This window comes from Artibeus jamaicensis, unplaced genomic scaffold (genome assembly GCF_021234435.1).
Source record: "Artibeus jamaicensis isolate MK-2021 breed Jamaican fruit bat unplaced genomic scaffold, CSHL_Jam_final scaffold_1019, whole genome shotgun sequence".
In the NCBI taxonomy this organism is placed as follows: Eukaryota; Metazoa; Chordata; class Mammalia; order Chiroptera; family Phyllostomidae; genus Artibeus; species Artibeus jamaicensis.
The window spans coordinates 36,625,699-36,867,903 of record NW_026522025.1 but is presented as its reverse complement, the minus strand read 5'-3'; the positions used below and the strand labels follow the sequence as shown (position 1 = coordinate 36,867,903).

Sequence of the window (242,205 nt, the reverse complement as noted above, 5' to 3'; positions counted from 1 at the left end):
TGTGCCACGAAACAATGTTTCAGTCAACAACAGACTGAATATATGACAGTGGTCCCGTAAGATTATAATGAAGCTGAAAAATTATTATCACCTGGTAACCATCCTTTAGCTTTTCAACCATAGTGCAAAGGCTGCAAAAATCAACAAGACTGCGGTTGAGATGGCAAACAACTTCAACCTGGGTGTGGATGAGGATGACACTGAGGAGCTCCCAGAGGTGGTTACCGAGGGACTCACGAGAAATTGCCCAGACAGGAACAGAAACATGTCGCTAAAAAAGATGCGAGAAGAAAGGAAACTACAGGAGAAGAAAAAGAAGAATCTCCAGAAAATTCAGTGAAATGTTTAGCAGAACTTTTACAGATCTTGACAAGCCCCCAAAAAGTTTAAAAATAGGGACCCCAACACCAAAAGGTTTTGAATAATAGAGAAGAATGTTTATGGTGCAGTATTGCTTTATAAACAAATCTGTGATGAAAAAAGAGAAAAACTAAGAAACCACCATGGGTGTATTTCTGAAAAGAGTGACATTTCCTCAAGAAGAACCTCGGGCAGGTCCTTTAGGAGGTGTTCCAGAAGAAGGCACTGTTACCATAGGAGATAATAGCTTCATGCATGTTATTGCCCTTGAAGATCTTACAGTGGAACAAGATATGGAGATGGAAGAAGGTAACACTGGTGATCCTGACTCTGTGTAGGCCGATGCTAATGTCCATCTGTGATACTGAGATTTATAATAAGAAATATATTTGACCTTAGTTCCATTTCTGACATGGAGCTCCCCAAGTCCTTGGAATTTCTTAAGCATTGAGGGTAATTGTAAAGGTATCTTTTGTTATATTAATAAAGTAACTTTTACAAAGCTCCTGAAGATGGGGGCTGATGATCAGAAGACCCAATCATGTGATAAGAGGGTTGGAACTTTCATTCCTCACTTGCCTCCACCTTTAGGGAGAAGGCTGAAGGTTGAATGAATTACCAATGACCAATGTTTTAACCAACCATGGTTATGTAATAAAGCCTCTATGAAAACCTAAAAAAAAGAGGGTTCGAAGAGCTTCGTGGTTGGTAAACACTTGGAGGTGCTGGGAGAATGGCATACTGGGAGAGGGAATGGAAGCTCCATTCCCTCTTCCACATAACTTGCCCTGTACATCTCTTTCACCTGGCGGTTCCTGAGTTATATCCTTTAACAATAAACCAGTACTCTCATAAGTAAAATGTTTCTCTGAGTTCTGTGAGCTGCCCTAGCAAATTAATTGAACCTCTGATTTATAGCCAGTCAGAAGTACAAGTAATAGCCTAGGCTTGTGACTGGCATCTTTGAAGGGTGGGGCCAATCTTACAGGACTTCTCCCCAGGTAGACAGTGTCTGAATTGAGCTGCATTCTCAGACACCCTGATGGTGTTGGGTCTGAGAACTGCTTGGTGGTATGTGGGAAACTATGCCCCGCCATATACACACGCACTGGAAACTGGATCTCAGAACACCCTTCTGTGTGTTTTTGTTTTTTAACAAAAAGGTTTAAAAAGTAAAAAAAAAAATTAATTTAAAAACATAAAAAGCTCATAGAAGAAGGATATAAAGAAAATATTTTTGTACAGCTATAAAATGTGTTTGTACTTTAAGCCAAATTATTGTGAGAGTCAAAAAGTTTTTATAACTTTATTTTTATTGTTTACACTATTACAGGTACCACTCCTGCCCCACTGCCTTCCCTCAGACTATCCCCACACTGCTGTCTGTGTCTGTGGGTCATGCACATATGTTCTTTGGCTAATCTCTTCACCTTCTTTCATCCAGTCCACACCCCGCTCTCCAATAGCTGGATCCAGGCCTCTGTTTCTATTTTGTTCACCAGATTCCATATATAAGTGAGATCATATGGAATTTATCTTTCACTGGCTGGCTTATTTCACTTAGTATAATAATTTCCAGGTTAAAAAAAAAGACTCAAAATTTTAAAAATTAAAAAGTTTTTATGGTAAAGTAAAAAGTTACAGCATGCTAAGGTGATTGAAGAAAGAAAAAAAATTAAAATAAATTCAGGGTAACCTAAGCACACAGCAATGTGCAATAAGGTCGTAGGCCCACACGTTCACTCACCACTCAATCACTGACTGACTCACCAGAGCAACTTTCAGTCCCGCAAGCTCTAGTCATGGTAAGTGCCCTATACAGGCGGCACCATTTTAAATCTTTTATTCTGTGTTTTTATTGTATCTTTTCTATGTTTAGTCTTCCACTCAGTATTCCTCCATATTAACACAACCAACTATGTGTGCATCCATCTAGATCACTTGTGTTATTCCCACACATCTAACCTCCTGAGGAGGGTGGGCAGGGGAGCCAACAGGAACCTGAAACTTTAGCTAATGCTTTGCCTGAATTTTCAAAAAGCCTTTGTTTCTAATCCAGTATCTCTGCTAATATCAATAAAACATTAACAGGCTAGTTTGCTAACTTGCAAGTTGGGTAAAATCTCAGACTTTTCATAGTTTCTGACAGATACTGTCTACTCAACTAAAGATAGACATAAACTATAACCAAGCAATTCCACTCCTAAATTGATGAGAAGAAATGCATGCAATGTGTACTAGGAGACTTGTACAAGAATGTCTATGACAACAATTTTTTTTACTTTATTCTTCATACTTTTGTTTCCATTTTTTTTAATCCTACCTTTCAAGGTTAGAATGATCCATGTGGTAATGAAATAGAGCTAGCAACATTGATTGGTATGAACTCATTGCTAGCCTGATATAGATACATAAATACATACAGAACTACTTACAGATATGTGTGTAAATAGGGATTACTATGCACTAGTATACATGCATTTATTTCTTTGCTTTGTCAGTTGAGAGGAGCCTAAAAGAAATGATACTCTAGCTGGACTTTGGTTTCTAATACCTTTACCCAATAAAAGTAATGATGGCTCCTTGGAGAAATAGTTGATTCTAGAAGGGGGACAGGAAATATACAAGATGAGCCTAGAGCATTTTGTAGTGCCAGAAAGTAAGGAAGTGATTAAAAACAAAAACAAACACAAAAAAAACCTGCACTGAGAGTGGAATGTCAAAAGAGCGGAGGAGCCCTGGCCAGCGTGGCTCAGTTGCTTGGAGCGCTGTGCCCTTAACCAACGATTACAGATTCGGTCACCGGAAAGGGTGAGAGCGTGCGAGGCAACTGACTCTCTCTTATCGATGTTTCTTTCCCTCTCTCTCTCCCTCCCTTCCTTTCTACCTGAAAGGAATAAAAAAAATGTCCTCAGATGAGGATTTAAAAAAAAAAAAGTAGAGGAATCAACTGAAAGAGATCCTAATGGCCAAAGCTGGAACAATCTGAGTAACAAAATAAAATACTATTACCTTGTAATTCAAAGTACAAATAAATACCCATAAGTCCATACTGATGAAAAGGATTAAATTAATAAATAGGAGTAAGCGATCAATCTGACATACTCAATGAAACACTGGAGAAGCCGGACAAACATTAGCTCAGCCAGGTGGTCCAAGTCGACATCCCCATTCATAAATATGTTTATAGTATATACCCTTGATGTGACATATTCTTCTTTTCAATAACCTCTAACCCCAGTCCTGTCTTTAGAAAAACACCAAACAAATTCCAATAGTGGGGCATCCTACAAAATATCTAACCAGCACTCCTCAAAACTGTCAGTCATTAAAAACATAAGGTCTGAGAAACGGCCACAGCCAAGAGGAACCTAGGAAAACATTGTAACTCCTGGTATACTAGTTGGAATTCTGGAACAGAAAAAAAAGGACCTTAGCCAAAAAAACCCAAAACACGAAACTAAGGAAATCTGAATAAACTATGGATTTAAGTTAATAATAATGTAGTAATACTAGTTTGTTCATTGTAACAAAAGTACCATACTAATGTAAGATGTTATTTAATAGAAAAAACCACTTATAGAGTATATGAGAATACACTGTACTATTGCCTCATTTTTTTCTATAAATCTAAACTGTTCTAAAAAAATTAAGTCTATTCAAAAGAAATCCTACCTCTCCTTCAAGACCCATTAGAAATCCTGCCTCCTGCAAGAAACTACCCCGGTCCCCTCAAACTAATGTCCTCCTCAGAACCCACCTTGCAACACCTCTGTTGAGCACTTCTCATACTTCAGCTAACAAAATTATTTTAAAACACTTCATTTCCCCTAATTCGTAAGCTTCTAATATCAACCAAATTTATAGTCTCCATGTTACTGAATACAAAATTAGGTCGAAGCAATATTTAGAAACCAACTCGTCCAAATGAAAGTCACTTTCATGATAGTGAGTTAGTATCTCCTAAGGCAGTTTCATGCTCCTTTGGAACAACTCTGATAATTAGAAAGTTCTTCCTGCTGGGTTGAAATCAGAGGCTCTATAATTTCCCCATGTATTGCATGAATGAATGAATGACAATTTAACTAGCTCTATGAGAGGAAGAACACCCGTTTTATAACTCCAACACCTGGCACACCGTCGACATTCAAAAATATCTGTTTCTTAATATTTTGCGGGCTGGCTGGGGGAAGGGCTGTGACTTCTATTCCCCCCCCCAATACAATTTAATACAGTCTAGCTGACGACAATCCACCTGAAAATACACTCCTATAATATATATTGATTTAAATCTTTACATTCTTACATGTAGGTTTCATAAATAATCTTAACTAATTTAACTAAACTAAGAGATGTTAAGCGATTCTGTGCATTTATAATCGAGAAAGGAACTGGGATTAGTAGCTCTCCAAAAGTGCGTGAATCAGAAAAACAGGGCTGAGGCAGCACGGTTCCCTCCGTAAGTCCGGGGAACCGCACAGGTGCACAGGTGCACAGGTGCCCAGGTGCCCAGGTGCCCAGCCCGCAGGCACTCACGCCCCAGAGCCACGTGACCCCGGGCACGCCCCCTCCTCCAGTCGGCGGCCATCTCACCGGAAACCAGAAAGCTTAGGCCTCACGGCCTTCTGGCCTTCGCCGTTCCAAAGCCCTAGCATTATGGGCTTTTGTTGTTATGGTTTTGTTTGCTTTTCCCAAGTTTTCAAATTTAAATAAATGCAATACTCCAAAGTAATCTCTGTAAGTCGTCCTCCCCCCCATCCCCAATCTCCTCAATTCTCAAATGTGAGAGGTTGGCCCACAAAGACTTTCACGGCCTCTTCCATTCTTTACTTTTTATTTCTTTTTCTGAAGGGTGGAAGAGGCAAAAGATTACAAACAACCCCTATATTAAATAAAAATATAATATAAAATCACTGGATAGATGACCAGGCTTCTGAAAAGGAAGTAGTTTCTACAACCCTAGAAACAGGTCTGGAAAAGAAAGAAAAAGGTCGGGAGGGTCCGCCCTCACTCACCCGAGCCCTGCGGTAAAGATTCAACCTTGGCAAGTCAGACGGGAAACGCGCCAGAAGACCAAAGAATTAAGAACGGAAAGTGCCCGGCCCTCAGAAGCCTTACTCGGGTCCAAGGCTATAAATGTACCCGGTCAGCAGGTCCTTGGGGCCACCTACACGGCTTCCAAGCTTCCAGAACCTTCCCTTAGAGCAAGCAGCACTGCTGGCAGTGCAGAGAGGCCCAAGTGTTTTCTCTGGCCGCTCTAGTCCACCGAGCACCTTCTCTACTCCCTGGGCTTCTGCGCAGCCGCAGATGCAGCCACCGCTCACGCTGTGTGGCCCCGCTCACGCTGCGGGGCCCTGCCTCACGTCTTTTGCGCTTTATGTTGTACATTTGCTTTGCATGAGCTGTTAAGTGGTTTGAAAAGCAGAGTTTTTGTTTGGGGGTGGGGTGGTGGTGGTGGTGTGTGTGTGTGGGTGTGTGTGTGTTTGGGGGGTGGGGTGTGTGTGTGTGTGTGTATATATGTGTGTGTGTGTCTCTCTTAATTGCCTGGAATTGATTTTTCAGTTTTCTAAATTCTTGGCCTACTATTATGAACAACATAAAACCAAAGTGTCCTTTGGTTTATCCAAATAGTGAGAAAATAAAGACTAACATGTTCATTACTGCTTTTTGGTACAACATATAGAAGCCTATGTATTTGCAATTTGGGACTCCATTGTTTTCAGACCTAACTGAAGCTCAGCAAGTTATTAGGCGCTGGGGCTCACAATGGTAAACATTTAACAAGAAAAAAATCCACCACTTGGCTGGAGCCTAATGGTTAGGGTACAAAACTGTTTATGTGTCTTACTTTATAAAACATGTATTCCTGGGGTGGGGTGGGGGGAGGTGCAAAAAAGAAACAGCGCTCCAGGAAAAACCCTTTGCAGAACACTCGTAATATGGATTAATTATTCCCTGGGATAATAATTTTGTAAACTTGGAATCTGATATAACTGATACTATTAAAATTAAGTGCACTCTTTTGCCGCTCCAGTTGCATAGTTTGTTAAGGACAGTTCAGAGGAGACCTGGCTCCAGCCACACCTCAAGGAATTGACTGAATGACTGGTGAAGGCAGAAGTTTGGTGTTACCAGAGGACCCTCCTTGGAAGTCTTCGCTGTTTCAGAGCAGGCTGATAGCAGAGGAGTAGGAGAGCCATCCAAGATTAGGCAGCAGAGGGTCTCAATGAGTAGAGTGTAAGACAGCATTCCTTCTCCACCTGTGACTACAGGAGACTAAGCTGTGTTGACAGCAGAGACTACAGCTCTGGTAGTGAAATGGGCAAGTGCAAAGAAGGATCCGTTCTTGGGAGGGGAATGAAGTTTTGGGCAACTCACCAGAATAGGGAGGAAGAACAAAACTTACTTATTGAGAACCTACTTTGTACTACCAGATACTTAACATACATGATTCTATTAATCTCCATAAATGCTGTAAGTACATGCTATTCTCATTTTAAAGAAGAGAAAACTGGGATTCAGAGAGATTAAGTTACTTGGCCAAGATAACATAGCTAGTGAGAAAAGAACTGGGATTCAAACCTAAGTCTATCAGATGTCTAGGCCATATCCCTACCTGTACAGCTCCTCCTTCACGCATGGATCCAGTTACAAGATTTGGAACACAGCACTTAGGGTCACATGAGTAGCAAAAATGACAACAGAAATCCACAAATCATAGAGACAACATTGTTTTTTCCTTCCTCTTTTAAAATTTATCCTTCATTCATTCAATCAACAAATATTTAATTGTATAGAAGAAAGAGCCTAGTATCTGGATTCAAAAAGCCTGATATAAAAGCTATGATTAAATGCCAAAAGACTTTATATGATATCTCCACCATTCAGTTAGGTATGTGACTATAGGTATGTAACAACTGTTTTCTTATCCTAAAATAAGGATAAAAATTGTACCAGTTCATAGGTCAATATATGTAAATCTTTTAAAAACAATGCATAAAACAAAAGCACTCAATGTTTATCTGCTATTGTTATTATTCAAATGTTTCTTAAATATTACCTGTCAATTGTACTATTATCTGGCAAGTCCATTCATTCTTCCACTCTCCTAGATAACTCTTTCATACTTTCTTTTCAAATCTTTGGCATTACCTCTTCCTTACCCTCACTTTCAGCTGAAGGTCTTGCTTACTTTTTAAATGAGATAGAAATATCCAAAAGTGAACTTCCACTGATGCTCACAAGCACATTTATCTATATACTATCGTTTGTACCCACTGTTTGCTTTTTCTCCAATCAGTAGATGACCCGTGCAGGCTCATATAAGGCCAACCTTCCAGGTGGAAACCTGATCCCGCCTCTTCCTGTTTACTCAGCAATACAGTTCTAACAGTTCTCTCCTGTCTCTCTAACAACACCAATTTTCTTGTCTCCACTGACCATTCTCATAAGCAAATAAATATTTTGTTGTTTCTCCAAATCTAAAATATCTTGATTCTGCTTCTCACTCCAGCTATCCCCTTTATTTGCTTTACTTTACAGTAAAACTCAAAAGGATTGTCTAAAATTTCTATTTCTAGTGCCTCTTCTCCCATTCTTTCTTAAACTTATTCCATTCAGGCTTTTTCATCATCACCATGTTACTAAACAAGAGGTCCGAGGGGAGGGGCAATATTTGGCCCACCTAGGGATGCCAAAAACTGCTACAGAACAGGGGTCCCTCCCAAGGATGGAATATTAATATCTACTGGGCTCTTCTGTCTGCCACCAATTGGAAAGACATCTCTCAATGCCAGAGATTTGTGAAAAGGAAACGAAATGTTTATTTAATGCTATTCAGGCCTAATTCCTCCACTAAAATATCAGTCCTTTAGGGTATACACCTACACCCACACAGCACTCCCTTCTCCCACTGTCCCAACTCCGGGTACTGTAAATCAGGAAAAGAGCACACATCTGTGTTTCAGGCCATTGGCACTGTCAACTGTGTCACCATGCAGGCAGGATCTCTCTCTAGTTAATCCAAAGTACTGTGGCACCCTCTCACGGTCCACTGGCAAGAGTTCTTTGTACCAAGTTCCAGTCAAAGTCTCTCCTGCTTTCCAGGCCACACAGCCAAAGGGGGCACCCCAAAGCCCCGTGGGCCTCTTCTACCAAAACTGCAGGGGTCCTCATTCCACCAAAGCGCGTGTCTTTCTTCTTCACCTGGCTGCAGGGATCTCCATTCTGGCAAAGCTGCATGGTTTTCCCTTTCACCTGGGAAAGAGGGGGTCTGCACTCTGCCAAAACCACATGGCACCTTCTTTCACCTCACCTAGAGGGGGTCCTCACTCTGCCCCAAACCTCATGGCTCTCCCTCGTGGCCAAGAGGGGACCCTTACTTTGCTGAAACCGCATGGCTCTCTTTCATCTGGCTGCAGGGATCTCTATTCTGGCAAAGCCGAGTGATACTCTTTCACTCTGCTGAAAACCCACATTGCTCCCCCTTCTACCTGGCCAAAAACTTGGCCACAGCTATTTAACATATCTATGAAAACAGTTAAAGGTTATAGATATATTAAATAATCATTCCAGAGGTTAGCTGCCAAACTGTTGCTATGCAAAACAACTCTCAATGGCCCTGCTCCATTTGTTCCTTCCCCCAACTCACACCTGTGGGGGAAGGGGTGAGGACATCTTATATGTCTCTCCTATATTCCTATACACTTTGAATTCTGAATACCATTCCAAATCTTTTGGGGGGGGCTCCCCTTGGCTGCACCCTGTATCAACCACACCACAGACATTGTTCTTGTTGATAAGCAATTTGCTAAATTCAGCAGATAATTTTTAATACTAATTTTACTTGGTCAGTCAGCAGAATTTGTTGCTGGTCACGCCCTCATTTTGGAAACACTTCCTCCCCTTGGCTTTCCTGTACTATGCTCTCATGGTTTTCCTCTGAACTCACTGGCCACTTCTCAACATCCTCTACTGTTTTTCCCCAATACCCAACCTCTTGTGCGTGTCCCAAATGGAGTTCTTGGGCCTCTTCTCTGGCTGTGTTCACTCCCTTGGTCCTCATCAACTCATGGCTTTAAACATAATCCATATGCTGATAAATCCCAAATTTCCATCTCTAGCTTTAGCCTTTGCCATGAACTCCAGATTGGTGTAAGCAACTGCTTATTTAATTTCCACTAGCAGACATCTGAAATTTCACATGTCCAAAACAACTTCTAATTTTCCCCTGTAACTTTGCACCACCCACAGACTTACTCATCTCAGTTAATAACTCACATTTTTTTCTGTTCTTAAATTTAAATATTTTGCCTGTCTCTTATATGCCCCATCTCACCTATCAGAAAATCTTGTTGCCTGTACCTTCAAAATATATCCACCGCATGACCACCTGCCTTGTCTAAACCACCATCAACTCTCACCTGGATTTTTGTAATAGCCTCCTAACTGGTATCCCTGTTTGTGTCTTTCGCACCTAAAGTCCTTTTTCAAGATGTGAAACAAGGTAATCCTGTTAAAATAGAAGTCAGAATTAAAGCTAAAGTCTTTATGATGACTTACAAGGACCCAACTGATCCAATTCTCCTATTACCTATCTAACTTCCTCTACTATTATCTCTCTTATTTCCTATGTTTCAGCCACAGTTGCTCCCTCATTGTCTCATACATGCTAGGCATGCTCTTGCCATAGGGCTTTGAACCAGCTTTTTGGTCTAAAGTGCTCTCCTCCCAAATATATTCATAGTTCGTTTTCTCTCAATCTTAGCTCAGCTATCGTCTTTCCAATAAAGCCCAGCTTGGCTTCCTAATTTAAAATACTGGAACCACTCCTAATCCCTCTTAGCCTAGGTTGTTTTTTTTTTTAAAGCACTAATCACCTTCTAACATACTATATAGTGTTGGTACTTACAATTTTTATCATTTATAGAAAATCATTTATAAGAAAACTTGCTAACAAGTTTTCAGTCAGGAGGCTTATTGTGTATTACCATGATTCATTCATTACCAGGACAAATAAGGCTGTTTGAGTCTGCTTTTAAACGTGTCTATATGATTCAGGCTTGTGGTGGTGACTTCCTCGAAAGTCCCCAAGTGCCACGGATGAAGAGTAAATATGACTGAGACATGATGTGATCTGTTTAGGGAGGAGAAATGAGCAGTGGCCAGTTTCTCAGGGGGGAAAAGGCCAGCTGTGGCTAGTTTCTCCAAGGAGAAAAAGGCCCTGAGCCCCATTCTCCAGGGGTTTTATTGGGTTTTAATACACAGGGATACAGGGCAGCAAGGATCAAACAGTAGGTAACATTTCAAAGAAATCTGAGGGCTTACTATGAGTCCAAGTCTGTCAGGAACAGAGTTTTAGGATTTCCTGCTCAAACCCTTAACATATGAAAGCACTCTTAGCAGAGCAGATTTCACAGGTTTATCAGCAAGTCTTTGTGATGCCAGATTTTCCCCCAGGACACGCTCTAGCAAGGCAAGGAGCTGCACCTCTCCCCAACAGGTATTCAGCTTAAGGGGATTAGAGCCAGGAAGCACTTATTCCAGAGAACATGGGGACCTGGGCTTTGACAAGGTGATCGAGTCTGGCTTAGGTTGCCCCCACGCTGTGAGGGGTCTTAACCGTCATTGACTTCCAACCAAGCTTTGGGTGCAGGGAGAGGAAACTGAGGCAATGTCTGCTACCAGAGACAAGCTTTGTCTCCTGTGGCTGGCATTCCAAAGGTCATCCCTCACCCTTAGCCACAAGGGATCGAGATACAATTCCTAGAACCAGGCAGAGTGGTCTAGAGCACAGGCTCACATATATCAAAACTGAATACCCATATATCTGGCAATTCTGTAGCAGCCCCACTTCCTGATTCACTAACCCCCTAGAATTTCTACACAAAAATATTTTCAATTTACATTCTTGCTTAGCATCAGAACATTCCTAATCCAGCAACTGTGAGAAAGTTATAATGAAAAATTAATTCCATAAATTACTGATTCCTGGATTGAATATGTAAACCTCAACTTAAAAGTATAGAATCAATAAAAATATATATTTTATAAACCTCACAGTGTCATATTTCCAAATTTTTTTGCAGAATGACAAGCTGTTATAAGATTGTAAAGAATAGCTTAATGTTTTCTGTGAGACGCTTTGGTTTTTTAAACAGCAGCCAACCCCTTAATATATTCAGTGGATTAAATGCTTTCATAGAGCTACAATAATGAATGTATTTCAATATTTTCCCTTTTCAGTCAGTTAAAATGTTGAACAAGCATTTTCTTTTGAGGTTCTGTGGCATGTTCTTTTTGTTATCTGCTTTATTCCTGATGTCCTGACCTTGATGTTGTAACCTGTCAAAAGGAAATACAAAAGATGGCGGCATAGGTAAACATGGCTCGCCTCCTCATACAACCACATAAAAATTACAACTAAACTATAGAACAACCATCATTCAGAATCATCAGAAAGTGAGCTGAATGGAAGTCCTAAAACTAGGGAATAGAAGAAAAAACTACATCAAGACATGGATTGGGCTGGTCCCACACCCACATGTGATGAATACAAATTTGGGAGGAACATCTCAACAGTGAGGGGTACCATCCTCACACCAGGCCTTGCAGCCTAGGGTTCCAGAGCCACGAAGATAAGTCTTCATTACTTGCAGTTGCAAAAACCAGTGGGGATTGAGGCTGTGGAAGACAGAAACTGCTCAGAGTCTCAGGCAGTTCATCTTAAAGGGTATACACACAGACTTACTTGGACTCACTCCATCTGAGCTCTGTCACTGTCTCTGAGTTCCAGTGTAGGGGCAGCAGGTGGAAAGGCATCAGAGACCTTCAGGGAGGAACTGAACCATCTGGCATCAGGGCAAAAGCTGCCCTGGGCAGCATTCTCACAGACAAAAGTACTGGCAGAGGCTATTGTTTCTTTTCTGCGCACACAGAGCCACGGAGCTGGTAGATGGGTGCCATATCTGAGACTCCATCAATCTGGCGCAGTTTGCCCCACCCTGGTGATTTCAAGAGGCTCTGCCCCTCCCAACTTTCAGGCCCACCCAGACTGTTCCAGCAAATGGTTTAGCTTGGCTCATGCTTCACATTTTCCTGAATTCTCTCAAACAAACAGCATCTGGCCTCAGTGTTCCCTATGCCTATTGCTAACTGGCCCCAGGCCCAGCACTAGCAGCAAGGCAGCTGGCCTTGATTTACAGATTAGATCCACTTGGGCACTTCTAAACCCAGCACAGTTGCAGCCAACTGCAGATTGCTTTGCAGCTTATTTGAGTGGCCCTGGATAGAATACAGGATGGCTGACCTTGACCTTCATCTCCTGGGAGGCCCCAGAGCCTGCTCACCCAGTGGACAGCTACAGAACAAGTTGGAACACCACCACCTAACCACCTCCACAAGTGACATACTTACTGTACGTAATTTATAAATTAAGCTTTATCATAGTTATATGTGTATGGGAAAAACCATAGTATGTATAGCGTTCAGTATTATCCGTGGTTTCAGGTACCCACTGGGGGTCTTGGAACATATCACCTGTGGATTACTGTACCACTTAGCACTTTTATTTATGTCATTGGTCAGAACCTAGTCACATGCTTACAACTAACTATCTGCAAGAAGGGTAGGGTAATACAGTATTCACTCCAAGTAGCCAATGGCCCAGCTATAAAATTCAGGGTTCTATTTGGAAGGAAAAGGAGGATAATTACTAAGTTCGGCTATTAGTATTTGTACCAGTCAGGGATTTCCAGAGAAACAATACCAATAGAAGATATACACTGGATTGTGAAGACTGGAAAGTCTGAAATTTGTAGGGCATCCAGGAAACTGGAGCAGGTATTGACGCTTTAGTCTTGAGGCAGAATATTTTCTTCTCTGGGAAGCCTCAGTTTGTACTCTTCAGGCCTTCCACTGAACGAGGCCTACTCAATTTATCAAGGATAATTTCCTTTACTTAAAGTCAAGTGATTGTAGAGGCTAAATACATTTACAAAATGTCTCCACAGCAACTCCTAGATTAGTGTTTGATTAAATCACTAGGTACTGTGGTCTGGCCAATTAGACACAGAGGACTATTACAGCAATCTTTATCATTAATAGATTATACTGCATATATGCATTAATACCTAACTTCTTCACTTTATGGTGAGCATTCCCCAAATCATATTCTAGCAGACATAATGTATTTATTAAGGTGGCTTACTAGCCCAACATGTCAAAATAACTTATTTATCCATTCCTATATTTCAGGACTTTAAAAGTATTATATACAAATGTATATTTTTAACTTTCTGATTATTCATTAAACTTCTACAGGTGAGATCATCAAGCTGATGGTTATGAAGGTTTTTAAGGCCCTTATTCCTATTGCCAAAGTGCTTTCCAGGAAGTTGGCACTAATTTATGCTTAAACTAACCCACACAAATTCAATGCCCAACTCACTGTACTCCAGGAAACTTTCATTTATAATTTTATCTATTAAATAGATACATGTTTTGTTTTACCTCTTTACCAATGAGTATATTAAACATTTTATTATTCTTGACCATTCCTATTTCTACTTTTGTTAATTTTGTTTTTAATTCTTGCCTATGTTTTTACTGGGTTGTTGGCATACTTCTGATTCATTTAGAAGAGGTATTTATGTATTAAGAATGTCTTTGTCAAATTTCTTGCAAATATGATCCTAATTTGCTTTCCTACATTTTCCTTATTGTAACAAACTGAACAAACAAGGAAAATGGGGACAGACTCATAGAAAGAGAGCAGGATGACTGTAGTGGGGGTGGTGGGAGGTTGGGGGTGGAGGGTTTGAGCAAAAAGGAAAAAAGACTCATGAACATGGACAAGAGTGAGGTGATTGCTGGGGGGAAGGGGAATATAAGGGGACTAAATGGTAATGGAAAAAATACAATAAAAATTAAATTTTAAATAAGGAAACTAATGCACAAAAAGTTAGATAATTTTCCAAAAGTCATTTAGTAGTTGGAATTTAAATCCAGGTTGTCTGGGTACACATATACATAGAAAAGACTGGGAAATATAAATTACAAGTGATTTTTTAAATTTTTGCTTGTTTCTATGTTCTAATTTTTCCCCACAAGAACATGTTTCTATAATGTAAAAATTTAATATACTAACCTATAGAAATAAAGGAAATGAGTTTCTGAAACTCAAAGCACTTCAGCGTAGAATTCCATCATTGGCAGATATGTTAAAGTGTGCAGCAACAAACTAGGAAAATTTTAGAAATAATAAGATTAATTGCTTTGGTAGCCATTTAGGCAATTCTTTACAGAAAGAGTAATATTGAAATGAGGTCAATGAAATTTAACTGGATAGATTCAATTAACTTTATACCATTTTGAAACTTCCTCCATTTTCAAGGAGAAACAACCATTACTAAACTTTTCTTAATTAGAATCCTGGGAAATTTTACCCCAGAGTAAAAACTCTTACCCTTAAAAAAGAATTATATAGACTTATGGCAAGTTTCTCTCTCTCTTTCTTTTTTGACAGTTTCTCTTAATTGCTGCAAAATGACCAATGAACCTCACTTATTTTTATGAAAAGTAAATTATTAAATTTATGTAGAATGGAAGTTTAGCTATTTTAACTTGCATTCTTCGTAGTAATGAGAGCTAAAGCTCAAACGAGCAAAGGAAGTTTACAGGAAGATAGTAAATTTCTCTGCTGCTAACTAAGTAAATGCAGCCCAAGATGGGCATGGAGAATATCGCTATATTCCAGTCCTAAATGGATACAGTCATAAGACAACATAAGCACCACAGATGGAAGAACCGTTCTGAAAACATTCAAATAAGTAAGAGAAATAGTGAAAAAAAGATTTTAGGATATAACCTAAGAAACTACATATACTTCAACTTTCACTTAGGGTAAACAATCAAAATTCATAAAGATAAAAATTAATAAAAATATAATCATATTATTGGTAACTAAAAAAGGAAAATGAAATTATTTTCAGGCACAAGTAAGCATCACTCCCACAGATAATAGGTAACCAGTCACATCTTTCCAAAAACAATACTTGAGAAAACTAAAAAATTTTTCCCTTATGAATTCTTGCCTCTGTAAGATTTTTCTTCATTTAATAGTATTACTAACTTCAGAATCTACTGGCTAAATTGTTGTTTCTAAGTTGGCAAGTCAATGTTATGTTCAAATGAATTTTAAGATTATCAGTAATTCTTAAGAAAAAGATTATGAAAGAATTAAACCTTGTAAGATGATTTCTATCCTATTCAAAAGGAATTTAAAAATTAAAAAGCAGTAATTAAGGGTGCTAAATCTGTGATGGCAGTACATGACAATGACATGTTGCAAACAAATCTGTGCAGCAATATGAATTGGCTCAGGCATTTGTGCCACATATGACAGTCTAACACGCTTTTGTTTCCTTCTTAGCGGTTTTTCAGATTTTCTTATGTCATTGACTATGAAAAGCACAATCATCTCACAAACTGCTTTTGAATTGAGATTTAATGTAATCTGCCCAGAATTTTAGCTTGATTTTTAAGAATTGGAAGTGAAATTGAATCCCAAGCAAGTTATCTAATTTAACCAATAACTTGAATTTGTATAGTATAATAATACTTTGAATTGTTTTTCTACTTTAATATACTTCAACTGGTTAGTTGAGTCAGATTAACTCCAATATTCATAATGCTGGCAAAGCATCTAACTTGTTATCACTGAGTAATTAAAATAGGTTAATGGAAATTCAATTATTTACTTATAATATTCTCAGTTATCAAATTTATCACTTGTTGAATCTATTCATATTTTTGAAATTCCCTTTTATTGTTTTTTCCCAAAATATAACTCATGCAATATTAACATGATAGAAATGTACACTGCCAGTATCTAGCTAAGCTGGATTCAAAGTAGTCTTGGTATAAAAATTTACAATATGAAAATAATATAAAAATCATTGGAGTATGTAGACAATACCAACTCCAAGACACCTTTTGCAGTAGATTATTAAACTGAGCCAAGCCTAGTCCCCACCTTCTCCCATAAGCCTCTCTCCAACAACAACAACAAAAACCCTAACAGAGTAGGGAGTGAAAAAGATCATAGTTGGTCCGGTTTCTACACTTTGAAAGACATTATATTGTGTACTTTGACTATCTCAGTTGCATCCTAAATGTGACATGTCCAAATTGAAAATTAACTTTTAATTAAAAATTTTTTACCCGTTAGAATTCTGAAATTTGGGGAAGGAATCATCCTTAGACCTTCATCCAAGTCTTCACACCCAGTTGGCATCCACATCTTGTTCATTCTACTTCCTAATTCTGTATCAGATCCATTCTCTTATTTCTATGCTCACTAATACTTCCTTAGTTTGGGCTTTTTTGATTTTTGACGACCCCCTTACAAGTCTTCTTTGCTCCAGTCTCTTGTCTTTTGAAAATATTTTCACACTATACAGCTAGAGTAACCTTAATAAAATAGTCCTATAATGTGTTTACATTTGATTTAAAAATGTTAAATATGTTTGCCTAAATGGCTTGCTCACAAGATTCTTAATGTTTTGACCCACCTGCACTTTTTCAGCTTCATTCCCCAGTGCTGTCTCATGCATTCAGCACTTCTGTTTATTAAGCACCTGAAGTTCCTAGAAATGTCCTGTGGCAGTTATTATTCTTTGTGCTTGATCCTGCCTCTTGCTTTTTCCTGGTTCATTGATTATTCCCAACTTATTTTCAAACAACTTGTTACTTTTATCTTAAAAACAACAGTATGTTCACACTACCATTGTCTCTTTTTCAGTTAGGCTCCTTGAAAAAATAGCTTTTACTTCTTTACTTCACGCTCACCTTTCAACCCATTGTTGTCTAGTTTCTGCCCTTACAACTATTCTAAAAATCTAAACAAAACTGATAAAACTATCAATAAAATGCTAATGTCCAAATCCAATGGACTAGTTGTGCACCTCAACTGACACCTTGAATATCATCTGACAGTGTTAACGGCTACTACTTATCTATAAACAAATACACCAACTCACTTATTTTTCTGTGCTTTGTAGAAAACATAAAAAATGTCTTAAAAGATAAAATAATAAGCACCACCTAATCATAACCATCACTAACATTTTTACTTATTTCCTTCAAGTCTCTTTTTCCATGTACCTGTAAGTACAGAAAAAATGGATATTACATTTATAAATATATATTCTATTTTTTACTTACAAGTATCTTTCCTTGGCATTAAATAGGTATTTGGGAAATGATCTTGATCACTACATAATGTATTTTACAGATGAACCATAATTTAGCCTTTGTACTGTTGACATTTAGCTAGTTTTCAATTTTCATTAATATATCTACCTAACTTACACACATTTTTAGAGACAAATCCTTGCCTCAGAGTCTTACTTCACTTATTGATTTTAGAAAGAAAGAGGATGGGAGAGAGAGAAACATCGATTTGTTGTTACACTTATTTATGCACTCATTAGCTGATTTTTTGTATGTGTCCTGACCAGGGATTGAACCTGCCAGTTTGGCGTATCAGGACAAAGCCCACTGAGTATGCTCAGGCTTTCCTTTTTCTGGTTATTCCACAATATTTTTGTCCTCAGCCACTTAAATGCCCCACAGGTATCTCAAACTCATTATGTCCTAAACTAATTTCATCTTCTGCCTTAAACTTGCTTCAATTTTTGGTTAATGACATCATCAACCACCCAGGTACTCCAGTCAGAAACCTGAATCTTTTAAGATGACTTCCTCCTCTCATCTTATCAGTGACTCAAGTTTTTCCAATTTGTATCTTAAATCTCTCAAATACATCGACTCCTATCTCCACAACCAGTGCCCAAACTCAAGCCTTTATTACTGTAACACTCGTCACCAGTCTCCCTGCCTTGTCTGCCTGCTCCATTCCATCCTACATACTGCTTCCACAGTGATCTTTCTGAAATGCAAACCAGACCATGTTACTCTTCAGACTGAACGTCCCTATCCAACTTCATCTCTTGCCCTTTCCATCCATTCCCTTCTCTCCAGCAATATGGAACAATCAGAATTCCTCACTACCTCTAAACTCTTTTTCTGCTAACAGTATGCCTCTTCCTCTGTCTTGTGAATTCCTGCAAATCCTAAAATAGTAAAGTAGCCTATCCAAGTGTCATTGCATCCTTTTCCTCACCTTTATCCACTGATTACACTTTATAGTTTTATTATGACATACTAGTTTTATAATTCTTGTTTAACAACCTTTTTCACCTGAGATGCTGAAGGACTGATACTATGCCATTCATCTTTTAATCCCCAGCACTAGCATAGTCTGGAATGTATAAGGCCCTCATATATGTGTGGAGTAAATGTTATTTTTGATAGCAACTTAAAAATTCCTTTCCATCTTCTCCCATCATCTAATTATTCACCAAGTTCTATAATCTCGCTTCCATCTAATATCTGTTACTAAATCTTCCTCCATTTCCTGTTTCTAAGGTTAACAAAATTGTAATTGCATTCTGAGATTTGGGTGCTTCTACAAAACAGGCCATCTTCATTACTGCTGACAAGTATCTTTCAAAAGACACTTGGTTACATTACCTACCTACTTAAAGAACAATGACTTTGGTGACTACCCATTGTGAGCTGGAGGTGGTTATTTCCCAAGAAAAAGGAAACAGATCATCCACTGAAAATGAAAAATAATTAAATGAAGTGTAATGGAAAAAGACATAGTGCCTACCAAGTCAGGGCTTTGTCTATTTAAACATTGCATTTAATAACATTCAGAATCCAGTTCTAGCTCAGCTCTTTAGCCTGATACCCAAAACACGTCCTGGTCACCATCCTTTAATGTGCAGTTGTGGCTAGAATGCCCCATCACCAAGCAAATTCTTATTCAGCCTTCAAAGCTAGCATTAGATATTACCTGGTTGCTCCAAGAGATAGTATAAAGGAATTTTGGGCTCTGTAATGTTCATCAATTCTCCCCAAGCAACCCAAATCAAAATAAATTTAATAAGGTTATTTTTTGGCATGGATTTGGTACAGAATTTTTGCAATCACATCTAAACTAGTATAAAACCATCTTTTAAAAACATTTTTTTTTGAGAAATCAGCTGACAGTCTGATAAGAACTCCTTTGTAGGTGACTGTCCCCTTAGCTCTTGCTGCTTCTAGTATTCTCTCTTTCATTTTAATCTTGGCTAATATAATTATGATGTGCCTTGGTGTGTTTCTTCTTGGGTCCAACTTCTTTGGGACTCTCTGAGCTTCCTGGATTTCCTGGAAGTCTACTGCCTTTGCCAGATTGGGGAAATTCTCCTTTATTAGAGACCTTACAGGCAAGGGGCTGGAAAGAGGTACTCCAAGTCATGAAATCCAAAGACCTACAACCAAGATTGCTCTATCCAGCAAAACTTTCATTTAGAATGGAAGGGCAGATAAAGTGCTTCTCAGATAAGATCAAATTCAAGGAGTTCATCATCACCAAGCCCTTATTATATGAAATGTTAAAGGGACTTATCTAAGAAAAAGAAGATAAAAAAGATGAACAGTGAAAGGACAGCAAACACAGTTATTAACAACCACATCTAAAACAAAAGCAAGCTAAAAGGACAGCTAGATCAGGAGCAGAACCATAGAAATGAAGATCTCATGGTGGATTATCAACAGGGGAGTGGGAGGAGAAGAGGGGAGAAGGTACAGAAAATAAGCATAGATGGTAGGTAGAAAATAGACAGGGGGAGGGCAAGAGTAGTGTGGGAAATACAGAATCCCAAGAACTTGAGACACATGGTCATAAATTAAAGGGGGGAATTGTAGGGGTGGAGGGGAATGAAGGGAGGGAATAGAACAACTGTAATGGCATAATCAATAAATTAAAAAAAATAAAAACATTTCTACTTTTATTGACTTGTAAAATGCAATCTAAGTAAAAAGCAAAGTACTTTCTACACAAGTGCATCTTCAGGACAAGTCTCCTAGCCTATGCTTCCAAATAGATTGCAGCCACTAAGCCTCTTTATGGAAATTCTGAAGCAGTCACTATTACTTGCTCTAAGAAGCTTTGTGTAATCTCTGACAAGCTGTTCATAGCTCCTCTGTCTGAGCGCTCACAATTCTTACCATATATAGCTGTTATCTTACCAAATAATAGTATAACGTGTTATTTCTCTTTTAGTTGCTTTCACTGGGTTTGCTCATCCAGGGTAAGGACACTACAACAATTTTCTCATGTATAAAATAAAGATAATAATAAGATATTCTCATAGAACTGCTGTGAGCATTAAATTTTATGCATATGTAAAACACTTGGTACAGTGTCTAACATATAAATGCTAAATAAATGTTAGCAATTATTTTTCAATATATTTGTTGAATGATGAAGAACTAGCCCAAAGAGTCCCACAACAAACAAACTGGTTCATGTACCATTTACAAGAGAGCATGGTAAGAAAACACCCATGTTCTTAAAATTACTGAAGGGATCATTACTTAAAATGCCTTCCCTATAGTCTATTTGCAGATGCAAGATGAAATTGAATAGCTTTTTAATGTATAGTAGTTTTTAAAAAGCTTTAAAGACCTTGACACTGGGAAAGAGATAAAGTTTCAATTATAAATTTCTGAACTCCTGAGGTAGTTTATTGAAAATAACACTTAATCTTCTGGCCATGATGGAGACGTAGGTAGATATACTTTATTCCTTGCAAAACTAAAAGAAGGATAACAACCAATTTAAAAATAAAAACCAACCAGAACTGACAGATAATAGAATTGTATGGAAGTCTGCTAATCAAGGCGTTAAAGAAGAAAATTTCATCCAGATGTGTAGGAGGGGTGGAGAGGATACATGGCAAGGGAGCAGCTGGCAAACTGGACAGTCCCACATTCATGTGCAGGTAAACTGGGGCAAGTATCAGGAGCAAGATAGACTGAGCAACCTGCAGGTATCAGGAGCAAGATAGACTGAGCAACCCAGGGTTCCAGTGCCAGGAAAACATTGAAACCTCTGGCTATAAAAACCTGTAGGGGTTGTGGCAGTGAGAGAAATTGCCAGCCTTGCAGGCGAGTCTACTGGAGGAGCCCACAGGGTCCTAGAATGTACACAAGCCAACCTACCCAAGATTCAGCACCAGGGCAGCACCTGGAAGGGTGCAATTCACGTGTGGGAAGGAGGGGAAGGGACTGAAATAGGGTGAGAGCTGAGCAAGCAGCATTGTTCCCTCCCTGACCCCTCCTGCACATACAGTACCACAATGCAGCTAAGTGGGTTGCCCCACCCCAGCAAATACCTAAGCCTCCACCCCTTACAATGTAACAGGTGTGCCAAGATAAAGAAATATGGCCCAAATGAAGCAACAGATCAAAGTTCCACAGATAGAACTAAGCAATAAGGAGAGAGCCAACCTATCAGACGCAGAGTTCAAAATGCTGGTAATTAAGATGCTCAGAGAAATGATTGAGTATGACTACAAAATAAAAGAAGTGAAGGCTACAAAAAGTGAAATAAAGAAAAATATACAGGGAACCAACAGTGAAGGAAAGGAAACCAGGACTCATATCAACGATTTGGAGCAGAAGAAAGAAATAAACATTCAACTAGAACACAATTAAGAAACAAAATTTCAAAAAAATGAGAAGAGCCTTAGCAACCTCCATGACAACTTTAAACATTTCAACATCCAAATCATAGGAGTGCCAGAAGAAGAGGAAGAGTAAAAAATGGAAAACTTATTTGAAAAAGTAATAAAAGAAAACTACCCCAATTTGGCAAAGGAAATAGGCATACAAATGCAGGAAGCTCAGAGTCCCAAACAAGCTGGACCCAAAGAGGTCCACACCAAGACACATCATACTTAAAGTGCCAAAGATAAAAGATAAGGAGAGATTCTTAAAAGCAACAAGAGAAAAGGAGACAGTTACCTATAAAGGAGCTCTCATAAGACTATCTGCTCACTTGTCAAAAGAAACCTTGCAGGCAAGAAGGGGCTGGAAAGAAGTATTCAAAGTCATTAAAAGCAAGTACCTACATTCAAGATTACTCTATCCAGCAAAGCCATCACTCAGAGTGGAAAGGCAGATAAACTGCTTCTCAGATAAGGTCAAGTTCAAGGAGTTCATCATCACCAAGCCCTAATTATATGAAATGTTAAAGGAAATTATCAAAACTATGAACAGTAAAATGACAACAAACTCAAAACTATCAACAACTGAACCTAAAAAACCAAAACACACAAAGCAAACAACTAGAAAAGGAACAGAATCGCAGACATGGAGATCACATGGAGGGTTATCATCAGGGAGGGGTGAGGGGGAGTATGGGGGAAAGGAACAGGGAATAAAAAACACAATTGGTAGGCACAAAATAAGACAGGGGAAGATTAAAAATAGTATAGGAAATGGAGAAGCCGAAGAACTTTTATGTACAACCCATGGACATGAACTAAGGTGGAGGGAATGGGGATACCAAGCAGAGGGGGATAAAGGGGAGAAAAAATGAGACAACTATAATAGCATAATAAGTAAAATATACTTAAAAAAAGAAAATAACAAAATTTCACATTTGGAGAAAAAGAAAATACAATGTCTTGGGAATTTATGCTGTCTCTGACATTATCATTTATTAATTCTTCATACTATAAACTATCTGTAAATGTATTTGTTCTCAGGTTTTATAATAAGAATCAAATGAAGTATGTTGTATGTTATGGGGTAGAAATACCATCAAACTGAAATAAGAAATACTGGATTTAGCCCACAAGTTAGCTGTGGGATCTTGGGCAACCTTTTAAGTCCTTTGGGATTTAGAGTCATCCTTTGGAATTTGAAAGGATTAGACTAATGCCTAAATCTAGCTCTAAAATACAAAGTTCTTACAATACTATATTTTAACATTTTTCTTATTTATTTTTTAATCTTTACTTGAGGACCTGCTTATAGATTTTAGGGAGAGGGGAAGAAAGGGAGGGAAAGAAGAAGAGAAACATCAATGTGTGGTTGCCTCTTGAGTGCCCCCTACTGGGGACCTGGCCTGTAATCCAGGTATGTGCCCTGACTGGGAATTGAACCAGTAACCCTTTGGTTCGCAGGCTGGCACTCGATCCACTGACACACCAATCAGGGCCAATGCCTGTTTCTTGACTCTTTGAATGAACAAGTGCCCACTGCAAACCTTCCTGTTAAAAAAGGCGTAACAGATTTATGGTGTAACAGGTTAGTAGCTAATGTTTACATAATTTTATAAGAATAACAACTGATGTGCATTTAAATGATTTTTGACATTCAATATACAGATTCTCTCTATTGATAATCATTTGAAGATTTGTTCATTTATCTAAATATAAAAGATTTTTATATTTAGAAAAGAAATTCTAAACCAAAAAGTTTCCTTACTTCTGACATATTTTAGAGAAATTATCAAAGCTTTTCAGAGAGGCTAATTCTACTAAATGTTATCATCAGAAGGGCCATGCCCACCCATATCAAATAGGTATCCAAGTGTTCACTCCCCAGTAGCATTTTTAGGAAAAAAAAATTATCTTTGCCATGCTACCAAAATTACAGACTAAAAGGCAATTTGATCAATGTCTTATGGAAGCAGAGTATATAGACACCTGGAGAAAGCAAACATACACGTGTGCATACACAGCTTAACTCAGTAACTTGAATGCCTCATGTACCCATTTTCAAGTTAATATTTAGTGCAGGCATTTATTGCAGGTGAAGTTCCAAAATATCTCCACCATGGAATGTAAAATGGGAGTAACTAACTAACTGTAAAGGGAGTCTATATTGGTAAAACAGATGGAGAACTTTCCCACTTCTTTTGAAAAAGGGCAGATGTCTTTCTCTGGATATATCCCCAAAATTTAGAGTTAAAGGAATTCCATTTCTCTGTTTTAGTAACAATATGATTGAAATTTGAGAGGCATTTCACAATTTCCTAAGCCTGAACTGTTAGGAAAGTGAAGATTTTTTTTCTTTCTTTTTAAAAATTATTTTAAAAATTTTATCTTTCAATTACAGTTGACATTTATTTTACGTTAGTTTCGGGTGTGCACAGCATAGGTGTTAGACAATCATATACTTTACAAAGCGACCACCCTGATGAATCTAGTACGCATCTGACACCACACATAGTTATTACAATATTATTGACTATATTCCCTATGCTGCACTTAACAGCATAGGGAATAGTCTTGTGACTATTCTGTAACCACCAATTGTACTTCTCAATCCCTTCACCTTTTCACCCAGCCCCCAACCCCTGTCCCCTTTGGCAACCATTAGTCTGTTCTCTTATCTATGAGTCTGTTTTGTTTGTTCATTTATTTTGTTCTTTAGATTCCATATATAAGTGAGATCATACGGTATTTGACTTTCTCTGTCCGACTTATTTCACTTAGTGTAATGTCCTCAAGGCCTTTTTTTATATTCAGCCACCAGCCTCAACCACACCAACTCACCAAGCCAAGTCTGAATGTTACTCACTGGTTAACTCTACATAAACTGACACAAGCACAATATATTTTTTATTGTTAAATTACTATGTTACCATATGCAGAGCAGAAAGTAAAGGAACAGATCTACTTGTGCATTCCCATTTTAAATTCTTGAATGATAAGTGAACAAATGATCAGTTAGGAAAGGAAAACTGAAGGAAGGGCTTCCTTATAGTCTTCTAATTTTTCCAATAATAAAACATGCTCAAAAATTTTAGAAAAACTTATTTTCTACATGTGATATCATATTAATAAACAAACAATGTTTACTTTAATAAATTGTAAAGACTCCCTCAATATTAAGGGCAGTGCATCTCTAGCTGATGTAATTATCATTTGGATATAACATAAATATCCAAAAAGAAAGGGTGGTATAGTTCAACATTTTCCGAAGTGTTAGTACTCTTAATGCTGAGTTTCCAGTTCCAGAATTGTCCATTCCCCTTGGGGTGAACAATCTTCAGAGGAAAAACTAGCCATGGTGATGCTTGCGGAGGAATCAAGTGGAGAGGTTAGTTCGCTCCATCTGTTCAAAGTGTCAACATGTGCTTTACCCTGAGGTTTTGAGCTGTCTCGTGCTAAAAGTAGTGTCTGACTGATTAGATACTGTGCTAAATTTAAGTCTTCAGGAACAGAATTTGTAATATTTAAGTTTGAATCCTGTTCAGAGAGCAGTTGCTTTAATAATGTCCAATCTTGTTTTGCAAAGTGTTGATCATCTTCCAAATCCATGTCTGTGACATGCGTTTCTGATTCCATTTTCTGCTCAAATGCTTCTATTACATCCATCTCATATATTGGAGAGAGGGTTTTTGAAGGCCGATGGTCATACATGTAGGTTTGTGCCAGTGTATCACAATCATCTATGTCTCCTGAAATAATTCATAATACTACACAATGTAAAAATTGCACATGTTGGTACCCTCAGAGTTTTGTAACATAACAGTTACAGACCAAAAAAACCCCCCAAAAAACCCAGAATTGGAAAAAATAACATTTATACAAATTGACAAGATTATTGAGGCATTTCTTTTTCTATCTTAAAAAAAACAACTCAAGAATAATGTTTAGCAGCAAAATCAAAATTGGCAACTAACAATAATTTTCAATAATTCGAAAATTTGTGATACAGAAAACAATAGAAATTATTTAAACATAAGCACAGAATATGCACATATATCTAATTCACTACAATAAAAACATAAAGAGGAAAAAAAGACATAGTTATTTGATGATGACTTTTAGGGAAAGTCAGTTCCAAAAGGAGAATAAATACGTATTATCTAAAACCTTATTTGTATATTGCACATGCAAAGGAGGAGCAAGCGAGGACAAACAAAAAAGTACAAGTTTAAGGAGCTCCCTATTCTTGTGATTCTTGCTGAACAGGGGCTATTGATCAAGATTTTTCTTAGTTCTGATATACAATAGCTACTCTGTCAGTGACTATTGCATATTTTAAATTACTATACTAAGGAAGACAAACACGAAACAATTAAGACAGAAAATCATCCATACATATGAAGTAAGCCTGGTCTATTCCATATATTATCATTGCTTCTAAATATAATCTCTTTTAAGGAAATGTATCTTTGTACTTGAAAATTTTAGAATAGAATTATAGTGATCCTTAAAGTTTTGATCTTTGTAAAATGTATATAAATTGTAATAATTAATCTAGTTAAAATAGTTCAATGTTTTTAGTTACGTATTACTATAGTTATTGCACAGACCTCTTAAGATATATACTAGCATAGTTCATAAATCATATCTAATATATAATAAAATTTCTAATAGTCAAGAATTTTTGTTAAATTAGATATAAATAACTAAATAATAGGAAACTAAGTTTTTCTCTTTATTCCTTTATGTAAAATCTCTTATGAGTAAGTTAGTTCTAATCAATAACCAAAATTTTTACTAGATATTGATTCTGCACTAGGATTTTAAGTGAACAATAAAGAGTAACTAGCTAATTTTAATATTAATAAAAATTAAGTTTTCATTTAAAATTTGAATCTGTTGCTTAAATAATTATTCTAACTAAAATATAACATTCATGGCTAAATACGCCTTTAAAATTCTGTAAACTAATTTTCTTATGGATTTAACATTTCTATTTCTGTACATTACCTGCAGATAAAGCAATATTAGCTTTTTCAGTAGGTGTAGAATGGCTCTCTTTCACTTGACCTCCCTGAGGCAGAAGCTGACTCCGACAGGAGTCCAGAGATTTTGTAGAACTGTTCTTTGGTATGTCAGAATTGGGTTCTCTTTGATGAAGGTCCAAATGACATGGTCTTTCTTGAGATTTTATGTCACCATCTGAGAGTCTGCTGTGTTGCTGAAAGTCATTATCTACATTGCTTCCATTGTTTACTTTTTTATTGTCCATAAGAAGCTGCCTGCCTTCTTTGGGCAGGACATCAATAGTGTATTTTTTTGTACATTCTGCACTCTGTTTATCTTTTCTTGAAGGGCCAATGCTACTAAGACCCAAGAGAAAGCTTTCCTTTTTACATACATTGTTGCCTTTATCTTGTTTACATCCTAAAATACTACCTTCATTTCCCTGTAAGTTTCTGGAATAGCAGGGCCTTCTAGGATGTTCATGAGAAAAGCCATCAAAAACATCAGAAGGTGAAAGAGAATCTATAGAAGGTAGAAAGGGAGTATGGACTTCCCCTTCATCAGATCCCAGTTCTTCACATTCATCTACTGAAAGTAAAACTGACCTTTTAAATTTTTTACTTGCAGAAAACTCATGACTTTCATTTTCAGCTGCATCTTCAAAAGCTAAGTTAATTATCCCCTGAAAATGCTGAGGAGCTGAATTCAACATAGAGAAATTTTCTGCAACATTTTCAGCTTCAGATCTTTCATCTTCTGTTTCATCTGCCGAGGAAGAAACTTGATCTACTTCCTGAGCAAACTGGACACTGCCTCGTAGAATATTTTCTTTTTCCCTAGGGTGGACTATTGTAGATCGAGACCAAATTTCTGGCCTTTTTCTAGGAATCTCATCATCACTTGTCGAATTAACTTGGAAAGGATCATTACTACTTTGCTTTTTCATTTTCACTTCAATTCTTAAGTTACTATCATATATTTTTAATTCTTCAGGAGTACTGGTATCACTGCTACTTCTTCCAAGAAAATCATGGCATAGCATAGTGCCACATTTAGAAATACCCCTGTCATTTGACCCATCATCATCCTGAGACCCTCCAGCATCATAGTCTTCAGACCTGGGCTTTATGTCATCAGAGGATGTGGTAGCACTGCCAGTGTCAGATTCAGGACTGTCTCTCTGATGCAGAACACTGGTACTCAAATTCCAGTCACTCATGAATGGGGCTTCTGTATTTTTCTCTTGAATTTCTGTTGCTTCCATATCTTTAGGAGAATTTTTTCGTGATATTTGTTCTAAAAAACACTTGGAGGAACTATCTGAGTCTGCTGTAGCATATTTGTCTTCATTCGTAGCAGAGTTATCAGATAACTGACTAGGAATTGTCTGCTCTACACGAAATTTAGGTTTTCCATCAACTTGAATAGTATGTAAGTTATGCACTGTCCTTTCAGGAACACAAGGTACATCTTTCACACATTCAGTGCTTGATTTTTTGTTCATGTTTTCTCTCTCTACGTGCATCTCCTTATCTAATGCTGAATGGATTTGCTCTGCATTTGCTGAGTCCAAATCACAAACTGGATTAGAGTTCAAGAGGTTTTCATTTGGATTTAAAATCATGGATTTTATGGCAGTGGTGCTATAAAATTCTGGATCTACATTTTCACTTCCGTCAGTATGACAGTGTAGTTGAGCTGGGTTGCAGCGATCAATTTCTCTGTGACTGGACAATTTTGTTTCACTTTTTCCTGAACAAATATGTCTTGATTCCAATTCATGTTTTACTGATTTATCCAGATTTGAAATATTTTGGCATTCTAATACCAATTTCTCTTTTTCTTGATTGTTTAATGGCTTTTGTAGACCAGGTGTGCATAATGACTGGAATGCTTCTGTACCAATGATTTTCGCAGTGAGGTTAATTAGAGGTTCATCAGGCTTCTGTTCAGTAACACTGCCATTCTTGTTACTTTTTTGGACAACAGATGTTTCACTTTTTAAAGGTCTTTGAGAAGACTGAGTCTTCAATATGACCTGTCCAAGAACCATTTTCTGTTTTGAATCTTTATTATTTAAAGTTTCACCTTTCTTAGATTGATTTAGGTGTTTAGGTATTGCCACCATTTTTCCATTAACTTTAGGCAAAGTTGTGTGCCCTTGCTTGACAATTTTTCTCTTAGGTGTTTGTTTTTCTGTTGTACTGTGGTTCAACTTCGTCACATTTCCATCAGACTGCCTTGAAGATTTTACTGAATTTGGTGACTCTCCTTGGCATCCTAAGAAAAGAATATTCAAAAGTATAATATACCTTTCAATTTGTGAATAAAATTCAATATTTGTTTTTAAATTATTTTAGAAGAAATAAAATAAAACAATGGATGGTAACATACCTACAATCAAATGGACAATTACAGAACAGAAGTTAGTCACATAATAAAATAAAAAAGAAAAATATTTTTTCTATTACAAATAAAGATGGACTATTCCAAAGTCTTAAAGAAATTAATAAAATAAGATCTCTCTCCTTCAAGTAAAGAGAGACTTGATCCTCATGCCAGAATTGGATTTGCATAAATATGAAGGGGTGGAAAATTCTGATATTCTTATACCAAAGAGCAGCCAGAGACTTGCCTTTGAAGTTTTTTTGGGGGAAAAAGACTATATTCCACACAGCTGAAAAGGAGGATCGAGATTAACATAAAATAGAAATATTAAAACTGCTGCAATTTTTTCCCTCAACCATGAAGAAAACCAATTTGTTTCTCATAACCAAGTCATTATTATTGTAGCTCATTAGGGTTAACAACTTAGACCCAGGGCTGAAACTAAAACCGGTAACTGAAAGAAAAGAGGATTCATTTGGGGAATCTATTTGTGTATACAAATAGATTGGATAAAGTCCTAGAGATCACATTTTGAGCACTGTCAAACAAATTACCAAATATTTTGAAATAATTAATTTTAACTATAACTAGAGCATGAATAATTTTCCTTTGTCTTATTTTTTATTTACGTTCAGTATTATTCACTAGGTAACTCAACATGGTTTTTAGGATTTTACAAACTGCTCCTAATGCATAAAACAAATTAATCTTTAAAATCAGTTATTATGTTAGCAAATTATGCCATTTGACTGGCACTCTTTTCTTTCTTAGAACAGGGAACAGACTCCAGAGGAAATATTCTCCCTCCTGTGAGGTTGTGGAGAAAAGGGAACCCTGGTGCACTGTTGGTGGGAATGCAGACTGGTGCAGCCACTGTCGAAAACAATAAGGAATTTCCTCAGAAAACTAAAAATGGAACTGCCTTTTTACCTGGAAATTCCAGTGCTGGGATTATACCCTAAGAATCCTGAAATACCAATTTAAAAGGACCTATGCACCCCAACGTACATAGCAGCAAAACTCACAATAGCTAAGTGTTGGAAGCAACCTTAGTACTTATCAGTAAACGAGTGGATCAAAAAACTGTGGTACATTTACACAATGAAATACCACACAGCAGAAAGAAAGAAGGAGCCCCTACCCTTTGTGACAGCACAGATAGATCTGGAGAGCGTTTCGCTAAATGAAATAAGCCAGGCAGTGAAAGACAAATACCATGTGATCTCACCTATAAGTGGAACCTAATTAACAAAACAAACAAGCAAGCAAGCAAAATATAACCAGAGACATCAAATAGAGAACAAACTGACAGTAACCAGAGGGGAGAGGGAAAAGGATAAGAAAAAGGAGAAGGGTCATCAAGGAATAGGTCTATAGGACCCATGGACAAAGCCAAAGGGGGTTAGGATGGAGTGTGGGAGGTGGGGATGTTTGGGGTGGGGGGTTGGTGGGGGGAAATGTGAGACAACTGTACTTGAATAACAATAAAAAAGTGTAAAAAATAAAAATTAAATTAAAAATAAAACCAAAAAAGAGAAAAATTCTTCCTCCTATGTATTATAGCTTTCTAGACTGCACCATTACTTTTTAAAGAAGCCTTTAGTGCTGGTTTTGCAGATGGAATTCCTAGTTATCAAGGAAACTTTGAAGAAACCTGGCCATAATATATAAAAGGACCAGAAATGCAGATATTAGGGGCTCCCTTAATTATTTCTCTCACAAAATACAATAAAAACCAAACCAATACCTCAGAATACCAAAATATTGCACTTCTTTTGAAATGTAAAAATATAAAATCTCATTTCTACAGCATGAAACAAATGTAAAATGAGTGAAACCATGTTATATATTGCTTATTTGCTGCTCAAGTTCCAAATCAGAGTTCTGCTTATTGAATTTAAACAAGGAAGGAACACCAGGATTATGTCAGCTTTACCTTGAGTTTTAGCAAGATTAGATGGGGCATTCTTTGTCCTCTGCTGAGCTGTAGTGCATACATTGTCATGTCCTCTTTTCTTTAAAATTGCCTGTTGTACTGGATCACTATGTCCTTTGCTAGCGACCTTCTTTAGCATACTAGGAAAAATGATTTGCATTCAATATTACGTTGAAATTCCCAAACATGAGCTTTTAAAAGACCCATACACAAAATAATTTTTTTCTCAAAGAAATTTAAAAAATCTTTTCTGAAAATAAGAAGACCATATGTCCATATGTCTTTAAGGTTATAAAACTGTAGATCAAGTATGATAAAGCAATGTATAATCAAGTGTGACAAATGTGAATTATTTGCATCAATCATTTTGTATAAATATACTAACTTTTTAGTAAATAAAAGTTTTAAAATATTATGTAAATAATTTTTCTAACAAAAAGAAGATATTTAAAAATATTTAGCTAGACATCAGTATATAATTAACTTTCAGAGAAAGCTAATATATATGTGAAATAATGAAGACTTACCTATTATTTATGTTAGTTTCTTGTTCATGAGTGCTTTTTTTATTGGAAGTTCCATTGGTAACTTTTGAAACAGGTTGAGATTTTACGGCTGTAAATTAAGAAAAAGTAAGTCAAGAGGCAGAACACTAAATATGTAACAATTATATACAATGTCATTGATCAGACACCGTAAACAAAATTAAATGTCAACATGGGAAGAACTGTGTTTTCTTTGCATGAATACATGCAAGTAAATACTTTTTTTTTGCATTGAAAGTATCAAACAAGTTATTTTTTCTAGGAACTTTTAACTGTCAGGAGGTATTAAAGATTAGAGTGCTAAAACCCACCTACAGTAGAAATTTTGATACTTTCTACACTGTTTTTCACTGTCTGTTCTGGAGATTCACAAAAGGACAGTTTATGACCAGATGGCTTCTCTTCTGTTGATCCATTTTCTTTTGGCTCATCCAGACTTTCGGTGGAAACCAGTAATTCCATACTTGAATTTGTAGACCTGCTGGAGCATTCTGCAATGCCAAGGTATGGAGAATATTTTCCTGTCTTCAAAGGCTTTGCTCTGGCTTGCACATTTAAGTTTCCAGTGAGTACCTTGGGTCTGGCACCTGTAACTTGTCCTTCTTGATTTCTCACTCCCTTCCCATTTAATGTGTTTTTGTGTCCATGTGCTGCTGCTGTTGCCGATCTTTCCACAACTTGTCTAGATGACATGTTTGCTGACTTTGCATTATCATTGTTTTCTGTTTTGGGTTTTATTATTGCTTTGGGCTTTCCAGAAACATTTTTTCCCCCAGATTTTAATTCTTTTGTAATTTTAGATGCTGTTTTTGTATCATCCTTCTCTTTTAAGTCATCATGCTTCAAAGTTTTATTTATAGTATTTCTATTAGTACTTGATGAATGTCCAGATGCTCCTAATCCATCGGATTTCATCTTTTGATTAGTAGAGGGACAACTCCAACACTTTTCCTTGTTATTTTCTCTCAAAGATTTGTTTTTTATAACACCAGAGTCAGAAACTTGTCTCCTTTGCTACAAAGAAGAAAAAAGTACCTTGTAACTTGACTGAAGTCTTTGACATACAAATACTTTACATTTTAATAAGCCAGTTTTTCAAAGAAAAAGAATCCCAGCAACTTTTGTATTATAATTTAGGTCCAATCAAAACTTGAATTATCTTTGGTCATTTTGAGCAATACTTTCACTGTGTCTTTGATCACACTACCTTAATCAAATCTAAAATACAGCACAAAATATTTAAGGTCTATACTATTTTAAAAGATGTATCACTTTATGAAGTTATGATAGGGAATTAATACCTAATGGGGTCCAAATGCCTTGAGAGAATGATAACAATATCCAGTACTTTTAAGGCTCCAATCCCAGGTTCTGTGCTAAAACCCTTTTCATATATTATCTCACTTAATCCTCACAACAGTACTGTGAGATAGCTCCTGTTGCTATCTCTATTTCTTAGCCAAGGAACTGAGGATTAAAGCAAGTATGTGATTTACCCATGATCACATGCTGACAGGGATGGAACTAGGACCTGACCCCATGATTTACTGCTTTAAGTAGGTAGTCATCTATATGGTATAATTTGAGAGACTTTATTAAGATATTCACCAAAAATTCTCTCTTTAACCCAAATGCCAGAACTTTTATCCTCTGTGGTAAGAATTTTCTTAGAGTCCTCATTTAAAACAATAACAAAAAAAATTCTATGAAACATATCACATCTGAAAAGTCTGATTTTTAAAAGAAACAAGATTGTAATACAGAAAAAAGATAGTAATAGAGTGTTGGTTGTCTGGAGGAAGTGGAGGGAAAGGGGTGGCTCCTAAAAATAGGTGAAATAGGTAGAAAGGGGAAAATGGAAAGGCACTGAGACAAATGCACCTATTTCATCATTTTGTTTAGAACCAACTTTGATATGAAAGGGAACAAAAAAATTGTTTTAATTAGTAGGACTTTTATCCAGAGGGTAGAGACTGGTACTATTAAGTGCAATTTCTAGAATTCTGTGTAATATTTATAAAGTATAAATAGGCTTAACTATCAATTTTTGGTTTTTTAATAAATCTTAGCTCAAAAATATTTTTATTTAAAAAATTCTTTATTTTATTCTTTATTTTTAGTACCTAAAACCAGGTGGACCTCTTCCCACCTATAAAACCAATCCTACTTAATTTATCCTACCATACCATCTATTTTAAAGCATCATGTTATGGGCAAGATCTGTATTACAGTCTTTTAGAAATTTTACATTAACATATTACAAAATGATGATGATTTGATGTATATGCATTTCTAGGAATCCTCTGATTTAGCTCTGCAAAATTTACCTATATTACTTATATGCAAATGGATAAATTATAATGGTTACCATATGCTATTGACAAATGAAGACCAAGTGGGTAATCCTCTTAAGCAATCCTCTTGGACACCCTTTAGGTTCTAGTACTATTCCCTCTTGTTTTGACTTTTAGCTTTTTGATATAAAAAAATTTTAAACAATCAAAAGAAGGCAGAACATTATAATGAATCCCTATGTACCTATTACCCAGCTTTAACAATGATCAACTCTGGGACAATTTTGTTTAATATATAACTACCCCCATTTTATTTTAAAGCAAATCCCAGACATCACATATGGGTACTAGCAATCTTTTAAAACTTTTTTCTCGGCCTTATTAACTTTCTCCTACCTCCAAAAGATCTCACCTTTTTTGGAAAACATATTTATTTGTTCCATACTTATTGAGCACTTACTATGTATCAGATAACTGTACATAAATTATTTCATTTCAATTTCACAATAATACTGCTAGGTTGTATCATCCCATTTTATAGATAAGCATACTAGGACTCACACATGACACACATAATAATTGTGAACTCAAAGGTTGAACACTTCTGATTCTATGTCCAACACCCATTTTGGAATATCACTGCCTTTCTGAGGGAAATATGTTACCCTGTTTTTTTTCCTAGTGGTTAAGAGTATAAACCCTTGGACAACCTGAAAGACAGAGGAATTAGGACCAACAACAAGACTGATCATTTTGTTGTAAGGCAAGGAAGGAGGAAAGGCCTGGTTGATGGAGTTGGTAGAACAGGGGAAAGGAAGGCAGGTAGACTAAGTCTTGGGGCCTTAAAAAAACCCCAGAGGAGATAACAGGGTATATAGAAAAAATATGCTAAAGTGTACTTTGTAGAATATGTTCAGTGTAACTGTACAATATGCCTAAAAGGGGCCAATGGGGAGTCTAGTGCTGTTCTGTGATGACGGTTGGTGAAATTTTGAATAAAACAGAATCCAACAGTGGTCTTTACTACAGTGTTTCTCAGAGCTTTTAAGGTGTTAGTGTACATCATCAATCTCTTACAGGAGCTACAGTGTGCAGTAATTCTCAAAGTCAGTTGATGCTACACGTTCTTAGGTAGAACATATGAGGGAGCACGCACTTTGGGAAACGGTCTTAGGAAGTTTACTGGCAAAAAACTTCAGCATCCCACAGTTTTTCACAGAAGACATTTGAAACTTGACCTCTGCCTCAAGCTATGAGAGCTCTTAGTTGTAGCTTAGAGTTGTGTGAGTTCTGTATTTACTGGCTGATGAGGAAGAAAAGATTCCCTATCCCACTCTGCAAGGGCAGGTAGTATGTTCTTTGTATTCAAAACTGAAGCTTTCATTGTATATCTCTGTATTGCACATACTAGGTTAGTATAATTTTGTACTTCAAATATCCTATTAAGTGGTAATCTTTAAGGTAGCTAGCTTAGAACTCTAACCATCAATAACATTTTTGGAGAAAAAAGTATTTCACATCATAATAAATACACCAAGTAATTTATGTGTGTGATAAAAAACAAATAACAAAGTTTACAATCTTAACCACTGTTAAGTGGGTAGTACAGTAATGTTAACTATACACTCCTTGTTGTGCAACAGAGCTCTAGGGCTTTTTCATCTTGCAAAACTAAAACTATATCCAATGAAAAGCAATTCTTTTCCTTGTCCCTGTAGCTGATGGCAATCACCATTCTACCCTCTGTTTCTAAGGGTTGGACTACTTTAGATACTTCATGTAAGTATACAAATAAACTTTTAAAGTAAAGCACAGCTGTACTCTTGGTACTAATTGACTTTTTCACACGAAATATTTACCACATGAATTAAAATCTTAGTATAGAGAAAACTGGGACAACCAACATTTTTCTCTAATAAGAAATAGGTTAATTAGAAAAACAGACTTGAATTAGGTATAGAATTCTAGACAGTTTCTGATTTACTGGAATAGCTCCAGTATGTTCGTTGCCAAAAAGGTTTTCAAGGAAATAAAAAAGGTGGAGAATATTACACTTTCTATGCCAGCTGGATACCAAAAATTCACATCATTTAAAAATTTATGAAATGTTCGCTTGATTAAAAAAAGACTCAAAATTATTTCTATTAAGAAATAGCTTTAATTAATGTAAGAATAAATTTTAAAAATTATTTTGAAATATAAAATAATGAAATTTAAATTATTTGCTATTCTTTTTCCTTTGGACCTGTAAAATTTTAAAAGTTTACCTGAGAGCTACTGAATATAGGCTTTTTACCAAGTCTTCGACTATCACCTTTGTCAAATGCAGCTGTAAAAAGAAACAGCAATATATATTTATAGGAGGCAGTGCTATTAACACAGAATTAGAGGGAAAATAATATATGAGTAGAAAAAGGTTATGTCTCAGTAGAAAATAACTTTAAAATAGCTAAAACCAATCTAACACACAGATAATTCCCTACTATAGTAAAACATTTATTTTTTAAAGAACCACACTTCCATTCTTATTTTCTGATTCCTATGAATTGTTATTAAAATTAATAAATGGGAACTATAAAATATCACAGAGAAGATTTATACATTTATAGAAACAAAACTTTTCTGAAGGTGTAAAATTTTAGAAATAACTGGTTTCACTTAGTATTCCAAATTTCAAAAAATTACAGATTGTGGCAAATGTAGTATTTTATAAACTATTAAAAACTAGAAAAATGTTTATCCTGAGTTGTAAAAATATTGTTGAAATTAACTATAAATATTATCTGGTTTGCTGTTACATCATGAGGAAGGAAGAAAGAAAAAAACATAAGGTTCTGTTGAAAATAAAACAAGAAACAATTCTCAAACTCATATTTTTTTTAGAATTACATAAACATTCACTTTATAGATTAGGTCAAGTGGCAATTATTAGAGAACTCATGTTTACATTCTTCAAATAAGAATTTGAATGACGTCAGGAAAATATATAGGAATAATGGTATAAGAGCTATAAATACAGTTTAGCTAATGCATTTTTGCCTTTTGAAGGTTATGGGGCTCTAAAATATACTTTGAAGAAATACATATAATTTCCAAAATTTTTTTATAAAGCAACTGTAGAAAAATACATTAAATTATCTGTAACTCTACTATGCATCTTCTACTATTTCTATTCTATAGAATCTGTACTATAAGATAAAGCAGGATCCTAGAAATGGCACTGTCAGGACTGATTTATAGTTAGCAAATGACTTAGCACAACAATGCACAGGAAGAAATGAATGTACGATTTCTCCCAAAGGTCAGTAACTCAAACTAGAATAAAGAAATATAACAAAGACAACTACAATCACCCCTTTCTCTGGGGTTTCTCAGTACATAATCATCCTTAAGTAGGAATCACTATAATTCAACACATTTAAGATTTAAGAAACATTATTTTTATACTGGTGTAAATGTAATAGATTGAAAAGTTCTCATTGACAGTTAGCTGGATTACCAATATTTCATTTTAGATATGTGTATATGTGGTGTATATATATATGTATTTACATGTCATTTTAATTAGCACTTTGAAGAATTAAGATAAAGAACACTGAAGCTCAACTTAATTATGAAATCCTCTAAAATGAAGAAAATAAAGTTTACTGCCAATTGGAAGAGAGTTGAATGACATCTGTTCATGGAATGTCAATCTTTTTCTTCACATTGTACAGATTTCATAGTAAATTGTCATAAAAAATCAGTATAGAAAGAGTCACAAGGAAAAAATTTCTAATTTCTAAAGACTTTGTGATTTTCGTTATTTCATGATTTTGTTTTATTTATTTATTTTTTGGGGGGAATTTCTTTGAAAAGTGTTCTCAAGATCACATTTAGGTACACTGTTGTGTTATACTGATAACACGAGACAGAGCAAATCATATTCTGACTAAACCATTAAAGAATTTAACATATCTATGAACTATCGAGAATGTATTGTACCACATATGGCTTCCATGTTTTATGATACAAAAATATCTGCTTCATAAAATATAGTCTCTAGTCTCTTAACTTAAAATGTTTAAAAGTACACTTGCTCAATCTGCCAATATTTTTTCTAAGACACCTGCTTTAAGCCAAAAATAGTCATGAAGCCATTTTTAGTTCCATACCCTCAACATTTTACTTTAATGTTTTTGAAACAAATACACATTTTGAGCAATATACACCTTTTGTTTAATGCTAATGTTTCAAATGGTACCTATTAGATGTCAGAGACCACTGTGTGGCTCCTGAGGGACACCCTGCAATAGCACACACAGTATCACTGAACCGATCAATTGTGAAATTAAGCCATCTAATGTAGGCAAAACCCACAAGAAACAGTATCATATGCAAAAGATGGAAAAGCTTTATGGAAAAATACATTTTAAAAGGGAGAGAAAGTGTGTTTGGTGATCTGTTTTATATGGATTATATTTTCCTACACTTCTAATCTAAGTAAAACAAGAATGCTTTTAAGCAAATTTTGCTGGAACATTACTGCTAATATAAAGTAAGATAAAAAAAATTATATATATATATATGAAATGAGTTTCATTTTCTGTGAACAGCAAAAAAGCATGATTTTTTAAAACTACCTAAATATACTATCAGTAGTTTCAATCAGGAGGCTATTATTAAACAGAAGCAAACAAACATTAATCCTACCACTTATTAGAATCCTTTCAAAATATCCCTTCTTACAAAGATTGTAATATAATAAAAAAATCTCAGAGCTAACAACATACCTGCTTGGATTTTCTGTTGATGATCTGTACTCATCAGCTTCCAGCTTTCTGTGTGACGAACAGCATAGAAAGACTGAACCAGGAAGATCCACAGCTTATCACGCAGAGCCTGGATCTTGCACGTAAAACCCTGCGTTCAAGCAACAAATCAGCAGCTGGTGAGAGCCACATTGTCATAGCAACCAGTCATTATTCCTTTCCGAATCTACTTATTCTTAAGCTAGATCAATGATGTCATCACTTAGATTTTTAAGATTGTCAGGTACATGTTATTTATGAAGGCTTACTCTTCACAACAGAATTTTACAGTGAACATGAAGCTAAACCTTATTCTTTCAACCAAACATTATTTTAAACCACCAATGCCTTTACATGAATACCTTACACAGCCGTTTCAAATTCACTATGACATTACAAGGTCAAATACTCTATGCAATTGTAATAAATATGATGAAAAATTTTAAATAATTATCGTTGAACACAAAATGTCAGTTACAATTAGTTTAGTAATTACCATTATTAACTGCATTTGAAAATAAGTAATATTTTAATTTTGCTTTTCCTCTGTCAATCCTACTTTAAATGTGATTATTTTAGACAAAAAAGGAATTAAGAATATATTATAGAATAAAAGATACTAGTGATTAAAATTTCTAAAAAATTATTTTAAATTGTTTTATATTTAGGAAGTTTAATGTAGTGATCAGGGAGAAATACTAGAGTTACACTATGCCAATTAATACTGTTAAGTACCAAACTATGTTCAGAACTAACCAATAAAATTGCCAAATTCTAAACTTTCATAATATGCTCACTTGGAGGTAAATAAAAATTAAAAATGTCTATTATAAAATAAATCCAAATATACACAAAAGTAGACTATAACCAACCCTTAGGTTTCCATTACCTAGTTTCAATGAACCACGGAACATTTAAAATGTGCATATATTTATAAATCTTTAAAATAATTCAAATGTTTTAATGAACTATATTACATTCAGTACCATTTCTTTTGTACTGTCAGAGTTCAGTAACATGTCCAGAGCCATAAGAAGAGAGCAGCTATTCTCAGTGGTAATCTTTTCTTCAATTGCTTTTAAAATTTTGTCCAACAGTTCAGCTGTGCTGCTCATTGCTTGTGACTATAAAACACAGAAATTGATATTTAATAGGAATACATGTAAAATTTGTTAACAAGCATGAAACTCTGGCATAAGAACAGAATGTTCATCATAACTGGCTATATGAAATCAACCAGAAATTTTATTTCCTCTGTTAATAATAATATAGTAATTATTATAATAGTTATAATCCTTTTCCTTTGTTAAAAAATCTGCATACATGCATACACACAAACTGTTGTGAAAAGCCCAATCATCCTAAAGAGCTTAGAAGTAATGTTAGTTCTTTGTTAATTACTAAATTTAGAAAAAGTGGATCCCCAGGAAAACAGAGAATTTTGCATGGACGATAATTGTATTAGCAACCAAAACAAATCTTTCTGACTTTGGTTTCTAAAATATGACTTATGCTGATAGAGAGCTAGAGTTGGCCAGAGTTACACTGGGTCTTGCCAGGGTACTCAAACATGTCCCCTCCTGCCTTCATTATCTTGTGAGCCAAAAATCCTGTCCATCACTGCTCTAAATCCTATGCAAACCTGCCATCTGCTATGGAATTTATTTAAGCCATACTAATTTAATCAAAGACAACCTGCATTTAAAAACTCTTGCATAATTATAATCAGAACACAAAGATGGAACTAAATATAGAATGTCATTTTCAACATAGTACCTGTAAAAAAAGAGCAAAATTTTCACTTTGAACGATCTTCGGGAAGTTTTCTATAATAAATGCAATACATTCTTCTTGTAGCTGAGATGCCATAGTCAGTGCTGTTTCTGTCCACTTCACTCTGGGTAAACTGATGATTAGCCTGTCACTTTCCATCAGAAGAAATGCAGCATTCTTATCATTCTTATAATTTAAAAAACATTGAAAAAAGTTAGATTACTGCTCATAAAGTAATTTTCCAAGCAAATCAAATAGTTTTTGTTTTCTTGCAATGCTTCCTGCAAAAAACCAAAATTTCAGACAGGTAATATCTTTATCATTAGTTTTACATGTAATATTTATTCATTCATTCAAAATTACCGGAAAGGGCAAATTTTGAGCTTGTTAGAAATGACCTTTAAAGGGTAGCTAAAACAAACCTGAAAGCAAAGTTATAACTACAAAGAAAAACTCAACTTTCCTGAGATTTTTCACTACTGTATTAATTTTTGTCCCTATAGACATCATTCATAATTGCATGGCTACACCAGCATAGCCTTAATTCTTTTATGACTGCAAAATATGTTACTACAAATTTAGAAAGGCTAAAAATTACTTCTAGTCTTCAGTGACTTTTTTCCTCCTCTCTAATTAGGTAATAAGCTCCCTCATTTTATGTTTTATTCATTTAATGATGACTCACAAATATTAATCTCTATGGAAAACAGAATGACAAATATGCAAATATCATAGGCTTCAAGGAAAAGAAAAATAATAACCAATAAATTACTATATCTTATTCATGTCTGATTCTAGTTGTTTTTATCAGTAATTACTTTATTATTTATTGTTTTTCCATTACAATTTATATTCCCCACCTTCTTCTACCTCTACCCCATCACCACATTGTTGTCTGTGTTCATGATTGATTTCTAGTTCTTAAAACAATACTTGCAAATAATTATTATTGAATAATTACCCGACAGAGATTGCAGTAGATGAAAAAACATAGCCACAATTTTGTTGTACCTCCATACATCAAGAGGTGAAATCTAATTCCTCATCCCTTGTGTCCAGACTGGCCTTTTCACATGCTCACACAAATAGCAGTGTTGTGCAAGTTCCACAGCCTATGCCTCAAAAGCACTGCAGCTCTGCCTTTACCCCCCTGGATCTTCTGGGACCATGAGGCCATAGAGAAGCTTCATAAAAGAGACCATGTGGAGCAGGAGGCCCAGCCTCCTACTTAGTTATCAGTTGAAAGCAGGTGCAGGACGGAGCTCAGACAAGATCAGCAAAAGAATCACCCAGTCAAACCATAGAATTGTGAGAAATGAACTGTAGTTTTAAGCCACTTAGTTTTGAGGTAGTTTGTTACTCAGCAATAGATAACTGATAAATCTGGAAACAACAGCCAGAAATCCTTAACATAGGCTGTCTGATGTAAACTTCGCACACCCTCGGTAGCTTTCAGATCTCAATTCAAGCACTATTCTTTTTCTTGATTCCCATACCTACATCAAGTCCCCTTCACATACGCCATCAGAGAATCTGTCTCTACTTGGGATCACTTAGTTCATTTTCAATTGTTCAATAATTAACATAACTGTTTGATTACTATCCATCTCTCTCATTAGACTGTATGTTTACTGAGTGTGAAAATATCTGTTTTGGCTCACCCTTGTATCCCCTGAGCCTAGTATAGAAGTGCGTCATAGCAGACACTCAGATATTTGTTGATCCCTTGGCATTACCAGAGACTTCAGGTGTGTAAGTGAATTCCTAAGCTAAATTAAGTTTAATTCTTAAACATCAAGATTTTAGAAAATTTAACCATTTATCAAGAATTCTTTAAAAACATATACTTCCCCTGCTTTATTTATTACAGTTAAAAACATACTTTGCTAATTCAAGTCTTTTAAAATCACTTTAGTACCATCATCTGCTGGGAACCACTCTGCCTGGCTTCAGTTGTACCTCCCCCCCACCCCCATGGCTAAGGCTGAGTGAGCGACCTCTGGAATGCGAACCACTAAGGAGACAAAGCTTGTCTCTGGCAGCAACACTGCTTCTGCTTCATCCCCTGCCCCCAAAGCCTGGTCAGTTAGTCAAAGATGGGTAAGACCCCTGAGAGCGGGGGCAACCTAAGCCAGACATGATCACTTGGGAGGCCATCATGGAAGGACTTGGAAGGCTGCAACAAAGATGGACCTTTGCCCCCTGGCTATTCTGACACAGCCAGAGCCCCCATTTCCGTAGGGGAGAAGCGCTTCCTGGCTCTAATCCATTTAAGCCTAAAAACCTATGATGGGGAAGGCGGTGGAGCCCCTTGCTGGCTAGAGCAGGATCTGGGGTGATTGGGCCTAAGAAAGAATTCCTAAAGTCCTGTGAAGCGTGCTTTGCTAAGAGTGCTTTCATTCATATGATAAGGGTCTGAGCAGGAAATGAGTATGCCCCCAAAGTTTATTCAATCCTCTTACCTGACAGACACTGACTTAGACTAAGCTCTCAGATTTCTTTGAAATGTTATCTACTGTTTGATCCTTGCCGCTTGTATTCCTGTGTATTACAACCCAATAAAAGCCGTTGAGGAAGGGGCTCTTGGTCCTTCTCCTCTGAGAGACTGACCACCTGTCCTCACCAAGCAGATCATGTCTTGGTAGTTTCACTTTCATCCATGGCAGATGGGGGGACTTGAGAGCAACGTTGCCCCCACAATCATCCTTTTCTCATCTGGTGACTTCCTGAGTAACTGCAATTACTAAGAGTTTTGGGCAATAATCCCAATTTGATCTACTATAGGTCTTTTCCTGGTAATAGTACCAAATGTAGGCTATTCAAATAAACTTTGCAGGTATCTACAAAATGTTTTATACGTATGTTATGTGCTCTGATAGTAGTATCTTTTTCAAAATACAGATATAAAGTATAGTTGTCATAATTTAGCTTGTAATCTATTGAAAAACTAAAATATAAACATAAGTGATAACATAGAGGGTATGTAATCTTATTCTATACTGGTATGAATCTATAACAACATTAAATGTCAGAGTAACCTGAGGTTCAAAGAAGAAAGAGAATGTAATACACTTCTAGACCAAACACATAAAGTTTTAATAGTTAACAGAACACATAAGTAAAACTTCAAAATATATATACCAGGCATTACCAAGAAGTCTTCCTCTTCTTCCTCTCCCAAGCTACCCATTTTTCCTTGTTCCAATCAATATTATTTATTTTCTATTTCTTTCCAGAGTTAGGTACATACAAACAGAAATAGATACAATTCTTGCCTTATTTTACTCAAATAGAGGCATCTATATGCACAGTACTCTGTACCTTTCATTTTATACTTCACACACATCTGGAATATTTTTCTTATCAGAATATAAGGAACCTATGAACATTGGGGTGCATAGGTTCTTTTGGATTGGTGTTTTAGGGTTCTTAGGATATAATCCCAGCAGTGGAATTGCTGAATCAAAAGACAGGTCCATTTTTAGTTTTTTTAGAAAATTCCATACTGTTTTCCACAGTGGTTGTACCAGTCTGCAATCCCATCAACAATGGATTAGGGTCCCCTCTTCTCCACAACCTCTCCAACACTTGTTGTTTGTTGCTTTGTTTATGATGGCCATTCAGACCGGTGTAAAGTGATATCTCATTGTGGTTTTAATTTGCATCTCTCTGATAGCTAGTGATATTGAGCATCTTTTCATGTGTCCCTGGATCTTCTGTATGTCCTTCTTAGAGAAATGTCTGTTCAAGTCCTTTGCCCACTTTTTAATTGGGTTGCTTGTCTTCTTAGAGTAAAGTCGTGTAAATTCTTTGTATATTTTGGAGATTAAACCCTTGTCTGAGGTATCATTGGCAAATATGTTTTCCCATACAGTTGGATCTCTTTTTATTTTAATACTGTTTTCTTTAGCTGTGCAAAAGTTTTTAATTTTGATGAGATCCCATTTGCTTATTCTTTCTTTTATGTCTTTTGCTCTAGGGGACATATCAGTAAAAAAGTTGCTGTGTGAAATATGAGATTTTCTTGCCAATGTTCTTCTCTAGGACTTTAATGGTGTCATGGCTTATATTTAAGTCTTTTATCCACTTTGAATTTATTTTGGTGTATGGCGTTTTAAGTTGGTGCTCGAGTTTCATTTTTTTGCACATAGCTGTCCGGTTCTCCCAACACCATTTGTTGAAGAGGCTATTATTAGTCCATTTTATGTTGCTGCCCCCTTTGTCGAATATTAAATAGCCAAGAGCTGGAAGCAACCTAGGTGCCCGTCAGTAAATGAATGGATCAAAAAATTATGGTACATATACACAATGGAATTCTATGCAGCAGAGAGAAAGAAGGAGCTCCTACCCTTTGCAACAGCATGGATGGAACTGGAAAGCATTATGCTGAGTGAAATAAGCCAGGTGGTGAAAGACAAATACCATATGATCTCACCTTTAACAGGAAGCTAAACAACAAAACAAGCAAGCAAGCAAAATAAAAACAAAGACACTGAAATAGAGAACAGGGGGACAGTGCCCAGAGGGGAGAGAGGAGGGAATTTCAGGGGAAAAAGGGGAAGGATTTACAGGAACTAGTATAAAGGACATATGGACAACAACTAAGGGGGGAGTGGAAATGGGAGGGAGGTGGGGAGCACTGGGGAGGGTGGACTGGGATGGGAGTAAAAATACAGAAAACTGTACTTGAACAATAATTAATTTAAAAAAAAGAATATAAGGAACCTTGTTATTGTTTTAACAACTGTGTAACACGCCATAGTATGGATATGCTCTGAGCCCTTCCACCAGTCCTGTTGTAGACAGTTACGTTGTTCCCATTTTTTTTTGCTACTTTTGTAATGTAATAACATTGTTGATGACATTATTTCATATACTGTAAATATATCTATAGGATAGTTCCTAGAAAGAGAATTTCTAGGTCACTACTGCTTGTCTTAGACTGGGTCCGCCTAATAACTGAGCCTGAGAAACAGGTTTGTATGCACACAGTTTGTTTTGAGAAGTGATTCTAAGAGGATCTGAGGCACTGGGACAGGGAAACAGGGAAACAGGGAAACCAACGGAAGGGTATGTTTTTCTAAGTCCTTGCTACTCAAAGTATTATCCCCAGCATCAATACCACCTAAAGATAGTTAGAGTTGAATCTCAGGCTCCATCCCTGACTTAGTGAATTAGAATCTACATTTAACCAAGATCCTGAAGTGTTTTAAATATATATTAAAGTTTGAGAAGCACTGATGTAGCCAACTAGGGCTCAGTCTTTCTAGGCCCTAGTTGCTACACTAGAGTCACAGAGACTGTACTTAGATTATTCTCCCAAAAGACAGACTGGGGAACATTTAACCACTGGCTCCCACATCACACTGGTCAGGGCTTGTCTGTTGGGGTGTTAATTCCCTTTTACTTCTAGATTTACAAGGTGTCAGAACTTCCGAGTTGTAGACATCCTGTTTGGAGTAGCAGTTAAGCCTCAGGTGAGAAGTGTGATGTGGCTGAAAGTGATGTCAGATTATACCCATGTGATGCTGGATGCTGCAGCAATGGCTGAAATACACATGTGGGCCCAGAGGATATGAGGAGGGGCACTTGAGTACCCAAAACATTAGCAATGTGTCCTCAATGGCGCACTGTTTTCCAAACTGTAGATTACTCTCTCGTAAAACTGGAGAGCATTATGCTAAGTGAAATAAGCCAGGACAGTGAAAGCCATACAGTAAAAGACAAATACTGTATGATCTCACCTATAAGTGGAATCTAATCAACAGAACAAACAAGCAAGCAAAATATAACCAGAAACATTGAAATAAAGAACAAAGTAACAGTAACCAGAAGGGAAAGGGGACAGGATGGGGGAAAATAAGGGAAGGTCCATCAAGGAACATGTATAAAGAACACATGTATAAAGCCAAAGGGGGTAGGTTTGAGGGTGGGAGGTAAGAATGGGTGGGGCAGGGGGCTGTGGTCAGCTGAAAGTGGAGACAACTGTACTCGAACAATAAAAATTATTTAAAAAATAAAATATCAGGTACATGTAGTAAAAAAAACCCTTTTATTTTCAAATTTAAAAAAAAAGAACTATTTTTAGTGATTCACAACTAGTATTACAAGTTAAAAAATGAGAAAGAAAAAGACAGAGAAAGAAGACAAAAATAGAAAATCTCAGTACATCATACGTAATAATGGTTAGTATTCTTCTAGATAAATTATTTCCATTTTACATGTATGAGTGTACTGGGTTACACTATTAACAAACTACTCACTTTGGGTCACAGTCAAAAAAGTTTGAAAAACACAGCAAAAGGTGTGTTAATTTATACCCTTCCCAGAAATGAATAAAAGTACTTATTTCCTACATCCATATTAACTTAGTAAAAATTTCCTTCTTTTTTCATTCTAGAAGGTAGAAAATGGTCTTACACTGTAATTTTAATATCTACTTCTTTTAAATAGATGAAGTTGATGATTTGTTTATCAAATTAAAAGGTATTTGTATTTGCTTATCTAATCTTATCCTATGTTTAGCTGTTTTTCTAACAGCTTGTGGGAACTCTGTATATTAGAAAATTAGAAGCATGAGTATATGAACAGCCTTTTGACTTTGCTTGTGGTTGTTTTTTACTACATAAAAATTTTGCATTTTTATGTAATCAAATTTTTTATGACTCCTAAATTTTGTATTACTATGCTCTATTGAAGTTATAAAATAATGCTCCCAGGGCTACTGCAGTATTTTAATGTTTTTTCTTACATTCAAATTTTTGATCCATTTAGAATACATCTTATCATACCAGGATGTGAGGTACAGATTCAACTTAAATTTTTTTACAGCTAGCTTCCTGATTATCCTAACACCATACATACACTGAATAAACCCAATGCCTCATATTATTTCTTAATCCTTATTGTGTTAATCAAATAGGGCTTCAGCTATCCTTTGGTCTTAAGACTCTGAGTAATATATGAGGTCTGTCTGGAAAAAGTCCAGCCATTGTTAATATAATAAGAACGATTTATGCAACATCAATGTAACCTGGCAGCCAAGGAAAGTGGACTGGAATGTGCATGTGTGAACAATGATGACTTCACTGTACTAGTCAGTGGGGGTGGTAGATGCCGTTGAGTGAGCATGTGTACTGTGTAGCCATCACATCCAAATTGACTGAGTGAGCAATATATCTGCATCAAATTTTGTGTTAAGCTTCAACTTCCTCCACAGAAACTATTTGAATAATTCAGGAGGCTTATAGGAACAATGCAATGAATGCAGCACAAATAAAAGTGTGGCACAAATGCTTCAAAAATGGTTGAAAATCTCCTGGCTGGTGTAGCTCAGTGGATTGAGCGCGGGCCTGTGAACCAAAGGATCGCGGTTTGATTCCCAGTCAGGGCACATGCCTGGGTTGCAGGCCATTTTCCAGCAGGGGCCAGTTCCCAGCAGGGGATGCATGAGAGGCAACCATAAATTGATATTTCCCTCCCTCTCTCCTTCCCTTACCTTCTAAATGTAAATAAATAAATATTTTTTAAAAAATGGTTGAGAATCTGTTGAAAGTGATCCACATTCTGGAAGACCTAAAACAATCAGAACACCTGAGAATGTTGAACTGCAATCAACAAAGATCAGCAACTGGCAGTACAAGAACCAGAAGTTAATCTGGGGGTTCTAAAAACTACTGTGCTGGAGATTTTGATGCAGGATCTTGGTATGAAACGTTGTGGCAAAATTCATTCTATGGTTTCTGCTACCAGAGCAGAAGGAACATTGTGCTGCAGTTGGTAATGACTTGATTCAAACTGCTACCAATGAGCCAGATTTCCTCAAGAAGGTCATAACCAGAGATGAATCATGGATCTTAAGGCTTCAGAAAAGAAGGCCCAATCATACCAATGGAAGTTGACTGGTTCTCCACATCTGAAGAAGGCACAGCAAAGTTGCAGCAAGATCAAGACTATGTTAACTGTGTTTTTTATCAGGAAGGTCTTGTCCATCATGAATATACCCCTCCAGGCCAAACAATTAATAAGGAGTACTATCTCAATGTTCTTCATCTACTGAGAGATGTAATATGACAAAAAATGGCCGCAGCTATGAGCAACTGTTGATTGTCAGCTTCGTCACAACATGCCCACTCATCCATCTCATCTCATGCAGAATTTTTTGGTGAAACATCAAGTCACTCAGGTGACTTAGCCCCTCTACAGGCCAGATTTGGTGTCCTGTGTCTTCTGGCTTTTCTCAAAATTAAAATCACCTTTGAAACAGAAGAGATTTCAGACTGTTGATGAGATTTAGGAAAATATGACATGGCAGCTGATGGCGATTCCAACGAAGAATTTTGCAGTGTCTTTAACAGTGGAAGAGATACAGGGAGAACAGTATGAGGTCTCCAGGTGCCTACTTTGAAGGAGACTGAGTCTTCACTGTACTATGTACAATGTTTCTTGTATCTTCTTCAATAAATGTCACTGTTTTTCATATTACATGCCTGAATACATGGCTGGATACTTTCTAGACAAACCATTTTTTATATATATATATATAAAACTTTAGTTTTACCCTAGTGATCCTGCCCACTCATATATAACTCTCCTAAATTAAAAAAAAAAACTTCACCATTTGTCTTTTTAAGGGCTTTAAAAAAAGCATTTTGAAACAGAAAAATATAATCATGTTTTGAAACAATTCAAGTAATTACATTATAAAGTCCTAACTTTCTCTGCAGTCTTTCTCTCCCAAAAGCAATGGTTTGCACTTGGTAGAAGGAAGCAGCCACATCTCACTGAATGGCTGTATAGCGACCTAGAAAAGGAAAAACCTTAAAGTTGCTCACATTAAAATTATATACTCTTTTACCTCCCCCATCCTTCTCCCTCTGCTAATCACCATACTGTTGTCTATGTAATATATATATATATGTATATACATATATACATATATGTATGTATATATATATATATATATTCTATATTCTTTTGAATTAGTGTTTTGGGTTTTTTCAGATATTAATATATCTCCAGAAGTAGAACTGCTGGTTCATAAAGCAGTTCCATTTTTAATTTTTGAGGAAACTCCATACTGTTTTCCACATGGCTATACCAATCTGCATTCCCACCAGCAGTTAACATCCTCACCAATATTTGTTTTTTGTTGATTTAATGATGATAGCCATTCTGATCGGTATGAGGTGGTATCTCATTGTGGTTCTAATTTACATTTGTCTGATGATTAATGATGCTGAGAATCTTTTCATATGTCTATTGGCCATCCATATGTCTTCTTTGTAGAAGTATCTATTCAGGTCCTTTGCCCATTTTTAAATTTGATTGTTTGGTTTTTTTGGTATTGAGTTTTATAAATTTTGGATATTAACCCCTTATCAGAAGTATCATTGGCAAATATGTTCTCCCATTCAGTGGGTGGTCTTTTCATTTTGTTGATGGTTTCCTTGGCTGTGCAAAACCTTTTGAAGTCTGTAGGGAAGGCAGTTGAGAAGGGAAGATGGACATAAAGTGAAGAGTAAGAAGCTGATATTCAAGAGCACAAGTGGTAATCCACAGGGTGGATTCATTTCAGCTCTTACTGACTCCAACATGCATGAAATAGGTGTCCTTCAGGAGATGTTGGCACCCTTCATCACGGAGGTAAACACATCCCTGGCCCAGGGAAAAGGACAGAGGGCAAAGTGAAGCAGCTGCAGGCCTTGCTGCTGTTCCATGCCAGGGTGAGCCAGTAAACATAAAAAATGTATAAGCTAGAAAAGCCTGCTCCAATCTTTCTGCTGAAAAAAAGAAAGGTGGCTGTTTTACCTCTAACCTACAAATCTCATACTAAATTGTCTTTTGTGGCCACTATAACTGGAAATATACAAAGAAGGAAATTCTGAGAAGTACAGTTCATTCAAGACAAGCTGATACATTACAAAACCATCACAGTCCACCCCTTGTCAACTGGCACCCATACACACCTCTTTAAACCGTATTTAATTCCCAAATGGAGATAATAACAAAGTCATGCTTTTGCCTAGCATAACTGTCTTCTATACAACAAACATGCTAACTCTTTCCTTAAAAGAAGATAAAAATTCTCTAGTGTTGTCTGGGTGATGTTCATTATTCTTCAAACCAAGTCACACTCCCCTTTGGTATCTTGTAACTTACATATGGAGATATAAAGTTAACTAATATTACCATGTCATATTAGATGATAGAAGAAGAGGACTGAAAAAAATATTTGGTTTAATATATACACAAACATTCATATAGAAAGGGAAATGGACTAGTTTATATCATAACTATTACAGTGCTCATTTCTTTAACTGATCACTTGCTCTAGGTGGTATTTATAACTGCCTTTTCCCACTACCACTGCATATCCCCTTAGCCCTCAGCAAGTACCTCTGCTATTTGTTGTTCTTTATCTGGGAGGGTGGCCCAAACTTTCATTCCTCAAGAATCTGGGCCATCATCAGAGCTGCCTGAAGTGGGTTGTTAGTTTTCTATTAATTTTAATCATAGGACATGGGAGTATAGCATTCCAAGTATACTCTTCATTACCCACATTATATAGTAGCAACATAATTTCCCCCGTTAGGCTCAATCTACCAATAATTCCCCTTCTTTGCCTATTAGTTTACAAAGTGGCCAGAAAAAGAAAGTCTCAATGGAATCATTGTTGTGTCCCCAGATGGAAGCATGTTCTAGGATCCGCAGAAACTAAAGTTGCACAGGCAGGAAGCAAAAATTTTGCTAGTGGGTCGCTAGGAATAATTGTATGTGGAACCACTCTCATTTCTAGTTTCCTGACCCATGTATCCTATTATAGGGGAAATAGCACCATAAATCAAAAACTAATTTAACATATACAGCCTCCTAAAGGGCACTGAACCAACTCTAGAAGACTCTATATGAAAGTACCTTGCTGGTGCTGTGAGTCTTCAAAAGGCCATTCCTCTGTATTATTAAGCCAGCTAGCTGCTTCAGGATGACAGAAAACATAAGGCCAGTGAAATTGTGAGCATGAGCCCACTGCTATACTTCATATGCTGTGGAGTTCCTTAGTAAGAAATGGTGCTGTGTAAAATACCATGATGGTGGAAAAAGCATTCTATTAAGTCCATGGATAGTGGCTTTGGCAGAAACACTAGGAGCAATGAAGGCAAATTCATATCCACAGCAAATGTCTGTCTATTCCACTGAGAACACAGTACTACCTTTTCCATGATGAAGTAGTCCAATGTAATTAACCTGCCAGCAGGTAGATAGCTGGTCCCCTTCAGGAATGTTGTCACAGAGAAGTTTCCGTGCTATGCTCAAATCCACCTTAGTGAGTGGAAGTCCATGTTGCTGAGCCAATGCATAACCTCCACCCCTAGTACCATGTATCCTTTGTTCACGAACCATTATGTATCTCCCTACTTCTCTGACTAAACCTTGACCAATGAATTTGGTACACAGAAACAGAATTGTAAGGATAGGTCCTCAGAATTGGTTCTGGGGTACCTGGAGTTGGTTCTCTAATTTGCTTTTGTAATATGTTTCTACATTTATATTTAAAATATTGAAAGTACCTATACAAAGCTGCATAAACTTTTTGAAGACAAACACAAACAAGGGTATCAGGTTATACTTACTAAGGACTGAATCAACATGTTAAGACAACGTTTCTGAATCTCAGGAGGTACATTTGCAAAGCTTCTCTCAGACCAAAACCTTGCAAAATGTTTTACAACCCACCTGTTATAAATCAAAGAATCACAAGTTAGAGAAATAAAAATATTCATATTATAATATTTCATTATAATATTTCATAATATTTGCAATTTAAATTTGTACATATATATTTTTTGACTAACCCTTATAGTTAACTTTGTTAGCTCTATAATAAACAAGTATGCTCTCTTTTTGGTAAACATATATTTTAAATACACTTTGGGTTAATGTACATGAATTTTAACATAAGTAACAATGTTTAAGCTAACATAATGTTGATCCCAAGCAGCTTGAGTAATACTAAATCAATACTTCTTTCAATTGTTACAACTAGTTAAGTATTACACTACATATATTGTGCCTGAGAAAATCAGCCAAGTCTAAAATTTCCCAGAAAATGAAGAGAATGAAAGAACAAAGTCCCTAAATTAACAGTATCAGCACTACTTCAGACCACTTACTTCATGCAGTCAGCAAAAAGACTTTCCACTCCAATTGAATGAGCAATAATCAGGCATTCTAGTATAGATGTCAATCTTCTGGGAACAGGCTGGGATTGATAGAAAACATTATATTTATTCTTATTCAACCTACAGAAGCTGAAAGTATTTGGTTCATATAAATGATCTGACCTATGTACCTAAATTGCAGAATAAATATATACAATTCAAAATGTACTATTCTTTTAAAGAAAGTATCACTAATAACTTCTAGTTTTACAGAATAGCATTTCAGCTCTTTTAGCTGCCAGAATGCACACAAGTTCTAATCTAATTTCATGTAGCTTAAATTTTCTAAAAAGTAAAAGTGGTACAATAATTTCTAGCACCCCACACTGCAAAACAATCATTTGATCTAATCTGCATTCTAAAGTAAAACCTTAAGTACACATGTAATAGAAGGTCCGATACCTCGGATAAAATGACAGAATTTAATTACATCGTAATTATATAACATATTTTCAAAGCACATATACAGAAGTAATGACCTAAAATAACAAATAAAATGTAGACACCAGTAGTGAAAACAACTCATGGCTCTTGGTGTTGAGCCTCTGTGCTACATGTTGCCCAGGCCACATATTTTCAGTTTTGGGACTATGTTCCTAAGCACATCTATTGCCCATAAGGGTGAACAGAATTAAACTTCTGTTTGTACACATTAATTAACTGTAATTTAGGGTTTGTTCACTTAATAAATACCAGCAATCCATCAATTTGTGTATACAGTCCCTACATGCGTTCTACTGAAGATTCCCCTATCTCAGAGAAGAGCAAAAGTTTCTTCAGAAATGTCTCCAGCAGAGTCCTAATGACATCAGTGATTTGTAACTTTTTTAAATTATGAATTGCTATTAATTTGATTGTCTAATACTCTTCTCCTTAAAGTACTATATTAGTGTTAAAAATTTAATATAAATAGCTTGCATTGCATATTAACAATTGAGTTGTTCCCTTTGGATAACTGGAATGTACACTGTCTTAAAATCAAGAATGACTATCTCAATATAGATTTTAAAGTGATAATTCTATCAATTTAAATAAGTTGGCTTTCTGACCCACTTCAGATGAGAGTATTAAACTAGTATGAAGCACTGTGGAAAGCAGTAGGGAGATACCTGAAGAATTTAAAAATGGATCTGTCTTTCAACTCAGCTATTCCACTTCTGGGAATATATCCAAAGGAACCCAGACCACTAATTGGAAAGAATATAACCACATCTATATTCACTGAGGCATTATTTACAAGCAGCCCAAGTGTCCGTCAGTAGATGATTGGATAACACAACTATGGGACATTTACACAATGGTATATTACTCGCCCATAAAGAAGGAAAAAATTTTACTCTTTCAGACAGTATGAATGGACCTGGAGAACATTATGCTAAGTGAAACAAGGCAGTCAGAGAAAGACAAATACCACATGATTTCACGCATATGTGCAATCAAATGAACAAACTGAACAAAGAAGGAAAATGGGGACCAACTCATAGATGGAGAGCAGGATGTCAGCTTGGGGGCATGGATGTTAGGGAGTAGAGGGATTGAGCAAAAAGGAAAAAGGACTCATGGACATGGACAACAGCATGGTAATTGCTGGGCGGGGGTATAAGGGGACTAAATGGTAATGGGAAAAATATATAATAAAGACTAAATTTTTTTAAAAATTAGTGTGAGGGGGCAGATTATTGGTACACACATACTTGACAACGTAAAAGCTCCCAGAAGTCTAAAAAATTGTTAAAGTAAACACAAGAATTAAAAAGTCCAGAAATCTAATTTTAAGAATGGCCAGCTCTCTACAATAAAGTCTACTAACTGATACACAACTTAAAAATAATTTCTATAAAATTATTAAAATACAAAATAATTTACTGCTTAAAGCAGAGACTAGCAAACTAAACTTGTGGGCCAAACCTAGCCTATCTCTATTTTTGTGAATGAAGTTTTATTTGAACACTGCTGTGCTGTTTCATTCACATAGTGTCTATAGCTGCTAACACTCTACAACAGCAGAACTGAATAATTATGACAGAGACCATACCCACAAAGTCTGGAACATTTAGCGTTTTACAGAAATGCTAAATCTGGCATTTTACAGAAAATGTTTACTGACCTCTGGCTTAAAGGGTTAATTTTAACTTACTGAGAAGTTTACTTATATGAAAGTGCTGATTCCCAAGTGTTTTTGTAATAGGATAACTGACATTTTGTTATTTTCAAAACCTGCATGTAGAATGTAAAAAGGCATATATTTAAATCATTACCTAAAAAAATTTTTAATTACTGGCCAAAAAATATAAATCCCATTATAATCCTATAAATAAAGTCCAAAAAATCATGTAAAAGCAAGATTATAAAATTAATAAAATGACTGAAGGTAGCTTGCCATGAGTTCCTGGGCCAGTTACCCATCCTATTATACCCACATGTGTATTACTAAGGAGTGTGCTATTAAAGGTTTACTGTATTTAAGTTGCTGTCATGAAGCTGCATAACTGAGATCTGGAAAGTAAAATTATATATCAAAGATGGAATAGGGACACATGGTATAGGGACTAGAGCATGGTCTGGTCACCTGCTCCTGCATTTTCTAACTCCTGTGGAAGAGGACAATAGATGGCTGTGGTCACCTTACGTAACTAACCAGGGACCAACATGGTAGTAAGGAGATGTCCTTGACTGCTCTAATTCCAATGTTGGTGGCCTTTGCTGATGTGGTGGCTCTTTTACAGACAGACCGAAGTTCACCCTGGTCTCTCAGTAGACAAAGATTCTTCTAGTGGTTCATGATGCATAATGACTCCCCAGGTGGGACACAGTGTCACTTGGCCCTGTATCAGTGTCCTCTAATTTTCATGAACTACTGAGGTCCCCCTCCTCCCCTATGCACTGTGTGTACCAGGTGTACTGTGAACTACCCATACTTTCTTCTATTTATGACAATAACTACTGCCCCTAACCACCAGGCAAGTGCTTACGGCAAGTCTCCTTTTCCCTTTAGAAATCTCCACACTCAAGTTACTCTCATTGGTTTCTGAGGCATATTCCAGGCTCTCCCAAGAAATCTCTTATCACTTTTTTTTTCTTTAATAGCTCTGGAGTGAGCTGGTTTTACAAATACAGTAGAAGTACCTCTGGGGCCTGAGAAGGTATTATCTCCTCATTACAGATAGCCTCTGCCTTTAATCTTTATTTGGGTTATTCTTGTATCTCCCTCCTAACTCAGTTGGCTACAAAGATGGTAGAAGCAGATGAAAGAGAAGAAAAATCTTTCACCAGAATTCTTTACTTTCTACAAAGCTGAGGATACCACCACCAGACTGCCCTCCTTCTTCTAGATCCCTTATCTATAGAGGGTAGAATAAATACTTGAGTAAAGGTAGCTGAGAAGTTTCCCTGTTTCTTAGTAAACCTTAGAGGGTGGTGGTGGGGGTGGTGCAGGACCAATGGTCTCTGTTTTAGTGCATGGGGTGCTTCTTTGTCTACAACCTATAGAGAGCTAGGTAAAGTCTACTCAACACAAAAAAGCTAAATTCAAGTATTATTGAAATTATTAAAATTACCAAATTATAATTCATACAATGTATATTGTGACCTCAAGAACCCAATAGGAGGGGACTATTGATATAAACAATTATTTGTCTTTTGTTGATTATAATAAAAAGTAATATGTATCATTGTAGAAACTCTAGAAAATGTGGAAAAGCATAAATAAGAAAATAAAATAATAACCTATAGTCATAGAGTAAATTAAAACAATAAAGAATCTAAAAACAATGTACAAAATGGCATCTATACAAATATATGGCATGGAACTTTCTTTAGACAATAATATAAAAGTTAGTATTTATATTCCACCTGGGTAGACAGGAAGAAGAGATACATATTCCACCCCAAGTACATGGTATAAAGAGAGGTGGTAGAAAAAGGAATATAATTTCAGGGAAAAGAACCAATGAAATACTATGATAAATGCACTTTGATAAATGGAGAAGGTAACCTTGGTTCCCGATTTCCTTTCTCTTAGTTCCAAACCCTGAGTCCTAGCTGTACACTCCACCTTTGAAGTTATAGAGGAAACTCCTATATCCTTTTAATAACCTCCTACATCAATTTCATATAATTCAAGATGATACTAATTTGTTTTTATAAGTACAGCACATGAGTGTTTCTCAACTTAAGTCCTCATTAGTTAAATTAATTTAATATTCCAAAGATTTAAAGAACTACTTACTATCAGAGTTAAAGTGAGTAATAATGGGTGACTTTAAGCAGTGGGTAGATTTTTGAGATTCAATAATTACCTTCTGAAAGAAATTACAGTAATCTCTTCTTAAAATATAGATGGCTACTTCTTTTAATCCTTCTAGTCCATACATATCAGCCACATTGAGTATTTTACTAAAATAAAACAATTATGGTATTAATGCTCCAATTTAAAAACCAAGGCATAGTACACAGTAATTTCCTAATAATACATAGTCTGTTTAGAAAAAAGAAAAATTTGAATTATTTTAATTTTTAACTCTCTGCCCTACATAATAAATAATCTTTAAGGATTATAAAAAGGCCAAAAGTTGAAAGCTGTCACATGATTTGAATAGTGGAGAATAACAAGAAGAAAATGTTTTAATCATATTCCCCTCAGATACACACTCACTCTCTTTCTATAGATATATACACACACACACACACACACACACACACACACACCCCAAAGTCCAGGGCACTACTTTGAAGGCTGTTTAAAGTTAAGAAACTCTTTCCAACAAATTTGTATGATGAAAGATTGGGAGGAGGGCAATTAACTGATGCTTATCAGATTGAAAATGTTTACAAATGACCCTAAGATTAGAGACAGCATCCAATTATTCTGCAGGTTTCCACTGCTTCTTTCACTTGGCACCCATACATACTTTAGGTAACTTAGAAAGCCTACAAACCTTGAGAGCATGATAAAATTCATCTAGGTTTCCAGGGGAAACTTCAATACTTAATCACTGTGATTCACGATATTTTCTTCCCCAAATTATATTTATTCAGTTTGCAATTCAAAGAACCAATGAATATTTAAAATTAAAAGAACAGCTTTTCATTTTGATGTAAGACTAACAATTAAAGAGCATCCAGAAAATTACAAGAGCAGGATTTGCTCTCCAATTGAAATCCTCTCCAATAGGATTTCAGCAATTTAAGTGACTTTCCACTTTAGAATCATATCATTGTTGATCTTTAGTATGCTTATATTTTTAAATTAATTTTAAGGTTTTTCTTTTGCTGTTTAAAAGAGGCAGCCTAAAGTTTAAAAATAAAGTAGTAAAATAATTGTTCAAAATTTGATAAAGGTCCACTCAGTTTTATAAAATCCTCTCACTTATTTTCTAAAATACAAGGTTTTCCTAACATAAATCTAATAAAGACTTTTCTTAATTTTATTACTGTGAGTTGCTAGAATATCTTTACTTCTAAAAACAGTGACAGTTTTTAGATACAGTACTCCCAAATGTACACAAGATATGGCAAAAGGGGTAATAAAAGTAAAGTTTCTACTTCACTGACCCTTTGAAACATAGATCAACAAAGCAGATGTCAAAAATATTAATAGTTTTATATTTAAAATCATTAAAAATTAATACATACCCAACATTAGCTTTGTCTGGAAAGTCCAAAGTTCCTCCATATATAAAATGCATCATAACATTCATTTCTACATGGTTTATACTGAAAAAAATAAAAAGAAAACTCAAATCCAGAAATAATTAAGGCTTAACTGGTATTTACAATACATTATATTGTCCCATAAACTTTTAGCCAAGATAAAGTTTTAATCTCATTTTTATCTGAAGGATATATTCTTCTAATACTATGCATGCAGGTATGCCATTAATTAATTAATTAATTAATTTTTAGGTATGCCATTAATTTAATATGAAGTATGATTGCAGCTATGACTTTTTATATACAACATGAAATGTTATTTGTACATTACCACATAATGACTACTTACTGAGCATCTTGTATAAGTTAGAAAGGACCTTAGAAGTCCAGCTACCTCTGTCTCACTAAGAAATCCTCTCCTCAGCATCTCTGACAAATAATGGCTTCTGGTCTTGCTTAAATCCTCAGATGATATCTCTACTCACTAGAAAGATTCTTGTTAGGTTTGTACAGATTTCTTGGTTAGTAATATTTATCCAGTGGTTCTAGCTTGACCAACATCATTATATCTTTATGTGCTACTGACTACTGGGTCTCAAGCTCTGAATTCATAACCACCTTCCTTTTCCCCGCATCTCCCAACATCCCAAACTGGTCTTATTTCTTTTATTCCTATTTGGTTCATTAAGAGACTTCCTGCTTCTTGTCCTGCCCTCTGTATCTGTATCAAGTGGAGCGAATCGTCTGGCTCTTGGACAACCACCACTGGTTGTTGGTGAAACTTGAGAGAAGTAATTTGGTTCCTTTTATCCTTTCTTCTCTGCTGAAGCAATTGGAAGAGGTGACGGGGAAAAAGTGCTTCTGCTATCCAAATTCAGACCTCCTTTTAAGTGGCCTGTCTTAAAAGGGAAATAGTTAATCAAATCAACTCCGGCTCTTGCATTAAAGCACATTTTACTGCTTTGACAGCTTTGATCAATAATAAAGAAAATGTTTTCTTATTTCATCTGATTCTTTTGTTTTATTTTGAAGAGGAAGAAAGTATATTACTACTTATTGGGCCCCCTCATAACTCTAACAATATCTAGGTTACTACCTAGTTGCCTAAATCAGAGCCTGAGGTTCATCTAGATCCTCTCCCTCATTATATTCCATCATTTATACCCTCAAAAATTTCTTGAGTTCAGCCTCTGTTGTCTATTTCCCCTCTCACTGCCCTGGTTTAACCTCTCATTTTTCTCTCATTTGTACTATGACAGTATCCTTTCATATGGGTTTCCTGCCTAAAATAATCTCCCTGCATCTCATTTCCCACATCACTATTAGAGTGAGTTCACTAAAATACAACTGTGATATAGTCCTCCACTTTGAAAACCCTTCAACAATTCTCCATAGTCTACAGAAAAAACAGTCCAAAATTCCTTAGCTTGGTTTACAGTGTTCGTTATCCTCTGACCTCTGGCTTTCCCTCTCTGGTAGCTGTTCCAAGTGAATTACTAATTTCCTATACTACCAATAGTTTCTTATGCATCCATGCCTTAGCAACATACTTTTCCCTTGGCTTACAATGCTCTACCTCTCTACTTACTTCATATTTCATACACAAGACATGCAATTCTTTACCTCTGATTGTTTCCTTAATGCCCCTAAGGCAAAAAAAATCACTAACTGTTATACACAGTAATAACTAACATCTATATAGAGCACTTATTTTGAGCCAGTACTGAGCTAATAAGCATTCTGAATGCCATTAGCATATTTAATCATCCTAACAACTAAACAGTAGGCACCATTATTAGTCTCATTTTATAGATTAAAAAAAGACTAAATTAAGTAACTTGCTCCAAGTCAAATTGCTAGTGACGCACTGGAATTTAAATCCAGGCAGACTGACTCCAAAACTTGCGTCTAAAGAAGTATGCTATATATACCTCCATTATCACATTTATCAAACTGACTTATAATATCTTTGTTTACATATTTGTATCTCCTTCTAGACTGAGTTCTGTGAGGGAAGGATCTACATCATAGTTATCATTGCATCTCTAGCACCAGTGGAATGTCAGCATTGATGCACTATTTCCAGGATGAAAAGATTTTCCATTTCCCACATAATACTAGAGCTATGTAGTGGAATTAGAGTGTGGGCATTGTTGATAAGACCCCCATAGTTTGCTAAGCATTGTGCCAAAATATCTGCTAAAAGAACAAAAGGAGGAAGGCAAGAAGAAAAGAAATGGAATCCCATAGGGCAGTACTCAAAAAGGTGTTTGCTTTGCGTTTATGGCCTTAAATAATACATGCTGAATAAATATTTGATGAATGTTTAAATAAATGGCTTATTAGGGCACTTACAGCATCTTATCAAACCTTCAGAGGACAACACTGAGTTAAAAATATATAAATACTTTTCAATTAATTTTATAAATATAAACTGGCCCTTACTATGGCTTCTGGTTTCCACTAATTCAAAACTCCAAGCTTTACAAGCGAAATAATATAGCCAAAGACACTGAAATTGAGAACAGGCTAACACTGACCAGATGGGAGAGGGGAGGGAGTTTCAGGGGAAAAGAGTGAAAGGTTTGCAGGAACAATTATAAAGGACACATGGACAATATGGGGGGGTGTGGAAATGAGAGGGAGGTGGGGAGGGATGGGATGTTGGGCTGGGGTGAGGGAAAAAGGCAAAAGGTAGAAAACTATACTTGAACAACAATTAAAAAATCAACAAACTAAATAAACTTTTAAAAAATAAACTTCAGAAAAAACAAAACAAGCTTTACTTGAAGTTTTTACTTTACACAGTTTAAATGCAAAACGTTAAAGCACTATTTTCATTTATAAACATAATCAGAATAAAAGCTTGTAGGAAATGACATTACATATACTCAGAGAAAAGAAAAATGTATGAGAGGACAGAAATCTAAGATCAGAGAGCAAACATACCTCTAATCTACTAAAGTCTCTGTGCTTCCTAAAGTTCCAGGTTCCTATGTATGTGGACTAAAGTAACATAGGGACATTGAGTCATTCATTCACTTCTTCATATTCAATGTTTACTAAATAATAGGCTCTATTCTAGACCTTCAGGACACCGGAAGCTTGCATTCTAGAGGGAGGACATGGATAATACATATGTAAACAAATATATAAAGAAGATAATTTTAATAGTGAAAAGTGCCATGAAGACAATACAGTGGGATAACAAAAGACAGTAACTGGAGAATTTCGCTGTAGCTGCTTTAGGTGGGAGTCAGGAGAAAATCAAGGGGCCAGATCATATATGGTCTTGTAAATTATGGTAAAGGTTTGAATTTAATTCTAATTGCGATGAGCAGGCATCAAAGATTTTAGTCAGAAGAGAAATACGTTCTGATTTATAGTTCAAAAGACCATACTGAAGGTGCAGAGCATGCCAGGAAATCTCCCAAGGGAGATGAGTAAATCCAATTTCATGCTTCAAAGCCCCAAGCCACCACTGTAAGAATTTTATTTATATAAAATGGAAAGATGTGGAGATTCTTTACAAAAATATTGTCTACAGTTTAATTTCCAGTATAGGAAGTGGAAAATTTCTTCCTACTTCTACACGAAGAGAAGAACTTCTTCCAACTGTACCCTTCCACCTCCCAACTATGGGACAGGGGAAGAACTAGAGTGTAGGACTTTACTATTCCTACCTCAATTTATTGAAGGCCCTCCCACTTCAAAAATATTACATACATTATGTCTTGGAGTTCATTAAAAAAATCATTAAAAATGTGGTGGTTCTCTACTGTGAGGACAGACAGGCTTTCATTCTAACCTATGGCAAAAAACATCCTGCTGACGAGCAACAGTGGCACAGTTCCAAAAGAGGCTGCTGCTGAAGCAAAGCAGGCACTGCTGTCCTGGTATTGGTAATGACCCTCACTTGAACCCGTTTCTCTCTAGAAAATGAGAACAATCTGATTTAGAGAAAGAAAAAAATAAGACAAATATTATTGAGCACTACATACTATGTATTAAGTACTATGCCAGGTTCTTTTCTTGCTGTATCTCATTTAATCTTTACAACAACCTCAGGAAGTTCAAGGAAGGTAAGCAAGGTTCCTAGAGTTATACACAAAGCTATGACTGGATGTAGGAGTACCTATAAAAACACCAAAGGCCATTAATTTCCTAATATACCACGTTACCCCTGGAAACATCTACCCAGGTTTACAATGTAAGGTAATGTGAAAACAGAATCTGTTTTGTAGATTACTTTGTTAAAATACAAAAATTCCTGAAAGATGTGATTTTTTAAAAAGTAAAATTCCTAAATCCCTTTTACTCTTCCTATGGCTTTAAATACCATGATACTAATAACATTTTAGGTAGTAATATGAGACAGTTTGATATGTGATACAAGAGAAAAAAGAAAAATACATTGAATAATAATAATAATAATAATAATAATAATAATAATAATAAGTAGAAAGACCCAGTATCTGCCAGGAGGTAAATTCTTCTTTCATTTTAGTATTAGAAAACCTTGTTTTATCAAGCAAGATAAAAGAAATGTATCTCATTTCCAATGTGCTAGTATCAGAAGTGAATACACTGACTGGGAGTGAGCCCCCACTGCTGACACAGCAGCTCTGGTTAAAATGAACCAGTCAGGAGCAGAGCCTTGCTCATCACAACAGAAGTGAAGGTAAAATAATATAAGAGGAGCAAGCCTGGTCATTGATGGCACTACTGCACGGTACAGTCTACTTATTTGGATGACACTTGAAAATGAATTTGATTGCCTCTATTTGGCTTTCCCTTAAACAAGCTATTAAAGTCAATTAGTAGTAGTCAAGCTATATTATAAGAGGAGATATTTATCCATTACTTCCATCATGATCAAAGACAGAAATTGCAGGTGAGGGAATCGAGACCAATAGTTGATTTCACTAGTTCTTTCTTGTCTACTGAACTCTTAATGAGTAGACTTCATTTTTAAAAGCCTGTGTACTTTGGATGTTTAATCTGAAGGCTCAAGAGGGTTGATTAAGGATTGCCTTTATTCCTATAGCTAAACTCAGAAGTCATCTTGAATATAAAACAGATAAAGGTGGAGCAGCTCTGCTTGAACAGGTATGCCTTTCCAAAAGGCCTTCCCCTCAGATCCCAATCCCACACCTGTGTTCCCTAATATACCTACCAGGATCTTTAGGGTCCTGTGGGACAAAGTTTGAAAGTCACTGATTTAAACAGTGGAGGACTGTTTAGCCAGTTCAAGAATGCACACTAATGGGGACTTTCTAATTTCTTTAGTGACTGTGATGGAATGGACTCTGAATAAAAACATAATTTATATTTAGCATAAGCACTTATTTATCAAGTGACCCCAGGAAGACAATGTACTTAATCTGATCTTGTTTTTGTTCATCCATAATATGTAAATAGACTGGCTCTCTCAAAGACTGATGCTAAAAATTAAAGGGCATAATAAGGTATTATACCCTTAATACCTTATTAAGGTATTAAGTGAAAGAAGTCTAGAAAATATATGGTGTTATTATAAGGTATTATTACTGCTGAGGACAGAATCTATTTGGAGACAGAAACAAAAGTATATAATTGCAGGTATCATTAAATATACAAGGACCTAAGATTTCTTCCCAAAAAAAATGGACATGTGCTCTCTGTTAATTACTTTCCCCCTCTGTGGAATAAGGTTCCATAATCACATACTTTTTTTTTGAGAATTTTCAAAATGTTTATTGTAACAAGTAAGATTTCAACTCTTTTAACAATAATGCAAGGCACTACATTTAACACCTAGATTGCAGATATCATCATCTTTGACTTCCAGCATAATTTTTCTTTTCTCAGTCAATATTATTTTATATTAGTTTCAGGTGTACAGCATAGTAGTTAGACAATCATCTACTTTACAAAGTAGTCCCCCACTATTTCCAGTACCTACCTGGTACCATACATAATTATTACAGTATTACTGACTATATTCCCTACATTGTACTTTACATCCCCATGACTATTTTGTGGCTATCAATCTGTACTTCTTAATTCTTGCACCCTTTTCATCCAGCCCCCCAAACCCCTTCCTTTCTGGTAATTATTAGTCTGTTCTCGGTATTTATGAGTCTGTTTCTGTTTTGTTTGTTCATTTATATTATTCTTTAGATTTACATATAAGTAAAATCACACGGTATTTGTCTTTCTCTGACTTACTTCACTTAATATAATACTCTCTAAGTTCATCCATGCTGCCCCAAATGGTAAGATTTCAGTTTTCTATGGCTGAGTAATATTCCATGATATATAGGTACTATGGCTTTTTAAAATGTATTGTTATTGTTGACAGTATTACAGGTGTTCCCATTCCCCCGCATTTTGCCCACCTCCACCCAAGCTCCTGGCCCCCTTTCCCTAAGGCCATCACCACACTGTTGTCTGACTCTCTGGGTTGTACCACCATTTTTTTGTATCCATTCATTTACTGATAGGTGCTTGGGTTGCTACTGTAAATAATGCTGCAGTGAACATAAAGGTACATATATTCTTTTGAATTACTGTTTAGGGTTTCTTCAGATATATACCCAGAAGTGGAATCACTGGGTCATAGATTCCATTTTTAATTTTTTGAGGACCCTACATATTGTTTTCCACAGTGGCTGCACCAATCTGCATTCACAACAGCCCACAAGCATTCTCTTTTCTTCAAATCCTCACCAATATTTGTTTGTTGATTTATTGATGACAGCCATTCTGACGGATGTGAGGTGATATCCTACTGTGGTTTTAATTTGCATTTCTCTGATGCATAATCATATATTCATTTGACCTTTATGTTACTACACAGAAGCACATAATTTTTAAAGAATGAACACCAAAAAGCTGTATCCTGAGTTAGCTAGTGTTTTCTCTCCTTTATATTTTTATTGAATTCAGTTCTAATGAGAGTAAATTAATAATTTTTTAAATGACATCTAAAACATCCGAAACATAGTCAACAATGGACAAATTTCCAAAATTACACCACAGTGATTATCCCTAGGACTGGCACACTTACAGAGACTCTGACCTCTGCTACTACTATCCTTCTTCTTATATTCAGGGGATATTTTAAATTTGTCAACAAGGAAGAGATCTTAATAGTAGGATACATATATCTTTCAGGTTATCACCACTTCATTCCCTTTACCCACAGGATAAAAACTTTTTAGCTTGGTGTTTAAAATCTCCCATAATCAGAAACTACCTGGTTGCCAAAGGAAGGGGGAAAAGAGATGAACAAAAATATGTAAGGGTAGTCAAAGTGTACAAACTTACGAGAAAATTAAATCCTGGGGATATAATTGCATGGTGACTATAGTTAACAATACTGTATTTTATATTTGAAAATTGCTAGGAAAATGCATCCTAAAAGTTCTTATCACAAGAAAAAGAACTGTAACTCTGGGGTAATGGATGTTAACTATCACTTCACAAATTATTAGCTGTATAAAATAATGTTATATAATGATATCTCAATAAATATTTTAAATTTTTAAATATATCTTTTAAAGGTTTATTTATTTATTTAATTTTAGAGAGAGGAGAAGGGAGGGAGAAAGAGAGGGAGAGAAACATCAGTGTGGTTGTTTCTCATGTGGCCACTACTGGGGGACCTGGCCCACAACCCAGGCTTATGCCTCCGGTTGATTGGGATTCAACCGGAGACCCTTTGGTTTGCAAGCTGGCACTTAGTCCAGTGAGCCACACCAGCCAGGGCCTTAATAAATATTTGTAAATGAATAAGATAAGCTCAGATGTAAAGATAACAGGGTTACTTAGATGCAAACTTTTCTTAACATCATCAAGAAATTCATGTTATATTGTGATGCTATATTAGTGGGAGAAAAACAGAAGAAAAACAAACTTTCCATGTGTAAATATTTTATGCATGCAGGGGACAAATTAGGGAGAAGTTTATTTCAGTAGTAGTATTAACTAAACACTTGGTGATTATATGTGTGTTGTATGTGTGTGTTTGTACACACAAGGTCTGGCAGAAGTAATGCCTGCTTGAGTGTGGTTGGTAGGGTAATAATATAGGAGTAGTAATTTATAGTTTTAATTTGAACATTTCACGTAAAATGTCAATATAGTGTGCTTGAGTGTGATATTGTTATGTTACAGAATTACGTGCTTATAATTTTGTAATAAAAAAGGGGTATTACCTGTGCTGGGCCCTGTATATTTACACCCTACATTATTTTTCTTTATTACTATTTCATTAGTCTAGTATTTCTGCTTTAAAAAATACATTGTAATAAAGGAATACAAATGATTCCATGGATGCATAATTGAAATCACTAAGAGTGGCAGTTGCTGAACCTACACCCAAAAGTTAGGCTGCAAAATATTTCACTGTGTTTTGTGTATTATGTGTATTGAAATTGTGGTAATATAATTAAAATGTGACCCTGGTATAAAAGAAAATGGTTTGGGTTCTCTTTTATATGTGTTTCAGTTTTATTATGTAAATAAAATATGAAAAAATAAAGTAAAAACACATCACATATTTTTACAAATGTTTCAAAATTCTATGTTTTATAGAGTGAAACATTATAAAATGGGAGGCATTTGGGGCATATAAAATCTCCCATGTTCAGAAACTACCTGGTTGCCAGAAGGAAGAGGTAGAGAGTGAAGGTAGTCAAAAGATGCTTTTAGTTAGTAAAAGGAACCAGATTGTTATAGCCTAGAAGGCTCAAGATTATAGGCCTGTGTGGCAAATAAATGGTCAGTAAGAATTTATTAATACTTTCTATGTATCCATTGTTATGAAGTTGCCAGTATCATCTTAAGCCTCTGGCTAAAACTGACCCCATCAAGGAAATATCTATGGTGGAAATGATGCAAAACTGAGAAGTTCCCTCAGAACCCCCAGCAATTTTCCTATTGAGAAAGAACCTCCCCCATAATGTACACTATAGAATCTCACAGTTAGTACTATGACCAAAAAATGTTCCATTTCAGCATTTAAGGAAGTAGTTCATCTCTTAGTAACAGTCTTGGCAGTTTAAATAAACTGCTACCAAATGTGTAGATTCACCATTGTACTACCATAGATAATTGAAATCCATACCTATCCAAATTATACTTTAAAGAAGAAAAATAAGGAACAAAAGGAAACAATATCTGTTACAGAATGAATATTTGGTTCCCCCACTCACCTAAATTTGTACATTGAACCCTAATTCCCCAGTGTGGCTATATTTGGAGATGGAACTTCTAAGGAAGTAATTAAAGTTAAATGAGGGAATAAGGGTGGGGCCCTGCCCTGATGTGATATGATTAGTGCCCTTATAAGTAACACCAAAGCACTCTCTCCCTCCACTTTCCTTTCACCGCCCCCTAGATGCCCCCTACACTGAGGAAAGACCATTTGAGCGCACAGTGGTAGAGGCTGTCTGCAACCCAAGGACCCAAGGTCTTCTCACTAGACACCAACCTTGTTGGCACTTTGATCTTACAGTACTGTGAGAAAATGAATTTCTGCAATGATTTAAAATCACCCAGTCTGTGGTACTTTGTTATTGCAATCTGAAAAGACTAACACACTATCTCTATTATTACTAAATATTCCCTACTTCCTCATGTTTTCAGAAAATGTACTTTGTAGGATTCTACCACATGAGAAAGAGTCCACTGAACTTACAGGGAAATCAGATTAATAAAAGTGCTTGTATCATTTGCAGTCATTTACAGTCAAACTCCTCAAAAAAATTATGCTCACCCTTGAAGAGGAATGTACTCTTGTGAGCTTTCAGCCCAACAGCCACTCAGCATTGCAGCAAAATAACTAGACCTGGCGCTTAAAATGGCTCTAAAAGGAAGAGGGAGAAAAAACCCACAGGTAAACACTTACTTATTATGCAAAACATAATTTTTAATGAAACTCTCTACATTTTAAAATATAATCTATTTGGTGTTTATATTTACTGATAGCATCATTATAATAAAATTATATTTATACCTTGGCATTTTTGATAGCTTGATTATAACATTAATTCCAATGTCATCCTCATCTTTTAAATAAAAATTGAAATTATTTCCATTAAGTAAGAGAGCAATAATTATCTATAAATGGAGAAATAAAGACCAAAAGATGTTAATTTCTTGAGGAAATATTTTATCAATAAGAGACTAGAACCTTACAGGACCTGAGTTTGAGTTCAGAATTTACACTGATTATGCTTAAGAATGACTATACTTAGATTTGTGAAAATGACAGTAAAGCCATTTCTTTTGAATTTCAGTACTATCATCTAAGATAAAATATTAATTAATTCATTCTTTAATTCAATAAGTATCTACTGACTTCTATTCTGTGCTAGGCACTACTTTAGATGCTGGAAATACCAATATAAATGAGATACTACAAAGAACAGTATTATATACTAGTGGAAGATGGACTCAAAGAGTGGAGAGGGACAAGAGAAAGACACTTTTGCCAATGGCCTACTAGGTTGTCTCAGACCAATACTCCTGCTGGAAACAGCCAGGAAAATGGGCAAAATATATACCTTAAAAAAATAAAGAAATAAAGCATGATTTGAAGGCATCAAAAAGCTACTGTGAAGGCAGCTTTTGAGACAAGTTATAAGAGAGAAGACAAAGGAGATGATCCAAGTATTTGAGGTCACCTCTTTGACTGAGGTAACTTTTTCCATTGAGGCAACTGCCAAATCTGAAAGCAAAAGCAATGGTGGAGAGGCTAAAAGCTGAGCATAGCTTGTAACCCTCACAGGCGTACAGGCACACAAACTGGAATTTGGTGTCTGTCAAAGAGGGGAGGCTTTGGTGGATACCCACAATTACAGGTGGACTCTGAAGGGCTACATGTAAGGAAGAAGAATAAACGGGAAATAAACAAGCCCTTATTAGAACTGAAGTCCAGCTTTGGGTCAGTTGAATCCCTGACTGGATAAAAGTAATCTGTATCCAGCCTAACTGCTGGCCAGAAGAAAAAGGAAATCTAGTGTTCATGAAAATAACTTTACCCAGAGTATCAAACTATTTTTATAAATTTTCGGTAAAATATCTAGCAATCACCTAAATATAATCAGGAATAATAATCAACAAGTAGAAAATAAAGGAATTTCATTTACACTAGTATCTAAAAGGTCAAATAGAATAAACAAAAAAGCAACACCTCTACATTAAAAGCTATAAAACACTGTTGAGATAAATTTTACAAGACCTAAGAGAGAGCTAAACTGCACTCATGGATTTGAAGACCTGAAATTGTTAACATGTCCATTCTGCCTAAATAATTTCTAGATTTCACACAATCTTGATCAAGTTTTTTAATGGCAATTTACTTATTTATTTAGTCCTCACCCAAGGACATATTTTTATTATATTTTATTGACTATGCTATTACAGTTGTCCCAATTTTTACCCCTTTGTCCTCCTCCTCTTGGTACTCCCCTTCCTACCAGCATTAACTGCCACCGCCCTTAGTTCATGTCCATGGGTCGTAAATATAAGTTCTTTGGCTTCTCCATTTCCTACACTATTCTTAACACCCCCATGTCTATTTTGTACCTACCAATTATGTTTCTTAATCCCTGTAACCTTTTCACCCATTGTCCCTCTTCCCCCTCCGTGTGATCTCCATTTCTGTGATTCTGTTCCTGTCCTAGCCGTTCGCTCAGTTTGTTTTTTTATGATTATATGATAATCTGAAAAAGGCAAAACTATGGAGACAATAAAAAATTGCCAGAGGTCTGGGAGGGGGAAAAGTTGAAGAGTTTAATTATAATAATTTTTTAGTTGAAACTATTCTGTATGATATTGTAATGGTAGATGTAGGACAATATGCATTTATAAAAACCCATAAAACTTTATAACGCAAGGGAATCTTAGTATATACAAATGAAAACAAAAATACTAGGAGGAGGTCATGTCAAGGGAATCCCATGATGAAATGCAGCCTGTGACAAGAATCTAACTGTATTGCAAATATATAATAAAATGACCTCACTGAAGGGAATGGGACAGAAAGATGCTGGCCCAAATAACTTTGGAAATAAGTAGAGACTGTAAAAATAAAAGCAAAGGAACTATATACCACTGTACTCTAGTTGGTAAAGTTATTTCCCACACAGGTATGGATTAAGAATTCTGAAACTGCCATACATGAATACTGGAACTGAACAATTAAGTGCTACATGTTGGATAATGAAAGCCAGGTTTCTCACTGCTATAGTGGAAGATTACAGACAATCAAGGGAGTAAGACTAGGATGATCCATGTGGTAATATTTTAGTGTTGGAGACATCACTATGAACTCATGTTTAGCTTAATATAAACAGGATTCATATAGAAATATTCTTAGATATGTGCATATACGCAGACACATATATTTCCTTGCTCTGTGAGCTGAGAGGGCATAAAGGAAACAATAAGCACCCCCAGTGTCCAGATATTAGTTTCCAATACCATTAGAATAAAAGTAACCAGGGTTTATCAGACAAATGGTTAATGCTGGGACAGATGAGTCTAGACTAACTATCTTTTAGAGTTAGAAAGTAAGAAGATGCTACACACACACACACACACACACACACACACTGATGGGGGATGTAGATCTAAAACTGACTGAAAGGAGAACATCAGATAAATTCAAACTGGGAGGCACTATACAAAATACTTACCCATACTCCTTAAACCACCAAGATCATCAAAAACAAAAAAAGTCTGAGAAACTGTCATAGCCAAGAGAACCTTAAGGAGACATAGCCACTAAATGTGTTACAGTATCCTCAATGAGCTCTAATAACAGAAAAAGGGGCATTAGGCAAAAACTAAGGAAGTCTAAATAAACTATAGACTTTAGTTAATAACAATGTCTCAAAATTGGTTCATTAATTGTATCAAATGTAATATACTAAGATATGTCTTTATCTCTATTTATATCTATGTTAATAGGGGAACTGAATGTGGGGGTATATGGAAATTTTCTGTGTTCGCTTCTAAATTTTTCTGTAAACTTATAACTGTTCTAAAAATTATGTACATTAAGAAAGAATTAGGGATTCTGCTTCACCCCATGAGAGACAAGTGTGAGACTTGCCTAACCTCCATTAACGAGTAGAAACATAAATAATGACACAGAAAAAAGGCAGTATAGAACTGTTTCCTAAGGGAAGGAAAACTAATTAGGTAAATCCATAATCATGGTGCTTTTCTTCCTGAAAACAATTTTTACATCATGGCACAGGGAGGACAGAACCAGGTTGTCTTGCTGGGTTGAAAAGACAAATACAGAAGCCCTGGGAGGATGACTCAGTCAGAATTTATGGGCACATTACTACAGAACAGGGAGTTTTGAAGAAAAAGAGCTACATAAGTTAGTGGAGGGACCCCTTGAGTCTTTGTCTGGACATAATCTGAACATTCGGTGAAACTCCATGAAGCCAGGCAAAGAGTAAAAGTCCAGGGAGCTATAAGCCTGATCACCCAGGGCTGGCAGACATTCAACTTTCTGTTAGCCAGGATAGAATATTTGGGGCACTCAGAAAAGATCCCTGAAGGATCATGTCTCAGTAGAATACCTATACAACATTTAGAGCAAAAGCTACTGTTAATCCACACTAATGATGTTTAAAAAAACAAGTTTTATAAAGAGAAAGCTGATCCACAATAACTTGTCTATTAAAACAAAGTTCAACACTCTTTTAGAAGGTAACAAAATTCAAACTTAACAATATAATATTCATAACGTTATGCATATAATAAAAAATTATCAGGTATGTGTAGACATAGCAAAATATAAACTATAACTAGGAGAAAATATGTAAATAGAAACAGACCTAGAAATGAAAGATGTGATGAAATTAGCAAAGAATTTTTAAAAGCTATTATAGATATGCTTGATTTTTAAATAAGAAACATAATGAAGAGAGAAATAAAAGGTGTTGTTTAAAAACAACTTTTGAGATAAATTACACAATATCTGAAATTTTAAAATTCATACATGAACCTAAAAGAAAATTATACACTAAAGAAGAAAAGATCAGTGCACCTATGCACACAGCAATGCAAATTATCCAAATAAAACATAGGAAAAAATAAACTAAAGAAAAAAAAGAAGCTTAAGTGAGGTGTGGGACTAACATACAAATATAGTGAGAATGCCATGTGGAAAGAAGAAATAAAAAGGGGACTGCAAAAAAATTTTTTTAAACTGATGGTTGTAAATTTTTCTAATTTCTTAAAAACTACAAACCCACAGATCCAATAGCTCAATAATTCAAAAACAGGACAAACATAAAGAAAAGCATAAATGATCAAACTGCTGAAAACTCCTTACACAGAAATAAAATTAAAAAGCAGCCATAGAAAAAAGGCACATCACATACTGAGAAGCAAAGCTAGGCATGATTACAAACTTCTCATCAGAGACAATGAAAGCCAGATGACAATAAAACTAAATATTTAAGGCACTGAAAGAAATAAAAAATTGCCAACTTGCAATTTTGTATCCAGCAAAATTATCTTTCAAAAAATAAAAGCTAAATGAAGACTTCTCTAGATAAACCAGAGCTGAGAAAAGTCATTGCCACCTGTATTCCAGAAAAATTTTTAAAGGTTCTCAGGCTGAAGGAAAATTATAACAGAAATCTGGAACTGCAAAAAAGACAGAAAATGTTAGAAATGTGGGGAAATATGAAATACATTCTTTCTTACTTAAAGAAGAACTTAAAGATAATTATTTAAAAGAACAATTACAATTTATAGTGGAGTGTAAAAAATATATATAGAAATGAGGACTTCTGGCCAAGATGAAGACGTAAGTAGAAACACTGTACCTCCTCGCACAATCAAATTTAAGGACAACAAAGATTAGAAACAAAAACACAACCAGAACAGAGAGAAAAATTGAACTGTACCAAAGTCCAACAACAATGAACCAGTCAGAGGGGTGGAGTTGGTGGCTGGCGGAGAGGGGTCCTGGCAGGAAAAGGCAGTGGTTGGCAGACACAGGGGTGGGGAGGAAACCAGCAAACCCTGTAAGGTGAGCAAGGCGGCTGGCTCACCACAGACATACATTCGTGCCCAGATAAACCAGGTAAAAAACAAAAACAAAAAAACGGGGCAGTGAGACAAACCACGCAACCGAGGGCCCCAGCACTGGGAAATGAAGCCTAAAAGCACCAACTGGAAAAACTTTCAGGGGTTGAGGTGCCGGGAGTGGCTCCCAGCCTCACAGGAGAGTTTGTGGGAAAGACCCACAGGGGGCCTAGAATGTACACAAGCCCACCACCCGGGAACCAGCACCAGAAGGGCCCAATTTGCTTCTGGGAAGTGGTAGAGGGAACTGAAATCCAAGAGAGTGGAGCAAGCACCATTGTTTCCGCTCTGACCCCCTCCCCACATACAGCATCACAACCCAGCCACTTGGTTGCCCCGCCCTGGTGAACACCTAAGGCTCCACCTATCCCTCATATGTAACAGGTGTGACCAGACCAAAAAATGGCTCAATCAGAAGAACAAATCAAAGCCCCAGAGCCAATACTTTTAAGCAACCAAGAGATAGCCAACCTATCATATGCACAATTCAAAATACTGGTCATCAGGATGCTCACAGAACTGGTTGATTTTGGTCGCACATTAGATACGTAAATGAAGGCTACACTAAGTGAAATGAAGGAAAACGCACAGGGAACCAATAATAGTGATGGAAACAACACTGGGACTCAAATCAATGGAGTGAACCAGAAGGAAGAAACAACCAACCAACCAGCCAACCAGAGAAGAATGAAGAAACAAGAATTCAAAAAAATGAGGAGAGGCTTAGGAACCTCCAGGACATCTTTAAATGTTCAAACATCTGAATTATAGGGGTACCAGAAGGGGAAGAGGAAGAGCCACAAGTGGAAAAGTTATTTGAACAAATAATAAAGGAGAACTTTCCCAATCTGGCAAAGGCAATAGACTTCCAGGAAATCCAGGAAGCTCAGAGAGTCCCAAAGACAGTGGACCCAAGGAGGAACACACCAAAGCACATCATCATTACATTACCCAAGATTAAAATGAAGGAGAGAATTCTAGAAGCAGCAAGACATAAGGGGACAGTCACCTACAAAGCAGTTCTCATCAGACTGGCAAGAAGGGGCTGGAAAGAAGTATTCTAAGCCATAAAATCCAAAGACCTACATCCAAGACTGCTCTATCCAGCAAAGCTTTCATTTAGAATGGAAGGGCAGATAAAGTGCTTCTCAGATAAGGTCAAGTTCAAGGAGTTCATCATCACCAAGCCCTTATTATATGAAATGTTAAAGGGACTTATCTAAGAAAAAGAAGATAAAAAAAGATGAACAGTGAAAGGACAGCAAACTCACAGTTATTAACAAGCACACCTAAAACAAAAAGCAAACTAAGTGGACAGCTAGATCAGGAGCAGAGCCACAGATATGGAGATCACATGGAGGGTTAGCAACAGAGGAGTGGGAGGAGGAGAAGGGGGAAGGTATAGAGAATAAGTAGCATAGACGGTGGGGAGAAAATAGAGAATAGGGCAAGAGTAGTGTAGGAAATGTAGAAGCTAAAATACTTAGGACACATAGACATGAACTAAAGGGGGGATTGTTGGGGGAGGGGGTCTGCAGGGTGGAGGGGAATGAAGGGGGGGAATGGGACAACTGTAATGGCATAATCAATAAAATATATTTTAAAAAAAAGAAACTCTACCTAATACTAGAAACAAAAACAGGTAGGCTGCCAAAATGAGGAGACAAAGAAACATGGACCAAATGAAAGAACAGATCAGAACTCCAGAAAAAGAGCTAAATGAAATGGAGATAAGCAATCTATCAGATGCAGAGTTAAAAACACTGGTTATCAGGATATTCAAGGAACTCCTTGGGTACTTTAACAGCATAAAAAAAACCCAGGCAGAAATGAAGGTTACATTAAATGAAATAAAGAAAAATCTACAGGGAACCAACAGCAGAGAGGATGAGGCCGAGAATCAAATCAATGATGTGGAACACAAGGGAGAAAAAAAGCATTCAAGAAAATGAGGATAGGCTAAGAAGTCCCTGGGACATCTTTAAATGGACCAATATCTAAATCATAGGAATGCCAGAAGGAGAAGAGAAGACCACGGAATTAAAAGCTTATTTGAAAAAGTAATGAAAGAAAATTTCCCTAATTTGGTGAGGGAAATAGACATACAAGTCCAGGAAGCAGAACCCCAAACAAGATGGACACGAAAAGGACCACACTAAAACACATCATAAAATACAAAAGCTTAAAGAGAGAATCTTTAAAAGCAGCAAGAGAAGAGCAGATAGTAAGCTACAAAGGACTGTCAGCTAATTTCTCAAAAGAAATGTTACAGGTAAGAAGGGACTGGAAAGATGTATTCATGCATGAAAAGCAAGGACTTACATCCAAGATTTACTCTATCCAGCAAAATTATTATTTAGAATGGAAGAGCAGATAAAATGATTCCCAGATAAGGTAAAGCTAAAGGAGTTCATCATCACCAAGACCTTATTATATGAAATATCTAAGACAAAGAAGATCAAAATTATGAACAGTAAAGTGACAACAAGCTCACAACTATCAACAACTGAACCTAAGGGGGAAAAAAAGACAAAAACAAACTAAACAAATACCCAGAACAGGAACAGAATCATAGAAATAGAGGTCACATGGAGGGCTATCAGTGGGGAGGGGGAAGGGGGAAATGGTGGAAAAGATATAGGGAATAAGAAGCATAAATGGTAGATACAAAATAGACAGGGGGAAGTTAAGACTAGTATAGGAAATGGAGAAGCCAAAGAAATTACATGTTTGACCCATGGACATGAACTACGCAGGATGGGCTACACTGGGGGGAATAGGGATACCAGGTAGAGGGCGACAAGGGGGAGAAAAACGGGACAACTATAATAGTGTAACCAGTAAAATAAACTTAAAAAATAAAGAAAACCTTCAAGAAACTCTAAAAAAACCCACTTGCACATGTGCACACACACAATACAGCTATCAACAGCATGACAAAAATGAAAATAGCTCTGGCTAGTGTGGCTCAGCTAGAGTGGTTCTATTAATATCAAACAAAACACTTCACAACAAAGGATATTATCTGTGGTAAAGAGTGATATTTTATAATGAAAATAGAGTCGATTCAACAAGAGAAAATAAACAATCCTAAAAGTGTGTGCACCCAATAACAAACCTCCAAAAGACATCAAGCAAAAACTGATAGAGCTGAAGGATGAAACAGACAAATTCACAATCATATCTGGAAACTTCAACATTCTCAGTAATTAACAGAACAAGTAGACCAAAAAATCAGTTAAGGGTATGGAAGATTTGAGCAACATTATCAACTGACATAACATTTATAGTCACTCTAGCCAAGTATAGCAGAACACACATTCTTTTCAAGTACATGTGAAACATTCCCTAAGACAGATATTCTGGGTCTTAAAACATGTTTCAAATTTAAGTGAACTAATATAGAATATGTTCTCTGACTACAATGGAATTAAATTATAAATTAGCCATGGAGAAATATCTGTAAAATTTTCAAATATTTGGAAGTAAATCACACGTCCAAATAGTCCATGGATCAGAAAGAAAAATTAGAAAATACTTCCTTGAACAAAAATTAAAATACAACATACCAAAATTTGTGGAATACAGTTAAAGCAGTACCTAAAGATAATTTTTTAGCTTTTAAATGCACATCTTAGAAAAGGAAAAGGTTTCAAATCAATGACCCAAGATGCTACCTTAAGAGACTATAAAAAGAAACACAAATCATACCTACAAAAAACAGAAGGAAGAGAAAAAGAATCTGACAATCAAGTGCAGTATTTAATTCACTGAGCTTGCTATAGAATTTTTATTTCTGTATAAGAGGACAAAGATGTTAACCTTAGAGTATGATTGAACCTATACAAAAAGATAAAAAAAACATTAAGCCATCTTCGATTCTTTCCTCAAGCATGGAAAACTAAAATTTTAAAAGCATTTTTAAATTATAAAAATAATTTTTTGTTTGTGATAAACTAATATAGAATCTTAAAAAGTGAACACTTTAAGTCTATAGAAATAACCACTATTAACAATTTATTGGATATCCTGCCAGACCCTTTTCTATGGGAGTCTTTTCTAATACATCAATTATGCTGAATTTTAATAGTCTATCTGATCCTCTGCACTTCATTTTTTACTTTTGTATGAATCTCAATCTAAACACAAAACACAGTACCTAGCATATAAGTGCTCATTAAATAATTATTTTTAATTGAATTTATTGGGTTGACATTGGTTTGCAAAACCACAGTTTTCAAGTATACGACTCCACAAAACATCATCTCCACAATGCTTCATGTTCCCATTGTCCAAACAGTCTTTTTCCATTGCCATCCCCCCTTGCCCACCTCTACCTACCCTAAATAATTCTTAATGAAGAGTACTATTAGAATTCTATCCCTCCATCTGTTTACTTTATCTGACTATACCTAATGGTAAAGATATATAAATGTAGTATGTCATGATTTGCACATGTGGCTAATCACAAGAATATATCTCTTTGATCAGAATATAATCACTGTACAACTGACCTATGTGGCCCAGCTACAGTACTCTGAAATCTGTACCACACTGGTCCCAAGGCTACTTCTCACTAGCTGTTCCCTACCCAGTGATTGAGCACGTCAGGGATAATGAAGTAGTCCTATTCCTGTGAGACAGGATTGCTCTAATAGGTGACTTTGGCTTGTGAACTTTCCACCAGTCTGTTGAACCTTCCTCAGAACTGTACTGCAGTCTAAGATGCATCTACCCAAGCTTCCTTCATTCATTCCCTTTCTCCTTCACTCAGGCTTAGATTAACATTTCAGTTTAACAGCTCTCCTAGTCATCTCTAAATTCCTTCCCATGTCCTTCCTCTCACATGCATTTACCTTAATAAATTTCTTGCAAGTCTAGACCCATCTTTGTGTCTGCTTCTCAGAAGACTTGAACCAACACAGCATGTTAGCTATTTGCATCTAAGTAAGAATAAAAGCTTAAACAATTACCCTCATCCTGAGACAGAAACTTAGAAAACATTCCAATTTAATCAGAATACAAGTCTCAGTTTAAAAAATAATGTTGTAGATGGCATGGTATGTTAAAAAATTTTGCCAGATTTTTCATTTTCCAGCATGCCAAAAACTATCTTCTCCTTTTGATTAAACTTAATTTCAACTGACAAGGCTGCTTCTGGCTCTACTGAGATGCCCTAATTTCCCTCTTGCTCTTGCTTTAGTACATCGCTATTCAATACTTCCTGGTGTTAGCTGAACTAGATTCACCACTCCAGGCAGAACAATGGCCTAGATTACTCAGAGAAGCGCTAAAAAAGGAATTTTTAGCAGGACTATTTTCTAAAGTACTCTTGCTTCCAAGAATATATTTTTCCTTTTTATTTCCACATAATGTAATAAGGATTAAATCTAGAATAGTAAACCCAAGTTTGTGGAGCTGTCACTATTACTCAGTCCACTTCTTGGCAAATATTTTAGAGAACATAAACTTTAATACAACACTTTTCCTTTAAAAAAGGAGAGTTACCTTTCTCTGGAGGCATTCACTGACTATAGCTTTCATAGAATTAGCCTGTTCAAAGTTAAAAAATTATTTATCAAGTGTAGAGGGTGCCATATAATCCAACACAGTTAGGACTGATAGTTGCTTATGTAATCAAAAAATCAGGAAAGAATTTTTAAAAATTTACATATCATAATCATTTTATTCTAATTTAAAATATAAATATGCATTCAGTCACAAATCTTTCATCTTAAGGCCAAACTTTTTTTTAATGTGGGTTCATTAATGGGAGCCTCACATTTCTTGGAAAAACTCTAGCCATATATGCTCTCTAGGATTCTAAACTGTTCTAAAGTAAAGAAGGAAATTTAAAATCTTATGAAGCAGAATTATAGAATCATTTTATATTCTTATAACTGCTCCTCAAACTTTTATAATGTTTCATCTATACTGAATACAACATTTTAAAAGTGCCTCTCCTTTATTAAGTCATTCCCAAGCATTCAGTTTAGTTTTCACCAGAACAGTAACTCTCCTTTCATATTTAATATATCATTCTTTTACATAATATTTCATTAAGTTATGCCATCAAAATAATAAATTCAAATAGCATTAAACAGGTTTGGTAACCTAAGTGACCCCTGGAAGGCACATAATAGGAATGGAAATGGACACTAGAGAATGGCTTCCTAAAACTTGAGAGTTCTGCAAACATGTTGTTAGCAGGTTCTACAGAGAACATCTAAGGTCTAGTCAAGTTTAGTTAAGGAGCTTCTACAATATAGAGGTGGTTTGTTTCCTTTCAGGCACCCAGTGCCTTTTGCTTTGCTCATTACCACTGCACTCAAACACCTGTCACCAAGGAATTCCTCCCCCGCACTGTTCCCACAAATAATTTATTATTATTATAAGCCTCTCAAGTGGACAGCATTGACCATTTGTCACTAATAATTAGTATTAAGACGTTAGCAACTCACTTTATTGTATAGTAATTTAGAAATTTATTATAATTATTTCATTAAAGCTTGCTGGCAAACATAGTGAGAGAGGGAACTGCAAACTTTTTCTGTAAAGAGCCAAATAGTAAATATCTGACATAAATACAAATTCCTGTCGCATATTCTCTTTGTTTTTGTTTTGTTTTGTTTTTTTATTTTAAAAAGGGCCACTATTGGGATTTGGGCCATGGTTTGCCAACCCCTGGTATAAGGTAAGGTACGACAGCCAATAATGTGCCTCCCTTCCAAATATCTAGTAAACATTCAGAGCAACTAACATTTACTGAAAGTTTACAGTATGCCAAGTATTGTGCTAAGTGTTTTGAGTGCATTATCTGATTCAATCCTCCCAGTCATGCCATACTATTAATTACTATTGTTATTTCTTTTATAGACAAATAAATTAAGACCTGGAGAGATTAAGTAACTCTCAACTATTCCACAAACAGTAGGATCAGAATCTAAACCCAGAAAGACTGACCTCTGATTTATTACACTACCTGCCTATGAAAAGCTTTCAGCTGATGTACCCAAGATCATATAGCTAATTAGTGGCATAGACCAGACTAGAACATTGACCTCCTGACGCAGTGATGATGTATTAGTCAAAGAAATCTGCATTTTAAAGGGAGATTTAACAATGTTTTAATGCAATGAATGAATATCTCTAATGATATAATATCAGGCACTGAAAAGAAAGGTATTTTGTAAGGGATATCAGACCGGGAGTGTCACAAAGCTAAAATTAGGAATCATTGCCCTGCTTTTTCAATAAAAGCACAAGTGAATCTTAACTACAGAACACAGAAACGTGAGAAATAAATTATCTTAAAAATCTAACAGATTCAATTCCTCTCAGAAAACACAAAAATAATATATAACAATATAAAATAGGAGGCCAGCAATAGAGTAGATCAGATAGGTGCTTAGGGGTAGGCTGAAGATGACAGGAGGAAATACGAGCAGAGAGAAATGTGCAATATCGAGATGGTATTCATCTGGTGATTGAGAGCAATTCAAGCAGGAAAGTAATGTTACAGAGATCCATGACAAGGAGTATAATGTGTGGTAGTGTCCCAGGAAGTAACCCAGAAATGTAGTAACATAACAACAAATGGGATCAATGAACTCTAATAGGTCCTCCTTTTATAATACCCTCCCTCCCCTCAAATAAAAAGAGCTCTCTTCATTTCTTCCTTGAGCAGAAATAGTGGAGTTAAAACAGGACAACAAAGATGTGGGAGGAGGTGGAGATGTATTCGTCAGAGAGAGAAAGGTCTGTGTAGATGGAGAGGAGTGTGATTATGTGACTCTCCCTGGAGGCCTAATGCTATCCCATTCTTTCTTGGATTAGGAGAAAGTATAAACTATTCAAATCACATTTCTCTGCTTGTGCCACATAAGTAAAGGGCATACAGACTGTTCTACAGAACAGCTTATAGCAAAAGCCTGTCACCGGGATAATGATAGCAAACACTTCCATAGTAGTTACTATGTGCCAGGTACTGTCTAAGACACTTTAAGTGAAATAAGTAATTTAGTCTTCACAATCACCCTGTGACAGGGAACTTCTATAATCCTTGTGTTTGATAAGGGGCCTGAAGCACAGAACGGTTAAATGACTTGTTTAAATTCACACAGCTCAAAGATAGTGAAGCTAGAATCCAAACCCAGTTAGACAGGTTCCACATAGTCCACATACTCTTAACCACTCTGTTATAAATAACTTCTTTAGCTCAATTGTGCCATCACAAGCAAGTGATTGGCATCAAACTGTCTTGCAGCAATAAAGGGCTCCAGGCACTGGGCTGGGGATCAAGATGATGATTGGAAAGAGCAACTAGAAATTGGAGAGAGTTTCTAGGAAAAACTGGGGTATCAGGGATGTTTTTCAGGAAGGAACTTGAGCATGAGAGGAATACAATGACTCAAAGAAAAAACTACTCATTACCATACCAATTTGAACATGTTAAACTAACAACCTAAGTTGTTCTAAAATTTGAGACCTAAACTAAATGTAATTATGATCTTAAATCCTGGTCTTTGTGACTACCTGCATTGATCTTTCAATATATAAGTACATATAATTTAAAAATTAAAGCAGGCACATTATAATTGAATTTTTAGTCATACTGCTATAGTAGGATAAATGCTGACATCAATCTAGCAGAAAGTTCTATGTTGGGCTTCAGACTACATTACATGAGTATGTGTTTTCAAAACTATTGATATAATATTCCTTGAACTAAATAATAAAATTAATATGTATTAAACATAGAGATGTTTGAGTATGGACTACAAAGGTAATCTTGGGATGTAGAATTTGCCAATTTGCCATTGTAACTCAGGATGCTGCACTATAGGGGTGCCAGAAAAAAAAGAGAGAGTGCAAGAAATTGGAAACTTATTTGAAAAAATAATGAAGGAAAACTTCCCTAGCTTGGTGAAGGAAATAGACATGCAAGTCCAGGAAGCACAGAGAGTCGCAAACAAGATGGATGCAAAAGAGGCTCATTCCAAGACACATCATAATTAAAATGCCAAAGGTTAAATACAAAAAGAGAATCTGAAAAGGAGCAAGAGAAAAGCAGATAGTTACCTACAAGGGAGCCCCCATAAGACCGTCAGCTCATTTCTCAAAGAAACTTCACAGGCCAGAAGGGAGTAGCACAAAATATTTAAAGTGGTAAAAAGCAAAGAACTTCAACCAAGATTATTCTAGCCAGCAAAGCTATAATTTATAATTGAAGGACAGATAAAGAGCTTCCCAGACAAGAAAAAGCTAAAGGAGTTTCATCACCACCAAACCAGTATTATATGAAATGTTAAAAGGTCTTCTTTAAGAAGAAGTTTAAAACATGAACAATAAAATGGCAATAAACAAATGTCTATCAACAATTGAATCTAAAAAACAAAATAAACAAACAGAACAAAAACAGAATCATAGATACAGAGAATGCTTTGATGGTTGCCTGATGGGTGGGTGTTGGGGGAGGTGGGTGAAAAAGTTGAAGGGATTAAGAAGCACAAATTGGTAGTTATGAAATAGTCATGGGAATGTAAGTACAGCATAGGAAACAGAGTAGCCAAAGAACACATATCCATGATCCACGGCCATGAACAACAGTGTGGGGATTGCCTGAGGGAATGGGGGAGGGGGTTGGGTGGAGGAGCACAAAGGGGGAAAAACTGGGACAACTGTATTAGCATAAACAATAACATAGGCCCTTGCTGGTGTGGCTCAGTAAACTGAGTGCCAGCCAGCAAACCAAAGGGTCACTAGTTCAATTTCCTTTCAGGGCACATGCTTAGATTGTGGGCCAGGTCCCCAGTAGGGGGCACGCAAGAGGCAAGCACACACTGATGTTTCTCTCCCTTTCTTTCTCCTTCCCTTCCTCTCTGAAAACAAATAAAATCTTAAAAAAAAATATATATATATATATATATAATTACAAAAACAATTCTCCATTGTAACTCACATAAGGGCACTAACAACAATGTAGGAACACTTAAACCAGATCCTCTTGAAATATAACCCTAGGAAATTGCCTAATTAATGTGTTCATTTTTTATGGGTAGATAAATAATATAAAAAAGGAACGTGAGCAAGAGATGCCCTGGAATACAAATATAATAATATTCTAGACCCAGCTCCTAAAACACAGACCATTGTCAAGCTGCACAAAAAGGCCAAAGACAGATACTGAGGATATATTGCAAATGGTCATTGCTTTCTGTATGATAACAATAGTGTTAGGACTCTATCAGTATTACTTTATTAGGATGTCCATATTGTATCAAGAAAAACCTGGACACAAAATTAAATTAAATTTGTTTTAAAAATAAGATCACTTCTGCCAAGATGGAGGCGTAGGTGGAAGCACTGCACCTTCTCACACAACCAAGTTTAAAAACAACAAAGTTTTAGCAACAAAAACGCAGCCAAACCACAGAAAATTGAACTACACGGAAATCTGACAACAACAAACCCTTCAGCCAAACCGGTAAGAGAGGCAGAGCCAGCAGCAGAGCGGGGTCAGGCAGGAAAGATCCACCAGACCAACTCGGGCGCCCGACCCAGGTGCGCCAGCAGCCGTGGGCAGATCCCAGGTGTGGAGAAGCGGGTGGACCCACTGAGGGCTGACCACAGTCACACATTCGCGCACAGATAAACCAGTGAAGGAGCTAGCAGTGAGATGGATCGCACAGGTCCCAGTGACGGGAAGTGGCAGGGGGAACCACCATTGTCCCTCTCTGACCCCGCCCCCACATATAGCATCACAACCCAGCCACTTGGTTGCCCCGCCCTGGTGAACACCTAAGGCTCAGCCCCTCATACATTACAGGTGCAAACAGACCAAAACATTATGGCTTAAGAACAGCTCAAATCCCCAGAGCCTATAATTCTAAGCAACCAAGAAATAGCCAAAGTTTCAGATGCACAGTTCAAAACATTGGTGATCAGGATGCTCACAGAACTGGTTCATTTTAGTCACAAGTTAGAGGAACGTATGAAGGCCAAACTAATTGAAATGAAGGGAAATACACAGGAAACCAATAGTAATGGAAAGGAAACTGGGACTCAAATCAAAGGAGTGGACCAGAAGGAGGAAAAAAATGACTAAACACAAAAGAATGAAGAAACAAAAATTCAAAAAAATGAGGAGAGGCTTAGGAACCTCCAGGACATCTTTAAATGTTCCAACATCCGAATTATAGGGGTACCAGAAGGGGAAGAGGAACAGTCACGAGTGGAAAACGTATTTGAACAAATAATAAAGGAGAATTTCCCCAATCTGGCAAAGGAAATAGACTTCCAGGAAATGCAGGAAGCTCAGAGAGTCCCAAAGACAGTGGACCCAAGGAGGAACACACCAAGGCACATCATAATTACATTAGCCAAGATTCAAATGAAGGAGAGAATCCTAGAAGCAGCAAGAGATAAGGGACAGTCACCTACAAAGCAGTTCCCATCAGACTGTCAGTGGATTTCTCAAAAGAGACCTTACAGGCAAGAAGGGGCTGGAAAGAAGTATTCCAAGTCATAAAAGACAAGGACCTACATCCAAGATTGCTCTATCCAGCAAAGCTTTCATTTAGAATGGAAGGGCACATAAAGTGCTTCTCAGATGAGATCAAATTCAAGGAGTTCATCATCACCAAGCCCTTATTATATGAAATGTTAAAGGGACTTACCTAAGAAAAAGAAGATTAAAAAGATGAACAGTGAAAGGACAGCAAAACTCACAGTTATTAACAAGCACACCTAAAACAAAAAGCAGACTAAGAGGACAGCTAGATCAGGAGCAGAACCATAGAAATGATGATCACATGGAGGGTTAGCAACAGGGGAGTGAAGAAGGAGAAGGGGGGAGAAGGTACAGAACATAAGTAGCATAGATGGTAGGTAGAAAATAGATAGGGGAGGGCAAGAATAGTATGGGAAATATAGAACCTAAAGAACTTGAGACACGTGGTCATAAACTAAAGGGGGGATGGTGGGGGAGGGGGTATGCAGGGTGGAGGGGAATGAAGGGGGGAAATAGAACAACTGTAATGGCATAATAAAATATATTTAAAAAATAAAAATAAAAATAAAAATAAAATTGTGTGGGTTCCTCCCCACCAAAAATACACACACACGCACACACACACATACACACACCATTAACTAGGAAATACACTAGTGTATCCATGATATAGAAAATATATTGATAACTCTGTATTATACTGTATTTTATTATATATAATACAGATTTTATTAAAATTAAGAAGGCATATATATGTGTATATATGTAATTAAAAACATATGTTCCCAGAGAAAAAAGTTCAAATTCTAAATGGTAAACAGTCTGGATGCAACTGGCAAACCTCAAGTTTAGCAACATACTGTTAATTAACTGGCAAAACCAGTATGATTTTTGAAACCACAGACATCACTACTGTTTGGCTTGGCAGATTCCTGAAATCTAAACCCACTGCTAATATTATTCAGGCCCTGCACCCTTGAACCTTGAAGACTGCTTCTTGCCACTGCAAACAGTCTGATTCATCCTCTTCAGGAGCACCAGAATAACTTACCAACATTCTATCTGAAACACAGAGAGGGAAAGAGAAGAGTTGTCTGGTTTCCTCAGATTTCCAATTCCAATTCTAGTCCATTGTGAGGCCCAGCTACTCTTTTTCCTCTTGAGTTCCAACAGAATATCTGTATTTTTTATTAATTTTTTCACTTCTTTTAAGCTGATTTTAGTTACTTGCAAAAAAGAACCTGACCAAAACAGGCAGCAGGCTTTAATTTGAAAGCCTGGAATGTCTAAGCAACCTAATTTTAAAGGAGAATAATATTTTTTTAGTACATTGAAATATTAAACCTCCTAATCAATGCTATTCATGAGAATCATCCATTTTGAATGAAAGATTCAGCCAAAATGCATTCAGAGAAAATACATGTCATTCATGTGGAAATAATCTTTCTCAATACGACAATGCCTGTGAAATTAAAAACTGCATTTAATTACATTTTTTGTGACCGTGGCTTGCAAACCTATTTTAGGCAACAGAATATTTTCTTCTAATGAAATCTTAGGTTCATGCCCAATGCAAAACATAGAGCTGCTCTGGCTGAAGCATGTGCACGTCTGGAAGGAGGCATGTGTACATGTGTGCACCTGCAGGCAGAAAATTCTGCCTGATGGACCACCTCTTCCCTGTCAGAAACCCCCTGAGGCAACATCCCAGACCGTTTGGCCTAGGTGAATCATAGCTTGAAAGTCACTGGGCTAGAAAAGGATAGTCACCATTTCACACTTTATACTGTCACAACCAAGACACCAAATCAGTCACATGCCTATTTACCTGTGAGTTTTAAAACTTTTTCCATCAACATAAATATCAATATCTGGGCAACAATGTTTCACGTAAAGTTTCAATAAGTCTTCTCCTAATTCAGATGCAGGTTCCAAGTCATAAGTATCTTCAAAAGAGAAAAAAGACCAAAAATTAGTTTCTTTAATATTAGAAATATCCTAGAAATGTGTATTATAATATTAACAAGAGGTTTTTCCACATGGTTACATTGACTAGCTACTGAAAAACAGCAAAACTGACCATAATATTTAAGTGGTAAATTAAAAATAAAGAACATTTGCCCTGACTAGTGTGGTTCAGTTCATTAGGTGTAATTCCACAAAGCAAAAACTCGCTGGTTCAATTCCCAGTCAGGGCACATGCCTGACTCGTGGGTTTGGTCCCCATTTGGGGGTGTCCAAGAGGCAACTCATGGATGTTTCTCTCTCACATCGATGTTTCTCTCTGCCTCTTTCTCCCTCCCTTCCCCACTCTCTAAAAATAAATAAAATCTTTTAAAAATAAAATAAAACATTTAAAAATCATGTATACTTTCTGCTTTGAAATAAATATTTCCATCTATATTTAAAAATGTATATACCTTTAAATACAGATATACATTTAAACAAAGGTAATGTTATCATAAAATTATACACCAAAATTGAAGCCGATGCATGAATGAATGTCTGACTTAGAATGTTAGAAAATTTTTCAATTTTGGTATTTTTCACTCTTAATCCCTTCCTATTCCTGGATTTATGGCTAGAATGATGTGTGAACCAATAGAAATTCAACTGAAATTAATGGAGTCTACAGAATACTATGAGTTTAGTATTATACACAGTATGGAGATGTACACAAAATAAATTATATTATAAACTACCTCTAGTTCAAAGGATTCACAATTTAGGTAGTGGGAAATAAAATATAAAACATGTATATATTCATATGTAGGTATACGTGTATGTGTGTACGAAAGGAAACATGAGGCAAGGGAAGCAGCTGAGCAGATTTAGGATTGGATAGTGTGAATAACTCTGTAGGGGAGTGGGGGGTTATGGGCTATAAAGGTGGTCTCTAGTTGTCTGGTACCTGGTCCTGGAATGATTAAGGCAGAGGAATATGAAGTCTGTACAGATAGTATCCAGCCATGTACTATGAAAAATTGAGACGTTTACTGAAGAAGATACACGCTACAAGAAACACTGTACATAGGACAATGATACCTCAGTCCCCTTCAAAGTAGGCACCTTGGGACCTCACACAGACCTCCTTTCAATCTCCATCAGCTGTCCTGTCATGTTTTCCTGAATGTCATAGATAGCCTGAAATCTCTCCTCTTCCAAAGGTGATTTTAGTTTTAGGACAAGCCAGAAGTCATAGGACACCAGATGTCGACTATGGGCAGGGCTGAATCACCTGGTGATTTGATGTTTTGACAAAAAACTCTGCACAAGTTGTGATGCATAAGTGGGTTACCTGTCGCGATGAATCTGCCAATCACCAGCTGGCCATAGCTGCAGACTTCTGAATCATACAAATAGTTTCCATGGAGGAATGTTCAATTTTAACACAAAATCTGATGCAGGTATGTTTCTCTACTCCCTCAGTCATTTTGAATGTGACAGCCACACAGTACACACGCCCATTCAATACTGTCTACCACCTCCACTGACTAGTTCAGTGAAGTTGTTATTGTTCACACATGTGCATTCCAGTCCACTCTCCTTGGCTGCCAGGTTACATCAATGTCATGCAAACCATTCTTATTATATTAACAATGGCTGGACTTTTTCTGGGCATAATGTATACATATGAAAAACACTACACTGTATATTATGGCTTTGGCAGTCCAAAACTTTCATCAGTACACCTCATAAGTACCAATCATGTGGGACAGATTCCTACTGACCAAATTTACAAATTAAGTATTTATAAACTAGAATGCCAATATTGGCTCTACTATGAAAGGAGATCCAGAATCTGACCCCTACTCAGTATCTCCACTGCTACCACCATAGTCAAAGCCACCATCACCACCTGCAACTCGATTTATTCAGTAACTTCCTAATACGTTTCCTACTCTTGACCCCAACGATCTACTTTTTAATCTTTTATTCATTGATTTAGAAAGGAGGAGACACACACACACACATATTAATTTGTTGTTTGACCTATTTATGTATTTACTGGTTGATTCTTGTACGTGCCCTAAAATAAAGGATCAAACCCACAACTTTGGTGGTATATCAGGACAATGCTCTAAACAACTGAGCTTCCTGGTCAGGCCCCCCCACAGTCTATTTTAAACAAAGCATTCAGAGGCATGCTTTAAAAGGTAATTTAGATCTTGGCCCATCCCTGTTCAAAACCATCTGGCTGTCTCCATTTCTTTTAAAGTAAAGCCAAAGTCTTACAGTGGCTTGCCAGGCTCCACAACATCTGACTCCTAATTATCTCCCTGACTTCACTGCCTACTCTTTTGCTTATTTACATACTGAACTCTTTCTCATTCCTCCAAATGGCAGGTTATATTTCCATGTTAGGATATTTTCACTGCCATTTCTTCTGCCTTGAACTCTCCTCTCCCAGATAATCACTTGGCTAACTTTCTTACTGAATTTATTTATTTATTTATTTATTTATTTATTTATTTATTTACGTACTTACTTATTTATTTAAATTTTATCGTTGTTCAACTACAGTTGTCTCCAATTTCCCTCTTATTGCCTTTAAGCTTGGTCTAAATGTCACATTTCCCTTTTTTTTTCTTTTAGAGTTACACAACCTATACATTCTTGTTTAAAAAATATTTTATTGATTATGCCATGTTCCCCCCTTCATTCCCCCTCCATCCTGCACACCCCCTCCCCCCATTCCCCTGCTTGAGTTCATGTCCATGTGTCACAAGTTCTTTAGATTCTATATTTCCCATACTTTTCTTGCCCTCCCCGTCTATTTTCTACCTACCATCTATGCTACTTATTTTCTGTACCTTTTCCCCCCTTCTCCTCCTCCCACTCCCCTGTTGCTAACCCTCCATGTGATCTCCATTTCTGTGGCTCTGCTCCTGATCTAGCTGTCCACTTAGTTTGCTTTTTGTTTTAGGTGTGCTTGTTAATAACTGTGAGTTTGCTGTCCTTTCACTGTTCATCTTTTTTATCTTCTTTTTCTTAGATAAGTCCCTTTAACATTTCATATAATAAGGGCTCGGTGATGATGAACTCCTTGAACTTGACCTTATCGGAAAAGCACTTTATCTGCCCTTCCATTCTAAATGAAAGCTTTGCTGGATAGAGCAATCTTGGATGTAGGTCTTTGGATTTCATGACTTGGAATACTTCTTTCCAGGCCCTGCTTGCCTGTAAAGTCTCTTTTGAGAAATCAGCTGACAGTATGATGGGGACTCCTTTGTAGGTGACTGTCCCCTTATGTCTTGCTGCTTCTAGAATTCTCTCCTTCATTTTAATCTTGGGTAATGTAATTATGATGTGCTTTGGTGTGTTCCTCCTTGGGTCCACTGTCTTTGGGATGTCTGAGCTTCCTGGATTTCCTGGAAGTCTATTGCCTTTGCCAGATTGGGAAAGTTCTCCTTTATTATTTGTTCAAATAACTTTTCCACTTGTTGCTCTTCCTCTTCTCCTTCTGGTACCCCTATAATTCAGACGTTGGAATGATTAAAGATGTCCTGGAGTTTCCTTAGCCTCTCATTTTTTGAATTCTTGTTTCTTCATTCTTCTCTGGTTGGCTGGTTGGTTGGTTGTTTCTTCCTTCTGGTTCACTCCATTGATTTGAGTCCCAGTGTTGTTTCCATCACTATTGGTTCCCTGTGCGTTTTCCTTCATTTCACTTAGTATGGTTTCCTTCATTTCACTTCATTTATTTATCTAATTTGCGGCTAAAATCAACCAGTTCTGTGAGCATCCTGATGACCAGTATTTTGAATTGTGCATCTGATAGGTTGGACATCTCTTGGTCTCTTAGAAGTATTGGCTCTGAGGCTTTGAGCTGTTCTTCTTCTTGAGCCATATGTCGTCTGTTCGTGCTTATTATGTATGAGGGGGAAAGCTTGGGTGTTCACGGGGGCGGGTCAACCCAGTCTCTGGGTTGTGACTGGGGACGTGGTCAGAGAAGGAGCAATGATGTTTGTTCCACTTTCTCTCCAATTTCAGTCCCCTTTTCTGCTTCCCAGAAGCAAATTGGGCCCTTCTGGTGCTGGTTCCCGGGTGGGTGGGCTTCTGTACGTTCTAGGCCCCTGTGGGTGTCTCCAATGAACTCTCCTGTGAGGCTGGGAGCCTCTCTCGGCACCTCAACCCCTGAAAGTTTATCCAACTGGTGCTTTTAGGCTTTATTTCTTAAGATTTTATTTATTTATCTTTAGAGGGGAAGGGGGGAAGGAGAGAGGGAGAGAAACATCAATGTATGGTTGCCTTTTGTGCATCTCCTGCTGGGGACTGGCCTGCAGGGAACGGGCCTGCAACCCAGGCATGTGCCCTGACTGGGAATCGAACCGCGACTGTGTGGTTCGCAGGCCTGCGCTCAATCCACTGAGCTACACCAGCCAGGGCTAGGCTTTATTTCTTATTGCTGGGGCCCTGGGTTTCGTGGCCTAACTCACTGCCCGTTTTTTTGCCTGGTTTATCTGCAAGCAAATGTGTGTCCACAGTCACCCAGCCACCCTGTGAGCCTTACTGTGTCTGCTTATTTCGTCCCCGCACCCACCCGGGTCACCAACCGTCGCCTTTTCCTGCAGGACCCCTCTCTGCTGGCCACCAACTTCACCCCTCTTACTGGTGTGGATAAATGGTTCCTTGTTGTTGGACTTCGGTACAGTTCAATTTTCTGTCTGTTTTGGTTGTGTTTTTGTTTCTAAATCTTTGTTGCCCTTAAATTTGGTACAGTATTTCCACCTATCCCTCCATCTTGGCCGGCAGTCCTAAATGTCACATTTCCAATGAGGCTAACTCTGACCACCCATCTATAATTACAACTCCCATCACTAGTGCTCTGTTGGGAAGAAAAAAATTACTCTTCCAGGTTATATCAGCTGGTCTAATAATTACATCAAGATGAGACAAATTAACAAGAGAAAAATAACCAAATTTAATTATATCCATACACATGGGAATACCACATACATGAGAGGTTCAGAGAAAGAAAGGTAAAATGAGTTTAAAACAACATTCTGAGCTAAGAAATGAGATAAAGTGCTTGGAGCTTCAGAGGAGAGAACAATAATTAAAGAGATGGTAAGAAGAGCACATGTTCAGGAATTAGATATTTGCCCTGCAACATACATAAGTCATAAAAAGTTCTTTCTGAAAACAACTCTTATTATGGGCAAGGCCCACAATTTAAACTGTTTAAGGGAGAGGTAAAAGCTTCTCTTTACTGCACAGTCTCAATTGCTCTCAGCTCAAAATAATCCACATGCCAGAGTGGCACATCTTGGGGATGGATCCCTGTTCTGAACACCTTCAACTTCCAACCCCCCTTTCTTTGTCCTGTTTTGTTACAGCATGTCACCTTCTAACGTCCTTACTGTGTTTACTGTCTATCTTTACCCCAACTTACCTTCTTTAATTAGAATGTAAGTTCAAAAAAAGTTGAAAATTTGTCATTGAAGTATCCCTCAGACCTAGAACAGTACCTGACACACAGTAGGTTCTCAATAAATATTTGTTGAGTAAATTATGTAGCAAATTCTACATAATGAAGATTTTTGAAGGAAAAAACATAAAAGTACAACCAGAAATAGGCAGGGGAAAAGGAAAGATCCTACTATTTCTATATATTCCTATAGAAAGATTAAAGCCCATAAATTAATGGGGTATACTCAAGAGAAATAGCCTTCATTTTTGATGATTCAAAGATTGGAGTCTGATTTTTGACACAAAGGAAAAATCTAGAAACTTTTCAAAAGAAAACGAAGTGCCCTGGCCAGATGTTTCAGCTGGATGAAGCAATGTCCCCATGTGCCAAGGTTACTGGTTCAATCCCTGGTCAGGGCACATTACAGGAGTCAACCAGTGAATGCTTGAGTGGGTGGAACAACAAAATCAATGTTTCTCTCTCTCGTTCTCTCTCTCCCTTCCTCTCTGTCTCTAAAATCAATAAACAGAAAAAAGAAAAAAGAACAAAAAGAAAACCAAGTTAATTTGATAGATTGTTATCTATTTCAAGTCCCATTATATATTTCAATGACCGACAGAATTTGAATATAATAAAAATATGTATTTGGTCTTTGTTCTCTGGTTCCTGGCACAGAGTTCCTAAAACTCTTGGCATTTTCTAAGTTATAGGAAAACCTTTTGTTATTCATAATAAGCCCCTTTCAACCACACCTGACTTTATGCTAATGAGGTGAGCTCTAGGTGACCACTAGATGACCCCTAGGTGAACTCATGATGGGGGCTGGTCACCAAAAAGACCAAACATGTGATTTCAAAGTGGGAACTCTCAGTCCTGACTGGTGTGCCTTACTGGGTTGGGCTTCATCCTGCAAATTGAAAGGATGCCAGTGTGATTCTCCGTCAGGACACATGCCTGGGTTGCAAGCCAGGTCCCCAGTTGAGGGTGTGCAAAAGGCAGCCAATCAATGTTTCTCTCTCTCTCTTTTTCTCCCTCCCTTCCCTTCTATCTAAAAATAAATACAATTTTTTAAAGTGGGAGCTTTCAGCCCCACTGTCCCCTCCACCCCCCACGCCCCTAGGGAGTGAAAAGGGACAAATCGAAGGTTAAGTTATAAAAACACTTAATGAGATTCAGAGAGCTAGTGGGTTGCTCAGCACATTGACATGCTGGAAGGGTGGCACACATGAAAAAGGCATGAACATTTGTTCTGTATACTGTCCCTTCCCACCCATACCTCATCCTATGCATCTTCCATTGGGCTGTTCCTGAGTTGTATATTTTAAAATAAATAAACTTAATGAAATGTTTTTATGACTTCTGTTAGTCCAGCAAAGCATTAAACCTTGAAGGGAAGTTGTGGGAAATCCTGTATTTGTAGTTGTTGGGCACAACTGTGGGTAGTGAATGTGTCATTCCAAAATATGTCACTTTGGCATAAGGAGCACTTTGAGTTCCAGGCAACTAGGAACCAGCAAATGCAAGAAAAGCTCTTTACTGCCCCCCACCCCAACTGCCTAAAAACAAAGTATAAATTTTCCCTCTGGTAAAAAAAAATTTACATTTATAAAGAAAAGTTCCATTTGTAAAGGTATCTCCTCACTGGGAAGAAACAATTCTCATCACTTGACTCATTACATAACAATACAACCCTTATTTACCATACATTTTCTTCTCTGACCTTTTCATAATTTGTTTCTACCACCCAGTAGCTCAAAACTCTTTTTTTTTTAGCCTAAAAGGATAGTAAACCTCAATCATCTGACTACCTCCTTAAATCTCATTTCCTTGTGAAACTCCTGAAGCAGAAGTAAGTACAAAATGAAAATCTTTTCCCCCCTCCAGTTAATCTCTCTTATCTCAGTTTAATTCTTAGGCCAGCCACAGAATTTTGGGGGTAAAGGGAACTTCTTCCTGTCCTACAGTAGCCGAATACTCCATTTGTGGCTTTTTAGGAACTGCCCTGCCTGGTTTCAGAGGCTGTAACCCCCCAGGGCTAAGGCTGAGTAAGAGACCTTGGGACCATAAGCCACTAAGGAGACAAAGCCTACCTTCCTGGCTGGGCACTGCCTCTGCCCCCTTTACTTCATCCTGCCTGGCCTCAGGTGGATGACTGGTTAGCCAATGACAGGTAAGATTCCTCAAGGGAGGGAAGACCTAAGATAGGCATGGTCATGAAAGGGCCCTCAGGGAAGGACTTGGGGGGGCTATAAAAAAAGGGGATGATGGACCCTTGCCCCTCAGCTTTGACATAGCCTGAGTCCTCATTCTGTCTGGGAGAAGTCTCCTAATTTCTTGGCTGCCTTACTTCCCCTGACTGGCTTAAACCTGAAACAGTGCTGGATGGTGGTACAGTCCTGGGTAGTATGAACAGTTCCCCAGAGAGATCAGGCCTAAAAAAGAATGCATAAAATCCTGTGAAACCTGCTTTGCTAAGAATGTCCTCAGTTTTCTGATGAGGGTCCAAGCATTAAATGAGTTTGTTTTCCAAAGTTTTATGGCCCTTTAGCTAACTGACCCTGTCTTAGAATAAGCCCTCATAATTCTTTATATGTTATCTATTGTTTGATCATTACTGCCTGACAATGATTGATGAAGACCTTCCTTGAGGTAATGCTCCCAGAAAGCAACAAAAGCCTGTCCAGGCAGGGGTCAGGGCCCTCTCTCACTCAGAGAGTGGCTGAGCCATCCCTTTTCATCACAGAACTTCTGCAATCCATGTGAATTTGTTCATTGCATCCAGAACATACAGACCCCGCTAGACGAAGTCTGCATCAGTGGCTAGCATCTGAAGTGGGGACAATCTTCTGTGACTAAGCCCTTAATCTGTGAGATCTGTGCTAACTCTGGATAGTTAGTATCAGAACTGGATTGTTGGGTACCTAGTTGGTATCAGAGAATTGGTTGGTAACCACACACATTTGGTGTCAAGAGTGGTACCAGGGAAAAAAGACACAGTTATAGAAATCCAAAAATCAATGTTCTTCAATTTGAAGTTACCAACCCACTCTATCCTTAACTTACTCTCTGCTTATACTCCTTCAACACAGTACCACCCAAACTCCTTGAAGTGGTTTGAGTAAGGTGACCACATGTCATGGTTAGCCTGAGACAGTCATAGTTCATTCCTGTTGCCCTGGAATAATTATCAACAGCAATAATAATTTTTCACCTCTTACTCTTTCAAAAGGGTCCCAGATTAGACAATAAAATATAAGGTCATCCTTTATTTAAGGCTGTTTTTTAAAAGATTTTATTTATTTATTTTTAGAGGGGGGGGAAGGGAGGGAAAAAAGGAGGGAGAGAAACATCAATGTCTGGTTGCCTCTCACACTGGAAACCTGGCCTGCAACCCAGGCATGTGCCCTGACTGGGAATTCAACCAGCAACCCTTTGGTTCACAGGCCCATGCTCAATCCACTGAGCTACACCAGCTGGGGCACAAACCATTTCTGATTTTCCAAATATGCTATATACTTGGATTTCTGTGACTCCAGAAGTGTTGTATCCTTTGCCTGGAACAGTTCCCAAAACTGCTTTTTCTTTTAGGACTCAATTCAGACATCACTCCCTCCACATAGTTTTCTCCAGAAGCCTGAGTCCAGGTAACATGTGCCCAACTTGTGTCCTTATCACACTCTGTACATAACCCACCTATCTCCTACTAAACTGCAGGATAGGAATGCTACCTGTTTTGTTCATTCATAAATCTTCAAAACCTAGCACAAAGTCAATACTCAATTAAATAATGTGATGAATAATTAGAATGGTATTCCAGGAACAAATAGCAAGTGCTAAAGCAAATGGTAACTAAATATAGTTCTTTGGAGGGCAAAGCCAAGTAACTGAGTAAGACAAGAGTTTATGGGGACCGAGAGGGTTTTGAAAAAAGGGTGGCATGAAATTCTAGACAGCAGCCAGGTCACAAAATCCCTTTATACCACAGGAAAGAATTTGAGATTTACATTAAGGCTATGGGTGACCACTAAAGAATTTTAATAAGGGACTTCCGCCAAGATGGAGACGTAGGTGGAGGAAACGCCTCGCCTCTGTGCACAACCAAATCTAAGAACAACTATTTTTAACAGTAGTCACAACCAAGCCACACGGAAAATCGACAATACGGAGTCCAAAGGACAACTAGATACTCAGCTGGACCAGTACGAGGAGCGAGGCCAGCAGCGGAGCAGGTTAGCAAGAAAAAATTCCCGGGGCGGTGCGCGGTGCGCGCAGGCAACCGAGGGCGTTGATCGTGAGCGAGCTGGCTGCCGGAGCGCACAGGGAAGAGGCGCGGTGGGTCGGTCCGTCGGTCGCGCGCATTTACGTGCGGAGAAACCAGTGAGAAGAGAAGCCAGCGCGGAGCAGCAGGCTCGCACAATTCCATCGGATAAACAAGCCCGAGGCGACCGCCATTGCTCCCTCTCTGACCACGCCCCCACACATAGCGTCACAAACCAGCGACCTGGGTCTCCCCGTCCTGGTAAACAACTAAGGCTTCTCTCCGCTCACTTAACAGCACGAATAGACCAAAAATGGCTCTAGGACAACTCAGAGCCCCAGAACCGATAGACCTAAGTGATGAAGAAATAGCCAGTCTTTCAGATGCACAGTTCAAAACACTGGTTATCAGGATCCTTACAGAACTGGTAGATTTTAGTCACAAATTAGAGAAACATATGGAAGCTAAACTAATTGAAATAAATGGTGATACAAAGGATGCCAATAGTAATGGAAAGAAAATTGGGACTCAAATCAAGGGAGTGGACCAGAAGGAAGAAAAAAATGATCAAAGAGAAAGGAATGAAGAAATAAGAATTCAGAAAAATGAGGAGAAGCTTAGGAACCTCCAGGACATCTTTAAACATTCCAACATCCGAATTATAGGGGTACCAGAAGGGGGAAAGGCACAGCCACCAGTGGAAAACTTATTTGAACAAATAATAAAGGAGAATTTCCCCAAGATGGCAAAGGAAATAGACTTCCAAGAAATCCAGGAAGCTCAGAGAGTCCCAAAGAAGTTGGACTCAAGAAGGAACACACCAAGGCACATCATAATTACATTAGCCAAGATTCAAATGAAGGAGAGAATCCTAGAAGCAGCAAGAGATAAGGGGACAGTCACCTACAAAGGAGTTTCCATCAGACTGTCAGCTGATTTCTCAAAAGAGACCTTACAGGCAAGAAAGGGCTGGAAAGAGGTATTCCAAGTCATGAAAACCAAAGATCTACAACCAAGATTGCTCTACCCAGCAAAACTTTCATTTAGAATGGAAGGACAGATAAAGTGCTTCTCAGATAAGACCAAATTCAAGGAGTTCATCAGCACCAAGCCCTTATTATATGAAATGTTAAAGGGACTTACCTAAGAAAAAGAAGATAAAAAAGATGAACAGTGAAAGAACAGCAAACTCACAGTTATTAAGAACAACACCTAAAACAAAAGCAAACTAAGAGGACAGCTAGATCAGGAGCAGAACCATAGAAATGAAGATCTCATGGAGGGTTAGTAACAGGGGAGTGGGAGGAGGGGAAGGGGGGAGAAGGTACAGAAAATAAGTAGCATAGACAGTAGATAGAAAATAGATAGGGGGGAGGGTAAGAATAGTAGGGGAAATACAGAATCTAAAGAATTTGAGACACGTGTTCATGAACTAAAGGGGGAAATGGTGGGGGAGGGGTATGCAGGGTGGAGGGGAATGGAGGGGGGAATAGAGCAAATGTAATGGCATAATCAATAAAAAAAAGTTAAAAAAAAAAGAATTTTAATAAGAAGAGCGTCATGATTAGACTTGCAATTAACAGATATTGTTCAATGATATTAATGGAAGGTGGCACAATGAGAGGCCTGGCAAGTGGCTGGCCATGCAAACTGTCAAGGAAAATAGCAAATTCCTGAAATAAAGAAATGGCAAGAGGGTATAAAAGAGACGTATTTAAGAATATTTAGGAGATAAATTAATATATATGGTCGTGAATAAAGAAAGTAAATGAGTAGAAAGACAGTGATAATGCACACTACTACAGTATGTTTAAGACAGGTTGAGAGGTAGGTAACTAAGTCAGTTTGGGAAAAATTAAATTTTGAGATATTTAAGATATACAGGGAGGAACAAAAGTAGGTTTACAGTTGTGAGTACCCAGAGGTTATTCTTATATTTATAGTTGCTAATTATTTTATTATTTTCCATACAAACAACTGTATGGAAAATAATAAAATTTTTCCCCACTCTGTGTTTAGACAGATATGCATATTCAGCAGTTAGGTGTAAAGCTCAAAAAAATTGGGAATATTAATTATTTAAAGGGCAGAAAGATGATGTGCTAGTAAAGGAGAAAGAGGAGTGGCCAAGATGGAAAACAAAGAGAGAACAATATCATTGAACACAGAAGTGTTAAGAAGGGCAGCACTGACAGTATGAAAGACTGCAAAGAAATGAATGAAATATGGACAAGTGTCTGTTAAACTGGTAAATTGGGTTTCCGTGGAGTGATGGAGAAAGTAGTGAAAAGGCAGGAGGTTGAGGGGTAAAAGAACTCTTTTCAGTTATACTTATAACTGGTTTGCCTGCTTTAATGGTTGCACTGGAGCCATGGCAGAGCTCTAGACTAAAGGCAGGAAAAATGGGTATCAAATACCAGTTCCGCCAACTGGTCTCTATGTATGGCCTTGGGAATGTCACTTACACTCTGAGTCCTATCTACAAAATCAGTCTGTAACCACTTACTCTTAGGATTATCTGAGACTAAAGGAGATAAAATATATGAATGGATTTATCTCAAGCCTAGAATAGACATACATTCATTCATTCACCATAACATAATTAGGTATGGTGAATGTATATCATAGGAACCTGACTGAGCTTAAATCACTCTGTTAGTATTATGGCACTTAACTTCAGTAACAAAATCCATTAGTTAACTGACACTTTCACATAAACACATTCAATTCTGCTGTAACACTTGTTTTGAAAACATAAATGTGGTCCAACACAATTGATAATATCAGAGAACAATCTGAGCTTAAGATGGAATTTGCATTTGCTTAGGTGCAAGTTCATCCATGAGAAACACTAGGTCAATGCAGAACTGAGCCATGTAAGAATATACAAAACACAGATAAACACCTAAGACATCAGACCCTTTTCATGAAGATGGTGCCCAAAGCAAAGAGGGAAGCACCTACCCCTCCCAAAGCTGATGCCAAGGTAAAGGCTTCGAAGGCAAAGAAAGCAGTGCTAAAAGGTGTCCACAGCCACACACAAAAAAAGATCTACACGTCAGCCACCCTTCCAGAAGCTTAAGACACCGTAGCTCTGAGGGCAGCCTCAATATCCTCAGAAGAGGGCCCCCAGGAAAAACAGGCTTGACCACTTGCCATCATCAAGTTCTTCCTGACTACAGAGTCAGCCATGAAGAACATAGAAGACAACAATATACTTGTGTTTATTGTGGATGTCAAGGCCAACAAGCACCAGATCAAACAGGCTATGAAGAAGCTGTATGACATTGATGGGGCCAAGTTCAACACCCTGATCAGGCCTGATGGGGAGAAGAAGGTGTATGTTTGACTGGCTCCAGACTGTGATGGTTTGGATGTTGCCAAAAAAAAGTGGAATCATCTAAAGTGCGTCCAGCTGGCTAATTCTAAATATAAAAATTTTATACTAAAAAATAAAAATAAAAAAAAAATAAACACCTAAAACATCTACTAGATACCTCAGTTCACCTCATGTTATGAGCCATACTCATCCATACATGGTTTTACAAATTTCCATCTTATTTTAGATGTATTTCAACCAATATTTGGGACATCATTTTGTATTAATATATTTGTGCTTCTGTATAGTCTGGCCTCTCAGAGAAATGCACTGGCAAATTTAGACAAAGGATTATTAAACAGTAAACATGCCTTGGAAGCTAGAGATAATGTGATACCCCAAAAAGATTTAGAGACTTCCCTTACCTCCAAACTGTAAGAGAATCACTAGGTTCTATTGCCCACTGCCAATAAGAACTGAGACTCCTAATGCCAGAGTCTTATGAAAAGGAAAGCAACTATTTATTCAAAAGTTATAAAGGTTTAGAATAGTGAGGGAATTCTGCCATTAAATCACAAAGTCCCTACAGAAACAAAAGAATAATCACACAGTCCTGCCTCTGCACAGGTGCAGTAAATGGGGGACCTCCTCCAGGGTACATCATGGGTTAGAATCACCCACATCTCCCTGGCTCCAAAGAGTAACAGGCACAGCTACTTAACATTACTAAAACATCGGCCAGTTTCTTTAGATATGCAAAGTAACTCTCAATGGCCCTGCTCTGCTTCCCACCCCCCACAGCCATGTTAGTAGGGGACTGTCCTATATTCCTGGGCACCCCAAGTTCTGAACACCTGTTACAAAAATCACTTATTTCCTTACATACCAGGGTAGTGAAGCTACTTTCCTCTCCCCTCACCAGAGAAAATTTATGTACCTTCCAAAGTGAAGTTTTGTGTGTCTGTGTGTCTGTCTGTCTCTGTCTCTCTCTCTTTTTAGGAGGATAGGCAAATCTGCCAGCAGCCTATAAAACTTTCCTAATTTCTGTGCTTCTCTTTGTGGTGTAATCCCACTGCATGTGAAAGATCCTCAACACATAGCCTTATGGGGGCTGGGGATTGGGAACCAGCACTAAGATGCTCTGTAAGTAAGTAATAAACAGTTTGTCTCTGATCCAGAGATCTCAAGTTTCCTGTTACAATATTTAATATATCTATATATCTATATGTTTATATCTTTAATATCTTTCTTCCATCAATTCACAATAACTCACAAGCTGCAACCCCACTGACACCCACTGCCACGAACAAACTAAAGGTCTTTTTCAAGGTTGAATGCCATATTTACTCTAGTATTTATAGACTTCTTCACCTTTTAACGTTTAAAACTAAGCTACTATTTTTGTTACGTTCCTATCTTTTTAAAATGTGCCATGACAAATTTTCAGTAATTTTTTGTGTGTCATAACAAAAAGTAATGGTGATTTTGTGTTGCATGGTGCTTTTTAAGAAATGCATATACTGTGTAACAGAACTGACTCTATAGTCTGGTAAAGCTTTTACTGGCATACATTAGAATAAGGATTATAACATGTGAAAACTTTAAAGAAGAATTGTAAATTATGTATATATTAATTCATAATAACTCCATCTCCAATTACTGGGAAATGCTAAGAGTTGACCATACTATTATTTTCATTTACCCACAAAATTTACTTTCATTTACTTATTATAAAAAGAACAGTAGAGCTGGTTTTTAAAGTCTGCTTTCTCTAATGTATCAGAATATACTTTCATGTCTATAAAATTTTATAAAAATCAACAAATAAAATGACTCACCACTGGATATAAAACTGTCCTCTCCATCGTTGGTGTCTGGTGTTTCATGCTTCAGAAGAGAACAATCAGGTGATGTTTTATCTAAGAACCCTGTAGGTGGTCTTCCATCATTGTCCGTATACTTTTGAAAATTGAAGTCATGTTCTCTTTGTGGTACCCCACTCTCTACTATCTTTTCCCTAAGAATTTCATTTTCATAATTTTTTATGTTTCTGTTTGATGAGTATACAATCCTAGAAGAAAATATAAAATATTAATAAAAATAATGGTGATTCTTATAAGCTAGTTTCCCATGTGCAGCCTTCATATACAACAATTACATAATTTCAAAACCATTTAAAATCTGGACCAACAGTAAAAAAGTCAACCTAAAATAGCGGAAACCTGAAAAAGTAGCCTATAAAATTTTTGAATGTTTAAAAGGAATATACAATGCCAACACATTAGATAAGCCAGATGATGTGGACAATTCCCAGAAAGGCACACATTACAAAATCTGACTTAAGGAGAAACAGAACACTGAATTAGTAATTGAAATATTCCACAAAGAAAGACCCAGGACAAAGTGACTTCATGGATGAATTCTACCAAATGTTTAAAGAATCAACACCAATCCATCACAAACTTCCAAAGAGAATAAAGCACTTCCCGACTTATTCTTTTTTTTTTATAATAAATTTTATTTAGTTACTTTTCAAGTACATTTTTTTATCCATTTCTCCCATCCCACCACCCCAACCTGTCTCCCCCCTCCCTCCAATTTCCCCTCCCCCAGTCCTCATCCCTGTGTCTTTCATACTTGTTCCTCAAAATCCCTCCCCCTTTTTCCCCTTAAATTCCCTTCCCTCTCCCCTCTGGTCGCTGCCCACTTGTTCTCTATTTCAGTGTCTTTGTTTTTATTCTGTTTGCTTGTTTGTTTTATTCTTTAGCTTCCTGTCAAAGGTGAGATCATATGGTATTTGTCTTTCAATGCCTGACCTATTTCACTCAGCATAATGCTTTCCAGTTCCATCCATGTTGTTGCAAAGGGTAGTAGCTCCTTCTTTCTCTCTGCTGCATAGAATTCCATTGTGTATATGCACCACAATTTTTTGACCCATTCGTTTACTGATGGGCACCTAGGTTGCTTCCAGCTCTTGGCTATTGTAAATTATGCTGCTATGAACATTGTGGTGCATAGGTTCTTTGATATTGATGTTTTAGGATTCTTGGGGTATAATCCCAGCAGTGGAATTGCTGGGTCAAAAGGCAGGTCCATTTTTATTTTTCTGAGAAAATTCCATACTGTTTTCCATAATGGTTGTACCAGTCTGCAATCCCACCAACAGTGAACTAAGGTCCCCTTTTCCCCCACAACCTCTCCAACATTTGTTGTTTGTTGCTTTGTTTATTATAGCCATCCTGACTGGTGTAAAGTGGTATCTCATTGTGGTTTTAATTTGCATCTCTCTGATAGCTAATGATATTGAGCATCTCTTCATGTGTCTCTGGATATTCTGTATGTCCTCTTTAGAGAAGTGTCTGTTCAAGTCCTTTTCCCATTTTTTAATTGGGTTCAATGTCTTCCTAGAGTGGAGTCATGTAAGTTCTTTGTATATTTTGGAGATTAAACCTTTGTCTGAGGTATCATTGGCAAATATGTTTTTCCATACAGTTGGTTGTCTTTTTAATTTAATACTGTTTTCTTTAGCCCTGCAGAAGCTTTTTATTTTGATGAGATCCCATTTGTTTATTCTTTCCTTTATATTCCTACTTCCCGACTTATTCTGTGAGGTCTACATTACCCTGATACAAAAGCAGATGCAGACATTGCAAGAAAAGAAAACCATAGACCAATATTCTTTACTAATACAAATGAAAATATTCTCAACAAAATCATAGCAAACTGAATCCAGCAACATATAAAAAGAATTATATGCCAAGACTAACTGGGGTTTATCTTAGGACATCAGGGGTAGTTCAACATATTAAAACCAATGTTATACATCATATTCTACAGTGTCAATATGTGTCCCACTTCCAAAATTCAAATGTTAAAACTTAATGCTCAGTGTGATGGTATTAGGAGGAGAGGTGATGAGGGCAGAGCCCTCATGAATGGGATTAGTGCCTTTATAAAAGAAGCTCCAGAGAGATCCCTTGCCTCTTTCCACCATGTGAGGGCACAGTGAGAAGTCAGCAGCCTGCAACCCAGAACAGGGCCTTCACCAAAACCCTACCATGCTGGCACTCTGATCTTAGGCTTCCAGCCTCCAGAACTGCAGAAGATAAATTTCTGTTGTTGATAGCCATCTAGTCCGTGTTTTTTTCTTATAGCAGCCTGAATGGACTGAGACACCATATCAATAGAACAAAACCTACATAATCATCTTAATAAACACAAAAAAATGCATTTGACAAAATCCAATATCATATCATGATAAAACACTAAATGAACTAGAAGGGAATATGCTCAATCTGATAAAGGGCATATTTTAAAAAATTATAGCTAACATCATACTTAATGGTGAAAGACTGAAAGTTTTCCTTCTAAGATCAGCAAGGATGTCCGCTCTCACCACTTCTACTCAATATTTCATTGGAGATTCTAGCTGAGGCAATTAGGGAAGAAAAAGAAATAAAAGGCATCTGGATTGAAAAGGAATACATAAAGCTATCTCTATTTACACATGACAAACCTGTATACAGAGGTTAAATTAATCTGGTCAATGACTTGATCATTCACGCCTCCATAAAAACCTTAAAGGATGGGGTCTACAGAGCCTCCAGGCTGGTGAACACATGAAGGTACTGGGAGGGTGGTATGCCCAGAGAGGGCATGGAAGCTCTGTGCCCTTCCCCACATACCTAACTCTGTTCATGTCTTCCATCTGGCTACTCCTGAGTTATATCCTTTTATAATAAAATGGTAATCTAAGTAAGTGAAATGTTTTCTTCAGTTGCATGAGCTGTTCTAGCAAATTAATTGAATATAAGGTAGGAATTGTGGGAACCTCCAAGTTACAGCTAGTTGGCCAGAAGCATAGCTAACAACCTGGGCCTGAGACTGGCCTCTGAAATGGGGAATGGGGAGTGGACTTGTGAGGATGAGCCTTGAACCTGTGGTATATGTTGTCAGAATTTAGTTAAATCTAAAGGACAGCTGGTGTCTGGAGAATCTCAGAACTGCTTGGTGTAGGGAAAACCCCCATACACATCTGGTGACCAGAAGTGTCAGAACTAAAGTTTTCTATGAGTAGAGTATTAAGAGTGGAAGAGACACACAGGAGAGTGTTCTTCCTTTACAGGTGTCCAGATAACCCAATGGGAAAACAATAGCCTCTTCAAAATAATGGTGCTGGGACAACTGGATATCCAAATGTAAAAGAATAAAGTTGGACCCCAGGTTCATACTATATACAAAAATTAACGTAGTCAAGGATCTAAATGTAAGAACTAAAAGTATAAAAGTATAAATCTTTATGACCCTGTATTAGGCAATAGTTCCTTAGACACAACATTAAAAGCACATGTAACGAAAGAAAAGGTAGATAAAATAGAAATTGTAGAAATTTAAATTTTTTATGCTTTTCAGGATTCCGCAAAAAAAGTTAAAAGACAACCCACAGGCCCTGGCTATTGTGGCTCAGTGGATTGAGTGCATGCTGCGAACCAAAGGATTGCCAGTTCAATTCTCAGTCAGCACACATGCCTGGGATGTGGGCCAGGTCCCCAGTAAGGGGCACATAAGAGGAAACCACATATTTATATTTCTGTCCTTCTCTCTCTCTTTCCCTTCCCCTCTCTCTAAAAAATAAATAAATAAATAACCAAACAAGCTTTAAAAATTAAAAAAAAGGCAACCCACAGAATGGGAGAAAACTTTTGCACATAATTTATCTGATAAGAGACTTGTATATAGAATATATAAGAAATTTTGAAAGTAAATATAAAGACAAAAAACCTAATTTTAAAATGGGCAATGCCTCAAAAGTTTACCATATGACCCAGTAATATAACATATGTTGACACAAAAACTTGCACATAATGTTCACAGAATTTTTCGTTACATTAGGTCAAAACTACCCAAATGTCTACCATGAATGGATAAACAAAATATGGTATATCCACATGTACAGAAGAGTTAATATAGCAGTTCCATTATTCTCTGTAAGACTAACAAGGTTAGCCCTTGGCTGGTATCTGAAAACATGATTTCGAGGGTATTCCTAGCATTTTCTAAAGGACAAGGATGGCTCATTATGCCTATAAATAATTGGCTTATACTAAACATCTCCTTTCCTTTGAGGAGTCTGGAATATGAGTATATGTTAGGCAAAGGATACATATGTAACCAACCCCCAATAAAAACCCTGGGTGCTGAGCCTTTAATGAGCTTCCCCGGTAGGCAACATTTCAGAAATGTCACAACTCACTGCTAGGGAAATTAAGCATGTCCTGTATGACTCCACTGGGAAAGGATCCTTGGAAGCTTGTGTCTGGTTTCCTATGGACTTCATGCCATGCGTCTTCTCTCTTTACTTTGTAATAAGTTATTGCCTAGAGTATGACCATATGCTCAGTCCTGTGAGCCCTCATGAAATTGTCAAACCTGAGATGGTCTTGGTGATATTCTCAGCCATAGGAAGGAGAGAGGTACTGATGAACCACCACAATATGGAGGAACCTTGAAAATATACCAAGTTTAAAAAGCCAAACATAAGAGGCCATATGATATATGATGCATATAAGTGTATATGAAATGCCCAGAACAGACAAAACCATAAAAACATAGATTAATGGTTATCAGGAATTAGAGGAGAAGAAAGCGTGGGAAGTGACTGCTCATGAGTATGATGTTTCTTTTTAGGATGATGAAAATATTCTGGAATTAGACAGTGATGATTGTTGCACAACACTGTGAATACAGTAGACCCTTGAATAGCCTAGGTTTAAATTAGTGTTTAAATTAGAATTTAAATGGACCTGTGTGGTTCAAACCTCCATTGTTCAAGGGTCAACTGTATTCTAAAACCACTGAATGATACATTTTAAAAGAGTGGATTTTATAATATGTGAATATCTCAATTTTTAAAAAGGAGAATGGAATTGAGTGTGATAGGATAACTCTTGAGATCTGATGTGAGAGGGACCAGAGCATTAGGGTATTAGCTGGTAGAGTATTAGCTAGAGGGGAAGTGGGGTAAGAAAGTTTTGTTCTTTTAGGTGAGGCTATGAATATGATGTTTATATGCTAATGGTAAGATCCAAGAGAAAAGAAACTTGTTTTTTTTGAAAAGTTAAAATTGCTAAAGCAATGTCTCTGAGTAATGAAAAGGAATAGGATGAGATCTAGTGGACAAGTGGAGGAATTAATTTTAAAAGTACTGACAGTTCATTAATAGTAACATGAGGAAAGACAAAGCATATGGTGCAGATGCAAGTGAGTAGATGTGGGAGAAATTTGTGCAAGTTCTCTGCCAATTGCCTTGATTTTCTCAATGAAGTAGAAAGCAAAATAATGAAGTGAGAATGAAGATAAGGGAAGAGCAGCTAAAAACTCAAGAAAGAGGAGGCATAAAATATTCTCCAGTGGGAAAGCAAGTGAAACTAAGGAAATATAACATGATTGAATATAATATGACCAACAGCATTAAATGCCTACTTGAGGTTCATGGTCATGATTTAAAGAAAGAATGATTAGCATGTGTTTCTCTCCTGTCTTCTTCCACTATATGGATGTAGGAATGGGACAGTCAAAGAGTTGCATTTAAGTTTAATAGGTTTAACATGCAAATAAGACAAATTCAGAGGGGACAAGGGAACAGAGGCTGTATGTAAAGGAAGTGATACAGTAACAGGAATTTGAGTAGAGTAAGGATGGAAATGAGAACATGAAAGGATAAGAAACAATAAAAATGTGGTCAGATTAATTGCAAGTCTGGGTGGAGTTGATGAATTATTAGAATTGAAGTTTTAAGAGAGTAAGGTAGAAAGACAGGAGGTAGAAGTCAAGAGAATAAGATGCTTGGAATCAGATTGTGCTGGGTTGCAGTTATTGATAATGACTTCATTTAGGATTTCACATGGTATTGAATGGTTGAGGTATAACTGAAAACAAGATGACCAGAAGACAGGAATTAAAGGAATCAGAGGCCATGACCATAAAAACACCACCTATGTGGCAAATACAATTAGCAAAATTTGTTACGAGACACTGACAATAGTCAGTTTCATTAAGTAATGAGGCTGACTAACCAGGGGGTCTCTACATGACTGGCTAGTGGTATAGACTTGTAAAGATGAGATTCAAAGACAGGGGGGTTAGGAAGAAGGGAGGGAAAAGGTTTGGAGACAGTAATAAAGTTCACAAGCATTTTGAAATGTACCTGGGAATTTGGTTTTATTGAGGTATGGTGATGTCAACAGATCAGGAGATGACTGACATTTAAAAAACATAGTTACAGTTCCCAAGAGGAGTGGGGCATATCACGCCAGGCAGGGTCAAATGGGGAAACAGGGTGGGTCTAGAGGCAGAATGAGAGAGGGCAAAGTGTGGGCAAAAGCCTTTACTGTGGTTTGGCTGGAAAGAACCATGAGGCAAGGGAAGCAGCTAAGCAGATTTAGGAGTGGATAGTTTGAATAAGTCTGTGTGGGGGAGTTGGGGGTTATGGGCTATAAAGGTGGTCTCTAGTTGTCTAGTACCTGGCCCTGGAATGATTAGGGCAGAGGAATGAAGTCTGTCCAGACAGTATGCAGCCATGTAATATGAAAAACAGACATTTATTGAAGAAGATACAAGAAACATTATACACAGGACAATGATACCTCAGTCCCCTTCAAAGTAGGCACCTTGGGACCTCACACAGTTCTCCAAATGCCATCATCTACCATGTCATACTTTCCTGAATCTCATCGATGGCCTGAAATCTCCCCCCTTTCAAAGGTGGTTTTAGTTTTAGGAAAAGCCAGAAGTCTCAGGGTGCCAAATCTGGGCTTTAGGGGGACTGAGTCACCTGGGTGATTTGATGTTTCACTGAAAAACTCTGCATGAGACATGATGCATGAGCAGGCACACTGTTGTGATGAAGCTACCAATCACCAGTTGCCCATAGCTGCAGTCTTCTGAATCATGCAAATCATCTAAATAGTTTTCATGGAAGAATGTTAAGCTTAATGCCACATTTGATGCAGATACATTGCTCTACTTGCTCAGTCATTTTGAATGTGATGGCCACATAGTACACACACTCATTGAATGATATCTACAACCCTTCACTAGTACAGTGACATCATCATTGCTCATGCATGTGCCTTCCAGTCCACTCTCCTTGGCTGCCAGGTTATATCATGTGGGGCAAACCATTCTCATCATATTAAAAATGGCTGGACTTTTTCTGGACAGACCCCATACTGCTTTCTGGAGTATAACAACCAGATAAAGGAAATGGGTGCCTGACTGAACTCTGGATTGCTTGGTTTACCTATCAAAGGCATGCTTACAGGACTTTGCTAACCCTGGGAGGAGCAATCTCTCCTCCATCAGGATCAGTAGGACCCCAAACGCCAAAGCACCAAGGATACAGAAAATAAAATAATATAGTTAAATATAATTAATACAACAATGTACCTATCCCACCCACTTCCAACTCTAATAGTATAAAGGACATGAGAGAGAAAATAGCTACCACCTAAGAAAACTGCAGGGGAAATGGAATTCTTTGTTTTGTGTTGCTCTGAATGTTTATCTGATTGACACTTTATCCTAGCACTTCCCAGTGATTGATGTTAAACTGAAAAATTCAGAGGTCTTCCTTCTTTTCTTTCCTTCATACACACATATGCACACATACATACACACACACTCTCACACAAGTACCACAGGGGAAGTCTTATTGGGAAATCAAAGATTTTTATGATCCTGGGTTGAATTTTAATCATGAGGTCATAAAGCAAGCACTACTTTGCACTGTCAATTATTTGATCCACATCTGAAGTCAGTGTATAAAAAACAACTTTTCAAAGACTATATTTCCAGTGTAACTGCAGTATACACCAAAGAACTCTAAAATAAGTAGCAACATAATAGAATATTTCAAAATCTTTATTGGTTATTTAAAGAGAAAAATGTACACTGAAGACATTTAAAAGAAATTTCACATAGTAAAATCTCAAAAATCTATTTTATCAGACTTTTTACTAAAAGATTTTAATCTCATATTTTACATTATAACCCTCTACTTATGCCTTATATTAATACAGACAAATTTCAATGCAAAGTGCTAAAAAAAGAGGAGGTACATTATGAACACTTTCTGTGTGCAAGGGAGTACATGAGATACTACTGGGGTTGTTCATATCAATGAGATGATCTAATCTCAAGGAGTTTACATAACCACAGATATACATGACTAAACAAACACAAAATAGACTGTGATTAAGTGCTTAAAAGAGAGACTGTTAAGTGCTACGAAGCACAAAGCCATTTATGCCAAACTCCTATTCTAAATACATATGAAAAAAACAGCCAAAAAGAAATCGGAAAACAAGAAAATGCACAGCCAGAAGGCAGATCTCTACCTTGTCAAGTCCAGTGCTTCCTCCACTCTACCATGCTGTCTCTCACTCAATTTTTGTTTCTATCAGTTTTATTTATTTTAACTGTATTATTATTATTTTATTATTAAGAAATCCACTTATATGATGGTCATGAAGCCCAGGCTGCGTTAACTGATGAGTTCTGGAGGTAGTGACTCTGGACTTTCTAGTTACAACCACTGTTTTTTCTATCTCAGCTGAAAGCCCGACTCAGGAAGCCTCAGTCCCTGCCCTCCCATTCCTGTAAGATGCCAAAGCCAACTATATATAGGAGACTTTTTTAGAGGAGAGAATGGCTGTCTTCCCAGAGGATGAATCCTCTACTTTGCTTTATAAGGTAGATAGCAACCCAAACCACAACAGGTTGGGACCTGCACAGACCTCAATTCCATTACTTTTAATGATGAAAATAAAAGATAACATTGATGCAATTTCTCCCTTTCTCTAATATATAAAAATCTGACCTATCCCAAGCATCTTCATAGGGCCAACTACTATGAATAACACTTATTAAAATGCAGTCAGTGCTTCCATATGCCAGGTCACTGTGCTAAGTGCTTTATGAGCATTATTTAACCTCACAACAACACTTTGAGGTAGATATTATTATGTCTATTTTTTCAGTTGAGGACACTAATGACAAGTGATTAGTTCAAGTTCACACAATTAGAAGTGGTGGACCTGGCTTGACTACAAACCTACTCTTACAATGCCACTATACTACCTACTAGGGGAAAAAAGTATACATTTAAAATAGATAAGTCTATGATGTATACTAGAAAATAACAATGATTTTCTAAATTGCTCATAAGTATCTGTTTAAGTTATATATGGCACCCTATTCTTACACATGGCGGGGGGGCAGGGATAAGCAATTTTCCATTTATGCGTATAGGAGCTTCAAAAAACAAACTCTGAAACAGATCATTCAAGCATAAAGATAGAGCATAAAATGAAGCAAAATAAGCTAAATCACACAAATATACTAAAAAGTTTTAAACGATTTTATTTTTATTTATTTTTAGAGGGAGGGGAAAGAAGGGAGAGAGGGAGAGAAACATTGATGCACAGGACTGACTGCCTCTCACACAATCCCAACCGGGGACCTGGCCTGCAACCCAGGCATGAACCCTGACCAGGAATCAAACCGGTGACCTTTCAGTTTGCAGGATGACACCCAATCCACTGAACCACACCAGTCAGGGCAAATATACTTACCCATACCATATTTTTTGGACCATTAAGATGCACGTAGGTTTTAGAGGAGGAAAATAGGGGAAAAAAAACTTGAAGCAAAAATTGTGGTAAAATATTTAATAACATAAATAACATAACATTTCACCAATATAAATACAAACAGAACTCAACAGCAGCATTAATAAGCATTATTCCTCCCAAATTTGGGGAGGAAAGTGCGTCTTACAGTCCAAAAAATATGGTAAAACTTAGTCACCCAAAAATAATTTTCCACACTAAAGTCAATATAATTTTGGTTATAAGCAAGAAGTATGTCAACAAATACTTAAATGCCTAGCATTTAAAAGATATAAACACAAGACATAAACACACAAAAATCCCACTAAGTTCTCATAAAAGTTACACTGGTAACTGGCACTGGCATTACAGACAGACATTCAGACCAATGGAATAGAACTGGGACCAGAAATAAACCCTAACATTTATGTGTCAGCTTGGGCTGTCATAACAAAATGTCACAGACTAGTGGCTTATACAACAGAAATTTATTACTCACAATTTTGAAGGCTGAAAGTCCAAGATCAAGGTGACACAAGGTTCTAGTGAGAACTCTCTTCATGGATTGTAGTTGGTCTCCTTGCTATGTCCTCAAGCAGCAGAGACAGAGCAAGCTCTCTGATATCTCTTCTTATAAGGGCACAATTCCCATCATGAGGGTCCCACCCTCATGACCTCATCTAAACCTAATTACCTCCCAAAGGCACAGTATAGTCTCTGAGTATCATCACATTGGAGGTTATGACTTTAACATATAAAGTTTGGAGTGAAACAATTCAGTCCATAGCAATGGGTAACTGATTTCCAACAATGACGTACAGGCAATCCAATGGGGAAAGAACAGTTCCTTCAAAAATGGTGCTGGAACAACTAGATATCACACACAAAAGAATAAAGTCGGATACCTTCTTTAGACTATATAAAAAATTAACTCATAATGGATTATAATCCTAAATGTAAGAGCTACGAGCATAAAACCACGGACATGTTGCCTTCTCTAGGCACCGAACGCTGTTGCTTGAGGGTGGTTTAGATCTCATACCCCAGAAACTGGTCCTTTTCTGGCTACCATATGATTCCATAAACCAGAAAGAAGGAAAGAAAGAAAAGAAGAACATAAAACCACAAAATTTTTAAAAGAAAATGTAAGAATAAATTTTTATGATCCTGGATTAGTGTTTCTTATCTACTGTATATACCATAAGCACACGTGACAAAATAATTAAATTAGGCTACATTAAAATCTAAAACTTTTGTGCTGAAAATAATATTATCAAGATAACCAAAAGACAGAGAAACATTTGTAAATCATAGGTCTGATAAGAGTCTACATATATAAAGAACTTATAACTTAATAAAGACAATCCAACTGAAAACTAGACAAAGGATGTGAACAGACAGTTGTCCAAAGAATATACACGAATGGCAAATAGGAACATGAAAATCAGCCATTAGGGAAATACAAATAAAAACCACAATGAGATACTACTTCATATTCACTAGGATGACTATTATTTTTTTAAAAGGCAGAAGATAATAACTAGTGTTATGGGGATATAATGAAACTAAAACCCTTATACACTGCTGATAGGAATTTAAAATGGTATAGCCTCTTTAGAAAAAGAGTATGGCAGTTCCTCCAAAAGTTAAATATAGAGTTACTATATGACCCAGCAATTCCACTCTTAGGTATAATATATCCAAGATATATAAAAACACAGGTTCACACAAAAATTTGCATCTGAATGTTCACAGCATCATGAATTATACAGCCCAAAAGTAGAAACAACATAAATGTCCATTAACTGATAAATTAATAAACAAAAAGTGGTAGAGCCATATAATGAAATATTATTTGGCAATAAAAAAAATGAAGTACTGATACATGCAACAACATGGACAAACCTTGAAAACATAATGCTTAGTAAAATGCCAGTCACGAAAGACCACAAACTGTATGATTCCATTTATGTGAGAAGTCCAGGAGAGGCAAACTCACCTACACAGATAATAGATCCATAACACCTAGGGCATGGGGTTGAGGGAATGGAGAGTGATAGATAATGGGTAGAAGGTTTCTTTCTGGGGTATTAAAAATGTTCTAAAATTAAATTATAATCATGGATACGCAACTGCAGAAAAACTAAAGCCATTGAATTGTACACATTAAATGGGTGAATTGAATTTATGATATGTGAATTTTTTTTCAATAAAGATGTTTTTGAAGTATCTTTCTAATTGATAGATAGGATGCTGCCCAATTCATGAATTACTTCATAAAGCCAATTAGATCTTCAAAAAATAATAGTAAAGATTTTTTAAAATTTGTAACTGATGAATTTGTAGCACTATACAATGGCATAATTGCCAGTATTGGCCCCGAAACTTAGTTCTTCATTTATTTATGTGGGGGGCTCAGAACAAGCCCCCCCAAGATTTGAACTAAGGGCAATTTTAACTTTAGGCTCAAGAGAAACTTCTGCCTCTCCCTTTAGCTACCTAGAAGAACTTAAATTAATTGAGGACTTGCCCATAAAAAATATTATCATCAAAAAAATTTTGACCCACCTATATGGCAGTGCAAACTTCAATTCAATAAATATCTGCTTTTCTTATAACCCTGTAATGACCCTTCGAGGCGATCAAGATGCATTACCTCATCCCTAGCTCAGAATGTCTTATCTACTGCAACCCCTCCTTTTTATCTCTGGACCTCTCATGTATGTGGGGTCTCTGACTCTCTCATGTACGTTGGGTTCCCATGTACGTGAAAGTAAATTTATTTTCTCTTGCCAATCTATCTTCTGCTGATTTGATTATCTGGCCAGCCAAAAGAACCAGAGGAGGGAAAGGGAAAATCTTCCCCTTCCTCAACCTTATAATTAATCACCCCCTAAATCAAAAATCACTAACCAGCCCTGGCTCATGTGGCTCTGTGGATTGAGTAATGGCCTGAGAACCAAAATGTTACTGGTTCAATTCCCAGTCAGGGCACATGCCTAGGTTGTGGGCCATGTCCCCAGTTGCAGGGGTATAAAAGGCAACCAATCAATGTATCTCTTGCACATAGATGTTTCTCTCTCTCTCTTTCTCCCTCCCTTCCCCTCCCTCTAAAAATAAAATCTTTAAGAAAAAATCGCTAACCAGTTTACACCTAGCCCTTCACACAGGGCCTCACCCAAAACAGGGCACAATAAATATCTACTGAGTAAGTGTATGTGAGAGATGGTAGAACAGAAAACCACTAAAGTATTATCAGAATGATACTAACTTCAATGTATTAGAGAAAGGGAAGAAATTATGGGATAGCAATATTTAAATTACCAAAATGAAATACAAATAAACACCTCAAAATTTACTAACCTAAAAAAACTTAGTTAACAATTTTTATGGTGCTTATTACATGGCAGGCATTTACAACTGAGGAAAGTCCAGGCACACAGGGGTTAAGTTTGAGGCACACAGCTACCAAATGGCAGACAGGGGAATTTGAACCTAGGCATTCTACAGTTCTTAAACACTAAGTTATTTAAGGCCTCTCTAAAATAACTTAAATAGGTTTTTAAAAAAGAGATAATTTTGAGGAAGTACACTAGAAAGTACTTCCCTCCTGAATACATTAGCAAATACTAGTGTCAAATAATTACACATTTATGCAGATAGCAGCAAAACATTAAAAGAGAATTCTACTCAATTAGAAACAAGAATTAACATAAATTAGTTTATCCCATTATTTAGTCAATGACAATTCTCTAACTTCACGAAATACAAGTTCAATGGAAGTTATTTTCAAAAACTTTGACCACACACAAGCCATGAGAATGAAAAGTTATGATCTCATATTTTTATAAATATACGTATTTACTTAATGCTTTATTAGTATCAACAATATAGAATTCGGTACAGCAACGGTTCTCAACAGGGGGCAATTTTACATGCCTCCTCCCTTCCCACTTCCACCCAGGGGTCTTCTGGCAAGGTCTGGATTCATTTTGGTGGTCACAACCTGGGGGTGAAGGGCTCTAGGAAGGATAGGGAGGGGAAGTGCTACTGGTATCTAATGGCTAAAGGCCAGGGATGCTGCTAAACATCCTAAAAGGCTCAGCACTGCCCTTACGACAAATTATCTAACCCCAATGTCAATAGTGCCACTGTTAAGAAATTCTGGCATACAGTAATTCATTCAGATTTACCAAAAGCACATTTTCATTTCTTCTGTCTCAGGCTCAATCTCAAATTAGTACTTAGCTTCTCCCAATACTAAGTCTCTAATACTTAGTATCTACTAAAACCAATTTAAGATCATTTGAATTTAAATGAATGAATTTTTCTTAGAAGTTTATAAAACATATAAAAATACATGAAATAAAAACATACATGTTTTTAAAATTACATATTAGACTTATATCTAAAAGAAAAAGACAGATAAAGCACTTACTGTAAAAACGTTCTAAATTCTGAAGCTTCAAAGTTCTCCACAGCAATAGGTTCATAATCTGTTAAATTATTTGATGTCTGTCCAATACTATGAAAATAGAAGTTAGGAACTCTTGCTAAAAGGACAGCTCTGTGCGCTTTGAATAAAGTACAACCTACGGAAAAAGTAACATCTGTATGGACTTCTTCCCTTAGAAGCCTGTCAGGAATAAAAAGAAACCCTAGTTTAATTAATGACTCTTATAAGTACATATTATACCCATTTTTATAAAATAAGTTTTAAAAATAATACCAACTAAAAAGTAGATAACATAAAATAAATGTTAACAAAAAATGAGTTAGTTTGTTCTCAGTTCATTCCAAAGAACAATATTTAATATTGGCTTAGAATCTAATTTTCTAAAAGTTATGAAAACAAAAGTAATTTCAATTGAAGAGTAAGACTACTTTTTAAAAAAAAATCTTTTTTATTCCATCCCATAATTAAATTTATCTTCCACTATTTGCTGACTTTCTATTTGAGGTTTATTTTGAAAAAATAATACAAAATAGTTATCTAGTGGTTAAAGGAATAGTTGACTACTGTGCAGAATCAATTTTTTTAAATCTTACTAAAATTGAAGCAGAAAAAGTAAACAGTCAACAACACCAACAACCCAGATGTAACAATAGACAATACAGATTAGAAACTGGTACACTTTGTTCTAACTATTGTTAAATACCAAGTCTGAAATGCAGGCTTGGCATCAAGAATGTGACATTTAAGCACTTTTCCATTCCCCTCACTCCAAACACAACTAACCATGTTCTAATCTATTATTAAAATGATTTGAAATCCATTGAAATCCCTTTACTAATGTTCAGACACTGTACATATGCCCACTGATTACATATATAATCAAGTGATGAAAGAACAAAAATCAGTATAACAGAAATTGTCATAATCTGTCTCTATGGTTAACTATATATATTTTCTATATATATTAAATACTTCATATTACTATAACATTATCATCAGCAAGGTATGTATTCTCAGAAGACTTGTATATTGCAGGATATAACTGGCAATCACACCATTCACTCTAGGAGGTACAAGTAATGGATAAAGCTATCCATTACAATGAAAGCTTAAAATGCTGCCATTGACACACTCCCCTAAGACCAAGTTAATGGCTCTTTCCTCTGATCTCATCACACTCATTACATTCCTCTACTACAGTACTTCTGTCAGTGCATCATCATTTTTATGTGTCTCTCTCCCTACTAAATGATGAACTCTCCAAAGGCAAAAACTGTGTATCTTCAGTATATATCAAGAGCTCAATATCTGCTTGTTAAATTTCATTATATTTTTTTTACTGAACAAAACAAATGCTTTAGAGCAAAGCTCTTAGAATCTTGGAAACAATGTACAAGCAGATGCATTTTAGTCAATATTTGCATCAATAAATTATTTTCATAAGTGATTTTTAAAGTTATGCAAAAATGTACTGGTCTTTCAAACATTAATAAAAACTCAAATTGTACAAATAATTTGTTCTTCCCTTCCACTCACCTTCTTCCCATCCCCCACTCTCTTCCCAATAAGGAAAATTGCAGCTGGTCTGTCTTGCTCATAATAGATGCTCATGAGTATTTGTTTAAAAAAAGTGTTAATGTGTTTAAAAATGGTTAATATGAAAATATAGTGCTTTTGTTTTATAAAACCACTTGTACCAATTACAAGTAACAATATCTGATTCAGACCTCTTAAACATTAAAGGAAGTTTCCTGGCTCATCTAAGAAAGGACAGGTTGGCACAAAGGCTTAATGATGTCAAGGCCCAGCTTTTATCCACATCATTTCTCCGCCAACAGCTACTGTATGAGCCTATCTAAAGCATTTTAGACTGCCGATTAAACCTAGTTATCACTAAAAATTTATAGAGCAAGTACTAAGCACTAGGGAGGTAGATGCCTAAGACATAATATCAGCCCTCATGGAGTGTACAGAATAAAAGTAGGGAGGCCAGGCCTGAAAATTGAAGAGCATGATATATTCAATAGCACAAATAAGTAAATTTTTTCAGAGACAGACATAAGAGAAGATCTTATAAAGGACATGAAAATCAAATGGGATTTTATTTTAAGATTGAATAAGAGTTGGTTGGTCAGGCAAGGAAAGCAAGATAGCAAGGTGTTCCAGACTCCGTATTTGTTGCAATGGTATATGTGAGGGTGGAACTACAAATGGGTCAGCAGAGTACTGAGGAGATGAGAACTGGAAGATGTAGGGATAATGAATAAAAGGCAAAGAGCTAAACTCTATTTTGCATTTGAAGAGGAATCACCGAATGGTTTGAAACACAAATTTATTTTTCAAAGTATGGCCTGTTAGTTGTGTAGAAGAGGAATTAGGGGACAATTGAGAATGAAAATTAGAAAACAACTATATAGCACAGATGAATGATGTAAATTAAAGGACATGACCCAAGAGAAGGTGAATAGTGACAGGGAATAGGGATGAAATTAAAATATATTTAGGCAATAAAACGGGCAATAGTTGGTGACTGGATGTAAAAGGTGAAAAGAAAGGAATATTTAGGATCTCTCCAATATTTAGTTTGGACAACTGGGTGCTGGTGATGCCACCAGCTTTTAAATCTATCTGCTCTTCCAAATACCCTCCTAAACTCTGGACATAGTTCCAATTGTCTCTTTGATGTGGCTTCCTGAACATTCACCATGCTCCTCTTCCCTTTCAAATATCCTAAGATTTGGCACCACCTTCTATGCTTTCCTTTCTTCTCTTTCCACATGTAATTGATCACCAAGCTCATCAGGTGCACATAAGAATCCCTTTCTCCTTTTCCATTCCCATCACCATTATGTATCTCTTGACTATTACAAAATCTCCTGGCTGGTTCCCTTGTTTACAATTTCTCTTTCCCCAATTCAAGACCTAAATATGTTGATCCTCTATTTAAAAAAACAAACAAACAAAAAAAAACACCCTAATAGGTACACCTGAAACTAATATAATACCAAGTGTCAAAAAAAACCCCACCAATGGCTTTTCACTGCCTCCAAAATACCTTCCAAACTCTTCACTGAAAAAAGGCCTCTATGATGTACTGTTAGCTTACCCATTCATCCTCACTACTGTCACTTTGACTGTCTACCATACCCACAATCCCCTCCCAAATTCACTTATTACTTATCTATGGCCCTTCTTTGTACCACATGACCTTGATGTTCTTAACCACATATGAGTGGGCAATAGACAGGGTCAAGGTTAGCCATCAGCCAATGTAAGAATTAAACAAGTAAACTCTGGCAGAAATGTTCTATAGTAAATAGCAACCAACTGATTGCACTCAAAGAATTGCAAAGCTAACCCAAGGTAGAGTAAGAAAAAGAAATGTGTATGAAGAGAAGAGAAGATGAAGGAACAAAGTAACCAGAAGATAAGTTTATGTAACAACTGTAGAGAAGGCAGGCTGGGATCAAATTCTGGTCACGTGACCATGTTGTTTAAGTCACTTTAACGTCTCCGGAACCAGATGTTAGCATTCTTACTCTGACTGCCCCACTACTTCTCCACTGCTGTTTCCTTATATGTTAAATGGGAATAACAACAACACTTACCTCATAGGGGAGTAAGTAGACCATTGCATGTCAGCCCAGGGTCTAGTAGGATGGCAATAAGTATTAGGTATTTTTACTACAGTTGCCCTGAATAATGGTTCATTTCTCAGTGAGGTCTTCCTGTACAGGTGCTGCCATATTCCCAGCAACTTTCCAATTCTATGTCAGATCTGGCTTTTTTTTATTTTGAAATTGCTTCCTGTTTTTCCTTACTTCTCCATATATCCTATTACCTCAGGTAACTTAGAGGTGTCTCTGGTCCCTACTGTTTGGAACAAAGAATCCAACACAACTTGCTTTCCCAAATTATATCAAGCTCTTTCAAATTTCAGTGCCTTTGTAAAAGCCATTCCCCTTGTTTAGACCCCTCTGACTTCTCCCTTCCTAACCTCTCTACCTAACCAATTTTAATCAACCCCAAGAGAAAATTCGAATGTGACCCAGTAAAGCCTTCCACAACCCACTGGGACCCAGAGTTTTAGTTTGGTTATAATCTCTCTCACTACAGTGTAAGCACAAACATCAAAGCGTGTCTTATTAATCTTTGATTCTTCAGGACCTCATTCAGAGCTAGGTATATGGTAGGTACTAGCTATTTCATTAATACTTGTAGAATAAAATGATGATATTGCTGTGCTTAAAGACTACTAGTATTTAAGGTGGCTGGGTGAGCGTATTACATTTTTTTTGAAGTTAAAAAGTGCTACACCTATTGTTCTTGTAATAAGAACTTGGGAGTTCAGGGTCCTAATCCTTAGTTGCCTGGATGAAGATAAATTGCCCACCTACTAAACTTTTAGCCTCATTTTGTTTACATAAATGAGATGTATTATCTTCCTTTTAAATCCAGGACACTCACAATACAGCCAGAAGAATAAACCCACTGAAGAGGAGCACTTCATCCTGAGATTCACCCTAGAAACAGAACAACTTGTCTCCTTTTTTCCATCTTTTACATTAAACCACCACTGGTGGAGATAAAAGAGCCTCTCTAGTAGGCCCAAATTAAAAGGAAATATTTTTACCTTATTAAGTTCCGTTTATAGCTGCTTGACCAACTGAGTCAGACTTATGGTCTGGGACCCAGGATATCTAAATTTTAACAAGCCCTCCAGGCGATTCTGATGCACACCACAGTTCAAGAATCAATGTTTGGGTGAAAATGGAAATACTTCTTGGGTGAAGCTAGGAAATACTTCTAAGCTTCATTTTCTTTATAAACTGAGATGACTTTAGCTGGATTCACCATAGCCTCGGGTAAACTTCACAACAATCCTCCATCTGCTTGCATCTTCACTGAGCTGGGAGTTGCTGGAGCTCCAGGGCGTTCTAGCTGCAGGTGGGAAGGCAACTCGCAATTGGAGGTATTTCTATGTAAGCATTTCTGGTAAATTATTTAAAGAGTTGAGAAGAGACCTCCAGAGCTCCAGTAATGTTTATGTTTTTCCTCATTCCAAATAAATATTCATTTTTTCTGCCTAGTTTTATCATTTTTCTTAACATTGCTTAAGCTTATAAAAACTTATGTTCGTTTCAGGACCTCGAAACCTGGAGGCAGCTGACCTTAGGGTTAAGTCTCTGACGATCCAAACCGAGTTAAGAGTAATTTGGCATAGACTGGTGCTGCCCGTAAATACCTATGGCACTGATTTTGTTTTTCTTTTTGAACCTAGTGCGTGCTCTCTGAGGTAGTAGGGGTTGGTTGTTCAGGGAGACAGAACCCACTTCACAGGGGGTACTGGCGAACCTCCCGCAGCGGCCTGGGGCGAGGAAACCGCGGTGGCGAAGGAGAGAGAGACGGAGAAGGAGCCGCGGCTTCAGAGGCGGAGGTGGGCGCCTCAGGAACTCAGCCAGAGTTCCCGCCTCCTCCTACCTGAGCAGATCCTGGCTGAGCTGCTCCGCCACCAACGCCTTCAGCCGGCGCCGCTCGCACTGCCCCTTCCTTTGCAACCCCTTACTGCCATCTCCAGGGGACCCCCAAAGTACCGCCGTGGCCGCGCTGCCCGCCCCACAGCGGGCCATGTGCCACCACAGCTCGGTGACGCCCGCGGGTTCCGCACAATCCCACTGCGCGCCTTAAAAAGAAATGGGCGTCTCCGACGGAACGCTCGGCCCCTGCGCCGGAATCCGCCCCCTAAGGGAAAAGGTTGACGCCTCCTGTCAACCTCCGTAGACCGCCCCCTGCGACGCCGAACTACTGTCCGGGAAAACCCGAGGCCCGGGCTGCGACGACGACACGTGACCCAGGACGGTTGTGCGCAGGCGTAGTAACTCTGTTTACAACGCGAGCCAGTGCCTCGCCCCTCCGTGCGCCTGGGGCAAACGGTCTCCGTGGGAGTAAACTATCCCTGGAGTTCCTTGGTGCCCTTGATCGTTGCTTTTGCGGGGTGCATCCATTTTAATAGGTGTTTTATTGAGAGCCAACTTTGTGCACCATGTGGGATGTCAGTGCTTTTTTCCCCCATTAAGAGATGGGTTCACAAGATCTGTCGAGCGGCGAGTCGCATTCCCTTAGTTACTGGCTTTGGGCAAGAAAAATTGGGGGAAGAACATAAGATCAGCAGAAGTCAGAACACTCCTGACTCCCATGAAAAGGCTGTATACCGCATCTGCAGTGGTGCAGTTATACACAAGACCTTTCCAGCAGCGAGTAGGGAAGTGGGAGGTTTGATGAGTTAAGAGAATTTTGAATATTTTGGCCTGAAGAAAATAGCTGGAGTGGAATAATTTAAAAGGTCTTTTGGTTTTTTCTTTAAAATTTTTTAATACTTCCTCCAAAGGAAGAAAGCTCATTCATTCTGTTTCCTGCAGAAGCTCCTTACAAGGTAACAAATGAAATACTAGTTGCTTGGAAGACATATGGACCTTGTACCATAAGATTGGTGAAGAAATTTCCATTTCTTCAAATGGCTACTTCTTCACCAATCTTATTCAGATACCTTAATTAAAATGTAACTGGATAGTTGATTCTTAATTATTGGTATAGGAAAGAGGAGTGTCAGAGGTAATAGTTAATACTTATCAAATGCTTATTAGGTGAGAAAACTGTTCTAGCTGTTTTGTATGTATTAATCAATCTTTACAACCACCATTTAGGGAGACACTTTTGAGCCGAAATTACACAAAAGTATGCACATTTAGATGATAAAAATGTAAAAAAACACAGAAAGTGAAAATATAAAAGTCAGGGGGGAGGTAGAAAAGGTTATAGGGGGTTAAATGGTGATAGAAAGAGACTTGGAGTGACACAATATACAGATGATGTATTTTAGAATTATACACCTTAAACCTATATAATTTTATTAAACAATGTCACCCCCAATAAATTCAATAAAAAATAAAGAATATGTTAAAAAAAGAAAATATAAGTCAGAGAAGTAGTTTAATTTTGGGAAGGAGGAGAAGGTTGTAATTATGAGAGGGAGTGGAAAATTTTTACATCTTGACCCAAGTGTTAGTTGCAAGAGTGTTCATCTTAATAAATATTATATTTATTATATTTTATACTTATATATAATAATTATTAGGTACACATTTGTTTGATCTGGTTTTATCTGTATTTGATTTACATTAACAAGGGTTTTAAGTGTTATGGGTTGAAGGATTAAATAAAGTTATGTCAAACATTTTGAGGTTAAAATCTAGAATATAATAGACCTGGCTCATGTGGCTCAGTAGATTGAGTCCTGGCCTACAAGCCAAAAGATTGCCTGTTCAATTCCAAGTCTGGGCACATACCTGGGTTGTGGTCCAGGTCCCCAGCTGGGGGTTGTGTGAGCGGCAACCTGTCTACATCTCTTGCACATCGGTGTTTTTCTCCCTTTCTTCCTCTTTCCTCTCCCTCTAAAAATAAATAAATAAAATCTTTAAAATATAATGAATGCCTTGGAATTCGGCTTTCAGTCAGATGGAGGTGGCTTTTCTGAGTGTCATACTAATCTGAAGTGGCTTCAGGGGTTATCTTTAGGAGTCAGCAACATGGCATAATATATCAAGACCAAAATCAGGAACTACCAGAGGCTTTGACAGCCTCTTCCACAGTCAGAACCATACCAGGAACTGTTGGCAGAACTACCTGGACTTCCACCTCTGTCAGAAGACAGTGTCCCTAAAGGGCGGGATGTCTTAGTGTGCAAGTCCCTCTGCCCCATATCCTGGGTGTTGGACTGGGATGACTGCCAGGCAGAAGGCAGTTTCCTGGGAAGATCTGAACTGGCTACATCCCACCTCTCCTCTGGGGGACCAGGGTACATCCCACCCTGGAATCCTGAATCATGGCTTAACTAGTACTAAATACTTGTGGGAACAGTGAAAAATCGAAAATAAAAAACATCCCTGATTTTTTTGTATAGCTCATTTTCTAATTAGAAGCAATTTTAAAGTTAAGCAGATGTTTGAGTAATAGTGCCATTGTTATAGTACCAAAGATATATCCTGGCAAGTAATTTTAAGTAAAACTTTCTTATCTACATGACTATTTTTCAGTACATCTTAAAAATCATTGTATTTGAATTACATGTATATACATTACTATCATGGGAATAACAAGCTAGGTGGATGCTATAGAGTGAATATTTGTGTTCTCCCAAAATTCATATATGGAAACCTAAACCCCCAGGTGATAGTATGGAGTTGCTAAGAGGTAATCAAGTCATGGGAGTGGACCCCCCCATGAATGGGGGTCTAACCCCTAATAAAGGGGGTTAACCCTTATGAAAGACACTTCAGAAAGGTCTCTCCCCAATTTTACTAGGTGAGGACACAGTGGGAAGATAACCATCTATGCTCCATGAAGCAGGCTTTCACCAGACACCAAATCTGCCAATACATTGATCTTGAACATCCCAGCCTCCAGAACCGTGAGAAATGAATGTTTAATCTACCCCATCTATGATGATTTAGCTATGACAGCCCAAGTGGATTGACACAGTGAGGATTATGAAATATCTCTTATTCATATCATCTCTTCAGGTGAGAACTACATGAAAATGATCTGAAAACAATATTTGACTTTTTTCTTTCCCTTTCCTTAAGCTTTCTTTTTTAAAAATATATTTTATTGATTATGCTATTACAGTTGTCCCATTTTCTCCCTTCTCCTTCCTTCACCCTGCACATCCTCTCCCACATACATTTTCCCCCTTTAGTTCATGTCCATGTGTCATAAGTTCTTGGCTTCTACATTTCCCATACCATTCTTACTCTCCCCCTATTTTCTATCTACCATCTATGCTACTTATTCTCTGTACCTTTTTCCCCTCTCTGCTCCTCCCACTCCCCTGCTGATAACCCTTCATGTGATCTCCATTCTCTGGTTCTGTTCCTGTTCTAGTCGTTTGCTTAGTTTGCTTTAGTTTTAGGTGTAGTTGTTATTAACTGTGAGTTTGCTGTCTTTTTACTGTTCATATTTTTTATCTTCTTTTTCTTAGATAAGTTCCTTTAACATTTCATATAATAAGAGCTTGTTGATGATGAACTCCTTGAATTTTACCTTATCTGAGAAGCACTTTATCTGCCCTTCCATTCTAAATGAAAGCTTTGCTGGATAGAGCAATCTGGGATGTAGGTCTTTGGATTTCATGACTTGGAATACCTCTTTCCAGCCCCTTCTTGCCTGTAAGGCCTCTTTTGAGAAATCAGCTGACAGTCTGATGGGAACTTCTTTGTAGCTGACTGTCCCCTTATCTGCTTCTAGAATTCTCTCCTTCATTTTAATCTTGGCTAATGTAATGATGATGTGCCTTGGTGTGTTCTTTCTTGGGTCCGGCTTCTTTGGGACTCTCTGAACTTCCTGGACTTCCTGGAAGTCTGTTTCCTTTGCCAGCTTGGGGAAGTTCTCCTCTATTATTTGCTCAAATAGGTTTTCCACTTGTTTCTCTTCCTCTTCCCCTTCTGGTACCCCTATAATGCGGATGTTGGAGTGTTTAAAGATGTCCTGGAGGTTCCTGAGCCTCTCCTCATTTTTCTGAGTTCTTGTTTCTTCATTCTTTCCAGTTTGCTTGTTTCTTTCTTTCTTCTGGTCTACTCCATTGATTTGAGTCCCAGTTTCCTTCCCATCACTATTGGTTCCATGTAAATTTTTCTTTATTTCACTTCATGTAGCCTTCATTTCTTCATCTAATTTGTAACCAAATTCAACCAGTTCTGTGAGCATCCTGAGCACCAGTGTTTTGAACTGTGCATCTGATAGGTTGGCTATCTCTTCATTGCTTAGTCCTATTTGATCTGTTCTTTCGTTTGGGCCATTTTTTTTGTCTTGTCATGCCTGTTATGTAGTGAAGGGTGGTGCATTAGGTGTTCACCTGGGCAGGGTATCCCATGTCACTGGGTTGTGGACACAGTATGTAGGAGAGGGGTCCGAGAGGGATTAGGGGTGCTTGCTCCGCTCTCTGCAGGATTTCAGTCACTTCCCCCACTTCCTGCAAGCAAATTTGGCCATTCTGTTATTGATTCCTGTGTGGGTGGGTTTGTGTATGTCCTGGGACCCTGTGGGTTTCTCCACTGAACTCTCCTGTGAGGCTGGGAGTTCCTCCCAGCACCGCACCCCCCACAGGTGTTTGCAGTTGGTGTTTTGAGGCTTTATTTCCCCAGACTGGGACCCTGGGTTCTGTGGTCTGTTTTGTTCTCCAGTTTTTCCTGGTTTATCTGCATGCAAATGTGGGACTAGATGCACCGTGCCCCTCTACAATCCACCACCTCACTGGGTCTGCCAATTACTGCTTTGCACACCCAGGGTCCTCCAGCTCTTCTTCTGCGAGCTCTCTCTGTCCCAGCTGCCTGACTCCGCCCCTTTTACTGGTCTGGATAAATGTGTCTACTTTAACTCCTTGGTTGTTGGACTTTCATACAGTTCAGTTTTCTGTCAGTATGGGTTGTTTTTTTGTTTTTAAATTGTTTTCCTTATTTTGGTTGTGCAAGGAGGTACAGTGTGTCTACATATGCCTCCATCTTGGCCGGAAGTCTCCTTAAGCTTTCTCCATCTACTCACCTTTCTCCCATTCATTTCGTTTGTCTTTCTACTTAAAATACCAGGAAGCTAATGAAATTTAAGTTTTAGGGCCCCCATTTGCACAGGGCCATTCCAAGTCTCTAGTAGTGTCCCTAGCAATGTTTCTGCTTGGGTATGTTTTTTGTACTTTTGCAAAAGTAAGAGATTTTGACCATAAATGATCAAGATTTTTTTCCCTGTAGTCAAGTGTCCCCTCATATCTGATGATGTTGAGTGACTAGAGGCATTTTGGGAATTTAGCCACAATGAAATTACAGTAGTTTACATTAGCAAGATGTATTTATTGATTTATAATAACTTCCACATCTAGATAAGTTGCTCCTCATCCAGGTTTAGAAATGCCTTCTAGGAATACTTCATTGATTCATCCCACATGGTGACATGAAGTGATAGAGCTCAAGGTCAAATCATTATGTGAAAACATTTTGTAGTGAAGGGTGCTGGAAATGTACAGGTAATGAAGAAGGCACATCTGGCCTGCGGGGTCTGTATGTTGTGGCTGCAATGAACGAATTCACATGGACTACAGAAGTCCTGTGGAGAAAAAGGGATGGCATGGCCACTCTCTAAGCAAGAGAGAGGGCCCTTATCCCTGCCTGGACAGGCTTTTATTGCTTTTCTGGTGACATTACATTGAGGATGATCCCCATTTGCTGTGCACAGTTTCCCTTTAGGTGATTACTTTTTACAGATAACAAAGGAAAGAATGTTGCTAGTTACTTCAAAGAGAAGGGTGTTGCAGATCAAGGGGAAGAGTGGTTGAACTGGTTACACTCCATACTTGGGAGGTTTAGCAAAGATTTTAGAAAATTACTTTAGAAATATGAGGTAAGCAGATGTTCCTCAATTTAGGGTGAGGGAGTTTTAGCAAAAGCAAGCCTCAAAGCACCGTAGGTATAATGCAGGCCTGGTTTCCTATGGGAAAGCTGATCCATGGGTTTGGCTTCCTGTGTGCTGACTCGCACCTGTGGTTTTCCAATATGGCTGGGCTACATTCACCACGTGAAGCGGATCAGTTCCCTATAGTATACAACAATAAGTAGAACCTTCAGTTCTCATTGGTGCCTAGTCAGAACAAAAGGAATATTCTCAGTAATGCAGAACATGGAGTTTTCCCATTCTTTGGGAATCATACAAAATAGAATTTGTTAGAATTACTGTATTTATAACCTGTTTGTGATATTAGCTTTCCAGAAATTGTACTCTGTTGTGATTTCTTTTCTCATTCTAAATAATTATTCTCATACCTAAGAAAATAATAAAGGGCAGCCATATGATATATAATTATTTCAGTGGTATTCCCATCACTGTATCATCCTCTTGTTTATTTTTATTCGATCTTGCAAAATAACATTTGGGCTACTCTAAGAAATAGGAAAGAGGCATTTATCCAGCAAATATTTTTAGAGAGAATAAAAAAGATAATTTAATATATTTATTTATTGCCAGTGGAGTTTTAAAACATTTTCTCTGCAAAAAGGAAGGAGAGGTGATGGACTGTAATGTTCTTCTGGCTGTACTTGTGCAAAATAAAGGCACTAACTAGAATGATGATGAGTGAACAAGGTTTATGACTAGAGCTGTTCTAGAGCTACCATTAAGTACACAGGTATAGAACAAACATTTCAAAAATTTATGCAGAACCAAAAAAGACCCTGAAGAGCATCAGCAATCTTGAGAAAGAAGAACAAAGTTGGAGGGATCACAATACCTGATATAAAACTAAACTACAAGCCTACTGTAATCAAAGCCATCTGGTACTGGCATAAGAACAGACATATAGATAAGTGGAACAGAATAGAGAGCCCAGAAATAAACCTGTGTCTCTACGGTCAATTAATATTTGACAAAGGGGGCAGGAACACAAAATGGAGTAAAAATGACCTCTTCAACAATGGTTTTGGGAGATCTGGACAGCTAAATGCAAAAAAATTAAACTTGACCACCAACTTATACCATCCACCAAAATAAACTAAAATGGATAAAAAATATAACTTGTGACACCATAAAAGTCCTAGAGGAGAACATAGGCAAGAAAATCTCAGATTTTTCATGCAGCAATATTTTCATTGATATGTCTCCTAGAGAAAGGGACATAAAGAAAACAATAAACAAATGGGCCCTGGTTGGTGTAGCTCAGTACATGGGTCTATAACCAAAGGATTGCAGGTTCAGTTCCCAGTCAGGGCACATGTGTGGTTTGTGGGCCAGGTCCCCAATAAGGGGTGTGTCAGAGGCAACCACACAATGATGTTTCTCTTCCCCTCTCCTTCCCTTCCTCTCTCTTAAAAACAAACAAACAAACAAACAAAAACAAATGGGACTTCATCAAATTAAAAAGCTTCTGCGTGGCTAAAGAAAACATCAACAAAATGAAAAGGGAACAAACCACATGAGAAAATATATTTGCCAGTGACACCTTGGACAAGGATTTGATCTCCAAAATATATAAAGAATTTACATGACTTCACACCAGGAAGACAAACAATCCAATGAAAAAATGGGCAAAGGACCTAAATACACACTTCTCCAGGGAGGACATACAGGGGGCCCAGACGTAAGAAAGCTTGTTCAACATTACTGGTCATCAGAGAGATGCAAATTAAAACCACAGTGAGATACCACTTCACACCAATCAGAATGGCCATCATAACCAAATGGAGAAACAACAAGTGCTGGCAAAGCTGTGGAAAAGAGGGAACCCTAGTAGTACACTGTTGGTCTGAATGCAGACTGGTGCAGCCACTGTGGAAAACAGTATAGAATTTCTCAGAAAACTAAGTATGGAACTGCCTTTTCACTCAGCAATTCCACTGCTGGGATTATATCCTATGAATACTGAAACACCAATTCAAAGAACCTACACACCCCAATGTCCATAGCAGCAAAATTTACAATAGCCAAGTGCAGGAAACAGCCTAAGTGCCCATAAGTAAGTGGGTAGATAAAAAAAAAACAACTATGATACATTTGCACAATGGAATACTACCCAGGAGAAAGGAGGAAGGGAACTCCTACCCTTTACAACAACATGGATGGAACTGGAGAGCATTATGCTAAGTGAAATAAGCCAGGCAGTGAAAGACAAATACCATATGATTTCACCTACAAGTGGAACCTAATCAACAAAACAAACAAGCAAGCAAAATATAACCAGAGACATGGAAATAAAGAATGGACAGTAACCAGAGGGGAGGGGAGAGGAAGATAACAGGACAAAGAAGGGGAAGGGTCATTAAGGAACATGGGTGGAGGACCCATGGACAGAGACAAGGTAAGGGGTGGAGGATTGAATGTGGGAGGTGAGGGTAGGTAGGGCGGGGGAGAGTAATGGGAGAAAATGGGGACAACTGTAAGTGCACAACAACAACAACAAAAAGTTACACTGAAATAGGCATATTGACCCAAGCAGGATGGTGTTTGCAGTGTGGAGAGCAACTCAGCACAGGGATCCCTGTGGCAGTTGCGTTGGCTCTCTTTCAAGAGCCAAAGGCCCCAGTCTCTCCTCACAGGACTCCTGATGACTTTTCTCTGCCAGAGTCCAGGATGCCCAGAAGTTGTGTTCCAGCACAGCAAAGTAGATTCCATTGAACTAACCATCATACTGATAATAATTTAAAAAGCTGAAGAAACAAGTAAAACATAAATAAAAATTTGAATGTCGCAGAGAGGAGCCAAATGAAATAGAAACTGGTGGCTATGATCCAAAAAAAGGAAGCCCACAGATGTTACAAATCAGAGTCCATGTGCCCAAAGGAGATGTCAACCCCATGCATGAAGCAGAGAAAAGGTAACAATGTATTTCATGTACGTGTCTCACGATAAACTTGTAGACTGACAGAGGGCGGACACACATGGACTTTACATAAGGGGAAGGAGACTGAAGAACAACTGGTGATGCTATTGTAAGGTACTTTTCATATGGAAAAAAGTACAAAATGGACTATAGAATTGAATAACTAACCTCACGTTATAGAGTTTTAAACAAACATATATTTCAAATGTCCATATACTGCTCATTTGCTCAGAGTAAAAACAAAGTTTGCAGTTCTCGTGTGTAACATTCCGTTGGCCATTGTGTCATTATTACTAAGAACATGTTTCCACCGTGTACATTTGTTAGACTGTCAGTTACTGTCAACAATCCACAGTGGTAGAGAATCAAAACAATCTAGTTAAAAATAACTTTCATGAGAAAAAAATACTTATCTAGAATCAATGAGCATTAGTTAGCTATTCTGGATATATGAGAAGGGCAGAGAGCTGACTGTTGGGAGGGCTGTGAAGACGGCAATGGTTGTTGAAGGTGTCAGGCTGACTCCTGACCCTTTTTCTGTGTCTGAGTGTGGCATTGTTCCAACTCTTGGTCACCAGCCTTCTCTTCAGACATGCATTTACTGCTTCTCATTGCCACACATGACATTTACCTATATTTCTTAGATTCCAAAGTACATATTTTCTCACATTTTACATATCTAAAAAAATTAGATATGTAAAAACAAAGACACCTGTATTTCTTAGATTCTAAAGTATACATTTTCTCACATTTTACATATCTAAAAAATTATTACATATATTTTAAAACAGGTATCAACAGTTGTTTTATAATAGATGTGCACATTTAAGGATCTCTTCTTTTCCCTAATCTTACACTTCTTAGTATCTTAAATTTTTTAAAAATGACATATTTACTATTATTGCTGCTAAAGGGGTAATTGTATCTAACATAAGTTTTACTGCTCAAAAAGAAAAAGAAAAAAGTAGGTACTATAAAATCTAATATATTTATATAGTCCTCAAGCACATTTTAAATATCATAATTAAGTGTCCAAGCCACTAGAGTAAAAACTACTTTGTTTTTCCTCAAATAAATATTTTTGTTTCATATTTTCTACCTGGAAGATACTTACACCATTTTCAGGGCTAACTTTAACATTTAAATACAGTGATTAAACTTGTACTTGTGGTAATACGCGTATAGTATAGGTTGCCTGGAGGTCTAAGTATGACTTAAATAATTTGCCATATTCTGCATGCTTCAAGGCAAATTTCTTAAAGTTCTTGTATGAAATGTACTCTGAGTTCCGTCTAGCTATTTCCTTAAGGAGTCTGGAAACATGAAAATCTGACACTCCCAAAGCTTCCGAAGTACAGCAGAGAACTAACTCCTGTTCTGTTGTGAAACCATCCTCAAGATCAAAAAGCATAAAAGACATCTGCAGAGTCTTTTCAGTGTCGGCAGCATTGTATAGGACAGTCAGTACCTAACACGTAGTCTCTGAAATTTACGTGTTGCTGTCACCAGTATTCCTGTCAAAAAGGACAAAAGATTGTCTCAAGTGTTCTGGAATTAGCAGTTTTAAATAATTTGAAAATTCTTCAATTCTTGTCTTCTTTTGTGACAACTGCGATTGCAGCATATTCATCCAAATGATGATGGATATTATCCCAATCTAACTTCAATTTCTGGCTAATTTTTGTAAATTACACCAAACCAGCTTTCATGGGTAGTTGAAAGTTACCTGTAGTAATCATCGATCTGCAGTCTTCAGAAGTGTGGTGTGTCACAGGCACCCCCAGGGCATTTGCCATGTTGATCCTCACTGTATTGGCAAAAAGGATGTTTTGTTTTTTTTTCCCTTGGTCATTTAGGATGTAAACAGGCATAAACTCTACTTCTTCCCTAGTGAAGAGTTAACTCAGGGTCAGCATACATGGCTGGAAGCCTGTAAACCTCTGCCAGGTTTTAGTCAGCGTGTCCAAGGTATTTGGGTACCTGAGCAGTACTGATTGCATGGGAACACCTAGAGAAAAGGCCCTCAGTCTAATAGTGACCAGATATGTGCAATGGTACACCCTCCTTCTAGGATCTGTGGCCACTTCATTTTGGATGTCACTAGCTTCAGGATTTCACCCCAGGTAGTCTTTCTGGAGTTGCGGTCCTCTCTAGTTATAAGCACTGGCTGTGGCGATAGCACAAATTTCCCAGCTATGGGATCTGTGCACTTTGACTTGTAGACCGTCGAGAGTAACCCTGACCCAACTCATGTGACAATGTTAGAGGAAATTGACAGTTATTTTAAAACATAGCACAGCACCCAGGAAATGGCTGTTTTTTTCCCCTTTGTTTCTTGCTTGTCCCTGCGTGCCAGAGATAATGATTGCTAGAGATAACATTTGTGTGCTAGAGACAACATTGTGTCTCTGTGTGCTACAGATAACATTTCACTTCTATAAGCTGCTTCTTGCTTTCCCACCAGAAGTAATGGTCTAAGTGACAGACCATCCCTCACCCTATATAAGCAATTGCTCCCCATTGATCGGGGCCCAGAATTTGGAGACTGCCTCCTCTGGGTCTGCACACGTAAATAAAGGAACCACTTTGCTTCCTCCAGTGTTTGGCCTGAGTTCTTCTCATAACAATAGCACCAAAGAAAGTGAAGTGTGGTTCAGTACAAAGATAGGGGCCTTGTCTCCAGCTGCCCCTTCACTTTAACCAGGAACCATGCTACAAAGAAAATCACCTGAAACAAAAATCTGATGGCTGGTTTCACCAATTTTCTTCTCCAACTCTTGGTAGGCTTGGCTGGGTGAGCAGAACAGCCTACGGTGGACAGCATGACCACAGGCCAGGGGGTGGTGATGCAGGCAGGACATGCCCACAGGCACCGGCATGGTGCCCATGAAGATGATGCAGGCCCAGTGCCATGCACTGATGTGCTTCTGCTGCACCACGGGGTTGGTCATGGTGCAAGAGGTGAAGGAGGACTCCCATACCTCCAACTCTCAGTTTGGGGACCACTGGGCCATGAGGCTGACTCTTCAGCAATCTCAAGACACAGGTAGCTGGGATAGGGGGTCAGCCCTCAGAGCCCACTCCTTCCAAGTGGTGCTCTTTCTATTCACACATAATTAGAACTTAGAGGCAGTTGGGTATTAATAAGAAATGATGTATTACCCTTAAAAGCTGAAAAATTAAAAATGGTAAATGTTACAGCAGGAGAATTAGAATCGTACCAATACACTCTTTGTTGCTTTTTGTAAACATCTTTTGATATATATGCTTAATAACTTATTTTCATATAGCAATTTCTGGCATTTATATTGAGCATATAGTATATAGCTACTAGGGTGATGTGGACACCGGCCCGCAGTGTCTGAGTCATTATGGATGAAATGAGACATTCACACAGGAGGAGAAGGGCGGGCATGGCTTTTATCTCAAGGGGAGCAAAAGCCTAGGTTTTTGCCATGACCAGCCTTTATTGGGTTTCTCTACACATTACATGAGGGTCCTCATTTACTATGCACAGGTTGCTTTTGATGGTTACCCTTTACAGAAAACAAAGGAGCCAATGCTGCTAATCACATCACAGAAGAGGGATATTTGCAAACGAAAAGGGCTAAAGTGATTGAACGTGTTACACTCTTCCTTGGAAGGTTTAGCATGGATTTTAGGAAGTTACTTTGCAGTAAATGTTTGCCACTGGGGGCTGGGCCCACGCCATGCAGAATGGTCTCCTACACTAGGGATATATTAAATATATGAATATTTATGACAATTTTTAAATTTAAATGCCACTATTATTACAGTTCACTTCCTGTGAGATGCTTTGGCAGCTGGTAAATCAAATTCATTTTCTCTCTCTACGAATTGATTTCTACAGAGACAGTAATATCCCTTTACGCTAAGAGGTTTAACTGATGGCACTCTCCAGCCTTTGTATCTGTTACAGTCATCCACACCCACTGAGAATTAGAATACATCTGTTATCATACGCCAGAATCAGCCGTGGCACGATTGATTCACATACTTAACATTAGTCCACATGAACCGGTCAGCATTCTAAACTGATGTAAGTAACAACAAAAAACCTTAGTATCACCTTTGTCAGCAATAGTTTTTCATTAAAATGAGTCAGGATTAGTTCATCAGTTCATTGTGTCAACATACACAGTCAACAAACTCTGTCTCTTCCTTTTATTGCTGTCCTTTGGAAATGATCAAGAGGGACGCATAATTAAAGCTGTGTGAACCCGGCTCTCCTCTGTACTTTGTAGCATTTGCAACTCTGACAGTGCTATATGGAATATTCCTGTGTTTGCTAATTGTTCATTTAAATTCTTTTTCTCAGAATTAAAAGTCAAATTGAAGGTTTCTGAGAGATGTTTCTATTTCTTGCAGTACACTAGGTTAGCAATAAATAGGAATAGCAGTGAGCACTCCAGAACCAGTTAAACAGACATAATTGCAGTGTAAAGATTATGGGCTTTACACCTGATGCATCTAGGTCAGATCCTGGTTCCAACACGCAACACTGGGCACTGGCCAACCTCATTTTCACATCTGTAAACTGGTGATACTCCCCACCTTGCAATGTTGTTATGAGGCAAAGTATAATGCATATAGAAAATTTGGCTTTTATTAGTAAATATAAGCTGCTGCGATGCAATGATAAGAATTCTTAGGGACATTCCCCTTTCTTCTGTCCCTGGAAGAACTATATCAGTGAAAGAAACATTGCTTCCACCAAAGAAACACAATTGTAGTTTCTAAGGAGTCACAATCTGGCAATGTTATTGGTGTATCCCTTGCCAAGAAGAGCAGCCCAAGAGAATGAGTAGCCCCTTGAGCTGGTATTGTTCTTAATTCTGTAACTCGTTCCACTCTTATTCCTGTATTCATTACTATTCTTAAACCCTGTTTAACTGCATTCTGTGTATACTTAAGGGAAAGTTCTATATGACTGTGTCATCTTTTTTATAGTTCTCCCACAGTGCTTAGCAGTGCATCAGATACATTATTTATTTATTAAGCAAATATTTGAGTTCCTACAATGAGCCAGTCTCTTTTTCTAGGTGCTGGATATAAGTCAGTTAATAAAACAATAAAAGGTCTCTGCCTGTGGAGCTTAGATGGTAGGGCACAGGGGACGTACGGTATTCAATTCTTGTTGCCCTGAGTAGGACAAAAGGACGTTTGGATCCTTTTCCTAAATCTCTTACCAACTTAGCTGGAGAATTGAGGCAAGTAATCTAATAATGGATATGCTTCCCTACTTTGCATTGTTTAAAAAAATATGTATATATGAGAATCTTCACATCTCTTGTTAATCTTCCCAGTATAAGTAGTTCTTATGGCGTGTTTTAAGAGTGCATATTCATCTAGTCATATCTGGCTTCAAACCAATTAATATACTATATAGTCAAGAGATTTGAAAATAGAATTTTTAATGGTTAAAAATAGTTAAAGGAACTTTTAACCAAGAAAATGAAAATTTATACCATTGTAGGTTTGCCTTTCAATATGGCTAATCTTTAATATGCATATGTAAAAGGCACTATATGTTAATAAGGTAAAGAATGCAAGAAACTAAAACCGAGTCTTTCCCCAACTTCCTTTCTGTACAAGTGTATACATTGTAAGGAGGGTGCTTTTATGTGTGAAATACAATAGAAGAAAATCAACATTATGTTACAAATTCATACACATTCTCAGATTTTTTTCAGTAACATTTGCCAGGATACTTATTTATAATAAAGTATGTTAAAACATTTTTTCCTAGTGCAGCTTAAAGAAGTTGATGAACAATTTTAAAAAATCACTTAGAAGTTTGATTACTGACCTCTCACAGAAGATATAGAAAAGTCAATATTTTTTTCTTGTTTCTTCTTTTAGAAATGTCCAGATCAATTTGTTCACTATGTCAGGTTGTTCTTGTTGAAGCCAATGGCTGGCTTCTGACAAAATAACTAGGCTGAAATAGTTTTTAACGTAAGTCTTTGTGACTTCAGCCATCTCAACCTCCATGTATGCGTCTTCCTCTCCCCACAGCAGTAGTGTTGGAGTGGTCACCATGGGACGTTTGAGAGGCAGGCAGCTGTAAAAACAAAACATGTGGGCTTGAGATTCATTTTGAAAGTTAAAACATTTTTTTCATAATGTTTACTTAAGCCACACGTTCTTAAAGGGGGCAATATCGCCACCAAAAGAACATGGGTTCTGTGAGAGTGAAAAAACATCTTAGTCTCTCTCTATATAAACTATAGATATATATGTATTACATAAGCAAATATTACAATTTCATGGAGTGGGGGCAAGTTGGGGAAATGTCTACAAAGGCTCCTTAGAGAGGTAATGGTGAAAAAATGATTGAGAAATACTGCTTTAGGCAACTGATCTACACAATAAAATATTTAAAAAGCTATTCAAGAACGAGCCCAATAAAATTTTTAATCGGAAGAGGCTAGCAAAATTTATGAGACCTATAAATATGAAATTCGATGAGAAATAATTTGCCTTAAAAGTTTACTAGAATTTCTCAATGATGTGATGAAAGAGCTTTAAAAAGTGTTATTGTTTAAATATACTTTAAATTGTTTCTTAGATAACCTAATGTATTTTGTGTGAAAATTGGAACTGGAAAGTCAGAAAATATATGTGGACTGAGACTTAATACTACATAACACTATATTTTGCAAGAAGAATCTTTTTAAAACAAAGTTTTATTGTATATTTTCTTAGTACAGAAAAGTATAAAAATATCATGCATAATTCCATCACTAAAAGAGAATTTTTGTCATTTTCTATGCATATATTTAAAGCCATATGATAAAAACAATGCAATAAATACACATGATATACATATGCAAATTACATATTAAATTGTAACTTTAAAACATTCTCACTTCATAAAGTTTTAAAAAATAACTGTAATATGGCATAATAATTCATAAACAACTTGATTCTTCTCTTATAATTGAATATTTAGATCACCCTGTTGTTTTAAGTGATAATATCATGAGCATTCTGTGGACAAATCTTTGTTGGCATTTCAGATCATTTCTTTGGGTAGCCCTGAAAGAGGAATTCCTGAAGGAATGAGCATACATATTTTTAAAGCTTTGACATCTTCTGGTACACTATTTTTCAAAACGGTGGGATGGTATTAATTACACTCCTATTGATAAGAAAAGAATGAACATCTAAGTAGACATTCTCCAGCACTGACTCACATGTTCACTACTGATCAAAAGGTTTGACTTGTGGCTACTTGGGGTTGCTAGATGCTGCTGGAATGTGCAAGGACACCACATACGTCCACCAAGGACTTACCTTTTGCCTCCCCTGCTAGTGGTCATCATTTGGTTGTAATGCTCCTAAAAATTCTTTATGAATGGCTAAACTGATAAAAAATATACTCTATACTTAATTATTGATACATGAATTACTATAAAAACTTGCAAGCCACTTAAATTCTAGAGCTCATAAAATGTTCAACAATAAAACATTTTTAACAATTGTCTGCACATTTAACAATATCTGAGCATGTTATAATTGAATCAGTAAGATGAGAGTTTAAAAAGGGTATTAGTTAAAAAACAAAAAGAAACATAAATTCTTTACCAGGTCAAATTGAAATTAAAAGGGAGGAGTTTCCAGAAAACTAAAAGTAAAACATATTCTCTGGTCCTGCAATTTCAGATTGCTAAATTTCCCATGAAATATAAGTTATATGTAAAACAATGTATGTATAGTTTGGTGGCTACAGTTAACACTAGTTATTGCATATTTGAAAGTTGCTAGGAGAGAAAGTCTTAAAAGTTTTCATCACAAGAAAACTAAATTTTATAATTGTGTATGGTGATTAATGTTAACTACTTATTGTGGTAATCATTTTGCAATATATAGAAATATCAAATCATTTTGTTATATACCAAAAACTAATATAATGTTATATGTCAGTTATACTTCAATAAAAATAAGTAATAACATAAAACAGAGTAAAACATTAAATATTTTAATAGAGTAGTTTTTAATATGTTAAACTAAAGAACATATTGGGAAACATGATAAAAATTTCTAACAATGATTGATCTTAGTAAGCATAAAAACAATTTGAAAGACCTACAAAACTGTAACAAGTAGTAAAAATTATTGCTATATATTGTTAATCATTTATCCTGTAAAAATGTATTTTAACATATTTCTTTCAAGTTAGTCTAAATTTAACATGTTACTCCTCCAAAGTCTGAGTAATCAGATGATTTGTCAGTATTGAGGCAGTATTTTCCAGAGTGTTATATACTCCATCATTATTTTCATATGTGGAAATATTTAATTATCTTGATTAAAAAGAAAATATAGAAATAATAACACCCACCATTCAGCCCGAGAAATCAAACACTGAAAATATAATTACATCTTTCTGCTTACCTTTCCTTAGGCTAACCATTTCTTTCCTTCATCTCATCCTAAGGCAGTGGTTCTCAAAGCATGGTCACCAGACTAACACGAACAGCATCAACTGTGACCTTGTCAGAAATGCCAGTTCTTGGGCCCCATTCCAGATCACTGAATCAAAAACTTTAAGGGTGGGATCAAGCCATGCATGATTTAACACACCCTCCAGGAGATCCTGATACTAGCTGGAGTGAGGAACCATTGCCTTAGTAGTAATGACTACGTTGAATTTGGTCCTTAACAATCCCCATGAATGTTTTTAAACTTATCTGTATCAGGATATCTGTACCCCATTCCTCTGGTTCCTTAAGGAGAGATTTTCCATAAACCCTCCTGGATCTTTGCCCTACCCTTGATTGGTGAGGGACAGTTGCTGGTTTGGGGTTCTGGGCTAGATGGCTCTATCAAATAATATGTCCTTCCTCAGAGCAAGAGATTTAATTTCTTTCTCCTTCCCTTTCTACCTGATTGGTTGGAGGCAGTGACCTGAGAGGCAGGGGAAGTCTAGTTTGTTGGGCAAACTTTCCTACAGGCAAACTGCTCTAAAGTCTATACTGGCAGTAGGGAGTTAGCAAGACCTTTTCAGCTCTCATATTAAGCCATAGCCTTCAACCTATCCTCGGTCAGTAACGAAGGTGATATTTTGGTTTTCATCTATTGACTCATTTGATTTCTCAACTAGTTCAGAAACTGGGCAGGAAAAGAAGGTGCTATTTGTCAGATTCCCCAAATACAGTACATATGTTTCTGTAAACAATATGTAGCAGTGTTTTGCATTTTTAAAACTTTGTTAACTAGTATATTGCATATATCCTTCCACAACTTGCTTTTGTCTCCCGGTGTTATATTTTTAAGATTTATCCATTGATGATACATGTAGTTCTTCATTTTCACTCTTGTGTGAAATTCCATCATACTATTGTACCACAGTTGATCCATTCTCCAGTGAATGGGCATTTAAAATTTTCTAATTATTTTGATAATTCAAATAATATTGAACTCATTCCTGTACATGACCACTTGTATACATGTGGAAGAGTTCCCTTACAGTATATCCCAGTAACAGAACTGCTTCCTCAGAGAGTATGCACATCTTCAGCCTTACTTGGTGTTGTAAAGTTGTTTTCCAAACTGATTGTATGCTCCATAAGCAGCATATAAGAGTTCACTTTGGTCCACATCATTGCCAACATTTGTTTTCAAAAGTTTAATTTTCTTCCCAGTCAAATGAGTGCGAAACACTCTTTGTTTACCTGATGTGGTGGAGACTGCTCCCCCAAACTTCTTCCCTTCCACTACAGTGATAGAAAATCCAATTTTTAGCTGGACAAAGGACCACCCAGAATAAAGACTGACAATGTTCCCCAGGCTTCTTGCAGCAAAGTGAGGATACATGGTTTATAAGAAGTAATCTGTACAATTTCTAACTTGTGCTCAATTGCTCCCCCTCACTTTTCCCACTCTCTACTAACTAAAATACAGATGTGGTGGTAAACCATCTTGGACCACACAGACAAGGGCAATACCTGGGAATGGCAGAATAACAAGATAAAAATTGCCTAATCTCTGCCACGGAGTGACGTAACAACTTTGATAATTTCATGGAGTACAGCCACCATAACAGCCCAACTTTCACTTGCTAGAGAAATAAATTTCCCTTTTTTTAATGCCACTATTACTTTAGCTCTCTATCACAAGCAGTGAAAACTATGTTCTATATCTACTAGTACAGTTGAGCATCTTTTGTGTTACTGTTAGATTCCTCTTCTGTGAATTACCTTTTATTGTCTTTTACCCTTTTTTTGATTGGGCTTCCTTTGTCTTACTGCTTGGAGGCATTCCTTATAAACTGTAGATATTATTAATTCATCATTTATTATATATTTCAAATAACTTCTCCCTGTCTGAGGCTGCTTCATCATTTTATGATATCTTTTCATATGCAGATCTTTTTTAATTTTAATGTGGTCATCACTCTCCATAATTTGAGCTGTCTGTGACTTATTAAAGAAATCTTTACTACTTGAGGTCATGAATGTTTTCTCTTGATATTGTCTTTCTGAAAAAATTTACTTACTGATTTTTTAGAGAGAGGAAGGAGGGGAGAGAGAAGCACTGATTTGTTGTTTCACTTATTCATACATTCATTGGTTGATTCTTTTGTGTGTCCTGAAGGGGGATCAAACCTGCAACCTTGGTGTATTGGGACGACACTCTAATCAACTGAGGCACTCAGACAGGGCTCTGATATTATCTTCTAAACATTCAAAATTTTGCCTATCATATTCAGTTATTTTAATTTGGTAAATGGGATCTAATTCATTTTAATCTATATGGATATGCAGTTATTTCAACAAAATGTATTGAATCCTTTCGCCACTGGCTTAAAATTCTCTCTGTTACACCAAATTTCCATATACGTGGTTCCATTTTGGGGGGCTCTTCTGTTTCACTAGTCAATTTGTCTTTCTCCAAGTCAACACCTCATTATAAGTCTTAATATCTAATAGGGTTAGTCATTCTACTATTTTCTTTAAAATTATGTTGGATATTTTCAGTCTTATGCATTCCCATACAATCAGCTTATCAAGCTTCATGACAAACTATAGTTTTGAACAAAATGCATTAAATTTATAGATTTGGGAGAAATCAAGAACTTTATGACATTGAAGTTTTTCACTCATGAACGTGACAAACTGGGGCTAATCTTCAGTAGTTTACACCAGGAAGTCTGTATCATATTAAAGTCTGTTAAAATATTAAAATAATTCTCTACTTGTTAGTAAACACCCATTGCTCTGAGCCTGTGCTCTTAACTGCTTCTAATAAATTTTGATAATCCACAGAGGTTAACTTTTTTTAGTCATTCCTATGGACATAATATTTTTGTTGTTATATAAGGGTGTCTGTTTTTAAAATATATTTTCTAACTGTTGTTGGTTTATGAAATCATAATTTTTATATATTAAACTTATGTACATAAACTTTGCTAAACTATTTTTGTTTTAATATTTTTTTCTGTTGATTGTTTTTCTAGATATATAACCACATTATCTATGAAATATCATGGTTTTGTTTCTTCCTTTCTCAATACTTACAGTTTTTCAGTTGCTTTTTTTTTTCTTGTCCTATGTGCTGGCTGAGATTTCCAATACTGTGGTGAACAGAAGCAGGTATAGCAGCCAAGACTTGATAGCAGCCAACTCTATCATTACCATATCCTCCCATGTATAGTGTGCACCCATATTTTTGGCCCAAACTATCAGGAAAAAATCTTTGGTTTTAAATTTTTAATTCAATGTTTTATTTATTTATATTTAGAAACAAAACTGATTATCATATTCCAGGGTATTATTTTGCATATGGATATCATTATTGTTTTCTAGAATTATGTTTTTAATGCATAAGCACAAATAAAAGAATTAAAAACACTTGTATAGATATCATTACTACTACCCATGTATAACGTGCATCCTTATTTTTCCCTCAAGAATTTGTGCAAAAAAGTGCACATTTTACACAGCAAAATACAGGTAGTCTTTATTTTTAAAGGGAATGCTTTTAGTGTGTTTCATCACACAGTAGGATATTTGCTACAGGTGTGTGGTGCACAGAAGTTCCCTTCTGCATTGTTGTCTGCATAATGGAACCACAAGATGATTAACAGAAAGAGACTAATAAATACAGAGATGATCAAGTTTAATGGCAAGGGAAAAGGAAACTTACAGAGATGGTTTTATAAAGCAGGAGATATGTTTTTCTCTCAGAAAGAGGTAGGACTTCCCAGATCCCCCAGTTTCCCATTGAAATACAGCTATGGACAATGCCCTAAAGTATTTCGCCCTTTTAATGGAGGTTTTTTTTTTTTTTAAATCTCCATTTGTCCTCTTGTTTTTGACTCCTAGAATAACTTTTTAATGTTTCTACCAGCTCTCCAGGAGCAAATAAGCAGTGCAAAACACCTTCAATACCTCATTTTTTTTCTTGAACAAATGAGTAAAACTAAGGTCAATTTCCCAGAAATAACCCTTCAGGAGATTCAAGTTTAACTGGCCTATCTGAGGTCCACTCTTAAAATCTCTATTTCTAGATTTCTAAGTTGTTGCATGAGTGTGTGCTATACTTTATCAAATACTTTTCTATATTTAGATGATCATATTTTCCACTCATTAAATCTGTTAATGTGGTGACTTGAATTAACCCATTAATTTATAATGTGGTGAATTAAATTAATGGCTATTTAGTGCTAAATTTGGCTTAATACATGCTGAATTCAGTTTGAATTTATAGACCTGTATTTATAATTTAATTTGAGCAATAATTTTCCTGTTTTATACAATCCTTGTTTTGGTATAAAAGTTATACCAGTCTTATAAAACCAAAGGCTATACTTTCTTTTTACAATGTTTGAAAGACTCCTTTTAAGAATAGACTTTTCTGTGGTAGAATTTACCTGTTAAAAGGTCAAGGCCTATCTGTGTGGCTGTGTATTTGTATGTGTATGTGTTTTTCTAGACAAATGGCTTTAAATTAATAAACCAATTTCTTTTTTAATGTATTTTATTGATTGTTATTACAGTTGTCCCATTTCCTCCCTTCATTCCCCTCCACCCTGCACACCCCTCCCCCACATTTCCCCACTTTAGTTATGTCCATGTGTCGTAAGGTCTTTAGCTTCTACATTTCCCACACTACTCTTGCCCTCCCCCTGTCTATTTTCTCCCCATTGTCTATGCTACTTATTCTCTGTACCTTCTCCCCCTCTCTCCTCCTCCCACTCCCCTGTTGCTAACCCTCCATGTGATCTCCATTTCTGTGGCTCTGCTCCTGATCTAGCTGTCCACTTAGTTTGCTTTTTGTTTTAGGCATGGTTGTTAATAACTGTGAGTTTGCTGTCCTTTCACTGTTCATCTTTTTTATCTTTTTCTTAGATAAGTCCCTTTAACATTTCATATAATAAGGGCTTGGTGATGATGAACTCCTTGAATTTGATCTTATCTGAGAAGCACTTTATCTGCCCTTCCATTCTAAATGAAAGCTTTGCTGGATAGATCAATCTTGGTTGTAGGTCTTTGGATTTCATGACTTGGAATACTTCTTTCCAGCCCCTTCTTGCCTGTGAGGTCTCTTTTGAGAAATCAGCTGATAGTCTGATGGGAACTTCTTTGTAGCTGACTGTCTCCTTACCTCTTGCTGCTTCTAGGATTCTCTCCTTCATTGTAATCTTGGCTAATGTAATGATGATGTGCCTTGGTGTATTCCTCTTTGCCAACTTTTTTGGGACTCTCTGAACTTCCTGGAAGTCTATTTCCTTTGGCAGCTTGGGGAAGTTCTCCTTCATTATTTGTTCAAATAGGTTTTCCACTTGTTTCTCTTCCTCTTCCTCTTCTGGTACCCCTATAATTTGGATGTTGGAATGTTTAAAGATGTCCTGGAGGTTCCTAAGCCTCTCATCATTTTTTTGAATTCTCGTTTTTTCATTCTTTTCTGTTTGGTGGTTTCTTTCTTCCTTCTGGTCTACTCCATTGATTTGAGTCCCAGTTTTCTTCCCATCACTATTGGTTCCCTCTGCATTTTCCTTCATTTCACTTAGTGTAGCCTTTATTTTTTCCTCTAATTTGTTACCAAAATCAATCAGTTCTGTGAGCATCCTGATCACCAGTGTATGGAACTGTGCATCTGATAGGTTGGCTATCCCTTGGTTGCTTAAAAGTATTGGCTTTGGGGCTTTGATTTGTTCTCCCATTTGAGCCATTTTTGGTCAGGTCGTGCCTGTTATGTATGGTGGGCGGAGTCTTAGGTGTTCACCAGGGTGGGGCAACCCAAGTTGGCTGGATTGTGATGCTGTATTGGGGGGTGGGGTCGGAGAGGGAGCAGTGGCGTTTTCTCCATTCTCTCTTGGATTTTGGTCCCCTTTGCCACTTCCCACAAGCAAATTGGGCCCTTCTGGTGCTGATTCGTGGGTGGGTGGGCTTTTGTACATTCTAGGCCCCCATGGGTTTCTCTAACAAACTCTCCTGTGAGGCTGGGCATCTCTCCCGGCACCTCAACCCCTACAAGTGTTTTCAATCAGAGCTTTTAGGCTTTATTTTCCAGTGTTGGGGCCCTGGGTTGCACAGTCTGTCTCGCTCCCCATTTTCTCCTCATTTATCTGTGCGCAAGTGTGTGTCCATGGTCAGCCAGCTGCTTTGCATGCCTCACTGGGTCTGCCCATTGCCACCCCACACCCGGAGTCTGCCAGCCACTGCCTGCATGCCCAGGACCGCCAACCACCTTTTCCTGTTGCGACACCTCTCCACCAGCTGCCGACTCTGCTCCTCTTACTGGTCTAGATGAATGGCTGTCAGACTTCCCTACATTTCTATTTTCTGTCAGATCTGGTTGTTTTTTGTTTCTAAATTTTTGTTGCCCTTAATTTTGGTTGTGTGAGGAGGCACAGTGTGTCTACCTACACCTCCATCTTGGCCAGAAGTGTATGTAAATATTTCTGGTAAACAATTGGTAAAGAAACCAATTTCTTTAATGGCTGTGTCCATTTAGGTTTTCTAACTTTTCTTGAGTCACTTTTGGGTGTTATGTTTTTCTTAAGAACAGCTCATTTTATCAAAGTTCTCAAATTTCTTAACCCTAATTTTATATAGTAATGTCTGGTATGTTTGTAGTTATGCTAAGTTTATATCTCCTAATATTGTTTATTTGTGCCATTTTTTTTTACTAATATTGCCAAAAATTTATCTGTGTTAATAGTATTCAAAGAACCTGTTTTTGGTTTCTTTGATTTTCCTCTACTGTATTTTAATTTTTAATTGTACTAATTTCTGCTTTGTATCAAATTTAAATAATTTCTTTCTAATTTATGTTGTTTATATGTTGCTTTTCTATCTTCTTGAATTAGACTCTTAGCTCACTAATTCCAGAATGTAATCTGTATGATATTGATCCTTTATTATTGGTTAAGATTTGCTTTGTGGTCCAGTACTTAATTAATCTTTGTAAATATTTGTATGTCTTTAAATATGTTGAATATGTTCCAATTGTTGGATACAGGACTCTAGAATTGTTCATCAGATCAAAGGTCTGATTGAGTTGTTCAACTTTTCTATATCCTTATTACCTTTTTTCTATTTGATTAATTCAGTGAGAGGTAGATTTAAGTATCCGATAGTCATTGTGGATTTTTATTTTCCTTGTAGGTCTATCAGTTTTTGCTTTATTATTTGATGCTTTGTTATATGTTTTCACTTATTCATCTTTTTTGCAGGCTAGGTCCTGTTGCTAGTCCAATTCCTAGTTCATTTTGGTTCCTTAGCTTCCAATTCTGAAAATTCTTTGATGAGGCTATAATCCTGGGGAGCCTTAGTGTGATAAATAAGGATGTTTTTCACATCTGAATATACTGTAATATACTTTATTTGTAATTGTTATATATTGTAGAATCCTGTTTTAAATGATGTATTTGATCTTGATTACCCTGCATAAAGAATGGTTGGAGCGAATCAGTTGAACTTGGAGAAAGTCTGATATTACCTTCACCTAGCTAGATTTAACTTATAACCATCTCCAGCAAATCTAGGCAAAAACTGTCTTTGCTTTTATATAAAATTGTGAGTTTTGACCTTCACAGGCCTGCTTTTCTCCCCTTCTCCATGCTAATTAACAGTATTCTAGAGCTTACTCTTGGGAATGCAGGTCCTCCTAATGAACAAATTGTCAGTAAAAGAACCTTAGCAAGATGAAAATTATTTCCCTCCTTCCTGGGAGCTGCTTAGTACTATTTTGCATTGCAAAGCTAGCTCTGGTAAAGGGATAAACTGAGAATGTTTTAAAACTATCATTCCTGTTTCCTATCCAAATTGAGACTTACATAAAAATGTGTCATTCTATTTTCTCTCATACTTGTCTTCACAAATGTTATTTGTAAAAAACAACAACAAAAAAACAGAACATGGACAAAGTCTGTTGAACACTGACAGACTCAGACAGTGTTCAGTGTTCTGAACTGTCCAAGTTCAGACACTGTTGCTATAGCCTATATAATGTCACTGTCTATAGATACAGACATAGATATAGATATAGATATAGATATATAGATACAGATATAGATATAGACATAGACACAGACATAGATATATAGATACAGATATAGATATAGACATAGATATATATAGACACAGACATAGACACAGATATAGATACAGATACAGATGTAGATACAGACATAGATATACAAGTCTTGTTGTTTGTCAAAAAAAGAAAATTTGGATTTTCCTTTTCTCCCCTTATATAATCTCATGACTCCCCTTGGGTTCTATATTCAAAGAGTTTGAAAGATTTTGTTTTATTTAAAATAGCAAGTGCTATTTTTTTCCATACACTTACTTTCAACTTTGTGTACCCTTATGCTTTAATTGTGACTAAATACAAATGCTATTTTCTGTTTGTTTGGGGTTTTTTTTTTTTGCTATTTTCTGTTTTTTAATTGGCAAATTTAATACATTAATATTTATTAAGCATACTGATACATTGAAATCATTATTGTCATCTAATTTGTGCTTTCTATTTAACCCACTTTAATTCCTTCTTCTCCTTTCTTGCTTTTTTAATTGATAGTTTTCTTGTCCCCTTCTACTAGTTTGAAAATAATATATGCTATTTCTATTATTTTATTTTGTTAGAAAAAATTATTAGTATATATATGGTATATATGAATGACTTCTAATTATCTATGTACCTATAATTCTATCTTTCATGTCAAATATAACCTTTCTTTTATATTTTTCACTTCGCATCTCTCTAAGGTACATTTAAAGTAATTTTTTTGGAAAATCTGTCTTCCAACTCATAATTCCATTTAGTTTGTCTGATCTGCTATTTAACTCACCTATGGAATTTTAGATTTAAATAACTGTATCTTTCATTTCTAGAAGTTCTTTTGATCCTTTTTCAGATCTTTTTGGTTTGTCTTGATACTATCTTATTTTTTCTAATATTTTTATTCTCTCATGTATTTAATAATTCAAACATGCTTTATAGTCTCTGTTAGTTCTATTATTTGAAATTTGTAGGAGTCTGCTGCAATTAGATTCTGACTCATTAATGGTGTGCCAGTATCTTGGGTAATTTGGATTATGAACTAATCATCTCCAGGGAACTTTTTCTCTGGGAACAGGAGGAGTCTAAGTTGAGATGTATCTTCCAAAAAGGCTTTCTGCTTGCTTGTTTGTTTCTGCCAGGCTTCCTACAGAACATTACTAACCTAAGACTATTTGTAAAATATATTTTTCCCCAAGAATTCTAATATTCTGGAGGTAGCATAAATTCAATCTCCTAAATCTTTTTTAAGGCAGGCTGTAGTTCCCAATTTCCAAGGGATATTCTTTTTCTCCTATCTTGAGTCCAAACCCATACAGACAAGCCTCTATGACTTACTTTTCACTCTATACTTTTTCCCTTGATAATACCTTCTGAAATGAAAGCTTGAGTTGTGTCTGTCAGTGATTCTAAGATTTTACATATCTCAGATTCTGTCCTGAGTTCCAGACCCTAGCAACCAACAACCTACTTGAATATCTAAGGTACCACCTCAAATTCAACTAGTTTTTTTAAAAAAAATATTTTATTATGTTATTACAGTTGTCCCATTTCCCCCCTTTATTCCCCTCCACCCTGCACACCCTCTCCCTTCCACATTCCCCCCTTTAGTTCATGTCCTCATAAGTTCTTTACCTTCTGCATTTCCCATACTATTCTTGCCGTACCCCTATTTTCTCCCCACTGTCTATACTTATTCTCTGTACCTTCTCCCCCTCTGTCCTCCTCCCACTCCCCTGTTGCTAACCTTCCAAGTGATTTCCATTTCTGTGGCTCCTGATCTAGCAGTCCACTTAGTTTGCTTTTGTTTTAGGCATGGTTGTTAATAACTATGAGTTTGCTGTCCTTTCACTGTTTATATTTTTATCTTCTTTTTCTTAGATAAGTCCCTTTAACATTTCATATAATAAGGGCTTTTTCATATAATGAGTGATGATGAACTCCTTGGATTTGACCTTATCTGAGAAGCACTTTATCTGCCCTTCCATTCTAAATGAAAGATTTGCTGGATAGAGCAATCTGGGATGTAGCTCTTTGGATTTCATGACTTGGAATACTTCTTTCCAGCCCCTTCTTGCCTGTGAGATCTCTTTTGAGAAATCAGCTGACAGTCTGATGGGAACTCCTTTGTAGGTGACTGTCCCCTTATCTCTTGCTGCTTCTAGGATTCTCTCCTTCATTGTAATCTTGGCTAATGTAATGATGATGTGCCTTGGTGTATTCCTCTTTGCCAACTTTTTTGGGACTCTCTGAACTTCCTGGACTTCCTGGAAGTCTATTACCTTTGTCAGCTTGGGGAAGTTCTCCTTCATTATTTGTTCAAATAGGTTTTCCACTTGTTTCTCTCCCTCTTCCCCTTCTGGTACCCCTATAATTCGGATGTTGGAATGTTTAAAGATGTCCTGGAGGTTCCTAAGCCTCTCCTCCCTTTTCTGAATTCTTGTTTTTTCATTCTTTTCTGTTTGGTGGTTTCTTTCTTCCTTCTGGTCCACTCCATTGATTTGAGTCCCAGTTTTCTTCCCATCACTATTGGTTCCCTCTGCATTTTCTTTCATTTCACTTAGTGTAGCCTTTATTTTTTCTCTAATTTGTTACCAAAATCAATCAGTTCTGTGAGCATCCTGATCACCAGTGTATGGAACTGTGCATCTGATAGGTTGGCTATCCCTTGGTTGCTTAAAAGTATTGGCTTTGGGGCTTTGATTTGTTCTTCCATTTGGGCCATTTTTGGTCAGGTTGTGCCTGTTATGTATGATGGGCGGAGCCTTAGGTGTTCACCAGGGTGGGGCAACCCAAGTTGGCTGGATTGTGATGCTGTATATGGGGGCGGGGTCCGAGAGGGAAAAAAATGGCACTTTGCTCTGTCTTCTGTTGCACCTCAGTCCATTCCTTGCTTCCCCCAAGCAAACTGGGCCTTTCTGATGCTGATTCCTTTGTGGGTGGGCTTGTGTACATTCTAGGACCCTGTGGGTTTCTCCAACAAATTTTCTTCTGAGGGTGGGAGTCTCTTCCTGTGCCTCAACCCCCACAAGTGTTTTCAATGGGTGTTTTGAGGCTTTATTTCTCGGTGCTAGGACCCTGGGTTCCGCAATCTGTCTCACTCCCCAGTTACCTGCGCATAATAGTGGGACCGCTGCCCTGTCAGCCAGCCAGCTTGTGCACAGTGCCCCTCTTCTCAATCATCACCTTGTGGGGTCTGCCTGTTGCTACCCCACACCCGGGGTTTGCCAGCCACTGCCTGGGTGCCCAGGGTGTTCCTTGGGGTGCCTTGCACACCCAGGGTACCTTGTGTGACCAGTGTCACTGATTCCTATGCTGTGACCCCTCACCACTCACCTGCCCAACTCCGCCCTGCCTACCAGTCTGGATGAATGTGTCTATTTTAACTCCTTGGTTGCTAAACTTCCATACAGTTCAATTTTCTTTCAATTTTAGTTGTTACTTTGTTTCTAAATTGTTATTGTCCTTATTTTGGTTGTTCGGGGAGGCACAGTGTCTCTGCCTATGCCTCCATCTTGGCCAGAAATCAAATTCAACTAGTTTGAAACCAATAAAATTCATGACCTTCCCCCCAATGTAGTTCCCTTCTAGTGTTCTTTATTTCAGTGAATGGTGTGACTACTCATAGAGTTGTTTGTTCCAGAAATCAGGAGCCATTCTTGACATCTGTTTTCTCATTGCCTGACCCAACCTATCATCAACGCCTATCAATTTTACCTCTTAAATATCTCTTAAATCTACCCACTCTTCCCATCTTCACTGCTTTCAGACTAGTTTAAGCTGCCATCATCTTTACCGTGCTGGTTTCCCACATTCATTCCTCCAGTATATTCTCCACAATGAGTGAATTTAATCAAATACCAATTGAATTGTTTCTTTTTGCTGCTAGAAACTTTCATTCACTGGCTTTACATTCATGGCTCTTAAGTCTTTAATATGGTCTACTGGGCTTTGTGAGACCAAAGGTGCCTTCCTCTCAGAGCTGGACTTGTGCTATTCTCTTCTTCCCACTCTCACTTTCTATACTCCAACCACACTGGCTCTCATTGTGTTACTTAAAACCACAGCCATCTGTCTTCCCACACAGCTCTGGCACAAGCTGTTTCCTTTTTCTGGAATGTCAATTCCCCTACCTCGAACTTGGTCTAGTCAACACTTAATTCATCCTTAATGTTTTTGTTCAAACATTATTTCTTCAGTTTTCATCTCTTCTTTCAAAGTCTTTATGTTAGTTCATAACTGTATATTCATTACTGTGAATGTTTGCTTAGTGTCTGTTTTCCCCCACTGTTTTATGAGATCAGAGACCTTGTCTAGTTCTGTTCAGCACTATACCATGAGTTCTGGCATGGCCATAACACAAAGAGTGCCTAGTAAGTATTTCTTGAATGAATAAATGATCATTAAAAGTATCCTTAAAATATACATCTATTCAAATAATCTCAAAGGAGAGATGAAGGGAACAGAATTATGGACAAAACTAATGACAACTATATTGGGATCCATTATATTATTCTCTCTACTTTTCCATATGTTTGAAATTTTCTATAAAAAGATTATTCAACTTACTAAATCAAAATACTTAATTTGAGTTTGATAAGTTTGAATTTAATATTAAAAATACAGTATTGTCTCTTTAGGAAATGTGTTGAAAACTACCCTGCCTGGTTTCAGAAACTATAACTCCCCAGGGCTAAGACTGAGTAAAAACACCGTGGGACCATAAGCCACTAAGGAGACAAAGCTTATCTTCTTTGCAGGGGTGCCTGCCACCTCTGCCTACTTTACTTCACCCTGCTTTGCCCCAGGGGGATGACTGGTTAGCCAATGATGGGTAAAATTCCTGAAGGGAGGGATGACCTTCATTACAGGCTCGGTAATGAACGGGCCCTCGGGGAAGGGCTTGGGGGTTACAGAAAAAGAAAGTGATGGACCCTCGCCCCTCAGCTTTGACACAGCCTGAGTTTTCATTCTGTCTACAAGAAGCCTCCTAATCTCTTGGCTGCCTTACTTCCCCTGCCTGACTTAAGCCTGAAAGCCTTTGGATTTCATTACTTGGAATACTTCTTTTCAGTCCCTTCTTTCCTGTGAGGTCTCTTTTGAGGAATCAGCTGACAGTCTGATGGGAACTCCTTTGTAGGTGACTGTCCCCTATCTCTTGCTGCTTCTAGAATTCTTTTAAAAATTCAATGCTGGAGGTGGGTGCAGCCTTGTGCTGGAAAGGGCAGGTTCCCTAGGGTAATCGGGCCTAAGAAAGAATGCATAAAATCTTATGAAACCTACTTTGCTAATAGTAGCAAAGCATGGAGTTTGTTCCCCAAAGTTTTATGGCCCCTTAACTATCTAACCCTGTTTCAGAATAAGCCTTCAGAGTTCTTTGAATATTATCTATTGTTTGATCATTTCTTCCTGACAATGACTGATGAGCTTTATGTAAAAACCCTCTACTCCTATGCAAATTAAACCAAATAAGATCCCATTGAAGAACAGGTTCATGGACCTTCTACTTTGAGAGATTGGTCACCTTTCCTCCCTAGCAGATCATGTCTTGGTAGACTTCTTCTCATTCGTGGCAGCTGGAGGGACCTGTGGGCAGAGCCCTCCCACAGAAATAAATATTTTATTTAACTATGAAGAAATTATACTGACCTGAAGATATTTCGGTAATGGTTAATTGGACCATTTAATGCTCCAGGCTGAGAAAATACATAAATATGAGCTTCAAGATCCTCTGTTGTTAATTGAAATCCTTTTCTTCCAATGCCAGAGCTATCACTGGTCAACATGTGTTTCAAAGCCTAATATAAGTGAAAGAGAATAATTAAAACTTGTTTGTTACCTAATGATACACTAAATCTTTGGCTTTTAAAAAAGGATGATGGTCAATGTGCATTGACAACTCCTCATTCCTGCTCAAAAGAGGTTGGACACCTTGTTTACAAACACATTTTATAGATTTCCGCTTTACTGGCTTTACTTCTCATGTTCCCTTCTAATACCCCATGCACAGTTCACCTTTATGAAAAGTGTCCTGTCTTTTTGGTGCCCATTCACACTCTACAAGGCCAACCTCAACTACTATCCCAACCCCCAAGTCTTCTTCAACACTCCAGCTAATAGTGGTTCACCCGTTTACTGACAAGTTCTCCCCACAAAGTTGTGTTAACTTTTTTTGATAACCACACAGAGTAAAAAACACATTTTACATCCTGATCCAGGTCATACTTTTACATATATATATTTCTGAAACAAAGTTTTAAAGAAGTATTTCTTACCCTTATTATACTGTGCACTGCTATTTTCAATCCAATTCTGTTCTACCTTATTTTTAAAAATTCAAACTGCAAGTCACTAAATTGATTTCATGACTCACTAATGGCTTCCCCACCCACAACTTGAAAGACACTGCTCTATACCAGCATTTCTCAAAGTATGGATCTAAACCACCTGCATCAGAATTCTTGGGATTCTTGTTCAAAATGCAGATCCCTTAACCCAAAACACACTTACAAAAATATGAAATGACATATATACGAGGGGATTAACTGTAATACTGTTTGTAGTAAAAAAAGACTGCAAACAAATCAAATGTCCATCAGTGGGAGATTAGTTGAATGAACTATGGTTTAACCACACAGTGGTGTATTATGTGTTCTTAGTACTTCAAAAAAAAGTTAAAGATAATCTATATGCTGAAATGAAGTGATCTCCAGAAAATATTAAGAGGGGAAAAAAAACAACAGTGGGAAACAGTGTTTATAGGATGTTTCCTTTTGTGTAATAAGAGGGAGATAAATATATATTTTAATATGTAAATGATATATTAGAATTAATTTAACACAGTATATTATTGATTATAAATTAGTAAACCAATTAATATATTATGTTGACAATATATAAAAATACATATTAAAGAGTTTATTTTTAGAGAGGAGAAGAGAGGGAGAAAGAGAGGAAGAGAAACATCAATGTGTGGTTGCCTCTGGAGTGCCCCCTACTGGGGACCTGACTCACAAACCAGGTGTTTGCCCTAGACTGATAATCAAATCCAATGAGCCACACCAACCAAGGCATTTGCTTATATTTTACAAAGAAAAAATAAAAAGATGAAATAACTAATTAAAATGTTTTTTTTGTGGGACAGGGAAGAAATAGAGAAGACAGAGGAAACATATGTAAGTGGACCTCTCTGATGTACCTTGTTTTAGAGTTTTGACTTGAAACCATATCAATGTTTCATATAAAATCATAGAAGTTACGTAAAAACACTGAAGTCATAAATTTGCTTTGGAAATATGAGTAAGAACTCATGATTATGTGTCCAAATTTGATCCAATGGAAAGATCTAGAAGCAATGAAAACCCAGTAAAATAATAATCACCTGGACACCCAGAGTGTGGCCTCTAAATACCATTTCCTACTAAAAGAAGCCAAAGTTCCTTTGCTAAATGATGTGGGGCAGAAAATAAAAGATAAACCTAGGTCATTAAAGAAGCAAGCTATCACTGACAAAAGGGCTTTTGTCGAAAGGACACAAGAGTCAACCTGAAAAGGTTTCCACTTTCCTAATATGGGATAATTTGGGCACCAAAAAGAATAATGACTGTAATTGATGGGTACATATTAAATTTTTTTTTAAGTCATGAGCTCACAATGATATGAAAAAAAGTCGTCATTTCTAAGGTACCAACTCATTACTCTGGGAAGTTGTTTAATAGAAGAAAAGAAGCATTTGTCCTAACATTCTTGTGTGAACTGTATTTCAGAATAACCAAATAGTGCATGGGCAAAATTCTTCTTTATAGAAGAATTCCAGTCAATAAAAGCAGAAAGAATGACACAATTTGAAAATCACCATTTTGCACACCCTAATGAAATAATAGGCCTAGCCAATGATAATGAAATGGTGCTAAAATTATTTGGTAAAAGGTTGTTAGGAGATTTTTAGACAGGCATGCTTACTTTGTTTTAGGGTTTTGTTTACTACCCAGGGCCTCCACTTCGGCTGCTGTCCAACTCTCTGCCCTGGCATTCATATTCCCTTATCTCCCCATGGAATTTTCTCTAAAGAGAGGTATGCCTAGGGGAACAGGCTCTCAAAACAACTGAACGACAGCCAGGCACTCAAATATATAAACACAGATTTGAAAAGTAAGTAAACCTATAGATGAGGCCTTAGAAGCATTTATTAAGTTTTAGTATTTGTCTATTTTTCTTTGTTAAGTATGGACTTTAATTTAAAATAGTTCCTTTTTTGCATAGGAGGAAATGCCTAACACAGTACATAGCATGTAACACATATACATTAAATAAGTTTAAAGCAAACAAAAAAACCATAGTGGATCAGTTCTTTTATTAGTGCTTCAGTCTATCTTTATTTTTAACTTCCTAATTTTGTCTTCTCTTGGGGCACTGGTTTTTTTTTTTTTAATTGAGATATAATTGACTTACAACATTAGTATTAGTTTCAGGAATTTAGCATAATGATTTGGTATTGTATATATTGCAAAATGATCACCACAATAAGTACTAGTTAACATCCATCAACTCTGTTTGACTTACCTTGAAATCATTTACTGAGAATATAAATTCTGGGAACCACGGTATTTGGAAGAAGTAATAATAGCTGGATTTGAACAGCTGAGCCGGGTGTCGTAAAATGTATTCTGAAATTAAAATGCCATGTTAGACCTTATCCAAGGAGTATAAATTACTTACTATTGAAAGAACTTTTTAAAGGAAATTTCACCTTTGAGATAATCCCATGAAAGAATCTATAAATAGGATTTCTGTGTATTTCTCTTTGGAACAATTTCTATGTTCTTATAGTTTATTATGGGTATTTCTGGTATTAAGAAAATTTATAGCACTTTAAATAAAAAGAAAGTTCCACTTTATAAAATCTTGAGTAGAAAGGAACAGGAAACCCAAACACACTGCTGTCCTTTAAGATCCGACTAGTGACCTAACACTTTTCCTAGGGATACATAGGGAGATAACATTCTATTGTTCAAAAGGTTTTCCTTATTGGTTGATTTGAATACCTTATGTATTTGACTTCAACAGAAAACAAAGTGTTTTTTGTACATTTACTCGTGTATCCAGAGAATTCATTCATTCAATTAATATTTGAATATCTACTGTGTTTGAGGAAGTTTGGCTGTGAACAAGGCAAAAGATGTTCTCATTAACTTATAAATGAGTAATGAATACTTAAAAGATCATCTTGATAGCAATAATGCCATAAAGGAAACAAAACAAGGAAATCCAAGTAAGAGTGATGGCTGGGTGATATGAAGGGACAAGTTTTTTTTTTAATTTTTAATTTTATTTTTTTCTAATATATTTTATTAATTATGCCATTACAGTTGTTTTATTCCCCCCTTCATTCCCCTCCACCATGCACACCCCTCCCCCACCATTCCCCCCCTTTAGTTTATGACCACGTGTCTCAAGTTCTCTTTAGATTCTATATTTCCCATACTTTTCTTGTCCTCCCCCCTATCTATTTTCTACCTACCATCTATGCTACTTATTTTCTGTACCTTCTCCCCTCTTCTCCTTCTCCCACTCCCCTGTTGCTAACCCTCCATGTGATCTTCATTTCTATGGTTCTGCTGCTGATCTAGCTGTCCTCTTAGTGTGCTTTTGTTTTAGGTGTGGTTGTTAATAACTGTGAGTTTGCTGTCCTGTCACTGTCCATATTTTTTATCTTCTTCTTCTTAGGTAAGTCCCTTTAACATTTCATGTAATAAGGGCTTGGTGATGATGAACTTCTTGAGAAGGGACAAGTATTTAACAGACGTTGTCAGAATAGGCTTCTCTAGGCTGAGCCCTGAATGGTAAGAAAATATCAGCCATGCAAAGATCTAAGAAGAGCATGTTGGAACAGAAATTCCTGGGCCTGGCACACTCAAGAAGCAGAAAGAGGCTAATGTGGCTGGTGTACAGTGAATGAGAAGGGGAAGTGGCATGAAGTGAGTCAGAAAGAAAAGCAGAAGCTTGGTCAGATAGGGCCAAATGATGAGGATTTAAAGTGCCTTGGGAAGACACTCAAGTTTTAAACTGAAAAGTAATGAAATCATACATATTAAATGTGCATATTCTCAGGTAAGTGGAACATTGTCATCATTGGGTAATCATTGGTGACATCATTGTCACCATGTTGAACCGACTAGAGTTGAACCTATTGTTGATAAAATAGTTTCAGAAATATTCCAAGTATGCTTTTGCTGAAATGACCAATTACAGTTTGTCCAAAATAGCATTTACTCTGTGGTCCTGATCAATTGAGCAAGCATGTAGCATGACTTCTGTTGACTAATGGAACTGAGAAAAACATGATGTCTCTCAGTGTGATATTTGAATCCTAAGCATCCATCCTATTGCCTCAACAGAGATAGGGCAGATGGATATGTATCTAAAATTCAACTCTTACACTTACAATATTTAGGCAATCATGGTCCCTTTCTCCCTTAATTGCTCAATTTTGAGGAAGAAACAGAAAAATGTTGTATTGACAATTTTTTAAGATTTTATTTATTTATTTTTAGACAGAGAAAGGGAGGGAGAAAGAGAGACAGAGGAACATCAATGTGTGGTTGCCTCTTGTGTGGCCCCCACTGGGGACCTGGCCCCCAACCCAGGCATGTGCCCTGACTGGGAATTGAACCTGCACTCAATCCACTCAGCCAGGGCTGCTTTGAATTTTTTTTCCCCAGAGGCTGCTGTGGGTTGTAACAGTACCTGAACCCCAGAAAACATGACAAGGCTAGTTGAAGAGGACAAAATTATAATTTATGCCAAAACCAAACAAAAATGTTCCTGCCCATTGTTCACAGGCTTTTAGTTACTTTTAAGATTTTATGAATTCCCTTTGTAGAAGAGGTTCTCAAAGTATAGTCCATATACCCCTCCCCCCCGGGGATCCTGAAGACATTTTTAAGGAATGTATATTGTCAAAACTATTTCATAAGAAACAATAAGACATTGTTAGCTTTTCTCATTTGTTCAACATTTGCACTGATGGTACAAAAGCAATGGTAGATAAAACCATTAGATGCCTGGGCACAAATTAAGGCAGCAACACGAAACAATACTGGTAGTCACCATACTCTTCACTGGCACACACTTGAACTAAACAAATACATACATCAAACTAAATGCCAGTTTCACTTAATAATGTCCTTGATGAGACAGCAAAAATTATTTTTAATCTATTTCAACCTTTGAGTGCACGTCTTTTTACATTACAATGAAATAGAAAGTACACATAAAGCAGTCGTGTTGCAGACCCAAAGACAATGGTTGTCTTGAGGAAAAGCACTTCTGCAACTATTTTGAGTTGATAAGTTGAACTGCCTACATTTTTGAAATGGAAAACTACTTTTAGTTGAAAGGATGACTAACAAACTATCACCAGTCAGACCTGGATATCTGGCAGATAGACTCTTGAAAATGAACAAAGCAAGGGAAATAGAACTTCCAGCCAAGATGGAAGTGTAGGTAGATATCCTTCATTTCCTCACACAACCAAAAAAAGGATAACAACCGATTTAAAAACAAAAAAATACCCAGAACTGCCAGAAAATCAAATATCTGGAAATCCAACAATCAAAGTGTTAAAGAACAAACATTCATCAGACTGGTAGGAGGGGTGGATATGCACAGTCAGGGTGCAGAGGACATGCAGCAAGGTGGCGGATGGTGGACCAGGTGAGTCAGGAGGCAGCTGGTGGATTGAATGGTCCCACATTCTCACGTAGATAAAACAGGAGAAGCAACAGTGGACAGACCATGCAACCCAGAGATTCACCTCTGAGAAATAAAGCCTCAAAACCTCTGGCTGTAAATACCTATGGGTGTTGTGGTGGCAGGAGAAAGTGCTAGTCTCATAGGAGAGTCCATTGGAGGGGTTCTTGGGGTCTTAGAATGTACACAATCCTACATACCCAGGAATCAGCATCAGGGCAGCACCTGGAAGGGTGCAAATCACTTGTGGGACATGTGAGAAGTGACTGAAAGCTGAGCGAGAGCAGAGCAAGCAGCATTTTTCCCTCTCTGACTCCTCTCCCACATATTGCACCAAAATGCAGCAAAGTAGGTGGCCCTGCCCTGGTGAGTACCAAAGTCTCTGACCCTTACAATGTAACAGGTGCTCCAAGACAAAAGAAATATGGTCCAAATTAAAGAACAGATTCAAACTCCAGAAAGAGAACTAAGCAACAAGTAGCTAGCCAACCTATCAGATGCAGAGTTCAAAACACTGGTAATCAGGATGCTCACAGAATTAATCAACTACAGCTGCAAAATAAAGGAAGAAGTAAAGGCTATACAAAGTGAAATAAAGCAAAATATCCAGGGAACCAAGAGTGTAGAGAGGGACTGGGATTCAAATCAAAGATCTGAACAAGAAGGAAGAAATAAACATTCAACTGGAACAGAATGAAGGAACAAGACTTCAAAAAATGAGGAGAGGCCTAGGAACCTGAGGGACAACTTTAAGTGTTCCAACATCCAAATCACAGGTGTGCCAGAAGTAGAAAAGGAAGAGCAAGAAATTGAAAACTTATTTGGAAAAATAATGAAAGAAAATGTCTCCAATTTGGCAAAGGAAATAGACATACATGTCCAGAAAGCTCAGAGTCCCAAACAAGATGAACCCAAAGAGGAACACAGCAAGACACATCATAATTAAATTGTCAAATATTAAAGACAAGGAGAGAATCTTAAAGACAAAATGAGAGAGTTACCTACAAATGAGTTCCCATAAGACTACAAGCTGATTTCTAAAAAGAAAGCTTTGAGGAAAGAAGGGGCTAGAAGGGAGTATTCAAAGTCATGAAAAGCAAGCCCTACATCCAGGATTACTCTATCCAGCAAAGTTATCATTTAGAATGAAAGGGCAGACAAAGTGCTTCCTAGATAAGGTCAAGTTCAAGGAGTTCATCATTTCCAAGCCCGTATATATGAAATGTTAAAGGGACTTATCTAAGAAAAAGAAGATCAAAACTATGAACCGTAAAATGACAACAAACTCACAACTATCAACAACTGAACCTAAAAAAAAACCACAAAAAACAAAAATCAAAATCAAACTAAGCAAACAACTACAATAGGAACAGTATCACAAAAAATGGAGATCACATGGAGGGTTATCAGTTGGGAGGTGGACAGGGGAGAATAGGGAAAAGATACAGGGAATAAGAAGCATAATTGGTAGGTACAAAATAGGCAGGGGAAGGTTAAGAACAGTATAGGAAATGGAGACGCCAAAGAACTTACATGTATGACCCATGGACATGAACTAAGTGGGGAGAATGCTGGAAGGAATGGGAGTACCAGGTGGATGGGAATAAAGGAGACAAAAATAATGGCACAACTATAATAGCATAATCACTAAAATATACTTTAAAAAATGACAATGAACAAACCAAGGCTTTCACTTGAGGGAAAACAATCGACAGTATTTGTTGCCAATAATTAAATCAAGCTTTCAACTGATAATTAGATTTTAGAAACTTGTATCTGCTACTGTAAGCTTGATGCCTTTGGAAAACAACGGCTTTAAAAAAAATTAAATTGGGATGAGATTAATGAATGTGATTCTTTGATATCATATAATAAAACGGGTCAAATTATGGAGGGTCTACATAATTCAATCAGTATCTTCCAATGCCTGCTTATGAAAAATCATACATGGGTAGAAAAATCCATTCAAAGTGCTAGAAAGACCACTGGATTTTAACAAAACAGAGTGCAAAAAGTTCATTAATATAATATCAGATTTCACATTGTTACTAACCTTTAAGAAACCACCAATTTGAGTTTGATGTAGTATTAAAGAAGAAAATGCACAGTTATCTGAAAAGGCTATGAAAAGACTCCTCCCTTTTCTAATTACAAATCTTTGTGAGACAGATTTCTTCATATACTTCTATTTAAACAACATATTGCAACAGATTGAATGCAGAAGCAGATATGAAAATTCAGCTGACTGCTGTTAAATAAAAAATTAAACAGGTTTGCACATATGTAAGAAAATGCCACTATTTTCACTAAAATGTTGTTTTGAAAGATGTGTCTAGTTTTCATTAAAATGTGTTAACATGTACTGGAGTTATTATTTTCTTATAAATTAATACACATATTTTTTAAATTTGCATTTTAACTTTCCAATATAGTGGATATTTATAGCTGTAACTCATATAAACAAAAGATCAATGGGTCTATAATAATTTTTAAGATATAAAGGAGTTCAGAGAGTAAAAATCTGAAACCTACTACTTTTAAAAATGCTGCCATTATTTGATAGCCAAAGCTGTCAGACCAGAGGAAAATTTATTTCTAGACAGTCAAAATCCATTGCCATCAAAGTAATGTTACTACATTTCCCCCCTTTATCCCTCTCCAAGTTAGCAGCAAAATGTTTTCTAAAAATAAATAAAATTATGCAAGCAAACATGAAGTGACCGTTTCTTAGACTCTTTAAATATTAAGTGTTTAAGCACACTTTCATGTGTATTATATTTTAATAATTTAATTAAGTATTAAATTAATTTAAAAAGTATTATGTTAATCAAATTTTGCTGTTTTTAATCCAAAGTGTCAGGGACAATAGTGAATTGTCATATTGGCAAAGATGCTTTAATAAAAACTTAAACTCACCTGTAAATACATTTGGATGAGGGAAGTTAATAACAATAAGCTTCACCACCATTTCCGGATAACAGATGGCAAACAGCCAAGCAATCATGCCGCCCCAGTCATGGCCAATAAGAACACATTTGCTATAGCCTGTAATCAAGAAATAAATGCTGGCATTGAAAAGAAACAGGTGGGTGCATCATGGATTCACATAAAATAGGTACACTTCTGAAGCTAATCTTTCCACTCTTCTACCCTAATTATGCGGTTTGTGCTGATACTCAGTTTGGTATTACTAAAACTCGTATATCCAAATCACCTAGGTAGCTTTTTAGAAAATTCAGATGCCCAGGCTCTACTCTAGACCTGCAAATTCAGAATCTGTCCCAGGAATGAATATATACTCACACATATACACACTTCTGAAATAGTTAGGAAACCGTGATTAAGACTATGTATAATTGGGTCATAAGCAAGAGTTAATCTGAGTTGCTTTTGAATGCTGGAAAATTTTTAGTAAAATCATAAATGCTTTATATATGTCCACCTGGTAAATCTTTATTTCAAAAACCATCTATTTTTTCCTAACATCACAGATTCAATGTTACAATTCAACACAGAGAAATATCAGTAATTTTTAAAATTCTCGTCCAAGGACATTTTTTTCACTGCTTTTAGAGAGAGGAATGAAGAGAGAGAGAGAGAGAGAAACCTCAATGTGAGAGAAAACATCTGCTAGTTTTTTCCCCTATAAGTCCCCTGACCAGGGGTTGAACCCAAAATCTAGGTATGTGCCCTGAATGAGTATCGAACCTGTATGTTTTTGGTTTATGGCATGACACTCCAAGTAACTGAGCCACACTGGCCAGGAATAAAACATCACTAATTTGGAACTGTAAAGTCAAACTGACTTAGTGGAAAGTCTTAATTACAGTGCCAATTATAAACAAGTTTCATTTCATGTAATCAGTATGGTAATTTAAGTTAGGTTAAAATATTGATTAGTAGTGATTCCTACAGGATTTCCTTTGTATGAATAGATAAGATTAATTTGTAATTTATTTCTACAGTACTTAAAATTAATTTTTTCAAGTATTTTTCACGGTCATCCCACCACTACACACACATACACAGAAACATCTACTTTATATATTAATTTGCCTAGAAAATTGCATGGTGATAAATTTAAGCCAGGTCTGGCTGAATTACCACAAAATATGAATGAAAAATGGCTATTGGAAATTAGTATCACTGAGTCTATTTTATTGTAATCAGACGAAATGACAACCCTGCACTGACACCCCCAGACTCATCCATTTTTTTCTCCTCTAAGAATATTGACCTGATGTATGCTTTCATTAGATTGTTATAGAAAGGGACTTTAATTTGATTTCATGGATTTCTCACTGGCTCCATTACATACCAGTGGTACGGCTGGGTTTTGGTCAGAAGGGATGTAGTGAATTAGACTGTTGTTAAAAAAACATTTACTCTCCCCCTCTCCCCACTGCCATATAAGAAGTATACTTTGCTGCCCCTTTGATATTAGCCTGGACCATGTGATTTGCTTTGCTCTTGCAATGGGTATATGACTGGATCGTGGGCTCAGCCATATGGCTTGCTTTGGCCAGTGTGCTGCTAGTAGAGACCTTAAACATGTGTGCAGCTGAGCTCACTGTCTTGCCATTTCTGCCACTGCCAGGAAAAGAGCTTTCCTCAGGTAGCTATAGCTACCTTCCACTCTAGCTTGGGTTCTAACCCAGCTCACAGTGGGAAGCCAGTCCCAGCTGGAACTACAGGTCAGCCTGAGGAAGAAACTCAGAAGTGTCCAGCCTACAGTTGATCTGTAGATTCATGAGCATAAGAATAAATGCGTATGGCTGTATGCCATTGAGTATGGGGTAGTTTGTTATCTAAGATTACTGTGGCACTAACTGATCAATACAAGAAAGATAATGCAAATGCTGTTGCACTTAGTAACATTTTTAAATAACTATTTAGTTGTGTGTTCTGAAGACAAATTTTCTGAGTATAAGACTCAAATTCCCAATAATTAGTTCTGAAATTAGTAAATAGTAATATTTGGTCTATTTAAAAACAACAAATTTTCAAAGTCATTCTTGGCTGGTGGACTGAACAATTATTCTGGATGTATTATTTTAAATGTCCTGTATTTATTACTGTTTTGGTCTATGTTCCCGAAACCATGGTGACAGGATCCAGATAGTAACTCAGGTAGGTGAAAAATGCATCCTCTCAAAAAATGAGGTTATCCGATCACAATGTCTTGAATGTTAGTCCTTTAAAAATAATTAATATTGTTTTTTAATGTAACCTACCTAAAGAGTCTAAAATGTCCCTTATATCTGTAATTAGATAGTCCAGTTTATAATTCTCTCGATGAATGGGAGCATCTGTTTCTCCATAGCCTCTCAAATCCAGTGCTACAACTCGGTATTCAGTTTTAAATTCCCTTAGCTGATGACGCCATGAATACCTGCAGGACATAGGAAACATTAAAAATACCACAGTAACCAATACAAATAGTAATATTACAGATATTCTAGTGGAAAACTATAAGCAACTCCCTGTTTTGAGAAAGGATGTAGAGCTGAGCATGAGCAGAAAAGAACTGTTTGAGAAGAGAGCACTGACATTCCTTATTAAAATTATTATTATTATTTTTTTACCAGCACCAGTGGGATGTAACAAAGGGCCAGTATTTACAAAAACTACAAAATATCAGATGCTAAAATCAATATTTATTTTATGTATTTAATGAATCAATTTTCTAAGCTTTTCTGAAATAATTTGTGTAGCTATGAAGGAATCTATATCTATAAACGCTTCTGTATTGCAGAACCATTTGATTCTCTGAAAAAAATTTGAGATGAAAACTTATTTCTCTGAAAAAGTAGATTTGACTCATCCTACTCCACTGTCAAAGAGGGCTCATTGTTTTTTTAGTAATAACATTTTGCTTATGAATGAAAAAAAATCTGTAGATTACAGAAAGATTATGACTTAAACAATCCAGTAAAACAAATGGTTAAGACAAACCCCTTCTTGCTAAAACAAAATTCTCTTGTGGGAAGATCCTATACTATGAATACAAGCAAGTGTGAATAGTAAAAACACGAAACAACCAAAATGGCACTGGCGCTGACCAATTAAAATGTTCATATTGCGATTCATCTCCACTCTGAGCTGACTTCTCTGGGCACGTTTCCCCCAGCTCCTCACTTCATATATCATTCGGTTTTCTGTGACTCTTACAAGTGACTCTTACAAACTGTAAGGGCATGTAGAACACATGGTGCAGCAGCTATTCTGTAGTAGTTCATCAACTATTGGTTTAGAAAATGGAAGATAAGAAGGCACAACTGTAACCACTATAATGAGGATAATGCAAAGTCGGCAAGAGATACCCAGGAGGCAAAATATACACAATGAAAAAATTAAAAGAGGTTGAAAAGGCCAAACTACATTCCAGATTCCCCCCAATTCAAGGCACTTTGTGACTCTGAAAGGGTGGTTTAAACTGTCTTCAAGCTACATAGAAAGTGAATTTTGTAAAAAGGGAGCAGAAACAGGGGGTCATGATTTCTGGAAAACAAAACAAAACAAAAACCAAAACATCTCTACAGTCTTAGCAAGGAAAGAATCCAAGTCCCAAGGAGACCAGTGCTGAAGGGCACTTTTCTTCCTTGAACCTCAGTCCAGAGGTAGAGAGTAATGAGGAGCAAGATGCGGTTTTAGCAACCAAGGAGCATACACTCTGATTCTTGGCTGGTAAAAGAGGACACAAAAAAAGGTTGCTTCAAAGGAAGCCATCTGTCAGCAGGAATCATTCAGGGTGAGAACCAAGGAAGGCACACAAGAATTTTTCTGTATCTAAGAGAAAAAAAAAAAACCTGCAATAAACTTCACTTAATTTTTGGAGGAAAAAATGGCCATATAGCTCTAGCTGAGCCCTGGAGGCCTTTGCTGGGCCAGGCTTTCACTTTGTGCTTGATCATGGAATGGCAAATTTAATTTAGATACAGAGATTCATAAGATTTTCTTCTTCAAATGAGCAAAGTGATTTTGGATAACAAAGAAAAAAAAGATAGATTTTTCAAACTGATTTATTATGTTACGGAACTCAAAATATGTTGGGAGCTACCCTGCCTGGTTTCAGAAGCTGTAACCCCCCATGGCTAAGGCTGAGTAAGAGACCTTAGGACCATAAGCCACTAAGGAGACAAAGCTTATCTTCCTGGTAGGGGTGCAGCCTCTACACCCTGTTTGGCCCTAGGGGGATGACTGGTCAGCCAATGACAGGTAAGATTCCTCAAGGGAAGGAAGACCTAAAACAGGCATGGTTGTGAAGGGTCCCTCAGGGAAGGTCTTGGGGGGCTGTAGAAAAAGGGGGCAATGGACTTTCACTCCTCAACTTTGACACAGCCTGAGTCCTCATACTGTCTGCACGAAATCTCCTAATCTCTTGGCTGCCTTACTCCCCCTGCCTGACTTAACCCTGAAACAATGCTGGAGGTAGGTGCGGCCCTGTGCTGGAAAGGGCAGGTTCCCTAGGGCAATCAGGCCTAAGACAGAATGCATAAAATCCTGTGAAACCTGCTTTGTAAAGAATGTCCTCAGTTTTCTCCCATCCAAGTACTAACCAGGCCCAACTCTGCTTAGCTTCTGAGATCAGACGAGATCGGGCTCGTTCAGGGTGGTATGGCCCTAGACAAGAATGTCCTCAGTTTTCTGATAAGGGTCCAAGCATAAATGAGTTTGTTTCCCAAAGTTTTATGGCCCTTAGCTAACTGACCCTGACTCAAAATAAGCCCTCAGAGTTCTTTGAATGTTATCTATTGTTTGATCCTGACAATGATGAATGAAGACCTTCCCTGACGTAATGCTCCCAGAAAAGCAACAAAAACCTGTCCGGGCAAGGGCTGGGCACTCTCTCACTCAGAGAGTGGCCATATCATCCCTTTTCTCCACAGGAATTCTACAGTCTATGTGAATTTGTTTATCTCATCCATAACATCGTGGACACTGCTGGTCGGAGTCCGCATCAAAAATATGCTTTAAAAATTTGCATGCACATCTGTTCATGAATACATGGTGTAAAATAATCTGACATAAGCCAAATGGGCAGTTATTGTCTGAAAAGATTTTCAGAGTGCAAAAGGCAAGTGAACAGTGATCTGAGATTACAAACCAACAGTAAGTTGGGACTACAATGTGAAATGACACAGAGCAAAAATATCAATGAAACAAATTACCCACTTTACAGCAACAGACATTATCAGGAAGGGTGTCAGACACAGATCTGGAATTAAGACTGGATCCAGAATATTTCGTATATTACCAGGATATCTATGAGTTATGAAAATCTGTAAATCATTACCAATTAAAATGGATTTGAATATGTTAATACAGTGTCTTTCTTAGCTAGGCCATAGCAATATTGCTAATCTTCCCTCTGGGTTGTAACAAACAAATGAAACACTTTGTTTCCTTAAAGATGCTCATCTGTCAACCTATGATATTATTTTCTCATTAGCCTTACTTAAAATTTTGAATTGATTTTTTTTTATGTCTTTGTCATTGAAGCCTAACTCTTCCCTGTATATAATCCATCATGCCCAATCAATAAAGTTCTGGAGATTTAACCTCTTAAATATTTATTTAATCACTTTTTCTGTCCATCTCTGCATCATTGTCTTAATTCAGGACTCCATTAATGCAGCAACCTATTGATTAGTCTGTGTCCATTCCCTTCAGTTCTGCTTTCTACGAAACCAAAGTGATGTAGCAAAACCACAAACTCTTGCATGTAATTTCCTGCTTAAAATACTTTCTAAATACTTTATTACTCATATTGTGAACCCAACCTCTCTCTGGCAGACAAAACTTTCAAGATTTGACTACTACCCAGTCTTTCAGCCTGATTACTTCACACTCTTAGTCATTCACTACATGTATAATAAAAGAGTTGCATCTGTATCATTCTCACAGTGTGCCTGACACAATGGTAAGTGCTTCACATATAGTAATGTTGATCTTCAAAACAATACTATGAAGCAGGTATTATTATCATCCCCACTTTAGAGCTGAGGAAACAGGTTAATTAATGTACCAAAGGTCACAGAATTAGCAAGTAGCAGAGAGCAAGATTCAAATCCTGCTGCTTCTGGGGCACTAAGCTACTAGTACTAAATAAACACAGCACTGGTTTTTTGTTTTTTTGGGTTTTTTTTTTTTTTTGCTTTTATGGAGTCAGGGGATGTATTTTATATCCCCTGACTGTTTAATAACTACCAATCTGTACTTCTTTTTTTTTTAAGATTTTATTTACTTATCTTTAGAGGGGAAGGGAAGGAAAGAGGGAGAGAAACATCAATGTATGGTTGCCTTCCGTGCGTCCACTACTGGGAACTGGCCTGCAGGGAACCAGCCTGCAACCCAGGCATGTGCCCTGACTGGGAATCGAATGGTGATCCTCTGGTTCCCAGGCCTGTGCTCAATCCATTGAGCTACACCAGCCAGGGCCCAGTCTGTACTTCTTAATCCCTGAACCTCTTACCTAGCACCTACCCCCATAAAAATATGCATTGTTTTAATATTTTAAATATCTGTGTCTCATTCAGAATTCATTTAATTAGAGATTTCAAGGTAGAAGTTTGATTGAAAATAATGTGTATAATCTCAAAATATTTTACATTTAAAATTGTATTAGATATTATGCAAACATAATACCTACATATTCAATACCATAGTAATAATTTAAATTGCCTTACAAATAACTTTAACATTGTCATTATCATTATCAATGAGTAGAGTCAAACAATACCTTAAGAAATAGGACAATTGTTATTTTAATAAACTGCAAAAGAATAATTTTTAAATATAATCTTCCTGGAGTTTATAAATTAGGTATATTTGATATTTGATTTATACTTTAAACTGAAAAGGAAATCACATTTCTGCTAGAATGATGGACATGTCATTCATATGATTAATACAAAAACAAACCCTTTGATACAAAAATGAGACATATTACAAAATCAGTGACTTCTGAAAATATTATAAATAAACAAAACAAGCTATTTTCATCCATTTTTTTTTTCAGGTAGATTTTGGCAATAACAGAGAACTCTAAAAAAGCAACCTCAGAAATTCAAGATGGCAGAAGAGTAAGTCGAAGCTACACTCACTTCTTCCCAGGACCCATCTGGAATTACCACTAAATTATAGAGAAATCATCCTGAATAACCTACTAAACACTAGCTTGAGAGAAGTCTTATAACTAAGGACAGACAGAAGAAGCCACATCACCAAATGGTAAGGGACTGTGGAGGAGGCACGAGAGGGCTGGCTGGGCTCCCACAGGCATCAACTGAAGTGCTAGAGGGATATTTCAGAGGCCAGGGGTTCCTCCTGAGAAGTGCGGGGTCTAAATCCCAAGTGAGGCTCCTAGCCCACAGCAGCAAAGCTGGAAAGGAGCCCAGAAACATCCAGCTGTGGAAAGTAGTAGGGTTTCTGCCTGCCAGGGAAAGATGCTGGAGACACAGAGAGCCTCTTAAATGGCCAACACACAAAATTTGGTTTGCAGCCACTTACCCTGGGCTCTGGCAGAGGGAGGGCAGAGTGGATTAGAGATGTTTGAGGGGTCTGGGGTTGGTGGCTCTAAGAAGAGACCTGAAGAAACAGACACCAGGATCCCTGTGCTGAGCCATTCCCCATACTGCAGAAGCCATCTTCCTCAGGTAGAGTATTACTGAGGGGAAGCAGTAGTTCCACCAGCAGGAATTACTCTGTCCCACCCTGTGAAGCTTAAGCAGGGCTCCTGATTGCAGCTTAAGGCTATTTCATTGATTAGTTTAATAACTAAGGTGTAAAATACAAAGAAGCAGCCAAAAAGTCAAGACAAAGAAACAACCCCAAATAAAAGGACAAGAGAATACTCCAAAAGAACTAGATGAGAGGGAGGCAGGCAATTTATCATATAGAGATTTTAGAGTAATGATTATAAAGATACTCAACAATATGAAAAAAGATATAGAAGCCATAAAAAAGGGACTTCCACCAAGATGGAGGCATAGATGGAAACACTTTGCTTCCTCACACAAACAAATCTAAAAACAATAAAGTTTTGACAACAATAAATGCAACCAAACCACAGAAAATCGAATAATACGGAGTCCGAAAACAACGACCTGCTCAGCTAAACCGGTGAGAGGGGGTTAAGCCAGCAGCGGAGTGGGTCGGGCAAAAAAGATCCCCCGGCCCGGGCAGCATGCAGGAAGCCAAGGGTGCGGATCCCAGGTGCAGAGTAGCTACAGGTGGACCCAGGGAAGGTGTGGCACGGCTGGCTGCCTGCGGTCGTGCATTTGCGCACAGATAAACCAGTAAAGAGACGAGCATTGAGACAGATCGAGCAGGCCCTGGCCCAGGGTGGCGGGCTCGCACATTTGCACTCAGATAAACAGGTGGGAGCGAGCGGCGAGGTGAACTGGGCCACCGGAGAGGACCGCCATTACTCCCTCTCTGACCCCGCCCCCACATACAGTGTCACAAACCAGGGACCTGGGTGGCCCCACCCTGGTGAACACCTAAGGCATCTCTCCTCATACGTAACAGGCACAAAGAGATCAAAACAGGGCTCAAGAACAACTCAAGAGCCCCAGAGCCAATAAATCTAAGCAATGAAGTAATAGCCAAACTTTTAAATGCACAGTTCAAAACACTGGTGATCAGGATGCTCACAGAACTGGTTGATTTTAGTCACAAATTAGAGGAACATATGAAGGCTAAACTAACTGAAATGAATGGAAATGGACAGGAAACCAATAGTAATGGAAAGGAAACTGGGACTCAAATCAAGGGAGTAGACCAGAAGGAAGGAAAAAAGGACCAAACAGAAAAATATGAAGAAACAAGAATTCAAAAAAAGGAGAAGAGGCTTAGGAACCTCCAGGACATCTTTAAACGCTCCAATATCCGAATTATAGGGGTACCAGAAGGGGAAGAGGAACAGTCACGAGTGGAAACCTTATTTGAACAAATAATGAAAGAGAACTTCCCCATTCTGGCAAAGGAAATAGACTTCCAGGAAATCCAGGAAGCTCAGAGAGTCCCAAAGAAGTTGGACCCAAGAAGGAACACACCAAGGCACATCATAATTACATTAGCCAAGATTCAAATGAAGGAGAGAATCCTAGAAGCAGCAAGAGATAAGGGGACAGTCACCTACAAAGGAGTCCCCATCAGACTGTCAGCGGATTTCTCAAAAGAGACCTTACAGGCAAGAAGGGTCTGGAAAGAGGTATTTCAAGTCATGAAAACCAAAGACCTACAACCAAGATTGCTCTATCCAGCAAAACTTTCATTTAGAATGGAAGGACAGATAAGGTGCTTCTCAAGATAAGATCAAATTCAAGGAGTTCATCATCACCAAGTCCTTATTATATGAAATGTTAAAGGGACTTATCTAAGAAAAAGAAGATAAAAAAGATGAAATGAAAGGACAGCAAACTCACAGTTATTAACAACCACACCTAAAACAAAAGCAAATTAAGAGGACAGCTAGATCAGGAGTGAACCATAGAAATGAAGATCACATGGAGGGTTAGCAACAGAGGAGTGGGAGGAGGAGAAGGGGGGAGAAGGTACAGAAAATAAGTAGCATAGACCATAGATAGAAAATAGATAGGGGGAGGGTAAGAATAGTAGGGGAAATATAGAATCTAAAGAACTTGAGACACGTGGTCATGAACTAAAGGGGGGGGGAATGGTGGGGGAGGGGTGTGGAGGGGAATGAAGGGGGGGAATAGAACAACTGTAATGGCATAATCAATAAAATAAAAAATATATTTTAAAAAAAGAAACCATAAAAAAGGACCAGTCAGAAATAAAGAATGTCGTATCTGAAGTAAATAATACACTGGAAGGAATAAACAGTAGGTCAGAGGAAGCAGAGGATTGAATCAGTGATTTGGAAGACAAGGTAGAAAAAAACACATAGGTGGAGCAGCAAAACAAAAAAAGAATTTAGAAAATTGAGAGATTAAGGAACATTTTGAACAACACAAAGTATAACAATATCTGCATCATGAGAATATGAGATGGAGAAGAGAGCAAGCAAGGAATTGAGAACCTATCTGACGAAATAATGACTAAAACTTCCCTAATCTGGTGAAAGAAAAAGACATACAAATCCAGGACTCTCAAAGAGTACCAAACAAGTTGGACCCAAAGAGGCCTACACTGGGATACATCATAATTAAAATGACAAGGCTTAAAGACAAGGAGAGAATCCTAAAAGCCACAGGAGAAAAGCAGGTAGTTACATACAAGGGTGCATCAATTAGACTGTCAGCTGATTACTCAACAGAAACATTTTAGGCCAGAAGGGAATGCCATGAAATATCCAAGGTGATGAAAAGCAAGGACTTACAACCAAGGCTACTTTACACAGCAAGGATATCATTTAAAATTGAAGGAGAAATAAGGAGCTTCCCAGACAAGAAAAAGCTAAAGAAGTTTGTTAACACCAAACAAGTACTGCAACAAATGTTAAAGAGCTTCCTTTAAAAAGGAGAAAAAAAGAAAGAAAGAAACAGAGGAAAATAATCTAAACATAAAATGGCCCTAAATATGTATCTATCAATTTAAAGGTAAGTGGCTTAAATGCTTCAACCAAAAGACACAGGGTAGCTGAATGGATAAAAAAACAAGACCCATATCTGTGGTGCCTCCAAAAGACACATCTCAGATACAAAAATACACACAGACTAAAAGTAAAGGGATGGAAAGGATAATTTATGCAACTGGAAAGCAAAAGAGAGCTGGGGTGGCTTATATAGAATAAAATAGATATTACTTATGTAGAATAAAATAGACTTTAAAAAGAAGGCTATAGTAAGAGACAAAGGACACTACATAATCCAAGAAGAAGATATAACCCTATTAAACATTTATGCATCCAACATAGGAGCACCTAAATATGCAAAGTAAATCTTGATGGACACAAAGGGTAACAGCGACAATACTTTGGGATTTTAACATGCTGTTGACTTCAATGAATAGATCTTCCAAACAGAAAATCAATAAGACAGAGGCCTTAAATGACATACTAGATCAAATGGATTTAAATGATGTCTTCTGAGCATTTCACCGGAAAGGAACAGAATATACATACTTTTCAAGTGTTAGGACACAAAACAACTCTCAATAAATTTAAGAAGATTGAATCATATCACACATCTTCTCTGACCATAATACTATGAAACTAGAAATCAGTCACAAGATGAATACTGACAAACACACAAAGACATGGAAGCTAAATAACATGTAATTACACTATGAATGGGTCAACAATGAGATCAATGAAGAAATCAAGAGGTACCTAGAAACACATGAAAATGAGGACAATACAATGCAAAATCGGTGGGACACTGGGAAAGTCATCCTATGGAGAAAATCACAGCATTATGGGCCTATCTCAAAAAATAAGAAAAGCTCAAATAAATAGTCTAACTTTACACTTAAAGGAACTTGAAAAAGAACAACAAACAAAGCCCAAAGTGAGTAGAAGGAAGTAAATAATGGAGATAAGAGCAGAAATAAATGGAATTGAGTCTAAAAAAATGATTAAAGAAGATCAACGAATCCGAGAGCTGGTTCTTTGAAAAGATAAACAAGATTGACAAACCTTTAACCAGACTCAACAAAAGAAAAAGAGAAAGGACTCAGAGAAATAAAATCAGAAATGAAAGAGGAGAAGTAACAACTGACACCAAAGAAATACAAAGGATTATAATAAAATATTATAAACAACTATATGCCAACAAACTATACAACCTAGACGAAATGGATAAGTTTCTAGGAACATACAGCCTTCCAAAACTAAATGAGCAAAAATCTAAACAGACATATTACACCTAGTAAAATTGAAGCAGTAATTAAAAAAAAAATTCCAAGAAACAAAAGTCCTGGACCAGATGGCTTCGCAGTGCAATTTTACCAAACATTCCAAGAACTAACACCTCTATTTCTCAAACTATTTCATAAAATTCAAAAGGAGGGAAGGCTCCCAAACTCATTTTGTAAGGCCATTATTATTCTAATTCCAAAGCCATAAAAAACACTACAAAGAAAGAAAATTATCAGCCAATATCCTTGATGAACTTAGATGCTAAAATCCTCAACAAAATATTAGCAAACTGAAGAGAGCATGCATCCAAAGGATCATACACCATGATCAAGTGTTATTTATTCTGGGAATGCAAGGTTGGCATGACATTTGCAAATCAATAAATGTGATTCACCACATAAACAAAAGGAAGAATATAAACCACATGATCATATCAATAGATGCACAAAAAGCATTTCATAAAATCCAGCACCCATTTATGATAAAAATTCTAAAAAAAGTGGGATTAGTGGGAACATACCTAAATATAACAAAGGCCATATATGACAAACTTGCTGCCAATATCATACTCAATGGACAAAAGCTACAAGCATTTCCTTGAAGTTCAGGAACAAGACAGGGAACATATTGTAGTACTAGAAGTCCTAGCCACAGCAATCAGACAAGAAGAAATATAAGGCATCCCAATTGGAAAGGAAGAAGTAAAACTGTCATTATTTGGTAATGACATGATACTATATATAGAGAACTCCAAAGATTCCAACCAAGAAACTACTAGAACTGATAAATGAATGCAGCAAAGTAGCAGGGTACAAAATTAATATCCAGAAATCAGTTGCATTTTTATATGCCAACAATAAAGTAACAGAAAGGGAAATTAAAAAAAACAATCCTATTGATAACTGCTACAAAAAGAATAAAAAAAAACCTAGGAATAAACCTAACAAAGGATGTAAAAGACCTGTACTTGGAAAATTATGACACTTAAGAAAAAAACTGAAGAAGATACAAGTGGAAGCACACATCATGTTCATGCTTAGGAAGAATTAACATCATTAAAATGTCCATTCTACCCAAAAAAATTTATAGATTCAATGCAATTCCTATCAAGACTCTAATGATGTATTTAGCAGAACTAGAACAAATATTTCAAATGTATATATGGAACCACAAAAGTCCCTGCAGAGCAATAGTGATCCTGGAAATAAAAACAAAGTTGGAAGAATCACATTATCTTATATCAAACTATAATCTAAGGCCACAATAATCAAAACAACATGGTACTGGCATAAAACAGACACATAGATCAATAGAACAGAATAGAGGGCCCAAAAATAAGCCCATACCTTTATAGTCAGTTAGTATTAGACAGAGAAAGCAAGTACATACAATGGGCTAAAGACAGTTTATTCAATAAATAGTATTGGGAAAATTGAACAGATAATATGAAGAAAAATGAAACTAGACCATCTTCTTACACCATACACAAAATTCAAAATGGACCAAAGACTTAATTGTTAGACCCAAAACCATAAAAATCATAGATGAAAACAAAAGCCTCAAAATCTTGGACATTACTGATAGCAATATTTTTTCTGATAAATATTTTTTTATCAGAAAATGTTTTGGGGAAAGAAAAAATATTTTTCTTTGGCAAGGGAAAGGAAAGAAAAGAAAAGAATAAAGAAATGGGACAAGATCAAATAAAAAATGTTTTGCACAGTAAAGAATATCATCATCAAAATAAAAAGACAACCCACAGAATGGGAGAACATATTTGCTCACATATCTGATAAGGGGTTAATATAAACAATTTGTAAAGAACTTACAAAACTCAACACCAAAAAAATAAACAATCCAATTAAAAAATGTGCAAAAGACCTGCATAGACACTTCTCCAAAGAGGATATACTCCAGAGAAGCCAGTAGACATATAATAACATGCTCAATGTCACTAATTATCAGAGAAATGTAAATTAAAACCACAATGAGATGTCTCACACCTGTCAGAATGGCTATCATCAATAAATCAACAAACAGGTGCTGATGAGGATGTGGGGAAAGGGAAACTGTTTTTGCACTGTTGGTGGGAGTGCAGGCTGGTGGAGCCATTGTGGAAAGCAGTATGGAGAAACCTCAAAAATGGATCTGCGTTTTGACCCAGTTATCCCACTTTGTGGAATATATCAGAAGGAACCCAAAAAACTAATTCAAAAGAATGTAAGTATCCCTATGTTCACTGCAGTGTTATTTACAATGGCCAAGATATGAAAGCAGCCCAAGTATCCATCAGCAGATGAGTGAATAAAACAACTATGGGACATTTACACAATGGAAAACTACTCAACATAAAAAAGAAGAAAGTTTTACCTTTGCAACAGTATGGATAGACCTGGAGAACATTATGTTAAGTGAAATAAGCCAGTCAGAGAAAGGCAAATACCATATGATTTCACTCATATGTGGAATGTAATGAACAAACTGAACTAACAAGGAAGATAGGAACAGACTCATAGATGGAGAGCAGGATGACAGCTAGTGAGGTGGGGGCAGTTAGGGGGTGGAGGGATTGAGGAAAAAGGACTCACAGACATGGGACAACAGTGTAGTGATTGCAGGGTGTATAACGTGACTAAATGGTAATGGAAAAAATACAATAAAAATTATTTTTTTAAAAAGCAACCTCTTTCCTAGATATTATTCGGTGTAAGAAGGCTTTCTGGCTTCCCAGGCTAGCCATTTTCAGATGCAGAATATCCCTTTCCCCTTCACTGGCGATCAGCCTCTGTGCTCAGCTGTTTGAAGAGCCCTCATTTGCCTTAGCACTTGAATAATGATGAATGCATTCCATACAGCTGGTGATGAACATGACTCAAAGAAATTGCCTGCATCAGCTCAGAATATTTTAAAAGCCATGCAAATATAGGTGGAGAGAGAGTGGAAAAAAAAGTCATCTTTTAACAGCCTTATTTTGGGTTAATTTAGGTAAAGGACTCACAGATGTGTATCTTGTTTGATCTTTCCTTTAGATTTTAAAAAAAGAAGACACAGGATTTTACTGTTCCTGTGTAATATCTAATAATATACATTGAATGCCACCAATTTTCAATGGCTGTTCTTAGGTCAGGACAACAAATTCAGATAATGCTTTTCTATTTAAAAAGCACTTTTACACACATTGCCAATTTATGATTACTTTGCTTTTATTATGTCAAATAGTTTGATGTACTTGATCTACAAATAAGATTTTTATTTCTTCTGTATTTAGGTCAAATAATTTAATAGAGGAATAATATTTACACGTATAATGTACATTGAAATTGGTTTGAGGAAACTCCATACTGCTTTCCACAGTAGCTGCATCAATCTGCGTTCCTACCAACAGCACAGATGAGGGTTCCTTTTCTTCCACATCCTCACCAACACTTGTTTGTTGATTTACTGATGACAGCCATTCTGACAGGTGTGATGTAATAATAGTTCATTGTGACTTTAATTTGCATTTGGTTGACGATTAATAACATTGAGCATCTTTTCAAGTGTCTCTTGGCCATCTGTATGTCCTCTTTGGAGAACTGTCTATTTGGAGAATTGTCTCTTCGGGTCCTTTGCCCATTTTATAATTGGATTGTTTGGTTTTTGGTATTTAGTTTATAAGTTCATTATAAATTTTGGATATCAACCCCTGATTAGATGTATAATTGGCAAATGTGTTCTCCCATTCTGTGGGTTGTGTTTTCATTTTGTTGATGGTTTCCTTTGCTGCGAAAAAATGTTTTAGTTGATGTAGTCCCATTTTTAAAATTTTTTCTTTTGTTTCCCTTTGCCTGAGGAGATATATTGTAAAAAAAAATTGCTATGATCAATGTCCAAGATTTTGATGCCTGTATTTTCTTTTAGGATTTTTATGGTTTTGAGTCTTACATTTAAGTCTTTAATGAATTTTGAGTTTCTTCTTACGTGTGGTGTAAGAAATTGGTCTAATTTTATTTTATTATTGTATGTATCTGTTTCCCAGCACTATTTACTGTCTATCTTTACCCTATTGTATGTTTTTACCTCCTTTGTCAAATATTAATTTGACCATAAAGGCATGTTTTTTTTTTTTCTGGGCTCTCTGTTCTGTTCCATTAATCTATATGTTATTATACCAGTATCATGCTCTTCTGATTACTGTGGCCTTGTAGTACAGTTTGATATCAGGTGTATGATTCCTTTAATTTTGTTCTTCTCTCTTGACTATCTGAGGTCTTTTGTGTCTCCACATAAATTTTTTGGAATATTTGTCTAGTTCTGCAAACTATGTCATTAGAATCTTGATAGGCATTGCATTGAATCTATAGATTGCTTTGGGTAATATGGACATTTTAACGATGTTAATTCATCCTATCCACTTCTCAGGATATCTCCAAAAAATATGAAACACTGATTTGAAAGAATATATGTACCCCTGTGTTCATTGCAGCATTATATACAATAGCCAAGATTTAGAAGCAGCCCAAGTGCCCAACAGTAGTTAAGTGGCTAAAAAAGCTATGGCACATTTACTTAATGGAATACTACTTGGCTTTAAAAAAGTATGAAATTTTACCTTTTGCAACAGCATGTATGGACATGGAAAATATTGTACTAAGTAAAATAAGCCAGTCAGAGAAAGACAAATATACAATTTCACTTACATGTGGAATCTAATGAACAAAATAAGCTAACAAAATAGAAACAGACTCACAGATACAGAGAACGCACAGATAGCTGTCAGAGGTCTGGAGTGTTAAGGGGCTGAGTGAAAGAACTGAAGGGACTACCAGAAACAAAACAAACAAAACTCATAGACACAGACAACAGTACACTGATTACCAGAAGGAAAAGAGTTGGGAGGAGGTAGAAGAGGATAAAGCAGGGATGAACGGTGATGGAAGGAGACTTGACTTTGGGTGTTGAACACATAATACAATATACAGATAATACATTATAGAATTGTATACTATAAACCTATATAATTTTACTAACAAATGTCACCTGATAGATTCAATAAAAATTTTTAAAACTAAATTTGTTGTAAACTCCACTTTGAGTTGACTTTTTCCTGAATGGAGTTCTGAATAAAATTGACTAGACTCCATAATGGATAATAGCAGCAATTTGTTTGGAAGGAAAGACAGAGTAAGCCTGGTCATAGAGGTCTTAGCTGGGTATGACATAGTCAAAGGGTTTTCATTACCAGCAATCTCCATGTAGTTGCTTTTGGAATCTCTCTGAACAATTAGGTAGTTTTCAAATTAATGGTCAGCAAAGTTCAGTGAATTCAATATGGTCTATTTGAGTAACTGACTTATCAAGGATTCATTATGTTGTTTTAAATCATAGCAAGGCTCTGGTGGAGTAACAAATGGTGGTTTTGGTGACTAGAAGGGACTCATTCCTATGATCTGCTACTATTTCCGAATCTATGTTCTTCAGAGTGAAAGCATCTCTAGGAGTTTTTCAAAATTAAACCATTCCTCACAATGACCAGGTCCCTTTTGGACACATCCAAGACTTGAATTTGCTGGAGCAAATGGGACCGAATGATAATGCAAGAACCAGTGCTGGGCCCTTCCTAGACTTCAGTGTTGGTTCCACTGAAAGTTTTAGGACAAGTACAAAAATCAACAGACATTTTCATTTTGTAAAAGTGCTCTCTCTCATAAAGACTAAATAATGGGACAACATTGTAAAAAAAGGTACAAAAGTATAATATCTTAAAATATGAACAGCATCCACTGTTCCTGTACTGAATGAATATCATTGCTGTTCTCTGGAACTCCTCAAGACAATTACCAAGTGGTTGTAGGTTTGTTTCATCTTCATGTAGATTGTTTCACATGTAAAGAAGTAAAGTTCCAGGAGGAAAGAGATGACAGACAAGTATTGGGGTTGGTATGAGGTAGAAAGAGAGAACAATCTTTAAAAATTTTTCTTTCTGAGACTTCTGCCAAGATGGAGGCATAGGTGGATGTGCCGTGCCTTCTCCCACAACCAAGATTAGAGAAAACTAAATATTAGCAACAGAAAACACAGCCAGAACATGGAAAATTGAACTTTTCGGAAGTCCGTTAACAACAAATTCTTCAGCCTGACAGGTAAAGGGGCGAAACCAGCGGCTGGCGGAGCAGGGTTGCACAGGAGGTCTCAGTCAGACACACTCAGGCCCGCGGAATCCAGGCGCAGGGTCGGACCTAGTGAGCGACCCAGCGAGCAACCAGGCGAGCGACCGCGGGGGAGACAGCCGGGCCCGGGGCTGCGTGTTGACTGAGGTCGCGCATTTGTGCGAGGGTGGACAGGCGAGGAAGTGGGCGGTTGGACCGGACCGGCAGGTCCCCACGGCAGTGGAGGGCGCCGCCATTTCCCTGCTCTGACCCCACCTCCACATACAGCGTCATAACCCAGCGACTCTGAGTGGCCCGGCCCAGGTGAACCACCTACGGCACTGCTCCTCCGCACCCAGCTGTGAGAAGCAGCAGAGGGGGTCGCCATTTCCCCGCTCTGGCCACGCCCCCACATACAGCGTCACAACCCAGCAACCTGGGAATCCAAGCCGCCGGCTTCTCACACTTAAAGGGCCGGAACAGACCAAGAATGGCGCAGGAGGATCTCAGAGCCCCAGAAATAAATCTAAGCGATAAAGAAATAGCAAAACTCACAGACGCACAGTTTAAAAAATTGGTGATTAGGATCCTCACAGAACTGGTTGATTATACGGACAAATTAGACAAATATATGAAGGCGAAACTCATTGAAATGAATGGAATTGCACAGGACACCAATAGCCATGAAAAGGAAACTGGGACTCAAATCAATGGAGTGGACCAGAAGAAAGCAAATAATGGCCAAACAGAAAAGAGTCAAGAAGCAAGAATTCAAAGAAATGAGGAGAGTCTTAGGAACCTCCAGGACATCTTTAAACGCTCCAACATCCGAATTATAGGGGTACCAGAAGGGGGAAAGGCACAGCCACCAGTGGAAAACTTATTTGAACAAATAATAAAGGAGAATTTCCCCAATCTGGCAAAGGAAATAGACTTCCAGGAAATCCAGGAAGCTCAGAGAGTACCAAAGAAGTTGGACCCAAGAAGAAACACACCAAGGCACATCGTAATTACATTAGCCAAGATTAAAATGAAGGAGAGAATCCTAGAAGCAGCAAGAGCTAAGGGGACAGTCACCTACAAAGGAGTCCCCATCAGACTGTCAGCGGATTTCTCAAAAGAGACCTTACAGGCAAGAAGGGGCTGGAAAGAGGTATTCCAAGTCATGAAATCTAAAGACCTACAACCAAGATTGCTCTATCCAGCAAAACTTTCATTTAAAATGGAAGGACAGATAAGGTGCTTCTCAGATAAGATCAAATTCAAGGAGTTCATCATCACCAAGCCCTTATTATATGAAATGTTAAAGGGACTTATCTAAGAAAAAGAAGTTAAAGAAACATGAACAGTGAAAGGACAACAAACTCACAGTTATTAACAACCACACCTAAAACAAAAGCAAACTAAAAGGACAGCTAGATCAGGAGTGGAAACATAGAAATGAAGATCTGTGGAGGGTTAGCAACAGGGGAGTGGGAGGAGGAGAAGGGGGGAGAAGGTACAGAAAATAAGTAGCATAGACAGTAGATAGAAAATAGATGGGGGGGCAAGAATAGCATGGGAAATATAGAATCTAAAGGACTTGAGACACATGGTCATAAACTAAAGGGGGGGGTGATGGTGGGGATGGGGGGTAGGGTGGAGGGGAATAAAGGGGGAATAGAACAACTGTAACAGCATAATCAATTAAAAAAAGTAAAAAAAAAATTTTTTTTCTTTCTAAAAAGTTAAATATCAACCCCCAATTCACAGCATGAACTGTATTCAGAATGATGGCATAAAATATTATAGTAAGATATCATTATATTGTTGGCTTTTAATACCCTTTTGGATGTTTCCATAAGGTGTGAAATTTGAAGGGTAAAAATCCATGTACCATTCTTTCTACATACTGAGGACCAACAGCAGAGATCAGCTGTAAAGTTCAAGAACAAGGTGAGCCTTACTTTCTGGCGCTGGCAATTTTGGAGGGTAGCTATAAGGCTTAAATGACATAATACATGTAAAACATGTAGAAGAGCCCCTGGTACAGAGTAAATGCTCAGTAAATGTTAACTATCCTTATCAACATCATCATCTTCTGCCAGAATCAGGAAATTGATTTTTAAAGGTCTCAGGAAATGCCCCATCCCCAAATTGCTCTCTTACTATTACTCTTACCACTTAGAATCCCACAATTATACATTCACCTCCTCTAGAGTTTTAAAGGTTTTTAAAAAAATATTTCATTTATTTTTAGAGATAGGGGAAAAGAAGGAAACATCCATGTGTGGCTGCCTCTCACACGCCCCCCACCGGGGTCCTGGCCTGCAACCCAGGCATGTGCCCTGACTGGGAATTAAACCAGCAACTCTTTGGTTCGCAGGCTGGCACTTGATCCACTGAGCCACACCAGGCAGGGCAGAATTTTAAAGGTTTTGTGTCATCCAAAGTCCTGATTTAAAAGGTACCTAGCTCTGGAATAGGTATTACCTTGATATACTCTAATATTTTATGAATAAAAGGTACTTTATTAACAAATGCATTGAGAATGTTAGTACTGGCACACGGATCTCCACACTGAGTGAATGGGAATGAAGAAAAAAATGGACACTTCGTGAGTACTCACTGGGGCCATATGAAAGGTCTTTCACACGTTTTGACTTTCTTTATCCTCATGACTCTGCAAGCAATTAAGTGACTGAGCCAAAATTCACCGCCCATGTTACTTTATGCAGATTGGACTAATGCTTCAGACTTACCTTTTATTGTGAGCCAATTATGTCAAGCACTCCACTAAACAACCCTAAACAACCCTATATGTTGATTTTCATGGGCTGTTTACCACCTAATTAAGTTGTCTCCAGATGAATAAAATAAAAGTTTGTCATGAAAAAGATTTATGTTTACTTATGCAGCTAAATGTAGAGTGGAAAAAAATCTTTATGTGGAGAGTGTCTTCTCAAGAGAGGGATCCATAGAATTTTTGCTCTGAAAAACTGATGAAATAGATGGGTTTTTGCCATCCTCCATTCTTTTCTTTAATGCCTAGTGTGCTAGCACCCTCAAAGCACTTATTAGTAAAGTCTCAGTATATATAACACTCTGATAAGCAAAGTCTTAAATGCAAATGAAGAAGTTAATTGGTGAGTTTACCAGAATTCTGGAAATCCATGAAGTAGCAGCATAAGTGGTTTGCCTCTTTCTCCAGCAGCAACATAATGAAATCTTAACCCCGAATCCTGCCATAGTAAATAGAGGGCATACAATTTTAGTGCTGATTTGTGTTGATTGTCAAAGCAGTACATTTAGTATTTCCATTTCATTAAAAACTCACTTGTATTATTTTTAATAATAAAAAATAAGATAAACATTAATTTTTCAAGAAGAAAAACCTTCATGATTTATCAGGAGGGTAAACCAACAGGTTTACTTTTGTCAACATTCCCTTTATAGTACCTGCCTTTCTTCTTCATACAAGGGCAATTTGTATATCATGAGCTTCTGAAACAATGTCACAATTTGTGACTTTTCTCTTACTGCTGTGTCACATTTCATTTCATTCAAATTCTACAGGACATGTAAATAATTCTGATCTGAATTAATATTCCTTCCATGTTTACCTCCTGGCCATGTACTTTTCTCAGCTTGCCTGTCGAGAGCTGTGCCATCAGTTATATGATTCACACCTCCTTTTCATATTTTTAGTTCCTCCCTTCCCACATTATTTTGAGGTTTGCATGTACAGTTCCCTTCGCTGCCTGCTCCTCACGTCACATCAGTGTATTTGTAACAGCAGAATGCCGAGTGTTCAAGACTTCATCTGCATGTGGGAGACAAGACTGCCCAAGGGAAATAAAAAGCATGGAGATGAGTCAGGAATACAGCAGATAGAGGAAACTGAAGGGAGGAAACTGGTAAAAAAAAAAAAAGAAGAAGAAAAGCAAGAAAGAGAATCAAAAACTCTGGGAAAAAATGAGGAAAAAACCCAAGAACCAAAAGGTGAGCATGGACACTGGGTTTTATCTTGGGTTACCCAAGCAATTGAGTGTTTAGATGTGAAAAAAAATCTTAAAGGCCATCTGATCCAATGCCATCATATTTACAGACTTAGAAAGTGAGGCCCAAATATGTTAACACAGATGATGAGGTTGGTTGGGAGTAGGTCTGTGAGTAGAACTCCCATCAAGTCCTACTTCCCAGGACAACGTTCTTTTTATTCCTTGGTTCTGTCTCCTGGGAAACTCTTTAGCTGATCAGTGAGAAAGAAGAAAGGCATTATGGGGAACTTCAGATGATTTTTTTAATAGTTTTTTTCTCCTCATACTGGATGAAGACAACAAATCTCACTTTGCCCTCAACTACAGAATGCCTTCCTAGTTCAATAACTTATTGGCATTAAGTCTTGGAAGATAAAGTACTGTGGGCACTTCATTGGATTTAGTTGAAGAAATTGCTTTTTTTTTTTTTTTTTACCTACTATGGCACTAGTATGTGCCAGACACTGTTCTTTTTTGTTGCTGTTGTTTCACAAATATTAACTCATTTAATTCTCATATCAATCCCAGGCTGAATAAAGGTAAGAAAGGCATATCCCCTGGTCTTTTGAACTCTAGCTGCTGGACAGTCTAGCTCCTAAATAGGAATCCCCCACTTGGTGACATAAATGTACCCTCCTGTGAAGCTCGTTTTGAACGGCCTGTGAGTCAAACTACAGGCTGCATCACAAAGGGTCGCAGGAAACAGAGTATCTGTGGGCTGTGAGGAAGCTTGGGACACAAGCATGGACAGTTAAAGAATCTGCTTGCATGCCTGACCTTTACTTTTGATCCCATTCCTGTGGTCTCTAACTTCAAAAGTAGGCTTCCTTCTCCACAAATACACACCATTTATTTACGATTTCATATTGCATAGGTCATCTGTGAATGCTCCATTCTGCTAACTTAAATAAACTCTGGTTTCTGATGACTTACTCTCTTCACTCTCTCAATCTCTAATATTTGGGCAGACTTCTGAGGCAGTAGGGCTCACCATTCCCTACAGCCGATCTGAGCTCCAAAGGGCAAAAAGGTGACCGGAGACAGCTTCCCCTTACATTAGGAATGGGAGCGAATTATTCTGGATTGTGGTGGACGGTGGGACACTAATATAATAGGACTACAGAAACTCCATGTAACCTCTCTCTCTCCCCCTCCCTCTCTCCTTCTTTCTCCTTCCCTCTCTTCCCACACCTCTTCCTTCTCCTACCCTCCTCCCCAGAACAAACGGGGAACGTTAACACACCAACAGTCCCGACACCTCTCGGGCCTCTCTTGCTCCCCCGGCATCTCGGCCGTCCCTGCCGCGCGCCCTGCGAGCCGACACACAGGGGGACGCTAGGCCGGGCATCAGGGAAGGAGCAGCCCACGCCCTCGGCTCTCACTGCCCCCGTTCCCTCCTGACAACGCCGAGCTGGCGCAGACCTTCACCTTGATCTTCACGTAGCAGTGGGTCCCCAAGGAACGGTCGTTCAAGCTCGGGGGAGGGTGTTTCCGGGCAACCCTCCGAAAGGTCTGCGCAGGTCCCTGGCCGATGTTCCACAAAAGTTTGAGCAGGTAGATGGAGGCGCAGAGCCCGCAGTAGCAATAAATCAGGGACCAGAACAGAAAAGACCTCATTGTGACCATCAGGCGGGGCAGGCAATCCCGGAGCCTCGCCATCAGGCAGCGGCGGCGCCCCCCGCGCGTCTGAGGCGCTGGAGCGAGGCGGGGAGCCCAGTGGCGCGTCAGGCCTGCCCACCCTCGCGTCCGTCTGCGGTCGCTCGCTCCGCGCGCACCTCCCCGCCGGCCGCCCGGCAGCCGCCGCGCCCGGCCGGCGGGCCGAGTGTCTGCCTCCAGCTCCAGCACTGCACGCGCGCCCGGCCGGCGGCCGAGTCTCAACCTTCGGCTTCAGCACTCAACGCGCGCGCGCTCGGGAGCTGCCGCTTCCAGACTGCGAGGTCCGAGGTCCGCTCGGGGCTAAGCAAGGGCGGAGACCCGGTCCTCCTCCACAAGGTGAAATCCCACCTCCGCACTGTGAAGAACTGGAGGCGAGACTCAAACAGCTCCGGTTACGGGGAGGGAAGCGCCAGTCTTGTTTTGACCGCAGTTCGAATCCTCTCGTCGTCCATCCCACTTGGAACTCTATTAGGACCATAAAATTATGGGGCGTGGAAGGCGAGGGGAGTAACTGGTTTTCATACTATGCAACAGATATTATAACTTTATTCCTAACACCTCTAAAGGTGTTGATAGTCCCCATTTAGTTCAAAGTCATAGTCAAGTCTGGAAAGCCCTGGTCTGTTCTCTGCCCCTCTTTTTCCTTTACAAGAATATTGTATAAATGAAATCATATAGTATGTAACCTTTTGTTTTTGACAACTTACACTTAACATTATGCTCTGAGATTCAACTGTGCTGTTATGTCTATTGTTCCTCTTTTACTGCTCATTAATGTCTCATTGAATGGATGTACCATACGGTTTATCTGTTCCTTTCTTCCAGTTTTGGTGGTTATGAATGGAGCCACTATAAACATTCACATAAAAGTATGTGTGTGTGACTCTAAGTTTCCATTTCACTTTAGTAAATACTTAGAAATGAGATTGCTGGGTCAGGTGGCAAGTCTGCTTTATGAGAAACTGACAAACTGGTTTCCAAAGTGGATGTACGATTTTGAGTTTCCATGGACAATGTGTGAGAGTTATGGTTAAGTTATATATATTCTTGCAAGCACTGGGGATTGTCAAAGAAATCTTTAATTTTAGCCATTCTAAGAAGTATGTAGAAATTTAAATTTTCGTTTCCCTAATGACTAATGTTGAACATCTTTATGTACTTGTGTGCCAGTCTAATATATTCTTCTTTGACTGCTTTTACTTGTTACTGGTGGTAGTGTTTCGGGAAGAAACTCACACCAAAAGGAAATAGTGGAAAACACAAGAAGTTTATTACGTGCATGGGCCCAGAGGAGTCAGTCTCCAAATTCTAGGCCCCAAACAAAGGAATCTTGGGGTTTATATAGTCTGTGGGGTCTTCCTGTCTACGTAGCAAAGCAGGATACAGAAGCGGAAGGCGGAAGTTAGTTCTAGCTATAGGGCTCCCTATACCTACGTGGCAGAAGCAGAGTACAAAGGCTAAATGCGGAGATTAGTTCTGACTGCGGGGGGTCTAATCTTAGCCATTGTGAACACCCTGCTGTTTGCTTTCCCAAACGGCCCTATTGCTCTTCCCAGGGTGCTTGGGGTTCGGGTAAACAAAGGTTCTTCAAAGCTTCCCGCATCAGTAGGAAGTGCAGACAACAGAGGGGCATTCTCTGCTGTCCTAAGGCAGCCTCCTAAGCAGGCAGTATGTCCTTGGATATCAGAGTGGAGGCTTCTTAATAATCCTTCCCTGCCCGCAGTGGCAAGGTGTCTCTGGCAGTCTGCACCTATGATATATTTCCTGCCCCTCTCCTAGGACTAGAAGGCTTAGTATTTCTATTTCCTTCCCCCAGCTGCTGTAGGTCTTCATTAATGCCCGAAAGGTGATAAGGTTTGCTGTTCCTGCCCCTTGAGGTTTGTATGTGTTGGGAAGATAGGGGAGAAGGATGGAGGGAGGAAGGACAGTTTGCTTTTTTTTACATCTGTGGCTGTTCTCCTTCACGCCAGCATCAGGGGGATGGCCGCCTCAGAACCCTCATCCTGTACCCCAAATCTTTCTTGTAAAGTACCAAATGAGGTCTGTGGAGAAGAGCCTGCGTGTGGTTGCAGATATCTCTTGTGCTCCCAAGGGGTCTATCTTCTCAAGCTAGTCCATACCCAGCCTCTAGCAATTTGATACAACTTTTAGATGATTTTTTGTGGTTGTTACCAGGTTATATAGCATTTGGTGGTATCTGCCTCAGGTAAGTCGGTACTTATGTCCTGTTTCTACTCTGATGTGTTTGTCTTTTCTTAGATCTCAGGTAATTTGGTTACCTTGCGATCTCAGCCCTCAGATTATTTTAAGAGAAGTGACTTTAAAGACTGTCTTGCTTTTAAATTTGTTGTAATGGTGGGAGAAATGCTTTTTTCAGCTTTCTAGATTTCCAAGCAGAAGCCCGAATTCCCTGAGTTTTCAGAATTGGGAGATAAAGGGACTTCCGCCAAGATGGAGACATAGGTGGATGTGCCGTGCCTTCTCACACAACCAAGTTTACAGACAACTAAATATTAGCAACAGAAAACACAGCCAGAACACGGGAAACTGAACTTTTTGGAAGTCCGTTAACAATAAATTCTTCAGCCTGACCGGTAAGGGGCGAAACCAGCGGCTGGTGAAGCGGGGTTGCACAGGAAAACTCCGTCAGACGGACTCAGGCGCGCGGAATCCAGGAGTGCGGAATCCAGGCACAGGGTTGGACCTAGTGAGCGACTGAGCAAGCGACCAGGCGAGCAACTGTGGGGGAGACAGCGGGGGACCACGACTGCGTGTTGACTGTGGTCGTGCATTTGTGCGCGGGTGGACAGGCGAGGGAGTGGGCGGTTGGACTAGGGCCGGCAGGTCCCCACGGCAAGCGGCAGTGGAGGGCGCCACCATTTCCCTGCTCTGACCCTGCCTCCACGTACAGCGTCACAACCCAGTGACCTGGGAGTCCAGGGCTCCGCTCCTCACACTTAAAGGGCGCGAACAGACCAAAAATGGCTCAAGAAGATCTCAAAGCCCCAGAGCCTATAAATCTAAGCGATGAAGAAATAGCAAATCTCTCAGATGCACAGTTTAAAACACTGGTCATCCGGATCCTCACAGAACTGGTTGATTATAGCCACAAATTAGACAAATATATGAAGGCAAAACGAATTGAAATGAATGGAATTGCACAGGACACCAATAGCCATGAAAAGGAAACTGGGACTCAAATCAATGGAGTGGACCAGAAGAAAGCAAATAACGGCCAAACAGAAAAGAGTCAAGAAGCAAGAATTCAAAGAAATGAGGAGAGTCTTAGGAACCTCCAGGACATCTTTAAATGCTCCAACATCCGAATTATAGGGGTACCAGAAGGGGGAAAGGCATAGCCACCAGTGGAAAACTTATTTGAACAAATAATAAAGGAGAACTTCCCCAATCTGGCAAAGGAAATAGACTTCCAGGAAATCCAGGAAGCTCAGAGAGTCCCAAAGAAGTTGGACCCAAGAAGGAACACACCAAGGCACATCATAATTACATTAGCCAAGATTCAAATGAAGGAGAGAATCCTAGAAGCAGCAAGAGATAAGGGGACAGTCACCTACAAAGGAGTCCCCATCAGGCTGTCAGCGGATTTCTCAAAAGAGACCTTAGAGGCAAGAAGGGGCTGGAAAGAAGTATTCCAAGTCATGAAATCCAAAGACCTACAACCAAGATTGCTCTATCCAGCAAAGCTTTCATTTAGAATGGAAGGGCAGATAAAGTGCTTCTCAGATAAGGTCAAGTTCAAGGAGTTCCTCATCACCAAGCCCTTATTATATGAAATGTCAAAGGGACTTACCTAAGAAAAAGAAGATAAAAATTTTGAACAGTAAAAGGGCAGCAAACTCACAGTTATTAACAACCACACCTAAAATAAAGGTAAACTAAGAGGACAGCTGGATCAGGAGCAGAACCATAGAAATGGAGATAACATGGAGGGTTAGCAACAGGGGAGTGGGAGGAGGAGAAGGGGAGAAAAGGTACAGAGAATAAGTAGCATAGAAGGTAGGTAGAAAATAGATAGGGGGGAGGGCAAGAATAGTATGGGAAATACAGAATCTAAAGGAATTTAGATTTAGAATTAGAATTCTGTATTTAGAATTAGATTTAGAATTCTGTATTTAGAATTTAGAATTCTAAATACATAATTCTAAACACAGAATGCATGGACATAAATGAAAGGGGGGAATGGTGGGGGAGGGGTGTGCAGGGTGGAGGGGAATGAAGGGGGGAATAGGACAACTTTAATGGCATAATCAAAAAAATATATTTTAAAAAAGAAAAATGTACCCCAAAATAAAAATTACCTCTTACCCTTTCCAGCATTAAAAAATTGTAGATCATAGATTGATGAAGGGGGGTTGGTTTTGGTTGGAGATCTGAACACAATGGAGAAGTAAAATGACTGCCCAGGGAAAGTGAATGGACCACGGAAATGCAAAGATTTCTGGGCAGCTATGACTAAGCTGAGATTATGCTCATGGATTTTGAGACTGGTTATCATGGTTACATGTTTTTCTCTAACAATTAGCTACATTAGTGCAAAGCAGGCAGTCAGATTTAATAAGGATTCGAGTTTGGCCAAGTGACTGCAACCAGGAAAAGAGCAGTGGAATGGAGAGTGTACGCAAGGGAATGATTATAAATAATAATATACTACAAACTTGGAATAAGGATTGAAGAGAGAGCAGCTGTGAGAAGGCACTAGGATATGATTGCTGGAGTCGGGGGAGTAAGCTAGGAAAAGAGGAGGTTGTAGTGAAAGACTAGGGCATTTTACATGGCGACTAAGAACAGGTTTTAGGTGTTGGTAATGATAAAAGAGTAGCTAAGATTGATGTAAAGGTCATTAGTAGAGAAATCAAGAGTTTCAGAAGTGTTTAGAGAGTGACAGTGAAACAGACCAAAATCTCTGGGGAACAAGTAGTGAACCAGGGATGGCAAATGACTATGGGTGATAAAGTCCTGTGATCGTGAAAAACATAAAATTGGAGTATTTAGGGAGGAGAAAGAACGGTCTGTAAGTGTAACTCCAAAAGTAAGAAAAACATTCCTGGAAAACAGGCACGTCAATGAAAGTCTGCCAGAGAGAGCTGGTTCCATCACAGCAGTGGCTCTCAGCCTTGTGGGGCTTGTTCAGCTATACAGACTGCTGGACCCGATACCCCAGAGTTTCTGATTTACTAAGTCTGGAGTTTGAGAATTTGCACTTCTAAAGCATCCCCACAGGATGCTGAGACAGATGGTCCAGGGACCATACTTCCGGAACAACAAAAGAACAAAAAGAGGGAAGAAACAAGCAAAAAAGTTGATCGTGCAGGAAACGTTGATGGGGACAGAAAGGGATCCTTGGTAAACCAGGCTTTGGTTGAAGGCTAACTTGCATTCAATATTTCACGCATGAAATTAACAAAAGTAAACTCCATTGTAAGAAGTTAGGAGAAGCCAAACAATCTTTACTGAAAAATAATGCATGTTCTACATTGACATTTCTTTCTGCTGAGCTGACTTCAACCACCTACCAAGTGTATTGAGCACCTATGTACAGTGGGCCAGGCCCCTTGCAGACTGAGCAGTGGTTAAAACTGGTTAAAGTAAACGCTAATAACCACATCATAGCTCTCTAAGGGCTACTCCAGTGTTTATAGGAAAACCTCAAGAAAGCAATTACTTTTTTAATATAAAAGGATATGTTCATAAAGCTGAACTTTCTTTTTTAAGATCTACAGGACAAAGATAACTTATTGATCAATTTTATTAATTAAAGACAATTGAAAGGCTGAGTAGGTGCATTTGACAGAAGTAAATTCTTATTTACTATTCTCATTTTTCTCTTCAAAGTGGAAAATTTCCTAGATCTTAAAAGTATAACATAATTGATATTAAAGAAGAACCACAAAATGCTGAGAAGTGTAAAGAAAATGAAATGAAACCCTGTAATTCCATGAACTAAAGGTAACCACTATTCTGATGCATCTTTCTTTCCTGTTTGGGTTTTTTTTTTTTTTTTTTTTTTTTTTTTGTCGTCTTCCCTGTGGAACTGCGCCATAGCTTTTCAGTCAAATTTATCTTCTGGAAGGACTCCATGTTGGATTGCTTCTTCAAATTTAGTGGCTTAAAACAACAGCAACCTATTATCTCGTAGGTTCTGGAGGTCAGAAGTCCAAAATGATTCTCACTAGATTAAACTCAAGGTGTTCGCAGGGCTGTGCTCTTTTCTGGAGGCTGTGAGAACATCTGTTTTCTTGCTTTTTTCCAGTTTCTAGGGGTCTCCTGCACTCCCCTTCCATCATGAAAGCCAGCAATGGCCTGTCCAGTCTTTCTTACATTGAATCCCTCTGACCTGTTGCATCTTTCTAATCTATATACACACACATATACAGATTATATATAGATATACCTCATCTGTATCTATGTGATCTTTTAGAAAAATAACAATGTATACTGTTAGTATATACATATTAATTTCTTGGTTAAATATAGATTTAGTTGAATAGGTATGACTATTACTTTAATGCCGGCTGTGTTTTGTGAAGGTATCACCATCATTTTAGCCATGAGTTAATTGTGTTTATTAAATAGATGATGGTTTAAAGATGTTTCCAAAAATATACTGATTATTTTAAAAATGAACAAGCAAACTTTTTTTCTTTCTCTCTATGATACATGCAGATTTTTAATCAGGGGTGTCCAACCTGCGGGCTGAGGACTGCTTGCAGCCCAGGGTGGCTGTGAGTGCAGCCCAACACAAAATCGTAAATTTACTCAAAACGTTATGAGATTATTTTTTGACTATGTATTAAAATGTATTTAATATGTGGCCCAAGACAACTCTTTTTTCCAGTGTGGTGCAGAGATGCCAAAAGGTTGGATACCCCTGCTTTAGATGGTATCAGAATAGTGCCTGAATTGTGTTACTCTTCAAGGGTCCAAAATTTTAAAAGACATGGAGATGAAACACATGATTTATACATAATAGCAACTTGAAAATGATGAAAACTATTTTACAGATTTAAATTACAAAACTATGAGATTTAAACATTCATTGCTATCACATATATGTTAAGAAATGCTGTATACGTTTCCTATAGAGACTTACATACATAATTAATATTTACTGTTATTTTGCCTTAAATTTAACATCTTTCAAACCACAGGTGATATTTTCCTTAAACTAAATTTCAATATAAATTTTGAATATATAATCAGCAGCAAATCTTATGTAACCTGGCAATGAAAGAAACCAAGAATTATTTGTTAGAGGTTCTAAATATTTTTGAAGGCAGACAAATATTTTTAAAAGTTAAAACTCTGTATAAACTATGTTTTTCATACACCTTTCTATGTTCTTCATTTTTAAACAAGCAGAGACTTTTTATTTTTGGATTTTCATTGCTAAGGCCTACAATACATACAGACAATTACTAGTAAAATGAATAATACCTGGGTATTTATTCAATTTTAGGAACCTAATATAAAATTTCCTATAATTATGTCATTAAAAAATGAACATATACCTATTAAGAAATTTAAGCATAAATTGTTTAATCATTTTAGAGCAGTCAAAATACAACATTAAGATTGGTATCTTGGTGTTTGAAAGCAATCATTTTATCATATGCATTTTAATATTTTATATCATTCATTTTAAGTTGATGGTTGATTTAAAAACTGAGTTTTAATCAAAGTTGTTTTCAAACATTGTCATAATGTCACTCTGAAGATTCATATCAATGGTACCAGCCATCTGTAAAAAAAGAAGAAAAGTTTAAATGCTACTTTAAAATTTTATCCCTTCGTTACATCCATATAAACATTATTATGCAGAATTTGGAACACATCATATAATATCAATACAAGTTATTCAACATAATTAATTTGTATAATTTTAATTTCTATTTACATACTCATTTGTTAAAGTATTTTGTATTTGATAAAAATCAAAACTTATAACACAAAGAACACATTTAACCTTTCTTGCCAAGTGAGAGAAAACTCTCAGTGTTGGCAAAGTGGGTATTAATAAGAACAAGAACTGAGATTACATTATTTCATATATCTCTGTAAGCAACATAGTGCTAGACACATCAAATTACTGGTATTTTCTGAGTGAACCAGTATGTTACTTATGTAGGAACACTATATGTTAAAGCTATAGACTTTCCTTGATTCTGCTACTTAATAACTATATAACATGAGGTAAAATATTTAACCAAGTTTATTTTATGTGTAGGTATTTATGAAGATCAAACCAGATTGCATGTAGAACACTCAGTATGTTTTTTTATTAATTAAATGATAAGGAGCCATTAAAAATAAGCTAAAGCAGCCCTGGCTGGTGTAGCTCAGTGGATTGAGCGCGGGCCTGCAAACCAGAGTATCGCGGTTTGATTCCCAGTCAGGGCACATGCCTGGGTTGCAGGTCAGTTCCCAGCAGGGGATGCATGAGAGGCAACCATACACTGATATTTTTCTCCCTCTCTCCTTCCCTTCCCCTCTAAAGATAAATAAATAAATTCTAAAAAAAAAATTAAGCTAAAGCAAAGAAAAGGCTAATTAAGATAAAGGAAACAAATGCTTACTATATTTTGGAGCCTTCTCTAAATGCCCCTGTGATACACATGTTAAATATTCTCTGGCATCTGAAATGATACCAACTATGAAGGTTCAAAAATATTTTTTATCAATAAACTGTAACAGTCCAGAGTGGTGGGTAAAATCATCAATCTGTAACTAGTTGGTTGACTTCCCAGGTGGGAACCAGTGCTCTCATTGGCTATCTGGGAAAAGATTTGAAATTCTTACTTATCTACCAAAAGGGTATAAAAAGTTACGTGTTGACTCTTATAAACTGCAAAAATTTCTTTAAATATGCCTTAGAGACCAAAAAAAAAAAAAAAAAGAAAAAGAAAAAGAAAGATAATTTCTTACATCTTAACTCAAGGCTACTTTCTTAATGCCAGCTCTCAGAATGCCCCACATCTGCCCAGATCCAGACAGTTCCTAAAGCTCTGTTTTAACCTCCAACATGAGAGTTGGATGTGTTGCCCTAGTTGAAATACTATGTGATACCCGTATAAGTATCCAAACATAATGCAAACACCTAAGAATATTATAATGAAACTTACACCAATTAACAGATACCATGATTTGAATATTAGCACTCTGCAGCTGACTCTATAACCTGGACATTCCTTTCTCAGTGGTCCCAATATATACTTTGACCACTGAAAATTAAGATAAAAAAACTTGGTGAAAGGAACTGGCATGAGGTGAGCTCTACTAGGGTTTAAGTTGTTGCAGGTTTTTAAGAGTATGGATTTGTTAGGTAGCAGCAACATAAGAGTCCAGGTTGCCAAGAATGATAGTTAGCAAGCTGCTACATATGGCAAACCTAGTCAAGTTTCAGTGAGTTCGGCATCTAGTCAACTTCTAGAAAGGTGTCTAGGACATTAGAAATTTTATCAGGTTACCTAGTTGGGTTGTTAGGTAATAAGTTGGTTGCTGAGAAATCACTACAGGTGACTGAAATCGGGCCATGTGAGTACCAACAGGAAAGACCCTGGGTCACTAGGGAAAGACTTCTAGTAAAGAACTAGTGAACTTTTAATAAAGAGCTCCAAAAAAAAAAAAAAAACCATTAAAAAACATAGACCATGAGACTTCCGCCAAGATGGAGGGGTAGGTGGAAACACTTTGCATCCTTGCACAACCAAACCTAAAACAACGAAGTTTTAACAACAATAAATGCAACCAAACCACACAGAAAATTGACAATATGGAGTCCAAAAACAACGAACTGCTCAGCGAAACGGAGGAATAGGGGGGAAAGGTACAGGGAAGAAGAAGCATAATTAGTAGGCATAAAATAGATGGGGAAAGGTAAAAATGGTATAGGGAACAGAGGACTCAAAGAACTTACAGGTACAACCCATGGACATGAACTAAGTGGGGAGGATGCTAGATGTTTGGGGGGGCAGGGTGGAGGTGGGATAAAGGGGGGAAAATTGGGAAAACTGTAATAGCATAAAAATTGGAAAAACTGTAATAGCAATAAAAATACTTAAAAAGAAGAGCAGCAACAGTTAAGTGATAAATCACTTTACCTATGTGCCAGGTATTTTCCTACATGTTTAATACTTTTAAATTCATTTTATTTTCACAATAGGCATTATTTTTACTTCAGTGATGAGCAAATTGAGTTACAGAGAGGTTAAATAGCTAACAAAGACCAAAAGGTCTAGTAAATGGCAGACCCAGGTTTTGAACCTACATGCTACAGAGCTCCAGGATATCTTTTGAGTATGAAAATTTTATTTAAAAAGGCCTTGATTTTAGAACCTGATCCTTACTAAATAGGTTTAACTCCACTGGAAAAGTACCTCAAATACACCTTTATTTCATTCTTAGGTTTTTAAATTCTTATTTTTAAATATTTTATTTATTTACTTTTTAGAAAGAGGGCAAGGGAGGGAGAAAGAGAGGGAGAGAAACATCGGTTGGTTGCCTCTCCCATGCCCCCAGCCTGCAACCCAAGCATATACCCTGACTCGGAATCAAACCGGCAAACTTTTGGTTTGTAGGCCACACTCAATCCACTGAGCCATGCCAGCCAGGCTCAAATACATCTTTTAATATGTGAAGACACTGGTCCGTTAAATCTTTCCTTTATTAGTTCGATTTAGAAAACTAAAATTCACTTACTGCTTCTCTCCTCCTCCGCTCTTGCTCTTTCTCTCTTGCTAAATTGCGGTCTTTGAGAAGCCAGAGTTTACTCTTATCTTGAACTTCCAATGACTGCTGATGCTCTTTCTTCTCTTCTCCAAGGCATTTGTTCTGCATCTTATTTGAAAAAGGTTCTCGACTGAAGCCAGGGTTCCTGAAAGAAACAGTAGAGTTCAAAGTAGATTTCAAGTTCTTTCAAAGTTATTACAAAGATGTTATTAAATGACAAATACAAAGAAATATTCTAGATACCCCTTCTCATATATTATAACATTATTTTTTATTTTTATTTTTTATGTTTAACAATGAAAAGGTTTTGGAAAACTGTGACCAAGGTACACCACTATTTTCTTATGCACAGAATGGAAACAATATTTATCATTTTGAAATATTAGTCTCTTTAATAGCTTAATGAATAACTTGATTATTTTTATCTCTTTCAAAGCAGATCACTACTTATCAACAAGTCAATACAAATTAACTCATTTGCAAAGATAATTCTGTGTTCTGCTAAATAGCTGAATCATAGTCACTTGACAAAACAGAAATTTAATATATTTTAAATTTATTGATTGATTTTGAGAAAGAGAAATATCAATTTGTTGTTCCATTTGTTTATGCATTCATTGGTTGATTTTTGTACGTACTTTGGGGATCAAACCCACAACCATGGCATATCACTATAATACTCTCTAACCAACTCAGTTACCTGGCCAGGTCTTAGAAACTTAGTATACTTTAAATACATGTTTACATCTCCCAAGGCCTCCTTTAATTCGGTAAATTACAAACCTCCAATTTTCTTGAAATACTTTTTTTTCCTTTGTATTCTGTTCCAGATGTTTCCGTATCAGTTCCTGCGTTCGAGCTTTTATTTCCTTTTCTATTGCTGCTTTTCTAAATTGGTTGAAGAGTTCATCTGAGGATTTCCGTGCACCTGAAGTTTTGACTGGTTTGCCCAGACTTTTCCAGGAGTCTGCATTCTTGATTTTTATGTCCTAAAACAAATATTTGACACAGTCTATATCTATAGATGTCAACCATAATTTGGAAGGAAAAACAGCATTTTTTGATATAGTAGTAGATCAAATTAAAACTCCAAAGCCTTCACGTAATTTTACTGAACTTCTAAAGTAAAAGGTTACTATAGTAAAAAAAAAAATAATAAGCTACTTTCAATTATTCATCTAAAACCAAATTAAAATAATGTGCTTGACAATTATTTCAGTTTAATGTAAAACATATAAGGGTATAACTATCTGCAAAATATATTTAAAAACTGTCACTATAATGATAATATTTATGTTCTTACAAGAAGAAAGCAAATATATACAAAGGATCAATAAGAGACAAAGTAAGACGATGCCATAAGTATGGCACACTATTTGTTCAGAACCTTCTGGCACAGCTATTTCTCCTCTCTTTGGTATGAGGAATAAATGAACTGGCTGTGACCACTGTTCTGAAACAGACTATGCTGTGTGCTACATCAGTGCTGCCCACCAAAAACATATGGAGTTTAAAATCTTCCACTGTCACATAAAAAGTTTCTTTAAGTAAAATTTTAATATTTTATTTTTTAACCAAATATACCCAAAACATTATTATTAACATGCAATTAATATAAAAGACTAAAGATATGGGAAGGAGGGAAGGAAGGGGTAAACAGGCAGAACAAAGAAGATTTTTACAGCAGTAGAAATATTCTGTTGCACACTGTAATATTGGATATGTGCCATCATATATTCACCCACAGAATGTACAACACCAAAAGCACACCTTAATATAAATTATGAGTTTTTGGTGATAATGGTGTGTCAATGTAGGTTCATCAGTTGTAACAAATGCAGTACTCTGGTCGAGGATGTTGATGAGGGAGGAGCCTATGCATACGCTGGGGTAGGGGCATAAGAGAAATTTCTGTACCTTCCTCTCAATTTCTCTATGTATCTAAAACTGCACACAAAAAACCTTTCAAAAAACCACAAAAAAAATATGCATCTCTAAAAAAAGACTGAGGATATTGGTTTTTTCATATTAAATCTTTGAAATTGATGTGTATTTCAACATATAGCACATCTCAATTCAAATGCTGTTTTAATTAGAAACAATTGATCTGTAATCAAGTTTTATAAAATTTACAGTTGAAAAAGTATGTATAATCGAGCTGTTCAAAACATACCTAAGTTTCCCAATAACTGAGTTGAGTATGTTTTTAAATTTAAATTACTTAAAAAAACAAGTTTTAAAACTTAGTTCCTTAGTTGCATTATACACATTTCAAAGGCTCAATAACCATATGTGGCTCAGTGGCTACAATACTGGACATTGGCTATTACAAAACTAGACGGCCTTTCTTTGAGTTTACCTGACACATTATCCAGGATAGATCACAAGTTATCCAATAAAGAAGTTATAATAAACTGAAATTATACGAAGTATCTTTCCTGATCACAATGGCATAAAACTAGAAATTATAAGACAAAAACTGGAGAATCCACAAATATGTAGAAATTAAACAACATGCTACTGAACAACCAATGGGTAAAAGAAGGAATCAAAAGAGAAATAAAGTACACTGAGATAAATGGTAATGGAAATACAACATACCAAAATATATGAGATGTGGCAAAAAGTTTTAAGAGAGACATTGATAGTGATAAATGCCTAGATATCAAAAAACTAAAGATCTCACATAAACAACCTAACTTCACACCTCAAGAAACTAGAAAAAGAATAAATGAAGCCCAAGGTTAGTAGAAGGACATAAAAAGATCAGAGTGGAAATAAAAACAGCAGAGACTAAAAAGACAACAGAAAAGATCGATGATGAAACAAAAACTTGTTTTTTAAAAAAACATATAAAAAATAGACAAACTGTTAGCTAGATTCACCAAGAAAATTCTCCTTTATTTGAGGAGACTCAAATAAAATAAAAGATGACACAATTAAAGAGGAACTGTGCCACAGAAACACAAAGAATCATGAGTCTACTAGGAACAATTATATGCCAAAAAAGTGGGCAACCCAGAAAAAATGAATAATGCCTAGAAACATACAACCTTGCCAAACTGAATCATGAAGAAATAGAACATCTGGACAGGCTAATCACTAGTTGAGGACATTAAGTCAGTAATCAAGCAAACAAGTCCAGGACCAGATGGTTTTGCTGGTGAATTCTACCAAATGTTTTAAAAATTAATGCCAATCTTTAACATATTAAAAAAAATAGTAGAGGAGGGAACTTTCAAATTTGTTTTACAAAGTCAGCATTACCCCAGTATGAAAAACATAGAGATACCACAAGATAAGAAAATTACAGACTAATGAATGTCCTGGGATGAACACAGGTGCAAAAATCCTGAACAAAATATTTGTAAGCCAAATTCAGCAATGTTATAATCAAGATGGATTTATTTCAGGGATGCAAGGATAGTTTAACATCCTCAAATCAGTCGATATTATACACCACATTAGCAAAATGAAGAATAAAAATCATATGATCATGTGAATAGATGCAGAAAAAGCATGACAAAATTCGACATCCATATAATAAAAACTCTCAACAAAATGGGTATAGAGGGAATGTACATAATAAAGGCCACATATGACAAACCCACAGATAACATCATGCTCCAAAGGAAAGGCTGAAAGCTTTTCCTTTAAGATCAGGAACAAGACAAGGATGTCAGCCTCATCATTTCTTTCAACACCATAAACAATAGGGGACGGATAACACTTTTGTTGTTAAAACAAAAAGACTCAATAAATTAAATTAATATCATTTATTAGAAAAGGCACTTTATAAATGTTTCTTTTTTTTTTTTAAAGATTTTATTTATTTATCTTTAGAGGGGAAAGGAAGGAGAGAGGGAGAGAACTGGCCTGCAACCCAGGCATGTGCCCTGACTGGGAATCGAACTGTGGTTGCTTGGTTCCCAGGCCCGCGCTCAATCCACTGAGCTACACCAGCCAGGGCTCTAAATGTTTCTTATCAATAACAAAATACTTAAACAGTTAATTTTTTATAGTAATTATTACTAGAGTATCTATTGAAAGAATAATCAGTGTGTGGTTTGACATGAAGTGCACAAAAGACTCTTGTAGGAAATTCCCCACAACAGATTCTAAAAGATAGTTGTTCGTTTTTTTTTTTTTAAGGTTTTATTTATTTTTAGAAGGGAGAGAAAAAGAGAGGGAGAGAAACATTAATGTGCGGTTGCCTCTTGCTCACCCTCAACTGAGGACCTGGCTGGCAACCCAGGCATGTGCCCTGATAAAGAATCAAACCAATGACCTTCAGTTTGCACACTAGTGCTCAATCCACTAAGCTACACCAGCTAGATCTACAAGATAGTTTTATAACATGCTTCAAGACCAGGATATCTGGCAATACCAGCATTATAGAATTTATAATTAAATACGATCATGAGAACTAAGGGTGGGAAAGGGTTCACATATAACTTAAAAAATTGGCAAAAATTAGGTTTAGGAATCCAATGTCTCATTCAAGTTAGGGTTTAAAATACTTTTTGTGCCACTTCTAATTAAATTTTAAATCCCTTCAATATTTGTAAGTAAAAAAATTCAAACATTAATCTTACCTTCTGCTCAGGAACTCGACTTTCAGATTCCAAAACCGCTGTGTTATCAACAGACTGACGTATCATGGGTAGGCCATTCAAGCATTTTTCAGAATCACCTAGAGGCACACATTTTTAGAATATAATCAAGATATTTCATCTTGCTTGTCCAGAATTTGACTTTCCCCCCCTCTCTAGGTCAGAAACTATGAAAACAAAATGACTGGTTTTTTGATGCTTCTCAACGTTGGAGTATCTAGCTGGGAATCATCACACTGTAAAATACACATTTTTCACTTGAAATTCACCACGTCTATTATTTCTGTCTCTCTCTGTGGGGTCACCATAAAGTATAGCTGACATTGAGGTTCACCCACCAAAATCTATGTTATCTGTCCTAACAGGACAACATTAGAGTGACCTCAGCCTCAGAGACGGGCCTTCCTTAGGCCAAGCTAATCATGGTAATCCTGCCCACTACCAGGGAATTACTTAGGAAAGAAAAGGCCTAAGCCAATGCAGGGCTTTCAGGGAAAGACACCTCCTGGTGGCCAAATTGAGAACAAAGAAACACAAAGAATAGAAGAAATAAGACACCAGAAACCTATAACGGCTAACAAGGAGATGGGAGTAAGAAATGCAAAAGGTCGGTTTGACTCTGAGGAGAAGAGAACAAACTATGCAATCCTTTAATGGTCAAGCTTTCATACAGATGTTTCATTTATTATGGGTGAAGGTAGCTAGAGAGAGAGCTTGAGCCTTGGTTAAACCATGCCTAAATAAGACCTACATTTGGACCACTGGTTATGTATATTACTAACAAAATTCCTTATTGTTTAAAACATTTGAGCTGAGTTTACTGTCATTTCTTACCAAGTGCATCCTGATACATGAAACTTAATTGGATCATTCTATTCCAATTCTCTAGTTATTGCCTACAGGTCTCTCTACACCTCAAGAGGCAAAATGATAGAGGGAACAAAGAAAAACTGAATTGTTACCTTTGTTAACTGACTCACGCACACAAAATCCTGGTCACTTACACAGTGTAGTAACATATTTAAGTTTTTACCACCCATCAACCCCTTGACAGATCCTCTGGCTAAATCACACTGGTTGAAAATGAGGCCTGAGGAAGGGAGGAACATTAAGGGACAGGAGTGAGCAAAGGAGGATGAGACATAACACTGTCAAAGAATGTGTGAACGAAGGAACAAAGTTTAAAGGTGTATGTTCCTATATGACCCAATGCACCTATGTTTTCTCAGTTCAACAAGGAATGGAAAAAAACTAGAGAGGAAAGATATAAGTAAGCAACTACATTCCTTCTCTGCTTGGAGCCAGATCTTATTAAGAAGTAGAAAGAGCATATGTCAGGTATAGTAAAAGTAAATTTTAAATGACTGTTTGCTAGCTCTAAATTAGTAAGTGGTGGGCAGTGCCATTATCAGTAATTAAAGAAGATTTTTAAATGTGGGGATTCAAAAAGGGAAATTAAGTTTTGAGATGCTGGCTGACACGTTTCTGTTGTGTTTGAGATGTTCAGTAGAGTTGTATAAACATGGCTGGTGCTTGGACTCCTGAACTGTAAAACTGAGACTAGAAGTCACAGACACCAAGGTGATCACCCAGGAAGTATATGTACAGGTCACTGCACCCCCAAATAAATGGAAGTCTGCTCCAAGCTTACTGCTATGACAGCGGATCCCTAGCTAAGTAAGCCTATGCTATGGAACATGACTGAAAGCCCTGCAGGAAAGTAAAAAGACAAGAATTTTAAGAATGTAACTCAGAGCATTGCCAATGTTTAAAGGTAGGCAGATAGAGATGTCTGGAGGGAATATTCAGGTATGGTATGGTCAAGAGAATAGTGTCACAGAAGCCTAGCAGGTGTGTCAAATTTCCAACTGTGAAAAATGTTTGCATCTGGATGACCCTCTGGTACTTCGGAATACTACAAAACTCATCTTTCTTTACATATCTGTGTTACAGGTTTATCACCCTGGACCAGTATCCAGCTGGCATCCTCTGAGCCACCAAAGTTATATTCCTCTGTTATTAAAACTTAGTGTATATTCATTTTTTGCAGACCTGCTCACTCTACTCTTGTCATTTCTTTCAACTTCCCCTTTTGTGTCCTTCCGTCACTTTACTTCATTTCCCCCCTCCTGTTGCAACAGTCCAGTCAGTCTCCTCCTCCTCTGGTCTTTATCCCCCATTCCTCCAAAGACGTGCATAATAGCAGATCAGGTCCCTTGATGCATATCCTTTGCTCAAAAAACCTTCACTGGCTACCCACTGACAATACTGTTTCTATCATGTCCAAAGTCTCCAGATAGCAAAGTTCTTTATGATCTGAACATGATCTACATTTCCAAATTAATTTCCTTCTATTTCTATTTACCCAACCAAACCAATTCATATAGAATTATTGGTTTCTCAAATACCTTCATTCTTGTTGTCTCCACCATACAAAATGCCTTCCAATCCTAGATACACATACATAAATGTGTTATTTTCTCCAATATCCAGCTCAAATCGTATTTATTTATTCTGTAAAACATATCTACCAAAGGGATAAAGTTATTTTGCCTCCCCACCTCCTTGAATTTCATTTTTGCTTCTTTTAGGGCATATTATTTTTATTTCTTCATTTTTTAATCCTCACCCAAAGATGTTTATCGATTTTATAGCAAGAAGGGAGAGAAAGAGAGAAACATTGAGGTGAGAGAGGAACATCTACCAGCTGCCTCCTGTACCCTCCCCAACCAGGGGTGGAACTTTCTGGTGCGCGGGATGATACTCTAATTAACTGGGCCACCTGGCCAGGGCGTGTTATTTTTTTAGTTTATATTCCAGTTGTTTATTTCTGATACTAGATGGAAAACTGATTTATCTGTTCATTTGCCATGCTCATTCACATTGATGTGACAGCATAAGTATTGGTTTGTTTTTTTTTTTTTAAATCTTAATAAAGCCCTGGCTGGTGTGGCCCTGGCTCAGTGGATTGAGCACCAGCCTGCAAACTAAAGGGTTGCCAGTTCAAATCCCAGTCAGGGTACATGCCTGGGTTGTGGGCCAGGTACCCAGTAGGGAGTTTATGAGAGGCAAATGATTCATGTATCTCTCACACAATGATGTTTTTCTTCCTCTCTTTCTCCCTCCCTTCCCCTACTCTAAAAGTAAATAAATAAAATCTTTTTTTTTTAAAGAAACCTTCAGTAAATTTTTTTTACTTTCATTGTGTAGAGGTTTAAACCAAAATTTCTTTCAATGAAGATTAAACTCCAGAGAAGTAAAATTCTATATACATGGTATAGTTTATAAATATTTGCAATTTCTCTTGGGCATAGTGCCACCTATGGTTGGCAAATGCAAAAACCACGTTGCTTCTGAAAAATTGGGTAAGTGCAACAGAACATCATGCACACCTTCCCTTTATACATTATGTTACACACTCATATATAAACAAATTGAATAACTGATTCCAACTGAAGACAGATATTTAAAGGCTAACTTTTCATAGATAGGATTTTTTAAAAAACCATCTTGACTGCATTCTTTCCGTTGTTTTTCATTCTTTTCTTACTTCTTTAAAACTATCCCCACTTTTCTTCTATTGTAATGAAAACAGCAACTTTTCCCTACACTGATTCTTTCTGACCAAACTTCAAATATGTTCAAATATCTGATTCAAAAACTAAAAAGAAAACAACCTACCCCAGTCTTACCAAAAAAATAAATAAACAAAAATCTAGTGGTGAAGACACAGGTATCTTCCCTTCCTATCTGCTTCACCAACACACTTCTTGAAAGGCTGGTTTATTACATTCAGATTCCATTATTTCTTAATTTATAATAATGTGGTTTCTGAGCCCCAATTACAAAGGCCACTAAAAAAGCTTTTGCAAAAGCAAAAAAATCTCATATTGCCAGTTTTAGTCCTCTCTCATTCCTTATCCTACTTTAATGCTTTGTAGTCTGTCATATTCTTGATAATTGCCTTCTAAATGCTCCTCCTCCTGGACTTCTGTTATACCATTTTCTCACTTCTACCTTTGATTACCTCTTCTTTCAATTAATTTTTTCTACTTTTTAAATATATTTTATTTATTTATTTTTAGAGAGGGAAAGGGAGGGATAAAAAGAAGAAGAGGAACATCTATGTGCAAGAGATACATTAATAGGTTGCCTCTCAACACCCCCAAACTGGGGATCTGGCCCACAACTCAGGTTGTGCCCTAACCAGCATTCAAACCGGCAACCTTTCAGTTTGCAGGCAGGCACTCAATTCACTGAGCCACACCAGCCAGAGCAAATTTTTTCTATTTTTATTGAGGAAATTTTGTTTCTTAGAATTTTGTCGACCTTTCACCTCCTGCTCTGCATGGTTCCCTGGGTATCTTCATTCATTCATACTCATGGCTTCAAGTAGCTTCTACATACTAATAATTCTTTTTTTTAAAGATTTTATTTATTCATTTTTAGAGAAAAAAAAAGGGAAGGAGAAAGGGAGAGAAACATTGATGTACGGTTGCCTCTTACATACCCTCTACTGGGGACCTTGCCTGCAACCCAGTCATGTGCCCTCACTGAGAATTGAACCAGCAACATCTTGGTCCACAGACTGGCACTCAGTCCACAGAGCCACACCAGCCAGGGCCATAAAATAATTCTTACATTATGGTTCCCACCTATTTCTGAGTGTATATTTCCAATTATTATATATTCTGTAGCATCTCACATGTTCAAAACGAGCACTTTTTGTTATTTTCACCCCAGCTATTGTATAAAATCCTGGTAAGGCATTAATTCTAACAAAGCCTATCAATTCTGTCATAAAAATGTATCGCTAATTATCTACATCTTGTTTGTACCTACTGCCTTAGTTTTTTGGTCTTCATAATTTCTTTCTTAGACTATAGCACTCAGATTTCCTACTTGGTCCCAACTATGTCAGAGCATCTTTATCTCAATCCATTCTCTATGGTAAGAAGCAATCTCTTCTTAAATATAAAATCTGATTTTGTTATGCTTCTGATTGAAGCTACTTGTTTACAAAAGAAAAGAGCCACATGTAGCACTGGTATTCAAGGTAATTCATGATCTAGAGCCACTATGTCTTCAGTGATTCTCCTGAGTATCTTGAAAACCCTTTTTCAGAAAAAAATAAATATCTTACACTTTGGATCTTTTGTTATTCTTCTTCCTAGGATGCCCTCCATTGTTGCCTTAGGTATTTTCTCTCTTGATTCCCTTCTACCTTCTTAATGAAGACTATAACTCAAGTTAAATACACATAAAATGGAATACGCAGAATTCCACTAAACGCAGAATTTGTAGGGAGCTTTTACTGAAATCAATAAAGGAAGATCAAAACTTCTCTGTTCCACCTAATCTGTGCTGCAGAAAAATAGCTTAGAAGCTTTTGCTTTGGAGAAACTTCTGTCCTTGGAAGGCCAAGTGGAAACCCGGAAGCAGGCTAGAGGAATGGAGACATGCATAAGGAATACCCACGCCTGCCTCCTGTCCCAGCCCCAATACATTAGAGTCTCAGGGTTCAGGCCCTCCCTGGACTGGGTTCATCACTGTTGGAGAAGTATCCTTTGTGCCATATACCTCCAGGAGAACCCTACTGAGGCAGGCAATACCTCCACTTCTGACAACCTAATAGGATATTTATAAAGTCAAATGAATCTACCAACATAAAAAGTGAGCCAGCTTTGTAAGATGTTCCCAGTAAATAAGAACCATCATTACCCAAGTATTTCTAGCCCAAGTTTCCTAACTGTAACATATTTCTAATGTATATAATTTCATTTCTCTAACTATGGAATCTCTAAATATCTTTTCCTTATTCCATCCTACCTACCCAAACTATATAGACATAAGTGTCATGGAAATTAAGAGCACCATTTGGCAAGTCTGTTCAGAACTTGGTAGTCCGGGCTCTGGTAGTGACAGGTTTTTTTTATAGTCATATATGGCACACATGCTAATGTATATAATGTATATGAAAGTAAGCTGGATGTGAAGTGCACATGTAATTTTTCATTCAAATATGATGAGTACCCTTAGGTATGAACCAGATAATTTCTAACAATGTGTTTCAGTGATTATCTCTGACCTAAAATTTACTAGTCACAATTTTCAGTATCCCAGATTTGTAACAGTTAAGATGTCTTCGACATTTCATATGCAGATTTAGAAGTCATTTACTTCCTAATTTATTACCTGAGGGAGGCTGGATTTGTAAAGGTGGAATATTTTTCACACTTTGTGTATGTCCTAATTCTGGATGATTAAATGCTAACGGGTGGTGATTTGGTGGTATTCCACTTGATTGCATAGTCTGATGAACAAGGGTAGTAGAATAAGACATTGCATCTTGCACAGAAGATTGTATCTGTTAAGACAAAGTTAAATAAAATTACCTTTAGAGTTTTAATCACACAGGAAATATAACTAAGAATATAGAATCATGAGGAAAATATAATTTAATACTATCTTTAAATATGATAAATGATATGAATGATATTTTAAGTCATACAAACTTGTAAGGTTTCATTATTCCTACTTTACAAATGAGAAAGCTAAGTTTTAGAAAGATTAAATATCCTGGCCATCTTAATAGCTTATAAGTAGAGTTACTCAAAGCTTAAAATCTTAGTTTGATAACATACACACAGATTTACATGTATATTATCAAATAGTGCTGCTTATCTTCAAGTGCTTTCTTGTGATCTACTGAAAATAAAAACTTGGTTTTTAAACCAAATTTAGAGATAAACCCTCTTTTACCTCTTTTTATTTACTGAATTATAGACCTAAAGGGAGGTGGGGTTAAAATTTCATGCTGCTTGACCCATAAGACCATCAACAAATTCTGATTCAGTATTCATTTAACTATTATTTAAAAGCTGTATTATAATAGCTAATACTTGTATAATACTTACAATATGCAAGGCACCAGGCTAAGCCCTTTATATACTGCTTTAATTCTCACAATAATCCTATGAGTTCATAAAATTAGTTTCTCATTTATAGTTTATAATAAGACTTAGATATAATAAAAGCAACTTACCTAAAATCTCACATCTAATTCAGTGGCAAGCTAAGTTATGATATCAAAGAGCCCAGGTACCTTATCTACTACATTTTGAGTTGTAGGTAGTACAGAGATTAATATGACAGTCCTTCTCCTTCCTCTAAAGGTTAGAGTAGTGAGTAGACAAGGCAAGAGTTTGAATACCTATGTTAACTTGAACAAAACTAATGCCATAGGAATGTTTATCCCCACATGGTGGACCCAAGCTTAAAGTCTAATACTAAGGTTTAAATCAGCAAAAAATCATGTTCTGAAACATATATAATCCTAAATATATTCCTTCTTTTATCATAAATGGGCATCTTGTCCCTCAGTGAGTGACACTACAAAATTTTGGCCACAGACAGATCATAAAGGTAGTGTTTTACATGCTACGTATTGAGGCTTCCAAATTTTGTTCATAACTTGATATAATTTTCTAATTTCACTTGTACCTATGCCAGGACTGACCATCTGTATCTTCTTACTCAAAAGCCGTTGAGAGGCCCTGGCTGGTGTAGCTCAGTGGATTGAGCTCGGGCCTGCGAACCAGACATTGCGGTTCGATTCCCAGTCAGGGCACATGCCTGGGTTGCAGGCTGGTTCCCTGCAGGCCAGCCCCCAGCAGGGGATGCACAAAAGGCAACCATACATTGATGTTTCTCTCCCTCTCTCTGTCCCTTCCCCTCTAAAGATAAATAAATAAAATCTTAAAAAAAAAAAAAAAGCCGTTGAGAGCTCACTTCTGCCTACCAAGGTAAGTATGATTAACAATTCATCTAGGTGTTCAAAGCCCTCCCTGTTATATTTCCCAAGACAACTAATCCCTTACAAACACCCTCTCACACCTATTTCCCTGAACACACCTTCTGTGCCTTTGCTTCTCTTCAGGCTACTTACTACCTCTTTTAAAAATAGGTCCCTCATCTGTGTGTTAAGATACTAACCATTTTGTCCCTTTCCCTGTCATTTAAAACCTATTTTAAGCATTCCCTCCTTCAAGTAGTAGGAATGTACATTCCTACTTCATATATTCCAGTAGAAAGAATATATATTCCTTCTTCATTTTCTTAATAAATTATGAATATAAAGTACTGTAGACTGTAGCCCTAATCATACAATCTCTTAACTGTTTGACTACATCACTTCTTATAACTCCTAGCTCCTTCAAGACAGTGTGATTATGTTGTATTCCCCAACCTAGTTAGGTATTGTTAAATAAGTTTATAACTTAATAAAGGCATATACCTGTAATTCCATATTTGGGGGTGGGACCAAAGAGTTAAAAGTTTTTATGATAACCTGAATTAGTAAAAGATAAAGTCTCTTCTATCCTTTTCAAAGCATGTCAGTAACTAACCAAACATAGAGGTGCTAAAATAGCTGGTAGTTGTAAGCTTTATCTTTAGAAACCCCAACCACTGTTCTCCTGTGTCATTTTCTGAGAAATTACACCTTACGGTGCATACCCTACTGTGGGAAACACCAAGGTTGCCCTCTGTATTTAGACTCACAATATTAAGCCCAAAATTCTATAATTTGTTCTACTTATCTGTTTGACTTACATAATAGTTTTATTAGAAAAATGTACCAAATATTTTATTCACTCTTTCTTAGTGAGAAATCTTTAAACATTTAGTTGACAAATGAATAGAATGACAACTCTTCATATAAATCAAATAAAAGCCAATTGTAAAGAAAGCTACTATTATATTAGTAAATTATAACATACATAATTTTTAAATTCTAAGGTAAAAATGAAGAATTAACTTACATTTACTTTCTTTTTAGAAGGAGAATCATTCCATTTCACTTCAGTAAATTTAGGTAACATTTCTGCAAATATATAAATAAATATTTCAATGTTTGCCAGCTTAAAATTATCACCTAAATTACAAACTCTTTTTCATATTAGAAAATGGCAATCTCAAGAAAATGGCTTTCACACCAGCTTCTTAAATCAAGAGGCTCTTATAGTTTACAAGACTGGGTTTGTTTTAAAAAGGATATTTTCTTTCCCACATAATGGAATAAATATCCACTCACAAATTTCAGTCTGTATTATTTAGGCAAAAAAGGACAGAGTGTTACTTTGCAATTAAGCGCTTGAATTAATGATAGTTTAAAAAGGAGCAAGTCACAAAAGAGAGGAGGTTTTAATTAAACAAGCAGTACCAATTATACCGCATCATCATTTACCAAGTAGCCATAAATATAGTGACAAGGGGTTTAATTAAAATAAGAATTTACTATAAGAGTATATTATGAAAGGATATAGCCTTTTATTAAAAGTGAAGCTATTTGATTTCATAGTAAAGTCTACTCTGCTTGCTAATAAGCATTATAATAAAGATCCCATTTAGTTAACACTCTAGTTACATCTAAGCTATTTGGCAGCCTCAACTGTATTGGCAACAAATGTCTTTGATAGTAACTCATTTACCTTTACAAATACCTTTACAGCTGACGTTGACTGTAGAGCTCTCTCTGACATGGTACCCATAGGTTCCTCTCTCTTTATCCTAACATTGAAACTGGTGCTATCCCCAATTGCAAGTGTAGGCCCATGTGGGAAAGCCCCAGACCGAGGGTGAATGCCTTGACCCACCTCTCCAGGCCAGCTTTCATGAGCAGCCTGATCATTATTTGCTTCAGGCTCCAGGGCACTGAGGCTGGTCAACACCAAATCTTATTCAACCTTAAGACATTCTAATTTTAATGTTCTGCCTCCTGAAATGCCACTGGTTTCCATTGGATATGTTAGTGTTCTTTCCTTTCCTTCAATGTTTGATGCTAAACATTGTTAAAATTGCTAAAATGCCATCAATAACGTGCTTTTTTCATTTTAGTTATCGACATAAAGTTTATTAAGTAAACTGCAATTAAGTACAAATAAGGTAAAAGTATAAAGAAACATGAACTTAAAAATAAGCAATTGCCTATGTAAAGAGAAACATTAGCTAATAAACTCTCTTAGGAGAATAGAATGTACTCATATCTTATGTTAGAAAATTGTTGTGTAAACGAGCAATACCAATAATGGTTGACAGTCTAGCTTGAAAAATTCAGAGGACAAAAGGAATATTCCTAGAGAAGATCAGTATTTTTATGCCTGAAAAGCTCAATGGCTTTTTCTCTTTGAGTGATGGGGACATTCTCTTTTGTTCTCAAAAAGCATAACCATACATACTGATCTGAAATCACTAAGATTAGTGGCTATGTCTGTGATGAAAGCCTCAAGTCAGCAACAGATGTTAATATATTGAAAGCCAAGAATGTTTTGAAAGAGTGTGGTGGACTCATAAAGTGTGGATACTGAGAATACTCTAAGGCAAGTGAGCAAAATCCCCAAAGTATTTTTTACATATCCTATCAAAGACCAATTTTGTGGCTATCAAGCAAGTCAAAATGATTATAGCTGCTGCAGAGATGTTATGTGTGTGTAAATGCTTGTGTAAGCAAGCAAGACCTTTCTTTCCAAGAGGAAAGGTATTTCTATATTCACTGCAATGCAAGACTTCTGATTGCAGTCCATTTGGGAAGGTTCTCTTTTTCCATGTGTCTGCAGATACAGGAAAGGCCCGAAGGAGGCTGATACAGGCAGGGGCTAATGGCCTGATTTTTATCCCCTCGGTGCCTGACTTCCTGGACCTGGCCTGGAGTGTGGTTGCTGTTATACCTCTGAAGTACTTTGTGTTTGAGCTGGTACAGCCAGGTTACATGCTAGAGCCTCCAGCTATTCCTGAGGTCTGTCCCAGAGTTCTGAAACCTATCTGCTGGTGAATAACGTGTGCTTTAATTTAAAGAATTCAAGTACTTAAAATGATATGAACCATATCAATGTCACTTCACTACGTATTCTTTAAGTATTGGGTGTTAGGTGGAAGGAGAAGGGAAGATGACAGACTGCAAAGATTGAGGATATAGATCCAGGCAGCTTTTACATTTAGGGGACAAATTATGGTTTCATCTTTGAACAAAACCAGACTCTGTTAATATAATCATAATATATGCACATCTATACATTTGTCTGAATTGTTCAAATATGCACCTAAACTATGTTATTCTATTATATAAACTCAAGTATAATAAAAATGACACACTACACTAGTATTCTACTAAAAATTCAAGGACAGTATCTTGGTTTTCTGACATAAGAAATTCACGTTCTGAATTATTATAAAAATTAGCACCTCGCAAAAGGCATCGAAGAATTTCAGTTTAAAAAAATCAAAACCAGGAGCACTCTTCTGTGCACATGCCCACACCCCTTTCTCAGACATACACCTTTGCTTCCTCTCTCCTAGGCTCTAAGGGCTCCAATGAGACTTGCAACCAGGAGAGCAGTGGGCAGTGGCAGCTTGTCCTAGTCTTTACCCCCTGATCCTGACTCCAAAGGCCCTTCTTCTGCCTCACAATTCTTCAATTTCTGTTTAATTATGAGTTCCTGGCCTTTGGAGTTTAAAGACAAACATGCACATTTTCACTCTCAAACTTAAGATCACATTTTAATTAGCAAAGAAGACCTACTGGGTCTTGAGAACACAAATAAAACAGTGCTATAAGGACAACGGGTACACTGCCAACTAATTTCTCCAGAGAAGTGTGGTAACATGCACACCTACCTTTATGAGGATCAAATTAGATAATATATGTACACCACTAAACAAATCCATAACATACATGTTATGTAATGTGTTCTGTTTTCACGTCTCCCCAAAACTCAATATAAAAATTTCATCAGGAAATTTTCATTTTAAAGTAAAGCAAAAAATAAATAAATAAATAACCATAGGAAAAAAGGGAGCTGGAATCAGATATTTGATTAAAGGATTTGTTTAATACCCATCACCTATCAGGTACTGAGATAAATGCTCCAGAGTCACTATATTTTATTATCAATAAGCCAATACAGACTTAAAAACTTGGTAAGTTGAATACAGATATTGATATTAATATCACAGTGCAAAACCAGAATGTAATGCCATATACAGAATGTAATGCCATATACAGTAATTAAGAAATAATTACTTAAGGTTTTTAAATTAGAAAAACAAATCACACTCCTGTTATATATGACAGGGACAGAAAAGTGATGGGAAGTAACTACCTGGGCAGTTACGGGAAGCACAGGAAGTTAAGTAAGCATGGGAAGTGCTACCTTATTTTATAGGAAAGACGGCATTTTCAGAGATGCTAAATGATTTACCCAAGCTTATCACCTAAACCATGTTCTATTGATAAAAATCAAGCAAGGTGTTTTTGAACTGAAAACATCTGCTCCCTTTAAAGAATATTTTGGCAATTTTCACTGAATTGTTTGGTACTTACTTTAATATAGTAGAACAACCTGATTATAAACTGTTTATTCCTTTTACCCAGGTCATTTTAACTAGAATTAGAAAGTAGAAACAAGTCAAATAAACCTAGACTGATAACAGAACCCTTTCCATTCAACTCAGATTTGGACACTTTTCAAAGTTTTACAGGTGTTTTTAATGGACTGCCAAGGATGAGAAACACTATTCTACACAATCTGTTTGCTCAAGAAGGTACAGGTTAAAGAGAAAATTTTAAAATACCCAAGACAAAATTTATCACAATTTATTAGGCTCAAGGCTCAATTACGGACCTTGATATACACACATTTTTCATTAAGCCCGAGTCCTTGTATTTATCTTTTTGGTACTTTAAAAACACTTAGCTCTGGCTGGTGTTGCTCTGGATTGAGTGCCCCTAACCGACTGAAAGGCCACTGGTTAGATTCCCTGTCAAGGCACATGCCTGGGTTGAAGGCCAGGCCCCCAGCTGGGAGCATTCGAGAGGCAACTGATTGATTTTTCTCTCCCTCTAATTGTCCCTTCCTTCTCCTCTCTCTGAAAATAAATAAATAAAATATTAAAAAAAAACACTTTGATGAGAACCTAATACAAGTTTTAAAAATTTAAACTATGAACTCTTATCATTTCTCTTAAGCTTTCTAGATTGAATGGCAAAGATTACTCCAAAGCTATCATTCTGTACTTCCTACATTTACTAAGCCATCCTCCCTAAAAAAAAAAAGTAGTATGTTTGCCCTTTTCCCCCGTATTAAAAAAAAAAATCACATCCTTGCTACTTTTACAGAAGACCTAGGTTGTACTACTAAAAATAAATCTTATTTTATTCTTTCTTTTATTTTCTCACCCATAACTAAGGAACCCATTTTAAAAGAAACAACTGTTAATTAAAGAACATTACATAAAACCAATACATAAAAAGTTCATAAAGTGGCATATTCACTTTGTCTTAACCAGATAAAGAACTGACACCACAGGCTTTGGGTTTCTTTATGTATAACTGTTTTGCAATAGAAATTATAAACATTCCTGAAAATTGTTCTATGCCACACTAATCAAATATCTGAGCTCACGGTTGATAATTCCTGAAGTTATTTTCCATTATGTGTCAATCAAAAGCACTATCACCAGTGAGTGGCTTCATTTGATCATTTCACAATAATATTATTAGATATAAGATTATATCTAGTAATTATATTCCTCCCTATTTTATCATTCACGATAGCCAAGGTTGTTGAACATCAGAAAACTCTCAATAGCTTATGTGAACATACAAACACAGCCTAGCTTACATAGGATGTATGCACCTGTAATTCATTTTACTGTCGGGCCTCCTTTACATCTTTGTTTGATCTGACATTTAATGAGATTTCATGGTGAGGAAAAATAGTTTTAAAAGGTTTTATATTTATACCAATGTTTAATGAATTTTCTTCACTTATCTGCACATGATAATTTGTATATACTTATGTCAGTCAAGAATATAATTTAAGTAAGGTCAAATCACATTGAATTTGCAATTAGGTACTGCTTCTGGTCGCAGATTTCTGATTTACATGTTTCAAAGATCTGGGATTTCATTACAACTCTATCTTAGAACTGACTTAATATCTTGTTTGAAATGATAATTAAAGATTTTTTCAAGTAAAATTTCTTTGGAAATCACTGCTCTGCCATTCATTTACCCTACCTAACAAATCAGAATTAAGTCCATATTTTTCAAAACTGTATAAAATAATATCTGAGAATACATAGAAGATAATTATTTAGGCAATGAGGATAAACAGCTCTAACACTATTTATTTCACTTAAATGTCTTTTACAGATGTTACCCTTAAAATAGTTGGTACACATAAACAGAATGATATTGCAATAAAGGGACCAACTTATAATCCAGGATAACTATAAGAACCTTGAGAATCAATAATATTAAGGAATTAAAAAATTTTAATTTAGAGTCTTGTCCCTGATAACCAAAATTATAAAAATTATGACTTAAGAAAACTGCATAAAATTAAGTTTCTATAAAAATCCAGGAAGGGTGTTAAAAAAGATTTTAAAAAATTACTAAAGATCAGTATCTTTCTAGTAAAAATAATTTTTCACAGAAGCTTTTAGAGAAGTTTCCTGTAATACAATTTTGTAGAAATGAAATTATATTCACATCTCTTATCATGAATAATCAAAAGCCTTATTAACTAGACTTCTAGGAGTCAAGATGTTACAACTGTAAGTTTCAGTTTTGGACAAATCACAGTAAATTTTAAAGCTATGTGCTCTCTCTCTCTTCCTCTCTCTGTCCCCCATGCCATTACCCTCTTCCTACCCCACTAAGGGCGTTACTTTTGTTTTTCTCTCTCTTAACATCCAGGGGTCCTTTTCTTTTGCTTCTGTTAACTTGTTTCCTGAGCCTACACAGTCCAGTTGATTCATTTCTACTACCTCTATAACTTTCTAAATAAAAATTCTCTTACAATAGATAAAAACTACAAAATCTTATTGGTATTTTCAGTTAATTTTTACTTATGTAACAAAGTTTCTGCTAATATGCCTCATTTTCAAAAATTATATTTCCTCAGTAAATAGTCTCATTTCCCCCCACCTTTAAACCCAGACTTGGGATTTGCCATCTGTGCCTTGATAATGTCATGTACATAATTGGTAGATGATTTACTTATTATTAAAATAAGCATTGTTATTGATATGGTCTGACAATTATTTTTCACTATTTACAATCCCTGTATTTATAGTTTCTGTTCTCAGGAAAAGTTCTTAGTTTACATACTACAATTTAAGAGTCTTATTTAAATGAGTACAACTGAAGTTACAATTTAGGACAAAAGGTTCTATGCTTTCATTTACTAATTTATTAAGCAAAAAATAATTGTTTTTCCAATAAAGTACATAGTTTGAATGTTCACAAAACAATCAAAATTTTAAAGATGATAACTCATACTATCCTGTTAAAAGTCAAACTGACCTTTGTGTCACCGACTCACACACCATCATAATGTGGGATGAAATATAAAACTTTGCTAATTTGATCTTAAAATAAAGTGACAAATAAAATAGGACTGGAGGCATGGGTATGTGGAAAAGACTTGACTGATTTCAGAGGGAAAGGGGTGTGGGGGAACTGCAAGAGATTAGCCAAAGAACATATATGCATAGTCCATGGGCACTGACAACAATGTGGTAAAAGCCAAGAGCAAAGTGGGGGGGGTGGGTGGGAATGAGTAACATCTGTAATAGTGTCAGCAATGAAAAAAATGAATAAAAATTAAATAGCCCGTTACTTGAAAATGATGACATTAAACAAGAATGTCATTTAATAAAAATTCAACACAGTATTTTAAAATTAGAATTCTGAGTCTGCATTATTCTGCTAGAAAGTTAGGAAAACATAATAAATATTACACCAGAGGGAAGGAGGAAGATAATAAGGAGTAAAGGGAGTCACATATAGGGTGATGGAAGAATATGTGACTTTGGATAATGAGCACACAAAACAATATACAGATGATGTATCACAGAAATGTACACTTGAAATGTATAAATTTTAACCAATGTCACCCTAATAAATCTAATAAAAAACATATTAAGACTTGGTATAAAGTTAAAGTTCATCATTACCAAACCCCTATTATATGAAATGTTAAAGGGACTTACCTAAGAAAAAGAAGATCAAAAACTATGAGCAGTAAAATGACAACAAACTCACAACTATCAACAACTGAACCAAAAACAAACACACCAAAAACTAAAAAATAAGCAAACAACTACAACAGGAGCAGAATCAGAGAAACAGACATCACCACTGGAGGGTTTTCAGTGGGGAAGAGGAAGGAAAGAATGGGGTGGGGAGGTACAGGGAATAAGAAGCATAATTGGTAGGCATAAAATAGATGAGGAGAGGTTAAGAATGGTATAGGAAACAAATCAAAAAACTGATATGTACAAACCATGGACATGAACTAAGGGGCAGGGAACTGGAGGGTTTGGGGGTGTAGGGTAGAGGGGAGATAAAGAGGAAAAAAATGGGAAAACTGTAATAGCATAATCAATAAAATATACTTAAAAACAAAATAAAATGTCAAATTTGGTTCAGTTAAAAAAACTTGGCAAAAGAAAAAATTGTAACTGAGAATATCTTTTAAGAATACAAAGTGGCCTGGCGGAAGCAGTGGTGGGGAGGGAACATAATTGATGTCTCTCACCTTTCCCCTGCAAAGTGGTGATAAACATTTTCTTTCCTTCATATAATGAAAGGCTCTATCAGAAACTGGTAATTCAAATTAGAATTAAGTTACTTTATTGAAGCACTCTGTATATACTACTTTTCCTCTAATACTGAAGGAATTTACTGATCAGAAGTGAATATATAAATAGATAATAATTCAAACAGTTTCAATATAAGTTTTATCCTACAAATAAAAGACAAAGTGCAACCTCCGGCCAGGAGGGAGGCATAGGTAGGCACACTTTGCCTCCCTGCACAATCAAAAGAAGGATAACAACAAATTTAAAAGCAAAAAATAACCAGAACTGCCAGTAAATCGAACTGTATGGAAGTCCTACCACCAAGGAGTCAAAGAAACACTCATCCAGACCAGTAGAAGGCACAGCCGCGGTGGAGAGGACTTGTGTCAAGGTGGTGGCTGGTGGACCAGGTGGTCCCACATCTGTGTGCAGACAAACCAGGAGAACAACTGAGGAGTGAGACAGACCACCCAATCCATGGTTCCAGCACAGGGAAAGAGGTTTTTCAGTCAAAACCTCTGACTGAAAAAATCTGTAGAAGTTGCAGCAGCAGGAGAAACTCCCAGTCTCACAGGAGAGTTTGCTGGAGAGACCCACAGGGTCCTAGGACTTACACAAAACCACCCACACGTGAATCAGCACCAGAAGAGCCCAGTTTGCTTGTGGGTAGCAGAGGGAGTAATTGAAAGCTGGCTGAGAGCACAGCAAATGGTATTGTTTCCTCTCGGACCCTCCCCCACATACAGTGCTTCAACTCAGCAAAGTGAGTTGCTATATCTTGGCAACTACCTAAGGCTCCACCCCTTACAACTTAACAGGTACACTGAAGAAACAAGAACTCAAAAAAAAAAAAAAAAGAAATAGAAAAAGCTTAGGAACCTCTGGAACAACTTTAAATGTTCTAACATCCAAATCATAGGGGTGCCAGAAGAAGAGCAAAAGCAAGAAATTGAAACCTTACTTGAAAACATAATGAAGGAGAACTTCCCCAATCTGGCAAAGGAAATAGAATTCCAGGAAGTCCAGAAAGCTCAGAGAGCCCCAAAGAAGAGCCCCAAAGAGTGGGACCCAAGGAAGCACACACCAATGCACATCATAATTCCATTACCCAAGATTAAATAGAAGGAGAGAATCTTAAAAGCAGCAAGAGAAAAGGAGACAGTTACCTACAGAGGAGTACCCATAAGACTATCAGTTGATTTCTCAAAAGAAACTTTACAAGGCAAGAAGTGGCTGGAAAGAAGTATTCAAAGTCATGAAAGGAAAGGACCTACATCCAAGATTACTCTATCCAGCAAAGCTATCATTCAAAGTGGAAGGGCAGATAAAGCACTTCCCAGACAAGGTCAAATTCAAGGAGTTCATCATCACCAAGCCCTTACTATGTGAAATGTTAAAGGGAATTATCTAAGAAAAAGAAGATAAAAAATATGAATGGTAAAATGATAACAAACACAACTATCAACAACTGAACCTAAAAAAATCACAAAAACAAAAACAAACTAAGCAAACAACTATAAGAGGAACAGAATCACAGAAATGGAGATGACATGGAGGGTTATCAGCAGAGAGGTGATTGGGGGAGAATGGGGGTAAAGGGAAGTAGAAGCATAAATAGTGGGCACAAAATAGACAGGGGCAAGTTAAGAACAGTATAAAAAAATGGAGCCAAATAACTTGTATGTATGATCCATGGACATGAATAAAGGTTGGGGAATGCTGGTGGGAGGAGGGTGCAGGGTGAAGGGGAATAAAAGGGAGAAAAAAATGTGACAACTGTAATAGCAGAAGCAATAAAATATATTTAAAAAAGACAATTAGTACTCTAATTAGGCTACAGATGCTTTATTAGATGAAATTATAGATGCTAATTAGTTAAAATACTAAATACAACATGAGAGTTTTTCTAGCATTGTTTTATGCTTAAAAGTCAAATATAAGAAAATAATGTATAATCTGAGCCCTAAATTAAAATTTTTCTTGTATGACTAATTCCAACACAATTAAAAGTCTGCTTATTCTAACAAAAATGTTTACCACTATGTACTTGAGAAATGTAAAAACAAAATATAGTAATAAGCACCACAGAAATGTCAACTAAACAGAGCCAAAACTGAAAACCGAATGTAGTGCAAGCCAGCAGACCCTTACTACCAGACTAAAATAACAGGGATGTCTTAACATGGTTAGGAAGACCTGATGTGACGATGTTCTGTGTGGGCTGTGTCTGTAAAAAAGAGAACTGAATTTCATGACAAACAAACATCTGTAAAATAAAACAAAATTTTAGGCACAGAGTGTTCTATATTCTGAATTTGTCTTTTGGTGAACAATAATGGAATGCCAGTGCCAGGCTTGGGTCATTGGGGCAGAGATAACTTTTCAACTACATAACCACCAATGAAGCAGCATGAAGAAAACGTGAGTGAGGTAATTTTGGTATAGCTGACAAGCTGTTCAAGGTAATAAGGTAGTTTAGTATAACTAGTATGAATTTAAAGTACAATTCTTTATAAATAGAACATTCTTTTTTTAATTTTATTTAATTATTGTTCAAGTACAGTTTTCTTTTACTCCCATCCCAGCCCACCCCGCCCAGTGCGCCCCACCTCTCTCCAGTTTCCACCCGTTAGTTTTTGTCCATGTGTCCTTTATACTTGTTCCTGTGAATCCTTCCCCTTTTCCTTTGAAATTCTCTCCCCTCTCACCTCTGGTACCTGTCAGCCTATTCTGTATTTCAGTGTCTTTGGTTATGTTTTGCTTGTTTGTTTGTTTTGTTGTTTAGCTTCCTGTTAAAGGTGAGATCATATGGTATTTGTCTTTCACCAACTGGCTTATTTCACTCAGCATAATGCTTTCCAGGTCCATCCATGCTGTTGCAAAGGGTAGTAGCTCCTTTTTCCTTTCTGCTGCATTGAATTCCATTGTGTAAATGTACCATAGTTTTGGATCCATTCATTTACTGATGGGCTCTTAACCTAGGTTGCTTCCAGCTCTTACTAAATTGTGCTATTGTAAATTGTGCTGCTATGAACATTGGGGTGCATAGGTTCTTTTGGATTGGTGTTTCAGGGTTCTTAGGATATACTCCTAACACTGGAATTGCTGGGTCAAGAGGCAGATTCATTTTTAGTTTTCTTAGAAAATTCTATACTGTTTTCCATAATGGTTGTATCATAAGCTAAGCGATTATTTGAGGGCATCTTTCACTTTACTCTCCACGATATAGCAGACCACTCTGATGTTCCAAAGCATGTCCTGTTGTGACACTATATTATGAATCGAATAATCATTTTGAATTAAGAAACCAGTATACTAGACACTGTAAAATGGATTTTTCACTTCTATGTTTTCTTTGCTATAGAATATTATCTTCTATTTATTTATCTTCTATTTATAGAGGATTTTATTCTATAGCAAAGAAAATATAGAAGTGAAAAATCCACTTTACACAGTGTCTAGTATACTGGTTTCTTAATTCAAAATGATTATTCGATTCATAATATAGTGTCACAACAGGACATGCTTTGGAACATCAGAGTGGTCTGCTATATCGTGGAGAGTAAAGTGAAAGATGTCCTCATATAATCTCTTATCTTATTAAAGAAAGATCAGCATTTTATTATCTGATACTTTCTGGTATTAATGATCTGATCTGGTATTGTATACTAAGAGGCTATCCAACCTTTAGTAATATTATTTTCAACATCACAAGCTTGTAAGTCATACATATAATATGAAGTTTCATTTTACATAGAATCACTTAAGGAAAATAGTGAGATCATCAACATGCAGTTAAATAATAAGTATGGCATTAAGCCATTTGTTCTGGATAAGTAACAAAAGGTTTTCAAAATGCATCAGTATTATAAGAAAAAAAATTTCCCACAACCAGAGGCACTCTTAAGGAGACAGCTAACCTGATTCGGAATCACTGCTGTGTGAAGAGCTTGAATCGCTGCTACTACTTTCAGGCTCTGATGAGCTACTGCTGCTTCCACTCAGTCGGGAACCAATTCCAACAACAGCCATGGATGATGGAGTTTTCTCAGCTACAAAACAGGGAAACACATTGAAATGACAGTAGATTTTATTAAAGAGACACAGGAAGATTTGAAAACTGCCACCTACATTTTGCTTGACATTTTCTACAATTTAACTGATTACTGACATCCGGTAATCGCTTTTCCGACTCCTGTTTTTTCTGTGAATGAAGTTCTTCTTTGGACTTCATAATTTTCTTACCTGTGTGATTTAGGACACATACAAAAATAAGCGAGTATAACTCAGAACTACTGAACGCCAGACTGCTATCTACTAATACACAGAAGTACATACCATGAGGTTTTGGTGGCTTTTTTCTTAGACATGCAGTAACGTATTTCTCGAGTTCTCTCAGTGTTGTTGTTTTCAGTGTTTCAAAGTCTATCTCTATCTCATCAGGGTTAGAATTTCTCATTGAAGGCTCTCTTGATTGTATTATATGAACAATTTTCCCAAGTTTATCTCCAGGGAGTTTGTTTATATCCAAACTTAACCGCCTTTTCTCATCATAGCTCATAGGTTTAATATTATCAGTATCCTCAGATTTCAGAGGCAACATTGGTTGTTTCTTTTTCTTTGGCTGACTGCAATGAAAATGAAATTTCATCAAATTAATTTTAGATTAATATTATTTTTTAAATAAGGCATCATACAAGATACTTACTTGCTCTTGGACTTTTCCTTTAATTTCACTTGCTTAAACTTTTTTCTTGGATTTTCATCTCTATTAACCTTTTCTTTTTTCTTTTCCGTTTTAGACTTCTCGTTCTTTTTCTTTACCTTATGGAAAGGTCCTTGTGTTAGAACCTGTAGTTGTTGATGAACAGCCTTAAGCTGATAAAGGAAAAAATACTTTAAACATAAGGGCTCTAAATAATCAAAGACAGAAAAAATGATGCACTCAAAAGTCAAGAGTATTCTTCACATTACATTTTAAATTCATTTCCTTCAAGTTCTTATTTTGTTTCACAAATTCATTATTTTGAAGGGTATAGATTTGTTCAATCCATAAACTTAAATATTCATCTAAAATCAGATCAAGAATAATTAACATTTCCAGGTAGTTTTAAGTTTTTAATCATTGGTTTTTCAGGTTTCAGCTTTTAGTAGGTTAATATTTTATCATAAAAGGTAGCAAATATTAAATAAATATCTCACTCATAAAATATCTCGTCATATATTTCAATGCAAATCAACTCATTGTGGTTAAGAATACAAATAACACAATTTCAAGATATAGATATTTTAGCAGGAACAACTATTAAATATTACAAATATGCCAATAGGTAAAGCTAAGCATTCTAAATATAACACCTTTTAATCTATAAGAAGTATCTTATAATAGATCAGCAGTAACAACTCATAGAAAAAACATAAAACTTCTATCAATACAACCTGTTCCTGAAGCTTTGCAAGACGCTGAACTTGTTCATCTTCAGAATCATGAGAAGAGCTATCTTCAGAGGAAGCTTCACTACTGCTTTCTCTTTCATGAGTTTTTGTGGTGTCTGTTTGACTGTTACCTGTAGGTATACTCTCAATAGGTTCATCTGGAATCTTTGCAAAATGCATTTCGAAAACATCCTATAACGGAAAATTAGACGGTTAATGTTTTTCTGCATTTTTAATGTAATGCAGAAAACAAAAGGTACGTTTTAGTGTCATATTTTGATGATAATTCTGTTTTTCCTTGTGGTCATTGCTTTATAATATATACATTTATCAAATCATTATGTTGTGTACCTTACACTTATATAATGTTAAATGTCACATCACTATAAAACTAGATAAAAATTGCCAGAAGAAAAAATATAAGAGTCATGCTTCCCTGCCTGAAAAACTTAGCAACTTTTCTCACTTTTTCCTGGTAATACATACCTCTCAAGTTATTTGGGGGACCTTCTTTCAAGGATCCCCGGCCCTGTGGTTGGTATACAACTCTACTACCTCTCAATGGCTCAGCCTCAAAAGGCCTTAAGCCTTCTCTTCAATGGAACATGGGGTCCAGTTCACCCCCTTTCAGATATCCACTGTACCCTCTTCACTAATATTTCCCCCAGTATCTTCTATGTGCGGGGCAGCTCATTAAAATATTTTTTTTATTTTTAACTGATTGTTTTATTGCTGTTCAAGTACAGTTGTCTGCATTTTCCTCCCACCACTCCACCCCACCCCAGCCCAGCCATCTCCCTTCCCCCTCCTGTTTCCACCCCACTTGGTATTATCCATGTGTCCTTTTATAGTTGGTCCTGAAAACCCTCTCTCCTCCCCCACATTATACTAAAGAATGCTATACCTCAAAAAACAAATAAAAAACTAATCCTGCCAATTTTAAGAGTATAATTTATAAATTGTGCTTTACTGCTTGGGAATGGGTATTATTCTTTATCTCTTGACTTATGGTTCAAAAATTTATAAACTGTATTAGGGGGAAATTCACTTTCAGAGCACATGTTACAACTCACCTGGAGTGTTCTTGCCATTGTCACTACTTCATGATCTGGAGGATTGTATCTGTAGCAATTCATGAACATTAATCTAACATCTGCAGCAAATTCATATGCATCCTTATATTCTTGGTTGTCCATTTTCCTCTAAATAAGGAAAAAAATTACAGGGTTCACAAACAATATAGTTCAATAATTATTGGAGCACCTATGTTAAGTGTTTATATTATGGATTCAAACATACAGAATAATACAGATAATGCCAAAACAAATGCCTGTCATCTAGATTTGTAAGTGTAAAAATTCTGCTTTATCTGTTTCATATTATTAGACTTTGGAAAAAAATCCAATGAATTTTGATAAGTAGAGATAAGGAAGGAGGAGAGCATTTCAAGTAAAGACAAAAAAAGAACAGGAACAAAGTCATGAAAGCAGGAAAACACAGTGTGTTCAGATAATCTTGAGTAGACAAGTTTGATCACAGAAAAGCAGTGAAAAGATAACTCCTTAAACCAACCTTGAATATCTAAAGGTAAGATTTACATTAAAATTTCCTAGGAATTAAAAGACATTTAAAAATGAATAGAAAAAAATAATCTGCATAGGCTACATTTTTTTGGTACTTGCATTTATAAAGTATATAAAAGAGTGGGGATATAGAGTAGCCAGTTAGACAGACACTATAAAAGTATAAAAACAACCAAAGAGAAAAAAAAAAACCTTTTAGACTTCCAGGCAAAACATGTGTGTATTAATAAACAATTCATAAACAAAAACAAAAGGCCAATAAATAAATACATGCCAGACCTCATTTGTAATTAAAAAATGCAAAACTAAAACATGAAACAATTTTCTGCCTATTAGATTACTGGAGATTGGAAGGATTTCAGAGAACTAAAATGAAGTCATCATCTTCTTACCCTTGGAATCCTAAACAGCCTCCTAACCAATCTTCACACTGCTGCTACAGAAATCATTCTACCAATCAAGTATCAAGGCATAATTCTCCTCATGTTTAATGGCAAGTCTTGGCCTCTTTACCATAAAGGTCTTTGGTGTTCAAGCCCTTTTCCTTCTGGTTTCATTGTTTCCTATTCTTCATGTTCCATGTTGTTCTAGATACAGCATTCTGGATATGCTTTTCTCACCTCAGTGCCTTTCAAGTTGATTCCCCAATGCCCTATAACTTACTAAGTCCTATTTATCCTTTAAGGTTTAGCTTGGGTTTACTTAGTTTAGGTAATGTTTTATGACTTATTATTAGTGTACTATTATAGCATAATTGGAGAAATAAAAGAATATTTTGAAAAGATAATGGTTACCATATTTTGCCATGTATAATGATGCACTCCTCTGTATTATGCACACACATTTTGGTTGCAAACTTTCAGGAAAAAAACCTTTCATTTTACTTCAATATTTTATTTATTTATATTTAGATACTTCTTTTTTGTATTATAAAGGAGTTTTAGGATTCATTTTGAACATATTATGGTACAAGAAATTTTATGTAACAAATAATTACAAAACAGAAGAACAGATACAAGGTATTTCTGATACTACCCATGTATAATGCACATCCTTATTTTCCCCTCGAAAATATGGGCAAAAAGTGTACATTATACATGCCAAAGTATGTTAAATGTTCTTTTCAAAACTGAAAACATGCACTTCAGATTGAAAGTGTTAATTTCCAATTGGGAAGAATAAAATTAATTATACAACTAGAGAGAGGAAGACAGATTACCTCCAGAACAACAAGTAAACGGACAGAAGATTTCTTATCATCAACAATAGATGCCAGAAGATAACTTCCTAATACTGAGGGAAATAACTCATTCTAGAAACCCATAGTCATTTAAAGAATCATTCAAGAATAGGGCCAAAAACTGGGTTTCTGGTCAAAATAGCACAGTAAGTAAATGAAATGCTCACATCTTCCTTCAAGCACATGAAAATTACAACTAAACTACAGAGCAACCACCATTCAGAACCACATGAAATCTAGGTGAATAGAAGTCCCATAACTAAGGATATAAAGAGGAAGCTATATCGAGGCAAGTAGGAGGGGTAGAGATGTAGATCAGACTGGTCCTGCATCCATGTATAGTGGTTAAAAATCAAGAGGGACATATAGCTTGCAGAGGTTCTCCCTGAGGAGTGAGGTGTCCCACCTCCACAACAGGACCCATGGTTCCAGTGCTGGGAAGTCCCCATAACTTATGGCTGTGAAAATAAACAAGTATTGTGGCTGAATAAAACAGAGGGCTGCTGGAGTTCCATGTGTTCTTCTGAAACCACCTGTGCATGAACTGACTTGGATACACTTGCTCCAAGCTCCAGTGCTGGGACAGCATCTCATAAGGTACCTGGGACATATGTGGAGGAATGTAGTCACCTGGCATCAAGACAAGGGCTAGAGTAGCAGCTTTCTCCCAGACAGAAGTGCTGGCAAAAGCTATTGTTCCTTTGCTGAGAATGAGCACTTCCCCCCACAGAGTGGCAGACAGGTATCACATCTGAATCTCCATCCACCTGGCTAACCTTGGTGATTTCCTGAGACCAAACTATTGGGCCCAGTCAAGCCACTTCCAGTGACCTTTCCACACAAATGGCTAATCTTGACTTACTCTGTAGACTTCCCTAAAATCTCTCAAAAAAGCAGTATGTGGCCTTGGCATGCCCAGTACCTCTTTCTACATGGTCCCATGCCTGCCACCAGCAGTTGTGAGCTTGGCTTGCAACTTGGCCTTTCCAGGACATCCCTGAACCAAGTACCAGTAGCAACCAACAGCAGACCACTTTGTAGCTCATACCAGGTGGCCCCTAGGCAGGTAACAGATGGCAGCAAACTTTGACCTGTACCTCCTAAAAGGACCCAGAGTCAGCACACCTGGTGGACAGCTTCAGATCATGCCAAAGCACCACCCAACCACCTCCACAAGTGACATATTCAAGGGGTGGACTCAGTGGAAAACAGGGCCGTATTAAAGTGCATCCTGCTCTTTGGGGTTAGCCTCTGCACAACAGATTCTCCACTGGGGTATCAGCCAGTGCTGGCAACTGATCAGCCTGGAAGTAAATCCCTCCCATTAACATATCAACAATCAAGGCCCAACTACAACAGGAGGGTGCACACAGTACACACATGGGTTACACTTGGAGTGCCCAGGGGAGGCAGGGCCATTGAGCACTATAGGACACCTATTATATAAGGCAACTCTACCAAGACCAGGAGACTTAGTAGCTCTACCTAATATATAGAAACAAATACAGGGAGGGTTCCAAAATGAGAAGACAAAGAAACATGGCCCAAAAGAAAGAACAGATCAAAACTCCAAAAAGAGAACAAACAAAATGGAGAAGAGCAATCTAAATCTAGCTGATGCACATTTCAAAACACTGGTTATAAGGCTTCTCAAGGAACTTAATGAGGACCTCAGTAGCATAAAAAAGATCCAGTCAGAAATGAAGGGTTTACTAATTGAAATACAGAACATTTATAGGGAAACAACAGTAGTATGGATGAAGCTGAGAATCAAATCAATTAACTTGGAAGAGAAGGGAGCAAAAAACAACTAATCAGAACAATAAAAAGAAAAGTGTCTCTAGAAAAAATGAGGAATAGTATAAGCAGCCTCTGGGACAAATTTAAGAGGTCCAACATTTGCATAATAGGGGTGCCAGAAGGATAAGAAAAAGAGCAAGAAATTGTAAATTTATTTGAAAAAATCATCAAAGAAAAATTCCCAAATTTGGAGAAAAAAATGGACATGCATGTCCAGAAAACACAGAGAGTCCCAAACAAGATGGATGCAAAGAGGCCCACACCAAGACACATTGTAATTAAAATGCCAAAAGTTAAAAATAAAATCTTAAAGTAGCAAGAGAAAAGCAGTTAGTTACCTACAGGTGAGTTCCCATAAGACTGTCAGCTGATTTCTCAAAAAAAAAATTCAGGTCAGAAGGATTGGCAGAATATATTCAAAGTCATGAAAAGCAGGCACCTACAACCAAGATTGCTCTACATAGCAGAGGTAACATTTGGATTGAAGGACAGATAAAGAACTTCCCAAAAAAGAAAAAAATTAAAGTTCATCATCAACATACCATTATTATATAAAATGGTAAAGGAACTTATTTAAGAAAAAGATCAAAACTATGAACAATAAAATGGCAAAAAATACAAATCTATCAACAATTGAATCTAAAAAACCAACTAAACAAAAAGAAGAGACAGAATCATGGATATGAAGAACGTTTTGATGGTTGCCAGATTGGGATGGGGAGAGATAATGTGTGAAGAGGTGAGATTAAGAAATACAAATAAGTAGTTACAGAATAGCCATGGGGATATAAAGTACAATATAGGAGATGGAGTAGGCAAATAAATGATATATATCACCAGTGGACATAAACAAGGTATGGGGATTGCCTGAGGGAGTGGGGGTTATAAGGTTTAGGGAGGCAAGGGGGGAAAATTGGGACAACTGTAATAGCTTAATTAATAAAATATAATTAAAAGACAAACAAATAAAAAGAACCAGTCAGAAATAAAGGAGACATTAATTGAAATGAAGAATAATATACAGGGAATTAACAGTAGAGTAGATAAAGGAGAAAATTAACTCAGCAATTTGGGAGAGAAGGAAGCAGAAAACACCCAATCACAACAGCAAAAGAACCTAAAAATGTAATGACAGTTTAAGGACCCTCTGGGACAACTTCACACATACCAACACTCACATCATATGGCTGCCAGAAGGGGACAAGAGAGAACAAAAAATTGAAAATCTACTTGAAAAAATAATGGCAGAAAAATTATCTAACCTGGTAAACAGACATGCAAGTCTGGTATACTCTGAGAGTCCCAAACAAGATGAACTCAAAGAGGCCCACACTGAGACACATCATAATCAAAATGCCAAATGTCAAAGACAAAGAGAGATCTTAAAAGCAAGAGAAAAAGCAGTCACCTACAAGGGAGCTCCCAAAAGACTGTCAGCTGATTCCTCAACAGAAACTTTTCAGGCCAGAAGGGAATGGCAAGAAATATTTAAAGTGATAAAAAGCAAGAACCTACAATCAAGATTATTCTGAGATCCAGAAAGGCTATCATTTAGAATTGATAAACAGATAAAGAGCTTCCCAGACAAGAAACAGCTAAAGGGGTTCATCATCACCAAACCAGCATTACAAGAACCGTTAAAGGGTCTTCTTTAAAAAGAATAATGGGGGGGGAGGCAGTTGAATAATAAAATGGCAATAAATACATGCCTATCAACAATGAATATAAATACAAATGGATTAAATGTGCCAATCAAAAGACTTAGGGTGGCTGGATGGATAACAACACCCTTACAAATGCTGTCTACAAGAGTCTCACTGCAGATCAAAAGATGCACACCGACTGAAAGTAAAGGGATAGAAAAGGATAGTTCATGAAAGTGGAAACAAACAAGAAAAACAGCTGGGATAGGAGCAATACTTATAGCAGACAAAACAGACTTTAAAACAAAAGTTATAACAAGAGACAAAGAAGGGTCCAGCAATTTCACTTCTGGGTATCTATCTAAAGAAACCCAAAACACTAAATCAAAAAGACATATACATCCAAATGTTCACTGCAACATTATTTACTTGCAGCATTATCTACTATAGCCAAAATATGGAAGGATCCTAAGTGTCCATCAATAGATGAATAGAGAAAAAGTGGTGCATATATACAGTGGAATGACTCAGCCATAAAAGAATGAAATCTTGACATCTGCAACATAGATGGACCTGCAGGATTGTACTGAGGGAAATAAGTCAGACAGAGAAAGACAAAAGTCATGTGAACAGATTCATAGATACAGAGAATATTTGACAGTTGCTAGATGGGAGAGGGGTAGGGCTGGGTGAAAAAGGTAGATTATGAAGTACAACTTGATAGTTACAAAATAGTCATGGTGATATAAATTTAGGATAGGGAATATAGTTAGTAATAACTAAACATAAAAATTATTTTTAAAAAATGATGACAAAATATTGACACCTAAGTGCTCATGGAAGAAACAAAGTTTGCAATTTAGCAAACCCAGAATGAAAGATTTAGGTGATAAAAATGAGGGTGGGCACAAAAATTAGTAACATGTTACTAAACTCAATGTTCATGATAAATTTTTTAAAAAAATACAACTGTGTTTAGAAGAACCAAACCACTAGACTAGTGATTCTCAGCTGATGTTCCACAACATAGTGTGCTGCAAGAATTTCTAAAACACACAATACCTGACTATTTAGACAGAGTATTTGACCTCTTTTCCCTTCAACTGTCAAATTTAAAAAATGATAGCATCCAACACAATAGTCATCTGGTATAAATGAATCAAAATCATATTTATTTTCTTTTGTCAGATTGGCAATATATATATACACACTTCAGTGTGCCACGTAATATTAGTAATTAGTTTGTGTACCATGAGATGAAAAAGGATGAAAATCAGTTCTAGACAATAAATATGCAGTACAATGAGTAATCATTCATGAGGAAGACTGGTAATTTTGTAAATGCTACAGTTCTGTTCTCTTAGTAATTTTCCTTAAAATCAATAAATTTAAATAAATTTTGCCAATAATTTAAAGCTTCCAAATTAGCGATTAAGAAAACTTATCATGAAAAGAGGGTTAGAAACTATATAAATGGTTTACCAAAAACTTTGTTTTGCATTTGAATTATGCATTTATTAAAAAGTCTTGAATATATATTTGAGACAGTGTCCAAAATGTAAGTGAAAATTCAGGGTAGAGTTACATAATGTAACTCAAATATTGTTATAAAGAACCATGGTTCTGTAATAGGAGAAAATAAGAGATACATTTTAAATGTTCCCATGATTCACTCCAGGTGATGTGACTACTCGTGATTTTATTCTTTATCATTTTCTGAATTTTAAATTTCTTTACAAGGACAAAAATCACTTTGCTAATCAGGAATTGAAGTCCCCCCTATGAAGACATTTACCTTGATAGTTCCAAGGTCCATTGGATTCTTCACAACATCATAATAATTATGGAGTCCCAGCCCATTAACATCAACAGGGTTGTAAAAGGGCCATGCATATGAATAGTGTTTCTTTGCAAGCATTTCTCTAAGAATCTCACTACAGTGTCTTAATTGTTCGGTTACTTTAACATTTTTTACAACTTTATATTGTTGCTGAGAGTCTGGCAAAACATTCTTCCACACAGTTTCTTTTATAGGTGGCATTTTTGATGGTCTATTTTCTGTAAGTACTGGGGAAGATTCACCACTTGCTCTAACTACTGAAGTTGTAGGAGTTGTTGTATCCGCTTTCCTCTTCACACCCCTGGTAACCTAAAACAGAACCATTCAAAACAATAACAACAAAAACTATAAGGTGATATTCAGAATGACAGTTTTCTTAAACAAAACAAAACAAAAAAGATTATTAGCACCAAGTCTTACACCTGTTAAATATTAGTAAAAGTTTATTTCTCTTTTATAAGCAAAATAAATAACTAATGTATTTTCCTAACATGCCAAGGTTGTGTGTTTGATCCCCAGTCAGGGCACATACAGGAATCAAACAATGAATGAATAAATAAGTGGAACAACAAATGAATGTCTCTCTGTCTCTCTCTCAAATCGTAAGTAATTTTTTAAATTTTTAATTAAAAAAAGGTAGGGCATTGGCTGGTATAGTTCAGTGGAACGAGCACTGGCCTGTGAACCAAAAGGTCACTAGTTCGAGTCCCAGTCAGGGCTCATGCCTAGGTTGTGGGCCAGGTCCCCAGTTGGGGGTGCGTGAGAGGCGACCAATCAATGTATCTCTCACACACTAATGTTTCTCTCCCTATCTTTCTTCCTCCCTTCCCCTCTCTCTCAAAGTAAATAAATATTTTTTTAAAGTATAGGCATCAATCAAACTTACATTGAAATATTTTAAAGCTACAGTAAACTTACCTGAGCAACTGTTTGTGAGGTAGAGTTGGGTGGAGCACCTTGTGCCATATTTAAAGGAGAAGCAGAGGTTTCAGAAAATACAGAGGGACTCACTTGCTGCTTCAACACTTTTTCCAATGCTTTAGAAGACTGTTTTTCCTTAACAGAAGAAACTGCTACATTCTGTTGAGTGCCTAGTAGAGTGTGAATCAGAGTCAATATTTGAGTGAAATATAAAACTAATATTTTTCTTAGTATTCTATTTTAATCCATTTAGTTCAGCTTTTTAGAAATATAAACATAGTACATTCCCATTCCCCTTTGAAAACCTCCCACACACCTACTTGTAGTGCTAGACCAGTTTAGCTATAATATCAAAGACTTAAAAATCTGTTAGTAATGAGAGGGTTATCAATTTTACTCAAAAAGATCTCTGACATAGCCCTGGCTGGTGTAGCTCAGTGGATTGAGCGTGGGCTGTGAGCCAAGGTGTCACTGGTTCGATTGATTCCACTCTCTTAAACCCAATAGCAAATCCATCAGCAAACCCTTTTGGCTCTATCATCATATCCAAAATCCAACTATATACTTTTCACAAATGGTAATCACCCTGGGACAAGGTATCATCAATTCTCAAGAGTATTAGTGTACTAGCATCCTAACTTGCTTTCCTTCTTCTGTGTTTATATCCTATATTCAATTCTCAAAATAGCAATCAGATAAAAAAGATCTTTTAAATTTTAAATAAAATTATGATAACCGGTGCTCAACACAAATGACTTCTAGTTTCCTCTCCAAGACCCAAAGTCCTCACAATGGCTTTGTAAGCACATGCACAATCTCTTTGCCTTTTCACTTCATCTGCCCTCTTTCCAACCTCACTGCCATCACTCTCCCCCTCACTTATTTCACTTCATCTGGGTCGGCTGTCCTCAAATTTGTTAAGCATAAGCAGACTATCTGCTCTGCCTGGAAGGGCATATCCTCATGGTTTACTTCAAAAATCATTTCATGCCTCCTTTACTCAAATGTCCCCCTCTCAAGCCACCTTATATAGAACAACTCTCTGTACCCTCACCACTCTCCAATTCTCTACTCCTACCAAGCTCTTATCACATGTGAAATCTAACATGTAGGTATTCCAGACTCTCCAAATTATTGCTAACCAAATTCAGGAACCAAACAGATTTAAATATATTTTAAGATAGGGCTGGTATTTCTCAATCTCTGAGTTCTCACTACTCACTAAAACTTAGGAATCAACAAGCTTCAGATGGCCTAATATCCTTTGATATCTTCCCAACTGTTGCTCTTTGACCTCTGGAGCTAAAGAAGTAAGTGTAATGAGGAATATTTATATTTACTTAATTTAATCTATTTCCTCAAGCAAGACAAAAAGCTCTGTGAAGGGAAGGAGACTTTGTTTTGTTCTCCATTGTATCTCTTGTGCCTAATACAGTACTTGGAACACAAGAGGGATCAATAAATATTTATTGCATGCCTATTATGTATCAGGCTACCATTCTAGTTGCTGGGACACAAAAATGAACAAGACAATGTCTGTCCTTGTAGAGCTTATTGTCTAGTGTAAGAAACAGACAAAAAATAAATAGTCAAACTGATTATAAGTGATGGTAAATGTTAGGAAGGAAATAGACAGCATAGATAGCATGCTGATAAAATTCAGGTAGAGTCCCACTACATGAGGAAGATAGCCAAGAAAGGCCTGTCTCAACAGGTACCAATCAAGATGTTACTATAAAGATAAGAAGTACACAGCCAGGGAATGGGGTGGCAGTAAAAATGAATTCCAAGACAACCGGTAGGGAAAACTTAGTGAGAGGAAAGTAGCTCAGGATAAGAATGGAACACTGGATAAGGATCAGGTCATAAAGAGCTATGGTAGGAGTTTAGACTTCATTCTTCCATGGGAAGCAAAGGACAGCCTAAGACAGGTGAATGGCATGGTTTAGTTTATTTTTAACAGATCACTTTTGTTATCATATAGAGAAGAGACCAACCAGAAAAATTAGGGCCACTATAAGTAGATGGTAGCCTGTCCTCTGATAGTTGGAAGGGCAATTTGGAAGTTAAATCCAAATGACTTCCTAATTAACATGGTATGACAAAGAATCAAAACAAGGAAGGAGTCAAGGACAGCTTCTAGTGTTTTGGCTTGAACACTGTGTATTAGTACCATTTTCTGTTACAAGAATGATTGCAGAAAGATCAGTTTTGAACTGAGCATGTTAACTGAGAGATGTGTATAAGACATCTAAGTGAACATGTCTAGTGGCTTGGAGATAAGAATTGGTTGCTCAGAGAAGACTACCTTAGAGACATAAATTTGGAGATTAATAACAAAGATGACATTTAGGAATATCTAATATCAGGCACTGCAAACAAACCCATATACAGACTGAGAAAAAGAGGATTATAAGGTCAAGAGGACAGTGTGGAAAGTAAATTCACACAACTGGAGTAGGCACCAAGAACTAAAGACACTTCAAGAAAGAGACATTAAGCTTCTTAAGCAAATACTGATAGAAGTCGACTAAATGAAAGGAGAAAAATCTTAATTAAACTTAGCAACATGGGCCCCAAAATTGGAATTTATAAAAAATTGTGTATTTATTTTTGTGTTTAAACTTGTCACCTTCAAAGTTTTCTCCATTTGATGCAATACACCTATTGAGATGCTTTTTCCACCATTCAAAGCAGTTTTTGAACTTGTTGGTTTTGATGCCTTTCAATGTTTCTGCCATTTTTTGTTTCACCTCTTTCCACATTGACAAAATGTTTCCCTTTGAGGACCTTTTTCATCCAAGGAACCAAAAAAAAAAAGTCACTCCGGGTGAGACCATAGGGAGGGTGGGGCATCACGGTCATGCTATTTTTGGTCAAAAATTGCTGAACACTGAGAGTGGTGTGGGCAGGTGTGCTCATAAATCACCCAACATGGGCAAACGTGTTGAAAGGGTCTTCAAAAAAATTCACCGATGCCACATACAAGAATGCCAGCTGGTACACTGATACAGATGGGTTCCTAGAACACTTACACTCATTTTCTTGAGGGAAAGCCAGTACTACAAGGGGCTTGCCCTCAAAAACATAATTCTGATTTTATTTTTTATTGAATTTATTAGGGTGACATTTGTTCACAAAACCATACAGGTTTCAAGAGTACATCTTAAAACATTATCTGCACAACCAATCTGTGCATACTGCTCAAAGTCTCTTACCATTCCCATTTATCCCTGCTTTGCCTACCTCTACCTACCCCTCACCCCCTTCCCTGTATCTCTACACTATCATCTGTGTTACACATACGTTCTTTGTCTAATGATCTCTTTACCTGCTTTCATCCAGCCTTCTATTCTCCCTCCCCTCTGACAGCTGTCAGTCTGTTCTCTATATAGGACTGTTTCTACTTTGTTCATCAGTTTATCAGATTCCACATATAAGTGAGATTACATGATATTTGTCTTTCTCTGACTAGCTTATTTCACTATCACAAATGGTAAGACTTTCTTCTTTTTATGGCTGGGGAGCATTCAGTTGTGTAAAAGTACCAATGCTTTTTTATCCACTCCTCTGCTGATGGGCACTTGGGCTGTTTCCAGATCTTTGGCTATTGTAAATAGTGCTAAAATGAACATAGGGGTACATATATTCTTTTAAATTAGTGTTTTGGATTTCTTCAGGTATTTCCAGAACTGGAATTGCTAAGTCAAAGGCAGTTCCATTCTTAGTCTTTTGATGTAACTACATATTGTTTCCCACAGTGGCTGCACCAGTCTGCATTCCTATCAAAAGTGCACAAGGGTTCCCTTTTCTCCACATCCTCTCCAACCCTTGTTTATTCATTGATGGCTATTCTGACAGGAGTGCAGTGATATCTCATTGTAATTTTGATCTGCATCATTCTTATGATTAGTGAATTTGAGCATTTTTTCATATTTCTTTATGTCTCTTTAGAGAAATGCCTATTCATATAATTTGCCCATTTTTAAATTGGGTTGTCTTCTTGGAGTTCAGTTGTATGAGTTCTCTATATATGCTGGAAATTAGCCCCTTATCAAGTGTATCATTGGTGAATATGTTGTCCCATTCCAGTGGATTGTCTTTTTGTTTTGTTGATGATTTCCTTTGCCGGGCAAAAACTTTTTAGTTTGATATAGTCTCATTTGTTTATTTTTGTTTCCCCTGCCACAGGAGATATATCAGAAAAAAATCACTTGAGCAATATATGACTCGAGCAATGTCTGAGCTGTTACTGCCTATGTTTTCTTCTAAGATTTTATGATTTTGAGTTTTACATTTCAGTCTTTAATCCATTTTGAGTTTATTCTTGTATATGGTGTAAGAAGGTGGTCTAGTTTTTTTTTTTTTTGCATGCATCTGTCCAAATTTTCCCAACACCATTTATTGAATAGACTGTCTTTATTTACCCCATTGTAAGTTCTTGCCTCCTTTGTCAACTATTAATTGACCATAAAGGTGTAGGTTTATTTCTGGGATCTCTATTCTGTTTTATTGATCTATATGCCTGTTCTTGTGTAAAAGGTTAATTTAATTTTATTTTTTTATTTATTGATTTAAGAGAGAGACAGAGAGAGAGAGAGACAGATTTCTTGTTCCATTTATTTATTCATTCATTGGTTGCTTCTTGTGTGTGCCCTCACTGGAGACTGAACCCATAACCTTGGCATATGGAGACAATGCTCTAAGCAACTGAGCTACCTGGCCAGGGCTAAAAGGTCAATTGTGAAGACCAGATACTAGGGCATATTTATAGTAATGAAACTAACCCCATAGAGGGGATGTTAATGATGCACGAAACAAAGGGATAACAAAAAAATAAAATAAAATCCTTCAGAAAATAAGGAGGGAAGCAAGATTCAGATTACAAATAAAGGCAATAATAGCCCAGAATTACAGAGGAGGAAAGAATCATATTATAGGTCCTTGTTCTATATATATATGAAAGAGAAAGAGAAAAAACATAAAGCTTTTCTGGATTACCTTTCCTTGTTCTTTTCTTACCACTCACAACTTGCTCTTCTTGTGGCATGTGTAATATTTTCTGTTTAAACAACTTCTCTAGAGCCTGTGCCATAAGAACAATGTCATCTCCAGGCTAGAAAATATATAAAATACAGCATGAGGTTAGACAATATGGTCACTATACCAAGCACTTCTTAATTGTACTTAAATTCACTGGGTTTTTATAATGGTACATTAATAATCTTAAGGTTTTCAAGAAGACATTATGTTAATACCAAGTTTCTGTAAGTCAGGTTATTTTATAGAAGGCAGTAACATAACACATTTATTAAATAATACTGGGTTGGCCAAAAAGTCTGTGTTTTTTTTCTGTAAAATAAACAGTTTTCATTTCCATCAATAACTTTACTGATTTTCATTTTGATTATTTTGGCTATCTCCTGCATGGTATGTTGATTGCTCTCAATTATGTCTCAATTTGATCGCTATCAACCTCAACCGGTCCACCCGACTGTGGAGCATCGTCCATCGAGAAGTCTCCAGCAGGAAACTTTACAAACCACCTTCAACATGTTTGATCAGTCATAGCACCTTCTCCATACACTGCACAGATTTTTTTTTTTGCATTTCAGTTGCATTTTTACTTTCCTTGAAATAATAAAGTATAATATGCTTAAAATGTTACATGTTTTCTTTCATCTTCAATATTAAAATGACTACACAAAAACTCACCAATTTTGATAAGTTTTTTAAAAAATATATACTGATATGACAGCTGTCACAATACAATCTAAAAAAATTGTTTCAAATGAAGTTAAAGACAACTGTGTGCTACTATAGCCATCTTACTAAAAAAAATGAACTTTTTGGCTAATCCAATATTTATTAAACCATATTTATCACTTCTAAATTATTTTTAGAAAAGTGTAGCGGCTCATATTTTAAATTCTAACATCTTCCTCTTTAACTTCTAAGGAGGTCCCAAGATGCCCTAGGCATTAGAGAGTTGAAGTTCAACCAATACTACTAATACAAAGATATTAGAAATTGAAATTTCTACCTCACGAATAGGTTAAAATGAAACTTATTCATGGCTATCAAAGTACTTCATTATTTGAATTGTCCCAATTCAGTTTTCAATGAACTAAATGATAAAATGACACCAATGAACTTAATTTTTAAATCTTAACTACCTGCTCAGAAGTCTTCCTTTGCTTTACTTTGCTATTGAGGGGAAAACAAAACTAAATTACAAAGCAAAACCCTAAAGCAGAGAACACTTATTTCTAGGTTAGGTAGTCCAGGAGAATTGCTGAACTTTAGTTTTAAATGTTAAAATGTGAAAGGACCCTTTAGAATTGTTAAATTAAAGTTGCCAGTGTTACTTTGAGAGTATCATTTGTTCTAACTTTTTTAAATGACATTGGCTAACAGTCAAATATTTTATACATATAAGGTGGCACTGATAATTCTTGGGAAGCAAATCAAAATTTCTATTACATGTCAGTGTAACTTGTGATTCTGAATAAATGAGGTATAAATTTTTAAATGTTTAGATATCATAGAAGAGCTTGAAAATGATGCAGTATTCTTAGAAACAGGATTACTATATGGAGGAAAAAGCAGAATATGCAAGTGCAATTTTATGAATGAAAGCAAATGTGAAGATTACATTCAAAATGCCCACATACACTATCAAACAGACTAATGAATTAACAGGAACGCAAATACTGCTACTGAGATAAAACAGAGACTGTGTCTGATCTTAAATGTGTCATGTAGTAGAGAAGTATGTAATTTGGTTTCTGAGGTTATGGCCAAGGACTCATACCATGAAAATCTAAGCAAGATTAGTGTATAATAAAGTTTATCATCTTATAACTGAAATGGCGAAAGTGTAAGAGAGAATATTTTGAAATAATACTTTACTCACAGAAACCAGCTATCGTTGACATTTCATTATTTAAAGCATATTAAGTCATTACAGCTCTTTAGGCAGACATAGAGCAAATACACTAAACTAATATTAATGGATGAAAATTATAAAAACTGATAAAAATCATGATTCTCAAAAGTATGTAAAATATTCCAAATCAAGTCTTGAGATCTGAAATGACCGCACATCTCCTATATGTAACAGCATGGAGTTAGCAAGTATAGCAAGGCTTACATACCTTGTTGTATAAATAGCAATTTGAGAACATCGTATTGAAGTCTTCTATACATTCTGAAGCCTGCACATAATACTTATGTTCCAAGCGCTTCTTAATTGTACTTAAATCCATTGGTTTTTTTATAATGGTATAATAATCCTATGGTTTTCAAGAAGACATTGTGTTAGTATGAAGCATTATAATTGGCAAAAAAGGAAATTTAACAAACTCTACTCCTGTAACTAGAAAGAAGTGATTACTTTTAAAAAGGCATAACCTAGAAAGCAAAACCATTAGTAATGAGAAAGAAAGCTAACTAGAGAGAACTCATTATCTTTTAAAAGGCAAAATCTGCCCTGGCTGGTGTGGCTCAGTGGATTGAGTCCTGGCCTGTGAACTAAAAGGTCACTGGTTCAATCCCCAGTCAGGGTACATGCCTGGGGTGCGGGCCAGGTCCTCAGTTAGGGGTGTGCAAGAAGCAACCAATTAATGCATCTCTCAAACATTGATGTTTCTCTCCTCTCTTTCTCTCTCTAAAAATAAATAAAATAAAATAAAATAAAAGGTATAATCTAGAAACCAAAACCATCAGTAATGAGAAACAAAGCTGATTGCCATGGCATTATTTTTCAGAAGAAAAAAAGCCAATAAATAAAGAATAACAATCACAAGAATGTAAAAGAACAATCCTGAAAAACAGAAAATAAAAGGTCACGAAGAAAAAAAACCAGTATTTACCAAATATGACAGATCTAAAGTATAATCCAGTTCCATGGTTTACTAGCTTACACAATACTTAGCTGTTCTGTTATTAGATGCCTAAAAATTCTTAAGACCTACAGTTGAATTCTGTGTGTGATACAACAGTCTGCCAAGAACTATCAGGAGAGACTTCAAGGCCCTGGCCAGGTGTTCAGTTGGTTGGAGCATCATTCTGTATACCAAAAGGTTGCAGGCAATTCCTGGTCAGGGCACATAGCTAGGTTGCTGTTTCAGCCCCTGCTTGTACAGGAGGCAAGAGATCGATGTTTCCCTTTCACAGCAATGTTTCTCTCTCTCTCTCTCTCAAATCAATTTAAATATATATATACATATCCTCGGATGAGGATTAGAAAAAAAAAGTTTATGGAGGTAACATTTGCAACAACTCTGCATTAAAGGGTCAGGTGACATATATGATATAACAAGAAAGCATGTACTATAATTTAACACAAACTGTTATAATAAGAATCTTAATACTCAGAAAAATTAGCGTTATCATTAAGGAAAAAATACTGGTGCTGAACAAATTGAGTGTTTATTAATGACATTTTATAATATTATAGACTAGTTTATTTCTTTCAAACATTTATGAGGTGTTCTTTCTTTTTTAAATACTTACAGGCAAATTCAGTTTTTCAGCATCCACAGGTTTCTGAAAAGGCCAGGAAAAACTATGCTTCCATAAAGCCTTCAGGACAATTCTTTGTAGATACTGCATTTGATTTGTCAATCGCCCATTTTTCTTAGCATTTATATATGCTGGTGGTAGAGGGTTAATAATAGTTGTTTGTCTACTTGGCAGAGACATTTCTTAACTGCTTCAAATCCTGATATTCTGAGGTCTACAAGCAGATAACCTAAAAAACAAAACAAAACAAAAACCAAAAAACTGAGTTACCTTCAAAGTACTTTTAAAATGTTCTATGAAAACTGAAAAGTACCCTGCTGGTGTGGCTCACTGGATTGAGTGCTCACCTGCAAACCAAAGGGTCACTGGTTTGATTCCCAGTCATGGCACATGCCTAGCTTGCGGGCCACATCCCCAGTAGGGGTTGTATGAAAGGCACATTGATGTTTCTCTCCCTTTCTTTCTCCTTCCCTTCCCCTCTCTTCAAAATAAATAAATAAATAAATAAATAAATAAATAAATAATCTTTAAGGACTGAAAAGTATTCAAGAGAAACAAATATATTAAAGTACTTTGTTACTTTTAAAAAGCCAAATGATAAATTAATTTTTAAACAAATACATACCTTTTCTATACAAGTACTAAAAGTTGTTTCATTATGTATGCCTTAATTTTAGATGATTTAGGTTATTTCAGTCTTTCACAGTATTTCTTTCTGCTTTTCTAAAACACAAATTGAGGTCTTAGCAGGAAAAGTCTGTAAGTTCCTGGAGAAATAAAACAACAGAGAATGTTAAAGCCAATATTAGCATACCATGGTATGTTCTACCATGATTAGTTCAAAGAAGGGAGAAAAATTTTTTCTGGCTAATTTGAATAAGATGATTTATTTTAAAACAATTACTAGGCCCCAGCCAGGTAGCTCAAGTGGCTGGAGCATTGTCCTGATGCTCCAAGATTGGGGGTTCAGTCTTTGGTCAGGGTAGATACAAGAAGCAACCAATGAATGAATGGATAAGTGGGTCAACAAATATGTTCCTCTCTCTTGCTCACTCTTTCTCTCTCAAATCAATGAGAAAAAATGACAACTGTTAGAAAGCTACTTCTAGTGCACATTACTACACCTAAAAGAAAATACATTAAAATTTCACAAGTAGTTCAGAAAGACAGGCTCCAACATACTAGATCACATTTTTGTTACTTTAAGGACCAGAGAGCAAAGGTACTATCAAGTATGACAGCAAAAGTATGATTATCAAAGAATCCGTCCTTCAGAGGTCAGTGTCACATTTAGCCATTATCTCTGCTGCCTTCAAGCAGCATTGGGCTCTGTCAGGTGTGGTTCAGTGGATTGAGTGCTGGCTTGTGAACCAAAAGGTCACTGGTTTGATTCCCAGTCAGGACACATGCCTGGGTTGTGGGCCAGTCCCTCTCCAGTTGGGCATGTGGAAGAAGGAGTTAATTTCCCTCCTCCTCTTTCTTCCTCCCTTCCTTTTTCTCTAAAGATAAATAAAACCTAAAAAAAAATAAAGCAGTATTTGTTCTCAACATTTTA

The 242,205-nt window shown here is 36.9% G+C and overlaps 3 protein-coding genes and 2 pseudogenes across 7 annotated transcripts; 2 read left to right on the top strand and 3 right to left on the bottom strand.

Moving 5' to 3' along the window:
- Positions 1–24,643: 24,643 nt before the first annotated feature.
- On the bottom strand, positions 24,644–122,103 carry BTBD8 (BTB domain containing 8). 5 transcript variants are annotated; one of them, XM_053655594.1, is made up of 18 exons: positions 121,804–122,103; positions 116,305–116,502; positions 102,036–102,268; positions 87,038–87,155; positions 68,353–68,442; positions 58,572–58,652; positions 57,236–57,332; positions 52,890–52,978; positions 52,350–52,452; positions 40,720–40,902; positions 39,930–40,067; positions 38,926–39,055; positions 36,421–36,482; positions 32,171–32,873; positions 31,842–31,929; positions 31,315–31,454; positions 26,994–29,270; positions 24,644–25,732 (listed from the first exon to the last, which is right to left on the bottom strand). In XM_053655594.1, exons 1-18 carry the CDS (start codon positions 121,950–121,952, stop codon positions 25,266–25,268), a joined length of 5,346 nt encoding a protein of 1,781 aa, XP_053511569.1. In that variant the 5' UTR covers positions 121,953–122,103; the 3' UTR covers positions 24,644–25,265. The 5 variants fall into 5 exon arrangements, with proteins under 5 accessions (XP_053511569.1, XP_053511570.1, XP_053511571.1 ...); XM_053655595.1 differs by lacking the exon at positions 121,804–122,103 and adding an exon at positions 119,931–121,786; XM_053655596.1 differs by lacking the exon at positions 39,930–40,067.
- Positions 99,805–100,635, top strand: LOC119056105 (60S ribosomal protein L23a-like; annotated as a pseudogene).
- Positions 122,104–123,908: 1,805 nt separating the features above from the next.
- On the top strand, positions 123,909–124,217 carry LOC128625864 (cytochrome c oxidase subunit 6B1-like; annotated as a pseudogene).
- A 12,371-nt stretch (positions 124,218–136,588) lies between these two features.
- Positions 136,589–185,673, bottom strand: EPHX4 (epoxide hydrolase 4). Its single transcript, XM_037154433.2, has 7 exons — positions 185,428–185,673; positions 183,116–183,201; positions 164,260–164,417; positions 161,942–162,070; positions 155,837–155,940; positions 152,924–153,072; positions 136,589–136,820 (listed from the first exon to the last, which is right to left on the bottom strand). The coding sequence occupies exons 1-7, from the start codon at positions 185,656–185,658 to the stop codon at positions 136,589–136,591; spliced, it is 1,089 nt and encodes a 362-aa protein (XP_037010328.2). The 5' UTR covers positions 185,659–185,673.
- A 7,672-nt stretch (positions 185,674–193,345) lies between these two features.
- On the bottom strand, positions 193,346–240,830 carry BRDT (bromodomain testis associated). The gene is made up of 17 exons (XM_053655544.1): positions 240,642–240,830; positions 239,282–239,419; positions 237,126–237,240; positions 232,122–232,294; positions 231,159–231,512; positions 224,171–224,299; positions 223,101–223,289; positions 222,370–222,539; positions 222,000–222,289; positions 221,793–221,906; positions 221,582–221,713; positions 209,837–209,898; positions 207,210–207,381; positions 200,997–201,094; positions 197,185–197,390; positions 196,372–196,546; positions 193,346–193,414 (listed from the first exon to the last, which is right to left on the bottom strand). The coding sequence occupies exons 1-17, from the start codon at positions 240,828–240,830 to the stop codon at positions 193,346–193,348; spliced, it is 2,775 nt and encodes a 924-aa protein (XP_053511519.1).
- Positions 240,831–242,205: the final 1,375 nt, after the last annotated feature.

What these genes read in the sequence shown, in the direction of transcription:
- BTBD8 (XM_053655594.1), bottom strand. Translation starts at nt 121,952, where the DNA reads ATGGCCCGCTGTGGGGCGGGCAGCGCGGCCACGGCGGTACTTTGGGGG. An exon ending in GAATTTAGAACGTTTTTACA is followed by an intron (nt 102,269 to 116,304) that starts GTAAGTGCTTTA and finishes ATTTTCTTCTAG; the next exon opens with GATTGTATACTCATCAAACA. An exon ending in GGACAGTTTTATATCCAGTG is followed by an intron (nt 87,156 to 102,035) that starts GTGAGTCATTTT and finishes TCTCTTTTGAAG; the next exon opens with ATACTTATGACTTGGAACCT.
- EPHX4 (XM_037154433.2), bottom strand. Translation starts at nt 185,658, where the DNA reads ATGGCGAGGCTCCGGGATTGCCTGCCCCGCCTGATGGTCACAATGAGG. An exon ending in CATGGATTTCCAGAATTCTG is followed by an intron (nt 164,418 to 183,115) that starts GTAAACTCACCA and finishes TATGTCCTGCAG; the next exon opens with GTATTCATGGCGTCATCAGC. An exon ending in TCTCAGTAAATGATTTCAAG is followed by an intron (nt 153,073 to 155,836) that starts GTAAGTCAAACA and finishes CACTTATATTAG; the next exon opens with GCTTTGAAACACATGTTGAC.
- BRDT (XM_053655544.1), bottom strand. Translation starts at nt 240,830, where the DNA reads ATGTCTCTGCCAAGTAGACAAACAACTATTATTAACCCTCTACCACCA. An exon ending in TTGCAAAGCTTCAGGAACAG is followed by an intron (nt 222,540 to 223,100) that starts GTTGTATTGATA and finishes TTCCTTTATCAG; the next exon opens with CTTAAGGCTGTTCATCAACA. An exon ending in ACAAATCCAGCCTCCCTCAG is followed by an intron (nt 201,095 to 207,209) that starts GTAATAAATTAG and finishes GTGTGCCTCTAG; the next exon opens with GTGATTCTGAAAAATGCTTG.